At 47.0% G+C, this 243,793-nt stretch overlaps 1 protein-coding gene, 1 long non-coding RNA gene and 1 pseudogene across 2 annotated transcripts; 2 read left to right on the top strand and 1 right to left on the bottom strand.

Annotated features, from left to right (window-relative positions):
* Nucleotides 1–10,741: 10,741 nt before the first annotated feature.
* On the bottom strand, nt 10,742–207,199 carry LOC132406291 (phospholipase D1-like). Its single transcript, XM_059991739.1, is given in 28 exon segments — nt 10,742–20,689; nt 25,134–25,251; nt 25,910–26,063; nt 29,574–29,708; nt 33,065–33,114; nt 35,585–35,698; nt 53,693–53,781; nt 57,536–57,646; nt 61,994–62,107; nt 66,973–67,091; nt 71,479–71,607; nt 95,373–95,474; nt 103,416–103,638; nt 103,988–104,194; nt 106,688–106,798; nt 109,196–109,277; nt 110,786–110,869; nt 114,596–114,745; nt 129,591–129,743; nt 134,341–134,433; nt 137,276–137,301; nt 137,303–137,335; nt 141,794–141,859; nt 144,163–144,271; nt 153,938–154,083; nt 157,864–157,997; nt 165,498–165,686; nt 206,900–207,199. Coding segments are annotated over 27 exon segments (3,231 nt in total). The 5' UTR covers nt 165,652–165,686; nt 206,900–207,199; the 3' UTR covers nt 10,742–20,464.
* On the top strand, nt 182,318–182,778 carry LOC132404170 (dual specificity mitogen-activated protein kinase kinase 4-like; annotated as a pseudogene).
* Nucleotides 207,200–207,209: 10 nt separating the features above from the next.
* On the top strand, nt 207,210–234,247 carry LOC132406297 (uncharacterized). The gene is made up of 2 exons (XR_009516126.1): nt 207,210–207,482; nt 230,971–234,247. It is a non-coding gene; the product is annotated as an uncharacterized LOC132406297 (long non-coding RNA).
* Nucleotides 234,248–243,793: the final 9,546 nt, after the last annotated feature.

Genomic DNA, 243,793 nt, shown 5'->3' on the forward strand with positions numbered 1-243,793 from the left:
GTTGGAGACCTTTTACCAGTCTGTTGTAGCGAGTGCAGTCTTCTTTGTGGCTTTATGTGGGGGGGAGCAGGGTCAGTGTTGGTGATGCGAAAAGACAAATAAACACATCAGAAAGACTGGATCTGTCCTTGGTGACAACCTGGTCTCTTCTGAGTTAGTGGTGGAGAGGTCATGAAACAAACTGTTATCCATTATGGACAATCTGGCACATCCTCTCCATGACCTATTGAATAAACAGCGGAGCACCTTTTCGAACAGACTCATTCAGCCCCGCTGTCACAAGGATCATTATAGGAAATCTTTCTTACCAAATGCATAAGCATATACAACAGTTCATCTCTGTGCAACAGAACACACATCATCATACAATGGACTCAGTTCTATTATTTTGTATATTATTGCACATTGGTGAATTATTATTATGTGTGTTATTATTCTGTACCTAATTTTTTTTGTTAGGTCTGCACACTACTAAGTGTGTTTTTAAATGTTGCCGCTGTAACAAAAGAATTTCCACTCAGGATCAATGAAGTATTTATTATTGTTGTTATTATTTTTATTCTTATTACCTGTGACAACCTGCTTTGTACTCCAATGCTCTTGCTGTGAAGTCCAGCGTACCAAATACACAGGGCAGGTAGCGGGTATCAGTGACCAGGGTTCAATTCTCAGCGCTGCTGTAAGGAGTTTGCATGTTCTCCCCGTGACCGCGTGCGTTTCATCTGGGTGCTCCGCTTTCCCCCCACATAGGGGTTCAGGTAGGTGATTTGTGGGGGTGCTGGAAGCACGGTGGCAGTTGTGGGCTGCCCTCAGCATATCCCCGGACTGTGCTGGTCGTTGACACAAACAACACTTTTCACTGTATGTTTCAATGTACATGTGCCTAATGCAGCTAATCTTTAAAAAAGCTGGTAGGTGATGGGTGGATCCAGCCACTGGGGGCATGATAGAGAAGGGACAGAGTGTAGAGCTGGAGGTGACAAAGGGCTGCAGATGACGGGATCTGATAGGAGAGGAAGGTGGAGGCAATTGAGGGAGGTGGGGGGCAAACGGTGGGATGTGGCTGTGTGGGTGAATTGAACTTTCTTTATCTCTCATATCCTTCTCATGAGGAGTAAAAATCTTTATGTTATGTCTCCTTCTAAATGTGCATTGTGCAATTTGTAATAAATAGTATGTACAACAGGACAGTAAATATAGCATAGAAAGCAGTTGTATCAGCATGAATTAGTCAGTCTGATGGTCTGGTGGAAGAAGCTGTCCGGAGCCTGTTGGTCCTGGATTTTATGCTATGGTTCCATTTTCCAGATGGTAGCAGCTGGAACAGTTTGTGGTTGGGGTGACTCGGGTCCCCAATGATCCTTCGGGCCCTTTTTAGGCACCTGTCTCTGTAAATGTCCTGAATAGTGGGAAGTTCACAACTACAGATACGCTGGGCTGTCCACACCACTCTCTGCAGAGTCCAGCGATTGAGGGAGGTACAGTTCCTATACCAGGCAGTGATGCAGCCAGTCAGGATGGTCTCAATTGTGCCCCTGTAGAAAGCTCTTAGGATTTGGGGGCCCATACCAAACTTCCTCAACCGTCACTGCTGTGCTTTCTTCACCACACAGCCAGTATGTACAGAACATGTGAGGTATTCAGTGATGTGGATGCCAAGGAACTTGAAGCTGTTCACCCTCTCAACTCCAGAACCATTGATGTCAATGGGGTTTAGCCTGTCTCCATTCCTCCTGTAATCCACAACCAGCTCCTTTGTTTTTGCAACATTGAGGGAGAGGTTGTTTTCTTGACACCACTGTGTCGGGGTGATGACTTCCTCTCTGCGGGCTGCCTCATTATTGTTTGATTTAAGGTCAAGCAATGTAGTATTGTTGGCAAATTTAATTAGCAGATTGGATCTGTGGGTGGCGACAGAGCCATGGGTATACGAGAGTAAAGGACGGGCTTGTGACACAGCGCCTGTGTAGAGGGTCAGGGGGACAGAGGTGAGGGAGCCCACTCTCAGCATCTGCCGGAGATCTGACGGGATCTGACAAGGTGGTGGGGAAGGAGAAAGGTGGGAGCCAGTGGAATCAGGACAAGGAGCAGCGGGGATAAAGAAGCAGCAACTATCTGTGTTGTTGGGAGCTTTGCAGAATCAGGCCTTCAGATGGTTAGCATCGATCGCCATCTCCTGGAGGTTTCAGAAACTGCAGTTCACACAGACTCACAATCTCCCGCACGTCACACTCAATGTTGGAAAGGAACTGGGATTCGTTTGTTATTGTCGCATATACCGAGATACAGTGCAAAACTTGCCCGACGTACTGTTTATACAGATTAAATCATTACATAGTGCCTTGCGGAGAAGACAACAATGTCATCAAGCCAAACAAGCGATGGTTTCTCCCGGCTGCTGCCATCGGGAAGGAGATACAGGAGCCTCGAGTCAAAAATTAGTGAGGTTAGAAGAATTGGAAGCTGTTAAAAAGCACGAGAAGGCAACTAAAAAGCCATAAAGAGGGGAAAGACGAAATATGAAGGGTAACTAGCCAACAATATCATAGAGGATACCAAAAGTTTTTTTTCATATATATAAACAGTAAAAGAGAGGCAAGAGTGGATATTGGATCGCTGGGAAATGACCATAAAACCATAAGACCCTAAGATATAAGAGCAGAATTAGGCCATTTGGCCCATCGAGTCTGCTCCACTGTTTCCCCATGGCTGATCCATTTGCTCTCTCAGTCCCAGTCTCCTGCCTTCTCCCCTTAACCCTTCATGCCCTGACCAACCAAGAATCTATCAACCTCTGCCTTAAATATACAGAAAGATGTGGTGTCCACAGCTGCCTGTGGTAAAGAATTCCACAGCTTCACCACTCTCTGGCTAAAGAAATTCCCCCATGCTTCCATTCTAAAAGTATTCTCTTCCCTTCTGAGGCTGTGTCCTCCGGGCTTCGACTCTGCCCCCAAAGGAAACATCCTCTCCACAGCCACTTTATCGAGGCCTTTCACCATTCCATGGGTTTCAGTGAGGTCACCCCTCATTCTTCTGAATTCCGCGAATACAGGCCCAGAGTCGTCAAACACTCTTCATATGACAAGCCATTCGATCCTGGAATCATTTTCACGAACCTCCTGTGAACCCTCTCTAGTTTCAGAATACCCTTTCTAAGATAAGGGTACCAAATCGGCTCACAATGCTCCAAGAGAGGCCTCACCAGAACTTTATAAAGTTTCAACGTTACAGCCTTGCTTTTATATTCTAATCCTGTTGAAATGGATGATAACATTGCTTCTACAGTGAAGATTGATGAAATATACTTATTCAGTTCATCCACCATTTCCTTGTTCCCCATTACTCCCTCTCCAGCATCGTTTGCCAGTGGTCCGATATTCACTCTCGCCTCTCTTTTACACTTTATGTATCTGAAGAAACTTTTGGTATCTTGTTTAATGTTATTGGCTAGCTTACTCTTGTATTCCATCTTTACTTTCTTAATGACATTTAGTTGCTTTCTGCTGATTTTTACGAATTTCCCAATCCTCTAACTTCCCACTAATCTTTGCTCTACTATATGCCCTTTATTATTTGGCTTTTATGCTGGCTTTCACTTCTCTTGTTAGCCCTGGTGGTGTCATATTCCCTTTAGGATACTTTTTCCTCTTTGGGATGTATATATCCGAATTGCTTCCAGAAATTCCAGCCATTGCTGCTCAGACATTATCCCTGCCAGTGTTCTTTTCCAATCAGTTCTGGCCGACTCCTCTGTAATTCTGTTCACTCTACTGAAATACTGACACATCTGACCATAGCTTCTCCTTCTCAAAATGCAGGGAAAATTCAATCATATGATCCCTTGTCCCTAAGGGTCTTTTACTTTAAGCTCTCTAATCAATTCTGGTTCCTTGCACGACACCCAATCCAGAATAGCTGATCTTCTAGTGGGCTAAACCAGGAGCTGCTCTAAAAATCCATCTTGTAGGCACCTAGAAATTCTCCCTCCTGGAATCCGGCACCAACCAGATTTTCCCAATCTACCTGCACATTGAAAACCCCATGAGCATTGCAACATTGCCCTTTTGACATGCAATTTCTATCTCCCGCTGTAACTTGTAGACCACATCGTTACTGCTGTTTGGGGTCTGTATACACCTCTCATCAGGGTCCTTTTACTCTTGCAGTCCCTTAGCTCTTTTCACAATGATTCAACACCTTCTGACCGCATGTCACCTTTTTCTAATGATTTGATTTCATTTTTTACCATCAGAGCAATGTCACCTCCTCTGCCTTCCTGCTTCTCCTTTCGATACAATCTGTATCCTTGGACATTAAGCTCCCAGCTATAATCGTTCAGCCATGATTCCTACGTCATCATACCTGCCAATCGACAACTGTGTTGCAAATTCATCTACCTTATTCCGTATACTAGGCATATTCAAGTATGCTGGAGAGGGAGTAGAGGGGATGAACTGAATACGTACTTTGCACTGGTCTTCATTGTGGAAGACACTCACTCGCTGTACGGTGGAAGTTTGAGAGTGTCAGTGGGCAGAAGTGACTGAAGTTGTTGTTGTTTGGGAGACTGGAAGGTCTGAAGGTGGATAAGTCACCTGGATCAGGTAGTGTACACGCCAGAGTTCTGAAGAGATTGTGGAGGCATTAATAACAATCATTCAAGAGTCACTAGGTTCTGATTGGTCCCGGAGGACTGGAACATTGCAAATATCACTCCACTCTTTAAGAATGGAGGGAGGCAGAAAAAAGAAAATGATAGGCCAATTAGTCAGACCTCAGTGGATGGGAAGACGTTGAACGCGATTGTTAAGATGAGATTTTGGGGTGCTTGGAGGCACATGATAAAATAGACTGTAGTCAGCATGGTTTGCTCCTGGGAAATATTGCCTGACGATCTGCTGGACTCCTCTGAGGAAACAACTAGCAGGATAGACAAAGGAGAGTCAGTGGAAGTAATGTATTTTCAGAAGGCCTTTAACAAGGTGCCACACCTGACATTGCTGAGCAAGATAAGGGCTCATGGCATTGCAGGAAAAGTACCAGCAAGAATAGGGCATTGGCTGATTGGCAGGAGGCAGAGAGTGGGAATAGAGGGAGCCTTTTCTGGTTCACTGCCAATGACTTGTGGTCTTTGTTAGGACCAATTCTTTTTACATTATATGTCAATAACTTGGATAATGAAATTGATGGTTTTGCAGCCAGGTTTGTGGATGATATGAAAATAGGTGAGCAGCAGGTAGTTTTGAGGAAGTATAGAGGCTACAGAAGGACTTAGATTAGGAGAATGGGCAAAGAAATGGCAGGTGGACTACAGTGTAGGAAAGCGTATGGTCATGCATTTTTGCAAAAGGAATAAATGCAGGGATATTTTATAAATGGGGAGAAAATTCAAAACTCCAAAGTAAGAAAAGTGAATGTGGAAAGGATGTTTCCCATGGTGGGAGAGTCTAGGACAAGAGGGCACAGCCTCAGGATAGAGGACCACCCTTTCTAAACAGAGATGCGGAGAAATTTCTTCCGCCAAAGGGTGATGAATTTGAGGAATTTGTTGTCATGTGCAGCTGTGGAGGTCAGGTCGTTGGGTGTACTTAAGGCAGAGATTGATAGATTCTTGATTGGACACGGCAACAAAGGTTACGGGGAGAAGGCCGGGAACTGAGGTTGAGGAGGAGAATAAATACAGATCAGCCATGATTGAACGGGAGAGCAGACTTGATGGGACAGATGGCCTTATTCTGCTCCGATGCCTTACGTCTTATGGTCAAATAATTTTCAGAACTGAAGTTCATGAAAGTGAGTCCACAACCACAAAGCTGGTCACCTGTGCAGCCAACTCACGAGTTTATTCATTGCAGGCCCCAGCCTCAGTTCAGCATAGAGACAAGTAAACCTCATGGGGAAGTGAGCTGGACACTGGCCTGGCCCTCACCTCTGGCCCTGACACCCTGACTTTTCCATCTGACCCAGCGCTTAAGTCGTCTAACCCCCAGGATGTTGCTTGTTCTTGAACCTGAGCCCAGCTGCTTCAATACACTCTTGGTCTGAGGCCCTGTTGCCTCAATTCAGCCCAGTGCTTAAATTGATAAAACCTTGGATACTTCCTTTCCCTTGGGCCTGAGCTCCATCTCACCTCCGCTCGCCTTTCTTTTGCCACATCGAATCACCTCCAACAATGCCCAAACACCGGCTCACTCTCAGCCCTCAGGCCCAGACGTCGCCATTCCGTAACCACCCTGCACTTCGAGATTTCATTCCACACCGCAACAATGTCAGGATGTACGGGTGGTTTCAAAGCTCAGCTCCAAAAGGGGAGTCACAGGCTATTGATTGCAGTGACCATTTGCGAGAAAAAAGTGAGATTAATAAAGTAATTAGCTGTTTTCTTTGTTTTGCTTGCTTCCAGCAAGTCTTTTTCATATATACATTTTTTGATTATAATTGTGGAATGTTGTTTTTGAATGTCACACCCTGACCAACACACTACAGCACATTCCCAACACATATAAACGTATAATGTTGATCATTCATGTGTTGAAAGGAATTCTCTTTGCAAGACTCTCCATTCTATCTTGAATTGCTGATGAGACATAAATGATCTCGACTTTAGCACTCCCCTCACCTTCTCCAACACGCTGCCCTCCTCACGAATCCGTTTTACCATTAAACCCGCAGACAAAGGGGGTGCTGTTGTAATGAGGAACACTGACCCCTACCTTGCCCAGAGCAGGTGGCAACTCTCAGACGTTTCCTCATACCCACGCCTCGATAAAGATCGCAATCTGTACCATTAGAAAACTATCTCTGCCACTATTACTGATCTCATCCACTCAGGAGAACTCCATCCACAGCCACCAAACTCATAGGCCCCTTACCCCACACTGCTCACTTCTACCCCTACATGAGATCTACAAACTGGCCTGTCTGGGTAGGTACACTGTCTCTGCCTGCTCCTGCCCCACTGAACTCATGTCTTTGTACCTCGATTCCATTCTATCGCCCTTGGTTCAGTCTCTCCCCACCTACATCCACAACACTTCTCATGACCTCGGTAACTTTCTGTCCCCGGCGCTGACTGCTTCACCTTCACCATGGATGTTCTGTCCCCATACACTTCTATCACCAATCAAGGCCTCAAAGCTCTCCACTTCTATCACCAATCAAGAAGGCCTCAAAGCTCTCCACTTCTTTCTTGAAGAAAGAACCAACCCATCCCCTTTCCAGCACCACCTTCCTCTATCTGGCAGCCCTCACCCTGACAAATTTTCTTCGGCTCCTCCCTCTTTCTCTAGAATCAAGGGGTAGCCATGGGCACCGGCATAGGCCCCAGCTATGCCTGCCTATTCAGTGCCTCTGTAGACCAGTCTACGTTTGAGGTTATCCTCCTCACATTGACGCTGTCTTGGTCATGCACCCACGTTGAGCTTGTCAATTTTCTTAAATTTGTCTCTAACTTCCGCCCTGCCCTTAAATTCAGTTGGTCCATTTCTGACATCTCCCTACCCTTTCTCGATCTCCCTGTCTCCATCTCTGGAGATAAACTGTCTTTTTCAAACCTACTGATTCCCACGGTTATCTTGACTATACCTCTTCCCACCCTACCTCCTGCAAAAATGGTATTCCCATTTCTCAGTTTCTTTGCCTCCACTGCATCTGTTCCCAGGACACAAACCTCTGCTTCAGGACATCAGAGATGTCCTCCTTCTTTAAAGAATGGGGGTTCCTTCCCTCTATTATTCATGCTGCCCTCACCAATGTTTCCTGGACATCTGCACACACCCCATCTTCCCAATGCCCTAACAATGACAGCATCCCTCGAGTCGTTACAGCCTTCCCCACGAGCCTTGGCATTCAACACATCACTCTTTTCAACCTCTGCCATCTCCAAAGGGACCCTACCATCAGATATGCTTTTACCTTCCCCTCTCCTCCACTTCCAGCAGGGATTGCTCCCTCCACCATTTTCTTGTCCATTCGTCCCTCCCAACACTTACCCGCAAGTGGCCCAAGTGCTACACCTGCCTGTTCACCCCCTCCCTCACCTCCATTCAGGGGTCCAAACAGTCCTTCCAGGTGAGGCGACACTTGGCACCTGTGAACCTGCTGGAGTAGTCTATCATATCAGGTGCTTCTGATGTGGCCTCCTCTGCACTGGTTAGACTCGTCGAAAATCAAGGGACCACTTTGTTGAGCACCTCCATGGCACCTTCCAGTGGCCAAACGTTTAAATACTCCATCTAGGTCCCCTCCACCTGGTGGCATGAAAATCAATTTTTCCTTTGGTAAACACATTTCTTGATTCCCCACTCTGACCTTTCACTTCTTCTCAGTGGAGTGGCCTATAACCTTCATCTGGGTCCCCTCCTCCTTCCCTCTCTCCACTCTTCTCTCCTATCAGATTCTTTCTTCTCCAGCTCTTGACCTTTTCCACCCACCTGGCTTCACCTATTACCTTCCAGCTAGCCTCCTTCTCTTCCCCCCATCTTCTTATTCTGGCATCCGCCCCTTCCTTCTCATTCCTGAGGAAGGGTCTCGGCCTGAAACATCGACTGTTTCTTCATTTCCATAGATGCTGCCTGACCTGCTGAATTCCTCCAGCATTTTGTGCTTGATGCTCTGGATTTCCAGCCTCTGCAGACTTTCTCGTGTTTGTTAAGTCAAGAATGTTGCTGAGGCCCACTTTGGAGTACTGTGTGTAGTTTTGGTCACCTACCTGCAGGAAAGATATCAATAAGATTGAAAGTGCAGAGAAAATTTACCAGGATGTTGTTGGGATGTGTGGACCTGAGTTATGGGGAAAGATTGAATAAGTTGGGACTTTATTCCCTGGAGCACAGGAGACTGAGAGGAGATTTGACAGAGGAGGGCAAAATGATGAGGGGTATAGATAGGGTGAATGCAAGCAGGCTTTTTCCACTGAGGTTGAGTGGGACTAGAACTAGAGGTCATGGGTTAGGGGGTGAAAGGTGAAATGTTTAAGGGGAACATGATGGGGAACTTCTTCACTCGGAGGGTGGAGAGAGTGTGGAATGAGCTGCCAGTGAAAAGGCTGGATGTGGGTTCCATTTCAAGATTTCAGTGAAATTTGGATTAGTACATGGATGGGAAGGTTATGGAGGGCTATGGCATAGGTGCAGATTGATGGGACTAGGCAGAATCATAGTCTGGCACAGACAGGGTCGACAAAAAAGCCCTCTTCTATGCTGTAGTGTCTATTCCTCTATGACTCTAGCCAGTGATTCACCACCACACTCAGCCGTCAACAACCCCTTGGTGCTGATGTTGTAAATATTTCCTGAAGGATTTCACTGTGGCTTTATACGAAACTTTTTTCACCATCAATAGTACTAATAGCTCTCTGATGTCTCGTACGTGGCTCTCCAGTCATCTACAACAATGATGCTGTATTATGTTTTGACACACTTCTATAGATACACAGTATGTAAGATTCCTGTAAGTAGATTGTGGGTACGCCATTGGCATTGGAAACACTGCGACGCTTGTGGGCTGCCCAATGAATTCTCACTCGTTTTAATTGGACACAAATGGCACATTGCACTGCGTGTTTAAATGCTTCAATGTTCGTAGGACCATAGACACTGGAGCAGAATTTGAATATTCGGCCCATCAAGTCTGCTATGCCACTTGATCATGGCTGTCCCACTATTCTGCCTTATCCCTGCAATATTTTATGCCCTGAGTAATTAGGAATGAATCAGCCTCTGCTTTAAGTGACTTGGCCTCTGCAGCTGCCTGCAGCAATAAATTTCATATTCACTGCCTTCTGATGAAAGAAAGTCCTCCTCACCTCTCTTCCAAAAGTCTCTGTTCTGAGGCTCTGCCCTCTGGTCCTGGACTCCCCCACTATAGGAAACATCCTCTTCACATCCACTCTATCTGTGTCCTCTGGTCCCAGACTCCCCCACTATAGGAAACATCCTCTCCACATCCACTCTATCTGTGTCCTCTGGTCCTAGACTCCCCCACTATAGGAAACATCCTCTCCACATCCACTCTATCTGTGTCCTCTGGTCCTAGACTCCCTCACTATAGGAAACATCCTCTCTATCTGGGCCTTTCAATACTTGATCGGTTTCAATGAGATTCCGCCTCATTCTTCTAAACCCCAGTGAGTACAGGCCTAGATCCCAAACTCCTCATACAATAAACCTTTCAATCCCAGAATCATTCTCACAAACCCTCTCCAATGTCATGTGACAAATAAAACTAATTTAGTCTAACCGACTGCACCATGACCTGCTGTGGAAACACCAATCCCCAGGAACAAAAGAGACTACAATAGGCAGTGGATACATCCCACTCCATCACCGGAAAAACCCTCCTCACCAGTGAGGAGGTCTCCCAGGGGCACTTTCACAGGAAAGCAGCATCCATCATCAGGGACCCCGACCACCCAGGCCATGCTCTCCTCTCACTGCTACCAATGGGCAGGAGGTATGGCAGCCTCAGGTCCCACACCAGGGTCAGGAACAGTCGCTACCCCTCAACCATCAGGCTCCCGGACCAATGTTGGTAACTTCATTCACCACAGCACTGAACTGATTCTACGACTTACAGACTGATTTTCACAGACTCTTTCCAGCTCGTTCTCAGTTTTGCTTTTTGCAGACTGGTTGTCTGCCAGTCTTTCAGTAGATTCTATTCTTCTCCCTGTGAATGCCCGCAAGAAAATGACTCTCAAGGTAGTATGTGGTAACATATTATTTTATAATAAATGGACTTTGATCTTTGAATCCAGCATATTTAAAAATCATTTAATTAATTAGTATTATTTACAGGACTTTAGCTGCTGTTCTGTACAGATTTTAGCCTCCAAGGTTTCTCCCCGGATGCCACTGGAAGGGACAACCTTCCCTTTCTGTGCTGCACTCTTATTGCAGTACTTGAGAGGTTAAATCCCGCAAGCGGCTGGTCACTGGAACGAAGCCCTGGCACAATCCCGATGCCTCTCTCACTCTCCAGCACTGCACACAGCCCGTATCCGGGGTTTGACCATGCATGCGTGAGTATGTCTCCGACACAACCCAGCAGCTGGTGGTATCTACACCAATGACGTGCCGTTACACAGATAGTTCACAATTACATGGTAGTGCACAATAACACCAGTACTACGGTTACACATAGTTCACAATTACACCACCGCCATCACCTTAGCAGCAATGCACTCGAAGTACTGGAGAAACAGTGAGTCAGGCAGCATCTATGGAGGGTATAAACAGTCAGTGTTTCCGGCTGAGAGGCTTCATCAGGACTGGAAAGGAAGGGGGAAGGAGCCAGAATCATAAGGTGGGGAGAGGAAGGAGTACAAGCTGGCCCGTGATAGGTGAGACCAGGTGAGGGTGAACGTGGGTGGGTGGGGAAGGGGGATGAAGTGAACCAGGCAGGTGATAGGTGAGACCAGGTGAGGGGGAACATGGGTGGGTGGGGAAGGGGGATGAAGTGAACCAGGCAGGTGATAGGTGAGACCAGGTGAGGGGGAACGTGGGAGGATGGGGAAGGGGGATGAAGTGAACCAGGCAGGTGATAGGTGAGACCAGGTGAGGGGGAACGTGGGTGGATGGGGGGAAGGGGGTTGAAGTGAGAAGCTGGGAGGAGATGGTTGGAAAAGGTAAATGGCTGGAGAAAAAGGGATCTGACAGGAGAGGAGAGAAGATCATAGGGGAAAGGGGAGCAGAGGCAGGTGAGGAGAAGGGGTGAGAGGGGAGCCAGAATGGGGATTTGATAAAAGTGGTGGGGGGAGAAGTTGGAGAGAAAGCAACATTCTTGCCATCAGGTCAGAGGCCAGTCAGGTGGAACACGAGGTGTCGATCCCGCAGCCTGAGTGTGGCCTCCTCGTGGACCGACATGGGGATTGGAATTAAAATGGGGGATTGCATCCACAGTGATTGTTGCAGAATTAGGTGGTGATCTCCTGCACAGTTACACCAGGCATCCTCCTGATACCACTGATGCACGATCACCCCAGCACAGGGCAATTACACTGGCCTTGCAATATTTGCCTAACATGAACGTTGTGGAGTTACACTGAGGTGGGGCATGAAAGGGAAGGAGGGTGGTCAACCATTTCAATTCCATTCTGACGTGTCAGTCCATGACCTCCTCCACGTTCCTGATGAGGCCACTCTCAGGCTGGAGGTACTATTGTCCTCACTTTCCACCTGGGTAGCCTCCAACCTGGTAAATTCTCCTCCCCTCTGCTCTACTTTTCCACTCCTCTTTCTGCTGCCTTCACTACCCCCTGGATCTCCTCCTTTCCTTTCTAAATGATCCACAGTACACTAATGGTGTACAGTTCCACCGACACAGTGGGCAGAGCCACTGCCTCATTCGAGCCCCATCACAGGCTCTGCTTCTCCATGTCCAGAACCCCGTCACCAGATCTCTGGGGAAGTTGAAAGCCCAGTGACTCCGTCGGAGTCCTCTGGAGGTGGCCAGCCCTGGGGTTAGAGGACTGTGTGAGTGGGTGGCAGAAAGTGGGAATGGGGACTTGTTGGGTTCTTGTTCCTTTGCTGGTTGTTGAGTTGTGTTCTGTGTTGTTCTGTCAAACAATGTGGACATGTGATGCTGGCACTGGAATGCGTGGCTGCCCCCAGTACATCCTTAAGACGTGTTGGTTTTTAACGCCAACAATGCATTTCAATGTGTTTCGATGCAGACTTGATAAATGAATGAATCGGGATCTGATTAGCTGCAGAGACCGCCAAGAAGACACGAGCACCACCACCTACAGGCTCCCCTTGAGCCACACACCAACGTGACTTGGAAATACATCGACATTTCTTCACCGCCACTGGGTCTTAACCCTGGAACTCCCTCCTCAACAGTGCCGTGGGAGCACCTTCCCCAGGACTGCAGAGGGTTAAGGAAGTCTGGAATAATTTGCAGAGTTTGTAAGGTTGTGTTGGTAGCTAATGCAAATGATGCATTTCATTATGTGTTTCAAATAATAAAATCAGAATTATTAGTGTTATGAGATGATACTAATTAAATAGCACAGATTGTGATAGGCGGAACGTCAGTAGATAGGGTCATAAAGCTTTTGGCCTTCTTATCATCAATGTACTAGGTACAGGATCTGGGATGTTAAGTTGAAATTGTGTAAGACAAGAGTGAGTATTGTGTGCACTTTTGGAAAGGTATCAATAAGATTGAAAATTTACAAGAACGTTGCTGGGACTTGAGGAGCTGAGTGATAGGGAAAGGTAACACACCAGTGCACCAGGTAACACACTGGTGTGTATGACAGATAATCTCTTCCTGGGCTTCCAGCCGGTGTTACAACACACACCCATCCATGCCAGCTTCCGAGGTTTAGACACTCTAACCTCCCAGAGTGCGGCCCCTTGAAAGATTTCAGACAGTTTCGCTAATTGTAATCATGTTTTGCACGCCAAGGTTTGAGCATTTAAGGAACACCTGAACTGCGGTTCGATGCCTAATTGTAAACCTACTAGTGATATCATCTAGCATTTGTTTTGTGCTCAGATCCACTTCGATGCCATAGCAAGAACCCTGCATTTGGGTCCAAACTATCCTCTTCAAGGATCCTCAGCACAGCCAGGTGCAGGTGTTGATCTTAACCAATGTTTCAATACCTTCATCAGGGAAGATGCCTAGGCAAGTCTTATCCGATGGTGTTCACTCAGCTCCCAGGAGGGATGGTCTATGGGGGTTGAGTACATATACCATTGCATTAGACATGCATAAACAGAATCCTTGATGAAAATGACACAGTTTGTCACCGAAATATCAGTTAAAATCTACACCGGGACTTGGCTGGAAGCCAAGGGGTCAAGGGGTAAGGGTGAAAGGTGAAATGTTCATGGCAAACCTAAGGGGAACTTTTTCATTCGGAGGATGGTGCGAGTGTGATATCAACTACCAGTGGATGTGGTGTACGTGGACTTGATTTCAACATTTAGGAGAAATTTGGATAGATTCAAGGATGGGAGGGCTTTGAAAGGGTGTGCAGGCCGATGGGATTCAGCAGATTAATAGTTTGGCACAGACTAGTCGGGCCTTTTTCTGTCCAATAGTATTCTACAACTGAGTCAATAAGGAGAGTTCTTGGTGAGGGGTGAACAAAGCCAGGCATTGTGGATCAGTCTGAATCTCCCTGTGCTTGGCGGCCCTCCCAACCCACTCCAAGTGTGTTGACATAATTTCCCTCTCACCTCAAGACCCCCGCCTGTTACCCAATGGTCAAAGGGGGAGGGGGCAATGGAATTCAGAAGCCAGCACCTGCTCCCTGAACACATCAGGCACCTTGAAGGAATAAAAGTGTGCACTACTTTCTAAATGGGGAGAAAATTTAGAAATCAGAGGTGCAAAGGGATTTGGGAGTCCTTGTGCAGGATTCCCTAGAGAATAACTTGCAGGTTGAGTCGGAGCTGAAGAAGGGGAATGCAATGTTAGTGTTCGTTTCGAGAGGTCTAGAGTATAAAAGCAAGGACGTAATGCTGAGGCTTTATAAGGCATTGCTCAGACAGTATTGTGAGCAGTTTTAGGGCCCTTATTTAAGAAAGGATGTTGGAGAGGGACCAGAAGAGGTTCACAAGGGTTAACAAACGAGGAGCATTGGATGGCTCTGGGTCAGTACTCACTGGAGTCTAGAAGAATGCAGGGGGATCTCATTGAAACCTTTTGGATTTGATAAGGCCTACATAGAGAGGATGTGGGGGAGCCTAGGACCAGAGGACACAGACTCAGCATAGAGTAATGTAAATTTAGAACAGATGAGGAAGAATTCCTTTAGCCAGCGGGTAGTGAATCTGTCGAATTCACAGCCACAGACAGCTGGGGAGGCCAAGTCATCAAAGGTTGATAGGTTCTTGAATAGTAAGGGAGAAAGATTATGGGGAGAAGACAGGAGAATGGGATTGAGAAGGACAATAGTCAGCTATGATGGAATGGTGGGGCCGAATGGTCTAATTCTGCTCCGATGTCTTATTTCTACGTTTGTTGGTGGGATTGGAAGTGGAACTGGAATCGGTTATTGACACACGCTGTGATAAGATGAAAAACTTGTCTTACATACTGCTCCTACAGGTAATTCTGCTCAGTGGAAAGGGTTTGGTGAATGGAATGTGAGGTCTCCTCTGAACCAAGTGATGCTGGGTCTCAGGGAATGTCACCTCTGGCCTCTTACACATCCCCAGATTTACCATCATCCTCGACCCTTCCTTTCTCCAATAATTCCATGCTCCTCCAATTCTGGCCTCTTCCTATCATCCTGTCCTTGGGACTGTGCCTCAGCTGTACAGGTAATCGCACTCATTCCCCCGCCAAACATCTCCACCTTCATTCACCCCTACCACAATCCTCCAAAGTTACATTTAGAGAAACATCTATAACAATTAGGAGTAGGACATCCAGCCCTTTGAAACTACCCCACTATGGCTGACTGTCTATCACAATAACCATCAACACAGGAGATTCTGCAGATGTTGGAAATCCAGAGCAACACGCACAAAATGCCGGAGGAACTCAGCAGGTCAGGCAGCATCTATGGAGAAGAATAAAGAGTTGCTGTGTCAGGCTGCGGCCCTTTGACAGGATTGGAAAAGGAAGGGAGAAGAAGTCAGAATAAGGCGGTGGGGGCAGGAGAATTATGAGCTGGCAGTTGATAGTTGAGACCAGGTGAGGTGGGTCAGGAGAATAAGTGAGAAGCTAAGAGAGGTAAAGGGCTGAAGAAGGAATCTAATGGGAGAGACGAGTGGACTATGGGAGAAAGAGTTTCCATATTATATAAGTCAGTGATAATAAATCAAGTTCTGATTGTTCTGGATGTATTTGTGACATTTACCAGGTGTGTTGTAGGCGAGAATCCCTCCCACCCATCCCACAATCTCTTTGACCCACTACCGTCAGGAAGGAGGTACAGGAGCATCAGGACTGGGACTGTCAGACTGGGTAACAGCCTCTTCCCTCAGGCTGTGAGACTAATGAATACCCGTCACCACTGAGGTCTCGTCACGAGGACAGTGAGCTGTTTACCTGCACTGTGCACTGCATGCATTTTGAATTATATTTATTAACTTATTCATGGTAATATTTTGTTTTATGTGTTGTGTGTGATATACATTTTGTGGGTGCACCATGGTCTGGAGGAACATTGTTTCGTTTGGTTGTATATATGTATAGCCAGATGACAGTACCCTTGAATTATATCACCACTGCCGCCAAGGTGCTCGGGAACACTTTTGGTTACCGTACTGAACGTGATGTTTCAGACTGAGGCCTGATGAAGGATCTCAGCCCAAACATCTGCTGTCTATTCCCCTCCATAGATGCACCCTGACCTGCTAAGTTCCTCCAGCATTTTGTGTAACCATATTCCCACTCTCTCCCCTAACCCTCGATGCCTTGTATTTCTATAATCCCATCCTTAGATATATTTGCTCCTGCCTGCCGGTTAAGAACAGGCCCAACTCTCTGGGTGGGGCAGGAACTCAATGGGTCAAGGGGCATCTATGTGAGGGAAAGAGCTGTCAACCTTTCAGGGGTCCTTGGAACCCAAGCACCATTGAGTACATCTGCAGAGCACAGTAGCAGTAAAGCAGCTTCCACCATCCAGGCCATGCTCTCTACTCACTGCTGCCATCAGGAAGGAGGAACCTACACCATCGAGTTCAGGAACAGTTATCACTCCTCCGCCCATAGGCTCCTGAACCAACTTCACTCACACTGTCACTGAAACCTCCAGACTCACTTTCAAGGATTCTTCATCTTACGTCCTCAATATTTATTGTTTATTTATTTACCATTAAGTAGTTTGCTTTTTTAAAATTTCTGCATAATTTGTTGTCTTTTGTACACTGGTTGTTTGTCCATCCATCTTGCTTTGGTCTTTCATTCATCCCCTTGTGTTTCTCTCTATTTAGTGTGAATGCTCGCAAGAAAATGAAAGTCCAGGTTGTGTACGAACTTTGATCTGATTTGAGGTAGGTTTTCAGCACAAAATGCCAGCAGTTCCTACAGCCCTTCTGCCTCCATTCCCCCCCACAGACAGAGTTCGACCTGCTGAGTTTCTCTAGCAGAAGGTGTTGCTCCAGATTCCATTGTCTATAGCTTCTCACGTCCCCGATTCCCTCTTTCTCCAGTAATCTGTTGACTTCCTCAGGCATGCCACATTGCCTGAAATGCCTCATCAGATTCCCAAAGCAGAAGCCCTATTCTGAGCTTCGAGGTGGGAGGAGATTAGGAGGCAGAGATGCAAAGCAAAAAATCCACAGCCTTCTTGTAAAAATACTGATGATTACTCAAAACTGGGAGTAAAATTCTGGTAAAATTGTTTTTCTGTCCCTTTCTCTATTCTTCTATTCTTCACTTCAGCCTCTTACCTCTCCTCAGCTGCCTATCACTTCCTCGGGTCCCCTCCTCCCTCCCTTTCCTCTATGGTCCACTTTCTTTTCCTAACAGATTCCTTCTTCTCCTGGCCTTCACCTTTCCCACCCACTTGGCTTCATGTATCACCTCATAGTTGGTTCTCCTTCTCTTCCCCCAACCTTTTCGTTCTGGCTACTTGCCCCTTCCTTTCCAGACCTGAAGAAGGGTCTCAGCCCGAAACATCAACTGTTTATTCATTTTCACAAATGCTGCCTGACTTGCTGAGTTCCTCCAGCATTTTAAGCGTGTGGCTCTGGATTTCCAGCACCTGCAGAGTTTCTAGAGTTATAAAACAGTACAGCACAGCACAAACCCTTCAGCCCACTATGTTGTGCTAATCTTTTAACCAATATCAATCAAAACCTTCCCTTCTCCACAACCCTCCATTTTTCTATCATCCACATGCCTATTTAAGCTTCTTAATGCTGACGAATGTGATGCTGACCTTGGAAGGTTAAATGTAAATAGAAAGTACATGACACTTAAGGACAAGACCCTTGACAGTGTTGATGAGCACAGAGGTCTTGTGGTCCAAGTTCAGAACTTCCTGAAAGTGGCTACACAGGTTGATAGGGTGGTTAAGAAGTTATATGACTTGTTCGCCTTATATTAATTGAGTCATTGCGTTCAAACGTCGAAAAGTTATGTTGCAGGTTTACAAAACTCTAGTTAGGCCACATCGGGAGTACAGGTATTGCATATCATTCTGGTCATCCCATTATAGGAAGAATATCAGGTCTTTGGAGAGGGTGCAGAAGAGGCTCACCAGGATACTGCCTGGATTAGGGGGCAGGTGCTATCATGAGAGGCTGGTAAACTTGGGTTGTTTTCTCCGAGGCAGTGGAGGCTGAGGGGAGATCTGATAGAGGTTTATAAGATTACGAGAGGCGTAGATAGAGAGTATCTTTTCCCAGGGGTGAAATGTCTGATACCAGAGGGCATGTATTCAAGGTGAGGGGGGGTTAATTTCGAAGTAGATGTGAGGGGCAAGTTTTTTTTACACAGAGATTGGTAGGCACCAGGAATGCACTGCCTGGGTGGTGATAGAGCCAGGTACATTGATTTTTAATAGCCAGGCACATGAATGTGAGGGAAATGAAAGGATATGGATATTGTGTAGGCAGGGGCAATTTGTTTGGTTGGCTTGGTACAACATTGTGGGCTGAAGGGTCTCTCCTTGTGCTATACTGTTCTATGTTTAAAAGCCCCTAATGTATCTGTTTCTACTAGCACCGTACACCCCCCCTCACCCTTTCTCGTCAACTTCCGATGAACTTGATTTCTGTTTTCACTATCGAGCTAAACCATTGCTTCTCGGACGCTGCTCGATCAGCCAAATATCTCCAGCATGGCTTTCAGATGGTGAGGAGTAATGTATTGAGAGAAACTGATGGTTCCAATATTTGGGGGGGGGGGGTTTGGGACAAGGGGGCTGGATAGGAGGCAATTTAGGTCACACACCACCAGGTTCAGGAACAGATATTACCCTTTAACCATTCGGCTGCTGAACCAGAGTGAATAACTTCACTCACCCCATCAGGGAACTGATTGCATAATCTATGGACTTATTTTCAAGGTCTCTACAACTCATGTTCTCAGTGTTATTTATTTACTTATTTATTATTATTATTATTATTATTTCTTTTTTATTTGCAGAGTTTGTCTTCTTTTGCACATTAGTTGTTCGTCAGCATTTGTGTGTGGTTTTACGTTGATTCTATTGTGTTTCTTTGTTCTACTGTGAATGCCTGGGGGAGAATGAATCTCAGGGTAGTATTTGGTGACATACACATATTTTATAATAAATTTACTTTGAATTTTGTTACAGAGGATGACAGGAGCTAGGAGCTCTCTTCCCCAAGATGACTCTGTTGTTAATTCTGAATCTGAGATCAGGGGAGTTTCTGATTGTGTGTACTGACCTGTCATGATATTACACTAGAGGGGTAGAATAGCAGAGGCCACTTCCTGGGAAGAGATTTGGAGGGGTGGTTAGGGGGCAGACTTAGAAGGTAAACAGATAGTTGTTGGGGAGGGTCCAGTGGAGGTTTACAAGATTGTTTCCGTGAATGAACGGGTTAAGGTATGAGGAGTGCTTGATAGCTCTACAGCCTGTTCTCATTGGAGTTCAGAAGAATAGGGGTGGGGGATCTAATTGACACCTATCGAATATTGAAAGGCCTAGATAGAGGGGATCTGGAGAGGATGTTTTCTATAGTGGGGGAGTCTAGGACCAGGGGCACAGCCTCAGAATAGAGGTACTGTATGTCAATTTAGAACAAAGATGAGGAGTAATTTCTTTAGCCAGAAGGTAGTGAATCTGTGGTATTAATTGCTGGGGATGGCTGGTGAATCTGCGGAATTCATTGCTGGAGATGGGTGTAGAGGCCAGGCCATAACATATATTTAGACATTGATAGGTTTTGAATGGTCAGGGAAAAGGCTTGAAAATGGTGTTGAGAGGGGTAATAGATCAGCCATGGTGAAATGGCAGAGCAGACTCGATGGGCCGAATGGCCTAATTTTGCTGCTATGTCTAATGGTCCCATTTTGCGTTTTGTACCAGGAAGACATGATGTTAACACACATTAACCCCTTCCATGGCAGCACCTAAACACACTGAGGTCGAGATTCGCAGGCAGGCACATGGATGATGGAACAACGGAAGGCTATGTGGGTGAAATTGATTGTGGGGCAGGGTTAAAGGGTCGGCACAATAGTGTGGGGTGAAGGGCCTGTACTGCACTGTACTGTTCTGTATTCTATAATGCAGGATGTAATTGAAATAAAAACACCAAATTTATAGAGTGTGCTGATATCTCAGAGGTTGGTATAGCCCGGGAAGGAAAATCAGAAATTCTCCGTTGATGGAGCTAGTGTGTCCTGTAATTGTTGATACTAGAGTCTGACCCTCCTGAGTTTTTATTTGTCTGTTAGTTCTCTGAAAACTTGACAGGTCTCTGGCCTTGACTATTGGACACCTGGTTCCCCCTGTAGATACTGTGTCCAGAGTGACCAGCCTCTTCCCTTTATCCTACTCTCCTCCACTCGCCCTTCATGTCCACACCTCCATCGGCACCATCCGCTCCTTGGTGCTGAGCGGCGGGAGCAAGTTCTCCTCAGACAGGAAGTAGAAGGGGAACTGGACGAGGAAGCCGTGGATCTTCTTTAGCTCTTCCACAGCTTTGGCCGGGTCCTCGACCTCCAGACCCTGCTTAGCGTTGAAGGCCACTAGGTCACTGTTGTTCTTCACGTGATCCGAGGGAAGGCATCTGAAAATCTGAAGGAAGACAAAATGCTTAGTAGGTTTAGAGTCACAGAGCCATAGGACACTATAGCACAGAAACAGACCCTTTGGCCCATCTAGCCCATGCCAAACCATTTACACCGCCTAGTTCCATCAACCATATCCCTCCATACCCCTCCCATCTATGTACCTATCCAAACTTCCCTTAACTTTTCAAATCAAACCTGCATCCTTCACGTGCTGGGAGCTCAGTTCACACCCTCACCATCCCCTGAGTGATGAAGTTCCTTCTCACCTTTCACCCTTAACCATGAGCTCTACTCTCACCCAACCTCAGTGCAAACCCTGCCTGCACTTACCCTGTCTATACCTCTCATCATTCTGTACACCTCTATCAAATTCTCCTGCACTCCAGGGAATAAAGTCCGAACCTATTCAACCTCTCCGTATAACTCAGGTCCTCACGTCCTGGCATCATCCTTGTAAATTTTCTCTGCACTCTTTCAATCTTATTTACATCTTTCCTGTAGGAAGGTGACCAGAAATACACACAATACTCCAAATTAGCCCTCACCAAATCTTATATAATTGTAACATAACTTGTGCTCAGTACATTGATTTATGAAGGCCAATGTGGCAAAAGATTTCTTTAACCATATAACCATATAACAATCACAGCACAGAAACAGGCCATCTCAGCCCTCCTAGTCCGTGCCGAACTCTTAATCTCACCTAGTCTCACCTACCTGCACTCAGCCCATAACCCTCCACTCCTTTCCTGTCCATATACCTATCCAATTTTACCTTAAATGACACAACTGAACTGGCCTCTACTACTTCTACAGGAAGCTCATTCCACACAGCTATCACTCTCTGAGTAAAGAAATACCCCCTCGTGTTTCCCTTAAACTTTTGCCCCCTAGCTCTCATATCATGTCCTCTCGTTTGAATCTCCCCTACTCTCAATGGAAACAGCCTATTCACGTCAACTCTATCTATCCCTCTCAAAATTTTAAATACCTCGATCAAATCCCCCCTCAACCTTCTACGCTCCAATGAATAGAGACCTAACTTGTTCAACCTTTCTCTGCAACTGAAGTGCTGAAACCCAGGTAACATCCTAGTAAATCGTCTCTGCACTCTCTCTAATTTATTGATATCTTTCCTATAATTTGGTGACCAGAACTGCACACAATATTCCAAATTTGGCCTTACTTTAAGACCCTATCCACCTGTGACGCCACTTTCAAGGAATGACGTACCTCGATTCCCAGATCCCCTGTTCTATCACACCCCTCAGTGTCCTACTGCTCACCGTGTGGGAGTTTATTCCACAACAAAAGAAATTCTGCAACTCCTAGAGGATTTCCACTCTCGCAATAACTTATATAATATAGAAAACAGTAAAGCACAGTACAGGCCCTTCAGCCCACAAATAGAGGAATGTGGATGATGCAGAGACAGAAGTGACTGGTTTAATTTGGCAGCTGGTTTTCTTAAAGTTGTCATAGTCGGGGTTTGGGGTTTAGTGGGAATAAGCTCCCTCTAACTATTAAATGCTTCCAATGGTGTGTGTCTCAAATTGACAACCAAGTCCATCTCCTGGTCTTCACGTGTGGCTTAGCTACTAAGCCAGGTGGAACTGTTTCTACTGACAGGAGACTGGGCAAAGGCAGGTTACTGAAGCCTTAAAACCAGTCACATTAGGCAGATGGGGCACATCAATCGGAATTGCCAGCTCATCTCGGAGATGGAAAATTCTGATCTGCTGCCTTGCAGCTATACCCACTCATTGGGAGGGCTTTGGGAGTAAACCCTGAGGAAAAATCCAGAGCTGGAGTCCCTACGGCAGTCCTACATTGAGTTCAACTTTGACTGGCAACGCTGGCAATGCTGCTGATTGCAAGCTGTATCGGTCTCTGCCATTCCTTCGGTTCATCACTTCCGTGGAGCGGGGGAGCTTGCTGCATGGGCAACAGCTCACCATGTCGTACTTCCCCAGGGCTGAAATAGCTAACATGAGGGGCATAGTTTTAAGGTGCTGGGAAATACTGTAGGTACAGAGGGGATTTCAGGGGTAAGTTTTTCACACAGAGAATGGTGCGTGCGTAGAATGCACAGCCGTCAACGGTGGTGGAGGTGGATGCAATAGGGCCTTATAAGAGACTCTTAGATAGGTACATGGAGCTTAGAGAAATAGAGGTCTCTGTGGTAGGGAAATTCTAGGCAGTTTCTAGAGTAGGTTACATGGTCAGCACAACATTGTGGGCTGAAGGGCCTGTAATGTGCTGTAGATTTCTATGATATATATCAATGTACTGCCCTGTCTAGTGCATCATCTAGACAACTAGGATGCAACATCCATGGTCAACCTGAACTGACCACGTGGTTAGCACAGACATTGTGAGCCGAAGGGCCTATTCCTCTACTGTAATGTTCTATATTCCATGTTCTGACACTCTGGTCTGAAATTTCTCATTAGACATTTAAAGCCCAACATCTCCCCTCTGATATCTCCAATCTAAGATACACCACAGAGCAGTACAGGCCCCTTGTTGTGCCAACATTTCAAACTACTCGAAGACCAATCCAGCTCTTCCCTATTATACAGCTCTCCATTTTCCCCATCCACATGCCTATCTAAGAATCTCTAATGTACCTCAGAATCAGGTTTATTATCACCAACGTGTGTTGTGAAATTTGTTAATTTTGCAGCAGCAGTTCAATGCAATACAGAATATAGAAGAAAATAATAAATAAATCAATCAATTACAGTATATGTATATTGAATAGATTAAAAATTGTGTAAGAAAACAGACATAATATATATTAAAAAAGTGAGGTAGTGTTCAAGGGTTCAACGTCCACCTGCCTCGGCCACCACCCCTGGCAGTGTGTTCCACACATCCACCACTCTCTGTGTAAAAAACCTAACTCTGTACTTTCTTCCATTCACCTCAAAAATATGTCTTCTTATATTAGGCATTTCTGCTGGGAAAAGGTCCCTGGCTGTCCACTCTATCAATGCCTCTTATCATCTTGTACACCTCTAACAAGTCACCTCTCATCCTCCATCACTCCAAAGAGAAAAGCCTTGGCTCACTCAGCCTCTCCTCACAAGACACCCTCTCTAATCCAGGCAGCATCCTGGTGAATCTCCTCTGCACCCTCTCTAATCCAGGCAGCATCCTGGTGAATCTCCTCTGCACCCTCTCTAATCCAGGCAGCATCCTGGTGAATCTCCTCTGCACCCTCTCTAATCCAGGCAGCATCCTGGTGAATCTCCTCTGCACCCTCTCTAATCCAGGCAGCATCCTGGTGAATCTCCTCTGCACCCTCTCTAATCCAGGCAGCATCCTGGTGAATCTCCTCTGCACCCTCTCTAATCCAGGCAGCATCCTGGTGAATCTCCTCTGCACCCTCTCTAATTCAGGCAGCATCCTGGTGAATCTCCTCTGCACCCTCTCTAATCCAGTCAGCATCCTGGTGAATCTCCTCTGCACCCTCTCTAATTCAGGCAGCATCCTGGTGAATCTCCTCTGCACCCTCTCTAATTCAGGCAGCATCCTGGTGAATCTCCTCTGCACCTTCTCTAATCCAGGCAGCATCCTGGTGAATCTCCTCTGCACTCTCTCTAATCCAGGCAGCATCCTGGTGAATCTCCTCTGCACCCTCTCTAATCCAGACAGCATCCCGGTGAATCTCCTCTGCACCCTCTCTAAAGCTACCACATCATTCTTATAATGAGGCAACCAGAACAGAACACTTTACTCCAAGTGTGGTCTAACCAGAGTTTTATAGAGCTCCAATCCCTCAGGTCTCCTGAACTTAATCCCCCAACTAATGAAAGCCAATGCATTGTGTGCCTTCGTAACTACTGTTATGTATCACAATTATCTATTGTAAGGTACTGCAGCCAGACAGCTGACACATTCCGGTGATAGTAAAGCGGATTCTGATTCAAAGTGCATGCAACTTTGAGGAATCCATTGATGTGGATCCCAAGATCCCTCTGTTTCTTCACACTGCCAGCTATCTAGCCATTAACCCTGTACTCCGACTTCAAATTTGACCTTCCAAACTGAATCACTTCACACTCTTCTGGGTTGAACTCTATCTGTCACTTTCTAGCCCAGCTCTGCATCCTGTCAATGATCCATCATAACCTATAACCACCTTCCACATTATCTACACTACCACCAACTTCATGGTGAAGTAGATCTACATGTGGGTTTAATGCTGATATCACTTTTCACTATATACCCAGTGGGTATTCCTGGTGCAAGGCGAAGTAAGGAATGGGTACGGAAGTTGACCGATTCCAAAATCTGAATCTGATTCAAATTCAGGTTTGCTATCACTGATATATGTTGAGAAATTTATTGTTTTAGGAGGTCCTGTCTGACCCCCAAATCCGAATTCCCACATTACTCGAACAGCTACTGATCCCACACCAAGGCGAGAGATGACCAGGTACCTTTTCATAGATCGTCGCATTCCTCGCGCTGGTTGGAATCCAGACTTCCTTGAAGAACTTTTCACTGATGGGATCTTGTACGTCAATTGAAGGGTCATTGAAGCCCCCCAGGATGAGCCTGTGAGAGCGAGGGCAAAGTACAGGTCAACAATACCATCACTGACCCGAGAGCACAGAGGAGGGCCTGGGTTACTGCTCTAGTAATCCATGGGGTGCAGAAGGGGATTAGTTACTAGACTAGTCGTCTAGGGGCGGGGAGGTTTTTAGATCTGGACTAGTAATTCAGGAGGTGAGGAGAGGGGTTTAGTTACTAGTCTAGTAATACAGAGGTTGAGGAGAGGGGATTAGTTACTAGTCTAGAAATAATAGAGGGTGGGCAGAGGAGTTTAGTTACTAAACTAGTATCCCAGGGTTTGGGGAACTGTTTGGATACTGGACTAGTAATTCAGAGGGTGAGGAGAGGGGTTTAGTTACCAGTCACGAAGTACAGGGGCTGGGGAGGGAGGTTCAGTGACTGGACTAGTAATGCAGAAGGTGAGGAGAGGGTTTTAATTACCAAATGAGTAATCAGGGGATGAGGAGAGGGGTTTAATTACTAGTCTAGTAATCCAAGGCGTGAGGAGAGTGGTTCAGTTACCGAACAATTAATTGGAGATGATAAGAGGAATTAGTAATCAGGGGATGACAAGAGGGGGTTAGTTAATGAACCCGAAACCCAGAGGATACGGAGAGGGCTGGATACTGGGCCCTCCCTCCCCCTCAGTGTGAACACTTACTTGAAGCAGTGCAGCCTGAGGCTGAGAGCGAACTTCCCAGCCTGGTACTCGACCCCATCCATTACCGAGGGAATCCGAGTCGTGTCCTCCACTATCACCGCCATTTCGCTGTCTCTCTTCCCCAGCATGCTCCGGTCATTAATATTGGCCGAGCCTGTATTCAAAACCAATGAGCATTTACAGAGTTTTATAAAATCACAAGGGAGGGTGATAACATGGACGGCCACTGCCTTTTTCCCAACTCCCATTGGCAGATGGAATATAGTGTCACGCACTAGGATAGAGGCAGTAAAGGTATTTAGTGGGGGAAAAAAATGAAAATTTGAGATACAAAGGGATTGGGAGTCCTCATGCAATGTCAGCAAGACCAAGGAGCTGATTATTGACTTCAAGAGGAGGAAAAGATGTCCTCATCGGGGATCAGAGGTGGCGAAAGTCAGCAACTTTAAATTCCTCAGTGTTTTCCTGTCCTGGGCCCTGCAAATAAGTGTCATAACGAAGGAAGTATGGCAGCACCTCTACTTCTTTGAATTCATCACCACACCCCAGAGACTGTCCTCGCCGGGTCTCAACACCTCCCTCTGCAATTGGATCCTGGACTTCTTAACAGTGAGGCCACAGTCATTCCTTGTGGGCAGCAACGTCTCTGGTCCCATTATTCTGAGCACTGGCCCTCCCCAATACTCAGCCCAGTACTGTGGGCAGCAACGTCTCTGGTCCCATTATTCTGAGCACTGGCCCTCCCCAATACTCAGCCCAGTACTGTGGGCAGCAACGTCTCTGGTCCCATTATTCTGAGCACTGGCCCTCCCCAATACTCAGCCCAGTACTGTGGGCAGCAACGTCTCTGGTCCCATTATTCTGAGCACTGGCCCTCCCCAATACTCAGCCCAGTACTGTGGGCAGCAACGTCTCTGGTCCCATTATTCTGAGCACTGGCCCTCCCCAATACTCAGCCCAGTACTGTGGGCAGCAACGTCTCTGGTCCCATTATTCTGAGCACTGGCCCTCCCCAATACTCAGCCCAGTACTGTGGGCAGCAACGTCTCTGGTCCCATTATTCTGAGCACTGGCCCTCCCCAATACTCAGCCCAGTACTGTTCACACTGCTGACGCATGACTGTGTCGCGGGATCCAGCTCAAACCGTGTCATCAAGTTGCGGATGACACTACAGTGGCTGGCCTTTTGTAAAACAGTGATGAGGTGGAGCATAGAGAGGAAGTGGAGCAGCTGGTGGATTGATGTGTGAAGGACAAAACTAAACCAGAACATGGAGAAGACAAAGGAAATCATTGTGGACTTCATTAAGGAGCAGACGAACCACCCCCCTCTGTGAATACATGGCTCCTCTGTTGGGAGAGTTAAGTGCACCAAGTTCTTGGCAGTGTGGAGGATCAGAGGGATCTTGGCGTCCGAGTCCACAGGACACTCAAAGCTGCTGTGCAGGTTAACTCTGAGATTAAGAAAGCATACGGTGCATTGGCCTTCATCAATCGTGGGACTGAGTTTAGGAGCCAAGAGGTAATGTTGCAGCTACATAGGACCTTGGTCAGACCCCACTTGGATTACTGTGCTCAGTTCTGATCACCTCACTACAGGAAGGATGTGGAAACCATAGAAAGGGTGCAGAGGAGATTTACAAGGATGTTGCCTGGATTGAGGAGCATGCCTTATGAGAATAGGTTGAGTGAACTCGGCCTTTTCTCCTTGGAGTGACGGAAGATGAGAGGTGACTTGATAGAGGTGTATAAGATGATGAGAGGCATTGATAGTGTGGACAGTCAGAGGCTTTTTCCCAGGGCTGAAATGGATAGTATGAGAGGACACAGTTTTAAGGAGCTTGGGAGTAGGTACAGAGGAGATGTCAGGGTTAAGTTTTTTTTAATGCAGAGAGTGGTGAGTGCGTGGAATGGGCTGCTGGCAACGGCGGTGGAGGTGGATACAATAGGGTCTTTTAGGAGACTCCTGGACAGGTATATGGAGCTCAGAAAAATAGAGGGCTATGGATAACCCCGGGTCATTTCTCAGGTAAGGACATGTTCGGCACAGCTTTGTGAGCCGAAGGGTCTGTATTGTGCTGTGGGTTTTCCATGTTTCCTGGGAGTTCACATCACAGATGACCTCATCTACAGTAGTCACTTAATATCACCTCCCTGAACAAGAAGGCACAGCAGTGCCTCCTCTTCCTAAGAAGATTGAGGCAAGCAAGGCTCCCCCGACCCCCACCAACCCACGTCCTCACCTTAACTTTGTTTTACAGAAGCACCACTGAGACCATCCTGACAAGTTGCATCTCCATCTGGTATCGGACCAGCAGTCCGTACAAAGGACCGTGAGGACAGCTGAGAGGATCACAGGGGTCTCCCTACCATCCATCGGGGACATTGATCAGGAGCGCTGCATGCACAGGGCCCTCAGAATTATCAAGGATCCCACCCACCCACCCATCCAGCATCCACTTGGATTTTCTACCCTTAGACAGGGGACTACGATGCATAAAACAAGAATGGTCAGGATGAAAAACATATTTTCCCCATGCCATTAGGTTTTTGAACACCCGGCCACATCATATTTGAAGTGTCAGTGGTGAATTGGTCCCGCACCTTACAATATTTAATATTAGTGCACTTTGGTTTGTTATTTATTTGTGATTCATCTGTAGATTTTATCCTTGCCTTCATGTTATCGTGTGTTATGTGTACTACTGTGCTTTACACCCTGGTTCAGAGAAATATTATCTCGTTTCTAAATATGTCATATGGTTATATACATTATATACATGTATATAGTTAAATGACAATAAGCTTGACTTGATTTGAAGACTTGGCATGACATTTAAAACTTGAACAGACTTGCGTAGATGTGTCGTGGAGAGTATCTTGACTGTTTGTTTATATCAGTCTGGTTTAGAAACACTAATAACCATGAATGGGAAATCCTACAAAAAATAGTGGACATAACCCCATTCATCATGGGTAAAGCCCTCCCCACCAGTGAGCACATCTGCACGGAGCACCATCACAGGAAAGCAGCGTCCGTCATCAAAGACCCCACCACCCAGGCCATGACTTCTTCTTGCTGCTGCTGAGCCTTTATAAGGCATTGGTCAGTTGTTTTGGGCCCCTTATCTCAGCACGGATGGAGAGGTTCACGAGAACAATTCCAGGAATGAAAGAGTTATCATTCGGCCCATCGAGCCTGCTTTACCGTGGCTGATTTATTATCCCTCTCAGCCTCTGTGGATGTGGGTTTAATTCCAACATTTAAGAGAAATTTGGGTAGGTACACGGATTGGAGGGTGTGGGTTGATGGGATCAGGCAAGCACTGAATGGGCTGAAAGGCTATTTCTGTGCTGTAGTGCATAAACTTTTATCAGGTCTCCCCCTATGCACTCCAGTGAAAACAACCCTGGTTTATCCAATCTTTCCTCGTAGCTCCTGCCCCCTAATCCAGACAGCATCCTGTTGAACCTATTCTGCAGCCACTCCACAGGTTCTGTGCCCTTCTCGTAATGGGGAGACCAGAACTACACACAATGCTCCAAGTGACCTTCTGAAAGGCCAGCAGAGAAATGGCGGACCAAATGTGGGAGATTCCACAGAAAGCACACAGATGCCTCCGCAGCCTCAGGTCAGCGTCAGTATATCTCCGCCCTCACTCACCAATGATGACCTTCTCGTCGTCCGCAATCATCAGCTTGCTGTGGACATAGATGAGTTCCGTCACCAGCTTTCCGTCCAGCTCTGCGTGGGTCCGCAGCCCACACACTGAGAAGTAATTCATCCACATGTCATCCACTGCCAGCAGAGAGAGAGGGAGTGAGGCCCTGTGCGTAACAACCTCATTGAATGTTAGGCTACCTGGTACAATAAGATGGACACTTGACCTTGTTATGGCCTTGCACCTTATTAACTACCTGCACTACACTTTCTCTGTGACTGTAACATTTTATTCTACATTCTGTTATTGTTTTCCCTTGTTCTACATCAATACACTGTGTAATGACTGGATCTGTATGAATAGTACGTAAGAAAAGCTTTTCACTGTATCTCAGTACATGTGACAATAGTAAACCAACTCCAATTCCAGTTACCCTATGCACGTAGAAGGGCACCCTGTTCAGATGCATCACCGTTTGGTACGGCATCTGCTCTGTCCGCGACGATGAGAAACTGCAGGGAGCACATCACAGGAACCAGCCTTGCCTCGATGGACTCTGTCAACACCTGTCACTGTCTTAGCGAAACAGCCAGAATAAATGAAGAGCCCACCCACCCTGAACATTCTCTCTTCTCCCCCCTCCCGATGGGCATCATCGTCACCATCATCATCATTATGGGCCGTGTCATATGACCTAGGCAAACATGGTCTTTCCATGTCCATGATTGTTCTTGGCATATTTTTCTACAGAACTGGTTTGCCATTGCCTTTTCCTGTACAGTGTGACCCCAAGACAGGTGACCCCAGCCTTTATCAATACTCTTCAGAGATTGTCTGCCTGCTGTCAGTGGTCGCATAACCAGGACTTGTGATCTGTACCACTTGTTCATGCAACCACCCACCACCTGTGCCAAGGGCTTCTTGTGACCCTGATTGGGGAGATAAGCAGGTGCTGAGAGAAGGAGTGCCTTACACCTCCTTTGGTAGAAACGCGTGGCCAAATGGTTAAGGCATTGGTCCAGTGATCTGAAGGTCACTAGTTCGAGCCTCAGCTGAGGCAGCGTGTTGTGTCCTTGAGCAAGACACTTAACCACACATTGCTCTGCGATGACACCGGTGCCGAGCTGTATGGGTCCTGATGCCCTTCCCTTGGACATTGGTGGCATGGAGAGGGGAGACTTGCAGCATGGGCAACTGCCGGTCTCCAATACAACTTTGCCCAGGCCTCAGTCATCATCGAAAATCGATGGACAGCCAAAGAAGAGGTAGAAACATACGTCCACCCTGCAGAAGACACTCACCACTAGATTCAAGGACAGCTTCCACCCTGCAGTCACCAGACTCTTGACTGAACTTCAGATATGCTAAAGCTGACTTTTTGATCTTCCAGTCTACCTCATCATGGCACTTGCATCTTATTGTCTGTCTGCACCGCACTTTATTCTGCATTCTGTTTTCCTTTGTACAACCTGGATGTACTAATGCATGGAATGATCTGTCTGGATGGCAGGCAAATTCAAGTTTGTCTCTGTATCTTGGTACAGGTGACAATAATAAACCAATTCCAATTACTTCTATTGCCCCCAGAATTCCTCTCTCCATCACTGGCAAAGTGTGGATGAAACATTCACAAAATCACTCCAGTTCATCGTCTGCCTCCTCTTATTGCCCCACCACCCACAAAGCCCCCGACCTTTATCAATGAGGACCAGGGCATGGGAAGGTCAGCACCAAACCTGACTGCTAAGTATATAAAAGCCAAGCAATCAGAGGACACTCCACAATTATCAGCGCGCTGATGTTTCCTCAAATGGTGATGAAATATTTGTAAGTAAGCTGCCAAGATCAGAACTGCCAACTCAACCATCAACCAACCCAGCTCACATTTTCCGAATTATTTCCACATTATTCCAACTGTGGTCTAAACCGAGTTCTATAGAGCTGCAACTCCTGAACTCAATCCCCTAACAAATGAAGGCCAACACACCATACCACTTCTTAATCATCCTATCAACTGTCATGGAAACTTTGAGGGATCGATGGACGTGAGCCCCAGGATCGGTCTGGTGTCTACATCTTTGAGCACCTAACCTGGGTCCAACATATCGACACAACAGTGCCTCTATTTCATTAGGACTTAGAGGAGACTTGGCACGTCACCGAGGGCGCACACTAATCTCTACAGATGTACCATGATCGGCCCTCTGATAGGGTGTATGGGGTGTCAGGGAGGGGTAGCACCTCTGGTGGGGGAACATGTCGCGTCCTTTCCAGGCAGTTTGTCCACCTTTGGTCCCCACCTGGCACTCAGCTCTCACCTGTGGCTCCCCGTAGCTGTTTGCACGTGACAGTGGCCACACCCCGGGCAACGGCTTCGACAAGCCGGCTAAATCAGGTGAGGGTAGCCAACGGGTCTCAAACCCTCGGTGAGACAGGGAGTTGTCTATTCCAGCATGTGAAGACATAGTCCTGTGGATTGAGTGGACGAGACCAATGGAAGGTCCAACGGTCAAGAAGGAGATCTCTGCAAGCATCGTGGAACGTGTAGAGCATGAAGCCGTCTCGACTCTTGTCTTGCTGCGTGAGGCTGATGCTGCGCAACTCTCCCTCTCTGAAATCCAAATCACGCGCTAGTCTCAACATCATCAAATCCAGCTGGTGGTGTAGTGGCATCAGCGCTGGACTTCGGGGCGAGAGGTCCTGCGTTCGAATCCAGCTGGTGGTGTAGTGGCATCAGCGCTGGACTTCGGGGCGAGAGGTCCTGCGTTCGAATCCAGCTGGTGGTGTAGTGGCATCAGCGCTGGACTTCAGGGTGAGAGGTCCTGAGTTCAAATCCAGCTGGTGGTGTAGTGGCATCAGCGCTGGACTTCGGGGCGAGAGGTCCTGCGTTCGAATCCAGCTGGTGGTGTAGTGGCATCAGCGCTGGACTTCGGGGTGAGAGGTCCTGCGTTCGAATCCAGCTGGTGGTGTAGTGGCATCAGCGCTGGACTTAGGGGCGAGAGGTCCTGAGTTCGAATCCAGCCGGTGGTGTAGTGGCATCAGCGCTGGACTTTGAGGTGAGAGGTCCTGAGTTCGAATCCAGCCGGCTCCCTTGCATGCTCTCCATCCGTGCTGGGTTGAGTGTTGAGCTAGCAACTCGACCTCGTAAAAAGTACTAATGGTGTCGAGGTCTATGATGATGGATGAATCTTAATGCGTTGCATCACTCATAGAGGGGTTACTGCACAGGATTGGAAAAAGCTGCAAAAAGTTGCCAACTCCACCATCAGATTTCTGAATTACTCCATCACTATCTTTTTGCACTACATATATAGTATACATATATTTCTTATTGTAATTTATAGTTGTTTCATGTACTGCAGTATACTGCTGTCACAAAACAACAAGTTTACCAACAGATGCCAGTGATATTAAACCTGGTTCTGAGTCACTGCCATGAACAGACAGGTGAACTGCCAGCCCTGACCCTCCCAGTATCCAAAGAAACGCTTACTCTCTTTCCGGAGTCGCTCGATGATGGAGTACTCTCCTCTCGCAATGGTCCTGTGGGAACAGAAGCACACTCAGTGATGTTCTAGACAGGGCAGAGACAGGCAGAGGAAGAGGAGCGTACAACGGAGGGAGTGATCTGAGACGGGCTCAGGAGGGTGGGTAGCTGGATTTTTCTTCAAATGGAGGCTGGGGGCTGTGGGGAGAGAGCCAGGGAGGAGGATGTGAACGGAGAGCTCTAGAAAAGCTAGCACATACAAGATGGGCCAAGTGACCTTCAGTTTGTGCACAATGAGAGAATAATTGGACAGTGCAAAAACTGTGAGGCATCTATCTCACACCCAGAGACCCCAGTTCAATCTAGTTTTCCACCGCTGTCATAGAGTCATCGAGAAGTTCAGCACAGAAACAAGCCCTTCGGCTCATCTAGTCCTTGCTGAACCATTTCATCTGCCTAGTCTCATCTGGGACCATAGCCCTCCATACCACCTACCCGAACTTCGCTTAAACTTTGACAATGAGCTTGCATGCACCATTTGTGCTGGCAGCTGCTTGTACAGAGTTTGCACGTTCTCACGTCTGACTGTGTGGGATTACCGCAGGCGCATTGCTTTCTTCCTGCATGATTGTCCTCTGTCAATTGCCCCTCATGGATGAGGGGTAAAATCCGGGGTGAGTTGATGGGTGGGTGGGGACAATCAAATGGAACCAGGGCACATAGAGGTGATTCGATAGAGGTGTAAAACAAACTCTTATGCATTTGATGGCTTTGCAGACGATGTGAAGATAGGTGGAGGGAGGGGCAGGTAGTGTTGAGGAATCAAGAAGTCTGTGAAGGACTTGGACAGATTAGGAGAATGGGCAAAGGAGGGGCATAATGGTGGAGGTTGATAGGATCTTGATCGTCAGGGCATCAAAGATTATGGGGAGAAGGCAGGACAACGGGGTTGACAAGGATAATAAATCAGACATGATGAAATGGTTGAGCAGGCAAGTGGCCCTAATTGTGCTCCTACGTCTAATGGTCTAGTTTGTGACCGCAGACGATCCTCCCAGTTGAACACTGGAGGACACGTATGCGAGGTGAGGGGTGAGGATGACGGGAAAGGTTTACTTACTTCTATTGTTTGTACAATTTGTATTTTTGTCTCACACATTGGGTGTTTGATGGAAACAGACAACACAGTACAGAAGCTTCGGCCCACAGTGTTATGCCAACCCTTTAACTGAATCCATGCCAGTACTGCCCTCCATCTTCCTTTCATCTATGTGCCTATCTAAGAGCCTCTTAATGTATCTGCCTCTACAACCACCCCAGAAACACGTTCCACGCACTCACCACTCTCTGTAAATAACTTATCTCTGATATCCTCCTACACTTTCCTCCATTCACTTTCAAATTATACCCCTCGTACTAGCCATTTCCACCCTGGGAAAAAGTCTCTGGCTGTCTGATTGGTCAATGCCTCTAATCATCTCGTACACCTCCATCAAGTCACCTCTCAGAGAAAAGTCCTGGCTTGGTCAACCTATCCTCGTAGGACATGCTCTCTAATTCAGGCAGCATCCTGGTAAATCCCTGCACCCTCTCTAAAGCTTCCCCATCCTTCCTCTAATGATGTGACCAGAACTGAACACGATACTCCAAGTGTGGTCTAATAAGGGGTTTACAGAGCTCTTGAACTCAATCCCTTGACTAATAAAGGCTAGCATACCCTACACCTTCTTAACCACCCCATCAGCTTTTGTGGCAACTTTGAGTTGGATCTGAAGAACCTTCTGTTTCTCCACACTGCTAAGAATCCTGCCATTACCCCATACTCTGCCTTGGTTTGACCGTCCAAAGTGAATCATTTTGACTTTACCACATTGCTTATCTAACATCGCTTGTCTAACGTCTCCTGTCCCACACTTGAACTCAACCCCCAATGTCTTTCACCCATCAGAGTTATTGTTCAGGAGCGCCAACCCCTCATTCACCAGCCCATCTACTCATGTGACCAGTTTCCGGGAGCTCCCGGGATCCATTCGGGGTCGAAGTTTCCGAAGAATTACGGAGCACACAAACAGGCCCTTCGGTACTGTACTGGCCCACGTACCTAGTGCTTGGAGTATAGGCCCCTCTCCCCCTCTGAGCCTGTTCTAGGGGGCAAAGGCAAGCGCTTTGGGGTGCCGCAGTAGCGAAGCGGTTAGCAGGATGCTATTGCAGCTCAGAGTTTGGAATTAATTCTGGCGCTCTCTGTAAGAATGTTTATGTCCTTCCTGCGAGCGTCTGGGTTTCCTCTGGCTGCTTCCTTTTCCTCCCACAATCCAAGATGGACTGGTTAGTGGGTTAACTGGTGATCGTAAATTTCCTAGGGCTGAATCGGAGGGCTGCTGGGTGGTGTGGTGTGGTAGAGCCTGCTACACACTGTATCTCTAAATAAATCAACGTCAAAGGTTAGTACTGTGGACGGGGATCCGATATCAGCACAGTGATTGAGGAGCGATGGATGCAGGTCAGGGGGAGGGCCAGAGAGCCTACCTATAGTTAAAGTGCATCACGGCTTGAATGGCTGCCCCTCCCCCTGTCGTTATGTCTCCTTCGAAGCCGGGCATCAGCGGAGTCACCAGGTACACACGGTACCGCTGCTTCTCCCTGAGGGAACAGGAGAAAAGATATGAAGACGTTAACAATGAACAACCTGGAGCACTGTGCAGCTAACGCAGAACCTACAATGGATTGTAAACACGCTGAGGGGATCACTGGGGTCTTTCTTCCACTCAGCCGAGATATTAATCAGAGTGCAGCTCACTCAGGGCCCTTAGCATTGTCAATTATCCCTCCCATCTGTCCAACAAACTCATTGATCCTCTGCCATCAGGCAGGAGGTGCCTTAGCATTAGGACAAGGGCTGTGAGGACGAGAAACAGCTTCTGCCCCCAGGCTGTGAGACAACTGAGCTTCCTGCCATCACCCAGGTCTCATCATGCATAAAGCGCCAGTAGCATTGTACTGTTTACTTTGTAACTTGTGTTGTAAATGTCAGTCTTCTGGGACATATTTTATTATTTGTTAACTTATTTGTGGGAATATTACTTTATGTCTTGCGTTGTGCGTGAGTTATACAGTGGTGCTAGGAAGTTTGTGAACCCTGTAGAATCTTCTCTATTTCTGCATAAATATGACCTAAAATGTGATCAGATCTTCACTTAAGTCCTAAAGCTAGATAAAGAGGTAAAGCCTTCTACAAAATCTATTTGGAGTCAGATGTTCCAATCAATGAGATGAGATTGGAGGTGTGGATTGTAGTCGTGTCCTGCCCTATAAAAAAGACACAGAAAGTCAGGTTATTGATAGCCTACTCTTCTCAAGAAAGATCTCTTTATGAGCACCATGCCTCGATCAAAACAACTTTCAGAGGACCTTAGAAGAATTGTAGAGATGCGTGGAGCATTTTTAAAGACCTGAGTGGTCATCAGCTCACAGTACGAGAAATTATCTACAAATCGAGGAAACTCAGTACTGTTGCTACTCTCCCGAGGAGTGGGTATCCTGCGAAGGTCACACCAAGAGCACAAAATGTAGTGCTGAAGGAGACGAGAAACAACCCAAGGGTAACAGCAAAAGATCTACAGAAATCTTTCGAAATTTCTAAAGTCTCCTCTCATGGGTCCACAATGAGAAAAACACCGAACAAGAATGGTGCTCGTAGAAGGACATCATGGAGGAAACCAGTGCTCTCAAAAAAAATATACTGCTGCACGTCTCGGGTTTGCAAAGGCCACCTGGATGCTCTTCAATGCTTCTGAGGCAATGCTCTGTGGACAGGTGAGACAAAAGTTAAACTTTTTGGTAGAAATGCACACAGCTGTGCTTGGAGGAAAAAGGGCACTGCACACCAACACCAAAACCTCATCCCAACTGTGAAGATGGTGGAAGGGGCTTCATGGTTTGGGGCTGCTTTGCTGCCTCAGGACCTGGATAGCTTGCAATCATTGTGGGAACAATGAATTCAAAATTTTATCGAGATATTTTACAGGAGAATGTCAGGGTAGCAGTCTGTCTCCTGAAGCTTAATAGAAGTTGGATATTGCAACAAGCCAATGATTCCAAAGACAAGAGTAAGTCAACAACACAAACACGAGGAAATCTGCAGATGCTGGAAATTCAAGCAACACACACAAAATGATGGTGGAACACAGCAGGACAGGCAGCGTCTATAGGGAGAAGCACTGTCGACATTTTGGGCCGAGACCCTTTGTCAGGACTAACTGAAAGAAAAGATAGTAAGAGATTTGAAAGCAGGAGGGGGAAATCCGAAATGATAGGAGAAGACTGGAGGAGGAGGGGTGAAGCTAAGAGCTGGAAAGGTGATTGGCAAAAGGGATACAGAGCTGGAGAAGGGAAAGGATCATGGGATGGGAGGCCTAGGGAGAAAGAAAGGGAGAGGGGAGCACCAGAGGGAGATGGAGAACAGGCAAACAGTGATTGTGAGAGGGGCAGAGAGAGGAAAAAAAAGGGGAATAAATAAATAAATAAGGGATGGGGTATGAAGGGGAGGAGGGGCATTAACGGAATTTAGAGAAATCAATGTTCATGCCATCAGGTTGGAGACTACCCAGACGGAATAGCCAACCTGAGTGTGGCTTCATCTTGACAGTAGAGGAGGCTGTGGATTGACATACCAGAATGGGAATGGGACACTTTAATTCCACGTGTGTTTTTGAGCGTGTTGCGTAAGTCAATAACAGAATGGTTTGAAAAGAAGAAAATGATTTCTTTGAAATGGCCGAGTCAAAGTCCTGACCTTAACCCTATAGAAATGAATTGAATGGAATTGAATTGAAATGCCGTGGAAGGAGCAGAAGCAAGCAGTTCATGCAAGGAAGCCCATCACATCCCAGAGATGTTTTGTAAGGAGGAATGGCTCAAAATTCCTCCAAGCCGATGTGCAGGACTGAGCGATCAACAGTTACTGGAAATGTTTGGTTGAAGTTATTGCTTAACAAGGGGCTCACTGAAAGCAAAGTTACTGAAAGCAAAGGTTGGCATACTTTTTTCAACAAATACACGTCATATTGGATCATTTTTCACTAAATAAATGAATAAGTATAAAGTTTTTTGTGTTATTTATTTAATTGGATTCTCTTTTTCTAGTTCCGGGACTTATGCGATGATCTGATCATGTTTTAGGTCAAACTTATGCAGAAATGGAGAAAATTCTACAGGGTTCACACTGTCTAGCACCACTGTAGGTATTGTGTTGTGCACCTTGGTCCCAGAAAACACTGTTTTGTTTGGCGGTGTGCACTTGCATAGTTGAATGGCAATAAACTTGGAATTGAGCTATTTTTCTATTATTTATTTGTTTTTGTAGTTTATAGTAATTTTATATCTTCATTCCAAATTGCTGCCACAATACAACAAATTTCACCTCATTTAAGTCATATGATTTGATTCTGATTCTGGAGTCTGAGTGGGTGGGCGTGAACCAGAGGCAGCGGGCAGTCAAGGGGTCTGTCCAAGCCGCCAAGCCAAGGGTGGGGGGGGGGGATTACATCCATGCCTGGATGTCCCTGGAAAAGGAGCACGTGGTATTCATGGTACAATGAGGGGATTCCTGGGAACAGTGAACCTCTAGTGGCTTGGGGGCAGGATGAGGGGGTTACATCCGTTCTTGGGCATTCCCGGAGAAGGACCATGCAGTATTCACAGTACAATGAAGGGATCCCAGGAAAAGTGGGGCTCTTGGGGGTCAAGTAATATTTCAGATTGAAGTTATAAGTATTTCTGAAGCCCTGATTATTAGTGAATTTTCAGTTAAATAAAAGGTTATTCAGTGGCGGTGGGCAGTTGAGGGTTCTGTCAGAGCTGACCGCTTGCCTTTTTCTGACGTTACATACATCCTGTGTGTCCTTGAAGAAGGAGAACACAAAATTCCCCACGAATGGAGGGTTGAATGTGTTGTAGACACATGAGATTCTGCAGATGCTGGAAATCCAGAGCAACACACGCAAAATACCAAAGGAACTCAGCAAGACAGGCAGCATCAATGAAAATGAATAAACAGTCAGCATTTCGGGCCGACAGTCTTAATCAGGATTGGAAGAGAAAGGGGAAGATGCCAGAATTAAAAGGTGGGGCGAGGGGCAGGTGACAGGTAAAGCCAGGTGGGTGGAAGGTCAAGGCTGGAGAGGAGAATGGACCATCAGAGAAAGGGAAGGAGGAGGGGACCAAGGGGGTGATGATAGGCTGGTGAAAGGAGTTAAGAGGGCAGAGTGGGGAATAGAAGAAGAGGGAAGCAGAAAGGGATTTTTTTACTAGAAGGAGCAATCGATGTTCACTCCATCAGTAGTAGCGTGTCTGCATGATCGTTTATAAAGCTTTGATTATTGTGTAGTGTTTTCAAGTTCAAGTTCAAGCTTATTGTCATCTGACTGTACATATATACAACCAAATGGAACAACGTTCCTCCAGGGCACAGTGTACCCACAATATATAAATTATACCCAACACATAATACAAAATTTTACCATTAATAAGTGTAATGTGTAGCCAAGGTTTTGGAAAAACAAAGGGAAAAGGGTGGTGGGCAGTCAGGGGTCCTGCCCGAACTGATTGCCTTATCCTCTCCCAGGGTTACACTATACCTGTGTATCCTTGGAGAAGAAGATCGCAGTGTCCACAGGTATAGTGGGCTCAAGTGTGATTTAGACAGCAATCACTATTATAACTTAAAATTGTTAATAATGTGTTTTATGAAGTCCGGTGAACGGTTTAATTGTGTCCTGCTGTTGGAAGGTATGACAACACCTCTACTTTCTTGGAGGTTAGAGTAAAGTCACTCAAAACTTTGACAAACCTCTTTAGATGCAGAGTGGAGAATATTCAAACCGGTTGCATGATGGCCTGGTATGGAAACACATACCATGGAAGAAGGTACAGAAGCTTCAGGAGCCACAGCACCGGGTTCAGGAACAGTTATTACCCCTCAACCATCAAGTCCCAGACCACCAGGTTCAGGAACAGTTATTACCCCTCAACCATCAGGTCCCACACCACCAGGTTCAGGAACAGTTATTACCCCTCAACCATCAGGTCCCACATCACCAGGGTCAGGAACAGTTATTACCCCTCAACCATCAGGTCCCACACCACCAGGTTCAGGAACAGTTATTACCCCTCAACCATCAGGTCCCACACCACCAGGTTCAGGAACAGTTATTACCCCTCAACCATCAGGTCCCACACCACCAGGGTCAGGAACAGTTATTACCCCTCAACCATCAGGTTACTGAATCAAAAGGGATAACTTCACTCATCCCATTACTGAAAAGATCCCACAACCTATGGATTCACTTTCAAGGACACTTCATCTCATGTTCTCGATATTTATTGCCAATATGCTTATGTGAGAATACTGTTCCTGGACTACAGTTCAGCATTCAACACCATTATTCCTTCTAGGCTCAACAAGAAGCTCAGAGATCTTAGCCTTCACCCTGCCTTGTGTAACTGGATCCTGGACTTCCTGTCAGATCACCAGCAGGTGGTAAGAGTGGATTCCCTCACCTTCACCCCTCTGCCCCTCAACATAGGAGCCCCTCAGGGTTGTGCACTAAGACCCCTACTTTACTCTCTGTATACCCATGACTGTGTTGCCACCCACAGCTCCAATCTGCTAATTAAATTTGCTGATTGGCCTAATTTCAAATAATAATGAGGCAGCCTACAGAGAAGAAGTCATCACCCTGACACAGTGGTGTCAAGAAAACAACCTGTCCCTCAACGTCGCGAAAACAAAGGAGCTGGTTGTGGATTACAGGAGGAATGGAGACGGGCTAAACCCCATTGACATCAATGGTTCTGCAGTTGAGAGGGTGAACAGCTTCAAGTTCCTTGGCATCCACATCACTGAATACCTCACATGTTCTGTACATACTGGCTGTGTGGTGAAGAAAGCACAGCAGTGACGGTTGAGGAAGTTTGGTATGGGCCCCCAAATCCTAAGAGCTTTCTACAGGGGCACAATTGAGAGCATCCTGACTGGCTGCATCACTGCCTGGTATGGGAACTGTACCTCCCTTAATCATAGGACTCTGCGGAGAGTGGTGTGGACTGCCCAGCGTATCTGTAGTTGTGAACTTCCCACTATTCGGGACATTTACAAAGACAGGTGTGTAAAATGGGCCCGAAGGATCTTTGGGGACTCAAGTCACCCCAACCACAAACTGTTCCAGCTGTTGCCATCTGGGAAATGGTACTACAGCATAAAAGACAGGACCAACAGGCTGGGACAGCTTCTTCCAACAGGCCATCAGACTGATTAATTCATGCTGATACAACTGTATTTCTATGTTATATTGACTCTGCTGTTGTACATACTACTTATTACAAAATACTATGAATTGCACATTGCACACTTAGACAGAGATGTGATGTAAAGATTTTTACTCCTCATGTATGTGAAGGATGTAAGTAATAAAGTTAATTCAATAACTTATTTATTATTATTTCATTGTTTCATTTATATTTGCATAATTTGCTGCCTTTTGCACGTTGGCTGTTTGTCATGTTGTGTGCAGCGTTTCATTGATTCTTTTATGATTCTTGGATTTACCGTGCATGCCCACGTGAAAGCGAATCTCAGGGTTGGATATGGTGACATATATGTACTTGATAATAAATTCACTTTGAACTTTGAAACACCAATCCTCTTGACTGGAAGAGCCTACAGAATGTAGCGGATAAAGCCCGGTCCATCACGGGTAAAACCCTCCCCACCATTGAGCACATCTACACGGAGCACTGTCACAGGAAAGTAGCGTCCATCATCAGGGACGCCACCATCCAGGCCACGCTCTCTTCTTGCTGCTGCCATCAAGCAGAAGGTACAGGAGCCTCAGGTTCCACATCAGCAGGTTGAGGAACAGATATTACCCCTCAGCCATGAGGCTCTTCAACCAGAGGGGATAACTTCACTCACCTCAGCTCCAAACTCATTCTACAACCTGTGGACTCACTTTCGAGGACTCTTCTGTAGATTGGTTGCTTGTCAGGTTTTCATCAATTCTACTGTATTTCTTTGTTTTCCTGCAAATCCCTGCGGGGAAATGAATCTGAAAGTAGAGCATGGTGACACTGCAGCCCAGTTGTGAAGACCGGGTGCAACAGCTTTTCCACTTTAAAATTTTCCAAAACGGGTTTCCTGTCATTGTTGGATACGGCAGACAACTGCCAACATATGCTCTTTAATAATAAATTGACCTTGACTTTGATTTGAACAGATATTTGTGTATAAAATTGGTTCACAAGGGGGCTCCAGTGAGGCTTGAAAATGCATCAGCTACTCCTGGGTCCTCACACACACCTTGTTATGCAAGCAATAGAAACGTTTGCTGAATGATAGGATCTCAGCCCAAGACAGTGGAGCCTAATTACAGATAACAGCAAAGGGAGATAAAGAATTCTCTAACAACAACAACCTCTCTCTCAATGTCAGCAAGACCAAGGATGATTATTGACTTCAGGAGGAGGAAACAAGAGGTCCATTTGGCAGTAGTCATCAGGGATCAGAGACGGTAACTTTAAATTCATCTGTGTTATGATTTCAGAGGACCTGTCCTGAGCTCAAAACATATGAAGAAAGCATAGCAACACCTCTACTCCCTTCGGAGTTTGCAAAGATTTGGCATTACATCAAAAACTTTGACAAACTTCTACAGATGTTCAGTGGAGAGCATACTGATTGACTGGATGAAGGCCTGGTATGGCCCTTGAATGGAAAATCCTACAAAAAGTAGTGGATATGGCCCAGATGATTGGTGGTAATGCCCTCCCCACCGCTGAGCACAACTGCAAGTGTTGTTGCAGGAAAGCAGCGTCCATCATCAGGGACCACCCACTACCCAGCATATGCTCTCATCTATCTGCTGCCCTCAGGAAAAAGGAACTGAAGCCTCAGGACTCACACACCAGGCTCAGGAAGTTATTATTCCTCAACCATCAGGCTCTTGAACCAGAGGGAATTACTTCACTCAACTACACCTGCCCCTTCACTGAACCACTCCCACAACCTACAAACTCACTTTCAAGAAGTCTTCATTTCAGTTCTTGATACTTATTGCTTTCTAATTTAATATTATTTCTTTCTTTTTGTACCTGCACAGTTTGTCTTTTGCACACAGATTGAAAACCCAAGTTGGTGCTGTCTTTCATTGAATCTAGAATCTCAGGGTTACATATGGTGATGTACATGTCCTTACATAATACATTTACTTGGGACTTTGAAAAACTGTAACTCAGCTCTTAATACCAAATGAACAACTTTCACCTTTAAAAACATAACACGTCTCATTCTACCGAGGCGTGGTTGAGAGTGTGCTGACCTTTTGCATCACAACCTGGTACTCCAGCTGCAGTGCTGCTGACAAAAAAGCCTTGCAGAGGGTGGTTAGGGGAGCAGAGAAGGTTATTGGGGTCTCCCTACTGTCTGTCCAAGACCTCTTTCAGAGTCGATGCCTCCAGAAGTCACGGTACATCATTAAAGACCCCTCACACCCTCTCCATGAACTGTTTGTTCTTCTGCCATCAAGTAAATATTACAATAGCATCAAAACTAAAACCACAAGGCTACTAAACAGCATCCTCCCACAGGCAGTCAGACTGCTAAATAGCTGCTCTACCTGACTCCGCTTTGGACACTATTAACTTGCACTGGACACTTATAACTTGTTTTCAACTGACAAGTGGCTGTTGTGTTTTACTATTTATTGTTTATTATTTAGTGTTGCATTTGTTATGTTATGATTGCACTGCTCCTGGGAAACACTGTCTCATTCTGCCCTGCAGAGCTGATGTACGGTTAGAATGACAATAAAGGTTTTGAATCTTGATGTTAGGTTTCATTTTGAGAGGACTAGATTATAAAAGTAAGGATGAGGCTTTATAAGGCCTTGTTCAGACTGCTCTTGGAGAATCTTGGTTTATGTCTCTTATCTGGGAGAAGATGTACGAGAAGAAGGCAGGAGAATGAGGTTGGCAGAGCAGTCTAATGGCCTAATTCTGCTCCTATGCTTTATGGTCGTATCGTCTTATGGATCTATCAAACCGTCAAACAGAAATTGAAACAGGCCCCTCAGGGAACTGTTTTACAGGTGGGTGTGGAGAAGAGTCTTCCAATGGATTAAAGATTAGCTTTGTTTGTAACACGCACATCAAAACAAACAGAGTAATCTGTTGCTTGCTTCAAAACTCAGCACAGTCTGAAGATGTGCTGGTTTAAGCCCACAAGTGTCACCGTACCTCTGGCGCCAACCCAGCATGCCCACAGCAAAAGGAAAGCCTGTTCTGGGTGGGGGAGGGGTCCATGATGATGGAGACTGCTTTCCCATGGCTACACTCAGTGTAGAAATGGTTAAAGGCAGGGATGGCTTTATCCGTGATGGAGTGGGGCATATTCACGACTTCTTGTAAGATTTTCCAGTCAAGGGCATTGGAAATACCACACATCTATAGAAGTTTGTCAAAGTCTTAGAGGTCATGCCGAATTTTCACAACTTCTATGAAAGTAGAGGTGCTGATGTGCTTCCTTTGTCATGGCACTTCCATGCTGGACCCAGGGCAAATCCTCTGAAATGATAACGCTGAGGATTTAAAGTTGCTGTCACTCTCCAACGCTGATCCCTGATGAGGACTGGCCATTGGACCTTTGGTTTCCTCCTCCTAAAGTCAATAATGTCTACTCAGCAGATTTCCAATCTTGCTCCTATATGTTGAGTTGTCACCACCTTTGATTCGGCCTATGACAGTGGTATCATCAGCAAACTTAAATATGGCATTGGAGCTGCGCTTAGCCTCATAGTTATCAGTGCAGGGTGAGTAAAGCAGGGGGCTATGCGCATAGCCCTGTGGTGCACCTGTGCTGATGGAGATCGTGGAGGAGAAGTTGTTGTTAATCCAAACTGACTGGGGTCTGCAAGTGAGGAAATTGAGGATCCAATTGCAGGAGGTATTCAGGCCTATTGAATAGTTCTGAGGGTTGATAGCATTGTACACTGAGTTGTAGTCAATGAAGATGCATGCACCATTACTGTACAGATGTTCCAGGTTTGAGTGAAGAGCTGCTGATCTGTTGTGAAGTAGGCAAATTGAAGTGGGCCCAAGTCGCTTGTCAGGCAGGAGTTGATATGTTTCATCACCAACCTCTCAAAACACTTCATGATTGTAGATGTAAGTGCTGCTGAACGACAGTCATTAAGGCAGGATACCACGCTCTTCTTGGGAGTGAAGCCTGTTTGAAATGGGTCTGTACCTCAGCAGCTGGTGAAAGATATTAGTGAACACTGCAGCCAGTTGATCAGCAAGATCTGTACCTAGCCAGGTACCCATCTGGACTGTATGCTTCCTGTGGGTTCACCCTCCTGAAGGATGCTCTGTCGTTGGCCTCGGAGACTAAATAACAGGGTCGTCGGGGCTGTGGCAGTTTGAGAATGTGCCTCCACGTTTTGATGGTAAAAGCCAGTGTAACAGGCATTGAGCTCATCTGGAAGTGACCCTTGTCACTTGGTTTCACTTTGTTTGAGTTGATGGCATTCAAGCCCTGCCACAGCAGTCCAGCATCCTTCAGTGATTCAAGTTCAGTCCAAAATTGCCACTTCACATGTGAGACAGATGCTGCTGAGTTCCTCCACTCCATCAATACCTCTTATCATCTTGTACACCTCTATCAAGTCACCTCTCATCCTCCTTCGATCCAAAGAGAAAAGCCTGATCTTTCTCACAAGACGCGCTCTCTAATCCAGTCAGCATCCTGGTAGATCTGCTCTGCATCCTTTTCTAAAGATAAACTCAGTCTCCCAATCTGCCCTGTTATTCCTCTTGCATAGTATTTGCACTCTCTCTGTATCTATAACACAACATTCTGCAATGCTTTCTTTGAACAACCTTGATGACTTGCGTATGGAGTGCAGTCGGAAACTTTGCAGCTTACCTCAGGAACACACACAATGCTGGACGAGCTCAGCAGGTCAGGCAGCATCTATGGAAGTGAATAAACAGTCAAGGATTTGGGCCGAGACCCTTCCTCAGGAATGCTTATTCATTTCCACTGATGCTGCCGGACTTGCTGTGTTCTTCCACCATTGTGTGTGTGTGTGAGTGTGAGTGTGAGTGTGAGTGTGAGTGTGAGTGTGTGTGTGTGTGTGTGTGTGTGTGTGTGTGTGTGTGTGTGTGTGTGTGTGTGTGTGTGTGTGTGTGTGTGTGTGTGTGTGTGTGTGAGTGTGTGTGCGTTGCTCTGGATTCCCAGCATCTGCAGAATCTCTTGTGTTTGTCATTCTCTGTATCTCAGGAGAATGACAACACTACGCAATACCAATAACACGTGGGCACACAGGAGACTGCGGACGAGGGAGTAGGGGACAACACGCAAATGCTGGAGTTAAGCTTGCATGCAGGGTCTCGACCTGAAACATCGACAGATCACTTTCTCCGTCGATCCTACCTGGCCCGCTGAGTTCTTCCAGCATTTTGTGTGTTCCTTCACATTCCGGCATCTGCAGTCTCCTGTGTCTCAACGCATAAAAGGCATTTGAACAGCTGCATAACAGAATTGGACTTGATTTATTGGTGGGGCAACACAGTAGTGTAACGGTTAATATAATTCTATTGCAGTGCCAGAGATCTGGGTTCAACTCTGCTGCTGTCTAAAAGAGGTTTGCCTATTCTGCCTTTGAACTATATGGGTTTCCTCCAGAAGCTCTGGTTTCCTCCCATATTCCAAAGACATAAGGGGTACCAAGGTGCCAGGGAGCATGGTGGTTAGCATGACGCCATGTCACGTGGGGTGTCAGAGTTCAAGAGTTCAATTCTCTTGCCCTCTGTAAGCAGTTGGTACATTCTCCATGTCAACCACTTGTGTCTCCTTCAGGCGCTATGGATTCCTCCAACACATCAAACACGTACCGGCTAAAAGTTTAATTGGTCATCGTGATTTGTCTTGTGATTGGGCTCCGGTTAAAGAGGGGGTGGCTGGGCAGCACAGCTTGTGGGGTCAGAGAGGCCTGTTCTGCATCGTAACTCTAAATAAATTAAATTCAGTTGGTCAGATGGGTGCAGTGGGTGGTGTGGGTTCATTGTGCTGGAAGGGACCTGTTACTGTGCTTCATTTCAAATAAAAATATTATTCTCATACAGTTTTGAGGGATAAGGGCAAAATTCAGGCAAATGGGAGCACCTCAGGTGAACAGTTTGGTTGGTTTGGATGAGCTGGGCTGTAGGACGTCCGTCCATGTTGTTTGACTCCTTAAGCCTGTCATGGCCAGGGTGGTGGTGGGGACAAGCTCCCACTACCCACTAAATGGTCCTAATGGCATGGATCCCGAATTGCCTCTGACAACCAAGTCCAGCTCCTGGCCTTCACATGAGGCTTAGCTACTAAACCCAGCGGAACTGTTTCTATTGACAGGAGAAAGGGCAAAGGCCATAAAACCAATTGCTTCAAGCAGATGAGGTTCGTCAGCGATAGTTGGCAGCTCATCTAGAAGGAAAACTCTGATCTCAAACTTCTCCTGCCTTTGAACCACACCCAGTCACGGTGAAGGCTTCAGGAGTAAATGCTGAGGAAGAATCCAGAGCTGGAGTTCCTAAGGCACTTACGTTGGGTTCAACGCTGACTGGCAACTCCAGCAACGCTGCTGGTGCTGAACTATATCGGTGTTCAGTCTCTGCCGTTCCTTTGGATTCATCACCTACATGGAGCGAGGGAGCCTGCTACGTGGGCAACAGTTCGCTCTCAGTATTGTACTGCCCTGGCTTGCATATGACAGAGAGGATGCAACATCCACGGTCAACCCCAACCAACTGAGGGTCTCAGAACTCTATGAATCTCTGACTTTTATACTTTTATCTGCATTGTACACACAGCTGATGTATTTATGTAGGCGTACAGCTGGGCAAATAGACCTCACTAGATCGGAGTGAGGTGCTGTGTCTAACTGCATGGATTCGGCATCTCACATTATTCCAAACAATCAGAAAGGGTCAGGTTGACCGCTACCCCTTCCACCTGTCCTTCAGTGTGGCCGGAGCAGCCAGTGGACCGTGGCTACATGGAGTGTGGGAGCCTGCAGCTCCTGTTTGGAATATCTTTCAGCCCCGTGCTCCTGATATATTGGCACCCAGTGTGGAGTGGAGGCGGGGTGGGTTGCTCGGGGGGATCTACCGGTGGGCTTGCTCCTGGCCCTGGCCAAGACGACCACTCATGGGTCCAGGCGGCGGGCAGTTGAGGGCTCTAATCGCCTGCCCCTCTTCCAGGGTAACCTTCATGCCCGGGTGTCCGTAGACAGTGGGTGATATACAGTAACCACATTTTAATTTGATATTGTTAACTGTGTTAAATCCTTGATGTTTGTACTTTGTGTATTTCCAAGTTCAAGTTCAGTTTATTGTCACTCAACCATATACGTCTACACCCAAGCAAAACAACGCACATACGACTCACACACAACACATAAAGTAACGTTACCACAAATAAATTAACAATTAATTAATGACAAATGCTAAAAAGTAAACAGCATAACACTACCGGCGCTTTATACATGATGAGACCTGGCAGGGAGTTCAGTAGTCTCACAGCCTGGGGGAAGAAGCTGTTTCTCATCCCAACAGTCCTTGCCCAAATGCTACGGTACCTCCTGCCTGCGGGTAGGGGTCTAGGAGATTGCTGGACAGACGGGACGGATCATTGACAACGTTGAGGACCCTGTGTACACAGCGCTCTGGACAAATACCTTTAATGGGTGGATTCTGTGAGTGAATAAACAGTTGTAGTTTTGTTGCAAAAAGGGAATTAGGAACAAAAGACCATGAGACATAGATGCAGAATTAAACCATTCAGCCCATCGAGTCTGTTCCACCATTCGACCATGGCTGATTTACTATCCCTCTCGACCCCATTCTCCTGCCTTCTCCCCTTAACCTTTGACACCCATCGACCTGTGCTTTAAATATACCCATTGATTTTGCATTCTCAGCTGGCTGTGGCAGTGAATGCCACAGATTAACCACTCTCTGGCTAAAGAAATTCTTTCTCATCTCTGTTCTAAATGGATGTCCCTCAATTCTGAGGCTGTGTGCTCTGGTCCTGAACTTCTGCCCACCTGTAAGGAGGCAGACCTCAATGTTACACAAAATACAGATCCTCTGATAATAAATGCACTTTGAACTTCGATCCTGGACCCTACCAATATAGGAAACATCCTCTCAGAATCCACTCTGTCTAGGCCTTTCAATATTCAATAGGCTTCACTGTGACTTCCCCTCATTCCTCTAAACTACAGCAAGTACAGGCCCAGAGCCCAAACACACCTCATCTACTAACCCTTTCATTCCCAAAGTGATTCTTATGAACCTCCTCTCGACCCTCTCCAACGCCAGCACATCTTTACTACTTGGATAAGGGGCCCAAAACTGCTTGCAAAGCTCTAAATGTGATCTGACTTATAAAGCCTTAGCATCACCTCCTTGTTTTTATATTCTCATCCTCTGAAATTGAACGCTAACATTGCATTCCCCTTCCTCACCACCGACTCAACCTGCCAAGTTTGGTAGACAGGCACAGAACAAGCAATCCCAGGATTAGAGGCAGCCTCAGGGGAACAGAAACGAACAGAGGGGAAGTTGTTTTAAATCTGGCCAGATTTCACACACTCTGCATGATGTAATGTACAAAAACAGACATTGAGCCTTTGGAGACGGTACAAGGAAAAAAAAACTGAGTTCCCAGAAGGAGAAAAAGAATTCCCAGAACCATGTCAATTCCTATCCCCATTCCCATTCTGACACGTTGCTCCACGGTCTCCTGTTCTGCCACGATGAGGCCATTCTTGTGTTGGAGTAGCAACACCTCATATTCCATCTTGGTAGCCTCCAATCTAATGAACATCAGTCTCACCCCCTTCCCACTTCTTCATTTTACCACGGTGGGCTCTTGCCTCTTCTCCTCACCTACCCTGGTGTACCCCCACCCTCCCTTTCTCGCATGACACACTCTCATCTCCTATCAGATTCCTTCTTCAGCCACTTACATCTATCACCTCCCAGCTTCTTACTTCATTCCCTCTCTCCCTCGCACTTGGCTTCACCTATCACCTGCCACCTTATGCTCCTACCCCTTTGCCACCTTCTTATTCTGGTGTTTCCCCCCTTTCTGATGAAGGGTCTTGGCCCAAAATGTTGACTTCTGATTCTTTTCCATGGATGCTGCCTGATCTGTCGAGTTCCTCCAGCATTTTGTGAGTGTTGTTCCAGATTTTCAGCAGCTGCAGGGTCTCCTGTGTTCCCAGAATTGGGAAACCGCTTCACCCTTAAGAAGGACAGAGTTGGGATGGGCAGTGGGATCAGCTCCAGAAAGGAGGAGTGGGGGTGACATTGCTGCACTGGGTCGAGAGGCTCAGTATGTCTCAGAAGGAAAGGAGGAGGGCAACTTGATGAAGGGTGATCTCATTGAAAGGCCAGGATAGAGGGAACATGGAGAGGATGTTTCCTACAATGGGGGAGAGTAAGACGAAGGCACAGCCTCAGCATTGAAGGACGTCCATTTAGGACAGAGATGAGGAGGAATTTCTTCAACCAGAGGGTGGTGAATCTGTGGAATTCATTGCTACAGAGAAGCTGGAGGCCAAGTCATTGGGTACATTTAAAGCAGAGATTGATAGGTTATTGATTAGTAGGGGTGTCCAGTTTATGGGGAGAAAACAGGATAACCGGGTTGAGAGGGATAATAAATGACCCATGATGGGATGGCAGGGCAGATTCAATGGGCCAGATGTCCTAATTCTACACCTATGTCTTATGGTCTTTAAGATGGTGGCACATGGATATGGGGATGATTACAATGATGGGGAACAAAGGAACTTAGGAGCTATAACTGAAAGAGAGAACCTAGCATTGATATAGAATTTATCATCCATCTCTAACTATCCCATGAGAAAGTGTGGGTGAGCCACCTTCCTTGAGCTGCTGTACTCCTTCAGTGGAACATGCTCTTCGGGAGGGTGCTTAAGGGTTTAGACCCACTGACAATGAAAGAACAGCTAAGTATTCCCCAGTCAGGTTGAGCGGGTGAGCTTGAAGGGGAACCGGCAGGTGGTGGTGTTTTCCCCTGTGTCTCCTGCCCCTCTTGCAGCTGAAAGTCTTTTAGAGATGACCACCGCGGATATCTTCAAAAGTCAGAGCCTCGAGAAGGGAGCGTAAATCACCTTCCAGGACCTTCACCAACCAGGACATGGCAACTTTTCCCTGCTATCATCAGGGAGGAGGGGTGGTATGTGATGCAAGGGCTCGCATCAATTTCTACACAGAGAGAACTCTAACAGGCTGTATCACCATCGGGTTTGGAGGCCGCAATGCACGGGATTGGAAAAAGAGTGAGTGGGACTGTATCCCTGTCTCCACGCCCCCACCCCCTCCCACTGGGGCTTTCATGTTTGACTGTTTACAATCGCAGTGGATTTAATTCGGCTTTTTTTGACACCGATCAATAGAAAAAGACTTTTTTCGTGTCAAAGTGAAAATAATTTCTACAAAGAAACTGGTACTGTACCCCGGTGTTACACAGTGACGGACCTGTCCCCACCGGTACCGTACCCCAGTGTTACACAGTGACAGACCCGTCCCCGCTGGTACCGTACCCCAGTGTTACACAGTGACAGACCCGTCCCCACCAGTACCATACCCCGGTGTTACACAGTGACAGACCCATCCCCACCAGTACCGTACCCCGGTGTTACACAGTGACAGACACGTCCCCACCGGTACCGTACCCCGGTGTTACACAGTGACGGACCCGTCCCCACTGGTACCATACCCCGGTGTTACACAGTGACCGACCCGGCCCCACCGGTACCGTACCCCGGTGTTACACAGTGACAGACCCGTCCCCACTGGTACCGTACCCCCGTGTTACACAGTGACAGACCCGTCCCCACCGGTACCGTACCCCGGTGTTACACAGTGACAGACCCGTCCCCACCGGTACCGTACCCGTGTTACACATTGACAGACCCGTCCCCACCGGTACCCTACCCTGGTGTTACACAGTGACAGACCCGTCCCCACCAGTACCCTACCCTGGTGTTACACAGTGACAGACCCATCCCCACCGGTACCGTACCCGTGTTACACAGTGACAGACCCGTCCCCACCAGTACCCTACCCTGGTGTTACACAGTGACAGACCCATCCCCACCGGTACCGTACCTTGGTGTTACACAGTGACAGACCCATCCCCACCGGTACTGTACCCGTGTTACACAGTGACAGACCCGTCCCCACTGGTACCGTACCCCGGTGTTACACACTGACAGACCCGTCCCCAACGGTACCGTACCCCGGTGTTACACCATGACAGACCAGTCCCCACCGGTACCATACCCCGGTGTTACACAGTGACAGACCCGTCCCCACCGGTACCGTACCCCGGTGTTACACAATGACAGACCCGTCCCCACTGGTACCGTACCCCGGTGTTACACACTGACAGACCTGTCCCCAACGGTACCGTACCCTGGTGTTACACCATGACAGACCCGTCCCCACCGGTACCGTACCCCAGTGTTACACAGTAACGGACCATCCCCACCGGTACCGTACCCCGGTATTAACCGTAACAGACCCGTCCTCACTGGTACTGTACCCGTGTTACACAGTGACGGACCCGTCCCCACCGGTACCGTACCCCGGTGTTACACAGTGATGGACCCGTCCCCACCAGTACCGTACCCCGGTGTTACACAGTGACAGACCCGTCCCCACCGGTACCGTACCCCGGTGTTACACAGTGATGGACCCGTCCCCACCAGTACCATACCCCAGTATTAACAGTAACAGACCCGTCCCCACCGGTACTGTACCCCGGTATTAACCGTAACGGACCCGTCCTCACCGGTACCGTACCCCGGTATTAACCGTAATGGACCCGTCCCCACCGGTACCGTACCCCGGTGTTATACAGTGACGGACCCGTCTCCACCGGTACCATACCCCGGTGTTACACATTGATGGACCCATTCCCACTGGTACTGTACCCCGGTGTTACACAGTGATAGACCCGCCCCCACCGGTACCGTACCCTGGTGTTACACAGTGATAGACCCGTCCCCACCGGTACCATACCCCAGTGTTACACATTGATGGACCCATCCCCACTGGTACTGTACCCCGGTGTTATACAGTGACGGACCCGTCTCCACCGGTACCATACCCCGGTGTTACACATTGATGGACCCATTCCCACTGGTACTGTACCCCGGTGTTACACAGTGATAGACCCGCCCCCACCGGTACCGTACCCTGGTGTTACACAGTGATAGACCCGTCCCCACCGGTACCATACCCCAGTGTTACACATTGATGGACCCATCCCCACTGGTACTGTACCCCGGTGTTACAGTGACAGACCCGTCCCCACCGGTACCGTACCCCGGTGTTACAGTGACAGACCCGTCCCCACCGGTACCATACCGTGCTGATGTCACTGCAGACTGAAGAGCCTTTTCTCTTGCTCTGCTGTACCTATCTGTGTTCTTGGTGAGTGAAGGCAACAGGACTTGGCAGGTCGAGTATAATGTGGGAAAATACCCTCAGCATTACCTGTAGGCTTTCAGTATCCGATCCACAATGGCATCACCGATCTCATTAAAGACGTTCTTATTGTCAGCACAGCTGATGAAGAATTGGTTCTGGGGAGAATGGAAGAGAACTTTCAATGACTATGTTGTTACTGTGAGCCCTTCTTGCCGAGTCTTCACTCCCACAGCCCTTCATACTGTGAACCCTTCATACCTAAGCCCCTCATTCCCTGATCCCTTCACTCCTTGAGCCCTACATTCCCTCAGCCCCTCATTCCCTGATCCCTTCACTCCTTGAGCCCTACATTCCCTCAGCCCCTCATTACCCAAGCCCTTCATTCCCTGTGAGCCCTTCACTCACCGAGCCCTTCCTTCTCTGAGCCCTTCATTCCCCAAGCCCTTCACTCCTTGAGCTCCTCATTCCCTGTGAGCCCTTCATTCTCCAAGCCCTTCATTCCCAGGAGCCCCTCAAGCCCTGGGCCCTTCATTCCCCTAGACTCCTGGACCTTCACTCCCCTAGACCTTCATTACCCGAGCTCCTCATTCCCCAGGCTAAACAATAAGAATAAAGTAGTGGGTGGAGGGGAAGGAGGAAAGCTCAAATGTGATAGGTGAAACCAAGTGTATGGGAACAGTATCCCTCCTTTCCTCCCTACACATTCTCATCCTGGCATCTTCTTCCTGAGTTTGCAGTCTTAATGAGGGGTCTTGGCCCAAAACATTCATTTCTATAGATGCTGTCCGACCTGATAGAGTAGATAGTCAGTTGGAATGTCTAAACTCAGAGGGCATTCATTTAAGGTGATGGGGTAATTTCAAAGGAGATGTGAGGGGCAAGCTTTCTTATTCCACAGAGAGCGGTGGGGGCCTGGAATGTGCTGCCTGTGGTGGTGGTGACAGAGATCCAGTTCTGTGCAAAGGTCTTCGGCTATATTCATACATACAATGGTATGCAAACGTTTGGGCACCCCTGGTCAAAATTTCTGTTACTGTGAGTAGCTAGGCAAGTAAAAGATGACCTGATATCCAAAAAGCATAAAGTTAAAGACGACACATTCCTTTAATATTTCAAGCAAGATTACTTTTTTATTTCCATTTTTTCCAGTTTCAAAATAACAAAAATGGAAAAGGATCCAAAGCAAAAGTTTGGGCACCCTTCACGGTCAGTACTTAGTAACACCCCCTTTGGCAAGTATCACAGCTTCTAAATGCTTTCTGTAGCCAACTCAGAGTCTTTCAATTCTTGTTTGGGGTATTTTTCTTGCAAAAGGCTTCTAGTTCTGTGAGATTCTTGGGCCATCGTGCATGCACGTCTCTTTTGAGGTCTATCCACAGATTTTCGATGATGTTTAGGTCGGGGGACTGTGAGGTCCATGGCAAAACCTTCAGGTTGCACTTCTTGAGGTTGTCCATTGTGGATTTTGAGGTGTGTTTAGGATCATTATCCTGTTGTAGAAGCCATCCTCTTTTCATCTTCAGCTTTTTATTATAGATGTTTGCTTCCAGAATTTGCTGGTATTTAATTGAATTCATCCTTCCCTCTACCAGTGAAATGTTCCCCATGCCACTGGCTGCAACACAAGCCCAAAGCATGATCGATCCACCCTCGTGCTTAACAGTTGGAGAGGTGTTTTTTTCATGAAATTCTGCACCCATTTTTCTCCAAATGTACCTTTGTTCACTGCGGCCAAAATGTTCTATTTTAATTTCATCAGTCCACAGGACTTGTTTCCACAATGCATCAGGCTTTTTAGATGTTCCTTTGCAAACTTCTGATGCGGAATTTTGTGGTGAGGACATAGGAAAGGTTTTCTTCTGATGACTCTGCCATGAATTGTGCAGGTGTCGCTGCAGAAGAACAATACACCACCACTCCAATGTCTAATAAATCTTCCTGAAGGTCCTTTGCAGTCAAATGGGGGTTTTGATTTGCCTTTCTAACAATCCTACGGGCAGTTCTCTCGGAAAAGTTTTCTGGACCTCAACTTCACCTCCACCATTCCTGTTAACTGCCATTTCTTAATTACATTACGAACTCAGGAAACAGCTACCTGAAAACACTTTGCTATCTTCTTATAGCCTTGTGGGCATCATTTATTTTAATTTTCAGAGTGTTGCTTCGAGGAGCCCATGGCTGCTGATTGTTGGGACAAGGCTTGAGGAGTCAGGGTATTTATAAAGCTTTGAAAGTTGTATCACCTGGCCTTTCCTAACAATGATTGTGAACAAGTCATAGCCCTAACAAGCTAATTAAGATCTGAGACCTTGGTAAAAGTTATCTGAGAGCTCAAATCTCTTGAGGTGCCCAAACTTTTGCATGGTGCTCCTTTCCTTTTTATCACTCTAAAATTATACAAAACAAAAATAATACACTAATCTTGCTTTAAATCTTGAAAAGAATGTGTCATCTTTAACGTTATGACTTTTGGAGATCAGTTCATCTTCTACTCACTTAACTATTCACAGTAACAGAAATTTTGACCGAGGTGCCCAAAGTTTTGAATGCCATTGTACTGTAGTAATTTTATGTATTACAGTGTACTGCTGCCGAAAAAAAAAAAATTTCATGACATACGTGAGTGATGATAAACCTAATTCTGATATGGGTCTCTACTGTGGACTGAGAATGGAAAGAGGGCAGGGAGAAAGGAATCATTGTTGGGAAAAGAGGAAGGGAGCGGAAAGGGAGTGGGGAACACCAGAGAGACATTCTGCAATGATCAATAAACCAATAGTATTGGAATCAAATGACTTTGCCTGGCATTCCTGGCACTCCTCCTCTGCCACCTGTCCCACACCCCTTCTGCGGCACTCCACCCTCCCCATTCCCAACATCCTTTGCTCCTGCCAGACTGACAAACTTGTCTACTCCACGTTGACAAGTAGAGTACTGTGCAAGACTGTCAGGCACCCTGGCTACAGATACATATACCTACAACTTTTGTATAGTACTGTAAATCTGAAGGCACATAAGGTTTGGCATCTATCAAGGGAAATTGACAGTAAACATTTTGAGCTAAGACCCATCACCAGGACATACTGGTTAGCAGGTTGATTGGTCATTGTAAATTGTCCTGGGATTAGGCTGGTATTAAATAGGTGATTTGCTGGGTGATGTGGCTCGTAGGACCAGAAGGACATGTCCCACGGTGTATCTCCAAGTAAATAAATGAATAATTCTCCCACCCTCCTTTAGGATGTGTTGGGGGTAGGAACAGTTTGACATGTTCAGCCCACAATATTGTGTCAAACCAATTAAATTAGTAATCAAATGGCCAGCTAAACTAATCCCTTCTGCTACACAGTGTCCATATCCCTCCATTTCCCTCACATTCATGTGCCTATCTGAACATCTCCTAAAAGCCTCTAACGCATCTGCCTCTACCACCGCTCCAGCCACCCACCACTCTCTGAGTGAAAAGACTTACCCTCACATCTCCTTTGAAATTACCCCCTTTACTGCATGTCCTCTGGTATTGGAGGTTTCAACGTCTGGGGAAAAGATACTGTCTGTCCGTCTATGCCTGTCATAATCTTACAAACATCTATTAGATCTCCTTTTTGCTTCTGCCACTCCAGGAAAAAGAACACAAGTCTGTCCAACTTCTCATCACAACACATGCTCTCTAATCCAGAGGGAAACCTGCTAAACCCCTTCTGCACCCTCGCAAAGCCTTGAAATCCTTTCTGTAATGGAGTGGCCAGAACTGTACGCAATATTCCAGATTTGTCTTCATAGCTATCTGTAAGGAAACGTCTCTCAAGCTTGTATAAAGATACTTTGATAATAAATGTACTCTGACTTGGAGATGTGTCTGCTGATGACGGAGGGTGATTGGTGGAGACGTGTGCTGCCATTCCATACCTCTATGTAGATGTAGTGTTTGCTGTTCTGAATCACGTTAACGTAAGCTTTGTGAATGGATTCTTCGTGATATTTGATCCCACATGACCAGTCTGCGGCTGATCTCAACACCTGGGGAACAAAGAGAGGTGTGAGTCGATCGAGGTCAGTAAGGGAGAGAAACAGATTGCCAGCATCTAACTTCTTTGACATTCTACCGTCAGACAGGAGAGTGATACACAACGACAGAATTGGTCAGGATGGGAAACCGCTCAATCCACTAGTTCATCAGGCTACTCGGCTCCTGGCCACATCATGGCACTGTGCTGTACTCTACAGTATTTACTTTATTTATGCATAATTCATTTGTAGCTTTTATTCTTGTTGTGTGTATTACAGTGCTTTACAGCCTGTTTGGAGAAACATTTTCTCATTTGACAGTATACATGTACAGTACATCGTTAAATGGCAATAAACTTGACTTGATGTAGAGGAGGCACTGCCTCAAGGACATGGCATCTGTCACCATGAATGGCCACCATCTGGGCCATGTCCTCTTTAATTTTATTTAGAGATACAGGGCAGAGCAGGCACAACCTCGCTGCCGATTTAACACTAGCCTAATCACGGGGCAATCCTTACAACGACCGATTAATCCGCTATGTATTTGGACTGTGGGACAAAACCACAGCACCAAAGGAAGATTGTGCAGATCCCTTAGGTTAGTGTTAAACGGGTGGGTTGCTGGGCAGTGCAGATTGGTGGGTCAGAAGGGGCTGTTCCAAGCCCCCAAGCTGTAATTGCGTCATGCTAACTACTACATTACCGTGTGCTCTTCTCAGAGCTACCATCGGACACCAGGCTCAAGAACAGCTACTTCCCTTCAACCATTCAGTTCTTGAACTGACCTGTACAGCTGTAACCCTCCTAAGCAACAGAACACTACGGACCACCTCTTACACAACCGTGGACTTGTCTCTGGCTGTCCGATTTGCACTAATGTCTGGCTTTGCGTAGACTTTTTCTTCACAGACTTTAGTAATTTCTGCTCCATGTTGTCTATACCCAAGATACTGCAGCAAGCTTCTCACACTCACACCGTAGTTCTAAACATGACAAGGAATGGGTGGTGTGGTAACATACCAGTTATCAGTAGATTCCTGATGCTGAGTGTAAGGAGTTCGTACGTTCTCCCAGTGTGGGTTTCCTCTGTGTGCTCCCGTATGCTCACAGTCCAATGATGTACAGATTAGGGGTAGTGAGTTGTGGACGTGTAATGTTGGCGCCGGAACTGTGGTGACACTTGTGGGCTGCCCCCAGCACATCCTCAGACTGTGTTGGATATTGACACTAATGATACATAGAAACAAGCCTTTTGGCCCATCTAGTCCATGCTGAAACCATTTAAACTGCCTACTCCCACCGACCAGCACCAGGACCACAGCCCTCCATATCCCTACCATCCTTGTACCTATCCAAACTTCTCTTAAACATTGAAATTGAGCTCGTGTGCACCATGGGCTGGCAGCTCGGTCCACGCTCTCATGACCCTCTGAATAAGGAAGTTTCCCCTCATGTTCCCCTTAACCTTTTCAACTTTCACCTTTAACCCATGACCTCTAGTTGTAGTCACATCCAACCTCAGTGGGAAAAACACATCATGTATCGACATGGAAAAGAACAGAACTTTTTTGCCATTGCTCAAGTGGACAAGACTGTGGTGCTGCTCCAGTCCGTGCAGAGCATATGTATACAATGCCTGTGGTACAGCTTAATTAAAAGGATATTTGAGAAATAAAGATGAACTTTTATCCATCAAAAGTAACAGGTTAAAAAAGAGACCAGATTATTCCCCGCTCTCACCAGGACCCAATATAAGTGCAGCAAGATGTCATTTCCCGGAAGCTTCATGCCTCCTCTAACAAACAGCCACGCACGTTTGCCTTCTCAGTCACGTACTGAACCAGTTTCTCGGGTGCCGTTCACTCGGCTCCCTCTAAAAACCATCACCTCTCACTGTTTCTATATTTTACCAGTGGATGAACTGCACATCCCACATTATCTTCATTCTGCCAGGTCTTCGCCCACTCACCCAAGCTGTCCGTACCCAACAAAGCCACACTGCAACCTCCTCACAGCCCACACTCACACTGAAAACAACAGGAAACTTGGAAACATTACACAGCACAGGCTGGCTGAGCCACACCGCTAATGCAGAGCTGTCCCAGAGCACTGCGCCCTTACGCTCTACAGTGACAGACCTGTCCTCATTTCTACTGCACCCCGGCGTTCTACAGCGACAAACCTGTCCCCACCGGTAGCATACCCCAGTGTTATACAGTGACAGACCTGCCCCACCGGTAACGTACCCGGTGTTACACAGTGACAGACCCGTCCCCACCGGTACTGTACCCCATGTTATACAGTGACAGACCCGTCCCCACTGGTACCGTACCCCAGTGTTAATCAGTGACAGACCTGTCCCCACCGGTACCGTACCGCGGTGTTACACAGTGACAGACCCGTCCCCACCGGTACCGTACCCCATGTTATACAGTGACAGACCCGTCCCCACTGGTACCGTATCCCAGTGTTACACAGTGACAGACCAGTCCCCACCGGTACCATACCCCGGTGTTATACAGTGACGGACCCGTCCCCAACGGTACCATAACCCAGTGTTATACAGTGACAGACCCGTCCCCACCAGTACCGTACTCCAGTGTTACACAGTGACAGACCCGTCCCCACCGGTACTTTACCCCGGTGCTATACACATCCCTCCCAGTACTGTTTCCCAGTGTTGTACTGTGAGAGTTCTGGCCCCACTAGTCCTGTACCCAGTGTTATACAGTGACAGAGCCGTCCATACCAGTATTGCCTGTTGTTATAAAGATGTGTTGGCACTGGAAATGGTCCAGTCCTAGGAAGTTCACTAGAATGATTCCAGTCATTAGAGGGTCAGTGTATGAGGAGCATCTAATAGCTCTGGGCCTGTACTTGCAGATTCTAGAGAAATGAGGGGAATCGATTGAAACCGATTAAATATTGAAAGGCCTGGATAAGGTGAATGTGGAGAGGACGTTTCCTCTGGTGAGAGTCTAGGACCAGAGGCAACAGCATCAAGATAGAAAGACGACCCTCTCGAGCAGAGATGAGGCAGAATTTCTTTAGTCAGAGTGTGCTGAATCTGAGTCATTGCCATAGAGAGCTTGTGGATGGGCTGGAGATGGAGATCCCGGTGGATGGGCTGGAGAAGGAGATCCTGGTGGATGGGCTGGAGAAGGAGATCCTGGTGGATGGGCTGGAGAAGGAGAAGCTGGTGGATGGGCTGGAGAAGGAGAAGCTGGTGGATGGGCTGGAGAAGGAGAAGCTGGTGAATAGGCTGGAGAAAGAGATCCTGGTGGATGGGCTGGAGAAGGAGAAGCTGGTGGATGGGCTGGAGAAGGTGAAGCTGGTGGTTGGGCTGGAGAAGGAGAAGCTGGTGGATGGGCTGGAGAAGGAGAAGCTGGTGTTTGGGCTGGAGAAAGAGATCCTGGTGGATGGGCTGGAGAAGGAGAAGCTGGTGGATGGGCTGGAGAAGGAGAAGCTGGTGGACGGGCTGGAGAAAGAGAAGCTGGTGGATGGGCTGGAGAAGGAGAAGCTGGTGGATGGGCTGGAGAAGGAGAAGCTGGTGGTTGGGCTGGAGAAGGAGAAGCTGGTGGTTGGGCTGGAGAAGGAGAAGCTGGTGGATGGGCTGGAGAAAGAGATCCTGGTGGTTGGGCTGGAGGAGAAGCTGGTGGATGGGCTGGAGAAGGAGAAGCTGGTGGATGGGCTGGAGAAGGAGAAGCTGGTGGTTGGGCTGGAGAAGGAGAAGCTGGTGGATGGGCTGGAGAAGGAGAAGCTGGTGGTTGGCCAGGAGAAGGAGAAGCTGGTAGATGGGCCGAAGGTTTAGGGGAACAGACCTGGGTGCAGACCGTGCTGCATAACTGTGAGCGATTGTCTTGAATGTTTCTCTTGCAATTGCAAGACCCTGTTGGACGTTGATAAAGTGAGATGCCACAGGCCTGTTTCCCTTGTTTGGTGGTAAGACAGGCGATGAGGCAGCAGTGTGGCCTCGTCTGTAGCAAGGACTAGGCTTCAAGCTGTGGGCTTGCCTGCTACTGCAGTCCAGGTGAGAAGACACTGCAGTATAGCGTGGTGTCTGAGCTTGGTTGGGAACTGTCCTCTCCCAACAGTACCACCCTCCAGTGGTTGACCAGTGGAATGACAGGCTGAGTTGCAGGCCGTATTGTCGGGAGCTGTACGATCAATTTACATTTCACTCAAGGAAAACTCACGTGTTTTCTTGCATAGCGATGTGTGTGGTGTCTTTCTCTAGCTATTCTGAATGTACATTATGTGCTTTGGCCAAAGAGGAATACTGTCTTGATTGATTGCATCCATGTATGCTTGAATGATAATTAAGCAGGATTTGATTTGGTTTGCAGGAAGACAGACCTGGACTCGCGCTGGAATCGACCCTGGCACCTGATAGGTTAACTCATCGGCGGTGGAGATACTCTTGGGCAGGAGGTACGGGTAGGACAGAGGTCGGTACTTGGCCTTGACAATCTGTTAGGAGAGGGAACATCAAGAAAACATCACTGAGGTCAGATTGCAGAGGACGGGAGGGTCCAACAGCTCTGCACACACACAACACACCCTCAGCCCACCAACGTGCAGTGTCAGCTCTCTCCTGGTTTACAAAGTCAGAGATTTACATCCTACCTGAGATGACCTACCTGAGATGAAATCCAGAGCAACACACTCAAAATACTGGAGGAGCTGGACTTTGCTCCATAGATGCTGCCTGGCCTGCTGAGTTCCTCCAGCATTTTGAGAGGAAGGTGTGAGACAGGAGACAGGTGGGGTGTACAGACACAGGCTCAATGGTTTGAAAAAGCTGAGGAAAATCACAGGCAGATGGAACTGTGTGAGAGGGAATGGTTTTGATGGGTAAGGTTGATGGAACGGTGCAGGAGAGAATGGTTTGGAGGGTAAAGTTGATGGAACTGTGCAGGAGGGAATGGTTTGCAGGGTGAGGTTGATGGAATGGTGCAGGAGGGAATGGTTTGGAGGGTGAGGTTGATGGAATGGTGCAGGAGGGAATGGTTTAGAGGGTAAGGTTGATGGAATGGTGCAGGAGGGAATGGTTTGGATGGGTAAGGTTGATGAAACTGTGTAGGAGGGAATGGTTTAAAGGGTAAGGTTGACGGAACGGTGCAGGAGGGAACGGTTTGGAAGGCGAGGTTGATGAAACTGTGTAGGAGGGAATGGTTTAAAGGGTAAGGTTGACGGAACGGTGCAGGAGGGAACGGTTTGGAGGGCGAGGTTGATGGAACTGTGCAGGAGGGAATGGTTTGGAGGGTAAAGTTGATGGAACTGTATAGGAGGGAATGGTTTGGAGGGTAAGGTGGATGGAACTGTGCAGGAGGGAATGGTTTGGAGGGTAAGGTTGATGGAACTGTACAGGAGGGAACGGTTTGGAGGGTAAGGTTGATGGAACTGTGTAGGAGGGAACGGTTTGGAGGGTAAGGTTGATGGAACTGTGTAGGAGGGAACGGTTTGGAGGGTAAGGTTGATGGAACTGTGCAGGAGGGAACGGTTTGGAGGGTAAGGTGGATGGAACTATTCAGGAGGGAATGGTTTGGAGGGTAAAGTTGATGGAACTGCATAGGAGGGAATGGTTTGGAGGATGAGGTTGATGGAACTGTGCAGGAGGGAATGGTTTGGAGGGTGAGGTTGATGGAACTGTGCAGGAGGGAACGGTTTGGAGGGTAAAGTTGATGGAACTGTATAGGAGGGAATGGTTTGGAGGGTGAGGTTGTTGGAACTGTGCAGGAGGGAACGGTTTGGAGGGTGAGGCTGATGGAACTGTGCAGGAGGGAACAGTTTGGAGGGTAAGGTTGATGGAACTGTGTAGGAGGGAACGGATTGGAGGGTAAGGTTGATGGAACTGTGTTTGGAGGGAATGGTTTGGAGGATAAGGTTGATGGAACTGTGCAGGAGGGAATGGTTTTGATGGGTAAGGTTGATGGAACGGTGCAGGAGAGAATGGTTTGGAGGGTAAAGTTGATGGAACTGTGCAGGAGGGAATGGTTTGCAGGGTGAGGTTGATGGAATGGTGCAGGAGGGAATGGTTTGGAGGGTGAGGTTGATGGAATGGTGCAGGAGGGAATGGTTTAGAGGGTAAGGTTGATGGAATGGTGCAGGAGGGAATGGTTTGGATGGGTAAGGTTGATGGAACTGTGTAGGAGGGAATGGTTTAAAGGGTAAGGTTGACGGAACGGTGCAGGAGGGAACGGTTTGGAGGGCGAGGTTGATGGAACTGTGCAGGAGGGAACGGTTTGGAGGGTAAAGTTGATGGAACTGTGCAGGAGGGAATGGTTTGGAGGGTGAGGTTGATGGAACTGTGCAGGAGGGAATGGTTTAGAGGGTAAGGTTGATGGAACTGTACAGGAGGGAATGGTTTGGAGGGTAAAGTTGATGGAACTGTGCAGGAGGGAATGGTTTGGAGGGTAAAGTTGATGGAACTGTATAGGAGGGAATGGTTTGGAGGGTAAGGTGGATGGAACTGTGCAGGAGGGAATGGTTTGGAGGGTAAGGTTGATGGAACTGTACAGGAGGGAACGGTTTGGAGGGTAAGGTTGATGGAACTGTGTAGGAGGGAACAGTTTGGAGGGTAAGGTTGATGGAACTGTGCAGGAGGGAACGGTTTGGAGGGTAAGGTGGATGGAACTATTCAGGAGGGAATGGTTTGGAGGGTAAAGTTGATGGAACTGTATAGGAGGGAATGGTTTGGAGGATGAGGTTGATGGAACTGTGCAGGAGGGAATGGTTTGGAGGGTGAGGTTGATGGAACTGTGCAGGAGGGAACGGTTTGGAGGGTAAAGTTGATGGAACTGTATAGGAGGGAATGGTTTGGAGGGTGAGGTTGTTGGAACTGTGCAGGAGGGAACGGTTTGGAGGGTGAGGCTGATGGAACTGTGCAGGAGGGAACGGTTTGGAGGGTGAGGCTGATGGAACTGTGTAGGTGGGAACGGCTTGGAGGGTAAGGTTGATGGAACTGTGTAGGAGGGAATGGTTTGGAGGATAAGGTTGATGGAACTGTGCAGGAGGGAATGGTTTGGAGGATAAGGTTGATGGAACTGTGCAGGAGGGAATGGTTTGGAGGGTAAGGTTGATGGAACTGTGTAGGAGGGAACGGTTTGGAGGTTAAGGTTGATGGAACTGTGTAGGAGGGAATGGTTTGGAGGATAAGGTTGATGGAACTGTGCAGGAGGGAATGGTTTGGAGGGTGAGGTTGATGGAACTGTGCAGGAGGGAACGGTTTGGAGGGTAAGGTTGATGGAACTGTGTAGGAGGGAACGGTTTGGAGGGTAAGGTTGATGGAACTGTGCAGGAGGGAACGGTTTGGAGGGTAAGGTGGATGGAACTATTCAGGAGGGAATGGTTTGGAGGGTAAAGTTGATGGAACTGTATAGGAGGGAATGGTTTGGAGGATGAGGTTGGTGGAACTGTGCAGGAGGGAACGGTTTGGAGGGTAAAGTTGTTGAAACTGTATAGGAGGGAATGGTTTGGAGGGTAAGGTTGATGGAACTGTATAGGAGGGAATGGTTTGGAGGGTAAAGTTGATGGAACTGTATAGGAGGGAATGGTTTGGAGGATGAGGTTGATGGAACTGTGCAGGAGGGAATGGTTTGGAGGGTGAGGTTGATGGAACTGTGCAGGAGGGAATGGTTTGGAGGGTGAAGTTGATGGAACTGTATAGGAGGGAATGGTTTGGAGGATGAGGTTGATGGAACTGTGCAGGAGGGAATGGTTTGGAGGGTGAGGTTGATGGAACTGTGCAGGAGGGAATGGTTTGGAGGGTGAGGTTGATGGAACTGTGCAGGAGGGAACGGTTTGGAGGGTAAAGTTGATGGAACTGTATAGGAGGGAATGGTTTGGAGGGTGAGGTTGTTGGAACTGTGCAGGAGGGAACGGTTTGGAGGGTGAGGCTGATGGAACTGTGCAGGAGGGAACGGTTTGGAGGGTAAGGTTGATGGAACTGTGTAGGAGGGAATGGTTTGGAGGATAAGGTTGATGGAACTGTGCAGGAGGGAATGGTTTGGAGGGTGAGGTTGATGGAACTGTGCAGGAGGGAACGGTTTGGAGGGTAAGGTTGATGGAACTGTGCAGGAGGGAACGGTTTGGGTGGGTAAAGTTGAGATAAGCACTGGAAGGTGATGAGTAGAACCAGATACAGGGAGGGATTATGGATGGGGTGGTGAGAGGGGGAGGGGTTATTCTCAGTAACTAGATGTTCGAGGGAGACACTGAGTAAATGGATAAGAGGTGAGCTATAGAGAATTAAGAGGGGTAAGGAACGAGAAAGAGAGATGCTCCGAGTGGTATCATGGGGGAGGAAGAAAGACCTTGAGTGGTCTCGTAAAGGGAGGAGGGACCGAGTCCCTGGGTGGGGTGACAGGCCCTGAGTGGACTAGGTAACAGAGGAAGGAAGAGACAGGGAAGACTCTGAGCGGATGCATAATGGATTCAGCACATTAGCACAAATAGCACATATGGCTACGATTTCAGAAAAAGAAGTCACAAAGAGAAAAGTAATATCGCCCAAGTCCCTAAGTGTATGACTGTAGATAGTCCTCCTCCAGCTTGTTCTTTCACCAAACAAACACCAGAGGGGAGGGAGTTTGTCTCTGTGTGAGGTTTACAGGGGTGGTGAATTTGTCAGCTTGGGTGGATGTGTGGAAGTGGATCTGAAATACGAAGTGTGGGAGAAGATAGGTTACCGGAAATGGGATGAACTGTGTTAAAACCACAGGATGTTACTGAGCTTGGGGTGACGGGGAGGAATTATTTGTAAAGATTCAGTCTATGACATCACTTCCTCCCACAGCTGCCCCTAGCCCCCTCCCACCTGAGGTTGAGGGTGATGGCTGGGCCCCACTGAGGTATTTTTTGGTACCCACCCTGAGGCTTCAGTGGGTGCCGCTCGTCATCTAACCCTCACAGGCTGATGCCCAATGTCCCTGGGGTCTCCTGGGTCGGTGGGAGCTCTCTCCACTCTCCTTCACCCTGAGGCGGATGAGGAGCTGGAGGTGGGGTGCAGGAGCTGCTGCCCTTCAGTGCTCACTCAGCGCTGCCACCTGCTGCTCGCTCAGTGGAAGAACATGCTAGACACTCAGGTAGTTTGACGATATTAGTTTTTTCTTTGTGACTATGTTTTTTTCTGAAATTGAAACCACTTGTGCAATTTGTGCTATGTGCCGTGTGCTCTGTGCTGCTGTAATGTGTTTCACCCCACCCCACCCCAGGAGGAACGCTGTTTCATTTGGCTTTATTCATCCATGGTTAACGATAATTGAACTTGCTCCCCTGAGAACTGGTCCTAGCAGCCTCCCCCTGTCCTGCGGTGCCCGTGGGGGTGGGGTCACCTTGGTAAAGTTCCAGCGCTGGATGAAGTGCCGAGCCACGTTGCGGGCAGCCCTCCCATGGACCACTGAAGCGATGTCGTGCCAGGGCATCCGGGGCGTGGTGTAGCGGTCGATGAAGTCTGCAGGGAGACCAGACCGAGATGGACAACAATGGCGTTAGAAGTAGAGGAAGGGTTGAGTGGCCACGCGCGTTCCTCAACTGGCCCCATCTCCCAGGAGCACCAGTGATCCAATTCCCCTCACAGTCTCCCAGGCCCAGTAACCCAGTGATCAGGAACCCAACAGCCCAGGAACCTAACCAAGCTGGTAACAAGACCATAAGACATAGAAGCAGAATTAGGCTGTTTGCCCCTTTGAGTCTACTCCATCATGGCTGACTTATTATCCCTCTCCTGCCTTCTCCCTGAAACCTTTGATGCCCTCATTAATCAAGACCTCATGACTGACCTCCGCTTTAAATACGTTAGTCAGTGACCTGGCCTACATAGCCATCCGTGGCAATGAATTCCACAGATTTGCCTCTGTCTGCAGAAACTCCTCCTCATTTCTATTCTAGATGGACACCACTCAATTCTGTGGTTGTGCCCCTTTAAGATGTTGCTGGTGAAGCAGCGATGACCTACTGACAGCAAACAAAACTATTAACAACTTTATAAATCACACTTTTTCCTCAAAATCAATAGCCCATAACTCCCCTCTGAGAGCTGAGTTTTTGAACTGCCTGTACGACCTTGACATTTTTGCGGTGTGAACTGAAGGTGCAGGATTGTTGTGGTGTGTTACGTCAGGTTAAGGCAGCAGGGCATGGGCCAAGAGTGGGGAATGAGTCAATGCTTGGTCATTGCTGGCCTGGACATGGAGGTGATTCGAAGTGGCAGAGCTGAGGTGAGGCAGAGTCGATGTGGTGGGGCCCAGGCCCGAGGGTGAGGAAGGACTCGCTGTTTGGCTGATTTAAGTGCCAGGTCAATTGGAAAGGCTGGGTACAGGTTGAATCGAGGCGGGCCTGATAGCGTACTGAAGCGGCAGGGCCCGGGTCTGAGAGAGAGGGACGACCCACTCTTTGGCCAGTTTAAGTGCCAGGCCATGTTGAAAAGGTTGGGCTGTCGGGGCCAGAGAAGAGGGACGAGCCAATGTTCAGCTCGCTTCTCCGCAAAGTTTACTCATCTCCGCGTCGAACTGACCTGCAACTAACTTAATCAGCTGTGACTGGCTTCATGGCTCTGGACTCACTTTCGTGAACTTCAGTTCTGAATACCATTTGCTTATTTTTGTTGTTTGCAAGATTTTTTGTCTGGACTTTGGGTGTGTTACAGCCCTTTTTTTTAAAGATCGGTCCTGTTGGGTTTCTTTGTTTTGTGCCTGTAAGGAGACCAGTCTCAACGTTGTACAAAGTATTACACAGTACTTTGATAAAAAATGTACTTTGAATATTGTTCCCAGACTCCCTGACTATAGGAAACATCCTCTCTATATCCACTCTATCTGCGTCCTCTGGTCCTAGACTCTCCCACTATAGGAAACATCCTCTCCACATCCACTCTATCTGCGTCCCCTGGTCCCAGACTCCCCCACTATAGGAAACATCCTCTCCACATCCACTCTATCTGTGTCCTCTGGTCCCAGACTCCCCCACTATAGGAAACATCCTCTCTATATCCACTCTATCTGTGTCCTCGGGTCCTAGACTCCCCCACTATAGGAAACATCCTCTCTATATCCACTCTATCTGTGTCCTCGGGTCCTAGATTCCCCACTATAGGAAACATCCTCTTCACATCCACTCTATCTGTGTCCTCTGGTCCCAGACTCCCCCACTATAGGAAACATCCTCTCCACATCCACTCTATCTGTGTCCTCTGGTCCCAGACTCCCCCACTATAGGAAACATCCTCTCTATATCCACTCTATCTGTGTCCTCGGGTCCTAGACTCCCCCACTATAGGAAACATCCTCTCTATATCCACTAACTGTGTCCTCGGGTCCTAGACTCCCCACTATAGGAAACATCCTTTTCACATCCACTCTATCTGTGTCCTCTGGTCCCAGACTCCCCCACTATAGGAAACATCCTCTCCACATCCACTCTATCTGTGTCCTCTGATCCTAGACTCCCCCACTATAGGAAACATCCTCTCCACATCCACTCTATCTGTGTCCTCTGGTCCCAGACTCCCCCACTATAGGAAACATCCTCTCTATATCCACTCTACCTGTGTCCTCGGGTCCTAGACTCCCCCACTATAGGAAACATCCTCTCTATATCCACTCTAACTGTGTCCTCGGGTCCTAGACTCCCCACTATAGGAAACATCCTTTTCACATCCACTCTATCTGTGTCCTCTGGTCCCAGACTCCCCCACTATAGGAAACATCCTCTCTATATCCACTCTATCTGTGTCCTCGGGTCCTAGACTCCCCCACTATAGGAAACATCCTCTCTATATCCACTCTAACTGTGTCCTCGGGTCCTAGACTCCCCACTATAGGAAACATCCTTTTCACATCCACTCTATCTGTGTCCTCTGGTCCCAGACTCCCCCACTATAGGAAACATCCTCTCCACATCCACTCTAGCTGTGTCCTCTGATCCTAGACTCCCCCACTATAGGAAACATCCTCTCCACATCCACTCTATCTGTGTCCTCTGGTCCCAGACTCCCCCACTATAGGAAACATCCTCTCTATATCCACTCTATCTGTGTCCTCGGGTCCTAGACTCCCCCACTATAGGAAACATCCTCTCTATATCCACTCTAACTGTGTCCTCGGGTCCTAGACTCCCCACTATAGGAAACATCCTTTTCACATCCACTCTATCTGTGTCCTCTGGTCCCAGACTCCCCCACTATAGGAAACATCCTCTTCACATCCACTCTATCTGTGTCCTCGGGTCCTAGACTCCCCCACTATAGGATACATCCTCTTCACATCCACTCTATCTGTGTCGTCTGGTCCTAGACTCCCGCACTATAGGAAACATCCTCTCTATATCCACTCTATCTGCGTCCTCTGGTCCCAGACTCCCCCACTATAGGAAACATCCTCTCCACATCTACTCTATCTGTGTCCTCTGGTCCCAGACTCCCCCACTATAGGAAACATCCTCTTCACATCCACTCTATCTGTGTCCTCTGGTCCCAGACACCCCCACTATAGGAAACATCCTCTCTATATCCACTCTATCTGCGTCCTCTGGTCCTACACTCCCCCACTATAGGAAGCATCCTCTCCACATCCACTTTATCTGCGTCCTCTGGTCCTAGACTCCCCACTATAGGAAACATCCCCTCCACATCCACTCTAACTGCGTCCTCTGGTCCTAGACTCCCCCACTATAGGAAACATCCTCTTCACATCCACTCTATCTATGTCCTCGGGTCCCAGACTCCCCCACTATAGGAAACATCCTCTTCACATCCACTCTATCTGTGTCCTCTGGTCCTAGACTCTCCCACTATAGGAAACATCCTCTTCACATCCACTCTATCTGTGACCTCGGGTCCCAGACTCCCCCACTATAGGATACATCCTCTTCACATCCCCTCTATCTGTGCCCTCTGGTCCTAGACTCCCCACTATAGGAAACATCCACTCCACATCCACTCTATCTGTGTCCTCTGGTCCCAGACTCCCCCACTATAGGAAACATCCTCTCTATATCCACTCTATCTGTGTCCTCTGGTCCTAGACTCCCCCACTATAGGAAACATCCTCTTCACATCCACTCTATCTGTGTCCTCTGGTCCCAGACTCCCCACTATAGGAAACATCCTCTCCACATCCACTCTATCTGTGTCCTCTCGTCCCAGACTCCCCCACTATAGGAAACATCCTCTTCACATCCACTCTATCTGTGTCCTCTGGTCCCAGACTCCCCCACTATAGGAAACATCCTCTCCACATCCACTCTATATGTGTCCTCGGGTCCTAGACTCCCCCACTATAGGAAACATCCTCTCTATATCCACTCTATCTGGGCCTTTTGATATTCAATAGGTTTCAATGAGATCCACCCTCGCTCTTCTAAACTCCAGCCCAGAGCCATCAAACACTCCTCATATGTTAACCCCTTCATTCCCAGACCTAGAGCATCAAGTAACCCTGTGGGACTGGTATTCACCTGAGCCCTCTAACCCAGTGGGATTAGTGATATAATGATCAATAGTAACCCAGTGAACCTTGTAATCCCATGGGAGTAACTGTCTCTGCCAGAGGAAAGGAAAGTGAAGTTTAACTTTATTTATATTTAGAGATACAGCACAGTAACTGGCTAATTCGGCCCTCACCACCCAATTACACCAATGTGACTAACTAACCTGCTAACCGGTACATGCGAGGAATCCTGAGTATATCGAGGAAACCCACGCAGTCACGGGGAGATTGTACAAACTCCTTACAGACAGTGGTGGGAACTCAGCTGATGAGGGAGTCGGTGTGAGTCAGTGAGGACGAGGAACAAAAATGGAATGGAAAATATGTGCGAGCCCGCATCCGGGTTTGACTCACCATCAAAGGGCTTATCCAGCTGAACCCAGTCCTTGTAGACAAAGTTGCAGTAATCCTTCCCGTGCCAGAACCTGGTCTGTCCAACCAGCTCTCCAACGCTGGTGTGTAGACTGTGCACTGAGCCCCTTTCTGTCTCAGGATAGACAACAGAGAGAAACAAAACAGTCAGTATGTTTCCAGCTTCATGGAGACCACACAGTTAGTTTAGTTTGGCATTGTGGATTCAGTCCTTCAAACAAACAACAAGGCCACTTCCAACACTCTCAGTGATTCCAGAACTGTTGGGAATGGTCCAAAAAGTGTTGTTCTGCATTTTCCTTCATTCTACAGGGGCAAGGCTGCCTCACCAGGCCCTCTGTCCTGGGCTGAGGGATGATCTTCTGCTTTCACCACACGACTCCGTACGTCTTCCAGACCAACGAATTTCCTCTCCCAGGGATGAGGTCACAGGAGCTTCTGTTGGCATTTCGGAAGCTCTGGAATTCTACGGAAAGGGAGTGCCAGCCTCATGCCCAACCCTCCTCCTTCCACAGCCGGGCTTGGGGCCGTCCGTGCTGCGGTAACTGATCCGCACGGAGCGACCTTCTTCTCCTCTCTGGAGGACATTTTCTGGCAGAAGAGAAGATCTGATTGGTTGCAACCAGAATAAACCAATCCAGTCACAGAGGAGATTGTCCTCTCCTCTGATTGGCTGTTCAAGGTCAATGGTGGGAGTGTGGGCTGCAGTGGCAGAGGTCACATACTTCTAACCTTTATCCAGACTTGCCGGGATGAGCACAGTCAGGAACCCCAACACCACACAGGGTACAGCAGCCCGCTTGATGGGCACCCCATCCCCATCCACAACAACTCACTCACCCCACCACAGTAGCAGCAGTTTATAAACACAAGAGATTCAGCAGATGCTGGAAATCCAGAGCAACACACACACAAAACTGCTGGAGAAAGTCATCCGCGAGGGGAATAAAGAGTCAGGACTGGAAAGGAAGTGGGAACAAGCCAGAATGAGGAGGTGTGCGAGGGGGAGGAGTACGAGCTGACCAGGTGGGGATGAATCCAGAAACTGAGAGGGTAATAGTAAAGGGCTGAAGATGAGGGAATCTGATCGGGGGGAGAGTGGACCATGGAAGAAAGGTGGGGCATTAGAAAGAAGTGATGAGTAGGTGAGGGGAAGAGAACGGGTGAGAATGGAGCCAGAATGGGGATGGAAATGAGAGTAAGGGTAGGGAAAAAATTACCAGAAGGGAAATCGATGTTCATGCCGTTAGGTTAGAGGTTACCCAGACAGAATGCAAGGTGTTGTTCCTCCAACCTGTGTGTGGCATTAGAGGAGGCTGTGAACAAACCTGCCAGATTGGGCAAGAGGCTCGGAATTAAACCGGTTCACCACAGGAACAGCCGTACCATTGACAGGATACACTGCCATAACTCACCGAGGCTCTAAACCCTCCTCCTCGACCCGCTGGAGGGACGGAGGCAGCATAAGCTCGTGAATACCAGCCCCTGGAGAAACACACCCCCCAACATGGAAATATATCACTGTCACTAGGTCAAAGACCAGGAACACTGCCCCCCCAACAGCCCTCAAGGGCTGCAGCGGCTCATGAAGGCAGCTCATTGCAATCTCCAGGGTATTTAAAACTTTGATAAACTTCTATAGACGTGCAGCAGAGAGTATATTGACTGGTTGCATCACAGCCTGGTATGGAAACACTAATGCACTGGAACAGAAAATCCCCTAAAAGGTAATGGATACAGCACAGCCCACCCAGAGTGCTGTTGCAGGAAAGCAGCATCCAGGACATGTTCTCTTCTCACTGCTGCCATCAGGAAGGAGGTACAGGAGCCTCAGGACCCCCACCACCAGGATCATGAACAGCTATTACCCCTCAATCATCATGTCCCACACCACCAGGATCATGAACAGCTATTACCCCTCAACCATCAGGTCCCACACCACCAGGATCATGAACAGCTATTACCCCTCAACCATCAGGACCCACACCACCAGGATCATGAACAGCTATTACCCCTCGACCATCAGGTCCCACACCACCAGGATCATGAACAGCTATTACCCCTCAATCATCAGGTCTCACACCACCAGGATCATGAACAGCTATTACCCCTCAACCATCAGGACCCACACCACCAGGATCACAAACAGCTGTTACCCCTCAAGCATCATGCTCCTGAACCAGAGGGGACAACTTCATTCAAATTCACTTGACCACAATATATGGACTCACCTTCAAGGATCCTTCATCTCATGTTCTCCTGTTTATTTACTTGTTTGTTTGTTTATTTATTTTTGTATTTGCACATTTTGTTGTCTTTTGCACACTGGCTGTTTGTCCATCCTGTGGTTTTACATCGATCCTATTGTGTTTCTTTCTATTTACCATGAATAGCACCGTGGTCCTGGAGGAACGTTGTTTCGTTTTTACTGTGTACTGTGCCTGCAATTTATGGTCGAAATGACAATAAACTTGACTTGACTTGACTTAACTTGAATTCCCACAAGAAAATGAATCTCAGGGTTGTATATGCTGACTGCATGTACTTTCAATGATAAACTTACTTTGAACTTTGAAATCTTAGCTCGGTTAGTGGTGGAAGAGTCAAAAAAGGACTAATCATCAGGGCAAACACGAGGTAATCTGCAGATGCTGGAAATTCAAACAACCTACACAAAATGCTGGTGGAACACAACAGGCCAGGCAGCATCTATAAGGAGAAGCACTGTCAACGTTTCACGCCGAGACCCTTTGTCAGGACTAATCGTCAGGGAATGCGCTGCTGGGATAGTCAAGGGCCTGATGGGTCGATACACCTTTGTGATGGTGGCATTGAGCCCAGGGTTCGAAGCCTTCCGGCCACACTTTCCCAGGACTGATGGGTCCTGCGTACAGACAAGTTGAAGAAAGCTCCTCCATGTTTAACCAAGGAATGGAAAGTGTGAAGCGTGGCACAGTAACATGGCAGATAGTTTAGGTTTAACTGTGCCAGCGACCCAGGTTCAATTACCACGGCTGTCTGTGAGGAGTTTGCACGTTCTCCCCATGGCCATGTGGGCTTCCTCCGGGCACCCCGTTTTCCTCCCACAGGCCGAAAACATCGGGAATGGGGTCAGTAAGTTGTGGGGATGTGATGTTGGTGCCAGACGCGTGGCCGAGGACACGCACTCGGATTGTGCTGGCTGTTGATGTAAATGACAGAACAGGGATGAGGAGGAATTTCTTTTAGCCAGAGGGTGGTGAATGTGTGCAATTCATTGCCATGGACAAGACTTTGGATATATTTGAAGCAGAGGTAGATAGGCTCTTAATTAGTCAGACTTACAGGGTAAAGACAGGAGAATGGGTTTGAGAGAGATCAGCTACGATGACATGGCAGAACAGACTCGATGGGCTGACTTGTCTAATTCTATGTTTCATGGTCTCATTTCACGGTATGTTTTGATGCACGTGTGACAAATTAAGCTAATCTTTAATCTTGAATCAGGCACAGCAGTCAGGGGGAGAGGTGTAGAACGACATCACACCATCAAAACAAGCAACAACAAGCCCAGCAGTTCAGAGACAGGATGCTGGTTAAACCAGCCCTGGCCAGAGCTAGGAGTCAGAGACTCATTCGTACCTAAAGCACCACAGCGCACAAAGAGACTCTTCAGCCCATCTAGTCTCTGCTGACTGTTATTTTGCCTAGAACCATCAACCTGCAGAGGGACCATCCATGTACCTCTCTTTCTCCATACCCCTCCCATCTCTCCAACCAGGTACAACCCAGATTTCTCTTAATTGTTGAAATGAACTGTTGATAACTCGTTCCACACTCTCACCACACTCTGACAGGTTTCCCCTCAGGCTCCCCATAAATATTTTATCTTCACCTTAATCGTGTGACCTCTGGTTCCTTTCTCACGCAACCTCAGCAGAAAACGCTTGCTTGCATATACCCTGTTTATACCCCTCCTAATTTTGTATACCTCTATTAAATCTCCTTTCAATTCTTTACATTCTATTCAATCTTTCCTTATAACTCAGGTCCTCAATTCCCACCAACATACTTGTATATTTTTCTGTTCTCTTTCAATATGATATCTTTCTTGTAGGTAAGAGACTAGAACTGCCCACAGTACTGCAAGTTAGGCCTCACATGTCAGTGGCTATTCTTCACAAAGTGTCTCAAGAGACTAAGTTTGTCACAAAGACTCTAGCAAATCTTTGCAGATATATCACCGAGAGGATTCTAACTGGTTACATCACCCTCTGGTCTGGAGGGGCCACTGCACCGGATTAGAAAAAGTTGTAGAAATTTGCAAACTCATACAGCTCCAAGATGGGCACCACCCTCGCCAGCAGCAAGGACACCTCAAGAAAGCAGCGCCCATCATTAAGGACCCCAACCACCCAGGACATTTCCTCTTTTCATTGTTACCATCAGGGAGGAGGTACAGGAGCCTGAAGACACACACTCAATGATTCAGGAACAGCTTCTTCCCTTCCGCCATCAGATTTCTGAACGGACAATGAACCAGGAACCTACCTCACTATTTTGCTCTCTTTTTACACAACTTATTTATTTTCGTAAATCTGCCATGGATGGTCCCAATCCTGGCAGAAATCGGATGGCAGAGGGGAACAAGCTGTTCCTGAATTGTTGAGTGTGTGCATTCAGACTCCTGTACCTCCTCCCTGATGGTAACAATGAGAAGAGGGCACGTCCTGGGTGATGCTGGATGCATTGCTCCTTGAAGATGTCCTGGGGAGGCTGGTGCCCATGATGGACGCTGACTGTGGTTACAACTTCTTGTAGCTGTTTCCAATCCTGTGCAGTGCCCCCGCACCCCCCACCCATTACCAGACAGAGATGCAGCCAGTTAGAATGCTGTCCATGGTTTGCCCATTCAGCCACTGGCGTTTAGGGCAGCAATGAAGGTCCTCCATCTCTGGTGGTGTTCAGGGCTTCCTTCATCGTGTCAGTAGCTTCCTCTCAGTTTTCATTAGTCAGTCATACAAGTCTTGGGTGGAGACTCAAGCATACCATTGAACTCAAATCTCGGTCTTTTCACTGCTGTTTGCATAACAATTTTACCAGCCAGGGTTGTTAGCCCTGAGCTGAACCCTCATGCTGGAGGACTGGTAGACCACTCAGTCTGTCCTCTACCCTTTGACCCACTTGGCATGGGTGACCCTACAAGAGCCAAAGCGTAAAGCCCTGACTCCAGCCAGCAGAGCTCTCCAGGTGTTTGAGGTACACAAGCCTCCAAACCACAACAAGGCTGCGGACCTCTTCGAGGCCACGGTACATCTGTTAAAATTTGTGGTTGTCTTTGGTGACATACAAATTCTCCTTAAACACCTAATGTAGTATCTGTCGTGCCTTCTTGGCAACTGCATCAACATGCTGGGCCCAGGATAGATCCTCAGAGATGTCGACACCCAGGAAATTGCTTGCTCTTTCTACCTTTGATTCCCCGGTGAGGACTGGCGTGTGCGCCCTCAACTTAACCTTTCTGAAGTCCACAGTCAATTTTTTTGGTCTCACTGTTGTTGAGGAAGCTCCAGAGGCCTCATCCCTGGGAAACCCCCGGAAAATGGGCTGCACCCTGGGTCAATCTGAAAGACTGTCCCAGGACAGAGGACTTTGATGAGATGCTAACTCAATGCCCCAATAGGGGTGATGGGCTTAAGTACTTATTTATGTATTCTTATTAGAATTTATAGTATTTTTAAAAATGTTGCTCTGTACTGCTGCCACAAAACAACACATTTCACTTGCTTGTGAAACGAAACCAGATTCTGATTTGCTGAGAAGAAACACAAGGGGGCAGCCCGCAGAGGGGGCTCTCAGTAATCTTTGACAGTGTAGCAGGTGAAGATGTACAACAGCAGCCAGTTTGGGCCAAAGGTTCACGGTGCAATGCTGGAATTCAGGGAGGGTTAAAAGGAGAACAGTATGCCTGGGATTCCAGGAATAATGTTGGGTTATTGATACAATGTGCAGCTGTTGGGTGGCAAATCCCATGGCATGACCCTCCGGAACCTGCAACTCACACCAGGGATTGCAGTGATGTTGTTACCTGCAAAAGGGTCTCACCCCTCCCCCTCTAAAAGGGTCATGTACAAGGAATGTTTGATGGTTCTGGAGTTTAAGAGAATGAGGGGCATCTCAGTGAAACCTACTGAATACTGAAAGGCTACACGGAGTGGGTGTGGAGATGTTTTCTATAGTGTGGGAGTCGAGGACCTGAGGGCACAGCCTCAGAGTAGAGGGATGTCCATTTAGAACGGGTTGAGGAGGAATTTCTTTAGTCAGAGGGTGACCACCTTTGTCTTGTGTTCTGTTAGAGTCAAAGAAAGAGGCCTTTTGGGCCATCTAGTCCATGCTGAACCATTAATCTGCCTGGCCACATCAACCTTCATTGACACTATATCCCTCCCATCCATGTATTTATCCAGATTTCCCTGAAATATTGAAATTGAACCTACATCCACCTTTCCTTATAACTCAGGTCCTCAAGTCCTTGCTCATGCAGATCCAATCATTACACAGTGCATTGAGGTAGAAGGTAAAACAATAACAGAATGCATCATGAAGTGTTAGTTTCGACAACGTGCAGTGCAGGTAGGCATAAGGTACAGGGTCGTAGCAAGGTAGATTGTGAGGTCAAGAGTCCATCTTATCATGCAAGGGGTAGTACAATTTCTGGTTTTATTTCAGATTTCTAGCACCTACAGCTCTTCCGATTTTCACTCAAGTCTCTTGCTGCTTTGTGGAGATGGGGGTTCTTGCTTTCTAGAATTATCTGAGAGCATTTCACATACAAGCAACCCAAACTCCTCTCATCATTCCCCCTTCTCTTATACGAAATACACTCGGTGGCCACTTTATTAGGTACCTCCAGTATACCTGCTGGATAATGAAAAGATCTAATCACCCAATCATGGCAGCAGCTCATTGCATAAAATCACCCAGACGTGGACAAGAGGTCCAGTTGTATTTCAGACCAAACATCAGAATGGGGAAGAAATGTGATCTAAGCAATTTTGACCGTGGAATGACAGTTGGTGCCAGATGGGGTAGTTTGAGTATCTCAGAAACTGCTGATCTCCTGGGATTTTCATGCATAACAGTCTCTAGAGTTTACAGAGAATGGTGCAAAAAACAAAAATCGAATGAGTGGCAGTTCTGTGGAGGAAAACGACTTATTCATGAAAGAGGTCAGAGCAGAATGGCCAGACTGGTTCAAGATCACAGGAAGGTGACAGTAACTCAAATACCCACGTGTTACAACAGTGGTGTGCAGAAGAGCTTCTCTGAAAGCACAACATGTCGAACCTTGGAGTGGATGGGCTACAGCAGCAGAAGACCATGAACATACACTCAGTGGCCACGTTACTACATACAGAAGGCTCCAAATAAAGTGGCCACTGAACAGAAATTCAAACGTTGTGTTTAAAAATAAGGCCCGGGGAATAAGATATGGATCTAAAAATGGGTGATGCTGTAAGATTTACACGACACTAACATCTCGCCTCATCTGTGGCTACTTGTCTCAGAGAATGGAATTCAGATACATCAGCAAGGACACCAGGGACTGAGACAAGCTTTGCCAGTGGGAAGCAGCTGGACATAACTGGGCAGAGAACTACAGCAGAGGAGCAGGCCTTATGGCCCGTCATCTCTGTGTCAAAGTAACCAGACACCTCTCGGATGAGCTGTTTAATTGTTAATTTCTTTGCAGCTAATCAATCACCTGCTTGTATTTTATATGGAGTCAGAGTCATAGAGAAATACAGCACCGAAACAAGCCCTTCAGCACATCTAGTCCGTGCTGAAACTATTTAAACTGCCAAATCCCATTGACCTGCACCGGGACCACAGCCTTCCATACGCCTCCCATCCATGTACCTATCTAAACTTCTCTTAAACTTTGAAATCGTGTTCACATGCACCACTTGTGCTGGCAGGTCATTCCACACTCTCACCACCCTCTGAGTGAAGAAGTTTCCCCTCATGTTCCCCTTAAACTTCTCACGTTTCAGCCTTACACCAGAACCTCTGGTTGTAGTCCCACCCAATCTCAGTGGAAAAAGCATGCTTACATTTACCCTATCTATACCTACATAATTTTGTATACCTCCATCAAAGCTCCTCTCAATCTTCAATGTTCTAAATGTAAGGGGTTTCTTCTTTTCTGTTACTGCTAAGGCTATTAAAATGGCTTCTTTGTTATGTTAAAAGTAAAAACGTTTCTTTGTTATGTCAACTGATAACAGAGAGCTTTTTCTGGAAGCTTGTTTGGATATGGATTATAATTACTGATAACGAGAATTGTATTCATTCGTTAACCAATTGGGATAGCTGTTGTTCTTTCTTGTGGGTCTGTAAGCTATTGTTTTGTGGACTTTGGGGAGAAGATGCGATGGGGATAGAGAGAAGGAGACACGATGTTGTAAGCTGGACGACAGAACGTACCCCGAGTGGGGGTCCGAGGCCCAGGGGCTTCAGCGAGGCGAGGAGACGAGGACATATTCATGCGGAGCGTCTGGTCGACCACCGGTGTTGGTCACAGGCGGCAGGTCGAGGAGGTCGGAGGAAATCGAATGGTGGCAAGAAGACGTCGTTAACTGAGCTGCAACGGTTGTGCACAAAGTGGGTGAACTTCGATAAGTTTGGCGCCTTTTATATTGTATCTCTTTTAATTACATTGTTCCAGTAAGATCTATAAAGTGAACTCATTTAATCACATATGGTGTATTGTCTGTTATTTGGTGAGGTGGGGATATCACACAGCATCCACACAAGCTGATTACCCAGTTTGGCGGGGCCAAAGGCTGCTCCCCCTGGACGGAAGTGAGCTGAGCTTCCGCGGGCTACATGAAGAATATGGTCCTAACCTATTCAATCTTTCCTTATATCTCAGGTCCCCAGGATCAGGCAACATCCTTTTGAATTTTCTCTGCACTCTTTCAACCTTGTTTACATCCACAGGAAGATGACCAAAACTGCAAACTGCAAACTCCAAATTAGTCTCACCGATGTCGTATAAAACTTCAACATAACATTCTGCCTCCTGTACTGAATACATTGATCTATGAAGGTCAATATGCCAAAAGCTATCATCATGACCCTATCTACCTGTGACTCCAATTTCAACAAATTATGGACCTGTATTGCCAAATCCCTTTGTCCTACCACACTCCTCAGTGTTCTACCATCCACTGTGTAAGACTTACCCTGGTTGGTCCTACCAAAGTGCAAAAGCTCACACTTGTCTACTTTAAATTCCATCTGATATTCTTCAGCCCATTCTTCCAGCTGATGCAGATCTCTATGCAACCCGTGACAGCTTCCTCACTATTCACTACATCCCCAATCTTGGTGTCATCCACAAATTTACTGATCCAGTTGACCACATTATCATCCAGATCATTGATACAGATGGCAAACAACAAACCCCAAGGTATGAGGTACAAAACTGTTGACAATACTCCAAGTGCAGCCTGACCAGTGTCTTATAAAGCCTCAGCATTATCTCCTTGCTTTTATATTCTATTCCCCTTGAAATAAATGCCAACTTTGCACTTACCTTCTTTACTCAACCTGTACATTAACCTTCTGGGAGACTTGCACAAGGACTCCCAAGTCTCTCCGCACCTCTGATGTTTGGACCTTCTCCCCCTTTAGATTATAATCCACACTATTGGTCCTTTTACCAAAATACACTATCGAACATTTCCCAACACTGTATTCCATCTGCTGCTTGTTTGCCCATTCTTCCAATTTGTCTGAGCCCTGCTGCAATCACATTGCATCCTCAGCACTATCTACCCCTCCACCTATCTTCATATCAACCGTAAACCTTGCCTCAAAGCCATCAATTCCATGATCTATATCATTAAGAAACAACGTGAAAAGTAGCGGTCCCAATAGCGACCGCTGAGGAACACCATTAGTCACTGGAAACAAACCAGAAAAAGCTCTCTTTATTCACACTTCTTGCCTTCTGCCCGTCAGCCATTCCTCTATCCACGTCAGTATCTTTCCTGTAATGCCATAGGATTTTATCTTGTTAAGCAGTCTCATGTATGGCACCTTATCAAATGCTTTCTGGAAATCCAAGAAAATGACATCCACTGCCTCTCCTTTGTCCACCCTGCTTGTTACTTCCTCGAAGAACTCTAACAAATTTGTCAGGCAGGAATTCTCTTGACAGAACCATGCTGACTTTGACTTATTTTATCATTAGTCTCCAAGTACCTCAAAACCTCATCCTTAATAATCGACTCCAGCACTTTCCCAGAGGTTAGACTAACTGGCCTATAATTTCCTCCCTTTTGCCTTCATCTCTTCTTAAAGAGTGGAGTGACATTTGTAATCTTCCAGTCCTCCGGGACCATGCCAGAGCCAAGTGATTCCTGAAAGACCATGGCCAATGATATCTGTAATCAGCAACCTCTCTCAGGACTCTGAGATGTAGTCCATCTGGCCCAGGTGACTTATCCATCTTAAGACCTTTCAGTTTACCTGGCACTTTTTCCTTTGTAATAGCAATGGCACTCATTCCTGCTCCCTGACACTAACTTCTGACATACGGCCAGTGTCTTCCACAGTAAAGACTAAAACAGAGTACTTATTAAGTTCATCTGCCATTTCTTTGTCCCCTATCACTACCTCACCAGCATCATTTCCCAGTGGTCCAATATCAACTCTCACCTCCCCTTTACTCTTTATTAACTGGGGAAAAAAACTTACAGTATCCTGCTTTATATTATTGGCTAGTTTACCCTCATATTTTATCTTTTCTCCTTCTTAAAGCTTTTTTTAGTTGCCTTTTTTTTGGATTTTAAAAGCTTCCCAATCATGCAAATTCTCACTCACTTTTGCTACCTCATATGCCCTTTTCTTGGCTTTTATGCAGTTCTTAACTTCCCTTGTCAGTCATGGTTACCTCGCCCTGCCACTTGAGAACAACCTGTGGGACGTATCTATCCTGCGCCTTGTGAACTATTCCCAGAAACCTCAACCATCTCTGCTCTGCCGTCATCCCCACCAGTATACCCCTCCAATCCACCTCAGCAAGCAGCTCTCTTGAGTCTCTGTAATTCACTTCATGGAATTGACTTTGTGATACTGAGACATGTGACTTGTGCTTCTTCCTCTCAAAATGCAGTGTGAATTCAATCAGACGATCACTGTCTCCTACGGGTTCCTTTACATTTAGCTCCCTAATAAGATCTGAGTTATTACACAACACCCAGTCTAAGATGGGCTATCCCTTAGACTGTAAAGCACAAGCTGCTCGAAAAAGCTATTCAACAAATTCCTCTCTTACAATTTGACACCAACTTGACTTTCCCAATCCCCTTGCATATTGAAGTCCCCCATTACAGTTGCGTTGTTACCCTATTTACATGCCTTTTCCCACTCCCTTTGCAATCTCAACTCCACATCTTGGCTACTATTTGGAGGCCTATATATGATTCCCATAATGGATTTTTAACCCTTGCAGTTTCTTAACTCTACCCACAAAGATTCAACATTCTCTGATCGTATGTCACCTCTTCCTGAAGATGTAATTTCATCTCTTACCAACAGAGCCACACCACCGCCTACGCCTTCCTGCCTGTCCTTTCAATACAAAGTTTATCCTTTGATGTTAAACTCACACCTACACCCTTCTTTCAGCCACCAGTCAGTGATGTCCACAACGTCATACCAACCAATCTGTAATTGTGTCAGGAGTTTGTCCACCTTATTCTGAATGCTACGAGCATTTAAATACAGCATGTTCAGTCCTGCATTCTTTACCCTTTTTGAATTTTGCCTCTGCGGTACAATTTAACTCTTTGCTCTGTCTGCATTTGTACCCAATCATTGTCTTGTCCTTCCTTACATTCATGTTACACCCACCATCTACTTGTAAACCTGCTGGCTCATCCTCAGCTCTGTCATACTGGTTCCCATCCCCAGCCATATTAGTTTAAACCACTCCCAACAGCTCTAGTAAACCTGACCACAAGAATATTGGTCCTCTTCAGATTCAAGTGCAGGCCCCAGTTATCCAGAAATCCCAGTCCCTGCCCCCTGCTCAGATTCTTCAGCCACAAATTTATCTGCCACCTCATTCTATTCCTATCTTCACTGTCACATGGCACAGGCAGCAATCCCGAGATTCCTAGAGGTCCTGCTTCTCATTTAGAAGATAGTCCATTTCCATATAGAAAACCGTCCATACTTTTATTTCTTCTTTCAAAGTGCATGACTGTATGCTTCCTAACGATGCAATCCATCTGTCACTTCTTAGCCCTTTCTCCTAATCTGTCCTTCTATAGCCTCTCCTTTTCCTCGGAACTACCTGCCCCCCACATACCTTCATATTGTCTGCAAACTTTGCAACAGAGCCATCAATTCCATAATTCAAATCATTGTCATATAACATAAAGAAAAGCAATCCCAACATCGATGCCGTGGACTACCGCTAGTCACTGGCAGGCAGCCAGAAAAGCCTCTCCTTATTCCCACTCTTTACCTCGAGCCAATCAGCCACTGCTCTATCCGTGCTGGTTCCTTTCCTGTGATACCATGGGCTCTTAAATTGTGAAGCAGCCTCGTTTGTGGCCCCTTTCCCGAAAATCCAAGTAACCAACACACAACAATTCTACTTTGTCCATCTACTTACTACACTTCTATCAGTGTGTATTTTTAACATTTTTGTTCTAATAACACAATAAAATCATCATGAAGTAACAAGATTTGTGCCTCTTTCCTGAATTCTGAAAGAACCTTGGATTAAAAACACCAGAATCCAACATGCCTCAGGGAACAAATTCAGTCAATCCAGCTTAATCAATGAACCCGCCCCGGACATTCTGCCTTCTCCCATTGAAAGTTTCAACCTGTAAACATGATTAGGAGCATTTGATGGCTCTGGGCCAGTACGTTGGATTTTAGAAGAATGAGGGGGAATCTCATTGAAACCTATCAAAGGTTGAAAGGCCTCAATAGAGTGGATATGGAGAGGGTGTTTCCTGGAGTGGGGAGTCTAGGACCAGAGGTCACAGTCTCAGAATAGAGGGATGTCCCCTTAGAATACTGATGAGGAGAAATTTCTTTAGCCAGATGATAGTGAATCTGAGAACTCCTTTCCAGAAACAGCTGTGGAGGTCAAGTCATTTGGTATTTTAAAGCAGAGGTTGATAGGTTCATGATTAGTCAGGAGGGTCAAAGGTTACAGGGAGAAGTCAGGGGAATGTGGTTGAGAGGGATAATGGCCAAGATGGAAAGACAGCAGACTCAATGGGCTGAATGGCCTAATTCTGCTCCTATATGTCTTATGGTATAATGGATTGGATGAATACACACAATCTTTTCCCCAGGGAAGGCTGAATAAAAACTAAAAGGTGCAGAATTAAGGCGAGAGGGGAAAGATTTAAAAAAGGGCCTGAGAAACTCGAGGGATCTTTGGCACCATGGTAACAGAGCATTCAGTGTGTTACTATTATACCTCAGGGCACTCCAGAGTTCAAAGTTCAATTCTGGTGGCGGCTTTAAGGAGTTTGTACATTCGTCCCATCAACTACATGGGTTTCCTCTGGGTCCCCTGGTTTCCTCCCACAGTCCAAAGACCTTGTTGCTTAATTTGTCATTGTAAATTGTCCTGTGACTGGGCTAGGGTTAAATAGGTGGATTGCTGGATGGCATGGCTTGTTGGGCCGAAGGGCCTGTCTACACTGTATCTCTCAATAAATAGATCAAATAAAACTTCTTCACACAGAGTGGTGGGTGTATTGGAATGACCTGCCAAGGATGGGGTTGAGGAGTGAACCATTAAAACGTTTAAAAGACCAGTCAATAAGTATATGTGTAGGAAAGGTTTAGGGATGTAGATCAAGCCTGGGCAAATGGAAGTAGTAGTTCGGGTAGAGACCTTGGTCAGCATGGGCCAGATGGGCTGAGTGGCCTGCATCAATGCTGCATTACTCTGTGACTCTGAAGTGACAATACCTAAGCCTCCCCTGAAGGGTTGTACAAACTTCAAATTCAAAGTAAGTTTATTATCCAAGTCCATATGTCACCATATACAGCCCTGAGGTTCATTTTATTATGAGTAAATACAAAGAAACACCAGAGAATCAATGAAATAACACACGCAAGATAGTTAAACTCGTGTGCAAAAGAGAACAAACTGTGCAAATACATAAAGGGAACAAACAAAATTTTAAAAATTACTTTGAACTATCAGACTACATACTATATATGTAACAACCCTGAGATTCCTTTTCCAGTGGGCATTTTCAAAATGATTATAATCAATAAGCAAAAACTATCAAGAACATGAGATGAAGAGTTCTTGAAAGTGAGTTTTTTTTTAATTGGGAACAGTTTAGTGTCAACGTGAGTGAAGTTGAGTGAAGTTATCCCCTCTGGTTTGGGAGCCCGATGGTTGAGGGGTACGGTAATAACTTTGAGGTGGTGTGAGCCCTGAGACTCCTGTACCTCCTGCGCGATGGCAACAGGACGGAGGTACCGCTCACGTGGCTCGAGTGACCTTCTCGAGGTCGAGTCAGTGTGTGAGAAATTCTCGTCCACACACCAGAGACCTGAGCCCAACAACCAAGCGGCCGGTGTGCAGCAGGGCCAGCAGTACATCCATTCAGATTTGCGACCGGCCTACAGTTCAGACAGCTTGCTAAGATGCAATTCCTGTCAGCAGAAGAGACCGCCTCCTCCCGTTCTCAAGTTCCTATCACACGGGCTTCGAGCAACTGTGGTTAACTGATGAGGCTTAAAACATATCATTATCAGAATCAGAATCAGGCTTAGTTTCGCTGGCATATGTCATGAAATTTGTTCTTCTGTGGCAGCAGTACATAATAAAAATTCTATAAATTACAAGAAATATATATTAAAATCAAATTAACTAAGTAGTGCAAAAAGAGAACAAAACATTGTGAGGAATTGTCCATGGGTTTGTTGCCCTTTCAGAAATCTGATGGTGGTGGGGAAGAAACTGCTCAGAAAATGTTGAGTGTGCGTCTTCAGGCTCCTGTACCTCTTCCATGATGGTAGCAATGAGAAGGGGGCATGTCCTGGGTGAGGGGGTCCATAATGCCACCTTCTTGAAGCATCACCTGTTGATGTCCAGGATGCTGGGGAGCTGGCCATGACGGAGCTGCGGAGTTTACAGCTTCTTCCGATCCTGTGCAGTGGTCCCTCCACACCCAGCGTTAGAATCTGTACATCTGTAGTACAGTCAGCTATAATACATCTGCAGAAATTTGCAAGTCTGTACAAATTTCTACAAATCTGGAGAAATACCAAGTGTCTGGACATTTTATCTGATGGAAATACTTAAAATTGTTCAGAAATATAACTCCACAAATCTTGATAACTTATCTTGCCTCTAATCTCAAACTTATTTATACTGAAAGACACAAATTGCAGTACATCCTAAATACTTCACACACCAGATATTCGCATAACAGACAAAATGCAAGAAGAACTTCGCAGGTCAGGCAGCATCTACGGAAAGACCAAAAGACAACGGAGCAGCATTAGGCTATTCAGCCCATTGAGTCTGCTCCACCATTCACTCATGGCTGATTTATCATCCCTCTGAAACCCCATTGCTCTGCCATCTCCCTGTAATCCATGATGTCTTTACTAACGAAGAACCTATCAACTTCAGCTTTAAATATACCCAATGAATTGGCCCCCACTGATGTCGGTGGCAATTAATTCCACAGATTCACTATTCTCTGGCCAAAGAAATTCCTCCTTATCTCTGTCCCACGATTCTGAGCCTGTGCCCTCTGGTCTAGGACCCCCACTATAGGAAATTTTCTTTCCACATCCATTCCATGGAAAGGAATAAAGAGTTGACATTTTGGGCTGAGACTGAGAGGAAGAGAAACTCTCTGAGCAGTTTGACAGAATAGGTGTCCTGATGAAGGGTCTCGGCCTGAAACATTGACAGTTCATTCATTTCCATTGATGCTGCCTTGCCTGCTGAGTTCCTCCAGCTATTTTTGTGTGTGTTGCTCTGTACAGAATGGATACTTGGAACATTATCACTTCAGATGGAGGAGGCTACAAGGCTCAGGTGCTTATCCAGGGCCTTCCAGATCCTGCAAGGTTCAGGGATTCCCAGCTCCTGCACGAGCCTCAGCACTGGGGCACTGCCTGCACAACAAGGTTTTGTTGGTGGGTGATATGATCTGGAACACAGTAACAACTATGGGACTCCATATGAATCTTGCAGTTAAAACTGGCTAATGTTTATCAACTCTGCAACCAAGAAACACACATCAGAGGCATCAGCAGTGAAAGGGTGGCACCCTCAGATTCCTGAGTGTCAACATCTCTGAAGATCTATCCTGGGCCCAAAGTATGAATGCAATAACAAAGAAGGCATGGCAGCGTCCCTACTTCACTGGGAGTTGAAGGAGATTTGGTTTGTCATCAAAGACTCGAGCAAATTTCCACAGATGTACCATGGAGAGCATTCTTACCAGTTGCATCCCTGCCTGGTGTGGAGGGCCCACTGCATAAGATCTGAAAAAAATATGCAGAGGGTTGTAGATTCAGCCAACTCCATCATGGGCATTAGCCTCCCCTTCATCAAGGACACCTTTTAAAGGCACCATCCATTATCATCTCACCATCCAGGACATGCCCTCTTCTCATTGCTGCCATCAGGAAAGAGGCACAGGAGCCAAAAAACATAATGAGGTTTTAATAAGAGCTTCGTCCTCTCCATCATCAGATCATAGGCTCTCAGCATACACCCTTGCTTTTATGTTTTATAATACAATTCCTGGGTGACAGCGTGGAGATACATCTTCCAAAGGAAGTGTAATATGCTCATACCCTCCGTTAGAATGAAGATCGTCCCTGAGCGAGGTGTAGCACCTGCTTAGCCCCCGATCAGGGTCACATGAAGCCACGAGAGCACATGGTGGATGGTCGTATGAGCCGCTGGTGCATATCGCAAGTCCTGGTTCTGCAACCACAGACGCCAGGCAGACAATCTCTGAGGAGTATTGATAATGGCTGGGGTCACCCCTCTTGTAAAGACGCGGCCCAGAAGGAAATGGTAAACCACTTCTGTAGAAAAGCCTGTCAAGAACAAACGTGGTCATGGATAGACCAAAATCATACGACTTGACACATGACCAACAAATGATATTTCTCATTGTAATTTGTAGTAATTTTTATGTATTGCACTGTGCCGCTGCCACAACAATACAAAGTTCATGAGGTCAGTGATAGCAAACCTGACGATGGCTGCTGGTTCCTTGCAACAGCACTACAAGGTCATTGCTGCGGTAGGTGTTTCCTGTGCTGGGCTGGGCTGTAACCACTCTGCTCAAGGGCATTTGGTGTTTCCGTTCCAGGCCGAGATCCACCTCAATCGATCTCAGGGTAGTATTAACAGATGCTGTTAATAAGTATACTTTAACTTCATGGAGTCATACAACACTACAGCATACAAACAGGCCCTTCAGCCCCATCTGGTCTGTACTGAGCATTGATTTGTTCCTACCTCAGCATAGCAAGCTTCTGTTGAAGTTGGTAAATAAATTGACATGACAGCAGAAGGCCCCATTTGCCTCAGGTCGAACACCTTATCAATACAATGGCTGTTGAAATTCTGACTCACTTGGAACAAGACGTCACGAAGATGGAAAGAGTGCGGAGATCCACACGGCCATTGCAGGACTTGAGGGTCCGAGTGATGGGAAAGGGTCGAGCTGGTTGGGACGTGTAGTAGTGTGAGGGATGATCTTATAGAAGTGCATAAAATTACAAGGGGCATGTATAGAGTGAGTGCAGACAGTCCTTTCCCCAGGGCTGAACAATCAAACACTAGGGGGCAATAGGGATGTGACCAGCAACTCTCCCCTACACCATGTATACGGAATGAGCTGCCAGAGGAAGTGGTTGAGGCAGGTTCATTAACAAATTTACTTGAAACAGGTGCATGGATGGCAAAGGGTGAAACATTGGTGATACAACATCACAACATCAAAAAACACAGGGAGATGCTTTCTCTGTGTCAACAAAAACCACAGTCCGAAGTGTGTGCTGGGAAGTGTGTGTTAAAAAAAAACACAAACCAGGGTGTGCTGGGAGCCGGTCATTAGTCACACCAGGGTGTGCTGGGAGCCGGTCATTAGTCACACCAGGGTGTGCTGGGAGCCGGTCATTAGACACACCAGGGTGTGCTGGGAGCCGGTCATTAGACACACCAGGGTGTGCTGGGAGCCGGTCATTAGAACACCAGGGTGTGCTGGGAGCCGGTCATTAGTCACACCAGGGTGTGCTGGGAGCCGGTCATTAGTCACACCAGGGTGTGCTGGGAGCCGGTCATTAGAACACCAGGGTGTGCTGGGAGCCGGTCATTAGTCACACCAGGGTGTGCTGGGAGCCGGTCATTAGTGACACCAGGGTGTGCTGGGAGCCGGTCATTAGTCACACCAGGGTGTGCTGGGAGCCGGTCATTAGTCACACCAGGGTGTGCTGGGGGCCGGTCATTAGTCACACCAGGGTGTGCTGGGGGCCGGTCATTAGATACACCAGGGTGTGCTGGGAGCCGGTCATTAGTCACACCAGGGTGTGCTGGGAGCCGGTCATTAGTCACACCAGGGTGTGCTGGGAGCCGGTCATTAGTCACACCAGGGTGTGCTGGGAGCCGGTCATTAGTCACACCAGGGTGTGCTGGGAGCCGGTCATTAGTCACACCAGGGTGTGCTGGGAGCCGGTCATTAGACACACCAGGGTGTGCTGGGAGCCGGTCATTAGTCACACCAGGGTGTGCTAGGAGCCGGTCATTAGACACACCAGGGTGTGCTGGGAGCCGGTCATTAGACACACCAGGGTGTGCTGGGAGCCGGTCATTAGTCACACCAGGGTGTGCTGGGAGCCGGTCATTAGTCACACCAGGGTGTGCTGGGAGCCGGTCATTAGAACACCAGGGTGTGCTGGGAGCCGGTCATTAGTCACACCAGGGTGTGCTGGGAGCCGGTCATTAGTCACACCAGGGTGTGCTGGGAGCCGGTCATTAGAACACCAGGGTGTGCTGGGAGCCGGTCATTAGTCACACCAGGGTGTGCTGGGAGCCGGTCATTAGACACACCAGGGTGTGCTGGGAGCCGGTCATTAGTGACACACCAGGGTGTGCTGGGAGCCGGTCATTAGTCACACCAGGGTGTGCTGGGAGCCGGTCATTAGTCACACCAGGGTGTGCTGGGAGCCGGTCATTAGTCACACCAGGGTGTGCTGGGAGCTGGTCATTAGTCACACCAGGGTGTGCTGGTAGCCGGTCATTAGAACACCAGGGTGTGCTGGGAGCCGGTCATTAGTCACACCAGGGTGTGCTGGGAGCCGGTCATTAGAACACCAGGGTGTGCTGGGAGCCGGTCATTAGTCACACCAGGGTGTGCTGGGAGCCGGTCATTAGTCACACCAGGGTGTGCTGGGAGCCGGTCATTAGACACACCAGGGTGTGCTGGGAGCCGGTTATTAGACACACCAGGGTGTGCTGGGAGCCGGTCATTAGTCACACCAGGGTGTGCTGGGAGCCGGTCATTAGACACACCAGGGTGTGCTGGGAGCCGGTCATTAGTCACACCAGGGTGTGCTGGGAGCCAGTCATTAGAGACACCAGGGTGTGCTGGGAGCCGGTCATTAGTCACACCAGGGTGTGCTGGGAGCCGGTCATTAGACACACCAGGGTGTGCTGGGAGCCGGTCATTAGTGACACCAGGGTGTGCTGGGAGCCGGTCATTAGTGACACCAGGGTGTGCTGGGAGCCGGTCATTAGACACACCAGGGTGTGCTGGGAGCCGGTCATTAGTCACACCAGGGTGTGCTGGGAGCCAGTCATTAGAGACACCAGGGTGTGCTGGGAGCCGGTCATTAGTCACACCAGGGTGTGCTGGGAGCCGGTTATTAGACACACCAGGGTGTGCTGGGAGCCGGTCATTAGTGACACCAGGGTGTGCTGGGAGCCAGTCATTAGAGACACCAGGGTGTGCTGGGAGCCGGTCATTAGTCACACCAGGGTGTGCTGGGAGCCGGTCATTAGTGACACCAGGGTGTGCTGGGAGCCGGACATTAGAACACCAGGGTGTGCTGGGAGCCGGTCATTAGACACACCAGGGTGTGCTGGGAGCCGGTCATTAGACACACCAGGGTGTGCTGGGAGCCGGTCATTAGACACACCAGGGTGTGCTGGGAGCCGGTCATTAGACACACCCTGTTTCTGGTGCCAACATAACATGCCCACAACTTACCAACCCTAACCTGTACACCTGTGAACTGTAGGAGGATACTGGAGCACCCAGAGGAAACACACAAGGTCTCGAGGAGAACGTACAGCCTCCTTACAGACAGCGGTCAGAACTGAACCCTGAGTGCTCATCTCTGGAGCTGTAAAGGGTGTCACACATAGAGATGTAGACCAAATCTGGGCAAATAGGACAGGCGTGGATTGTCGGTAGTGTCGAATGTCAGAGAGTCATAGAGCGCAGAACAGACCCTTCAGCCCCTCTAGTCTGTGCAAAACACAATCTACCTTGTCCCATCAACCTGCATTGGAACCTAGCTACCCCCACATCTCTTCCACCTATCCAAATTTCTCTGAAATACTGAAACTTAACCTGCTTCCACCACTTCTGCTGGCGGCTCATTCCACACTTCTGAGTGAAGATGTCCACCTCATGTTCACCTTTCAGCTTATCCCATGACCTGCAGTTCTGGTCTCACCTAACCTCAATGGAACAAGCCTGCTTGCATTTACCCTATCTATACCCCTCAAATACCTCTATCAACTCTCCCCTCATTCTCCTATGCTCCAGGCGATAAAATCCTAACCTATTCAACATTTTCCCATAACTCAGATCCTCAAGTACCAGCAACACACTTGTGAACTTTCTCCATACTCTTTCAACATTCGTGATACCTTCCCATAGTCAGGTCAGCAAGACTGCACACAATACTCCGACTTCAGCCTACAACTTCAAAATATCATCCCAACTCCTGGATTTAGTACTTTGAGTTATGAGGGCCAATGTGCCAAATCTTCCTTTATGACCCTATCTACCTGCGATGCCACTTTTAAGAAAATCTGGATCTGTATTCCCCGATCCCTGGTTCTACCAACTAGTTGAGCTAAAAGGCCTGTTTCCATGTGGGTTAACTTTATGGAAGTTGAAATGACCTCCATTTACCAATTTACTTCAAAGACATTTCCCACAGCTCTGCAGTAGTTCCCCAATTAAAGAGCCTGTTTTGGCTCCTGGCTGGGGTTGTTGACACACTGCATGGAGAAAATGAAGCTTGGCATGTCCTAGGCTGGTTCAGTTTAAAGTGTCGCCAACATTCATGAGCAAGCAAACACACCACATAGCAGTGGTGGGAAACTGTGGGCTGGATCGAGACTCCAGCACTGAAACTTACTGAAAAATCAGCCAGATGCCAGGCCGTTGATCTCTGAAGGGAGTCTGTAAAGGGCTGGGCTTCAGCCTTTGGGAAGATGGTAACACGATAATTACATTTAGTGACCACTTTATTCATGCACCTGCACACGTTTGTTAATGCAAATATCTGATCATGTGGCAGTAACTCAATGCACAAAAGCATGCAGACATTGTCAAGAGGTCCAGACCAAACAGTTCACTACCTCACCGGAAAAGCCCTCTCCACCACTGAGCACATCTGCATTCACAGTCACAGGAAAGCAGCATCCATCATTAAGGACCCCCACCATCTGCGCCACGCCCTCTCCTCACGGCTGCCCTTGAATCAGAAGGAATAACTTCATTCCACAACACTGAACTGTTCCCACAACCTATGGATTGATTTTCAAAGACTCTTCATCTCACGCTCTTGATATTTATTGTTTGTTTATTTATTATTATTTTATTTCTTTTTTTTTCTTTGTGAATGCCCAAAAGAAAATAAATCTCAGGGTAGTCTATGATGACATATATGTACTTTGAGCATTTTGAATGGGTAAGAAATGTGATCTAAATGTCGTTCAACGTTGGAATAACTGTTAGTGCCAGACAGGGTGGTTTGAGAGTCTCAGGACCTGCAGATCTCCTGGGACTTTTAGGCACAGCAGTTTAGAGCTTACAGAGAATGGTGCGAGAAACAAAAACACATTCAGTGGTTCTGTGGGTGAAAACACCTTGATCAAGAGAGAGGTCAGAAGAGAATGGCCGGACTGGTTCAAGCTGACAGGAAGGTGACATTAACTCAGATAACCACCCGTTACAACAGTGGTGCGCAGAAGAGCATCTCTGAAAGCACAACACATAGAACCTGCAGGTGGATGGGCACAGCAGAGAAGGCCACAGATATACACTCAGCGGCCACTTTATTCAGTACCTCCTGCAGTTAACAGAATGGCTACCCAGCGTTTTTCCGTTCAAGACTCGCCATGTGACGACTGCCACGGAAGGTATATTTATCCTGTCCAGCTACCATCCGTGCCCACTAGAGAGCGGGTTGGGACTGTGTTTCAGAACCACTATCAGCTTTTGCTCTCTTTTTTGAAATATTTACTTTTTATATTTCTCATTGTAACTTATGTTAATTTTTATACATTACTGTCGTAAAGCAACACATTTCATGATGTATGAAATGTGGAAACCTAGACTCAGTGGCCATTTCATTATGCACCTCCTGTACCTAATAAAGTGGCCACTAAGTGCATGTCCGTGGTCTTCTGCTGCTGGAACCCGTTCACATCAAGGTTTGACGTGCTGTGCATTTAGAGATGTCCTTCTGCACACACTGTTCTAACGTGTGGTTACCTGAGTTACTGTCACCTTCCTGTCAGCTTGAACCAGTCTGACCATTCTCCTCTGACCTCTCCCAATAAGAAGGTGTTTTCATCCACAGAACCAGTCTGACCGTTCTCCTCTGACCTCTCTCACTAAGAAGGTGTTTTCACCCACAGAACCAGTCTGACCATTCTCCTCTGACCTCTCTCACTAAGAAGGTGTTTTCACCCACAGAACCAGTCTGACCGTTCTCCTCTGACCTCTCTCACTAAGAAGGTGTTTTCACCCACAGAACCAGTCTGACCATTCTCCTCTGACCTCTCTCACTAAGAAGGTGTTTTCACCCACAGAACCAGTCTGACCGTTCTCCTCTGACCTCTCTCACTAAGAAGGTGTTTTCACCCACAGAACCACCACTCACTGGATGTTTTTTTTTGTCTTTTGCACTGTTCTCTGTAAACTCCGGAGACGGTTGTGTGTGAAAATCCCAGGAGATCAGCTGTTTCTGAGATACTCAAACCACCCCGTCTGGCACCAACAATCATTCCACGGTCAAAGTCACTCAGATCACATTTCTTCCCCACTCTGATGTTTGGTCTGAACAGCAGCTGAACCTCTTGACCATGTCTGCATGCTTTTATGCATTGTGTTGCTGCCACATGATTGGCTGATTAGATATTTGCATTAATGACCAGGTGTACAGATATGGCATGGAGTGTTAAACAATACAGCACGGTACAGGCCCTTCAGCCCACAATGTTGTGCTGTCCTTTTAACCTACTCTGAGATCAATCGAACCTTTCTGTCCGACATAGCCGTCCATTTTTCTATCACGCCTATGTCAGTGACAATAAGAATGACTGATTCAGATTCTCAGAGACGAGTGTGCTGACCACCAGGCCACAGTAGGCGGCACCCCAACGACAGCCCACCAGCAGCCTCCTAGCATCCCATTCCGATCAGCAGACACCGACAGCCCAAGCGACAGCAAAGCTGGAGCGGCCACCCACAGCTCCCCGGCCCGGTGTCCGGAGGGAGCTCCCATTGCCAAAGCAGACAGAGAGCAGGATGCTCAACATTCCGACTCACCGTCGTCCAAGGGGGGCAGCTCAGGGTCACTGGACCGGTGGCGCAACCTCTTCAGGTGGGGCAACCTGTCCCTCAACAAATTCTGCTTGCTGTTAAACCAATCTGCGGAGAAGTCAAAGGGCAGCTGGTCTGGGACGGCGCTTGAACAATATCTGACCACCACTTCCCTCCCTCCTTCCTCAGACCCCCGCCCCACCTTGTGAGGACAACTTGGGAAGAGATCACGAAGAGTGTCCAGGCCCAAGGGAGCTCAGGACATTCTTGCAGCATAATATGTAAGCTGGTGCATCCGGACTGCCCACTGTGAGGTACAGAAGCTGCAAGGTATCGGACCACAAGGACAGGAAAAGCCACCGAGAGGATGACCTGACAGAGGACGACCATGGTGATCGGGTCTCTGGCACTGAGCCTGGTTCCGTGGTGCAGAAGGGAGAGAAGAAGATGAGGAATGTGGTAGTCACAGGGGATTCCATAGTGAGGGGAACAGACAGGAGGTTCGGGCAGCCTGATAGAGACACCCGCATGGTGTGCTGCCTCCCAGGTGCCAGGGTACAGGATGTGTCGGATCGGCTGCAGAGTATTCTGAAGGGAGAGGGTGACCAGCCAGAAGTCTTGGTACATGTTGGTACCAATCACAAAGGTAGAAAAAGGAACGAGATCCTGAAGAGAGAATTCAGGGAGCTGAAAAGCAGGACCTCCAGGGTATTAATCTCAAGATTGTTGCTTGTGCAATGTGCTAATGAGTGTAAGAATAGCATGATCAGGCTGTGGCTGAGAGACTGGTGTAGTGGGCAGGGCTTCGGGTTCCTGGATCATTGGGGCCTCTTCTGAAGAAGGTACGACCTGTACAAAGAGGACGGGTTGCACCCGAAGCCACAGGGGTCCAAATATCCCAGCCTGCAGGTTTAATAGAGCTGTTAGGGAGGGTTGAAACTAATTTGGCAGAGGAGTGGGAACCGGAGCGACAGGGCTGAGGAAGGGGAAGACAGAAATAAATCAAAGATAGTGTGTAACAGAGATGATAGAAAGGACAGACAGGAGATGAGGCATAATCACAGCCAGTGGGATGAGTTGCAGGGCAATAGAGGCGTGGTGCAGATAAACCAGAAAACAACAAATACTAAACTGAGAGTGTTAATATTTAACTACATGCAGTATAACAAATAAAATGGATGATCTTGAATTCAGCTACAGATTGGCGAGTATGATGTGCCCATCTCTGAAACCTGGGCAAAGGATGGCTGCCAGTGGGAGCCAAATGCCCAAGGATATACAGTGTATTGGAAAGATAGGTTAGTAGGCAGAAGGGGTGGTGTGGCCCAATGTATAAGAAATAATATTAAATAATTCGAAAGGAATGACATAGGATCGGAAGGTGCAGAGTCTCTATGGGTTAAGTTAAGAAAGGGCAAGGGTAAAAGGACCCTAATGGCAGTTTTATACAGGCCTCCAAACAGCAGCCGGGATGTGGATTACAAATTACAGCAGGAGATAGAAAAGGCGTGTCAGAAGGGCAATGTCATGGTAATCGTTGGGGATTTTAACATGAAAGTGGATTGGGAAAACCAGGCCAGTACTGGACCTCGAGAGAGAGAGTTTGTAGAATGTCTCAGGGATGGCTTTTAGAACAGCTTGTTGTTCGGCCCACTAGGGGGTCGGTGGTGCTGGATTGGGTGCTGTGCGATGATCCCGAGGTGATAAGAGAGCTTAAGGTTAAGGAACCTTTAGGGAACAGTGATCACAATATGATCAAGTTCACTTTGAAATTTGAGAAGGAGAAACTAAATTCCAGTGTGTCAGTTTTTCGGTGGAATAAAGGATGTTTCAATGGCATGAGAGGGGAATTGGACAAAGTCTGGAAAAGGACACCAGCAGGAAGGACAGCAGAGCAGCAATGGCTGGAGTTTCTGTGAAAAATGAGGGAAATGCAAGACAGATATATTCTAAGTAAGAATAAATTGTCGAATGGAAGAAGGACACTACTGTGGCTACCAAGTGAAGTTACAGTCAAAGTAAAAGAGAAAGAGAGGGCATGCAAAGAAGCAAAAGCTAGTGGGAAGATAGAGGATTGGGAAGCTTTTAAAAACTTGCAGAAGGAAACTAAGAAGGTCATGAGGAAGGAAAAGATGAATTATGAAAGGAAGCTGGTGACTAATATCAAAGGAGATACTAAAAGCTTTTTTAGTCAATAGACAATAGGTGCAGAAGTAGACCACTCGGCCCTTCGAGCCTGCACTGCCATTTTGAGATTATGGCTGATCAACTACTATCAATACCCGGTTCCTGCCTTGTCCCCATATCCCTTGATTCCCCTATCCATAAGATACCTATCTAGCTCCTTCTTGAAAGCATCCAGAAAATTGGCCACTACCTTCCGAGGCAGTGCATTCCACACCCCTACAACTCTCTGGGAGAAGAAGTTTTTCCTTAACTCTGTCCTAAATGACCTACCTCTTATTCTCCTACCATGCCCTCTGGTACTGGACTCTCCCAGCATCTGGAACATATTTCCTGCCTCTATCTTGTCCAATCCCTTAATAATCTTATATGTTGCAATCAGATCCCCTCTCAATCTCCTTAATTCCAGCGTGTACAAGCCCAGTCTCTCTAACCTCTCTGCATAAGACAGTCCAGACATCCCAGGAATTAACCTCGTGAATCTACGCTGCACTTCCTCTACAGCCAGGATGTCCTTCCTTAACTCTGGAGACCAAAACAGTACACAATACTCCAGGTGTGGTCTCACCAGGGCTCTGTACAAATGCAAGACGATTTCCTTGCTCTTGTACTCAATTCCCTTCGTAATAAAGGCCAACATTCCATTAGCCTTCTTCACTGCCTGCTGCACTTGCTCATTCACCTTCAGTGAATGATGAACAAGGACTCCTAGATCTCTTTGTATTTCTCCCTTACCTAACTCTACACCATTCAGATAATAATCTGCCTTTCTGTTCTTACTCCCAAAGTGGATAACCTCACACTTATTCACATTAAAAGTCACCTGCCAAGTATCTGCCCACTGACCCAGCCTATCAAAGTCACCCTGAATTCTCCTAACATCCTCATCACATGTCACACTGCCACCCAGCTTAGTATCATCAGCAAATTTGCTGATGTTATTTTCAATGCCTTCATCCAAATCGTTGACGTAAATTGTAAACAGCTGTGGTCCCAATACCGAGCCCTTTGGCACCCCACTAGTCACCACCTGCCATTCCGAGAAACACCCATTCACTGCTACCCTTTGCTTTCTATCTGCCAACCAGTTTTCTATCCATGTCAATGTCTTCCCCCTGATGCCCTGAGCTTTGATTTTACCCACCAATCTCCTATGTGGGACATTATCAAATGTCTTCTGAAAATCGAGGTACACTACATCCACTGGATCTCCCTTGTCTAACTTCCTGGTTACATCCTCGAAAAACTCCAATAGATTAGTCAAGCATGATTTACCCTTGGTAAATCCATGCTGGCTCAGCCCAATCCTATCACTGCTATCTAGATATGCCACTATTTCATCCTTAATAATGGACTCTAGCATCTTCCCCACCACCGATGTCAGGCTGACAGGTCAATAGTTCTCTGTTTTCTCCCTCCCTCCTTTCTTAAAAAGTGGGATAACATTAGTCATTCTCCAATCATCAGGAACTGATCCTGAATCTAAGGAATATTGGAAAATGATTACCAATGCATCTGCAATTTCCAGGGCCACCTCCTTTAGTGCCCTAGGATGCAGACCATCTGGACCTGGGGATTTGTCAGCCTTCAGTCCCATCAGTCTTCTCATCACCGTTTCCTTCCTAATGTCAATCTGTTTCATTTCCCCTGTTACCCTATGTCCTTGGCCCATCCATTCATCTGGGAGATTGCTTGTGTCTTCCTTAGTGAAAACAGATCTAAAGTACTCATTAAGTTCTTCTGCCATTTCCCTGTTTCCCATAACAATTTCACCCAATTCATTCTTCAAGGGCCCAACATTGTTCTTAACTATCTTCTTTCTCTTCACATACCTAAAAAAGCTTTTGCTACCTTCCTTTATATTCCTGGCTAGCTTGCGTTCGTACCTCATTTTTTCTCCCCGTATTGTCTTATTAGTTAAGTTCTGTTGCTCCTTAAAAACTTCCCAATCATCTGTCCTCCCACTCACCTTAGCTCTGTCATACTTCCTTTTTTTTTAATGCTATGCAATCTCTGACTTCCTTTGTCAACCACTGTGGCCCCTTTCCCCCCTTCCCTTGAATCCTTCTTTCTCTGGGGGATGAACTGATTTTGCACCTTGTGCATTATTCCCAAGAATACCTGCCATTGCTGTTCCACTGTCTTTTCTGCTAGGCTATCCGTCCAGTCAACTTTGGCCAGCTCCTCCCTCATGGCTCCATAGTTTCCCCTGTTCAACTGTAACACTGACACCTCCGAGCTGCCCTTATCCTTCTCAAATTGCAGATAAAAACTTATCATATTATGATCACTACCTCCTAATGGCTCCTTTACTGCAAGATCGCTTATCAAATCCTGTTCATTACAGAACACTAAATCCAGAATAGCCTTGTCCCTGGTCGGCTCTGGTACAAGCTGTTCCAAGAATGCACATCCCGTAGGCACTCTACAAACTCCCTATCCTGTGGTCCAGCACCAACCTGAGTCTCCCAGTTCACCTGCATGTTGAAATCCCCCATAACTACTGCGACATTACCTTTGCCACATGCCAATGTTAACTCCCTGTTCAACTTGCACCCAATATCCATGCTACTGTTTGGTGGCCTGTAGACAACACCCATTTGGGTCCTTTTGGGTACCCATTTGGGTATTTTTTAAGTATATAAAGGGTAAAAGAGAGTTGAGGGTAGATGTAGGATCAATAGAAAATGACGCTGGAGATATCCTAATGAGAGATGAGGAGATGACAGAGGAACTGAATGTGTATTTTGCATCAGTCTTCACAGTGGATGACATCTGCAGTATACTGGACATTCAAGAGCGTCAGGGAAGTGAGGTTTGTGCAGTGAAAATTATGACTGAGAAGGTGCTCAGGAAGCTTAATGGTCTGAAATGGATAAATCTCCTGGACTTGATGGAATGCATCCTTGGGTTCTGAAGGAAGTAGTTGGAGAGACTGCGGAGGCTTTAACGCTGATCTTTCAAGAATCGATGGATTCTGGCATTGTACCAGATGACTGGAAAATTGCAAATATTATTTAAGAAGGGTGGGAGGCAGCAGAAAGGAAACTGTAGACCTGTTAGCCTGACCTCAGTGGTTGGGAAGATGTTGGAATCGATTATTAGGGATGAGATTACGAAATACCTGGAGGCACATGACAAGATGGACCAAAGCCAGCATGGTTTCCTGAAAGGAAAATCCTGCCTGACAAACCTACTGCAATTCTTTGAGGAAATTAAAAGCAGGGCAGACAAAGGAGATGCAGTAGACGTAGAATACTTGGATTTTCAGAAGGCCTTTGGCAAGGTGCCACACATGAGGCTGCTTAGCAAGATAAGAGTCTATGGAATTACAGAAAGTTACTAGCATGGGTGGAGCATTGGCTGGTCGGCAGAAAACAGAGAGTGGGAATAACGGGATCCTATTCCGGCTGGCTGCTAGTTACCATTGGAGTTCCACAGGGGTCGGTGTTGGGACTGCTGCTTTTTACAATGTGTCAATGATTTCAACTATGGGATTAATGGTTTTGTGGCTAAATTTGCCAATGATACAGGTTTGGATTCAAATCATACTTCAGAATCATGGGAGCGTGCTCAGGGCTGGTGCTGACGGAGCTCCGCACCATCTCCTTTCAGATAGGGTGTTGAGTTGTGTCCCCAAAGTGGACATAAAGGATCTCATGACTACGGCCGCGGGAGCTCAGAGGCTAGTGCGACACTATTACAGCTCGGGGCTTCACGAGTTTCCAGACCAATTCTGACGTCCTCTGTAAGCAAGTTTGCGTGTGTGTGGGTTTCCTCTGGGTGCTCCAGTTTCCCCTCTCAGTCTAAAGACAGACCATTTAGCAGTTTAAGACCATTAGACCATAAAATATAGGAGAGGAGAAAGGCCATTTGGTCCATCGAGTCTGCCTCACCATTTCATCATGGCTGATCTATTTCCCTGTCAGCCCCTGCCTCCTGCTTTCTCCCCGTATCCCTTCATTCCCTGACTAATATAGAATCTATCGACCTCTGCCTTATTGACTCGGCCTCTAGAGCTGCCCGTGGCAATGAATTCCACAGATTCACCACCCTCTGGAAAAAGAAATTCCTCCTCATCTCCATTCTCAAAGGACACCCCTCTATCTTGAGTCTGCGTTCTCTGGTTTTAGACTCCCCTACCATAAGAAACATCCTCTCCACATCCATTCTATTGATATGTTTCAGTGAGATCCCTCCCCCCCACCCAACTTCTGAATTCCAGTGAATACAGGCCCAGAGCCATCAAACGTTCTTCATATGACACACCATTCAATCCTGGAATCATTTTTATGAACCTTCATTGAACCCCCTCCAATGTCAGCACCTCCTTTCTGAGATAAGGGGCCCAAACCTGCTCACAATACTCCAAGTGAGGCCTCACCAATGCCTTATAAAACCTCAACATTACATCCTTGTCTTGTATTCTAGTCCATTCAAAATGAATGTTAACATTGCATCTGCCTTCCTCACCACTGACTCAACCTGCACATTAACCTATAGGGAATCCTGCACGAGGACTCCCAAATCCCTTTGCAGCTCAGATTTTTGTATTTTATCTCCATATTTTGAAAATAGTAATTTTTTTAATTTCTTCTACCAAAGTGCATGACCATACACCTGCTGACAGTCGACTCCATCTGTCACTTCTCTGCCCATTCTCCTAATCAGTAGGGTCTCTGCTTCGTCAGCAATACTTGCCCTCCATCTATCTCTGTACTGTCCGCAAACTTGGCCACAAAGGCACCAATGCTGTCATCCATCGTTAATCATTAATTGGTGATTGTAAACTGTCCTGTGATTAGGCTAGGGTTAAATCGGTTATTTCCTGGGCGGAGAGGCCTGCTCCACACGGTACCTCAAAATAAATAAACAAACTTGGCAAAGGATTCCGTGACCAGCTACGTGTCTGTAATCCCTGCAAGCCTATTTTGCACATCCCCTGATTTTTCACTGACTACCTCAGTTCAAAGATCTGCTGGACTGTGAACCGAAAGTGATTATTAGGCCTGACTCTAGAATGCAAAATAAAGCCTCTCAGAGTCAGGAATACCTCACCTGTTTTTGGCAAGGACTTTGGGGATGTGATTCGGATCCATGGCTGAAGGCATTCCCTTTCATATTTATAGAGAGATTCAGCAGTGGAAAGACCCTTCTAGCCCTTCGAGTTGCACTGCCCAGCATCCCCCGACAAGCCCAATTTAACCCTAACCTAATCACAGGACAACTTACAATGACCAATTAACCTACTAACCAGAACGCCACACATTCCACGGTGAGGGTGTACACAGACTCGGGACTGAACTCTGAACTCCGGCACTCTGAGTTGTAATAGTGTCACACCAGCCACTACGCTCCCATGGCACCCAAGCCTGCCATAATTGCAGAATTATCACTGAATAAACAACCAAGTATTTATAAGGTGGTTAACCCTTCCTGAACTGGAAAGATAACAGGCAGGGAAGAAGACAGGAACTGGGTAAAGAGTTTGAGCGAATAACCAGATAATAAGGAAGGGCAGAAATGTAGTTTCACAGTCAGAACTGATCCCACCGTTCCCCAGTCCAACCGAGATGAGGTTCTCGTACGGAGCTCGGGGGGGTGGGGGGTTCTACAGAGTTGGTCCCTGTTGCATCCCCCATCCATTGAGAGGGGTCTTACCATGCTCAGAGCTGCCCCCGTTGCTCCCCACCCCCTGGGAGGGGGTCTTACCGTGCTCGGAGCTGTCCCCGTTGCTCCCCACCCCCTGGGAGGGGGTCTTACTGTGCTCGGAGCTGTCCCCGTTGCTCCCCACCCCCTGGGAGGGGGTCTTACCGTGCTCGGAGCTGTCCCCGTTGCTCCCCACCCCCTGGGAGGGGGTCTTACCGTGCTCGGAGCTGTCCACGCTGCTCACGCTGTCACTGTGTTCCAGGTTCTGCCTCTGCAGCCGCTTAACCAAGTTGAGGGTCCTCTTTGGCCTGCCAATGCCCCTCATCCTGGCCGCCGCCTCCTCCTCTGCCGTCTCCTGCACGTCATCGCCGCCCCTTGCCAGCATGACCTTTGCCAAGCTCGCCTGGGCCTCCCCCTCCTCGCTGGGCACGGATTCCGACTGCCAAAACACAGGGAGAGAATCACTGTCAGAAGGCGGTGGTCCGTGGGGGGAAGGCTGGGTGGTTTTCAGTGCCAGGGAGAGCAGTGACCTGTCCGGTAGGTGGGAGCCTCCCCTGTGCGCTGGGAGACATCCCCCACACCCCCACACCACTCCATCCCAACCCCGGACCTGGGGTACTCTGCATCGGTCAACCCTCATTGGTAGACTGACACCCACCCTCACCACCTGAAGATATTCAGACACACTTAACCATCAACACTCAATATCGTACTCTCTCTCCCCTTCCCCGGTCAGAGGTGCCCAACCTGCTGAGCCATCGAAGAGCACCCAGCAGGGTGGTCCTTACCCCTTGGTTGGCGGTCGTGGCGGACGATGCATTCATACCCCGCGTCACGCTGCCCACGTCGGTCAGCCGGTGTTCATCGTCATCCCACCTCCCATAAGCCAGGTCAATGCCTCCGACAAAGGCCACAGACTGGTCGATAACCACCAGCTTCTCGTGGTGTGCCCACAGGTAGACCGTGGAGGACACGTGGTCGGGGTGCCTCATCACCTGAGAGAGGGGGAGGTCACAGAACAGGGGGCCGTCAGTAGGGGCTTGTACAATCACCAGCTCAACAAGACATTCTGTCTTCTCCCCCCTCCCATCAGCCAGAAGATACAGGAGCCTGAAAGCTCGTCCCACCAGGCTCAAGGAAAACTTGGAGGGCAGAGTAAAGTCCAAACGGTGATTCCTTTGCCTGCATCTTCAGAAACAGCTCTATTTCCATCTTTGATATCTCTTTTCAAGGTTCCTTTGAAGACCCTGACCTGGAGTTACACCCTGACTTTGGTTCTCTACGGGAATGGGACCCGCTCTCAGGGCCTCACGACCGGCCGCTTTTTGGTATCACAAGGATGCGGCCTGGAAGACTACTGCGCCTCCAGGACGTCGAATTTCCGTGGCTCTGGCGAGAGACTGATTCCAGGCCGGTAACCCTGACTGAGGCATCACGGGAGAACACGGAACGTCAGGAGCAGCGGTTTGACTGCTGGCTGTGTTTCCAGAGACCTGAGCCTTTCTGGGGCTGACTCTCTGGGCAGAGAGCTCGGAAAAAGTGACGCAACAGATTTTTAACATCGTAAATCAGCGATTTGTTTGTTATGTCTCCCCTCTCGCTGTGAAACGGAGACACCTCTTTTTCCCTTATTAGGGAGAGAGGGAGCCTGTGGTATGTCGAACACCGGGTGAACGAGTAGTCTTTGGGGTACTGCAAGTCTGTGTCTTTATTGATGCTTTGCTGCATGCTGGAGTGCTCAGTGGGGGGTGCCGATGGTTTTTTTGCTGGTGGGCGAGGGGGGTATACATTAAATGTGCCTATCGAACTTCTACCCAATTGTTCTAAGTGAATGGTTCCTTAGTGTGATAAAATGGAGCCTGGACCTCACCTTCTCATCACCCTATTGTCTGTCTGCACTGCACTCTCTCTGTAACCATAACACTTCATTCTGTATTCTGTTCTATCTCAATGCACTGATCTGATGATCTGTACAGACCAGAAGACATAGGCCATTCAGCCCATTGAATCATGGCTGATTTACTATCCCTCTCAACATTCTTCTGCCTTCTTCCTTTAACTTTTGATGCACTAATTAGAACTTATAAAACTCCACTTTAAATGTGCTCAATGACTTGACCTACACAGCACCTATGTCAATTAATTCCACAAATTCACCACCCTCTGGCTAAAGAAATTCCTCCTCATCTCTGTTCTAAATAGAAGTCTCTCTATTCTGAGGCTGTGCCCTCTGGTCCTAGACTCCCCCACTATAGGAAACATCCTCTCCACATCCACTCTATCTGTATCCTCTGGTCCTAGACTCCCCCACTATAGGAAACAACCTCTCCACACCCACCCTATCTCGACTCCCTCCTCCCCCGCCTTTTTTTTTCTCTTGGGCTGTATCATCAACTGTACTCTCTTCCATCGATGCTGCCTGACCTGCTGAGTTCCTCCAGCATTTTGTGTGTGTTTCTTTCAATTTTTGACAGGCTTCAATGTGATCCCCCCTTGTTCTTCTATATTCCAGTGAGTACAGTCCCAGTGCCATTGAACGCTCCTCTTACATTAACCCTTTCATTCCCAGGCTCATTCTTGAGAACTTCCACTGCACCCTCTCCAATGCCAGCACATCCTTTCCCAGATAAGGGGCCCAAAACTGTTGACAATACTCCCAGTGCAGTCTGACCAGTATGTTATAAAGCCTCAGCATTACATCCTTGCTTTTATATTTTAATCCTTTCAAAATGAATGGTAATATTTTATTTGTCTTCCTTACCACTGGCTCAATCTGCAAGTTAAACTTTGGGGAATCCTGCACAAGGACTCCCAAGTCCGCATGGTCCTCTGATCTTTGAATTTTCTCCCCATGTATGAAACACTTCACACCTTTATTCCTTCTACCAAAGTGCACGGCCATATACTTCCCAACACGATATTCCATCTGCCACTTCCAATCTGTCAAAGTCCTTCTGCAAACTCCCTGCTTCCTCAACTTCCCTTTGTATTGTCTACAAACTTGGCCACCAAGCCACAAGTTCCTTAAACTGATTTAAAATCTCTCACCTCTAATCTTAAACTTATGCCCTCGTGTTCCAAACCCTCTGCCTGGGGAAGAAACTGTGTGCTTTCACCTGCCTGCTCTACTCGTTGAGCAGTTCAAGTTCCCAGTCATCAGTATCTCAGGAGATTGACCTTGGGCCCAACATAGTGATGTGATTGCAAAGGAGGCACGACAGACGGCGATGCAACCACGGTACATCTGTAGAAATTTGCTCGAGGCTTTGTCTCCGCAAACTCCTGATGAAATATAGTCGCTGTCATGCCCTTGGTAGTTACATCAATATGTTGGGCCCAGGAGAGATCTTCTGAGATGTCGACGCCCAAGAACTTGAAGCTGCTCACCCTTTCCGCTGTTCTAAGTCCTTTGTTTCCCCGAACTATGGGCTGTATTCCCCATTTTGCCGGTGCTGTCCATGCCAGGTTCTCAGTCAAAAGTCACTCACCTTAATGTTGGGGTGAAGACGCATCAAAGTCCTCTTGCTGTACTCACTGTTGATCCCCAGAGCAAGCTCCACCTCCTTGTACAGCATCACAAACACCTTCACCCCTTGTTGCTGCCAAGACAGAAAGAAAGGAGAATGAAGCGGAAAACCGAAGGGACTGCAGGAATCTAAACAACAGAGTCGCTGCTCGTGACTGTGAAAGATACCTCGGATGAGGAAGTGGAAGGGTGAGTAGCTGAATTTACAGTCGACACGAAGGTTGGTGGGGTTGTGGACTCTGTAGAAGGTTGTCATAGGTTACAATGGGACGTCGACAGGATGCAGTGCCAGGCTGAGAAGAGGCAGATGGAGTTCAGTCTGAAGAACTGTGAAGTGATTCACTTAGGGAGGTGAAGCCTGAAGCCAGAGGATAGTGTTGATGGCCGGATTCTTAGCAGTGCGGAGGAAGAGAGGGACCTGAGCTCCACCTCCACAGTTGCAGCACGAGGTGACAGGGTGACTAAGAAGGCTTGTGGTGCCTGGGCCTTTGTGAGAATGGGATTCAGTTCACAAGCCATGAGGTAAAGCCCTGTCAGACCCCACTTGGAGTACCGTGGTCAGTTCTGGTCACCTCACTACAGGAAGGATGTGGAAGCTCTGGAGAGGCTGCAGAGCTTTACCAGGATGCTGCCTGCATTAGATGTCATATGGAGATAAAGTGAGCAAGCTAGGACTTTCCTGTTGGGAACAAAGGTGGATTAGAGGTGACAGGGACAGAGATCGAATGGATACGCAGAGACTCAGGATATGAGATGACTAACACAGGAGGGCATCACTTTAAGGTGATTGGCAGAAAGTACTGTATAGGGGAGGGGGATATCAGAGTGGTGGGTGCATAGAACCTGCTGGCAGAAGAGTAGGTCCCTAATGCAGGGCATTTACACTAGGGACATTTAAAAGACTCTTAGATAGGCATATCGATGAAAGAAAAATGGAGGGTTATGGGGGAGGGGAGGGTTAGAGTACGTTAAAAAGTCAGTACAGCATTGTGGGTTGAAGGGTTTGGACTGTTCCATGTTCTACAATAACTTGTCTAAGAAAGGATGTGCTGGCATTGGTGACCGTCAGGAAGTGCTTTACGAGAATAATCCCAGGGGTGAAAGGGTTATCATATGAGGAATGTTCTCCTTTATCAATCTTTTTGTTGATCTAAAAAGAGCATGTACACAAACAAGAGGAGAATTATCTCAAACACATATATACATATAGGAGAAATAAACATTATGCAAGTCATATAAATTATTAATCTGATATAGAATGTATAATAAGGAAAAAGTTAATTAGTTCTCCTCTTACCAATTCATATAAAAAAAAACTTCTTGAATTTTTTATATGAAAAAAACCCCACTATTCTCTACAAACAAAAACAAAAAGGAGTGGGCAGTCCATCCTGAGAGTGAAACCAAGAGAAGAAAATGAGGAATGTTTGATGGCTCTGGGCCTGCACTCACTGGAGTTTGGAAGAACGAGAGGGGGGATCTCATTGAAACCTCTCGAATATTGAAAGGCCAAGACGGAGTGGATGTGGAGAGGATGTTGCCTATACTGGGTGAGTCTGGGACCAGAGGACACGGCCTCAGAATAGAGGGGCATCCACTTAGAATAGAGATGAGGAGATATTTCTTTAGCCAGAGGCGGGTGAACCTGTGGAATTCATTGCCACAGACGACTGTGCAGACCAAGTCATTGTGCATACTTAAGGCAGAGGTTGACAGATTCTTGATTAGTCGGGGTGACAGGGAGAAGGCAGGAGAATGGGGTTGAAAGGGATGAAGAAAATCAACCATGTTGGAGTGGTGGAGCAGACTCAGTGGCCCAGACAGCCTAATTCTGCTGTCCATGGTCCAAAAGAGACATCAGCGGCAGAGACTTCACACAAAGAGAGGTGCACATTTGAAAGAGCTGCCAGATAGAGTGATTGAGGTGGGCACCCTAGCAATATATAGAAGCCAAGTGCATGGACAGGAGAGGGTTAGAGGGCTGTGGGCCAAACAAAGGGAGATGGGATTAGCCCACTGGGGAACTCAGCTGGCAGAGAGCAGTTGGGCTGAGGGCCTGTTCCCATGTTGTGTGACTCGATGACTCTGTAACTCAGCAGATCAAGCAGCGTCTGTGTGTAGGTGGAGGAGTTGCTGACATTTTGGGACAACACCCTGCGTCAGGAACCAAAACATTGAGAATACTTTGCCCTTCCCCCACCCACAACACACGCTGCCCACATGAGCACACACACTGTTCAACACACAGAGTTTGTCCAAAAAGTTGTGCATTGCTCCAGTGTCTACAGAGTGTCCCTCCAGGGTAGGTGGGTAGTCAGTGGCTAGATTGGACTTGATGGGCCATAGGGCCTGTTTCCGTGATGTTTGAAGGTGTACACAAGGCGGGTAGATGGGTAACTAACTGGTGGCTTGCCTAGACTTGATAGGCCGCAGCTTGTTTCTGCAGGTCAAAGAAGAAAGAGGAACTCACTGCTTTGCGTTTGAGGATGCAGTCCAGCCTCCAGTGGTTTCCCTCCATCACTGGCCTCTTGAGGAAGATCTCTGGACTCAACCTACATATCCCAGAGTAAAGAGCACAGTTAGGCATCTAAACCCTTGAGCCCAGAGACCAAATACAAGCTGTCTGGAAGCATCACAGTTTGGCTCAACAACTGATCTGACTGTGACCACAAGGAAACGCAGAGGTGTGGACAATGTTCACTCTAATCCTTAGTAGTCAGTGTGTGCAAAAATCGTAGGTTGTGCAAATTTTCTTCCTGTGACAAAAGTACGTGCGCATTGAATTCACACATGGCACAGTTTATGCAGGTTTACAAAATATTAGACATAAAACTGCACAGAACAACAACAAAATAACATACATATTTAAGTCACTCATTTATTTTTCTCTCTCCTGTCTTTGGCATTTCAATAAATACAATTATTAATTACTAGCTTATTTTCGGTAACTCACCTTTTGTGCGCACATTAATTTCCTTTATGCGCTGGTTGAAAAGTGTGTGCGCACACACATGCGAACGGCCTAGAGGGAATATGGGTTGTGGATGTCACAGAAACCAGCCTCCCGTCAATGGACTCTGATTACACTTCTCACTGTCTCGGTCAAGCAGCCAGTAAAATCAAAGACCAACTCACCCAAACATTCTCTCTTCCCCCTTCTCCTATCAGGCAGAAGGTAAAAAATCCTGAGAACACGTCCCACCAGGCTCAAGGACAGCTTCCGTCGCGGTGTAACATGAGTATTGATCAGACCTTTTGTATGATAAGTTGAACGCTTGGGCTCACAATCTACCTCATAATGTCCTTGTACTCTCATCGTTTACCTGCACTGCACTCCTCAGTAGCATTCACACTTTATTATACTCTGTTATTGTTTTATTTCATTCCAGCTCAATGCACTGTTAGTGATCTGAGAGAGTGCGAGACAAGCTCTTCACTCGACCTCAGTACACATGACAGGATTAAGCCAATTTTCATCTTTATATTTCTTATAATAAGTTGTAGTAAGTTTTAAATGTGTTACTTTGTACTGCAGCTGCAAAACAACAAACTCCACGACCTCAGGGCTGGTGCCACATGTAGCACCATGGCCCTGAAAAACGTTGTCTCGTTTTCACTGTGTACTGTACCAGCAGTTATGGTCGAAATGACAATAACAGTGACTTGACTTCCCACCCCTGGCACTTGCCTCACACACACCCCTCCCATGGCACTCCACCCCACCACGCCCAACATCCTTTGCTCCTGTCAGGCTTACAAACTCGCTCTCAGCTCCACGTTGACCAGTACTGTACTGTACAACAGGCTTAGCACCCTAGCTACATATATGAGTGCCTACAGTCTATTCAGAAATCTGATGGTGGGGAGGAAGAAGCCATTCCTAAAGCTTTAATTCAGGTTCCTGTACCTCCTTGTTGATGGTGGCAATGAGAAGAGGCTAGTGCCCACGATGGAGCTGGCAGAGTTTACAATTTTCTGCTGCTTTTGTGATCCTGTTCCGTGGCCCCTCCATGCTATCTGCTCTTATTTCTCCCTGAAAGACCTACATCAAGCAACTTACCACCAGTCGGTGATGAATATTTCCTCCTGGGCACTCTCCATAGCGTCCGCCACGTCCTCAAAGTAGTTTTTGGCGTTGATGTACCTGTGTGAGGAGGAAGATGGGCAGGGTTAAATGAGGGCTCCATACCAAGGGGTTCCAGTCCCCAATCCCCCCTACCCACTGGGAACTGGATCAGCGGGTGCTTAACGTAGGGGCACAGTGGAGAGTTGTCAAGGGGGAGAGAACTGAAGGGGTGGAGAGGGAGAGAAACACACACACCAAACTGAGCAGGTCAGGCAGAATCTACAGAGGGAATAAACAGACGATGTTTCGGGCCGAGACCCTTCATCTTGACAGGAAAGGAAAGAGGTAAGAGGCCAGAATAAGGTGTAGTAAGGGGGAAGTGTACAAGCTGGCTGGTGATAGGACAGACCAGGTGAGGGATGAAGTTATTCGTGGGCAGGTGACAGGCTGAAGGAGGAAGAATCTGATAGGAAAGGATAGCGGACCATGGGAAAAGGGGAGGGAGGAGGGAGAGCAGAGGAATGAGATGGGCAGGTAAGAAGAGGGGATCCAGAATGGGAGAAGATGGAGAAAGGGAGAAGTTACCAGAAGCTGGAGAAATCGACATTCATGCCCAGGTTGGAGGCTACCCAGATGGAATATTTCTGCTCCACCTGGAGACTCAGTCATCGTGACAGCAGAGGAGGAGATGGACTGACACATCAGAACAGGAAGGGAAGCAGATTTAAGATGGGGTGCCGTCAGGAACTTGCCTGATGTGACAGACTGAGCGACGGAGCTCGACAAAGCAGACCCCCCTCTACTCCAGGCCCGACTGATGTGGGGGAGGTCTCAGCGAGACAACCCCAACAGACTCACCGGTGAGGAGTTGCCTTACCTGAGGACTGTCTGTAGCCCTGAATCGAGGTAAGGGAGATGGTCGAGGATTGATGGGTTGAGGAGGACTGTAGTGTGGGAAGGAGACCAGTGAGGAGGAGGGGGAAGGAGAAGTAGAGAGGGAGGAGGGGAGAGTGAGGGGGCAAATGGGGGGTGGACAACGGGCAGGAGAGGGGAGGGGGGAGAGGAGGTGGCGAGAGAGGGAAGGGGAAGGGGTGGAGAGGGGGCAGGGGAGGGGAGAGATGGGGAGAGAAGGTAGGGGGAGAGGGGGGAGAGGTGAAGCACATGAAAGAAAACGTGAGGAGATGAACGTGAAGTGTTTCACGGGCTGCACAGAGGGAAGAAGGGGTAGGTGAAGATGTCATGCTTTTGTGCAGTGGGCAATGCTTCTGCCTGCCTTACAGTTAAAACCATCTGTGCTCAATCTCATCCTTCAGTGCTCTTGTATGGAAGTGGCATATTCTCCCTGAGGACCGTGTGGGTTTCCCTTGAGAGCTCCAGTTTCCTCCCAGATCCAACAACGTGCACGGTGGGAGGGTTAATCAGCCACTGGTATATTGGTGAGGGGAAGAATCCGCTAGTGGGGTGAGGAATATTGACGTGAAGTTGAGTGAAAGAATGTAGTTGGGATTGAAATGAGGAACAAACTCAGAAATCAGAGGGACAAGGACTTGGGTATCCTTGTGCCAGATTCCTTAAAGATTAACTTGCAGTTTGAATCGGTGATGAGGAAGGCAATTGCAAATGTTTGCTTCCATTTCGAGACTAGAGTATAAGAGCAGGGATGTATTGCTGAGGCTTTATAAGGCACTGGTCAGATCACACTTGGAACAGTGTGAGCTGTTTAGGGCCCCTTATCTAAGAAAAGACGTGCTGGCATTGGAGAGGGTCCAGAGGAGGCTGACGACAATGATCCTAGGAATGAAAGGGATAACATATGAGAAGCTCTGGGCCTGCACTCAATGGCGTTTAGGAGAATGATCTCATTGAAAACTATCACATATTGAAAGGTCTAGTTGATGTGGAGAGGATGTTTTCCATAGTGGGGGAGTCTATGACCAGAGGGCACAGCCTCAGAATAGAGGGGCATCACTTTAGAGCAGAGATAGGAGGAATTGCTTTAGCCAGAGGGTGGGGAATCTGTGGAATTGATCTCCACAGATGGCTCTGGAGGCCAAATCATTGGGAATATTTGAAGTGGAGAGGTTCTAGATGAGAAAGGGTACGCAAAGTTACACAGGGAAATCAGGAGAAGGGGTTTGTGAGAGATAATAAATCAGCCACGATGGAATGGTAGAGAAAACACGATGGGCTGAATGGCCTAATTCTGTTCCTTTTTCATATATGCTTCTGGGTTGGAGGGAAATAAGGAAGAGTGGAAGGGACTGATTCCTGGGATTGTTCCTCCCAGATCTAGCATGAAGCTGACAGGCCGGAATTGCTCCTTCAGGCTCAGTTGCGGTACCAGAGGAGGTGGTGCAGGGAGGAGAGGGGACTGGCAGAGTGGAGGGACGTACCAGAGGAGGTGGTACAGGGAGGAGCGGGGACGGTGGAGGGACGTACCAGAGGAGGAGCGGGGACGGTGGAGGGATGTACCAGAGGAGATGGTGCAGGGAGGAGAGGGGACTGGCAGAGTGGAAGGACGTACCAGAGGAGGTGGTGCAGGGAGGAGAGGGGACGGTGGAGGGACGTACCAGAGGAGGTGGTGCAGGGAGGAGAGGGGACGGTGGAGGGACGTACCAGAGGAGGTGGTTCAGGGAGGAGAGGGGACTGGCAGAGTGGAGGGACGTACCAGAGGAGGTGGTGCAGGGAGGAGAGGGGACGGTGGAGGGACGTACCAGAGGAGGTGGTGCAGGGAGGAGAGGGGACTGGCAGAGTGGAGGGACGTACCAGAGGAGGTGGTGCAGGGAGGAGAGGGGACTGGCAGAGTGGAGGGACGTACCAGAGGAGGTGGTGCAGGGAGGAGAGGGGACTGGCAGAGTGGAGGGACGTACCAGAGGAGGTGGTGCAGGGAGGAGAGGGGACTGGCAGAGTGGAGGGACGTACCAGAGGAGGTGATGCAGGGAGGAGAGGGGACTGGCAGAGTGGAGGGACGTACCAGAGGAGGTGGTGCAGGGAGGAGAGGGGACTGACAGAGTGGAGGGACGTACCAGAGGAGGTGATGCAGGGAGGAGAGGGGACTGGCAGAGTGGAGGGACGTACCAGAGGAGGTGGTGAATCTGGGAGAGGGGACGGTGGAGGGACATACCAGAGGAGGTGGTGCAGGGAGGAGAGGGGACAGGCCGAGTGGAGGGACGTACCAGAGGAGGTGGTGAATCTGGGAGAGGGGACAGGCCGAGTGGAGGGATGTACCAGAGGAGGTGGTGAATCTGGGAGAGGGGACAGGCAGAGTGGAGGGACGTACCAGAGGAGGTGGTGCAGGGAGGAGAGGGGACGGTGGAGGGACGTACCAGAGGAGGTGGTGCAGGGAGGAGAGGGGACAGTGGAGGGACGTACCAGAGGAGGTGGTGAATCTGGGAGAGGGGACAGGCCGAGTGGAGGGACGTACCAGAGGAGGTGGTGCAGGGAGGAGAGGGGACTGGCAGAGTGGAGGGACGTACCAGAGGAGGTGGTGAATCTGGGAGAGGGGACAGGCCGAGTGGAGGGACGTACCAGAGGAGGTGGTGCAGGGAGGAGAGGGGACTGGCAGAGTGGAGGGACGTACCAGAGGAGGTGGTGAATCTGGGAGAGGGGACAGGCCGAGTGGAGGGACGTACCAGAGGAGGTAGTGCAGGGAGGAGAGGGGACTGGCAAGGAGGAGGGTGGAGTGATGTTAGGGAGGGTATGTCACATGCTCTGGGTTTAAGTCTTGCTCTGCTGACAGGAATGGGTAGCCATCCCGGCAGTGGGCTGGGCCTTGTATCGGTCAATGCCAGAGATAACACTCACCATTTGGAAAGAATTCCTTCATCCACAGAGGCAAAGGATGTGAATCGTTGGTCCTTCAGGAAAATGGCAGCGTGCTCACGCATGAACTGCTCGATCTCCTGACCCCACCACCGAGCATGACGGTAACTGTTGCATTTGATGATCAGGGTTCTGTAGTAAAGATGGAAAGCATGCCTCGTCAGAACCACCACTCTGACAGGGTGACCCCTCCCACAGGGTGACCCCTCCCACAGTGTGACCCACCCACACAAAGACCCTCCCAGTGTGACCCCTACCACAGGATAACCCACCCACACAAAGACCCTCCCACAGGGTGACCCCTCCCACAGGGTGACCCCTCCCAGTGTGACCCACCCACACAAAGACCCTCCCAGTGTGACCCCTACCACAGGATAACCCACCCACACAGACCCCTCCCACAGGGTGACCCCTCCCACAGTGTGACCCACCCACACAAAGACCCCTCCTACAGGATGACCCCTCGCAGTGTGACCCACCCGCACAGACCCCTCCCACAGTGTGACCCACCCACACAGACCCCTCCCAGTGTGACCCCTCCCACAGGATAACCCACCCACACAGACCCCTCCCACAGGGTGACCCCTCCCACAGTGTGACCCACCCACACAAAGACCCCTCCCACAGGGTGACCCCCCCACACAAAGACCCCTCCCACAGGGTGACCCCTCGCAGTGTGACCCACCCGCACAGACCCCTCCCACAGTGTGACCCACCCACACAGACCCCTCCCAGTGTGACCCCTCCCACAGGATAACCCACCTACACAGACCCCTCCCACAGGGTGACCCACCCACACAAAGACCCTCCCAGTGTGACCCCTACCACAGGATAACCCACCCACACAGACCCCTCCCACAGGGTGACCCCTCCCACAGTGTGACCCATCCACAAAGACCCTCCCACGGTGTGGCCCACCCACAGAATGAACCTCCCATTGTGTGTGACCCACCTACACAAAGACCCCTCCCACAGGGTGACACACCCACACTGGGGTCTCCCTCGGCCCCACTCCTCTAGCAGTGGGGGAGGGGGTTCGTTGAATATCACTGATGATAATTGCACCTTGAAGCTCAACATTAACTATTAACTTTTCATAGATTACCTCAGCAATGGTGTCATTATTGTCTCATCATTACTACCTGTTTACCAATGATACCCTGGTAACCTATCTTCAGAATTAAATAGTCTACGGATATTAACATTTCCAGGCTCAGTTACAATAGAGATGACTCTTCCGGTAAATATACTGCTGCTACTTCACCATCTGTCTAATTCCTTTACAAGTAAATAACAGAGGTTAAATATTATCTTAATTCTCCCTAATTTGTCTCAGATGGTAAACATGTACACAGGCCAGCCCTATCTCAGTAATGACCACCACTTCTTCATAACTCAACAGGAGCTTGCCAGGCAGTCTGCGATGTTAAACTGCACGGGACTCACTGCCGTCATCAAGCAACAAGTCTACGAGGAGAGCTCATCGAGTCAGAGTCACGCAGAACAGAAGTAAGCTGACTAACACAAACAAAATGCTGGAGAAACTCAACAGGCCAGGCAACGTCAATGGAGAGGAATAAACAATGGATGTTTCGGGCCGTGACCTTCATCAGAACTGGGAAGAAACGGGGAAGAAGCCAGAATCAGGTGTAGAGGAGGACATACTGGAAGGTGGCAGGTGAGACATTGAGTGCAGGAGGGGAATGAAGTGAGAATCTGGGAGGTGAAAGGTGAAAAGGGTTCAGGGCAGAAGGAGCAATCTGATAGGAGTAGGCCATGGGGAAAAGGAAGGAGGAGAGGCCCCAGTTAGGTAGGTGAGAAGAGAAGAGGTAAAACCAAAGACTATAAGATACAAGAGCACAATTAGGCCATTTGGCCCATTGAGTCTGTTCTTTTTCATCATGGCTGATTCATATCCTTCTCAGCCCCAATTTCGTGCCTTATCTCTGTAATTCTTCATACTTTGACTAATCACACACCTTTGAAGCTCTGCTTTAACTACACCCAATGACTTGGCCCACACAGCCACCTGTGGCAACAAATTCCCTCATCTCCATTCTAAAAGGACGTTCATCAACTCTGAGGTTGTGACAAGAGGGGAGCCAGAGTAGGAAATGGGAAAAGGAGGAAGGGGACGGATGAAAGATTACTGGGTTGGATAATTCATGCTCAGGCCATCAGGTTGGAGGCTGCTTTGACAGAGTACGGGATGTTGCCCCTCCAGCCTGAGAGAGGCTGTGCTCCACAGACGCTGCCTGGCCTGCCGAGTTCCTCCAGCATTGTGTGTGTGTTGCTCTGGATCTTCAGCATCTGCAGAATCTCCCGTTTCAGAAATAGGCCGTCCAGCCCAAATCCTACTTGCCAGTCAAGATGTTCATCTGAACAAATCCCACTTATCCGGTTTTGGCCCACATCATTCTATTTGGAATTGGAACTAGTTTATTGTTGTCACACGTCCTGAGATACAGTGAAAAGCTTGCCCTATACTGTACACTGTTCATACAGGTCAGAGGATTACACAGCTCACTGAGGTAGAACGGGGGAAAACAATAACAGAAGGCAGAATAAAGTTTAACAGCTACAGAGAAAGTGCAGGTACACAGTAAGGTGCACGATCACAATGAAATAGATTGAGGTCAAAGATCCATCTCACTGTACAAGGTAAGGAGAAATGATAGGGTAAATTCAAGCAGTCTTTTTCCACTGAGGTTGGGTGAGACTAGAACTAGAGGTCATGGGTTAATGGTGAAAGGTGAAATCTTTAAAGGCAGCATGACAGGGTGGTGGGACAAGTGGTGCATGCGAGCTCGATTTCAATGTTGAAAAGACATTTGGATAGGTACGTGGATGGGAGGGTTATGGAGGACTACGGTCCAGGTGCAGGTTGACGGGACTTGACAGATTAATAGTTTGGCATGGATTAGATGGGCCGAAGGGCCTGTTTCTGTTTTGTAATGTTCTAGCATGCTATGACTGTCGAAGAGTACCTTTTTATATCTTTACCATCCATTTAGCTGGATGAAGTTTCAGTTTCTGAGCTGTATGCATATTGTTTGATTGTTATGCACCATATCATATTACCAGTTGCTTGTAACCCAGGTTAATAAAACCCAAATACATCATGTTAGAAAGCTCCACCTGTGGAGCGATGAAAATGAGGTTTATCGAATTTAAACCAAAGAGAACTTGGGAAAAAAAAGCTATGTGAGAACAAGGCATGGCTGACGAGGCATGGACAAGGATCTGAAATGCAGCAAGCTATTAGAAACTAATTAAAGATAAACACTATTAAAAGTAGAATTAGTAGTTAGTTTCTCCAACCTACTTATCGGAAACCATCAGGGTGAAACCCTTGGAGGAGAGACGACATCGAAAAATAGATTTTTTTGAAGCTACAGCTATAATGAGCATCAACTACGGTAAGACACAAAGTACACTGCAGATGCTGTGGTCAAATCAAGACGTACAAACAAGCTGGATGAACTCAGCAGGTCGGGCAGCATCCGTTGAAAGAAGCAGTCAACGTTTCGGGTCGAGACCCTTCGTCAGGACTGACGGAGCATCTCGACCTGAAACGTTGACTGCTTCTTTCAACGGTTGCTGCCCGACCTGCTAACTACAGTAAGACGATGTTGGCAGAAAGTGGTGTCCAAGATCTCTCCTGTTAACTGGGAATTAGTTCTGTTAAAACATACCCAGGGGCTCGGTCAGGTTGTTGTGTTGTTTCACCCCGAGGATTTCTGATAACCAGGGTGGTGAAACTAACTAATTCCACTTTTAATAATTTTTTATCTTTAGTTAGTTTCTAATAGCTTGCTGTGTTTTGTGAATCAACCTTTCATGGATGACCCACTATTTCATCCAATCACTCAGAAACAAGGTGGTGAGCCACCCGACGTCGAAGAGCCAGTGCGAGAACAAAACGTTTCAAGGCGTAGAGGGCTTAATACAGTTGGATGTATAATTTTATTTCTCACTTGAAGGGTCCGAATTTGATTTTCTGGAAGAACTGATTATTATTGCAAAGACTTTGAAAAGGGACAATGAGATTTACTTCATTTAAAAGTTGTGATTTGAATTTGTAGACCTAATGACCTGAACTGAAATTGAAGTTAACCATAATAGGTAAAAATAGGACTTCAATTAGTTCTCTAACTAACTAGGGATAAATAAAAAGGCAAATGTTAATCTGTAAACCTTTAAATAGGGAATAGCAGTAGATCTAATTAGTTAGAGAAATTAGAGTGATAAAGGTTATTCTAATGAATCTCATTGATCCAAACTCAAAAGTAACTTGGATTTCATTGATATCTGAGATTTGGAACCTAAAACAGAAACTTAGAATTTTGAATTGTTCTTACTCATGCAAATATTTTGTATATATTGCCATTTTTTATAAACAAAACCTGCCTCCTGAAATGTGTGTTTTCTATTCACTGTCTCCTTCCGATACCTAGAGCTTCTGATGGCCCGCTACCACCTAGTGTAGTACTATGTAAGGTGATTTTCTCATTAAAAAATGCAGCGAGCAGCTCACACGAGATAAGACGAGCGCTACACGGGTGTTATACGCTCAAAGGACCATCCACCACCTGCACCCGTGGCTTCACATGACCCTGATCCAGGAGGGCTAAGCAGGTGCTACACCTTTCCCAAGGGTGACTTACATCCTAGCAGAGGGAAGGAGTGCCTTATCCCTCGTTGGGTAGGGACCCATCTCCACCCTGACATTCCATTTACCATGTCTTTTAAGTGCCAAGGAATGATTTCACCCGGCTTCCTAACCAACATACGCCTGTCAGCTAGCACCAGTCCCTGGGGGAGCTCACGTGTTCCTCCAGACTGCAGGAATATTTAGCATCTAGTTAGAGAGAGTACGGAATGTTTTCTCTTTAGTCTAGAGATACAGTATGGTGACAGGCTCCTCTGGCCCAACTAGCCCGTGCTGTGTGAAAAATTAACCTACTAACCTGTACATCTTTAGACTGCGGGAGGAAACCGTAGCACGTGGAGGAAACCCACGTGGTCAGAGGCAGCGGCAGGAATTGAACACGGGCCTCTGGCGCTGCGAGGCAATGGGCTCACCACTACACTACTGTGCTATCCTACTCGTGCCTCAGCAGCAATGCAGTTAGTGCGACAGTAATACAGCCAGGGGCATCCGAGTTCCGAGTTCAATTCCTTGCAGACATCTTCTGCAAGGAGCCTATCCATCCTCCCTGTGTGATCCCTCCTGGTGCTACGGTTTACTCTCACGGTCCCATGATGTACTGGTTACTGGGTTAATTGGTCATCATAACTTGCCCTGTAATCAGGCTGGGCTTCAACTGGGGGTTGCAGAGCAGTGCATCCTGCAGTTGGTGACTCCCTAGGTCGTGTCAGCCTGGAGTGGGCACCTCAGGTTACCAAGGTCACAAAGGAAGCAAACTGCATACCAGAGGAACGGCCGGCAGCTGAGGAAGTAATATTGAACTTGCAGGGGACTTCGTTTTGACCACACTTGCAGCATTAAGCTGAGTCTCTAAGAACAGGATGTGGAAGTACTGAGAAACATGCAGAGAAACAGAAGACCTTGAGCAGGAAAGCTTCCTGGTTAGAACGGACCAGGTCTCCCTCCTCCTGAGGGCACAGATTTGGATAGGTACATGAATGGGAGAGGCATGGAGGGCCAGGCTCTGGGTGCAGCTCGATGGGGACCTGGTAGATGAATAGTTCAGCATGGATTAAATGGGCTGAAGGGCCTGTACTGTGTTGTGGTGCTCTGACTATGACTAATCTACAAGGCGGAGAGGTAATCTAGTGGAGATCGCGAAGGGTTCTACATCATGGTAATGTTCTATGTTCCATGTGGAAACCATGAGGTGCGTCAGTCTTTTAACTGACCCTTCCTTCCCACATAACCCTCCACTTTTATCATCAATGTGCCTATCTAAAAATCTCTTAAATGCCCCTAAAGTGCCTACCTCTACGACAACCCTGTTCCACACACCCACCACTTTCTGTGTAAAAAACTTAACTCTGATTTCTCCTGGAAACTTTCCTCCAAACACATTAAAATTATGCCCCACTATATTACCCATTTTCGCCCTAGGAAAAGGTCACCAGCTGTCCTCTTATACAATGCCTCTTCTCATCTTATACGCTTCTATGAAGTCACCTTTCATCCTCATACACTCCCTGGAGAAAAGCCCCAGCTCGCTCACCCTATCTTCATAACACACACTGTCTCATACAGCCAGCATCCTGGTAAATCTCCTTGCACCCTCTCCAAAGATTCCCCATGAAGGCTTTGATGGAGTGGATGAAGTGAGAACATTTCTACCAGTGGGGAAGGACAGAACCAAAGGTAATCAGTGCCAGTGCGGAAAATTCCTCCAGAGAGTAGTGAGAGCACGGACTTCATTCCCACGGTTGAGGTGAATAGTGACAACACATTAGTCAAGTCATCACTTTTTATTGTCATTTCGACCATAACTGCTGGTACAGTACACAGTAAAAACGAGACAACGTTTTTCAGGACTATGGTGCTACATGAAACAGTACAAGAACTACACTGAACTATGTAAACCAACACAAAAACTACACTAGACTACAGACCTACCCAGGACTGCATAAAGTGCACAAAACAGTGCAGGCATTGCAATAAATAATAAACAAGACAATAGGGCAGTAAGGTGTCAGTCCAGGATCTGGGTATTGAGGAGTCTGATGGCTTGGGGGAAGAAACTGTTACATAGTCTGGTCGTGAGAGCCCGAATGCTTCGGTGTCTTTTCCCAGACGGCAGGAGGGAAAAGAGATTGTATGAGGGGTGCGTGGGGTCCTTCATAATGCTGTTTTGCGGATGCAGCGCGTAATGTAAATGTCCGTAATGGCGAGAAGATGATCTCAGCTGACCTCGCTATCTGCTGCAGTGTCTTGCGATCCGAGATGGTGCAATTTCCGAACCAGGCAGTGATGCAGCTGCTCAGGATGCTCTCAATACAACCCCTGTAGAATGTGGTGAGGATGGGGGGTGGGAGAAGGACTTTCCTCAGCCTTCGCAGAAAGTAGAGACACTGCTGGGCTTTCTTTGCTATGGAGCTGGTGTTGAGGGACCAGGTGAGATTCTCCGTCAGGTGAACACCAAGAAATTTGGTGCTTTTTATGATCTCTACCAAGGAGCCGTCGATGTTCAGCGGGGAGTGGTCGCTCCATGCCCTCCTGAAGTCAACAACCATCTCTTTTGGTTTGTTCACATTCAGAGACTGCATCTCTTCTCTGTAAGCTGACTCATCGTTCTTGCTGATGAGACCTACCACGGCGAACTTGATGATGTGGTTCGAGCTGTGTGTGGCAGCACAGTCATGGGTCAGCAGAGTGAACGGCAGTGGACTGAGCACACAGCCCTGGGGAGTCCCCGTGCTCAGTGTGATGATGTTGGAGATGCTGCTCCCGATCCGGACTGACTGAGGTCTCCCAGTCAGGAAGTCTAGGATCCAGTTGCAGAGGGAGGTGTTCAGGCCCAGTAGGCTCAGCTTTCCAATCAGTTTCTGAGGGATGATTGTGTTGAATGCTGAACTGAAGTATATGAACAGCATCCGAACGTATGTGTCTTTTTTGTCCAGGTGGATTAGGGCCAGGTGGCAATGGCGTTGTCTGTTGAACGGTTGGGACGGAACGCGAACTGCAGGGGGTCCAGTGAGGGGGGCAGCAGGGTCTTTTTGATGCCTTGTGACGAGCCTCTCGAAACACTTCATGGTGATGGATGTGAGTGCAACGGGATAGTAGTCATTGAGGTAGGACACTAATCACAGGACATTAATCCTGTCCCAACTGATTCATGTTAGTCTAACACACTAGATCCTCTGCCACATAACATCCAGAGAAGCACCATTAACCAGGAATACCTGGACATAATCATCTCAGGTCGTTCTGGGCCGAACACATCAATGCAATCACGAAGAAGGCAGACTGAGTGGTTATTCCGTGTTAGGAATTTGAGGAGAATTGGCACGTCACCAATGGCTCTGACAGATTACTACAGATATATCGTGGAGATCATTCTAACTGGTTGCATCACCGTCTGGTTTGGAGGGGACGCTGCACCAGATTTGAAATAGCTGCAGCAGGTTGTAGACTCCTCCATCTCCATCAAGGCCACTTACAACAAAACGATGCTTCAGAGAGGCAGCGACTATCATTGAGGACCCCATCACCCAGGACCTGCCTTCATTTCATTCCCACCTTTGGGGAGGAAGTCCGGGAGCAAAGACGTTCACTCAGTGCTTCCTGCTCTCCACCATTAGATTTCTGAAAGGTCCACGAACCATCAACACTACCTCAATATTTTTTCACTTTTTAAAATATATATTCTTATAGCAATTTATAATATACAGTGGATTCTTAAGACCATAAGACGTAGGAGCAGAATTAGGCCATTCAGCCCATCAAGTCTGCACTGCCATTCCATCATGGCTGATCCTGGATCCCACTCAATCCCATACACCTGCCTTCTCACCATACCCCTTGATGCCCTACCTGATCAGGGAATGATTAACGTCCACCTTAAATATACCCATGGACTTGACCTCCACTGCAGTCTGTAGCAGAGCATTCCACAGATTTACTTGCTCTCTGGATAAAATATTCCTCCTTACCTCTGTTCCAAAGGGTTGCCCCCTCAATTCTGAGGCTGTGCCCTCTGGTTCTGGACCCCCTCACACATAGGATACATCCTCACCACATTCACCTGATCTAGTCTTTTCAACATTTGGTAAGTTTCAATGAGATCCCAATGCATTCTTCTAAACTCCAATGATTACAGGCCCAAAGCTGCCAAATGCTTCTCATATGTTAATCCCTTCACGAGGATGATCCCAGAACTCTGGACTCTCTCCAATGACAACACATCCTTTCTGAGATATGGGGCCCAAAACTGTTGACAATACTCTAAGTGTGGGCTGACTAGTGTTTTATAAAGGCTCAGCATTATCTCCTGACCCCTGAGGAACACCACTGGTCCTTGGCAGCCAAACAGAAAAAAGCTCCTTTTATTCCCACTCACAGCCCTCTGCCTGTTAGCCCTTCCTCTTTGGAACTTTTGACAATCAAAGTAAATGGCATCCACTGCCTCTCCTATGCCCATCCTGCTTGTTACTTCCTTGAAGAATTCCAACAGGTTTGTCAGGGAAGATTTCCCTTTACAGAAACCATGTTGTCTTAGACTTAAACTTTTGTTCATACTATTGAGCGGCTAATATTTGCTGTCTTACTTTTTGGTCCTTTTGTCATAACCAGTCTGATTGTCCTAAATGGGTGGCAATGGAGTTGAACTCCACTAAGGATCTCTCTATTCCTGCACCTTGGATCTGCACTCCTTTGTCACTTGCCTAGACTAATTGCTAATCCTCTTATTAGACATACTCTGAGAATATGGGCCCAGTTTAGAAAATTTAATGCTCTTCATGGTTTCCCTCTTTCTAATCCTATCTTGCATAATCATCTGTTCTTACCTTCCATGCAAGATTCAACATTTCATCATTGGTATAGAATGGGTATTAGGCATTTTGAAGATCTTTTCATTGATAATCGCTTTGCAACTTTCCAACAGCTTTCTGCAAAGTTCAATCTACCTAATGCCCACTTTTTTAGATACCTTCAAATTAGACACTTCATTAATCCTTTATTATCTAATTTTCCTGCGATGCCTGAGAAAAACGTCGTGGACCTGTTTCTTTCTATTAATCCATTGCGCAAAGGCTTAATATCTTTTATTCATGATAAATTAGTGACCCTACAGTGCGCCCCCTTTGATAAAATTAGAATGGCTTGGGAGCATGATTTAAATATTTCTTTATCTGATGTGGTTTGGGACTCAATTCTCAAATCAGTTAATTCGACCTCTCTTTGTGCTCGCCACTGTCGTTTACAGTTTAAGGTTGTACATAGGGCTCACATGTCCAAATCTAAATTGTCCCGATTTTACCCTAACATCAGTCCTGTCTGTGACAATTGTAAAGGTGGCGGGGCTTCTCTTATCCATATGTACTGGACCTGTCCTGGTCTAGAGAAATTTTGGAGAAAAGTTTTCTTAACCTTATCCCATATTCTGAATTGCCACTTAGAACCTAACCCTCTGATTGCTCTTTTTGGTGCCTTGGGTGAGACAGATATACATTTGAGTCCGACTAAATGTCGAACATTATCTTTGCTTCTCTTCTGGCTAGATGCTCAATTCTTCTTAGGTGGAGAGATGTTGCCCCACCCACCCATGCACAATGGCTTATTTTGTCCTGTTTAGACCTTGAAAAAATTCACTATTCACTTCTCAACTTGGACATAAAGTTTCACAAGGTGTGGAGACTTTTTTTTTACTTCCTTTGGTAGTAGGCATTATTATTCTGTTTTTATTTACATTTACAGTTTTGGGTGTTTGAATGCTCCAATTAATACTTTTTACATCTTGTAATGATTGGCCTGGGGTTTTTTTTCTGTGGGGGGGAGGAGGATATTAACTTTATATGATTTTATTTTGGGTGCTCTTTCAATACTGTTTTGACTATATATAATTATGTTTATTTTGCACTGTATTAATCTTCATTTTGCTGTTGGGTTTTTGCTGTAGCAATTGTAGAAATACATAAAAAATCAATTAAAAAAAACTTATTTTATCATTAGTCTCCAGCTACCCAAAACTTCATCCTTAATAATAGACTCCACCACTTTCCCAGCCACTGAGGTTAGGCTAACTGGTCTATAATTTCCTTTCGTTTGCCTTCCTCCCTTCTTAAAGAGTGGAGTGACATTTGTAATCTTCCAGGCCTCTGAGACCATGCCAGAATCAAGTGATTCTTGAAAGATCATGACCAATGTATCCTTCATTTCTTTTGCAACATCTCTCAGGATTCTAAGATGCCGTCCATCTGGCCCAGGAGACTTATCCACCTTAAGATCTTTCAGTTTGCCTAGCACTTTTTCCTTTGTAATAGCAATGGCACTCACTCCTGCTCCCTGACACTCACAGACCTCGGGCACATTGCTGGTGTCTTCCACAGTGAAGTACCCATTATGTTCATCTACCTTTTATTTTTCCCCCATTACTTCCTCAGTAGCATCATTTTCCAGTGGTTTAATATCAACTCCGACCTCCCTTTTATGCTTTATATAAATGAAAAAATCTTTGATTATCCTGCTTTATGTTATTAGCTAGCTTGCCCTCATATTTAATCTTTTCCCTTCTTAGTTGCCATTTGTTAGATCTGAAAATCTTCCCAATCATCCCACTTCTCAAACACCCTCGCTACCTTATATATCCTTTCCTTGGTTTTTATAGTCTTTAACTTCCCTTGTCAAACACAGTTGCCCATCTCTGCCATTTGAGAACTTCTTCCTCTATGGGCATATCTATCCCGCACCTTGCAAACTATTCCCAGAAACTTCAGCCGTCTCTGCTCTGCCGTCATCCCCACCAGTATCCTCCTCCAATCCACCTGGCCAAGCTCCTCTCTCATGCCTCTGGAATTCCCTTTGTTCCATTGTGATGCTGATACGTGTGAGTTATGCTTCTCCCTCTCAGATTGCAGTATGAACTCTATCTCATTATAACCACTGCCTCCTATGGGTTCCTTAACATTAAGCTCACTTATAAGATCTGGGTTACTACACAACAGCCACGATAGCTTTTCCATGAGTTGGCTCAAGTACAAGCTGCTCTAAAAAGCCATCTGATAGGCAGTCAACAAATTCCCTCTCTTGCGAACCGAAACCAATCTGATTTTCCCAATCCCTTTGCATATTGAAGTCTCCAATTACATTTGTGAAATTACCTTTAGTACAAGCCCTTTGCAATCTCGACCCCACATCTTGGCTACTATAGGGGGGCATATATGTGATTCCCATAATGGCTTTTTGACCCTTGACATTTCTTAACTCCACCCACAAAGATTCAACATCCTCTGGCCCTATGTCACCTCTTTCTAAAGATGAAATTGCTTCTTTTACCAGCAGAGCCACACTACCACCACTGCCAGTTCCTGTTAATTGGGTTAGTCATTTACTTGGGAAAACTTCTAAAGAACAAAAACTAAATCAAGAAACTAGATGGTATTCCTTTGGTTTATTTGGGACACTATGCCCCATAATTGGGACAGAGATTGTTGCCGAACAGTTTCTAACTAGCGTCAGTCGCATGCACTTGCATGTCTGTTAAACACCACACCATGCTTTGAGTGATCAGTTTTAAAATAGTGTTAGTTGTGTGTGTTTGCGTTCAAAAAGCAGTGATTTTGGTCACTGATAGCTAGTGAAAAATAAGCAGTAAGGCAAGACAGAACAGCTTTGCTCACAGTGGTTTCAAGCATTCAGGCTTGGAAATGGCAGAGACAGCCAGGAGTGAAAATGAAATCATTTCACTTCTTTAATATGTTAGGAATTATGAAAAATTTGAAGGTATCATCTATCATCTTAAATGTTACAATGAAAATGAAGATTTTGAGGATGCGGGCTAAGTATTGCATGAATGCAGTCCATCATCTGTACTCGATGTATGAACTAATTTTGCTCATTTACAGTCAAAGAACACAGCAGATTAATTTAAAAATGCAAACACGAGGAAATCTGCAGATGCTGGAAATTCAAGGAAACGCTGGTGGAATGCAGCAGGCCAGGCAGCATCTATACGAAGAAGTACAGTCGATGTTTCAGGCCGAGACTCTTCGTCAGGACTAACTGAAAGAAGAGATGGGGAGCAGTGAGAGGGGGCTTCATTAAACTCCTGCCGAAGAGAAGATTTAAACTTCTTCAGTGTAGGCATCACTGTCTCCAACCTTATCAACTCTGGGGATCTCCCATCCACTGCCACCAACCTCATTGTTCCCACACCTCAAACTTCCTGTTTCTACCTCCTACCCAAGTTCCCCAAACCTGCCTGTCCAGGTAGACCTATTGTCTCAGCTTGCTTCTGCCCCACCGAACTCATTTCTGCATACCTTGACACTGTTTTATCCTCCCCCCCCATTCAATCCCTTTCCACCTATGTTCGTGACACTTCTCATGCTTTGAATTTTTCCAATGATTTTAAGTCCCTTCGCCTCCACCGCCTTATTTTCACCATGGATGTCCAGTCCCTATGTATCTCCATCCACCACCAGGAAGGTCTCAAAGCTCTCCGTATCTTTTCAGATTCCAGACCTAATCAGTTCCCCTTTACCACCACTCTCCTCCGTCTAGTGGAATTAGTCCTCACCCTTAATAATTTCTCCTTTGGCTCCTCCCACTTCCTCCAAACCAAACGTGTAGCCATGGGCACACGTATGGGTCACAGCTATGCCTGCCTTTTTTTTTGGCTTTGTGGAACAGACCGTATTCCAAGTCTATACCGGTATCCATCCCCCTCTTTTCCTTCGCTACATCGACGACTGCATTGGCGCTGCCTCCTGCACGCATGCTGAGCTCGTTGACATCATTAACTTTGCCTCCAACTTTCACCCTGCCCTCAAATTTACCTGGTCCATTTTCGACACCTCCCTCCCCTTTCTCGATCTTTCTGTCTCCATCTCTGGAGACGGCCTATCTACTGATATCTACTATAAGCCTACAGACTCTCACAGCTACCTGGACTATTCCTCTTCCCACCCTGTCTCTTGCAAAAAGGCTATCCCCTTCTTACAATTCCTCTGTCTCTGCAACATCTGCTCTCAGGATAAGGCTTTTCTTTCCAGGACAATGTCTTCCTTTTTTAAAGAAAGGGGCTTTCCTTCGTCCACCATCAATTCTGCTTTCAAATGCATCTCTCCCATTTCACGCACATCTGCCCTCACCCCATTCTCCTGCCACCCCATTAGGGATGGGACCCCTTGTCCTCACCTACCACTCCACCAGCCTCCGGGTCCAACTTCCGCCACTTCTCCACAACTTCTTCCGGCACTTCTCCCAGAGGCCACACTGTGGTGAACTACATATACCTGTCTGGACATGCCCCTCTGCTGACTGCTCCTGTGGCTCCTCCCACAGACCCCTGTATAAAGGCGATTGGGGCACTGCTCCTCCCTCAGTCTTCGAGATATCGTGCTCCCTTTTACTGTTAATAAAAGCCTATCGTTCACTTCCAGTCTCCGAGAGTTACTGATGGTGCATCACACACATTTTAATTCCACACCCCATTCCCATTCTGATATGTCTATCCATGGCCTCGTCTACTGTCAAGATGAAGCCACACTCAGGTTGGAGGAACAACACCTTATATTCCGGCTGGGTAGCCTCCAACCTGATGGCATGAACATTGACTTCTCTAACTTTTGTTAATGCTCCTCCTCCCCTTCTTACCCCATCCTTTATTTATTTATCCCCCCCCCCTTCTTTTTCTCTCTCCGTCCCTCTCATAATCACTCCTTGCCTGCTCTCCATCTCCCTCTGGTGCTCCCCTCCCCTCTTCTTTCTTCCTAGGCCTTCTGACCCATGATCCTCTCCCTTCTCCAGCTCTGTATCCCTCTTGCCAATCAACTTTCCAGCTCTTGGCTTCATCCCTCCCCCTCCTGTCTCCTCCTATCATTTTGGACCCCCCCCCCCCACTTTCAAATCTCTTACTATCTCTTCTTTCAGTTAGTCCTGACAAAGGGTCTCGGCCCAAAATGTGGACAGTACTTCTTCCTGTAGATGCTGCCTGGCCTGCTGCGTTCCACCAGCACTTTGTGTGTGCAGCAGATGAATTCCCGTGGATAACGTAGCAACTAACACACAGTTTTGTGGTACTGTAGAGGTATTGGTAAGGTTCTAATTTGTTCTAACTTGTTAACGGATAAGGGAGAAGTGAAGAGCTAGTCACGCTGGTGGTTAGGTGATGATAGAAATGGAGCTGGATAGCAGCACTGGTTGGGCTGAAAGGCCTCTTACACTGCGGATAAGTGTCTGGTGCAGGAAGTGAAGTCATGTTGGACCCTGGGAATTGAGATTGGTTTTGGGGGGGTGGGGGGTTCAGCGATCCACGGGCTAGGCACCCACCTGGAGAGGTTCTCGAGTCTGATGCCGTACTTTGTCTCCGTGTCTTTGATGCCCAGCTTGATGCTGAACTCTTTGTCCACGAGGAGGACGAAGGTGACAGCCCCCGAATCCGGCCTGATGTAGAGGACGAAGGAATCCTTCACCGCCAGCCACCTGCGGGCAAAGGAGATCACTCACAGTGGACTTGCAAACAAAGGGGGCGTTCCGCCCTCACTCACCTTGGTCCCTTAACTCTTTCACCTCCCTGACTGCAAAGTTGTTTCCACACCCATCCACACGTCATAGGAGCAGAATTAGGCCATTCTGCCCAGCGAGTCTGCTCTGCCACTCCACCATGGCAGATTTATTTATATTTACTCCTGCTGCTGTTGATTAGGTGTTTGTATGTTCTCCTCATGGCCGTGTGTCTTTCTCCCAGGTGCTCTGATTTCCTCCCACAGTCCACGACTAGTTGGCTAATTGAATGGCCTGGTCTTATTCGATTGGAAGGGCCTGTTATCATGTTGTATCTCTAAAATAAAATCAATAAAACATCTCCTCCCAACCTCATTCCCCTCCCTTCTCTCCATAACCTTTGGCACACTGACTAATGAAGAAACTATCAACCTCTGCGTCACCCACTATAGACAACATCCTCCTCACATCCACTCTATCTAGGCCTTTCAATATTCGAAAGGCTGTAAAGAGATACCCCACTCATTCATCTGAACTCCAGTATTTACAGGCCCAGAGTCATCAAACACTCCTCAATGTTGGAATGCTGGAACAGACTCAATGGGCAAAATGACCTGATTCTGCTCCGATCTCTTGTGGAATGAATTCAACTGCCTGGGCCCTGAGCTCTGGATCTTCCTCCCTAACCCTCCTCGATTTCTCTCCTTCTTCAGTTCCCCAGGCTCTCAAGCTCATGAATTCCGCACCCCCCCCCCCAACTCTTCCTCTCACAGGGTAAGGGTTACACTTGCAAAATAGAGATTAGGCCATTCGGCCCATCAAGTCTTCTCCGCCTTTTGGTCAATGCTGATTTATTATCCCTCTCAACCCCATTCTCCTGCCGTCTCCCCATAATTATTGATGCCCTGAGTAATCAAGAATCTATCACACTCCACTTTACCATAGTGGCCTCCACAATCCTCACTGAAGGTTTTTACAGGGGTTGATGAAGGGAGAATGTCCTCCCTGGCGACTGGTCTGAGAACAAGGGCTTCAACACTAGAGATTCTACAGATGCTGGAAATCTTCAGCAAGCCACACAAAATGCTGGAGGAACTCAGTAAGTCAGGCAGCATCTATGCAGAGGAACAATCAGCCGATGATTTGGGCAAAGACCTTTCAGCTGGACTAAAAGGGAAGGGGCAGAAATTTTACTGATGAGATGGAGAAGCTCTGCCACCTTCCTTTGCAGCTGAGACCTGGGATTTATTCATTTAATACCGCTATGGAATTTTGATCCTGTTCTTGGTGTGGGAAGGGCGCTGGGTTCTACCCGTATGGAGGCTGTACACTCAGTGGCCTCTTTATTAGGTATACCTGCTCGGTAATGCAGATATCTAATCAGCCAATCATGTGGCAGCAACTCAATACATAAAAGCATGCTGACACGGTCAAGAGGTTCAGTTGTTGACAGACTAAACATTAGAATGGGGAAGAAATGTGATCTAAGTGACTTTGACCGTGGAATGATTTTTGGTGCCAGACGGGGTGGTTTGAGTATCCCAGAAACTGCTGATCTCCTGGATTTTCACACACAACACTCTAGAGTTTACAGAGAATGGCACATCCATTGAGTGGCAGTTCTGCAGGTGAAAACACCTCGTTAATGCAAGAGGTCAGAGGGTCAAGCTCAGAGTAACTCAGAAAACTGCGGGTGACCACACCACTGAATGCACAACACATCAACATGTTGCAGCAGATGGGCTACCTCTAAGAAAAGGCATAAACTATCAATGTTTTGGGCCGGGATCCATCATTCGGGGCCCAAAACATCGATTGATTATTCCTCTCCAACATGTGTTACTCTTAGGAACGGGGGCACCTAATAAAGTGGCCGCTCAGTGTAAGCTGATTGGTGTGGAAGATCGGCGTGGACTTTGACGAACAGAGGGAAAGGGAAGGTGGAAGGGCTGAATGGCCTACTCCTACCTCCAGTTCCCTCCTGCTTCTGGAAGTTTCTGTAAGGCTGCCCCTTTGAGCAAGTTTCAGGCCATTTGCCCTAATGTCCCTAGCTGGGTTTCAGCCTTGCATGTGTGGAAGTTGTGGCAAGGCAAGAGTTATGATTTTCTGGCAGGTAATAAAATCTGGCAGGATTTTCATATAAAGAAAGACTGGATCGACTAGGCTTATACTCACTGGAATTTAGAAGATTGAGGGGGGATCTTATTGAAACGTTTAAAATTCTAAAGGGATTGGACAGGCTAGATGCAGGAAGATTGTTTCTGATGTTGGGGAAGTCCAGAACGAGGGGTCACAGTTTAAGGATAAAGGGGAAGCCTTTTAGGACCGAGATGAGGAAAAACCTCTTCACACAGAGAGTGGTGAATCTGTGGAATTCTCTGCCACAGGAAACACGTTGAGGCCGGTTCACTGGCTATATTTAAGAGGGAGTTAGATATGGCCCTTTTGGCTAAAGTGATCAGGGGGTATGGAGAGAAAGCAGGTACAGGGTTTTGAGTTGGATGATCAGCCATGATCATACTGAATGGTGGTGCAGGCTCAAAGGGCCGAATGGCCTACTTCTGCACCTATTTTCTATGTTTCTATGTCCAGACAAGAAAGGTCTAACTGGTTGCATCATTGTCTGGTGTGGAGGGGCCACAGCACGGGATCAGAAAAAGCTACAGGAAGCTGTAAACTCAGCCAGCTCCATCATGGGCACCAGCCTCCCCAGCATCCGGGACATCTTCAAACGGTGATGACTCAAAAAGGCGGCATCCATCATCAAGGACCCCCACCACCCAGGACATGCCCCCTTCTCACTGCTACCCTCAAGAGCCTGAAGACACACACCCAACATTTCAGAAACAGCTTCTTGCCCTCCGCCATCAGATTTCTGAATGGACAATGAACCCATGTACACCACCTCATCTTTTTGCCTCTCTTTTTGCTCTACTTATTTAATTTTTATATATATTTCTTACTGTAATTGCAGATTTTTATTATGTGTTCTGCTGTACTGCTGCCACAAAACAATAAATTTCATGACATAGTGCATGCTGTGATTCTAATTCTGATCTTTGAAACGAATAGCTTCCCTTTGCACAGCAGGGGGCTGCAGCTATTTGGCACACAGAGACAGGATGTGGATGCTTAGAAGGAAGCACAGCACACTCCAACCGGGAGTCAAATACTTCACGGACTTCAGAGCACCATCAGTCGTCAGCCTGTATTGTGAAGGGTGACTTTGCAGCTAAGGAATTCAAACGTGCACAGTTTACCAAACGTTCACTATCTGTCATTGCTCGTCAATTCTGTATAGAGTCATAGAACACAACAGCACAGAAACAGGCCCTTCAGCCCATCTAGTCCATGCAGAACTATTATGCTGTCTTGTCCTATCAACCTGCACCCAGACGTAGCCCCCACAACTCTCCCATCCACGTTTCTAAAGTTCTGCAAAATGTTGAAATCGAACCCGTATCCACCACTTCCACTGTCAGCTCATCGCACACACTCACCACCCTCTGAGTGAAGTTCCCCCTAATGTTCTCCTAAAATATTTCACCTTTCACCCTTAACCCACAACTTCTAGTCCTAATCTCACCCACTCTCAGTGGAAAAGCCTGTTTGAATTTACCTTATCTATACGCCTCAAAATTTTGTATACCTCTATCAAATCTTCCCTCGTTCTCCTACGCTCCGGGGAATAAAGTCTCAACCTATTCAACCTTTTCCTACAACACAGGCCCTCAAGTTATATAAAAATGTTATTTCTCCATCATTTAATATCATTTCAGTACTGTACACTCATATAAAGGAGAATGAAATCATCGTTATTCCAGATCTGATGCAGGACAAAATTAAACACAATAAGATAAAGAACACAGTAGTAATAAAAACCACAATAAATATAAATACATAAGATAGCTTATATACACAGACTGATTGTATGTCCATAAAGTGACTCTAGGCACAGAAGTGTCTGTACATAAGGTGACTGACAGGAAATGATAAAGTAGTGGTGGCTGGGGGTGTGGAGGGGCGGGTTAGTCTGTGGGGGTGTTGATCAGCCTGACTGCTTAGGGAAAGGAACTGTTTTTGAGTCTGTTGGTCCTGGTGTGGATGATACGTAGCTTCCTCCCTGATGGGAGTGGGACAGACAGTCCTGAGTCAGTGGGATCCTTCATTACATGGTGACAGTGGCCAAGCTGTTCTCCTTGAGCACAAAATAAAGTGTTTTTCAGGAAACGGTCTGAGCTTGCAGTAGTTAATCAGCAACATCATGTGCTCTGAGGTGTTTAATGAAGCACTGGGGGGTCGTGGTCAAGAGTGTCAGCTGGGGCCACACTAACACAACTATTGTTCCTACACAACATAACCCGGGGAAGACAGACTTCCAGTTCAGAATCAGAATCTGGTTTATTAACACCGGCATGTAATGTGAAATTTGTTAACTTAGCAGCAGTTCAATGCATTACATAATATAGAAGAAAAAAACCCAAAATAAAATAATAATTAAATCAGTCAATTACAATATATGTATATTGAATAGATTAAAAATTGTGCAAAACTACATATTAATACATTCACCTACCTCTTGGACCAGCGATAACACACCTGATTCCTCCCACAACAGTTGAGGCCGGGAATTCTGTGACCCCCGGAACGCTTCATCACAAAACCTTCCCTGCAAAAAGAGGAATTCTGATCAACCTCTGTCTGTGGCTGGGGTTGGCACACAGAACACAGAAGAGCATAGTAGAGTACAGGCCCTTTATCCAGGGCCTCTCCAACCCCAGACCTTCTCTCCTGTCCCAAACTACAGAGCCCTCACCACCAGACTCAAAGTCACCTTCACCCTCACTTCCATCAGACTCTTACACAGACTTCTCAAAGGACCTCGCCCCTGACGCTGTGCTGACTTTCCAACCTACCCCACCAAGGGGTATCATTTCAAGGTGACTGGAGGGAAGTATAGGGGGGATGTCAGAGATCATTTTTTTCTTACACAGAGAGTGGTGGGTGTGCCGGGGCGTTGGTAGAGGCAGATACATCAGGGACATTTAAGAACCTCTTAGATAGGCACATGGATGATGGAAAAATGGGGGAGGGAAGAGGTCGATCGATCTTCCATCACACCTACTGGAGCATAGGCCACAACAGAAGCTCACCAGAGTCCCCAGTCCTGGGCCAACAGAAGGTTGATTGGCCCTGTGGCTTCTGCCTTCCCACCCAACTTCAACCACTTTCTAGGCGAAGCTCCTTCCGCTCCCAGGGATGAGTGTTTCTGTAGGTCTGGGTTTTTACAGGAAGGGGTTACTAACCCCATGCCCTCCCCCTTTCACAGCCAGGTTTAGCAGAGTTACATTGATCGTAGAATAGAGGGAAAGGTTAGCACAACATTGGGGCCGGAGAGCCTGTACTGTGCTTTAGTGATACATATTCTATTTCTCCCTCTTCTCCCTGCCCACTCTGTCCCCATATCCTGGTCACCACCAAATCTGCTTCTGCCATTTCTCCTCCCCTCCAGCAAGTTCGGTCATCAGCTGCCCAAACCCAGTGTCCTTTGAGTAATGACCCCCCCCCCCCCCCCCCCGCAGACTCCATCAGAGAGCTTTAACTTTCCTCCTGGGCCAGATTATTTCAGATAGGAGCGCACTGGCTTGGAGTCACAGGTAAGGACAGCAGGTCCCATTACCGGTAGACAGTGGAGCAAAACTGCGTCTGGGCTGCCTCCAACCTGATGGTATGAACAATGATTTCCCCCACCCCTGCCCTTCCTTATTCTTCAATTTCCTACTCTGGCCCTTTATCTCTTCTTTTCTTCTCAGCTGCGTGTCACCTCCCCCTGGTGCCCCTCCTTCTTCCCTTTCTCCCATGGTCCACTCTCCTCCAGCCCTCAACTATCATCTGCCAGTTGCCCTTATTCCCCCTCCCACCTTCTTATTCTGGCTTCTTCTCCCTTCCTTTCCAATCCTGAAGAAAGGTCTTGGCCCGTAATGTCAACTGTTTATTCATTTCCTGTCTGGATGCTGTCTGGCCTGCTGAGCTCCTCCATGCATTTTGTGTTGCATTGGGGGGTGAGACAGGGTTTCACAAAAACCCAAAAGGCACACTCACATACAGACTCATACCCGGGCTGATATTTTAACATCCAAACAGGTCACAGGAGGAGTTCAGCATGAAAAACAGATGATAAGATTGCAAAACAACATATCAGGTTAAGGAAGGGATGAACCATGCTCCCCATGACAAATTACATGTCCAGTAACCAGACCCCTCCCCATGACAAATTACATGTCCAGTAACCAGACCCCTCCCCATGACAAATTACATGTCCAGTAACCAGACCCCTCCCCATGACAAATTACATGTCCAGTAACCAGACCCCTCCCCGTGACAAATTACATGTCCAGTAACCAGACCCCTCCCCGTGACAAATTACATGTCCAGTAACCAGACCCCTCCCCGTGACAAATTACATGTCCAGTAACCAGACCCCTCCCCGTGACAAATTACATGTCCAGTAACCAGACCCCTCCCCGTGACAAATTACATGTCCAGTAACCAGACCCCTCCCCATGACAAATTACATGTCCAGTAACCAGACCCCTCCCCATGACAAATTACATGTCCAGTAACCAGACCCCTCCCCATGACAAATTACATGTCCAGTAACCAGACCCCTCCCCATGACAAATTACATGTCCAGTAACCAGACCCCTCCCCATGACAAATTACTAGTTCAGTTAGTGAAACTCTCCCTCACCACTAATTACTAGACCCTCCCCATGACAAATTACATGTCCAGTAACCAGACCCCTCCCCATGACAAATTACATGTCCAGTAACCAGACCCCTCCCCATGACAAATTACATGTCCAGTAACCAGACCCCTCCCCATGACAAATTACTAGTTCAGTAACCAGACCCCTCCCCATGACAAATTACTAGTTCAGTAACCAGACCCCTCCCCATGACAAATTACATGTCCAGTAACCAGACCCCTCCCCATGACAAATTACTAGTTCAGTAACCAGACCCCTCCCCATGACAAATTACTAGTTCAGTAACCAGACCCCTCCCCATGACAAATTACATGTCCAGTAACCAGACCCCTCCCCATGACAAATTACTAGTTCAGTAACCAGACCCCTCCCCATGACAAATTACATGTCCAGTAACCAGACCCCTCCCCATGACAAATTACTAGTTCAGTTAGTGAAACTCTCCCTCACCACTAATTACTAGACCCTCCCCATGACAAATACTTGTCCAGTAAGAAAACCCCTCCCTCAGCCTCTGGAATTAAACACAGCAGGAACCAAACCGCCTCTCTCCCTCCTCACCCTGAAAGACGTTCTGGAAGACAGCAGGGGTCAACACATCAGAGAGGCTGGTATGTGCACGAATGGGCTAAGTGGTCTCAATGTGTAGCTATGAGACCCTCGGTGACAGTGAGATGGACAAGATTTACCCATAGAGCATGACAGAAAGCTGGTGGGAGGGGAAGGAAATTGCTCACTTACAGGCCCTTGGGTCCGAGGTGATGAATTGAAAGAGACCTGGCTAACTCCAATGAACTCCATCTGTGGGAGAAACAAAGAAGGTCACTTGCATTTCTGATGTCCCAATAGCCTCACAAACTGGGGCAGGAAGAGGCAGAAAGGTCCTACACAGCAAGAAAATAAACAGCCAGAAACCAAACTCTGTCAATCAGTCTGGAGGATGTTGGCAAGAAACAAAGAGGCTGTAGGTGCCGTGGACATCCAGAGCAACGCAACAGGGTCTTTCAGGCACAGGAGGCACACAGACAATGTTTTCGCTGAGACCCCTCCTCAGGACTGGAAAGGAAGGGGGAAGGTGTGAGGAGGGGGAGGGGGAAGGTGCGAGGAGAGGAAGGGGGAAGGTGTGAGGAGGGGAAGGGGGAAGGTGCGAGGAGGGGAAAGGGGGAAGGTGCGAGGAAAGGAAGAGGTGTGAGGAGGGGAAGGGGAAGGTGCGAGGAGGGGAAAGGGGAAGGTGCGAGGAGGGGAAAGGGGGAAGGTGCGAGGAGGGAAGGTGCAAGGAGGGGAGGGGGAAGGTGCGAGGAGGGGGAGGGGGAAGGTGCGAGGAGGGGAGGGGGAAGGTGCGAGGAGGGGAAAGGGAAGGTGCGAGGAGGGGAAAGGGAAGGTTAGAGGAGAGGAAAGGGGAAGGTGCGAGGAGGGGGAGGGGAAGGTTAGAGGAGGGGAGGGGGAAGGTGCGAGGAGGGGAGGGGAAGGTGCGAGGAGGGGAAGGGGGAAGGTGCGAGGAGGGGAAGGGGGAAGGTGCGAGGAGGGGGAGGGGGAAGGTGCGAGGAGGGGAAAGGGAAGGTGCGAGGAGGGGAAAGGGAAGGTTAGAGGAGAGGAAAGGGAAGGTGCGAGGAGGGGGAGGGGGAAGGTTAGAGGAGGGGGAGGGGGAAGGTGCGAGGAGGGGGAGGGGGAAGGTGCGAGGAGGGGAAGGGGGAAGGTGCGAGGAGGGGAAGGGGGAAGGTGCGAGGAGGGGAAAGGGGAAGGAGCGAGGAGGGGGAGGGGGAAGGTGCGAGGAGGGGAAAGGGGAAGGAGCGAGGAGGGGGAGGGGGGAAGGTGCGAGGAGGGGAAGGGGGAAGGTGCGAGGAGGGGAAAGGGGAAGGTGCGAGGAGGGGGAGGGGAAGGTGCGAGGAGGGGAAGGGGGAAGGTGCGAGGAGGGGAAAGGGGAAGGTGCGAGGAGGGGAAGGGGGAAGGTTAGAGGAGGGGAAGGGGGAAGGTTAGAGGAGGGGAAGGGGGAAGGTTAGAGGAGGGAAAGGGAAGGTTAGAGGAGGGAGGGGGAAGATGCGAGGAGGGAAAGGGGAAGGTTAGAGGAGGGGAGGGGGAAGGTGCGAGGAGGGGAAAGGGGAAGGTGCGAGGAGGGGAAAGGGGAAGGTTAGAGGAGGGGAAAGGGGAAGGTGCGAGGAGGGGAAAGGGGAAGGTTAGAGGAGGGGAAAGGGGAAGGTTAGAGGAGGGGGAGGGGGAAGGTGCGAGGAGGGGAAAGGGGAAGATGCGAGGAGGGGAAAGGGGAAGATGCGAGGAGGGGAAAGGGGAAGGTTAGAGGAGGGGAAAGGGGAAGGTTAGAGGAGGGAAAGGGGAAGGTTAGAGGAGGGGAGGGGAAGGTGCGAGAGGGGAAAGGGGAAGGTGCAAGGAGGGGAAGGGGGAAGGTTAGAGGAGGGAAAGGGGAAGGTGCGATAAGGGGAAAGGGGAAGGTTAGAGGAGGGGGAAAGGGGAAGGTGCAAGGAGGGGAAGGGGAAGGTTAGAGGAGGGGAAAGGGGAAGATACGAGGAGGGGAAAGGGGAAGGTTAGAGAGGGGAAGGGGGGAAGGTTAGAGGAGGGGAGGGGGAAGGTGCGAGGAGGGGAAAGGGGAAGGTGCGAGGAGGGGAAGGTTAGAGGAGGGGAAAGGGGAAGGTGCGAGGAGGGGAAAGGGGAAGGTTAGAGGAGGGGAAAGGGGAAGGTTAGAGGAGGGGAAAGGGGAAGGTGCGAGGAGGGGAAAGGGGAAGGTTAGAGGAGGGGAGGGGGAAGATGCGAGGAGGGGAAAGGGGAAGGTTAGAGGAGGGGAGGGGGAAGGTGCGAGGAGGGGGAGGGGGAAGGTGCGAGGAGGGGAAAGGGGAAGGTGCGAGGAGGGGAAGGTTAGAGGAGGGGAAAGGGGAAGGTGCGAGGAGGGGAAAGGGGAAGGTGCGAGGAGGGGAAAGGGGGAAGGTGCGAGGAGGGGAAAGGGGAAGGTTAGAGGAGGGGAGGGGGAAGGTGCGAGGAGGGGAAAGGGGAAGGTGCGAGGAGGGGAAGGTTAGAGGAGGGGAAAGGGGAAGGTGCGAGGAGGGGAAAGGGGAAGGTTAGAGGAGGGGAGGGGGAAGATGCGAGGAGGGGAAAGGGGAAGGTTAGAGGAGGGGAAGGGGAAGGTGCGAGGAGGGGAAAGGGGAAGGTGCGAGGAGGGGAAGGTTAGAGGAGGGGAAAGGGGAAGGTTAGAGGAGGGGAGGGGGAAGGTGCGAGGAGGGGAAGGGGAAGGTTAGAGGAGGGGGAGGGGGAAGGTGCGAGGAGGGAAAGGGGAAGGTTAGAGGAGGGGAGGGGGAAGATGCGAGGAGGGGAAAGGGGAAGGTTAGAGGAGGGGGAGGGGAAGGTGCGAGGAGGGGAAAGGGAAGGTGCGAGGAGGGGAAGGTTAGAGGAGGGGAAAGGGGAAGGTGCGAGGAGGGGGAGGGGGAAGGTGCGAGGAGGGGAAAGGGGAAGGTGCGAGGAGGGGAAGGTTAGAGGAGGGGAAAGGGGAAGGTTAGAGGAGGGGGAGGGGGAAGGTGCGAGGAGGGGAAAGGGGAAGGTTAGAGGAGGGGGAGGGGGAAGGTGCGAGGAGGGGAAGGGGAAGGTGCGAGGAGGGGAAAGGGGAAGGTGCGAGGAGGGGAAAGGGGAAGGTGCGAGGAGGGGAAAGGGGAAGGTGCGAGGAGGGGAAAGGGGAGATGCGAGGAGGGGAAAGGGGAAGGTTAGAGGAGGGGAAAGGGGAAGGTTAGAGGAGGGGAGGGGGAAGATGCGAGGAGGGGAAAGGGGAAGGTTAGAGGAGGGGAGGGGGAAGGTGCGAGGAGGGGGAGGGGAAGGTGCGAGGAGGGGGAGGGGGAAGGTGCGAGGAGGGGAAAGGGGAAGGTGCGAGGAGGGGAAAGGGGAATGTTGGAGGAGGGGAAGGGGGAAGGTTAGAGGAGGGGAAGGGGGAAGGTTAGAGGAGGGGAAAGGGGAAGGTGCGAGGAGGGGAAAGGGGAAGGTGCAAGGAGGGGAAAGGGGAAGGTGCGAGGAGGGGAAAGGGGAAGGTGCGAGAAGGGGAAAGAGGAAGGTGCGAGGAGGGGAAAGGGGAAGGTGCGAGGAGGGGAAAGGGGAAGGTGCAAGGAGGGGAAAGGGGAAGGTGCGAGGAGGGGAAAGGGGAAGGTGCGAGGAGGGGATGCAGGACAAGCTGCCAGGTGGGTGGCTGGAGAAGAGAGTGAAGCATGGGAGAAAGGGAAGGAGGACGGGCACCAGGAAGAGGCAATGGGCAAGTGAGGATCTCAAAGTAAGCTTCATATCAAAGCACATGTATGCCACCGCACACTACCCCGCGATACATAATTTTTTTATTGTATTTTGTTGAGATATAGTGAGGCATAGGCCATTCCGACCCTTTGAGCCACACCACCCAGCAATTCCCCCAAGTGAATGCTAGTCTAATTATGGGACAATTTAGAATGAGCAATTAACCTACCAACTGCTACAGCTTTGGAATGCAAGAGGAAACCCATGGGGTCTCTGGGAGAAAGTAGAAACTCCTTACAACCGGGTTGTTTGTACTGTTAGGGCATTGTGCTAACCACTAAGATGCTGTTCCTTGTGGGTATTCACAGAAACACAATAGAATTAATGGAAGACCATACCTAGCAGAGAGGACAAACAATCAATGTGCAAAAAACAACAAACTGTGCAAATACAAAAAGAAAACAAATAATAACAATAAATAAGCAGTATGTATCGAGAACAGATGAAGAGACGTGTGAATAATAACCAATTTATATATTTTTTGTTGACTCAGTGACAGACAAGCTGGATTGTGTTCGTCTGCAGCTGCACTGGAGTGAAATGAGGAACTGTTACAGGTTTGTTGTTGCAGAAACGTGGCTCCAGGCAACATCCAACCACCATCAATCTGCAGGCCATGACACTCGGGGACTTGGGCTAGATTTTGTTTTATAGTCAGTTTTTTTTTGTAACTGTATGCTTTTTCCCTGCTGTTGTGATTATATGTATGTGCTAAATGACTGCTGGTACTATGCTTCTCAAACCCGGCCCTCGAGGAACGCTGTTTTCTTTATCTGTATACACGTGTATGGATGTATGGATGAATGACAATTAAACTTGAACCTGAAGGATGTAAAACTGTGACTGTCTACGAGCAAGGGGGCAGCCACTACTTGAGGGAGGGTGCTGGACAGGTCCCCCTTTAGAAGATCCCACTGTGGGACCCTCTCCACTTCCTAACTTTTAACTCCCTGGAGGGCAGATGGATCGCGGACGTGAGCTCACCATAGCGTGATAGTTCCGATACAAGGGTATCTTCAGTAGCTTGGTCAGGTAATCCTCCAGCTGTTTCTGTGGGCACAAGAAAAGATTCACAGCTTCAAGTTCATGGTCATCACCGCATATACCCAGGGTTTAACTGCCATTAAAATTAGCTTTTAGCAGCAGCAATCAAATAGATTAAAGGCATGACAAACATATATTAACGTAAATTATACACAACTTTAGAGCACAGAACACCAGAACACTACGGCACACTACAGCAGGTCTTTCAGTTGATGGTGTTGTGCCAAACATTTAATCTACTCCAAGACCAATCTAAAACTCCCCTGCTCCATAACCCATGACTTTTCAATCATCCATGTTTCTATTTGTGTTTCTTAAATGTCCCTAATGTACCTGCCTCTGACCCCCACAGGCAATGCATTCCATGCACCATGGGGGAGGGGGTTTCTTCCAATACCTTAAAATTATACCCCCTTGTATTATCCATTTCCACCCTGAGAAAAAGTGTCTGGCTGGGCACTCGAACCATGTCTCTTGTCATTTTCTACACCTCTATCAGGTCACTCCTCATCCTCCTCCTCCCTAAATCCCCTTTCACAATTGAAAATCAACAGAGCATCTCGATAAGCTTCCTTCATCCAGCTCCGGGGAAACATAGAACAGTACAGTACAGTACAGGACTGTGCTGACCTTTGAACCTAGTCTGAGATCCATCTGACCCTCCATTTTCCTGTCACCCCTCTACCTACCTAACAGTCTCTTAAATATCCCCAATGTATCTGCCTCGAACAACACCCCTGGCATTGCAGACACCTCTCTCTGTGTTAAAACCTTACTTCTGACATCCCCTCTACACTTCCCCTTGAAACTCTGCCCCATCGTATTAGTTGTTTCCACCCCAGGAAAAGGTTTGTGGCTGTTCACTCAATCTGTGCATCTTATCACCTTGTACACTTCAGTCGAGTCACTTCTGATCCTCCCTTAGTCCACAGAGAAAAGTCCTGGCTCGCTCAACCTATCCTTATACACAATAACTTACATGACAAACTAAACTAAAATAAACACAAACACAACACACTAGATGGGCTGAAGGGCCTGTTTCTGTGCTGTACTTTCCTACGACTCTAACATTACTGGAAACCAGAATTCGTGACCTTCAAACCAGTTCAGGAACCTGATGTTGGGGGTGGGGGTGGAGTATTGAGGTGTGGCCCTCAGGCTCCTGCCCGATGACAGCCACACGAAGAAGGCATGGCCTCGAACAGGGGGGCCCCTGATGCTGGACGTCCTGCGATATCACCTCTAGTAGACATCCTGAATGGCTCCCACCAGCCCACTGTTGAATGGCTCCCCAGTACAATAAGATGGCCTCTTGATCTCACAATGTGCCTCGTAATGGCCTTGCAAATGACAAATCTCACTCTACCTTTCGATGTACGTGTGACAAGTAAAGCTAATTAGAGGAAAGTATCGGGGGACGTTGATAGTAGGGAACGGGCAACAATGACACTACACCCCACTTGCCAATGGCCTTTGAGTCACTTTGTTGCAGGTAAACCAGGGAATTTTTTTGTAATTAAGCTGTACCACATGCTTTGTGAGTATCTGTTCTGCACGGACTGGAGTAGTACCGCAATCTCCTTGTCTTGATCCACAACAATGAAGTTCTGTTCTATTCTATTGTAATATTAAAGATCAGCTGGGAAAGTGGGCCAAGGAAAGGCAGGAAGAATTTAACTCAGACATGTGTGAAGTTACGTATTGTGGGAGTTAGACCAGGGTAGGACATACACAGTAAACTGTGGAGTTTTGAAGAACAAAGAAACCTCGAGGTAAAAGCACATTGAGAACATGAATTGAGGTAGATGGGTGATGAAAGAAATAATGAGATAAATGCAAGAGATTCTGCAGGTGCTGGAAATCCAGAGCAACACACAAAATGCTGGAGGAGCTCAGCAGGCCAGGCAGCATCCATGGAGGGGAATAAACAGTCGACATTTCAGGTCGAGACTCTGTGTCAGGATTGAAGTTATGTACAGCATTTCAGGAAGTTTGACCAGGGCAGGGTGTACACAGCAAATAGCAGGGCCTTGGAGAGTGTTGTAGAACAAAGTCCCTGGCATGTAAGGGCATAGAGAATGGAACTAAAATACATCATCTTTTCAAAGTTGGTGGAGGTGGAATGCTGGATGACAGAAAGGATCGTGAGATCTCGGAAAGCTGGCTGACATTTTGGAGAGCTGCAGAGGGTAAGGCTGGAGGGGGATCTGAAATGGAGAAGGGGAGGTGTGACTGGGAGTGGGTGCCCTCTCTCGCTCAGTCCCAGCAGCCCACACAGTGGGGGCAGGGGGTGGATTCCAGTAACGTACCCGGCGGCTGGAGATTTGCTCTTCCCTCACAATGTGATCGGAGCTGCGGGGTAAAGTTGGCATGGTCCGGGGCTCCCCTCGCTTTATCGTCTGCCTTCGTACCGTGAAACTATGGTGCAAGAAACCAGAAAGAAAAGCCTTCAGTCAAATATCCTCATAAACCACGTATTCCCAGAGACCACATATCTCCCCATCACTCACTCTCCCCACTCACAGAGCCCACGTATCTCCCCATCACTCACTCTCCTCACTCCCAGAGCCCACATATCTCCCCATCACTCACTCTCCCCACTCCCAGAGCCCACATATCTCCCCATCACTCACTCTCCCCACTCCCAGAGCCCACATATCTCCCCATCACTCACTCTCCCCACTCCCAGAGCCCACAGATTCTCCCCATCACTCACTCTCCCCATTCCCGGAGCCCACATATCTCCCCATCACTCACTCTCCCCACTCCCAGAGCCCACATATCTCCCCATCACTCACTCTCCCCACTCCCAGAGCCCACAGATTCTCCCCATCACTCACTCTCCCCACTCCCGGAGCCCACATATCTCCCCATCACTCACTCTCCCCACTCCCAGAGCCCACATATCTCCCCATCACTCACTCTCCCCACTCCCAGAGCCCACATATCTCCCCATCACTCACTCTCCCCACTCCCAGAGCCCACAGATTCTCCCCATCACTCACTCTCCCCACTCCCGGAGCCCACATATCTCCCCATCACTCACTCTCCCCACTCCCAGAGCCCACATATCTCCCCATCACTCACTCTCCCCACTCCCAGAGCCCACAGATTCTCCCCATCACTCACTCTCCCCACTCCCGGAGCCCACATATCTCCCCATCACTCACTCTCCCCACTCCCGGAGCCCACAGATTCTCCCCATCACTCTCTCTCCCCACTCCCAGAGCCCACATATCTCCCCATCACTCACTCTCCCCACTCCCAGAGCCCACAGATCTCCCCATCACTCACTCTCCCCACTCCCAGAGCCCACAGATTCTCCCCATCACTCTCTCTCTCCACTCCCGGAGCCCACAGATTCTCCCCATCACTCTCTCTCCCCACTCCCAGAGCCCACAGATTCTCCCCATCACTCACTCTCCCCACTCCCAGAGCCCACATATCTCCCCATCACTCACTCTCCCCACTCCCAGAGCCCACATATCTCCCCATCACTCACTCTCCCCACTCCCAGAGCCCACATATCTCCCCATCACTCACTCTCCCCACTCCCGGAGCCCACAGATTCTCCCCATCACTCTCTCTCCCCACTCCCAGAGCCCACATATCTCCCCATCACTCACTCTCCCCACTCCCAGAGCCCACATATCTCCCCATCACTCACTCTCCCCACTCCCAGAGCCCACATATCTCCCCATCACTCACTCTCCCCACTCCCAGAGCCCACAGATTCTCCCCATCACTCACTGTCCCCACTCCCGGAGCCCACAGATTCTCCCCATCACTCACTCTCCCCACTCCCAGAGCCCACATATCTCCCCATCACTCACTCTCCCCACTCCCAGAGCCCACATATCTCCCCATCACTCACTCTCCCCACTCCCAGAGCCCACATATCTCCCCATCACTCACTGTCCCCACTCCCGGAGCCCACAGATTCTCCCCATCACTCACTCTCCCCACTCCCAGAGCCCACAGATTCTCCCCATCACTCACTCTCCCCACTCCCGGAGCCCACATATCTCCCCATCACTCACTCTCCCCACTCCCAGAGCCCACATATCTCCCCATCACTCACTCTCCCCACTCCCGGAGCCCACAGATTCTCCCCATCACTCACTCTCCCCACTCCCGGAGCCCACAGATCTCCCCATCACTCACTCTCCCCACTCCCAGAGCCCACAGATCTCCCCATCAACATTCCCGATATTCATTAAATCCCCTCCCAGAACCCACAGATTCTCCCCATCACTCACTCTCCCCACTCCCAAAGCCCACAGATTCTCCCCATCACTCACTCTCCCCACTCCCGGAGCCCACAGATTCTCCCCATCACTCACTCTCCCCACTCCCAGAGCCCACAGATTCTCCCCATCACTCACTCTCCCCACTCCCGGAGCCCACAGATTCTCCCCATCACTCACTCTCCCCACTCCCGGAGCCCACAGATCTCCCCATCAACATTCCCGATATTCATTAAATCCCTTCCCAGAGCCCACAGATGCTCCCTATCACTGATTCTCCCCACCAACTCCCCTCCTACAGCCCACAGATTCTTCCCATTACTGACTCATCACACCACTAAACACATTCTCACAGCCAATGGGTACTCTCCCCGAGCACCACCTCTCCCAATACCCACTGTATCCACCAACTTCACAAAGTGTTCTCCAGTGTAGTCCCCATCTTCACCACCCCTTCTCAGTCTGACCCCCTGTGGCACACACCACCTACAGTGACCGTCACATTCACTCTCCAACTGAGCATCAACACCAAGTTCAATCCTCATTCATCCATACAGATACCCTGGGCCCAGACGTAAATGCAATAATGGCAATAGTATGGCAGGGGCTCCACTTCCTTCAAAGTTTGCGAAGGTTCGCCCGATATTTAAATTGTTGACGAACTCTGACTTATGTGCGGTGCAGAGTATATTGACTAGTTACATCGCAGCCTGGTACGGAAACATCAGTGTGTCACTGGTTTGTGTATTGACTGACGGTGCAGCCTAATATGGAAACGGCAACGCCCTTGTGTGGAAAAGCCTACAGTAAGATAGTGGATATAGTCCAGTCCATCACGAGCAAAAACCTCCCCAGCACTGAGCACATCTACATGGAGCACTGTCGTAGGAAAGCAGCGTCCACCATCAAGGACTCCCAACATCCCGGGTGCACTTTCTCCTCATCAGGTTCTTGAACCAGAGGGGACAACTTCACTTGCCCCAACACTAAACTGTTCCCACAGCCAATGGACTCTCTTTTAAGGAATTTTCATCTCATATTTTCAATATTTATTGCTTATTTATTAATTATTATTACTTATTTTTTCATTCGCATTTGCACAATTTGTTATCTTTTACACATTGGTTGTTTGTCTATCTGTTGGGTGCGGTCTTTCATTAATTCTGCTATGGTTCTTGGATCTGTCACAAGAAATTGCATCTCAGGGTTGTATATGGGGATACACATGTACTTGACAATAAATTTACTTTGAACTTTGAGCATGAATGCTGCCAAACGACATAACGTACCTGAGGCCAAGGTGCAAATCAGAGAGCCAAGCCTGACACACAGCACGTATAGTTACAACAGCAGAGAAACAGTCTGAGGTCCTGCCCCGTAGGTTGATGGTGTACTGAATGTTCCCCCCGAGAACAGCAAGGTTATTGGGACACGAAGAAACTCGGTCTCTGCTTCACTTTGGACACACAGTAATTCACTGCTGAAACTTTCTGCGGCAGTTCAGCATGAAAACTTGCAAGCGCCTCTGCACGGATAATCTTGGAGCAACAATATCTGATGTTTCTACCAATAATTGTGTTTACATGTAAAATTCTGGAGGTCGGGCAGCATCAGGAGGCTGTCGGCTGGTAGTGGTTGACCATGGACATTGCGTCCTAGCTGTCTACGTGATACACAAGCCTGGGCAGTACGATATTGAGAGCAAGCTCCCCCCTCTCCACACATCCAATGAACCCAAAGGACCCAAAGGCAGAGACTGATACCAGCAGCGTTACAGGAGTTGCCAGTCAACAGGGAACTGGGTGCAGGGCTGCCTGAAGAACTCCAGGTCCAGATTTCTCTTCTGGGCTTACTCGTGAAACCTTCCCCACGAACGGGTATGGCCACAAGGAAGCCGAGGTTTCAGATCAGAGATTTCCCTGTCAACCATGGCTGATAAGCCCCACACACCCAGAACAACTGGTTTCAAGGCACCAGTAATCCATCTTTGCTCCCTCTCCTGTCAGTAGAAACAGTTTTGCCGCCCTCGTAACTCAGCCAGACGTGAAGGCCAGGAGCTGGACTTGGTTGTCAGAGGCAATTCGAGACACACATTATTGGGAGCATTTAATAGTTAGTGGGAGCTTGTCCCCAATACCACCCCAACACTGAGAACTTTAAGGAACCAGATACAGGGGATAAAAGAGGTGACGATTTGGGCTGAGACCCTTCATCAGGATTCATTACAAACGCAGATTAACATAAATTAAGATTTATAAGATTAGATTTATTATTCACATACATCTAAATATACAGTGAAATGTGTCATTTGTGTTAATAACCAACGCCGACGAGGTTGTGCTGGGAGCAGCCCGCAGGTGTCATTCACACTCCTGGTGCCAATGTCGCAGACCCACAACACACTAACCCTAACCCGTACAACTTCAGAGTGTGGGACTTCACCCATGTGGTCACAGGAAGAACATGCAAACACCTTACAGACAGCAGGAGCAATTGAACCCCAAATCACCAGCGCTGAAAAGTGTTATGCTAACTGCTATGGACTTTGATGAAAAAAAATAGACTAATCATAAAGACGGTCGTGCAAGAGATGGAACGTTCAGGTTGGTTTGGGAATCTGATGGTGGAGGGGATGAAAGCCCCGAAGCATCAACTGTTTATTCCTCTCCATAGATACTGCCTGGCCTGTTGAGTTCCTGCAGCATTGTGTGATTTCCAACAACTGCAGAATCTCGTGTTTATCCATGTCCCCCATTCCCTTCATAGTCACAGTTCAAACGACGCTGTTTTGTTCAGCTGTGTACGCCCATATGTGCGAATCACAATTAAAATTGAACTTAATCTATCCAATATGTCGGAGTTTCACGCATGTACTTACATCAAGGTCATAGAGTAATATTGCACAGGAAATGGCCCTTCAGCCCACAATCTCTATGCTAGACCATCAGGTATTCAACTCATCAATACCATCTCACTTTCCACATATTTGCACCAACTCTTCCCGCACCCTCCCTCAGGATTCCACCTCTCACCAACACACTTGAGACAACACAGAGCGGCCAATAAATTTACTGATCTGAAGGAACTCAGCAAGTTTGATTTGTTGAGTTCCTCCGATATTTCATGTGTGTGTTGCTGAAGGTTTCTAGCACCTGCGGAAACTTGAGTTAATAATTGTACTGAAGCGTATTGAGGTGTGTTCGGAGAAATCTGGGATGAATGGTAAACATACCAGGGTGATTATCGGCAATGAGGGAGAGGTACTGTCATTCTGATAAACATCTTCCACAACTTTACAGACTGAAAAACAGATCAACAGGTTCCTCAGCTTTGACTGGGCGTGAACAACTGTGGGGTACAATTTAACTTCCCTACGTACTGAGTATGTACACTTCCCTTCACCACTGAACTACATAGGGGAAAATTCAAATCCTAATAATAATCAATATTAATTCTGGCAACTGGGAAATGGGTGTGCTTGGGTTGCCTTAACTACCTCAGGTTTTACAAACTAATAAATAACTTATTTATCGAGCACCTTTCACAGAGACAACATAATTCAAAGTGCTTTACAATGGGATAAAGTGCAAAGATGAAAATAAAAGGAAAAATAAAAATAAATTTGAAGATAATAGACGGAAAGAGAGTTAGTTAAAAGCAAGGTTAAATAAGTAGGTTTAGAGTTAGTATTTAAAAGTGTCAATGAGTCACATCCATTATGGTTTTAAGCATAGAATTCCACAGTTCAGGAGCCTAGTTCAGGGGTCGGCAACCCGCGGTGTTAAAGGTTGCTGACCCCTGGCCTAGTTCAAACAAGCTGAGCTGCTGATTATTTTTCGAGGGAGATTGTTTATATTTAAGAGACCGACAGAAAAAGACCCGAGAGCTCGAGCAGGATTATAAATCAAAACCGATTCTGTGATGTGCTCTGGACCCAGACCATTGAGAGGTTTAAAAACAAGAGAACTTTAAGATCAATTCTAAAAGATATGATCGTTGATTATAACAGCAGTAGACATGCTCTAAGACAGAAATACTCTCCAATCTATATAAAACTACTGAACAGCTCCGTAAGATTGCAGCAAGACAGACAAATTGGAAGAATGGGTGAAAACGTGTCAGATGGAATACATTGGTGGGAAATGCATGATAATACATTTTGGTGAAAGTAACAATAGTGTGGACTAGAGAGAAATTTAAAGTATCAGAGGTGCAGAGGGACTTAGCTGTCTTTGTGCAAGACTCCCAGAAGGTTAATTCACAATGGTAAAGAAGGAAAATGCAATGTTGGCATTTATTTCAAAGGGAATAGAATATATAAGCAATGGGATAATGCTGAGGCTTTATAAGACACTAGTCAGGCTGCACTTGGAGTATTATCAAAGATTTGGGCCCCATACCTCAGACAAGATGAGTTGTCGTTGGAGAGTCCAGAGGAGGTTCATAAGGATGGTTCTGGGAACGAAGGGGTTAACATGTGAGGAGTGTTTGGCAGCTTTGGGCCTGTACTCACTGGGATTTAGAAATGCGGGGTGGTGGGGATCTCATTGAAACCTACCGAATGCTGAAAGGGTAGATAGGGTAGGTACGGACAGGATGTTTCCTATGGTGGAGGAATCGAGAACCAGAGGGCACAGTCTCAGAATTGAGGGATGACCTTTAGAACAGAGGTAAGGAGGATCTTTTTTGTCCGAGAGTAGTAATTCTGCTGAATGCTCTGCCCAGACTATGTGGAGGCCATGTCCATGCGTATATTTAAGATGGAAGCTGATCGTTTCCTGATTGGTCGGAGCAGCAAAAGATATGGCGAGAAGGCAGTTGTATGAGGTTGAGTGGATTCCAGGATCAGCCATGATGGAATGATGGAGCAGAGTCGATGGATTGAATGGTCTAATTCTGCTCCTATATCTTATGGTTTAAGATGATAAGGATGGAGCCATAGCTTCACAATCAACCTCATTCTGGTAGATTATGACAATCACAATCTAGCTTGTTATAATGAATTTCATTAAAGCAATCCAAACACAAGAGATGCTGGAAGTACAGACATACACACACACACAAACAAACTAACAATACTGGAGGAACTCAGCAGATCCGGTAGTTTCTACGACAAGGTGTAAAGAGACGAGACTTCAGGCCGAGACCTTTCGGGGATGCTGTCTGACCAGCTGAGTTCCTTCAGCATTTTGCCTCAGTATGGTAGATTCCAGTGGGACAGAAATACTTTTCAATCTATACAAGACTACTGAACCATGCCCCAGTACAATAAGATGGACCCTTGACCTCAGAGTCTACCTTGTTCTGATCTTGCACCTTATTGTGTGTCTGCACTGCACTTTCGCTTCATTCTGCATTCTGTTATTGTTTCCCCTTGTACTGCCTCAATGTCAAAAGCCAAATAAGTTTATTATCAAAGAACATGCACGTCAGCCGGTGGTGTGGCAGCATCCGGACTGGAGTTCGAGGCGAGCGGTCCCGGATTTGAATCCGGCCAGCTCCTTACATTCTTTCCATCCACGCTGGGTGAGCACCAGTATCGTAAAAAAACAGACAAAATGCTAAAGAAACGGCAAGGTGCCCATCCGATGTGCCACGAAGCATGGAGAAGAACTACAACAATGTGTATATAATCGTGAGAGTCATTTCCCCCGGCAGGCAATCACAGGAAAATAAAGAGATACTACAGAATTTATGAAAAATTATACATGAACAAAGACTGACAAAAAACTAATGTGTTAAAGACAAATTGTGCAAATAAGTGAAATGTAAAGAAATATAAAAGTGTATTGATGTTAAGATTTGAATGTATGTACACAAAGCAGTTTCTCTCCATAACTCAATTCTTGCTACAGTAGCAAACCAGTTTATTCGCCAGTCTGTAAGTCACACCACTCACATGCCCCTTTACATCAACAGTGGAGAGCATCCTGACGAGCTGGGTCATGGGTAGAAACTACTCTATGGTGACAATAGACAATAGGTGCAGGAGTAGGCCATTCGGCCCTTCAAGCTAGCACCGCCATTCAATATGATCATGGCTGATCATCCACAATCAGTATCCCGTTCCTGCCCTCTCCCTATATCCCTTGACTCCGCTATCTTTAAGAGCTCTATCTATCTCTTTCTGGTGGGCAGGAAGGCTCTGCAATGAGAATTCAAACTGCACAACACGTCACTGGTGCAAGTTTACCCACCATCAGGGACATACATACAGAGAGGTGCCGGAAAAGGGCCAGTAACATCATGAAGGATTCCACCCACCCTACTCATGCACGGTTTGTCCCTCTCCCATCAGGGAGGAGGCTACATAGCATTCACAACAGGACCTCCATCCTCAAAAACAGTTACTTCACCCACGCAGTAAGGATGATCAACAACTCCACCTACTAACTCACCACTACCTCATTATTTCCCCTTAGTCACCATATTTACAATCTAGTGACATTCTATGTGCGTAACTCAATCTATGTATAGAAGCTCTCTGATGTATTTATATTGTGTTTTTATTACTGTGTTCTTTATCTTATTGTGTATTTTTGTGCTGCCTCGGAGTAACAATTACTCCATTACACTTGTGTACTGGAAATGGCATTAAACAATCTTGAATCCTTAATCTGACTGTCCTCCTCTCTGTGGATGCTGCCTAGTGTGCTGTGAATTATAGAGTTCTACAGGGTAGAAACAGGCCCTGCTGTATCTATCCCGATGACCAAGCCTATACTAATCCCACCTGCTTGCATTAATTCCATATCCTGCACATTCCAGAGTCTCAGGACCCACACCACCAGGTTCAGGAACAGTTATTACCCCTCAACCATCAGCTCCCACACCACCAGGTTCAGGAACAGTTATTACCGCTCAACCATCAGGTCCCACACCACCAAGTTCAGGAACAGTTATTACCGCTCAACCATCAGGTCCCACACCACCAGGTTCAGGAACAGTTATTACTCCTCAACCATCAGGTCCCACACCACCAGGTTCAGGAACAGTTATTACTCCTCAACCATCAGGTCCCACACCACCAGGTTCAGGAACAGTTATTACCCCTCAACCATCAGGTCCCACACCACCAGGGTCAGGAACAGTTATTACCGCTCAACCATCAGGTCCCACACCACCAAGTTCAGGAACAGTTATTACCGCTCAACCATAGGTCCCACACCACCAGGTTCAGGAACAGTTATTACTCCTCAACCATCAGGTCCCACACCACCAGGGTCAGGAACAGTTATTACCCCTCAACCATCAGGCTCCTAAACCAGAGGGGTTAACTTCACTCAACTTCACTTACCCCATCACTGAAATGTTCCAACAACCACTTTCAAGGATTCGTCATCTGATTTTAATCGATATTTATGTTATTTCTTTTTTCCCTCTTTTTTTAATATTTCCAGTTTGTTGTCTTTTGCACACTGCTTATTTGTCCCCTGGGCGTGGTTTTTCATTGATTGGATTGTATTTCTTGTGTTTAGTGGGATTGCCTGTTAGAAAATGAATCTCAGGGTTGTAGGTAGTGACATATATGTAGCTTGGTAACATCCATGGTCAACCCAACCATGGATTGTCAGGTTGTCAGGTCTAAGCCTGCCAAAATATTGTTACTCAGCTCTCAAATCCTTTCTAAATAATGGCAATTTACCATTGGCATTCCTATCCCTTTGCATATCACCTGCACCCAAACTCTCACATTCTAACATAATCTGCTCCCCCCCATACTCTGCAGCACAATGTGCCACCCCACCAATTTCTCCCACTTGCTCCGTGTGGAACAGTGTGACTGCCTTGCCACAGTGGGACTGGGTAGAAGGGGACTGTGCCGGTTTTCCATTACCTCCGAGTAGGGATCGGCAGACGGAGCAGGGCCTTGTAGCGGAGAAGCTCCCGGTGGAGTTCCTGGAAGTGCTTGAACTTCCTCTTGACCTTCCAGCAGAACTCTCCATGACTGAGCTCGATGGTGTAGATGTTTGGAATTGGGACCTGCGGAGGAAGAAGCAAGTTTGTTAGGGGGTCCACCTCAACTCCCAAGGGAGGAGAAAGCCAGCCAGAGAGCAGCAGGAAATAATTGGATAAATCTACTTTGTGCCAGCCACTTGAACATAGAACAGGCCAGATCCTTCATCAAACAATGTTGTGCCAACCTTTTAACCAACTCGAAGATCAATACGACTCTATCTTCTCATGTAGCTCTCCATTTTCTATCATCCACATACTGATCTAAAAGTCTCTCAAGGCCCCTAACATATCTGACTCTCACATCACCTCTGGCTCTGTGTAGAAAACCTCCCTCTGACATCCCCTCTACACACTCCGACAATCACCTTAAAATTATAACCCCTTGTATTAGCCATTTCCACCATGGCAGAAAGTCTCTGGCTGCCCACTCTATCTGTGCCTCTTATCATCCAGTACACCCCCATCAGGTCACCTCTCATCCTCCTTCTTGACAAATCTACACTTACAAAATAAAAATCAGGTGCGCAACATGGTAAATTGCCTCTGCCTGGCTCCGGCGACCCAGGATCGTAGAACATAGAACTGTACAGCACAGTACAGGCCCCAAGGGCCATGATGTTGTGCCGACATTAAAATCAATCATAGCCCTCCATTTTTCTGTTATCCATGTACCTATCGAACGGTCTCTTAAATGTCCCCAATGTATCTGCCTTGTACAACATCACAGCCACCACTCTGTGTTAAAACCTTACCTCTGACATCTCCTCTACACTTCCCTACAACCACCTTGAAACTCTGCCCCATCATATTAGCTGTTTCCACCCTAGGAAAAGGTCTGTGGCTGTCTACTCAATCTGCGCACCTTATCTTGTACACTTCAGTCGAGTCACCTCTTATCCTCCCTTACTCCACAGAGAAATATCCTGGCTTGCTCAGCCTATCCTTATACACAATAACTTACATGACAAAAATAAAATAAAATAAACACATCATGGTTTACATGGTTCAGCACACACTAGATGGGCTGAAGGGCCTGTTTCTGTGCTGTACTTTCCTACGACTCTAACATTACTGTAAACCAGAATTCGTGACCTTCAGACCAGTTCAGGAACCTGATGTCGGGGGGGTGGGGGGTGGAGCATTGAGGTGTGGCCCTCAGGCTCCTGCCTGATGACAGCCACACGAAGAAGGCATGGCCTCGAACAGGGGGGTCTAACTAATAACGACCAACATACCATTCACTTTCATAACAATCCTATCAACTTGTAGAACAACTTTGAGGGACGTGGACCCCACGATCCCTCCCCCTCCACACTACTAACAATCATGCCATTAACCCTGCACTCTGCTTTCAAACCAGACCTTCACAATTTTCTGGAATGAACTCCACCTGCCGCTTGTCAACATCACGCTGCATCCCATCAACGTCCAGTTGCAACCTACAGCAGCCCTCCAGGATGGAAAGGCTTGTCATATGAAGAGCGTCTGATGACTCTGGACCTCCACTCACCGGAACTCAGAAGAACAACGGGTAGCCTGATTGAAACCTATCCAATGTTGAAAGACCTCTTTGTAGAGTGGATGTGGAGAGGATGTTCCCTATGGTGGGAGAGTCTAAGACCAGAGGACACAGCCTTAGAATAGAGGGGTGTCCTTTTCGAAAGGAGATGAGGAGAAATTTCTTTAGCCAGAGAGTGGTGAATCTGTGGAATTTGTTGCAGCCAGCTCATTGGGTATATTTAAGGCGGCTGTGGAGGCCAAGTCATTGGGTGTGTTTAAGGCAGAGGATTTTGATTAATCAGGGCATGAAGGGATCTGGGGAAAAGGCCGGAGATTGGGGCTGAGAGAGAAAATGAAATGGCAGAGCAGACTCGATAGGCTAAATGGCCTAATTATGTCCTATATATTATGGTCTGATGGTCCACACTATCCAGAACTTCACCAGCTACAAAGTTACTAACCCACCTTAGTTTTCCTCATCCAAGTAATTTATAAAAGTCACAAAGAGCAGGAGTCCCAGAACAGACGCCTGCAGAACACCACTGGTCCCAAACATCCAGGCAGAAACTGCATCCGCCATTTCCGCTTTCTATGGGAGCACCACTGAGAGTGTCTGGTCTGGCTCTGTCATTGTGTGGTTTGCAAGCTGCAAGCTATCGGACCATAAAACCACAGAGTTAAAAACACCAAGTGTATTATTAGGGTTTCCCACCACACTGTTCTGACACTTACCCAGAGTGCTGTAGACGAAGGACCCCAAAGCGTTGTTGAGGATCCCTCTGACCCACTACTATCAGGAAGGAGGTTCAGGAGCATCAGGACTGGGACTGTCAGTCTGGGTAACAGCTTCTTCCCTCAGGCTGTGAGACTGATGAATACCCTGCCACCACCGAGGTCTCATCATAGCTGTTTACTCTTCTCAGTTTGCCTATGTTGTACACTACATGCCTTTTGAATGATATTGTATTAATTTATTGATGCCAATATTTTGTTCTATGTGATGTGTGTGATATATGTTGTGTGGGTGCACCATGGTCCAGAAGAACATTGTTCTGTCTGTTTGTATCTAGGTACAGTCAGATGACAATAAAATTCAACTGTTTAAGGTGAGTTCAAGGAGATGTGCGGGACAAGCCTTTTTATGGAATGTGCTCCTGGGAGTGGTTAAAAGGAGATATGGTAGAGGAGTCTGAGACAGACGTGTGAAGGGGTGGGAAATGGCAAGATATCAACCATGCGCAGGAAGATGGGATTAGCTTCATTTGGCATTGTGGTTGGCAAAAATATTGTGGATGGTGAATCTGTGGAATTCTTTGCCACAGACAGCTGTGGAGGCAAAGTCTTTATGTATATTTAAGGCAGAGATTGACATGTTCTCGATAGGTCAGAACATGAAGGGATACAGGGAGAAAGCAGGAAGTCAGAGCTCAGAGGTAAATTGGATCAGCCACAATGAAATGGCAGATCAGACTCGATGGGTTAAATGGCCTGATTCTGCTGCAAGATCTTATGGTCTCAAGGGCTGAAAAGCCTGTTCCTGTATTGTATTGTTTTATATTTCATATTCACATAAGACAAGCTAGATAAGTTTGGGGGCATAGAATAGCACAAAAACAGATCCTTCGGCCCATCTAGTCATTGCTGAAATGTTCTGGGTATAAAGGGATATGTGAATAGGTGCTGAGGTAAAGTCTTGGTGAACGATAGACCAGGATCAAGAGGCCAAATGGCCTCCCCCCTCCCCCTTTGTTCCACTGGTCGGAAGCAGCCTGTTTAAGCAAGGTGTTCTGTGGAGCCCAGGTTGACAACACCCTGGTGACGAGGGCAATGACTGGGCCCAACCTCACTGGAGTTTACAAACCTATCGAGTATTGGAAGGCCTGCCCAGAGTGGATGTGGAGGGGGTGTTTCATATTGTGGAGTCCAGGACCAGAGGGCACAGCCTCAGAATAGAGGGATGTCCATTTGGAATGGAGATGAGGAGGAATTTCTTTAGCCAGAAAGTGGTGAATCGTTGCCGTGGAAGGCTGTGGCCTATATTTAAAGTGGAGGTTGATGGGTTCTTGATTCGTCCAGGTGTCAATGGTCATGGGGAGAAGTCAGGAGAATGGGGTTGAAAGGGATGATAAATCAGCCATGGAGGAAAGGTGGAGCAGACTGGATGGGCCAAATGGCCGAATTCTGTTCCTGTGTTTCATCACCTTATGGGCTCTCAGCAGCTCTAGGCTAGGGGACTGTCGTCATCACTGCCTGGCAGGCACGAGCACACAAGGCAGAGGGGCTCGCCACAAGTAATCTTCTCACCTTCTTGGTAGAGGTGAAACGTTCCACGTCCACCACATGAGCCTTGATGGACGAACCAGGGATGTAGACCTGGATCTCGGGCTCCTTGAAGCCGTTGGTCTGGTAGACAGCCGAGAACGGGATCTGGGCGCCATCTGAAACACAAGATGCAAACACTCGCTGTTGGTCAAGATGGCAGTCAGCTGCAATTTCCATCGAGGCGTTTAGTTGCTTAAGTTACGAAGTTGTTTCGAAGATGTCGAGGACAACCTCTGCACTCCCCACTTATGTCTTAGGGTCAGAAAAACAGTCAATGGCACAGTAGTGTAGTGGCCAGTGCCAGCGATCAGGGTTCAATTCCTGCCACCGTCCACCAGGAGTTTCTGTGTTCTCATGGGCGGATACAGTGCCGGCCAGCACTGGACACAAACACCGCTGAGGACAGGGGCACACGAGCCACCGCTCCTCCCAGGGCAGAGGTGATCGAATCAGAGGACCACGCAGGGCCAGAGACCACTAGTCTGCGAGTTCGAACAGCAGACTCACTTCCCTCAGAATAGAAGGGCATTCCTTTAGAACAGAGATGAGAGGGGATTCCTTTAGCCAGAAGGTGGGGAATCTATGAAGTTCCTGTGGAGGCTAAGTCATTGAGTATACTTAACGCAGAGGCTCATAGGCTCTTGATTCAAAGGGTGTCAAACTTTACAGGGAGAAGCCAAGAGAATGGGATTATGGGGGTAATAAATCAGCTGAAATGGAATGGCAAAGTAGACTGGATGGGCAAATTCTCTTACTGTGTCATAGTCATAAAAGCTTGTCTTGTTTACCATCTATCATTACACAAAGCATTGTCAGCAACAGGCCAAACAATAACAGAATGCAGAATGAAGTAGTGCCGTGCAGGCAGACATAAGGTGCAAGGCCGTAACAAGGTAGATATTGAGGTCAAGAGTCTAAGGAAACTAACTATAGTCTTAAATATTCTGTCGTATGAGAGGCATAGATAGAATAGCCAGAGAGCATCTTTTTCCCAGGGTTGAGATGTCTGATACCATAAGGCATGCACTTAATGTGTAGAGGGGGTCATTTCAAAGGAGACGTGAAGGGCAAGTTTATTTGTTAGATTGTTTTTTGTTTTTTTTTTACACAGGGAGGGGTGGCGGCCTGGAACGTGCTGCTGGGGTGGGGGTAGAGGCAGATACATTAGAGACTTTTAGGAGATATTTAGATAGGCTCATGAATGTGAGGGAAATGGAGGGATATGGACATTGTGTACTCAGAAGAGATTAGCTTAGTTAGTTATTTGATCACTAATTTAATTTGTTCAGTACATTGTGGACCAAAGGGCCTGTTCCTGTACTGTACCATTCAATCTTCAATGGTCTATGACCTATAACAGGGAAGTGGAAGGAAAGTCGTGGGAGAGGATTGTCTGAAACTTGGATCCAATTCCAGACCCTGCACTTTAGGGAAGACAGCGAGGCGCTGGAAAAGGTGTAGAAATAGATTACTCAATTATCCCGAGGACAAGGGACCTCAGTTCTGTGAAGTTGGTCCCTTAGAGCTTGAGTGGGGATTTGGATCAGCAGGAAGGATGCGCTGAGAAAAGGCAGATGGAATTTATTGAAGATGTTGCACTCTGGGAGGGATGAGCAGTGTAATTCTCACAAAGTGAGAGTTGGGGCACTGAGAAGCACAGTAGAACAAATGGATCTGGGAATATAGATCCATAATTCCTTGAAAGTGGCGTCACAGTTATATAGGTCGAAAGGAGAGCTTTGGGCATATTGGCCTTCATAAATCAAGGCCAATATTGGGATGTCGACTACAGGACTTGGGATGTAATTTTGAAATTGCGTACAACATTGTTAAGGCCTAATTTGGAGTACTATGAGGTTTTGGTCACCTACCAACAGGGAAAATTATCTGTAAGATTGAAAGAGTACAGAGAAAATTTACGAGGATGTTGCCCGGACTTGAGGACCTGAGTTACAGGGAAAGGTTGAATGAATGAATGATCTTTATTATTATTATACATAGGTACAATGAAACTCTGTTTGGCTTTCTCTCAGGCAATTAAACAAAGCGGTAGATAAAAACAAGACAGTAATAGAAAAACAGTATTAAGTAGATAAGTAGCAGAAAATAAGTTGCAGCATCACCAGAATATCACAGTAATGCACAAAGTGCCGTAAGTGCAAGTATTTGAGTCCTTGTGTGTGCTCACAGTTTCAGTCATTGTTCTGTAGGAGTGGTGTGATAGAGGCAATAGACAATAGACAGTAGATGCAGGAGTAGGCCATTCGGCCCTTCTAGCCAGCACCACCATTCACTGTGATCATGGCTGATCATACACAATCAGTACCCCGTTCCTGCCCTCTCCCCATATCCCTTGACTCCGCTATCTATAAGAGCTCTATCTAACTCTCTCTTGAAAGCATCCAGAGACTTGGCCTCCACTGCCTTCTGGGGCAGAGCATTCCACAGATCCACAACTCTCTGGGTGAAAAGGTTTTTCCGCATCTCTGTTCTAAATGGCCTACCCCTTGTTCTTAAACAGTGGCCTCTAGTTCTGGACTCACCCATCAGCTGGAACATACTTCCTGCCTCCAGCGTGTCCAATCCCTTAATAATCTTATATGTTTCAATCAGATCCTCTCTCATCCTTCTAAATTCCAGTGTATACAAGTCCAGTCGCTCCAATCTTTCAACAGGCCACAGCTCTGGGATAGAAGCTGTTCCTCAGTCTATTTGTTCTGGATTTTAGTGTCCGGAACTTTTTGCTGGATGGCAGTGGGTCAAACAGGGAGTGGCCGGGGTGTGTGGTGTCTCTGGTTATGCTGATTGCTTTCCTCCTGAGTCTGCTGGAGTAGACGGTGTCCAGTCCTGGGAGCTCCATCCTGACAATTCGCTGGGCCGCCTTCACCACGCGATGCAGGTCTTGTCGCTCAGCGGCTGTGCAGCTGGCCTACCACACTGTGGCGCTGTTGGTCAGGATGGTTCAATTATGCTCCTGTAGAAGTTAAGCAACAGCTTTTGTGGGTTTGGCCTGTTTCAGCTTTCTGAGAAAGATGAGTCTTTGTTGTGCCTTTTTTACAAGCATCAAGGTGTTGGTGGTCCATATCAGCTGCTTTGACAACATAACTCCAAGGAACTTTAGGTGTTCTACACTTTCCACTAACTCTCCATGTATATGGAGTGGGTGTGTACTCTGTTCTTTGATCTCCTGAAGTCAATGATCATCTCCTTTGTTTTAGAAGTGTTAAGGACCAGGTCGTTGTCCTTACACCACTCCGTCAGATGATCCACCTCAAGCCTGTAGGCTTTTCATCCTCGTCCGAGATCTGTCCAACCACTGTGGCATCGTCCGCAAATTTAATTATGGAGTTGGAGGTGTGGATGGGGGTGCAGTCATGTGTGAAGAGTGTGTAGAGCATAGGGCTCAGCACACAGCCCTGCGGGGTGCCTACTTTTAAGATGTGGGTGGTGGAGGTGTGCTTACCAATTCTGACTTGCCATGGTTGGTCTGTGAGAAAGTCCTTGACCTATGAACACAGGGAGGAACCAAGGCCAAGAGAATTCAGTTTGCTGACCAGTTCATGGGGGATGACTGTGTTAAATGCAGAACTGAAGTCCACAAATAACAACCTCAATAAGTGTTCGGTTCCTCTAAGTGAGTCAGAGCAATACGGAGGGCTGTTCCTCTGTGGAGTGGTTTGCCGGGTAGGCAAACTGGTGTTTGTCCAGATCAGGTGGGATTATAGCCTTAATGTGTGAGCGCACAAGTCTCTCAAAGCACTTCATGGCTATGGGTGTCAGCGTTACAGGGCGATAGTCATTCAGGCACTTCACAGCTGATTTTCTGGGCACTGGGATGATGGTGGAGGTTTTAAGGCATGTTGGAACAGTGAGAGGTTAAATATACTTGTAAACACCTCAGCAAGCTGGTCAGCACATGCTTTCAGTACCCGGTCGGGCACTCCACCTGGGCCAGCTGCCTTACTCACATTCACTTTCCTCAGGGTGGATCTCACCTGATGTTGCTTGAGGACCAGTGTGGACTCATTGTCAGGTGGGTTGATGAGTGGAGCAGCCTCCTCCCTCTGAGTATCAAAGCGGGCAAAGAACTGGTTTAGGACATCAGGCAGTGTGGCGTCATCATCTGGCAGCAGATTATTGGTTGTGTAGTCTGTCAGCACCTTGATGCCTTTCCACAGACTGCAGGGGTTGTTATCAAACTGATTTTCAATACGCAATTTGTATTTGCGCTTTGCACCCCTGATGCCCCTGCGGAGATTCCCCCGTGCTTCACTGTAGGCTTGTTTGTCTCCTGACCTGAAGGCTGCATCACGCTCCCTGAGTAGTCCCCTCACATTGCTGTTAATCCACGGCTTTTGATTGGGAAACACCTTAATTGTCTTTTGTGTTATTACATTTTCTGTGCACAGTTTAATATATCCTGGGACTGAACCAGCATATTCCTCCAGGTCTGACAAGCCCCAATCTGTGATGTCAAAACAGTCCTGTAGCATTGAGGTGGCTTCCTCAGACCACACATGTACTGTCTTGATGGTTGGTTTTACTCTGCAGGTCTGTGGTCTGTAAGCTGGGCTCAGTGTGAGGGAGATGGGGTTGCTTTGAATGCTCCTGGAACACTTGTGTGGACTTGGTCTAGTATATTATTTTCTCGTGTTGGGAAATACACATTTTTTGATAGGTTTGGACTTTCTTCCCTAGAGCATACAAGATTGAATGGAGATTTGACAGAGCTATACAAAATTATGACAGGGTAAATGCAGACAAGCTGAGGTTGGGGCAGACTAGAACTAGAGGTCATGGGTTAAAGGTGAAAGGTGAAAAGTTTAAGTGAAACATGAGGGGGAACTTCTTCACTCAGAGAGTGGTAAGAGTGAGGAATAAGCTGCCTGCACAAGTGATGAATGCCGGTTCAATGTCAGCTTTTAAGAGGAGTTTGGATTGGTACATGGATGGAAGGGGTATGGTCCAGGGTGGGACTAGACATATTAATTTGGCATGGACTAGACAGGCCGAAGGGCCTCTTTCGGTGCTGTAGTGCTCTGTGACTTTATGAAATGGTGATGGAAGCAGGTTCAATCATCAACTCCAAAAGGGACAAGGTATTTTGTCAAGTTTCAAGGAGGTGGTGGGTATAAATATAGAACGTACCAAAGACACAACACTGAGGTGAGCAGAGGTGAGCTTCTATAACGGTGAGGAGAGATTCAAAGTATGTACAGTGCCAATAAAAAGGATTCACCCCCCCGGGAAGTTTTCATGTTTTAGAACATTGAATCACAGTGCACTTAATTTTGATTTTTTTGACACTGATGAACAAAAAAAGACTCCAAAGGGGGTGAATACTTTTTAAAGGCGCTGTATTTGCCACCACATACAACCTTGATTTGTTTTCTTCTTGTCATTCACAGTAGAACAAGGAAGTACAACAGAATCAAGAAAAACTACACACAGATTAACGTGAAAAAAGTTAATCCGTGCAAATACAAAACATATATAATAATAGTAATAACTAATAAATAAGTAAAATAATATGACAGATCATATTTTAGAGCCTTTGAAAGTGAACTGGCAGGTTGTGTGATCAGTTTAGTATTGAGGTCAGTGAAGTTACCCCATTGGTTCAAGTGCCTGATGGTTGTACGGTAATAACTGTTCCTGAACCTGGTGGTGTGGGACCTGATGATTGAGGGGTAATAACTGTTCCTGAACCTGCTGGTGTGGGACCTGATGATTGAGGGGTAATAACTGTTCCTGAACCTGGTGGTGTGGGACCTAATGGTTGAACGGTAATAACTGTTCCTGAACCTGGTGGTGTGGGACCTGATGGTTGAGGGGTAATAACTGTTCCTGAACCTGGTGGTGTGGGACCTGATGGTTGAGGGGTAATAACTGTTCCTGAACCTGGTGGTGTGGGACCTGATGGTTGAGGGGTAATAACTGTTCCTGAACCTGGTGGTGTGGGACCTGATGGTTGAGGGGTAATAACTGTTCCTGAACCTGGTGGTGTGGGACCTGATGGTTGAGGGGTAATAACTGTTCCTGAACCTGGTGGTGTGGGACCTGATGGTTGAGGGGTAATAACTGTTCCTGACCCTGGTGGTGTGGGACCTGATGAATGAGGGGTAATAACTGTTCCTGAACCTGGTGGTGTGGGACCTGATGGTTGAGGGGTAATAACTGTTCCTAAACCTGGTGGTGTGGGACCTGATGGTTGAACGGTAATAACTGTTCCTGAACCTGGTGGTGTGGGACCTGATGGTTGAGGGGTAATAACTGTTCCTGAACCTGGTGGTGTGGGACCTGATGGTTGAGGGGTAATAACTCTTCCTGAACCTGGTGGTGTGGGTCCTGAGGTGGTGGTGTAGCTCCATCCCAATGGCAGACACGAGAAGAGATCATGTCCTAGATGGCAGGGGCCCTTGATGTTGGGCACTGCTTACCTGTGGCAGCATTCTCTGTAAATATGCTCAATGTTGGGAAGGGTTTTTCATGTGATGGAGTATACACTACTTTTGTGGGGTTTTTTATTCCTGGGTATTGGTGTTACCAGGTTCCTCGGTGTCAATGCCTCAGAGGATCTACATTGTACGCAACATATTGATGCATCCACAAAGAAGGCATGCCAGTAGTTCTATTGCATTAAGAATGTGAGGAGATTTGCTATAAAACATAGGAGTAGAGTCAGGCTATTCAGCCCATCCAGTCTGCTCCGCCATTTCATCATGGCTGATTTGTTATCCCTCACAACCTCCTACCATTTTGTAACCTTTGACACCCTGACCATCGAAGAACCTATCAACCACTGACTTGGCCTCTACAGCTGCCCGTGGCAATGAATCACACAGATTCACCACCCTCATCATGTCCATTCCAAATGGACATCCCTCTGTTCTATTCTGTATCACCAAAGGCGTTTGCACATTTCTATAGATATAAGGTGAAGAACATTCTCGCTGGTTGCATCACCATCTGGTAAGGAGGGGCCACTGCACAGGATTGGAAAAAGCTGCAGAATGTTCTAGGTTCAGCCAGTTCCATCATGAACACTGGCCTCCCCAACACTGAAGACATCTTCAAAAAGCAAAGCTTCAAGATGGTGGCTTCCATCTTGAGGGACTCTCATCGTCCAGGACATGCCCCCTTCTTGTGAATGCCATCAGGGAGGAGGTACAGGAGCCTGAAGACTCACAGTGAGAGTTTTAGGAACAGCTTCTTCTCTTGCACAGTCAGATTTCTGAATGGCCTACGAACACTACCTCACTAAGTCATTGTGTGTGGTACACTTGCTCATCGTTCCTTTCCCTGCATTAGTCTATAACTGGTAGTCAGTGCTACATCTGTCCGATGCCACAAGATAATGCATTTCATGCCACAGTGACAGGAAAGCTGAACGCTACAGGGTTTCTGTTTGATGTTCTCTGTGCCGTTCACTCCTTTTGCTGTTTGCACTGTTTGTTCTTTAGTCTCTGTGCGTTGGGCAATTTGTTGAATGGGTTCGGCAGTGTTTTGTGGCTTCCTGTGGGGGACTGGTCTCAGGGTTACATTCTGTACACGTAACTTCGATTACAAATGGACTTTGACTTTGATTCTGATTCTGAAGGTGGAAAGTCACTCACCAGACGCTCTGACCTCGTTCCCTGCATCAATGTCGGGCTCATCTTCTTCGAGGCAGAGCTCATTAGTGTCGAGCTTCTCCATTAGCTGGCTGATGCCCTGGGCTACACCCTTCAGCGGCGATGACCGGTGGAAAGACCCCTGCGGTTCCGACATGCTGGGTACTAACAGCCGGACCCCAGGCAGACTGCCTATGGAGGAAGGAAGAAAGATGTTGCTCAAAGCCTTCTGCAGCTGACGTAATGCCTTCAGACAATAGTTCCCTAGTCCTTTTATATCAGGGGCTCCCAACCATCTTTATGCCATGGCCCCATCCTATAAACAGAGGGAACCATGGTCCCCAGGTTGGGAACCACCATCTTACATTCATTACCCAGCATGTTGGACGTAGGTGCCAGAAGCTTAGCGGTACTTGTGGGCTGCCCAGGAACAGGCCCTTCGGCCCACATTGTTGTGCTGAACCAATTGGATTAGCAATCAAATGGTCAACCAAATTAATCCCTTCTACCTACACAATGTCCATATACTTCCATTTTCCTCACATTCCCGTGCCTATCTAAACGTCTCTTAAAAACCTCGAATGTATCTGCCTCTACCACCATCCCAGGCAGCAGATCACTCACTCATCAGACACCCACCACTCTGTGTATAAAAACTTGCCCCTCACATCCCCTTTGAAATTACCCTCCTCATCATAAATGCATGCCCTCGGGTATTAGACATTTCAACCCTGGGAAAAAGACACTGTCTGTCTACTCCATCTAAACCCCTCAATCTTATAAACCTCTATCAGGTCCCGCTCAGCCTCCGCCACTCCAGAGAAAGCACACACCCTCTAATCCAGGCACTACACTCCCTCCAAAGCCACGACATCCTTGCAACCAGAACCATTTGCAATTCTCCAGATGTGGCCCAACTGGAGAACATGTCATTGGATGGTGTCAAACAACGCATCTCACTGTTTCAAAGTTGAAATTTTGAAGAAAAAATTTATTATCAAAGTACTTATATGTCACCATATACCACCCTGAGATTCATTTCCTTGTGGGCATTCACAGTAAATAGAAAGAAACACAATAGAATCGATGAAAGACCACACACACAAGACAGAAAAACATCCAATACGCAAAAGAAAAATTGTGCAAATAGAAATAGAAATAATAATAGTAATTATTATTATTAATAAATAAGCAATAAATATCAAGAATATTAAATGAAGAGTCCTTGAAAGTGAGTCCATAGTTTGCCAGAACAGTTCAAATATGATGGCAGAATGTAGTATTAATGGTAAGACACTTAGTATTGTGGAGGATCAGAGGGGTCTTGGGGTTCGAGTCCATAGGACACTCAAAGCAGCTGCACAGGTTGACTCTGTGGTTAAGAAGGCGTAAGGTGTATTGGCCTTCATCAATCATGGAATTGAATTTAGGAGCCGAGAGGTAATGTTGCAGCTGTATAGGACCCTGGTCAGACCCCACTTGAGAGTACTGTGCTCAGTTCTGGTCGTCTCACTACAGGAAGGACATGGAAACCATAGAAAGGGTGCAGAGGAGATTTACAAGGATGTTGCCTGGATTGGGGAGCATGCCTTATGTCAATAGGTTGAGTGAACTCGGCCTTTTCTCCTTGAAGTGAAGGAGGATGATTGGTGACCTGATAGAAGTGTACAAGATAACGAGAGGCATTGATCGTGTGGATAGTCAGAGGATTTTTCCCAGGGCTGAAATGGCTAGCATGAGAGGGCACAGTTTTAAGGTGCTTGAAAGTATATACAAAGGAGATGTCAGGGGTAAGTTCTTTTTACACAGAGAGTGGTGAGTGCATGGAATGGGCTTCCAGTGGCGGTGGTGGAGATGGAAACAATAGGGTCTTTTAAGAGACTCCGGGATAGGTACATGGAGACTAGAAAAATAGAGGGCTATGGGTCAGCCTAGGTAGTTCTAAGCTAAGGACATGTCCGGCACAGCTTTGTGGTCCGAAGGGCCCGTATTGTGCTGCAGGGTTTCTATCTATGTTTCAGTGTCGGGGTGAGTGAAGTTATCTCCTCTGGTTCAGGAGCCTGACGACTGAAGGTTAATAACTGTTCATTGTACATGTCATGAATAAACTTGAACCAGGAAGACAGAAGTGTCAGCTGACCAGCAGGATGGAAAGGCAGAAGCAGGGAGACACGTGATGCAGTCACCAGGATGAGGTAAACAGAAAGCAGTGTGAATGGGGAAGTGACATCAGCCTTCAGCAGAGAGTGAGCAAACGGCCGAGGATGGAGGTCCCAACCTCAATTACTCACTCCTGAGAGGCATCAGCATCAGAACAAGACTGACGTGGTTGTCATCGACTCCATTATGGTTATTATCCTGTAGATTTGTAGAGTATGCCTGCAAGAAAATGGATCTCAGGGTTCTATATGGTGGCATGTATGTATCTAGAAAATAAATTGACTTTGAATTTTGAGTGGAGGAACGTCAAGGTAGATATGGAGCTCCCTCACTGCACTGAGGCACCGGGGCAGGAAGGGACAGCAAGTGAAATTCCTCAGACACTGCAAATCCAGAACAACACACAAAATGCGTGGACACTCCAGGACACTCCCCCAGTGAATCCCCTCCCACAGCCCAGACACTCCCCCAGTGAATCCCCTCCCACAGCCCAGGACACTCTTCCCCCATCACCGACACTCTCCCAGTGAATCCCCTCCCACAGCCCAGGACACTCCCCCAGTGAATCCCCTCCCACAGCCCAGGACACTCTCCCCCAGTGAATCCCCTCCCACAGCCCAGGACACTCCCCCAGTGAATCCCCTCCCACAGCCCAGGACACTCCCCCAGTGAATCCCCTCTCACAGCCCAGGACACTCCCCCAGTGAATCCCCTCCCACAGACCACAGACTCTCCCCCAGTGAATCCCCTCCCACAGCCCAGGACACTCCCCCAGTGAATCCCCTCCCACACCCCAGGACACTCCCCCAGTGAATCCCCTCCCACAGCCCAGGACACTCTTCCCCCATCACCGACACTCTCCCAGTGAATCCCCTCCCACAGCCCAGGACACTCCCCCAGTGAATCCCCTCCCACAGCCCAGGACACTCTCCCCCAGTGAATCCCCTCCCACAGCCCAGGACACTCCCCCAGTGAATCCCCTCCCACAGCCCAGGACACTCCCCCAGTGAATCCCCTCCCACAGCCCAGGACACTCCCCCAGTGAATCCCCTCCCACAGACCACAGACTCTCCCCCAGTGAATCCCCTCCCACAGCCCAGGACACTCCCCCAGTGAATCCCCTCCCACAGCCCAGGACACTCCCCCAGTGAATCCCCTCCCACAGCCCAGGACCCTCCCCCATCACTGACTGATGAAATATATATAGCTGGGGAGCCTGACATTCGCACTATTTTACGTTTTGCACTGTACTGCTGCAGCAAAAAATAAACACATTTCATGAGATATGTGTTCTCATGAGATCATGAAATAGGGAGAGTGTCGATTAACCGGTTTCTGATATGGGTCTCTATTGTGGACTGAGAGGGGGAAGGGGACAGGGAGAAGGGAACCATGTTTGGGGAAAGGGGCAGGGAGAGGGGAGGGAGTGGGAAGCATTCTGTAATGATCAATAATCTAACTGTTTGTCATCAAATGACCTTGCTCGTGTCTCAGGGCTGGTGTGCCTGCACCTGCACCTACCCCCATCCCTGGGACTCTGCCACCTCTCCCATACCCCTCCTGTGCCACTCTACCTTCGCCATTCCCAGTATCCTTTGCTCCCACCAGATTTACAAACTCGCTCTCTGCTCCACATTGACAAATACAGCACTGTGCAGAGTCTGGGGCAGTATATAGATAGAGAGCTCAGCCATCTGAGACTTTTGCACGGTACTGTACGGTATGACATTGAGAACATTGAAAGTGAGACCGTAGGTTGTGGAATCAGTTCAGAGTTGAGGTGAGTGAAGTTACCCGTGCTGGTTCAGAAGTCTGATGGTTGTTCCTGACCCTGGTGGTGTGGGACCTAAGTCTCCTGTGCCTTTTGCCTAATGGTAGTAGTGAGAATAATATAGATGATGGATCAGATATGGGGCCCAAAACTGCTCACAGTACTCCAGTGGCCTGACCGATGCCTTTCTAAAGCCATTGCTTTAATACAGGGTCCAGAAGGAGGCCCTCCCCACCCATTCGAGGCATTTTCATATGGGTAATGAAGAAAATATCATGTTTCACAAAGGATAAAAACAACCCTATCCCCAGTCGCATAAACTCCACAATCTCCTCCCATCAGTGTACGAAGTCCGTATGCAAGTGTGTTATTGCTGGCTACCCACCCACTCCCTGTTGTAATTCTTGAGCAACACACACAAAGTGCCGAAGGAATTCAGCAGGTCAGACAGTATCAATGTAATCTGAATCAGTCAGGTTTAATGTCACCAGCACATGCTGAGAAATTTATTGTTCTGTAACAGCACTGCACTGCAGCACAAAACTAGAAGCAAGATGCATAAAAATTAAATTAAGCAAGGAGTGTGATGCACCATCAATAACTCACGGAGACATGAGGCGAGATATAGGCTTTTATTGGCTGGAAGAAAGAACAAGCAGCAATTGACCACCACACTGCATCCTGGAGACAGAGGCCAGGGCGGAGTCTCCAATCGCCTTTATACAGGGGTCTGTGGGAGGAGCCACAGGAGCAGTCAGCGGGGGGGGGGGGCATGTCAAGACAGGTATATGTAGTTCACCACAGAGTGTAAAAAGGGAGCAAAAAAAAATAGAGGTAGTGTGCATGGGTTCATTGTCCATTCAGAAATCCGATGCGGAGGGGAAAGAAGCTGTTCCTGAAGCACTGAGTGTGTCTCCAGGCTCTTTGGTGGTAGCAATGAGAAGGGGGCATGTCCTGGGTGACGCGGGTCCTTAATGAAGGATTCCTCCTTCTTGAGGCATCACCTAAGGTGTCCTCGAAGCTGGGGAAGCTAGTGCCCCGTAATGGAGCTGGCTGAGTTTACAACTTGTATAAGGAAATGTCTAATAGCAGAGGGCATGCACTTAAGGCAAGATGGAGTAACTTAAAAGGAGATATGATGGGCAAGTTGTTTTTCCTTTTTTTTAAAAACACACACAGAGAGTGGTGGATGCCTGGAATGCCCTGCCTGGGGTGGCAGTAGAGGCAGAATCATTAGGGACTTGAGAGACGTTTAGACAGGCTCATGAATGTGAGGATAATGGACATTGTGTAGGCAGGGAAATTAGTTTAGATTAATAATCAAATGGCCAACTAATGAGTTCAACATAATATTTGTGGGACAAAGGACCTGTTTCTGTGTTGTACCTGTTCTATGGTCCATATTTTATAGAGGTAGAGTTTATAGAGGGTCTCAGAGAAGGAGAGAGATATAGAAAGGGAGAGAGATTTAGGCAAGGTGTTCCAATTGCCGGTGCCCAAGACCACCAACCATGATGCGGTTCAGTTTGGAAGGTGTCAGAATTAGAGACGATACAAGGAATTGAAGATTCTCGAACTGGTAAAAGGAGAGGTTGGACAAACTTGGGTTGTTTTCCCTGGAGTGCGGAGGCTGAGGGAAGACCTGAGAGAGACCCGTAAAATCATGACAGGCATTGTTAGGTAGACAGTCAGAATCTTTTGCCCCCGGTAAAAATACCAAATACCAGAGGATATGCTTTTAAGACTGGAAGTACTGATGAATGGTCTCAGCCCGAAACTGTTTATTCATTTCCATAAATGAATCTGACCTGCTGAGTTCCTCCAGCATTTTGCGTGTGTTGCTTAAGATTAGAGAGGTCAGGAAGGTTAACTGTGATATGAGGAGCAAGATTTTCAAGTTCAACGTAGATTGAAATGGTAAGCTCCAGCAGTGTTAAAAGTTGAGTAACCAGGGAAACCCTGGGAGAAAGTCTCTGGCTATCCATTTGATCTAGGCCTCTTATCATCGTGTCACCTCAGCCCAAAGAGAAACACCTCAGCCCACTCAACCTTTCCTCATAAGGAAACTTACTTAAAGAAGGTGCTGGAATTGAACTTCGAGCTCCGACTGCAATGGTGTCACCCTAAACGCTACACGACCATTGCTCGCAAATCTGCTATGCTTCTCCAAATGCTCGGAGGGTTTTGATATCCATATGACAAGTGAAAGGTAATCTTCAGTCAAATTTTACAGGACAATCCCTGACATTGGGTTAATTGGTTGCAACTATTAGTGCGGTGATCACATTGTCAAGCCAAGGACTCCCACACACACTCCTCCAGGAATGAGAATGATTGGAGAAGTGTTGCCATTTCCTCAGAGACAATAATAATAAGACCTGTGTGTCACATTATCATTTGGAAGTACTTAGAAAGATTAAAGATCAGCTTTAGTTGTCACATGTATGTCTGAAAATCAGATCATCCGCCTCTGCGAATACATGGCTCCTCCATAGAAAGAGTTAAGTGCACCAAGTTCCTGGGGATTCACATCATGTCTGACCTCAGCCGGTCCCTTGATATCGTCTCCCTGAACAAGGCAGCACAGCAGCGTCTCCACAGACAAAGTAAAGCAAGGCTCCCCGACCCCATCAGAAATGTGTTTTACAGGAGCACCATTGAGAGCACCCTGCCAAGTTGCATCTCCATCTGGTAGGTGGGCTACTAGACAGGCTGTTAGATAGGCTACAGGAATGGATCACTTGGTTGAGTGTGCTAGGGAATTTCCCTATAGAACAAAGGTGGAAGACAGGTAATTTGCTAGAGGTGATAAGAGGTGCTAACAGAGTGGACTATCAGTGTCATTTTCCCAGAATGGTAAAAGCTAATACGAGAGGGAATGATTTAAAGGTGATTGGAAGAAAGGAAAAGGAGATGTCAAAGTCATTTTTTTCCAAAAGAGTGGTAGATGTGTGAAATGCCCGGCTGGAATGCTGGTACATAAGGGACATTTAAGAGACTCTTAGATTGACACATGGATGATATAAAATGTGGAGGGCTGTAGTCCCATCTCTGAGATATCCAGAACTAGAGAGACTCGTATTCTTCAATGCCTTGAAACTCACCAAATTATGCTCAATATTCACAAAGTGCTCCCCTGCTCCCAACCACACAGTTTAATTTACGGTACTATGTTAAGGTTAATTAGATCCCCGTTTCAGTCTCTAGCTGTTGGTTCACTGGCTATTTTCTTTGTTTCCAGTGCCGGAGATAATTTATTTTTGTTTCCTCATTGCCAAGTTCAGATCCTGTTGTGCCATAAAGATTTATGGATCTGTGGGAAGATTAAAATTCGTGGCCAAGTGCCTCATTAATGACTCATTAAAGCAGTGGTTCCTGGCTGTACCATTCACCTGAGCTGCAGGAGATTACACAGCCTTTGAACAGTTCCAAACCAGTCACAAAATGTTTCTTCTGCCAAAAAACATTCATCTCTCAATAATTTTATCTCTTACTGTTCAGTCATTGCGTCTCAGAATGCTACAGGGCAGAAGCAGACCCTGTGGTTCATCTGGTCCTCGTTGAACCAAATCTGCCTGCTTCCATCGACCTGCACCTGGACCGTCACCCTCCCTACCATCCCATCCGTGTACCTATCCACATTTCTCTTAAACATTGAAATCAAAATCACATCCATAACTTGCCCTGGCAGCTCGTTCCACACCCTCACCACCCTCTGAGTGAAGAGGTTCCCTCTCAGTTCCCCCTTAAACAATTCACCTTTCACCCTTAACCCACGACCTCTAGTTCTACTCTCGCCCAACCTCAGGGGAAAAAGCCTGCTTGCACTTACCCTATCTATACCCCTCATCATTCTGTATACTTCTATTAAATCTCCCCTCATTCTCCTGCACTCTGGGGAATAAAGTCCGAACCTATTCAACCTCTCCGTATAACTCAGGTCCTCACGTCCTGGCATCACCCTTATAAATTTTTCCTGCACTCTGTCAATATCAATAACATCTTTCTTGCAGGTAGGTGACCAGAACTGCACACAATACTTGAAATTCAACCTCACCAATGTGTTGTACAACTTCAACGTGAGAGAGGGAGAGTGCAGGAAAGTTTCACAAGGATGTCACTGGGACTGGAGGGAGACTGGATAGGCTGCGACTGAGTGAAGGAGACTGAAGGGTGACCTGACAGAGGTTAATAACACTATGAAGGACAGAAATGAGATGAAAAGGTCACAGTTTTTTCCCCTAAAGATTTAAAGGGGACCTGATGGCCCACTTTGAAGACGAAAGAGATTAGTTTAATTTGTCACATGCACATCAAAACATACAGAGAAATATATTGCTTTTGCATCAACAACCAACACAGTTCGAGTATGTGCTGGGGCAGCCCGCAAGTGTCGCTCACAACTTACTAACCCTAACAGGTACGCTTTGGGAAGACAACAGAGCGCCCGGAAGAAATCCACATGGTCACAAATAGAACACACACACTCCTTATGGGGAGCAGTGGGAATTGAACCATGATCACTGGTGCTGTAAATTGTGCTAACCACTATGTCACCTGTGCCTGGGGGAACACTTTGCACATACAGGGTGGTGAGTCTATAGACCGAGCTGCCGGAGGATATGGTACTGACAAGTATCATTACATTGCTTAAAGGACACTTTGACAAGTGCAAGGATAGAGAAAGGTTTAGGGGAATATGGGCCAAACATGGACAAATGGGACTAGCATTGATAGGCATTTCTGTGGATAGGAATATTTTCAAAGCAGATGTGAGGGACAGGGCTCCCCCCCCCCCACAGAGAGGGGTGGGTGTCTGGAATGCACCGCCTGGAGTGGTGGTAGAGGCAGAAACATTAGAGATTTTTAGAAAGGCAGGTGGATGTGAGAAAGATGAAAGGATATGTTCATTGTGTAGGCAGAAAAGATTACTTTAGTTGGTCACTTCATTACTAATTTAACTGTTTTGGCACAACATTTTGGGCTGAAAGGCCTGTTTCTGTGCTATACAGATCTATCTATAAAGGAGGCTGGGAGAAGTTGAGTATTTGATGCCCAGAAATCGATACCTTAGTGTCGGAGGAGCAGATACGATAAGCACATGAATGTACAGATGAAGACATTGTGTGGGCAGAGGGGATTAGTTTAGTTATCTAATTGCTAGTTTAAATAGTTCAGCACCACATTGAGGGCCGAAGGTCCTGTACCTCTGTTGTACTGTTCCATGTTTTATTCAGAGATACAACATGGAAGGTTAAGGGGGGAATACATACTAGAGGGTGACAGGTGGATGGGGGAGTGAGAACGATGTGAGAAATTGGGGGTGACAGGTGGATGGGGGAGTGAGAATGATGTGAGAAGCTGGGGGGTGAAAGGTAGATGAGATAAAAGGCTGAAGAAAGAGGAATCTGATAAGAGAGGAGAGTGGATCATGGGAGAAAGGGAGGGACGAGGAGAACCGGGGGAGGTGAATCAGAAAATGGGGAATGGAAAAAGAGAGAAAGGTTGAAAGAGACAGAAACTACCAAAAGCTGCAGAAAACAGTGCTCAAGCCATCAGGTTAGAGGCTGCTGAGGCAGAATATGATGTGTCGCTCCACCAACCAGAGCCACATGATGGCCAAACACGTAGAATGGGAATGGGTGGCCAGCAGGAATTCTTCCTTTCGGCAGCACACTGAATGAAGGTGCTCCACGAAGGTGTTTCCAATCTACATCGGTCACTGATGTTATGGTGGCCATACTGAATACAGTGGATGACCCCAACAGACTCTCAGATGAAGTACGGCCAAACTTGGAAGCATTGTTTGGTGCTCATAGTTCACCCCGTGATGACAACTGCTTCAAGCTGTACTGCCCAACTCATTTTCCTCTTTACTTGCTGCGCTTTTCAAGTCCCCGCTATGAGCAGAGATGCAAAGTAACTTCCTCATTTCCTCTTAGAAATTCCCGTCTCAGCTTCTAGGCCCAGTGTAAAGTTTACTAATTTCTTGCTCTTTACTTGCTTGCAGAAGCTCCTAAAATCTGGTCAGCCTCAGCACAGATTCCTACTGCTCATTGTTTTCTGTCTGCCTCAACTTCCCACGGTCATCTTCGGGTAGTCTGCAAAACCGTTCCAATCTTTAACCCTCTGCTGTTCTCTGCAAACCTGAGCTGCCCTCTCACTTGTGACCATGCCTTCATCTGTAGAACAATCAGCAGTGGAAAGTGTGAGCAATCTCAAGTAGCCAGGCGTCAACATCTCAGAGGATCTATCCTTGGCTCAGTGTACTAATCCAGTCACAATGAGGCACGACCACAGCTATACTTCATTTGGAGCTTGTGAGCTTTTGGTATGTCACCAAAGACTCTGGCAAATTTCAACAGATGGACCGTGGAGAGCATTCTGACAGGCTGTATCACTGTCTGGTATGGAGGGGCCACTGCGCAGGATCGGAAAAAGCGGTACAGGTTTATTTACTCAGCCAGCTCCATCATGGGCAATGGCCTCCCCAGCACTGATGTCCTTTCCTAAAGGTGATGCCTCAAAAAGGCGGCATCCATCGTTAAGGATCCCCATCACCTCATTCTCATTGCTGCCATCAGGGAGGAGGTACAGGAGCTTGAAGACATGTTGAAAGTTCCAGCAACAGCTTCTTCTCCTCTACCATCAGGTTTCCCAGCGGTTCTTGAACAACCTCACTGCTTTGCTCTCTTTTCACACAACTTATTTTGTAAAACTTCCTTATCGTACTTTTAAAAAAATTTCTTGCACTGTACTGCTGCCACAAAACAACAAATTTCACAATGTACGTCAGTGATAATAAACCTGTCTCTGATTGTGTGCGCGAGTAAAGCTCTGAAACTCTCCCCTCTCTTCTCCTCCTGCTTCTGGAACCCCCACCTCTAGCTCAATTCATTCAATTCATTGGGGAATGGCTGATTAACCTCTGAAAGACATGCAATATGCTGCATTATAAAAGTGCAAACTGTGATTGGCATAGGATGTTAATGTATTGTAACAGGCCCTTGAGCCTATCAAGCTTCTGCTCAGCCTATCTCCAAACACCTTAGAACAGAACTGAGGAGGACTGAGGACAGAATACCTAGAACAGAGATGCGGAGGAATTTCTTTAGCCAGAGAATGGTGAATCTGTGGAATTCATTGCCACAAATGGCTGTGCAGGCCAAGCCACTGGGTATATTTAAAGCAGAGTCTGATAGGCTCTTGATTAGTCAGGTTGTCAAAGATTACAGGGAACAGACAGCAGAATGGGGTTGAGAGGGATAATAAATCAGGCAAGATAGACTGGCAGAACAGACTCGATGGGCCAAATGGCCTAATTCTGTTCCTGTGCCTTAATGTCACCTATTATCACCAAGCCAACATTTCATTTCATTTGTACCCCCCCCCACATTCACATCACCGTTTCTGGATTTTAACCCCCACTCACACACTAGGGCCGATTAAACTCTCAATCCTCACATCTCCAAGAATTATTTATTTATTGAGATTCAGAGCAGATAGGCCCTCCTGGCCCTCGAGCTGCCCCTGATCCCCTGATTTAACCCTGGCCTAATCATGGGACAATTTACAGATATGCCTTTGGACTGTGAGAGGGAACTGGAATACCCAGAAGAAACCCGGGGAGAGTGTACTGACGATGCCGGAGTTGAACTCTGATCTCCGGAGCCCCAGGCTGCAGGGCTACATGAGTTCTGCATGTGGGGGGAAATGTGAAATACTGAGGGGTGTCAATGAGGTGGGTGGTTACAGACTTTCCCCAGGGTCGGGGAGTCAAAACCTAGAGGGATCATACTCTAAGATTAAGTGATTTCTCTAATGCTGGCAATCCAGAGCAACACATAAAACGCTGGAGGAACTCAGCGGGTCAGGCAGCATCTATGGAAATGAATAGAGTTGATAGTTCAAGCTGAGACCTTGATATTCTGCATTCTTGCCTCCTCCTTTCCAATCCTGACGAAGGGTCCAGGCTCGAAACATTGACTGTTTATTCCTCTCCATAGATGCTGCCTGACCTGCCGTGTTCCTCCAGCATTTTGCCTGCGTTGTTTAAAACTAGAGGGCACAGCAGCAAGGTGGGAGATATGTTCAAAGGGGATCGGAGGGGCAAGTTGAGGTACATAGGTTACATGGGCTGCCAGAAGTGGATGCAGGAACAACTGCTGAGTTTGCTCTCTTTTTGCACTATTTATTTTAAAATATATATATAGTGCATTCTGGTTAATTGGGACACATTGAGACCACTAGTTTGGCCCAATTAAACGGTTGCTCATATTTGCTAGTTTCATAGAAATTGTTAAAAAGGCATTGTAAAAAAAGACAAGCTACCATTTAAGTGACTCAAAATTATGTATTTAAATTAAATATAGAATAAATTAGAGAACTACAGATACTTCTACGGTATTATGAAAAGTGTATTAGTTCCTCACCATTACAGATGGAGGAATCTCTCCAGTGTACACTACTGTGTTCTTTTGATTGAACAAATTCGCACAGTGCCTTCATACAATGCTTTTGACGATTGCAATCTCCAAACCTTCAGTTTCATTTTCAACATGATTCAAGGTATATTCATTATAATACCATAAGACATAGGAGCAGAGTTAGACCATTCAGCCCATCGAGACTGCTCTGCCATTTCATCATGGCTGATCCCGGTTTCCACTCAACTCCGTATATCTGCCTTCTTGCCATAGCCTTGATGCCCTGACCGATCAGCACTACCCACCCCTCCACCCATCTCTCAGCACTACCCACCCCTCCACCCATCTCTCAGCACAACCCACCCCTCCACCCATCTCTCAGCACTACCCACCCCTCCACCCATCTCTCAGCACTACCCACCCCTCCACCCATCTCACAGCACTACCCACCCCTCCACCCATCTCACAGCACTACCCACCCCTCCACCCATCTCTCAGCACTACCCACCCCTCCACCCATCTCTCAGCACTACCCACCCCTCCACCCATCTCTCAGCACTACCCACCCCTCCACCTGTCTTCAGGCTTTGCCTCAATGTCATCAATTCCACTGTCTAGATCACTGACAAACAATGTGAAAAGAAGCAGCCCCAAAACTGACCCACGAGGAACACCACTAGTCACAGGCAACCAACCAGAAAAAGCCACTTTTATTCCCCCTCACTGCCTCCTACCCATCAGCCATTCCACCATCCATGTCAGTACCTTTCCTGCAATGCCATAGGATTTTATCTTGTTAAGCTGCCGCATGTGTGGCACCTTATCAAATGCCTTCTGGAAATCCAAGTAAATGACATTCACTGCCTCTCCTTTGTCCACCCTGCTTGTTACTTCCTCGAAGAACTCTATTTTGTCAGGCAAGATTTCCCTTTACAGAAACCCTGCTGATTTTGATTTATTTTATCATTAGTCTCCATGTACCCTGAAATCTCATCCTTAACAAAACACTTTACCAACCACTCTAGTTTCGCTAACTAGCCTATAATTTCCTTTCTTTTGCCTTCCACTCTTCTTAAAGAGTGGAATGACATTTACAATCATCCAGTCTTTCAGGACCATGCCAGAATAAAGTGATTCTTGAAAGATCATGACCAATACATTTACTATCTCTTCAGCAACCTCTCTCTCAGTACTCTGGGATGCAGTCCATCTGGCCCGGGTGACTTACCACCTTAAGACCTTGGAGTTTTCCTGGAACATCTTCCTTTGTAATAGCAATGGCACTCACTCCTGCTCCCTGACACTCACAAACCTCTGGCACTCTGCTAGTGTCTTCCACAGTGAACACTGAAGCAAAGTACTTATTAAGTTCATCTGCCATTTCTTTGTCCCCCATTACTACCTCACCAGCATCATGTCCAGTGGTTCAATATCAACTCTCACCTCCCTTTTACTCTTTATATAACTGAAAAAAACTTTTAGTACCCTGCTTTATATTATTGGCTAGTTTGCCTCCATATTTCATCTTTTCCATTCTTATGGCTTTTTTTAGTTGCCTTTTGTTGGATTTTAAAAGCTTCCCAATCATCCAACTTCCCACTCATTTTTGCCCTTTCCTTACCTTTTATGCAGTCCCTTGTCAGCCACCGTTGGCTAGCCCTGCGATTTGAGAACAACTTCTTCTATGTGACATGTTTATCCTACACCTTGTAAACTAGTCCCAGAAACTTCAGCCATCTCTGCTCTGCCGTCATTCCTGCCAGTATCATCCACCAATCCACCTGGGCAAGCTCCTCTCTCATGCCTCCGTAGCTCACTTTATTCCATTGTGATACATGTGACTGATGCTTCAGCCTCTCAAATCACTGCCTCCTATGGCTTCCTTTACACTAAGCTCTGAATTATTGTGTAGATTTCCTTTCCCCGAGTAGGCTCAAGCTCAAGCTGTTGTAAAAAGCCACCTCATAGGCATTCAACAAATTCCTTCTGTTACAATCCGACACCAACCTGCTTTTCCCCATCCCCTCGCATATTGAAGACCCCCATTATAATTGTGTCATTACCCTTATTACATGCCTTTTCCAGCTCCCTTGTAATCTCAACCCCACATCTCGGCTACTATTATCAAATAATTTATAAATTATACAACCTTGAGATTTGTCTGCTTATTTGCAACCACGAAACCAGAAATTTGAAAGACCTAAGTAAAAAAAAAAAGACCAACACTCAAAGTGCAGAGGAAGAGAAAAAAAAACCCTAATCCTGCAAGCAACAGCATTCTGAACCAAACTGAGTCCACAGGCCCGAATCCCTGGAGCAGCCCAGAGTAGGCCGAAGCCTTGGTCTCAGTTCATCATATTGGAGTGAAAAACTGTCGCGAAGCTCACAAACATGAAGCACAGCAGCTGGGGCAGTCTCCGAGCCCCTCAGCATTGCAGAGAGAGAAGTGACCATTGCAGGACAGTGAGAGAAATCAGCCCAACTCTCAGCTCTCAATACCTTGCCTTATCTGGCCTGGCGTTTAAGTTGTCCAGACAGTCGATCGTTCCTTGCATTAAGACAAGGGCCCCGCCATAGCGAAATGCACCATGCCACCCAGCGATTCATATGGGCCTTGTTGCCCAGCCCGAAGCTGTTCTTGACCTCTACAAATCAACTCGGCACAACTTCACACCCGGGTTAGTTGGGCAGGCATCGAAACTCCCCTGCCTTGACTTCGCCTCTTTGAATCGCTCATACTAACTCCATTGCATCAATTTTGCACTGCACCAGCATGGCTCATCCCCCAAATTTGCTTCACCTTCGTTCGCCTCTTCATTGCTTGCAGTGATAGTTTACCACTACTTACTTCAGAAAAGGTGTCATTCATTAGGTTTTTAGTCGAATTTCTTGCTTCTTGATCTACCAGTAACCTGTCACCCATGTCAGTAGTGCCATCTTAGACTGGAACATGATTGCTGATACCTTTAAATTATTCGTAATCCTAACTTGTTGAAGTAGTGAAGTCACTCCCCGCTGTTTTTGCCATTAAGTCTGAATGCTGGAAACCACAGTGTACAAAACAATTCGGAATTGTTTTTCTGCTTATTTCTTGCCAACTATCAGTGACATTATTTCCTGAATTTTTCTATGATTACATTTTCGGGCTGCACATTTCATTTTTTTTTAAATCTCTCATACACAGAGGGATCTCTCTTGCAATAGGGTGGGGGGGGGGAGTGGGTTTCCATGGCTTTGTCAGGCTGCAGAGGTGCTACCTCCAGCCACTCGAGCAGTTCCTAGTTTAAATATCAATTTTCTTTAAAGAACTAACTCAACCCCACCCTTTGGAATATTAACTGTGCAACAGCAACTCCAGTTACAGCAACGTCTCCTCCAGCACCTCAGCAACTGATTCAGCTCCAAAACACAACCTCCTGAATGCAGATAAAACCCAACACATTGAAGTTGAATTTTGCCAACCCTGCCTTCAAGACAACAGTAAGACTCGGGGTTAAATCCAACAAGAATTCACTTTCAAAACCCACACGAGTCCAGGAACAACCAAAAACAGGGCCCGGACCTTGGATCTTTCCACTCCAGTGGAAGACTGCATATCACCGGAAATTAAATGAGCTTCAGACTTATAGCATTGAATCCTTAGGGAAAATGCAGATCTCTCCAGAATGATTGTGTGACTTCACCGCAGATGACCTCAAAGATTGGGGAAATCGGATGCAGAGTGTACGGTTCTGTGAATAAAATGGCCCAGAACACAAATGGGCAGGTTATGACAGTGAAACAAATTTAATTAATAGTGGATGAGAAAGAAGAGAAACAACCTGTGATGGATTTCAATGCTTCAAAAATTCACAGTACATTTATTACCAAAGTATATATACACAGAACACAGCTCTGAGATTTCCCCCGCCCCTCGGAACAAAGAAACACCATGAAACCTGTTCAGGAAATCATCAAACACCCAACACGCAAAATAAAGAACAGATTACGCAAATGGAAAAATAACGAGCAGGCAGCGCAGAGAATGTCAAACGGGAGTCCAGTAGTATTCAGTTTAGTTCAGTTCAGCTCTGCGTTGCTCACCCACTGCAGGTCACACGCAGAGCTATTCCTCACTGAAGTGCCCCGGTCCATATCAAATACCCCAGTCAAACTGCTCGAAGAGCAACCAGAATCCAGAATTACATGCACCGTGAACCTCAGAGTCCCTCAAAACAAGGCCACAGCCTCACTGACAAATCCATGCAACAGGCTCCTCTCTGACAGCAGATAGTGAGAGGGAGAGGGAGAGCGGTCAAACGCAGGTATAAAGTGCTGAACATCAGCCTGTCCTGGGCTCTCATTCTCATTGACTTCAACCTTGCTTTAGATGTTGTTATGATCTAGACTGTCCATGTATTATTCAGCTCTTCTGAGATGGTGATCGCAGGATATCTATGGAGCTCATTTGACAAATTCTACAATATCTATATGGTGCATTAGATTACTTTATCCTAGAGGACAGCTTAGGCAAAATCACATTAGCTACTGTGAAAGCACTTAATTATTTAAAAGAAATCTTAAAAATAATTCACCAAGATATCAAGCCTTCCAATATTCTTGTGGACAGAAATAGCAATATTAAACTCTGCGATTTGGGTGTTAGTGGACAAACAGAAGATTCTATTGCGAAAAATGAGGGATGCAGGATGCGGACTATAAGAAAGAATAGATCCAAGTGCTTCAAGACAAGGCTGCAATGAGTGGTCAGATGTCTGCAGTTAAGAGGAATTAGACAATTTCCATACCCAAAATGGAACAGTGTATGAGTTACCCAGGCAGTGAAGGGTGACTTCCCCCGCAATTCAGCAAGAATGGAGAGAGGAACTTTTCTCCCTGCTTCATCCACTTTGTTAACTTGTACCTTACAAAGGATGAGCTCAAATAGGCCAAAGTATAAAGAGCTTCAGAAACATTCTTTCATCTTGATGTATAAGGAATGCCAGATGGACTTGGCAAGTTATTTTAGGTAAATCTTGGATCAAATGTCCCTTACTCCTGTTTCCCCAATGTATGTTGATTAATTTTACTGCTGAAAAATGGCCTTAAAATGGCTGACAGAAATCAATGTCAAGAATTGCTTTATGACACATTGCAGTGCTTCTATTTTTAGCTTGCTCAAACAGTGCATTAAAAATTGGTATTCCATTGTCGTCGTGTCTGCCCACAATTGTCCATCCAAAGCATTCTTCTTGCTCATTGTCACCAAGCTATCACAAGAATTTTACCGGACCTGAAATATTCATTGCCTTTTTGGGATTGCATTGGTTCCCACAAACAATGCGTTCACTTTCAAGGACTCTTCGCATGTTCTCAATATGTATTGTTTATCAAGTCAAGTCACTTTTTAGTGTCATCTAATGTCATTTTTTATCTATTTATTATTATTTCTTCTTTTTGTATTTGCACATGTGCTGTTTTTTGCACTCTGGTTGAACACTCTAGTTGTGTGGTCTTTCATTGATTCTGCTATGGATATTATTCTACAGGTTTATTGAGTATGATCACAAGAAAATGAACCTCAGGGTTGTATGTAGTGACACTATGTACTTTGATAGTAAAATTCATTTTGAACTTTGGATATATATTGAAGAGTAATCACATCATATGAAAATTGCTGGGACATTGCTTAACTATCACTCGGAGATGACTCAGATCAAATAGAAGGACACATGCTGACAGCATCATCACAGTACAATTTTGGAAAGACTGTCTTAGACTAGCTTTTCCTTCCGTTGCATAGAATAGTTTAGGCATCATACTCAAGGACTCATAGCAACACAGCTGTGCCGAACATGTCCTTACCTTAGAACTACCCAGGTTTATCCGTAGCTCTCTATTTTTCTAAGCTCCACGTACCTATCTAAGAGTCTCTTAAAAGACCCTATCGTTTCCAACTCCACTGCCGCCGCTGGCAGCCCATTCCATGCACTCACCACTCTCTGTGTAAAAACTTATCCCTGACATCTTCTCTGTACCTACTTCCAAGCACCTGAAAACTATGCCCTCTCATGCTCGCCATTTCAGTCCTGGGATAGCCTCTGACTATCCACACGATCAATGCCTCTCATCATCTTATACACCTCTCTCAGGTCACCTCTCATCCTCCGTCACTCCAAGGAGAAAAGGCTGAGTTCACTCAACCTATTCTCATAAGGCATGCTCCCCAATCCAGGCAACATCCTTGTAAATCTCCTCTGCACCCTTTCTATGGTTTCCATGTCCTTCCTGTAGTGAGGCTACCAAAATTGAGCACAGTACTCCAGGGTCTGACCAGGGTCCTATATAACTGTAACATTACCTCTCGTCTCTTGAACTCAATCCTATGGTTGATGAAGGCCAATACACCGTATGCCTTCTTAACCACAGAGTCAACCTGCACAATTGCTTTGAGCGTCCTATGGACTCGGACCCCAAGATCCCTCTGAACCTCCACACTGCCAAGAGACTTGCCATTAATACTATATTCTGCCAAATTATTTGACCTACCAAAATAAACCACCTCACACTTATCTGGGTTGAACTCCATCTGCCACTTCACAGCCTAGTTTTGCATCTTATCAATGTCCCACTGTAACTTCTGACAGCCCTCCACACTATCCACAATGCCTCCAACCTTTGTGTCATCAGCAAATTTACGAACCTATCCCTCCACTTCCTCATCCAGGTCATTTATAAAAATCACAAAGAGTAGGGGTCCCAGAACAGATCCCTGAGGCACTCCACTGGCGACCGACCTCCATGCAGAATATGACCCGTCTACAACCACTCTTTGTCTTCTGAGGGCAAGCCAGTTCTGGATCAACAAAGCAACATCCCCTTGGATCCCATGCCTCCTTACTTTCTCAATAAGCCTTCCATGGGGTACCTTATCAAATGCCTTGCTGAAATCCATATACACTACATCTACTGCTCTTCCTTCATCAATGTGTTTAGTCACATCCTCAAAAAATTCAATCAGGCCCATAAAGCACGACCTGCCTTTGACAAAGCCATGCTGACTACTCCTAATCATATTATGCCTCTCCAAATGTTCATAAACCCTGCCTCTCAGGATCTTCCCCATCAACTTACCAACTACTGAGGTAAGACTCACCAATTATATAATTTCCTAGGCTGTCTCTACTCCCTTTCTTGACTAAGGGAACAACATCCACAACCCTCCAATCTTCCGGAATCTTTCCCATCCTCATTGATGATACAAAGATCATCACCAGAGGCTCAGCAATCTCCTCCCTCACTTCCCAAGGTATCAGCTTTGTCTTCAGTGAAGGAAAGCCTCAACATGAATTGAATACTTTGAACAATATTCGAGAATAATCAAGCAAGTTTGAATTTTACTCAACAAAGTGCAATGGATTATCTGTTTTTAATTTTGTTGCTTCATCATTAGAGTAAATCATGGAGGAATGAATTCATCGGTATTTTATTGTTCATAATTTTGATTTTTTTTAACAAGCACAAAATTGAACAGCATGTCTTGTACCAAACAATGGTGGATTAAGGATTGCAATGGCTTCATGAAGACCATAAGGTGTAGATCAGCATGGATGATCTATTTTCCCTCTCAGTCCCAATCTCCACCCTTGTCTCCATATCCCTTCATGCCCTGACTAATCAATAATCTATCATTCCAGGATTCAATGGCTTGTTATACGAAGAGCGTCTGATGGCTCTGGGCTTGTACTCACTAGAACTCAGAAGAATGAGGGGTGACCTCACTAAAACCCATCGAATAGTGAAGGGCCTCGATAGAGTGGATATGGAGAGGATGCTTCCTCTGGTGGGAGGGTCTAAGACTAGAGGACAAAGCCTTAGAACAGAGATGAGGAGGAATTTCTTCAACCAGAGAGTGGTGAATCTGTGAAATTCTTTGCCACAGGCAACTGTGGAGGCCAAGTCTTTATGTATATTTAAGGCGGAGTTTGATAGATACTTGGTTGGTCAGGATATGAAGGGATACAAGGAGAAGGCAGGAGATTGGGGCTAAGAGAAAAATTGGGTCAGCCATGATGAAATGATGGAGCAAACTCGATGGGCCAAATGGCCTAATTCTGCTCCTGGTCTTAAGGAAATGGGCTACGATAGATGGGCAACTTGATTGGCATAGTTGAGTTAGGCCAAAGGGCCCATTTCCATGATATGTGTCTCTGACTTTAACAGCACAAGAAGATAGGAGTAGGCAGGCCACTCAGCCCATCAACACTACCCTGAATCCCCACACTGATCCTCGCCAGCCTCAATTCCCCTGGCCTGCCTATGAAAATAGATGCAAGACCATAAGCTATAGGTGCAGAATTAGGCCATTTGGCCCATCAGGTCTGCTCTGCCATTCTGTCATGATTACTTTATTCTCCCTTTCCACCCCATTCTCCTACCTTCTCCTCATAACCTTTGACACCCTGACTAATCAAGAACATATCGACTTCCACTTTAAAGATATCCAATGACTTGGTCTCCCCAGCCATCTGTGGCAATGAATTCCACAAATTCACTACCCTCTGGCTAAAGAAGTTCCCTCTCATCTCTGTTCTAAAGGGACGTCCCTCAATTCTGAGGCTGTCCCCTCTAGTGCTCAATATAGGAAACTCCCCCTTTATAGGAGGCATCCCCTCCACATCCACTTTATCTAGGCTTTCAATATTCAATAGGTTTCAAGAAGGTTCCTCCCTATTCTTCTGAACTCCGGTGAGTGCAGGTCCAGAGCCATCAAACACTCCCCATACATTAACCCTTTCATTCCCGGAAGCATTCGCATGAACCTTCTTTGGACATCACCAAAGCCAGTGCATCCTATCAGCCCTAAACTGCTCACAATACTCCAACAAGTGAAGTCCAGTCAATGCTTCATAAAGCCTCATCATTACTTCCTTGCTCTTATATTCTTGTCCTCTCGAAATTAAAGCTAACATTGCATTTACTTTCCTTGCCACTGACTCAACCTGCAAGTTAACCTTGAGGGAACCCTGCACGAGTACTCCCAAATCCTTTTGCATGTCTGATCTCTGAATTTTCTCCATGTTTAGAAAATAGTCTATACCTTTTTTCTTTCTACCAAAGGGTATGACCACACACTTTGTGCAGGTCACCTACCTACAGAAAAGTGATCAATAAGATTGAAAGACTGCAGTGAAAATTTACAAGAATGTCGTCAAGACTTAAGAACCTGAGTTATTCCCTGGAGCGTAGGAGAATGAGGGATATGGCGAATTCCCTGGAGCGTAGGAGAATGAGGGGTATGGAGAATTCCCTGGAGCGTAGGAGAATGAGGGATATGGCGAATTCCCTGGAGCGTAGGAGAATGAGGGATATGGCGAATTCCCTGGAGCGTAGGAGAATGAGGGATATGGCGAATTCCCTGGAGCGTAGGAGAATGAGGGGTATGGAGAATTCCCTGGAGCGTAGGAGAATGAGGGGTATAGAGAATTCCCTGGAGCGTAGGAGAATGAGGGGTATGGAGGTATACAAAATCATGAGGGGTATAGATAGGGAATATGCAAGCAGCTGCTTTCCACTGAGGTAGGTTAAGACTAGAACTTGAGGCGATGGGTTAAGGGTGAAAGATGAAATGGAATACGAGGGGAACCCCTTCACTGGGAGTGTGAAATGAGCTGCCAGTGGAAATGGTGGATGTGGGTTCGATTTCAATATTTGAGATAAATGGGTACATGGATGGGAGGGGTATAGAGGTTATGGTCCAGGTGCAGGTCAATGGGACCCAGGAGATTAATAGTTTGGCAGGGAATAGATGGGTCAAAGGGCAGGTTTCTGTGTTGTGATGTTCTCTGACTTCCCTGTACTGTATTCCACCTGATCCTCCTTTGCACATTATCCAAATGCGTCCAAGTCTTACCACTTCCTCAGCAGACACTGTTTCTGGTCCCTGATCCAGCACCTGCCAGAAGCTTACATCACACACTCACCACAGATCAGCAGAGAAACGTCCCTCTGGTGTTTCCTGCTCATTTCGTGGTCACTAGTTTGCAAGTGTTTCCTCAGGGTTGTGGGGATTGGGGATAAGCTCCCATTACCTTTCAAATGCTCCCAACGCATTCATCTCAAATAACTTCCGACAACCAAGTCCGGCTCCTGGCCTTCACGTATGGCTCAGCTGCGAATCCAGCAGGACCACCTCTACTGACAGGAGACGGGGCAAAGGCAGGTTACTGGCACCTTAAAACCAGTCACCTTGGGCAGGTGGGGCTCGTCAGCCAATGTTAGCTCATCGAGGAGAAGGAAAACTCTGATCTCAAACCTCCGCTGCCTTGTAGCTCTACCCACTTCGGGAGTAAAGCCCGTGAAAAATCTGGAGACAGAGACGCTAAGGCAGTCAGTCCTGTGTTGAGTTCAACGATGACTGGAAACTCCTGCGACGATGCTGGTGCCAAACCATAGCAGAGTCTTCCTTTCCTTTGAGTGTGTGGAGAGGGATTGTCTGTTGCATGAGCAATAGCTTGCTCTTCATAACGTATTGCTCAGACTTGTGCAACAGGTAGACAGCTAGGATGCAACATTCATGGTCAACCCAATCCAACAGAGGGCCTTAAGTTTGAAAATGTGATGACTTCTGTTTGTAGCTGGCATTTTTCTTGACTTTGATTTCTTTCTCTCTCCTCCACTGTCAATCTAGTACTCTTTGTAATCATTAATGTAAAAAGCAGGCTATCCCAGTGGCCGTTCCTGATCTGACATACCGGTTCATGGCCTCCTGTACTGCCATGATGGGCCTCTCCCAGGTTGGAGAAGTAACACCACATATACCATCTCGATAGCCTCCAACCTGATGGTATGAACATCGATTTCCCAAACTTCCCTTGATTTTCTTCTCTCTTTCCTCTTTTTCAATTCCCCACTCTTGCTCCCGTCTAACCTCTTCTCTTCTCCTCCCCTCCCCTCAGTGCCCCTTTCTCACATGGCCCACCTTTCACATTAGATTCCTTCTTCTCCAGCCCTTTACCTTTTCCACACATCACCTCCCAGCTTCTTATTTCATCCTCCTGCCCCCACCCACCAGGCTTCACCCATCACCTTCCAGCTCGTACTCCTCCCCCTGCCCCCACCGTCTTACTCTGGCTTCCTCCCCCTTCCCTTCCAGTGCTGATGGAGGGCCTCTGCCTGAAACATCAACTGTTTATTCCTCTCCACAGACGCCGCCAGACCTGCTGAGTTCCTCCACCATTTTTTTGTGTGTGTGTGTGTGTGTGTGTGTGTGTGTGTGTGTGTGTGTGTGTGTGTGTGTGTGTGTGTGTGTGTGTGTGTGTGTGTGTTTGTCTTTGCAATAACCATATAACTATATAACAATCACAGCACGGAAACAGGCCATCTCGGCCCTCCTAGTCCGTGCCGAACTCTTAATCTCACCTAGTCCCACCTACCCGCACTCAGCCCATAACCCTCCACTCCTTTCCTGTCCATATACCTATCCAATTTTACCTTAAATGACACAACTGAACTGGTCTCTACTACTTCTACAGGAAGCTCATTCCACACAGCTATCACTCTCTGAGTAAAGAAATACCCCCTTGTGTTTCCCTTAAACTTTTGCCCCCTAACTCTCAAATCATGTCCTCTCCTTTGAATCTCCCCTACTCTCAATGGAAACAGCCTATTCACATCAACTCTATCTATCCCTCTCAAAATTTTAAATACCTCGATCAAATCCCCCCTCAACCTTCTACGCTCCAATGAATAGAGACCTAACTTGTTCAACTTTTCTCTGTAACTTAAGTGCTGAAACCCAGGTAACATCCTAGTAAATCGTCTCTGCACTCTCTCTAATTTATTGATATCTTTAATCGTCTCTGCACTCTCTCTAATTTATTGATATCTTTATCAATCTGTTGCAACGAATCACAACAGACACAGTAAGCCCCCAACACTGCCTCTGCAATTGAAAGGCAAAATAACTGCAGACAATGGAAATTTGAAGTAAATAACAGTACAATAACATGGACTCTTGACCTCAAGATCCACCTCGTTATAATCTTGTGTCTTTTCATCTCGCTGCTCTTTTTTTTAAAAGAGTGAACAGTGAATGTCTTCACCACCGTGGCCCTGGTGTACAAGACTCACTGCAGAAGCCTCGACGGAGACCATGAGAACATGATAGTCACACAAACAGAGTGGTGAAAGTGTTGATTGGTTCGGTGGCTTAAGCTAACATATTGTCCACTTACTGCAGCGTTTCACATCAGTGGGGAGGAAGAAAAGCAGAGCTGTCAGAACTGGGGAGGAGTTATCCGGGGCCTCACCAACAGGCTGGATGGTAAATGGCGGCATGGCTGGCAGAAAGATAGCTGGCTGTCATCACCGTGTGGAATGGAGGGTTAGAAAAAGATGAAGAAAGTTGGAAACTCAACCAGCTCCATCACGGACACTCGTCTCCCCGGCAACGAGGACACCCATCAAAAGGCCATGCCTCAAAAAGTCACTGAGGACTCCCATCATCCAGGACATGTCCTCTTCTCATTGCCACCATCAGGGAGAGGTTCAGGAGCCTGAAGACACCCACTCAATGATACAGGAACAGCTTCTTCCCGTCACCATCCGATTTCTGAACGGACACTACCTCAGTGTTTTTTTCTCTGTTTTTGCACTACTTATTAAGTTTAATTTTGATATATACTTTATGTTGTAATTGATAGTTTTTTTATTAGGCAATGTGCCGCTGCTGCAAAACAACAAGTTTCACAACATCTGCCGGTGGTATTAAACCTGATTCTGATTGGCAGTTGCTCGGTAGTAAGGAAGGCCCGAGCACATCTAGATAAGTATTCTAATACTTTCTCTGCTCTGTCCTAATAAATGAAGTTTTGAAACAGCATAGGGGAATTTGCGTCTTTCTGCCTTACCAGTCGGATCTGCAAGCATTTTGTTGTGACATAACACCTGCTCTGTACTTCCTGATAAAAGTCCATCTTCCCCAGAACATACTGGTGCAATTCTACACTGCCACCATAGAGAGCATCCTCGCATCAGCCATTACTCTCCGGTTTGGTGCATAACATACAAAAAACACCACAAATTATTAGGTTTGCAGAAAAGGTAACTGAGTGCTGCCTACCATTACTGCAGAACTTGGATGTGTCCAGGGTAAAGAAGCTGGCAGGAAGGATCATTGCGGACACTATCCACCCTGCAATCTGCCTTTTCCAAGTTCTCCCTTATTTTAAGAACTATAGGGTTATCAAAACTAAAACTTTACACCATCTAAGAAGATCCTTACTGTAGGCAGTTAGTCTGATCAGCCATTCTAGTTAGCAACGACACCCCCATCTATTACTCCGTGACTGCACTGCACATACTTTAAGCCACTGTTTAGAATGCTGTGTACGTTGTAAATACATACTGGTATCTATGAACATGAGAGATTCTGCAAATACTGGAAACCCAGAGCAACACACACAAAATGCTGGAGGAACGCAGCAAGCCAGGCAGCATCTATGGAGAACAGTGAACAGTCAGTGTTTCGGGCTGAAACCCTTCTTCAGGGCTGGAAGAGTCTCGGCACAAATCGTCGACTGTTTATTCATTGCCTGACCTGCTGAGTTCCTCCAGCATTTTGTGTGGGATGTTTATGTAATTATGAATATTTAATCCATATCTGCTCTTGAACCTATTCCTTTATTTTTTATGTAATTCTTTTTTATATATAATTGTTGAATGGTTTTTTTTATTGCCTGCAGCACCCTGACCAACTCTCCACAGCAAATTCCTGATCTATGTAAATGTATTCGGCTAATAAAGTTGATCTGGAACCTACAGGAATTGATTTATTCCTGTCACAAGTAGCAGGGTACAGTGAAGAGCTTGTCTCGCACTCTCTCAGATCACTAACGGTGCACTGAGCTGAAATGAAATAAAACAATAACAGAGCATAATGAAGTGTGAATGCTACTGAGGAGTGCAGTGCAGGTAAACGATGAGAGTAGAAGGACATTATGAGGTAGATTGTGAGCCCAAGCGTTCAACTTATCATACAAAAGGTCTGATCAATACTCATGTTACACCGCGACGGAAGCTGTCCTTGAGCCTGGAGGGACGTGTTCAGAAGAGAGAATGTAATGGGGTATTTGATTTTGCAGGCAGCTTTACTGAGGCAGTGAGAAGTGCAGACAGAGTCCATGGAGGGGAGGCTGGTTTCTGCGCTGCCCACAACTCTCCGCAGTTCCTTGCGATCGTGGGCAGAGCAGCTGGCATATCAAGCTGTGATGCATCCGGATAAAGAGTCTTGTACGGTGCATCAACAAAAATAAAACAAAATTTGTATTTTTTTTTAAACTGTGACACTCCATTCTGCGCCATTATTGTGGGGTGACATGCTAGCGTAGCCGTCAGCACGCAGCTACTACAGCTCGGGGCATCCGAGTTCAGGGTTCAGTCCTAGCATCCTCTGTCAGAAAGGTTGGACACACTTTGTGTGTGTACATCGGTTTTCTCCAACAGTCCAAAGGCATACTGGTCAGTAGGTTAATTAGTCATTGTAAACTGTCCCGTGATTAGGCTCGGGTTAAGTTGGTGGGTTGCTGGGCAGTGCAGGCTCCACACTGGATCTCTAAATAAAACTTAAAATGCACCGCGCACTACCTCAATATGCTGTTGTAACGATCGGATCTGATCCGCGTGGACAGAATACAGAACCAGTTGTTCACTGTTCCTTGGTACACGTGACAATCACAAACCAATTTTCCGACCTGGAGATGCTCCGCAGGCTGGGCATACTCCAAGCAGGAAGAGACAGGGTTAACGCTTTAGGACATCAGCATTCTGACCCCAGAACAAGAAACTGAGGGCCAAAGGTCATTCAGTGTCAGAGAATATATTTAGTATACAGCCCGAAATTTGTACTCTTCACAGGCCTCCACAAAACAAGAAAACGCAAAGTGAATGATAGAAGCATTGAACCCCCCCCCCTCCCTTCACACAAGCATCGACTGACCCACTCCCCCCTCCACTCGCACCAGCAGTAGCACCGAAATCATCATACAGGCAACAGCAGAAGCCCATCCTCCCCCCCCCCCCAAAGAGTGGTTGATTCAGGTTTACCAGGAGTGTGCTGGATTGGAGGGCAGGGAGACGTTGGACAAACTTTACTTTATTGTCACCAATTGATACTAGAGCTTACAATCATCACAGTGATATTTGATTCTGTGCTTCGCATTCCCTGAAGTACAAATCTAAGTAAATATAATACAAATTATAAATCATAATTAGAAAATAGAAAAGGGAAAGTGACGTAGTGCAAGTCAGGTCCAGATATTTGGAAGGTACGGCCCAGATCCGGGTCAGGATCCATTCAGCAGTCTTATCACAGTTGGAAAGAAGCTGTTCCCAAATCTGGCCATACAAGTCTTCATGCTCCTTAACCTTCTCCCAGAGGAAAGAGGGATAAAAACTGTGTTGGCTGGGTGGGTCTTGTCCTTGATTATCCTGGCAGCACTGCTCCGACAGCGTGTGGTGTAAAGTGAGTCCAAGGATGGAAGATTGGTTTGTGTGATGTGCCGGGCTGTGTTCACGATCTTCTGCAGCTTCTTCTGGTCTTGGACAGGACAACTTCCATACCAGGTTGTGATGCAGCCTACGGTGCATCTATAAAAATTAATGAGGGTTTTAGGGGGACAGGCCAAATGTCATCAGCTTTCTCAGGAAATAAAGGCACTGGTGGGCCTTCTTGGCAGTGGCTCTGTTTGGTTAGGCCAAGTCAGGTCATTTGTGATATTCACCCCGGGGAATTTTGACCTGTTCCACCTGCGCACCACCAATGTAGATGGGGTTGTGCAGTCCGCTACCCCTTCTGAAGTCAACAACCAATTCCTTTGTCTTGCTGACGTTGAGGGATAGGTTATTGTCTTCACACCATGGCACCAGGTTCTTAATTTCCTCTCTGTACTCAGACTCATCATTACCCAAGATACGGCCTACAATTGTGGTGTCATCAGCAAACTTATATATTGGGTTCAATGGAAACTTGGCTACACAATCATGGGTGTACAGTGAGTACAGCAGGGGGCTGAGTACACAGCCTTGTGGGGCACCGGTGCTCAGAGTGATTGTAGAGGAGAGCTTGTCCCCTATCTTTACAGCCTGGGTCCTGTCTGTGAGGAAGTTGAAGATCCAATTGCAGATCTGAGTGCTAAAACAACTTTGTTTCTGTCCTCTGGAGCAGCGGGAGCTGAGGGGTCAAATAGAGTGGTCAGGCAGTAACTTTTAATAAGGGTTGAAATGTCTAATACTAGTGGGCATGAATTTAAGGTGAAAGGGGATAATTTCAAAGGAGATGTGAGGGGAAAGTCTTTTTTAACCCAGAGTGGTGGGTGGTTTGAGCGTGCTGCCTGGGGTGATGATAGAGACAGATATATTAGAGACCATTAAGGACGTTCAGATCGGCACATGGATGTGAGGAAAATGTGAGGATATGGACATTATGTAGGCCGAAGAAATTTGTTCAGCTGGCCATTTGATCACTAATGTAACTGGTTCGGCCCCGTTCCTGTGTTGTACTGTTCTATCTCTAAGAGAACGCACTGTGCAATACCCTGACAAAGCTAACATCGAGATCCCGTAACTCCATTGCTCTGTGAAAGAGACAGAAACAGGAAGCAGAAAACTGGAGAGATGGAACGGCTGTGCAGATTGATGAGCGTAATTCAGAAACCAGATCCGAATTCCAGACCACTCCAGTGTTGGTTCCCAGACCCCTGGAACCACTTATTTACAGTAGTGGGGTTAAGCCGAAATCTAACCTCAGACATCCTAAACAGAGTGTAACTAGAATGGCTAAGATGTCCAATAACTAACATTGGGCCAGAGTTTAAGAAGAACTTGTTCACCAACCCCAATAAACCAGGCATTTTTAGAACATGTGCAGCTAATTGAGTCAGACAAATATCAATATTCAAAGCTCTTGCTACAGACCAAGGGTAGTGCGAAGCATAACAGTTATTGTAATATATTTCTACAGGATTTCACCTTTGGTCCCCAGAATATTTGCAAGTGAGATCTCTTAATCTGCATTCACCCTACAAGTACAACACCCCGGTGTTACACAGTGACAGACCCATCCCCAACGGTACCGTACTCCGGTGTTACACAGTGACCGCCCAGTCTCCACTGGTACCGTACCCCGGTGTTACACAGCGACAGACCCGTCCCCACCGGTACCGTACCCCGGTGTTACACAGTGACCGCCCAGTCCTCACCGGTACTGTACCCCGGTGTTACAGTGACAGACACGTCCCCACCGGTACCGTACCCCGGTGTTACACAGTGACCGACCCGGCCCCACCGGTACCGTACCCCGGTGTTACACAGTGACGGACCCGTCCCCACCAGTACCGTACCCCGGTGTTACACAGTGACAGACACGTCCCCACCGGTACCGTACCCCAGTGTTACACAGTGACCGACCCGGCCCCACCGGTACCATACCCCGGTGTTACACAGTGACCGGCCCGTCCCCACCGGTACCGTACCCCGGTGTTACACAGTGACCGACCCGTCCCCACCGGTACCGTACCCTGGTGTTACACAGTGACAGACCCGTTTCTTCAGTATTTAGAAATACATTGGTTCGGCATTCAGTGCAAGATTGTGTCACAGCAACAACCTCACTCGCAGCCTCAGTAAGACTAAAGGATTGACTGTGGACCTCAGGGAATGTAAATGAATGCACACACACCAGTTCTCAGCGGGGATCAGTAGTTGAAAGCGTGAGCAGTTTCATGTTCCTGAGGATCGAACCTGAACCCAACACATCGATACATTTACAAAGAAGGCACAAGAGGGGCTATAATTCACCAAGAGTTTAAGAAGACAGTTGCCAAAGGCATGCACAGGCATCCTAACTGGTGGCATCACTGCCTGGTCTGGAGGGGCCACTGTACAGGGTCGGGAAAAGCTGCAGGAAGTTGTAAACTCAGACAGCTCCATCATCGGCACCAGACTCCCCAGCACCAAGAACATCTTTAACAGGCGATACCTCAAGGCGGCAGCGTCCATCATTAAGGACCCCCATCACACTAGATATGCCCTCTTCTCATTACTACCATCAGCGAGGAGGTACAGGACAGGAGCCTGAAGACATGTACTCAATATTTCAGGAACAGCTTCTTCTCCTCTGCCATCAGGTTTCTGAATGAACAATCAACCCATGAACACTTATTCACTATATCCTCTCTCTCTTTGCATTACTTAACTATATATGTGCTGTAATTTACAGTTTTTACTATGTATTGCAATGCATTACTACTGCATAACAACACTGAATATTGAAACGGATTCTGGTTCGATCTCTGTGAAATTTTACCTCAGAGTTACTCCACAAACCTGTGTTTGCCTTTAGGGTTTCCTGCTCACTATTACTGGCCTTCCTCCCCTCTATGCTCTCCTTGAGGGAGACGCTTCTTGGGGCATCCTTTCCTACTGACGACCTGCAGGACCACCCCCTAACCCCCAAAGCACATTCCTAATGCTCTCCCATCATCGTCAAAGGGTTCCCCTGGTGTTTTGGGGAAAAGTGAAGGTCAAGATCAAGTTTGTGTTTATTGCCATTCAACTATACACCTGTATCCCACCAAACGAAACAACATTCCTGCAGACCGAGGCACACAACACAGTACGTACACGGTAACACATAAAGTAATATTACCACAAGCTAATTAGCAAATAATAAAGATTTACATTTAACACAAGGTGAATTTACGAAGCAAGTTAAAAAGTAAAGAGTATAACAATACTGCTGCTTCATATGTATTGGGATCTGAGTGATGGATGGGAATGCAGGGCTAGAAGAAATGGGCTGAATGGCCTGCTTCAGTGACTTGAAAGAATAATTATTATTCTGCAAGCCAGGTCACCACAATGACCTGCTGGGTGTAACCTGTTCATTACTGAGCTAGCAACCTAGGGTCAATTCCTGCCACTGTTCAAAAGGAGCTTGCACTTTCTCCTACATAGAGACAGATTAGGATTCGTGAGTTGTGTGCATGCTACGTTGGTGACTGAAGTGTGGTGACTCCTGTGAGCTACCCTCAGCGCAGCACTACCACAGCACCAACCACCTGGGATCGATGCCCACGGGTTGGTACTTTCTCCCCGTGACTGTGTGTATCAAGCAGTAACGCTGGAGGCAAGGGAACCAATATTCGCAACCCAGATGGCAACAATTCCTTCCCCACCCCACACAGATCCTGCTCAGCCCACTGAGCTTCAGCATCTGCAGTCTCACGTGTTGCCTTCTTTTGGAAGTAGTTGTTTCACTGATTGTAAACAGTTGTCAGACACCGGAGGTTATGGAATACTTGGTCCTCGCTTTGTATTCTGCTCTCCAATGTTCCCACCTCCTCCTCCTCCTCCCCCTCCCCTCCCCTTCCTTTATTTCCTCCTCCTACCCATCCTCCTTCTACCCTCCTCCCTCCCCTTCTCCTTCTCTTCCTGTCACAGCAGAACATAGACACTGTTTGACCCCCTACCATCAGGCAGGAGGTGTTGTAGCATTAGGACAAGGACTGTTCGGATGGGAAACAGCTTCTTTCCCCAGGCCATGAGACGACTGAACTCCCTGCCACAACCCAGGTTTAACAACGTATGCAGTGCCAGTACTTTACAGTGTTTTCTTGTTAACTTGTGTCGTAAATGCAGCTTATTATTTGCTAATTGATTTGTGGGAATATTACTTTATGAGTTGCGTGTGAGTTGTACGTACTGTGTTGAGCAGCTTGGTCTGGAGGAATGTGGTTTCGTTTTGTGGTGTACATGTGTTCAGATGAGTGACAATAAACTGAACTTGAACAATTTGGATAAATTTTGCATTTCAGGGACCTGCTATCCGTGGCACTCCTACAATGCAGCACGTTCAACTCGGAGTGAAGCTATCATCCTGTCACAAACTTCTGGGTTAGACACAGAGTGAAACTCCCTCTACCCGCTCCCTGATGGCCATCCCATCACACACTCCTGGGTTATTCTGTTAATTTTTGACTGTGTTGTAAATGCACCTTACACTGTCAATCTTCCGGAAAATATTTTAATATTTGTTTGTCTATTTGTGGTAATGAAGCTTCAAATGTTGTGTGCAAGTTATTCTCTCAGTGGTCACTCTATTAGATACACCTTCTCATCTGCTTGTTAATGCAAATATCTGATCAGCCAATCCTGTCACAGCAACTCCATGCATAAACGCACGCAGGCACGGTCAGGAGGTTCAGCTGCTGTTCAGACCAAACATCAGAATGGGGAAGAAACTTGATCTAAGTGACTTTGATTGTTGGTGCCAGATTGGGTGCTTTGAGTCACTTAGAATGTCTGAAATACATCTTATGGAAATGTTTGTTTGATGATGAACTTCAATAAAAAAAATTACAAAAAAAAACTACTGATCTCCTGAGATGTTTATACACAAGAATTTACAGAGCATGGTGTGAAAAAATAAAAAACATCCAGTGAGCTGTGGGAGAAAATGCCTTTTAAATATGAGAGATCAGAGGAGAACGGCCAGACTGGTTCAAGCTGACAGGAAGGTGACAGTAACTCACATAGCCTCATGTTACAACAGTGTTGTGCATAAGAGCATCTCTGACACACAACACATTGAACCTCGCAGTGGATGGACCATCAACAGCAGAGAACCACGGACAGACACTCAGTGAACACAATTAGGGACAGGAGCTATCTAAATATATGTATTGAGTCATTCGCCTTGGTCCGGAGGAACATGGTTTCGTTTGGCAGTATACATGTGTGCAGTTGAACAACAATAAGCTTGAACTTGAACTAGACACCACCTGCTAAGGTACAAAACTGCAGAGCCAGGGGGACGACCTTGGGATGCGTCACAAATACAACTTTGAAAACTCAGTTTCTGTAATGAAGTTTCCAATTCAAACTCTGGCTTATTGTCATCTGCACAATGAAAAACTTACCTGCAGCAGCAGCACAGGCACCGAGCACCAGGCAAGCAGAGTTCACAAGAAAGACACAGATTCAACATAATTTACGGTCACCTATCTACAGGAAAGATGTCAATAAGGTGAAAGAGTACAGAGAAGATCGACAAGGATGTTGCTGGGATTTGAGGGTTACAGGGAAAGAGTGAATAGGGTAGGACTTTATTCCCTGGAGGATAGGAGAATGAGAGGAGAGTTGATAGAGGGACACAAAACGATGAGGGGTATAGATACAGTAAATGCAAGCAGGCTTTTTCCACTGAAGTTGGGTGAGACTAGAACTAGAGGTCATGGGTGAAGCGTGAAAGGTGAAATGTACAAGGGGAACTGTTATGTTTTCTAACTCAATGAACTAACTGAAAGAAAACCACAGGGATAAACATGTACTCTTCATTCGTATCTCAGTGAGGTGCATACTTATAATGTGGTGGCATAATGATGAGTGCCATTCACGTATTTTTACATATAGGCTGTAACGAATGATGTAAAATCAAAGAATGCTTAATCAAACAATACATTTACTACATTACTCAAATATTACATAAATGTTAAACACACAACAGGAACCTTACAGTGAACTTCTTCAATCAGGGAGTGCCGAGAGTGTGAAATGAGCAGCCAGCAAAGGTGGAGCATGCAAGTTCAATCTCAACATTTAAGAGAAGTTTGGGTAAGTAAATGGCTGAGAGGGGTATGGAGGGTTATGGTCCGGATGCAGGTCAATAGAACTCGGCAGATTAATGGCTCAGCATGGACAAGATGGGCCCAAGGGCCCGTTTCGGCATTGTAATGTGTTATTACACCGTGACTTCCCTGCATTGCATTGCATCGACCACTCATTTCTGCATTCTGCTAATCTGTCCAGCTGCTTCTGCAGACTTCCCACTTCATCAACACGCATCATTTCTGGTTCCCGATCCAGCACCTGCCAGAAGCTTACATCACACAGTCACCGCAGTTCAGCAGAGAAACGTCCCTCTGGCGTTTCCTGCCCACCCTGTGGCAAATATTTGAATCCTATTGAGAATGGAAAACAGTGCAACTAGAGGTCAGAGATTAAGGGTGAATGGTGAAATGAGTAAGAAGAACATGGACGAGAACTTATTCACTCTGAAGGTGTTGAGAGCGTGGAACGAGCTGCCACGGTATAGCGGGCTAGGGTCCGGGTGCAGATTAATGGTTCGGCATGGACTAGGTGGGCCGAAGGGCTTTTGCTGAGCTGTTCCATTCTATGATTTTATAATGTCCACCGTAGTACAAGTCATCAAGTGGCCATCATGTTGCTAAACAGGTTGCCACGGTTGCATAGCAGTTACTGCGACGCTGTTACAGCTCAGTGCATTTCCCAGCGCCAATCTGTAAGCAGTCTTTGTACAAACATACGTTCTCCCTGTGGAACACGTGGCTTTTCCCCGAGTGCTCCAGTTTCCTCCCACAGTCAAAGATGCACCAGATAGATTAATTGGTCAATGTAAACTGCCCCGTGATTAGGTCAGAATCAGAATCAGGTTTAATATCAGCAGCAGTACAATGATAATAGAGAGGAAAAAAAACTGTGAATTAAAGTATTTATATAGAAGATTAAATAGCTAAATTAAATTAAGTAGTGCAAAAAATAAGTAAACAAAAGTAGTGAGGCAGTATTCATGGGTTCAGTATCCATTTAGAAATCAGATGACAGAGGAGATGAAGCTGTTCTTGAATCATTAAATGTGTGCCTCTGCACCTCCTCCATGATGGTAGCAATGAGAAGCGGACATGTTCTGGGTAGTGAGAGTCCTTAATGGTGGACACTGCTTTTTTGAGGCACCGCTCCTTGAAGATGACCTGGATACCGCAGAGGCTGGTGCCCATGATGGAGTGACTAACGTTATAACTCTCTGCAGCTTACTTAATCGAGAATTGTCAGGTGTTGCTGGCCAGTGCGGCTCGAAGGGCCAGCAGAGCCTATTCCTTGCTGTATCTCTAAATAAAATAAAATAAATAAATAAACTATGCTGAACAGGGTTTTGCCAGTTGACACAATAACTGAGTGGTTGAAGGGAAGTAGCTATTGCTGAAAATGCTACTTGACGTAAGTTTTAGAAACATGGATACCAATGTAGACTTTGTTAGGTAATCTGAAGCCCAGGCCAACAGTTTTAAGTTCAAGTTTATTGTCATCTGACTGTACATATACATAGCCAAACTAAACAAAGTTCCTCTGGACCAAGGTGCCACCACAGAACACAAATCACAGACAGAACATTAAACAAAGTATTATCACCAATGAGTTCGTAACAGAGAGTGGTGGGTGCCTGAGGTGGTGATAGAGTCTGACACATCACAGACTTTTTACAGACGTTTAAACAGGCTCAACAACCGAAGGATACGTGTAGCCAGAAGAGATTTGTTTAGTTGGCCAATAAATTACTAATTTATTTGGCTTGGCACAACATTGTTGGCCGAAGGGCCTGCTCACTGCAATATTTTATTCAGTATTAATAACGTTTTACCTTGTTCTAGCTCATTGCACTGTGTAATGATCTGATCTGTATAAACAGTATGCAAGACAAGATTTTCACTGTGTCCCAGTACATGTGACAATAATAAACCTATTTGCCAAACAGTTTAACACCAGAGACCAAAGGGCGGAACCCACTTGTAATCAAGGGAGCACAGAGATCTACAAAGGGTGGGGAAAACTGGTCATGGCTGCTGAGAAATGCATGTATTGGAATAGAGGAGATGAAATCTTTATAATGAAGGTCTTGCTTAACAAGTCTCTAGCTGGAGCTTCAGATACTACCCAAGAAGTCAAGAAACATGCTTTTTCCCCAACCATTTCAATATTCCTATTCGAACAAAATAAACATTTTAAAGTGACACACACAAAATGCTTGAGGAACTCAGCAGGTCAAGCAGTATCTATGAAGAGGAATAAAGAGCCAACGTTTTGGTCCAAGACCCTTCATCGGAACCGGAAAGGAAGGGGGAACAAAACCAGACTAAGGTGGGGAGGGGAAGGAGGACATGCTTTCTTTCCGGTCCTGATGAAGTGTGTCAGCCCAAAATGTCGACGATTTATTTCCCTACATAGATGCTGCCCGACCTGCTGAGTTTCCCCCAGCACTTGATGTGTGCTGCCCTGGATTTCCAGCACCTTGTATTTAAACAGTTTGAAGTGTCTTTTTCCCCCTCTAGAAATACAAACATCCTGGGAATGAAAGGGTTAACATGAGGAGCATTTGATGGTTCTGGACCTGTACGCACTGGAGTTCAGTAAAATGAGGGGGATCTCATTGAAATCTATCGAATATTGAAAGGCCTAGATAGACTGAATGTGGACAGGTTAGTGGGAAATTCATCAAAGACCAGGAGACACAGCCTCAGAATAGAGGGATGTCCATTTAGAACTGAGGTGGGGAGGAATTCCTTTAGCCAGAGGGTAGTGAGTCTGGAATTCATTGCCACAGACTACTGTGGAGGCCAAATCATTGAGTATATTTAAAGTGAATGTCGATAGGTTCGTAATTAGACAGTGTGTCAGAGATTATGGGGAGAAGGCAGGAGAATGAGGTTGAGAGGGATAATAAATCGGCCATGGTGGAATGGAGGAGCAGACTGGATGGGCCGAATGGTCTCATCCTGCTCTAATATCTAATAGTCTTATGGCCATCTAACTAGCTAATAAATCTGCTATCTGGAAACACTAGTGACACTGAAAAGGTGAACTAAGTGAACAATTGATCAACTCGATCTGTTCCCAGTGGGAGAAGCAAGTTCTCTACCTTGGGACCCGGCCTTGACATGAGTGTAGAGTATTTTGAAATCCAGACTGTGACCTCCTCACGAATTTGTGGCACGTCACGTTAACGAAGCTACATGGCTCAGGGATGCAACAAATATTTACATTTACCAACCCTGCACTCCATCCCGGTTACCTTCCTCTCTCTCGGAGATCCCCACCCCAGGACAAAGCAGGCGGGACGGGGAGGTCACGCATTCCTTGGAAGATGCAAATACACTCCTGAAGTTCAAGTTGATTGTCATTCGACTGTGCGTACAGAGTCAGGGACCAAGGTTCAATGTATAGTACATAGATCACATACAACACAGAACATTATATTAACACAACACCATCAACGGATAAAAAAGTATTCTGCAGACGTACAAGTTGACGTGGAGTGCATATACAACACAGTTAAAGGTATAGAGGTGTGAAGGAACAGAGGGAACTCGGGGTTCACATCCAGAGATTTGCTGCACAAGTTGATGAGGTGGTTTAGAAGGTGTTTGGTGTGTTGTTCTTCATTAGTCATTGGATTGAGCTCAAGAGCCGCAGAGTAACGCTGCAGCTTATAAGCACCTCGTTAGGCCACACTTGGAATGGTGTAAAAACACAAAATGCTGGCAGAACCCTCCTGATGAAGGGTTTCAGCCCGAAATGTCATCACTACCTCCTCCAATAGATGCTGTCTAGCCTGCTGAGTTCTGCCAGCATTTTGTGTTTTTATTTATTTCCAGCATCTGCAGATTCACTCGTGTTGCGTTAGAGTATTGTGTCCAGTTCTGTTTAATTATTCATTTTATGGGATGTGGGAATCACCAGCTAAGCCAGCATTTATTGCCCATCCCTAGTTGCCCTTGAGAAGGTGGTGATGAGCTGTCTTCTTGAAGCACTGCAGACCCTGAGGTGTAGGGACACCCACAGTGCTGTTAGGGAGGGAATTCCATGATTTTGACCCAGTGACAATGAAGGATATCGATATGTTTCCAAGGCAGGACGGTGAGTGACCTGGAGGGGGATTTCCAAGTGGTGATGTTCCCAGGTATCTGCTGTTCTTCTCCTTCTGGATGGTCGTGGGTCTGGAAGGTGCTGCCTGAGGAACTTTGGTGTGTTGTTGCAGTGTATCTGGTCACTTCATTATAGGAAATATGTGTTAGCATAAGAGAGGGTGCAGAGGAGATTTATCAAGATGCTGCGTGGGTTAGAGAGCATGTCTTATGAGGAAAAGTTGAGTGAGTTCAGGCTTTTCTCTTTGGAGCAAAAGAGGATGAAAGGTGACAGGAGTGTGTGATGGGATGGTGTGGAGGGACCTTAACTCTGTGTCTGACCCCAAGGGTCTGTGATGGGACACAAGTTTAAAAAGTAAACTTTATAACACTACCAGTGCTTGGTACCTGATGAGACCTGGGTGGTGGCAGTGATTTCAGTAGTCTCACGGCCTGGGGGCAGAAGCTGTTTCCCATCCTAACAGTCCTTGTCCTAACACTACGGTACCTCCTGCCTGATGGCAGGGGTTCAGTAAGGATTGGGGACCGGACAGAGGGATCACTGACAATACTAAGGGCCCTGTGTGTGTGGTGCTTCAGGGAAAAACCTCGGATGGGAGAAAGAGAAACCCCAGTGATCCTCACGCTCATTTGTAGGGAATTGCAGTCAGATGCCTTGTAGTTCCCAGACCAGACAGTGATACAGCTGGTCAGTGTGGGAGAGACCACAGGAACTGACAGTTGGAGAATCCTGTCTCCATCCACAAATCACCCAATGACAGAGACTGTGGGGGGTTCTGGAAGAGTCCTGTGCACCTTGATGGAAGTCTCAGTCTTACTCATTTCCACAGACGCTGCCTGGCATGCTGAGTTCCTCCAGCACTTTGTGTGTATTGCTCTGGAATAGGGAGCTGCCCAGAATCAGCAACCTTCCATTAAACAAATTCTCCATCTAAATGGGTCAGCAGGGAACAGTGGGCCAAAGAGCCTGTTTCCATGTTGTTCCACTGTGGGTCTTTTCAACTGTGAGTGGCCAACCACTCACTGGACCATAAGAAACAGGAGTAAAATCAGGCCATTCCATCATGGCTGATTTATTCCTTTCAAACCCATTCTCCTGCCTTCTTCCTATAACCTTTGACTATAAGACATAGCAGCATTGCCAGACCTGGGTCCAGGATTTCCAGGGACCCACCACTATGTAAATAAACTGGCCCTGCTCATTTCCTTTGGAGTTTTGCCTTCTCACCTTAAATACAGGTTCTCTACCGGTATTTCTTCCCTGGGGAATAAAATTTATTTAGAGGTACAGCCATGACCTTCAGGCCAACTGAGCTGTGACACTAAGCAATTTAAAATTAGCTTAATTAAGGTCATTCATAGTCTTTCTATGACCATGATTGTTCTTGGCAAATTTTTCTACAGAAGTGGTTTGCCATTGCCTTCTTCTGGGCAGTGTCTTTACAAGACGGGTGACCCCAGCCATTATCAATACTCTTTGGAGATTGTCTGCCTGGCGTCAGTGGTCACGTAACCAGGAGTTGTAATCTGCACCGGCTGTTCATACGACCGTCCACCACCTGCTCCCGTGGCTTCACATGACCCTGACCACAGGGGCTAAGCAGGTGCTACACCTTTCCAAGGGTGACCTGCAGGCTAGCGGAGGGAAGGTGCACCTTACGCCTCCTTTGATAGAACGTATCTCCACCCATGGCATATAATGAACGACCAAATCACGGAACAATTTGTAATGACCAATTTAACTGCTAACCTTAATCTTTTGAGTGTGGGAAATGCAAATGCTCACAGGGAGAACATACAGGCAGTGCCGGGATTGAACTCTGTAACGCCCTGAGCTGTAATAGCGTTGTGCTAAATCCTATGCTATCATGGTGGCCATCTGCTACATCTGAACACAGGAGACTCTGCAAATGCTGAAAATACAAACCAACACACAGAGAAAAACTCCGCAGGTCAGGCAGCATCGAATTAACAGTCAACGTTTCAGGCTAGGACACCCACCTCTCAGTTCTATAAACCTAAAGTTTATTATCATTCAACTGCGTGATGTATACAGCTAAGCAAAACAATGTTCAAAAGTTCAAAGTAAATTTATTATCAAAGCACATACAGCCCTGAGATCCACTTATTTGTGGAAAATTCCAGTAAGTGCAAGAATCAATACAAGACCGCACCCAGCAGGGCAGACAACCAATGAGCAAAGAACAGCAAACTCTCCAAGACATGAGAAATAATAATACATATCAAAAACGTAAGGTGAACAGTCCTTGAAAGTAAGTCCATAGGTTGTGGGAACAGTTCACTAATGGGGTGAGTCTTATCACCTCAGGTTCAGGAGCCTGATGGTTGAGGGGTAATAACTGTTCCTGAACTTGGTGGTGTGGGACCTGATGGTTGAGGGGTAATAACTGTTCCTGACCCTGGTGGTGTGGGACCTGATGGTTGAGGGGTAATAACTGTTCTTGAACCCGGTGGTGTGGGACCTGATGGTTGAGGGGTAATAACTGTTCTTGAACCTGGTGGTGTGGGACCTGATGGTTGAGGGGTAATAACTGTTCCTGAACCCGGTGGTGTGGGACCTGATGGTTGAGGGGTAATAACTGTTCCTGAACCCGGTGGTGTGGGACCTGATGGTTGTGGGGTAATAACTGTTCCTGAACCCGGTGGTGTGGGACCTGATGGTTGAGGGGTAATAACTGTTCCTGAACCCGGTGGTGTGGGACCTGATGGTTGAGGGGTAATAACTGTTCCTGAACCTGGTGGTGTGGGACCTGATGGTTGTGGGGTAATAACTGTTCCTGAACCTGGTGGTGTGGGACCTGATGGTTGAGGGGTAATAACTGTTCCTGAACCTGGTGGTGTGGGACCTGAGGTTCGGGGACCAAGATGAGCTCCCCCTTCTGTCGCTCCAGAAAAGCAACAACAAATTTTGCCAACCTCTCCCATGCGTTCATACCCTCTACTCCGGGCAGCATCCCGTAAACCGCTTACTGCGCCCCCTTCAAAGGCTCAACGCACCTCCTTATTAAAAAAAATGTGTTTTTTTTTTCTACATTTCTCCTCAGTGTGGATAACGCGACGATTTCCTACCCCCACCGTTCTTACTGCACATGGCAGTGAATTTGTCAGTCAGTGAGGAGAGCGGGACTGGACGGGACAAGTAGCGGTCAGCCGCCGATCACAAGGGAGGCTCACTCGGCTCCGAGGACCGCTGGGTTAAGTTACACACAGTGCGGAGTATAATGAGTGCCCGGTCGTGAGGGCGAGGACAAAAAAGAGAGAGATACTAACCTGGGGGGTTGAGGGGGCCCCTCGCTGCATGCTGAACGCAAGAAACTTAAATTAGCAAGAAGCGTCCTCTTGCTATTCAGTCCTCCGCAATGAAACGGCTCGAGGTAGTTCCCCAGCCCATCCAATGTGCTCTTGCGGGGGTAAGACTCAACTGTCACCGCCCCCAAGGTGACATCCCGAGGAGGTAGGCGATCTCCGTGGTCCCTCCCAGCACAGACCCAGCGCCAATCGCTTCAGCACCCTGTCCGCCACAGCCCCGCTCGGGGACGGTCGCCCCTTTCCCCAGTCCGCCTCATCGTCCCGTGAGTAACAGCTCCGCCCGCACCGCCCGCACCGCCGACACGCAGACCGGCAGCCCTGCTTCTTTAAACCGCTAAACTCACGTCGGTGGCTGTAAGGAAGACTTATTGTCGACTTCAGAAACTTCTGAGGCAGCGGCGCGAAATTGTGTGGGGAGATGGGTAGGGGAACACTGCCCTCCTTTGGAGGGGGAAGTGCAGTGCCTAGTGGCGAGTGTGCTAACAAGATGAGCCATGCTTCCAGAAGAAATTACAGGGGGGTAATTTCAAAGGACATGTGAGGGGTAAGTTTTAACACCGGTGGCAAGACCCTTAACAGTGCTGATGCGCAGGTGGGCCTTGGAGCCCAAGTTCATAACGCTCTGCAAGTGGCGACACAGGATGATACAGAGGTTATTTATTAGTCGAGGCATTGCGTTCTGCAGTCAGGAAGTTGTGTTGCAGCTTTATAAAACTCTAGTTAGGCCGCATCTGGAGGATTACATACAGTTTTAGTCGTCCCATTACAGAAAGTATGTCGAATCTTTGGAGAGGGTGTAGAAGAGGTTTACCCGGATGCTGCCCGGTCTACAGGTTGGACAAACTTGGGTTGGTTTCTCTGAAGTGGTGGATGAGAGGAGGCCTAATAGAGGTTTATCAGATTGTGAGGTGCTATGCTGAGGCTTTATAAGGCACTGGTGAGGCCTTGCCTTGAGTACTGTGAACAGTTTTGGGCCCCTCAACCTAGAAAAGATGTGCTGGCAGAGGAGAGGGTCCAGAGAAGGTTCACACGGATGATTCCAGGAACGAAAGGGTTAACATACAAGGCTCTGGGTTTGTACTCTCTGGAATCCAGAAGGATGAGGGGGGATCTTATTGAAACCTTTCAAATGTTGAAAGGCCTAGACAGAGTAGATGTGGAAAGGATGTTTCCCAGGATGAGGGAGTCTAGGACAAAAGGACACAGCCTCAGGATAGAGGGGTGCCCTTTCAAAACAGAGATGGGAGAATTTTTTTTGAGCCAAAGGGTGGTGAATTTGTGGTTCTTGGTTGGACATGGCATCAAAGGTTATGGGGAGAAGGCTGAGAACTAGGGTTGAGGAGGAGAGAAAGAAAAGGATCAGCCATGATTTGATGGCAGAGCAGACTCGATGGGCCGGATGGGCTAATTCTGCTCATAAGCCTCATGGTATAGATAGAGTAGACAGACTGTATCCTTTTCCCAGGGGTAAAATGTCTAGTAGCAGAGGACATGTATTTAAGGTGAGAGGGGGTTAAATTAAAAGGAAATGTGAGGGGAGGGGCAATTTATCTTACACACAGAGAGGGGTGGGTGTCTAGAATGTGCTGGTTGGGGTGGGGTAGAGACAGGTACATTAGGGACTATTAAGAGATGTTTAGATTGGCTCATGAATGTGAGGAAATTAGACGGATATGGACATTGTGTAGGCACAGAGAGTAGTTGGCCATTTTGTTACTAATTTTAATTGGTTCGGCATAAAGGGCCTTTTCCTGCCCTGTACCGATCTTTGTTTCTAAGTCTGTTTCTTAGGCAGATGCAGAGATGGACAAGTTCAAACTCTGTCTCAAGAAGGCAGCCATCTGTCATTCAGGCATAAACCCGTGAGATTCTGCAGAGGCTGAGCAACACTCACACAAAATGCTGAAGGAATTTAGCGGGTCAGGCAGCATCTATGGAGGGCTGAAGCCCTTCATCAAGTCTGGAAAGGAAGGGGCAAGAAGCCAGAGTAATAAGGTGGGGGGGAGAGGAAGGAGGACAAGCTGGCAGGTTGTAGGTGGGCAGGTGAGGGGGGATGTGGGTGGGCAGGTGAGGGGAGGATGAAGTGAGAAGCTGCAAGGTGAGAGGTGGAAAATGTAAAGGGCTGAAGATGAGAGTGGACCAGGGAGAAAGGGAAGGAAAAAGGGTACCAGATGGAGTGATGGGCAGGTGAAGGGGGGAGAGGGGAACCGGAATGGGGAATGGATAAAGAGAGAAGGGGCAAGAAGACAGTAATTACTGGAAGTTAGAAAAATCAATGTTCATGCCATCGGGTTGGAAGCTACCCTCTTCTGCTCTCTTCTCATTGCTACTATCAGCAAGAGGTACAGGAGCTTGAAGACCCATGCTCAGTGCTTTAGGAACAAGCTTCTCTCCCCCCCCCCCGCCATCAGTGCTTCCTCACTATACCTTTCTCCATGTGCTCATTGTATCCCTTTGCTCTGTACAACTCCACGAAACAACCAACTTCACGGTGACAATAACCGATTCTGTTCTCTGTCAACCTTGTTGAACAAAGTCGCAGCTGCAAGCACCCCCGTGGCTTTCTGTGATACAGGGGTATCAGGGTGGAAGGTGGAATACTGTACTTGGGGAGAACCTGAGGGGGAACCTCGTCACTCAGAGGGTGTAGAATGAGCTGCCAGCAGATTTTATTGCAATGTTTCTGTCTGGACAGATATGAGGATGGGAGGGGTAGGGAGGGTTACGGTCCAGGTGCAGGTCGTTGGGACTAGGGAGGATTGTCGTTGGGGCGTGGATAGATGGGCGGAAGGTGCCTGTTTCTGTGCTGTAGTGTTCTATGACTCTTTGACTAAATCTCTTCACTGGAGGCCCCACAATGTCCGAGATCGAGTCCTGGGGATTTATCAATTTTTATGTGTTATAAGCCCCCAGGAGCTTCTTTCCTATACTGTGGATCCCTTTGAAGATTACTACTAAGTTCCCTGGCATCCAAGTCCTTCTCCATGGAAATACAAATGAGAATTATTTGTTAGGAACTTCACTCATCTCCTGTGCCTCCTCACATGGACAAATAAATTGATATTTAGAACACTGAACAGCAGAGCAGAGGCTTTTCGGGCTACAATGTTGTGCCAATACTTTCTTAGCAGTTTATGTAGATTCGATAGATATCAAAAACTCTGACAAGTGCCTATAGATGCCCAGTGGAGAGTGTCCGGACTGGTTGTATCATGCCTGGCATAGAAGGCAACAGGCCCCAATGGAGAACCTGCTAAGGCACTGAAAATCTGTGGTGACCAATCTCAGGAGTGTTCAAACAAGTTCTCAATCTCACTGCTACAGTCAGAAGTTTCCACCTGCTTCAAAAGGGCATTAATTATACCAATGGCCAAGAAGAGCAGGCTGAGCTGCCTGATTGACTATCGTCCAGTAGCACTCACGATCTATGGTGATGAAATGCTTTGAGAGGGTTATGGTGCAATAAAGGAACAGGAGTTATAATGGGTGACTTCAATCTACATATAGATTGGGTGAACCAAATTGGTAAGGGTGCTGAGGAAGAGGATTTCTTGGAATGCATGCGGGATGGTTTTCTGAACCAACATGTCAAGGAACCAACTAGAGAGCAGGCCATTCTAGATTGGGTATTGAGCCGTCTTGTCGTGCGAGGCCCCTTGGGTAAGAGTGACCATAATATGGTGGAATTCTCCATTAAGATGGAGAGTGACATAGTGAATTCAGAAACAAAGGTTCTGAACTTAAAGAAGTGTAACTTTGAAGGTATGAGATGTGAATTAGCTAAGATAGACTGGCAAATGATACTTAAATGGTTGACGGTGGATATGCAATTGCAAGCATTTAAAGATTGCATGGATGAACTACAACAATTGTTCATCCCAGTTTGGCAAAAGAATAAACCAGGGAAGGTAGTGCACCCATGGCTGACAAGGGAAATTAGGGATAGTATCAAGTCCAAAGAAGAAACATATAAAGTAGCAAAAAAAAGCAGCACACCTGAGGACGGAGAAATTCAGAGACCAGCAGAGGAGGACAAAGGGCTTAATTAGGAAAGGGAAAAAAGATTATGAGAGAAAGCTGGCAGGGAACATAAAAACTGACATAAAAAGCTTTTATAGATACGTGAAAAGAAACAGATTGGTCAAGACAAATGTAGGTCCTTTACAGTCAGAAACAGGTGAATTGATCATAGGGAACAAAGACATGGCAGACCAATTGAATAACTACTTTGGTTCTGTCTTCACTAAGGAGGACATAAATAATCTTCCGGAAATAGTAAGGGACCGAGGGTCTAGTGAGATGGAGGAACTGAGGGAAATACATGTTAGTAGGGAAGTGGTGTTGGGTAAATTGAAGAGATTAAAAGCAGATAAATCCCCAGGGCCAGATGGTCTGCATCCCAGAGTGCTTAAGGAAGTAGCCCAAGAAATAGTGGATGCATTAGTGATAATTTTTCAAAACTCCTTAGATTCTGGATTAGTTCCTGAGGATTGGAGGGTTGCTAACGTAACACCACTTTTTAAAAAAGGAGGGAGAGAGAAACCAGGGAATTATAGACTGGTTAGTCCGACATCGGTGGTGGGGAAAATGCTAGAGTCGGTTATCAAAGATGTGATAACAGCACATTTGGAAAGAGGTGAAATCATCGGACAAAGTCAGCATGGATTTGTGAAAGGAAAATCATGTCTAACGAATCTTATAGAATTTTTTGAAGATGTAACTAGTAGAGTGGATAGGGGAGAGCCAGTGGATGTGGCATATTTAGATTTTCAAAAGGCTTTTGACAAGGTCCCACACAGGAGATTAGTGTGCAAACTTAAAGCACACGGTATTGGGGGTATGGTATTGATGTGGATAGAGAATTGGTTGGCAGACAGGAAGCAAAGAGTGGGAGTAAACGGGACCTTTTCTGAACGGCAGGCAGTGACTAGTGGGGTACCGCAAGGCTCAGTGCTGGGACCCCAGTTGTTTACAATATATATTAACGATTTAGACGAGGGAATTAAATGCAGCATCTCTAAGTTTGCAGATGACACGAAGCTGGGCGGTGGTGTTAGCTGTGAGGAGGATGCTAAAAGGATGCAGGGTGACTTGGATAGGTTAGGTGAGTGGGCAAATTCATGGCAGATGCAATTTAATGTGGATAAATGTGAGGTTATCCACTTTGGTTGCAAAAACAGGAAAACAGATTATTATCTGAACGGTGGCCGATTAGGAAAAGGGGGGATGCAACGAGACCTGAGTGTCATTGTACACCAGTCATTGAAGGTGGGCATGCAGGTACAGCAGGCGGTGAAAAAGGCAAATGGTATGTTGGCATTCATAGCAAAAGGATTTGAGTACAGGAGCAGGGAGGTTCTGCTGCAGTTGTACAAGGCCTTGGTGAGACCGCACCTAGAATATTGAGTGCAGTTTTGGTCCCCTAATCTGAGGAAAGACATTTTTGCCATAGAGGGTGTACAGAGAAGGTTCACCAGATTGATTCTTGAGATGGCAGGACTTTCATATGAAGAAAGACTGGATCGACTAGGCTTATACTCACTGGAATTTAGAAGATTGAGGGGAGATCTTATTGAAACGTATAAAATTCTAAAGGGATTGGACAGGCTAGATGCAGGAAGATTGTTTCCAATGTTGGGGAAGTCCAGAATGAGGAGTCACAGTTTAAGGATAATGGGGAAGCCTTTTAGGACCGAGATGAGGAAAAACTACTTCACACAGAGAGTGGTGAATCTGTGGAATTCTCTGCCACAGTAAAGAGTTGAGGCCGGTTCATTGGCTATATTTAAGAGGAAGTTAGATATGGCCCTTGTGGCTAAAGTGATCAGGGGGTATGGAGAGAAAGCAGGTACAGGGTTCTGAGTTGGATGATCAGCCATGATCATACTGAATGGCGGTGCAGGCTCGAAGGGCCGAATGGCCTACTCCTGCACCTATTTTCTATGTTTCTATGTCTCAGCAAGGACTGGACCCACTGCAATTTGCTGATCACCACTATAGGTCTACAGCAGACATGATCTCACTGGCTCTCCACACAGCCTTGGATCACCTGAATAATGCAAATACCTAAATCAGGATGCTGTTTGTCGATGACAGCACAGCATTTAACACCATCATTCCTACAGTTCTGATTGAAAAACTCCAGAACATGGGACTCTATACCTCCCCCTGCAACTGGATCATCAGCTTCCTGACAGTAAGACCAGAATCTGCGTGGATTGGAATCACTGGCAATCAACCTCAGGGGTGTGTGCTTAGCCCACTGCTCTGCTCTCTCTATACCCATGACAGCGTGATTACATATAGCTCATATGATATCTATAAATTTGCTGGTAATTCAACCATAGTTGGCAGAATCTCAGACAGTGGTGAGAAGATGTACAGGAGCGAGATATATCAGCTAGTTGAGTAGTGTCACGGCAACAACCTTGCACTCAATGTCGGAAAGACCAAAGAGCTGATTGTGATCTTCAGAAAGGGTAGGACAGGGTACCATGAACCAGTGCTCATGGAGAGATCAGAAGTGGAAAGAGTGAGTAATTTCAAGTTCCTGGATGTCACTATCTCTGAGGATCTAAACTGTTCCTAATATATCGATGCAGCTACAAAGAAGACATGTCAACAACTGCTTTTTTTAGGAGCTTGAAGAATTTCGGTATAATCACCTAAAAAACTTGAAAATTTCTGCAGATGTACCATGGCATTCTAATTGGCTGCATCATTCTCGAGTATGGGCAGGAGCAGAGGGTCGAAGGAAGCTGCAGAGATTTGTAAACTTAGTCAACTCCATCATGGGCACTGGCCCCCAGAGTACCCAGGACATCCTCAAGGAGTGATGTTTCAGAAAGGTGACAGTGTTCATTATTAAAGCCTCCCACCACCCAGGCCATGCCCTCTTACATCAGGAGGGAGGTATCGAAGTCTGAACGCACACAGTCAGTGATTCAGGAACAGCTTTTTCCCTCTGCCATCTGATTTCTGAATGGATATTGAACCCATGAACACTACCTCTCTACTTTTTATTTCTATTTTTTGCACTACTTAACTATTTTATATATACAGTATATAATTACTGTAATTCACTTTTTTGTTCTATTATGTACTGCATTGAACTGCTGCTGCAAAGTTAACAAATTTCACGACACATGTCATGTTCTCTTCTTGCTACCATTGTGGGACAAGAGTACAGAAAGCTGAATCTGGTGGGCCCACGCCACCAGGCACAGGAAGAGTTATTACCCTACAACCATCAGGCTCCTGGTATTAATGGATGTGTGGCTATATTTGCCGATGATACAAAGATAGGTGGAGAAGCGGGTAGTGTTGAGGAAACAGAGAGCCTAAAGAGAGACTTAGATAGTTTAGGGGAATGGGCAAAGATGTGGCAAATTAAATACAATGTTGGAAAGTGTATGGTCATGCACTTTAGTGGAAGAAATAAATGGGCAGACTATTATTTAGATGGGGAGAGAATTCAAAATGCAGAGATGCAAAGGGACTTGGGAGTCCTTGTGCAGGATACCCTGAAGGTTAACCTCCAGGTTGAGTCGGTTGTGAAGAAGGCAAATGCAATGTTGGCATTCATTTCTAGAGGTATAGAATATAAGAGCAGGGATGTGATGTTGAGGCTCTATAAGGCACTCGTGAGATCACACTTGGAGTATTGTGTGCAGTTTTGGACTCCTTATTTTAGAAAGGATATTCTGACGTTGGAGAGGGTTCAGAGAAGATTCACGAGAATGATTCCAGGAGTGAAAGGGTTACTATATGGGAAACGTCTGGCAGCTCTTGGGCTGTATTCCCTGGAGTTCAGGAAAATGAGGGACGATCTCACAGAAACATACCAAATGTTAAAGGCCTGAACAGATTAGATATGGCAAAGCTATTTCCCATGGTAGGGGAGTCTAGGACAAGAGGGCAGAACGTCCATTTAGAACAGAGATGCAGAGAAATTACTTTGGTCAGAGGGTGGTAAATCTGTGGAATTTGTTGCCACAAGTGGCCGTGGAGGCCAAGTCATTGGGTGCATTTAAGGCAGAGATAAGTTCTTGATTAGCCAGGGCATCAGAGGGTATGGGGAGAAGGCAGGGGAGTGGAGATGGATTGGATCAGCCCATGATTGAATGGTGGAGCAGACTCGATGGGCCGAATGGCCCACTTCTGCTCCTTATGGTCTTATTATTTCTGTTTATTTTACATAATTTTTAATTTATTCAACATACGTATACTGTAATTGCTAATGCCCTTCCCTTGGACAACATCGGTGGCGTGGAGAGGGGAGACTTGCAGCTTGGGCAACTGCCGGTCTCCCATAAAAACAAACCTTGCCCAGGCTTCCAAGGTGCAAATCCATGGTCTTTCGAGACTAACGGGGGCCTGCACATGCATACACTACACTGTAACCGATTTATTTATTTATTATTATTATTATTTTTTTCTTCTTCTTTTGCTATATATGTATTGCATTGAACTGCTGCTGCTAAGTTAACAAATTTCACGACGCATGCCGGTGATAATAAACCTGATTCTGATTCTCTGCCTCTTAAGAGTTCCTTTACATTAAGCTCCCTGATCAGATCTGGGTTATTGCACAACACCAAACCTAAGATGGCCTTTCCTCAAATAGGCTCAAGCACAAGTTGCTCTAAAGAGCCATCTCATAGCCATTCAACAAATTCCCTCTGTGGCGATCCAACACCGACCTGATTTTCCCAATCCCCCTTACATACTGTTCTCACTATTGATTTTCTTTATTGTACAATTTGTCTTCTGTTGTACATTAGTTGCTTGTCAGTCTGTATTAATGCATAGATTTTTATTAAGTCTATTACTCTATTGTATTTCTTTATTTCTCTGCAAGAAAATGAATTTCAGGGTAGTACATGCTAACATATACAGTACTATACAAATATCTTCAGCACACATGCACATATATATCTATATATGTACGTATAGCTAGGGTGCCTAAGACTTTTGCACAGTACTGTAGTTGTCACTGTTCTGCTGTCACACACAAAAAAAATGAATTTCATTATATATGTGAGTGATGATAAACCTGATTCTGATATGGGTCTCTATTGTGGGCTGAGAGTGGGAAGGGACAGGGAGAGGGGAATCATGGTTGGGAAAAGGGGAAGGGAGAGGGAGGGAGTGGGAAGCACCAGAGAGATATTCTGCAATGATCAATAAACTAATTGTTTGAAATCAGTTGACCTTGCCTGGTGCCTTAGAGCTGGGCGTGTCTGCACCCGCGTCATCTCCACCCCTGGCAGTCCTTCTCTGCCACCTGTCCCACACCCCTCCACTGCTCCATCCTTGCCATTCCCAACATCTTTTCCTCCCACCAGACTTATAAGCTCGTCCTCCACTCCACATTACTGTGTAATGTCATGGGCACCGAACTATATACAGGTTTATGTGCCTAAGCATTTTGCACGGTGTTGTATATACTTTACTTTGACTTTGAAGTTTACAAATCATGAGGGACATAGAGAGGGTAAATGCAATGCATACAGTTATTTTTCCAGGGAAAGTCAACTGGAGAACCGTGGCCCTCGGTGTAAGGTGGGAGGGGATGATTGAAAAGGGGCTGGGGGGCAACTTCTTCATCCAGACGGTGGCGGCAATATGGAACAAGCTGCCATAGCAGCAGGTTGAGGAAGATACATTAACGACACTTGGACAGATAAATGAACAGGAGCATCTACGGAGAGGAATAAAGAGTTAAAGGAATAAAGACATTTTCCACTGACAGGCTTTGTCAGGACCTGATCAAAAGTTTTGATGAAGGGTCTCAGCCCAATTAGTTGACTGTTTATATCCTTCCATACATGCTGCCTGACCTGCTGAGTTCCTCCTGCTCTTTGTGCGTATTGCTCGAGATTTCCAGCATCTGCAGAATCTCTTGAGTACATGAATAGAAGTGTTTTAGATGGATCTGGGCCAAATGGGTTGAGATTAGATGTGTACCAGGGCTACCGTGGAGCACCTGGGCAGAATGTGGCATGAAGGAAGCGTACGTTGGTCTTCTGTTGCTTAGCCCATCCACTTCAAGGTTTGACATGTTTCTTTTTATTCTTCACACCATTCTCTGTAAACTCTAGAGACTGATGTGTGTAAAAATCAGTCTCTCCTGGTGTTCCTCTTTCCAGTGTGTCTGCCCCACCACAGCACCAACAGAGAAACTTGCTGGGTGACACACCATACAGGACACCGTACACAGACCTTGAAAGGGGTATTCAAATTGATAAAAGGCATGGATCAGGTAGATAGCCAGAGACTTTTCCCAGGGTTGAAGTGAGCAGTACAGGGGGTTATGGAGGAAAGTATGGGGGTGGGGCTGTCAGAGGTAGTTTCTTACCCCCACACATAGAAAACAGAACATCACAGCACAGTACAAACCCTTCAGCTCATGTTATGCCAGTATTTCAACCTGCTCCAAAATCAATCTAACCCTTTACAAAGTTCAAAGTAAATTTATTATCAAAGTACATGTGACAGTTGTGTCTGTCACCATATGGAACCCTGACATTCACTTGTTGATATATATGTACTTTGATTTGGATTCTCCCACATTTTCTGTCATCTATGTGCCAATCTAAGAGTTTCTTAAATCCCCCTAATGTATCTATCTCTACCACCACCCTGACAGTACATTCCATGCACCCACCACTCTCTGTGTAAGAACTACTACCTCTGACATCCCCCTTATGCTTTCCTCCAATCACCTTAACATTATGCCCCCTTGTATTAGCCAGGTCCAGCCTGGGAAAAAGCCTCTACCTGTCCACTTGACCTATACCTCCTATCATCTCGTACACCTCTACGAAGTTGCCTTTCGTTGTCCTTCGCACCAAAGAGAAAAGCCCTAGCTTGCTCAAACTCTCCTCAAAAGACATGCTCTCTCCAATCCCAGAAGCAGCCCGGTAAATGAAGTGACCAGAACCAAGTGTGGTCTAACCAGGGTAAATAGAACAGTGACATTGAGGGAGTGGTGGCTACATGGTAGGGAAGTGTAGGGGGGATGTCAGAGGTAGGGTTTTTGCACAGAATGTGATGGGTATCTGGAATGCTCTGCCAGGGGTAGCGGTGCAGGCAGATATATCGGGTATTTCAGAGATAGGCACACAGGTGATAGGAAAATGGAGGGGTATGTGGCAGGGAAAGGTTAAACTGATCTCAGAGTAGGTTAAGATCATGGGGCTAAGGGCCTGTCCTGTGCTATACAATGCTGTGTTCAAAATCAGAATATCAGGTTCATTATCACTGACATATGTCAAGAAATGTGTTGTTTTGCAGGAGCAGTATGTAGCAATAGATATAATAAAAACTATAAATTACGGTTAGAAATATCGTTAGTGAGACAGTGTTCAGGGGTTCCGTGTGGCGGAGGGAAAGAGGCTGTTCTTGAATCTTTGAGATCTTCTGCCTCCTTTACCTCATCCTGATGGTAGCTATGAGGAGAGGGCACGTCCTGGGTAGAAGGGTCCTGAATGATGGATGCTGCTTTTTTGAGGCATCGCTTTTTGAAGGTGTCCTCGATGCTGGGGACACTAATGCCAATGATTGAGCTGCTTGAGTTTACAACTAAGAGTTTACAAGAGATGTTATGGATGCGATGGGAGGTGAGGGCCTCGATACAATAGCTATCACTAAAGAGATACTGCTTTAGGTGTGGGCCTGAAGAAGGTAAGTCCAGATGGAATGCATCCCACGGTACTGAAAGAAATGGCAGAAGTTATAATAGAGACTTTGGTGATAATTTACCAAAATTCTCTTGACTCTGGGCAGGTCCCGGTGGATTGGACGATGGTGAATATCACGTCACTGTTCAAAAAAGGATGTAGGCAAAAGGCAGGTAACTATAGGCCAGTTAGTCTAACATCTGTAGTTGGGAAAATGTTTGAAGTTATCATTAAAGAAGAAACAGCGAGGCATCTGGAAAGAAGTGGATCCATCAGGCAGATGCAGACAAACTTACTGGAGTTCTTTGAGGGTATAATGAGTGCAGTGGATACAAGGGAACAGATAGACGCTACTTACTTGGAATTCCAGAAGGCGTTCGATAAGGTACTGTATAAAAGACATCCTTAATATAAGGATGCATAGAGTTGGGGGTGATGTACTAGCATGGATAGAGGATTAGTTAACTAATAGAAAGCAGAGAGCTGGGATACATGGGTGTTACTCTGGGTGACAATCAGTGGTGAGTGGTGTACCACAGGGGTCGGTGCTGGGCCCACAACTGTTCACAATATACATTAACGATTTGGAAGAGGGGACTGAGTGTAGTGTATCTAAGTTGTTGATGATGATAAATTGAGTAGAAAAGCAAATTATGCAGAAAATATGGAGTCAGCAGAGACATGTAGATAGGTCATGTGAGTGGGCAAGGGTCTGTCGGATGGAATACATTGTTGGTAAATACGAGGTCATCTACTTTGGAAGGAAAAATGGAAGAGCAGATTATTATTTAAATGGTATGAATTGCAGTATGCTGCTGTGCAGAGGGACTTGGGATTGTTGGTTTGCAGGTACAGCAGGCTATCAAGAAGGCAAATGGGAAGTTGGCCTTCATTGCTAGAGGGATTGAATTTGAGAGCAGGGAGGTTATGCTGCAACTGTACAGGGTACTGGTGAGGCCGCACCTGGAGTACCGTGTGCAGTTCTGGGCTCCATACTTGAGGAAGGATATACTGGCTTTGGAGGCGGTGCAGAGGAGGTTCAGCAGGTTGATTCCAGGGATGAGGGGGTTAGACTATGAGGATAAATTGACTCTCCTGGGACTGTACTCTCTGGAATTCAGAAGAATGAGAGGAGATCTTATAGAAACGTATAAAATTATGAAAGGATAGATAAGATAGAGGCAGGAAAGTTGTCTCCACTGGTAGGTGAGACTAGGACAAGGGGACATAGCCTCAGAATTCGGGGCCGTAAATTTAAGACAGAGATGAGGAGGAATTGCTTTTCCCAGAGAGTTGTGAATCTGTGGAATTCTCTGCCCAATGAAGCAGTGGAGGCTACCCCAGTAAATATATTTAAGACAAAGTTGGATAGATTTTTGCATAGTAGGGGAATTAAGGGTTATGGGAGAAAGGCAGGCAGGTGGAGATGAGTCCATGGCCAGATCAGCCATGATCTTATTGAACGGTGAAGCAGGCTTGACAGGTCAGATGTCCTACTCCTGCCATTATTTATTATGTTCTTACCACTCTGCAGATCCTGTGCAGCGGCCCCTCCTTACCAGTAAGATGCTCTTTCGTGACAATCCAATTCTCCACAAACTCTTTTGAAGATGTCCTCGATGGTGGGAAGGCTCATGCCTATGATTCTATGTTGTGTGCAGATTAACCTGGGTTTTGGATAGAGCAGGGAGTGGTGTAATGTGGCAGTCAGCTGTAGTTCTGTGAGAACTCATTCTTTTGCCGTTCCCTGGCAAGTGTCTACTTGGCAGGTTGCCCAGAAATTCCACCCCATAGCCACCTCACAGAAGCCTTTTGAATAATGATGACTCCAGTTCTTGGCATCCGACTGCATATCCTGATCTGGGACATATAATTGGACATATTTGGAACTCATTAACTCCATCATTACTGTGTTCAGTATTAAGTGTTTAAGGGTGTAACATGTTAATTGCACTCTTCAACAGAGCCTCCTCCTAAGCTGGTTTAACCCCAACCTGCAACACAGCCCAACTCGACAACACAACAGCAGGTCCACCCTAACTCATCAGATCACTCTGCAGTTCTACCCAGCTGTCCTGTGGGAGGGGCAGTGCTGAGGGGAGTCACAGTGTTGAGGGGAGTCACACTGTGGGAGGGGCAGTGTTGAAGGGAGTCACACTGTGGGAGGGGCAGTGTTGAAGGGAGTCACACTGTGGGAGGGGCAGAGTTGAGGGGAGTCACACTGTGGGAGGGGCAGTGTTGAGGGGAGTCACACTGTGGGAGGGGCAGTGTTGAAGGGAGTCACACTGTGGGAGGGGCAGTCACACTATGGGAGGGGCAGTGTTGAAGGGAGTCACTCTGTGGGAGGGGCAGAGTTGAGGGGAGTCACACTGTGGGAGGGGCAGTGTTGAGGGGAGTCACACTGTGGGAGGGGCAGTGTTGAAGGGAGTCACTCTGTGGGAGGGGCAGTGTTGAGGGGAGTCACACTGTGGGAGGGGCAGTGTTGAAGGGAGTCACTCTGTGGGAGGGGCAGTGTTGAGGGGAGTCACACTGTGGGAGGGGCAGTGTTGAGGGGTTTCACACTGGGGGAGGGGCAGTGTTGAGGGGAGTCACACTGTGGGAGGGGCAGTGTTGAGGGGTTTCACACTGGGGGAGGGGCAGTGCTGAGATCGTGACGCGCTGTGAGAGGGGCAGAATTGACCATTCTGGTCGAGAGGCCTTGACCTGAAACATTAACTCCGTTTTATTTTTACTTACTCATTTTGGTAAATTTCCGCAGATGCTGCCCGACCTGCTGAGGTTCTGAGAATCATCTGTCCTGTCATTCTGTCCTGAAACCTGTTCCGCCTTTCATTAAGATCACACCTGAATTAAATATAACATCGATTCCATAGACATGGAGCTTCACACTGGTTGTCAGGAATCCCTCCAACTCCACCTGACGGAAAGTAGAGTGGGTAACAAGAGGATGGAGCATTAAGCATCAAACCGTCCAGCACAGGAACAGGCCCTTCAGCCCACAATGTCATGCTAAACCGATTAAATTAGTAATCAAATGGCCAACTAAACTAATCTCTCTGCCTACACAATGTCCATATCTGTCCATTTTCCTCACATTCATGAGCCTATCTTTGCATGTATTAAATATCCCCAATGTATCTGCCTCTACCACCACCCCAGATAACACATTCCAGGTACCCACCCCTCTCTGTGTAAAAAAAAACTTGCCCCTCACACCTCCTTTGAAATTACCCCCCTCTCACCTTAAATACATGCGCTCAGGGAAAAGGTGCTGTCAGTTTACTCTGTCTGTGCCTCTCATCATTTTATAACTCCCTATCAGATCTTCCCTCAGCTTCCGATGCTCCAGAGAAAACCTTCCAAGTTTGTCCAAGCTCTCAGTATAACACACGCCAGCATCCTGGTGAACTCTTTCTGCATCCTCTCCAAAGCCTCAGCTTCCTTCCAACTGTGGCATGACCAGAACTGGGCCAGAGGGCACGGCCTCAGACTTGCCACAGATGACCATGGAGGCTAAGTCAATGGATACATTTAAAGCAGAGATTGATATGTTCTTGATTAGTAAGTAAGGGTATCAAAGATTAGGAGGAGAAAGCAGGAGAATGGGATTGAGAAGGATCATAGATCAGCCATGGTGGAATGGTGGACCAGACTCAATGGGCCGAAAGACCTGGTTTTGGTGGTTTTACTATATAACAACAGTAAAAGCAAGCTCAGGACCAATGTTGAAAAGCTTTATAATTAAAGAAGGAGCTGTGGGGAGGAGAGCAGAAGCAGGGGGTATTGTCCAATGAAATCTCTGTGCAAATTTGCCAAGCCAGCTCACTTTACTGTGGGAAGATGTACTGGGCCAAGTTTTTCTGTGTGTGATTTGACCCTGCAGTCGCTATGGCAACTGATCACAAGAGAGAGTGGGTGAAAAACCATGGTACTTTCCATTGTTGAAGTCAGGGGAGGCTGGGTGGTTCCTGAGGAGTGAGTGGGAGTGGTACAGCGGGAAGACAGATGTTGAGGGGGCAAACCGTGGTAAGTGGATTAGTGTGGGCCAACGCAAGGTTCTTGGATCCCAGCAAGAGAGCTTGTAATATTTTCATAATGGCAAGAGCAGAGGAATTTGAGAAAAACAAAAATTTGGGGGAGGGGGGGTCTTCATACAGAGGTACTAATAACCTGCAAACTGAACACAAGAGATTCTGAAGATGCTGGAGACCCAGACTAACACAGAGAAAATGCTGGAGGAACTCAGCAGGTCAGGCAGCATCTGTGGAGAGGAATAAAGAGTCGACGTTTCAGGCCAAGACCCTTCACTGGGAAGGAGGAAGGGGGAAAGAGGAAGGGAGTGGAGGTGATGGGTTTATGATTTGCTGCTCCACTATAAAGTATCTTTCTTGGATGCCTATCCTGTAGCAGTTGAAATATTCTCTTCACCGGGAGTTCAGGAAGAACCTCTCTCCCTGCTCCCCAACTCTCCGACCATGTACTCACCCAGATTCGCCTATGAGCTTCCTCCTCTTCAGTCCACCTGTCACCTCCACTTCCCCTCTCCCCACCTTCTCATTCTGCCTTCTTTCTCCCTTTTCAGTCCCGATGGGGGTCTTGGCCCAAAACAGCAACACTTTGTTCCTCTCCAAAGCTGCTGCCTGACCTGCTCAGTTCCTCCAGCATTTTGTGTGTATTAGTTTGAGCACCAATATCTTTCAAATTAGGTGTTTGTCAATGTTTATGCATAGCTTTTCATTGATTCTATTTTACTTCTTTGTTCTACTGTGAATGCCTGCAAGAAGATGAATCTCTGGGTGGTACTTGGTGAAATATTATGTACTTTGATAATAAAATTACTTTGAACTTTGATATAGTGACATCCTCTCTGTGAACACATGGGTCTCTCCCCAGCTGCTCCACTTTCTCATGGATTCCATCTGAATAGATGCCAGCGTGAACATTGATTTCTCTAACTTACGGTAATTTCTCTCCCCCTTACCCCTTCTTTCTTTCAGCAATCTGGCCACCCCCCTCACCCTTTCTCTTCTCCCAGCTGCCCATCATCTCCCTCTGGTTCCCCTCCTCCCATGGTCCACCCTCCTCTCCTATCAGATTCCTTCTTCTTCAGCCCTTTACCTTTTCCACCTATCACCTCCCAGCTTTGTACTTCGTCCCCCATATCTGGACTGAGCTACCATCTGCCAGCTTGTACAACTTTCCCTTCACCCACCTTCTTACTCTCACTTCTTCCCCTGTCCTTTCCAGTCCCGATGGGAGTCTCAGCCCGAAACATCAACATAGATGCTGCCTGGCCTGCAGAGTTTCTCTGGCGTTTTGTGTGTATACTTTATCTTAATCTTAATCTACCCATCACCTCCCAGCTTCTGTCACTATTCCCACTCTCCCTCCTCCATCTGCCTATCTCTCCCCCTTACCTGGATCCACCCATCACCTCCCAGCCTCTGTCACTTTTCCCACTCTCCATCTGCCTCACCTGGATCCACCCTCCCAGCTCTTGCTTCACACCCTTTCCCCCACCTCTTCACACTGACTGTCTCTCCAGGTGAAGGGTCTCGACACGAAATGTCAACTGTCCATTTCCCCCTCTGGGTTCCTCCACCAGTTTGTTTGTTTTTTGCTCTGGGTTTCAGCATCTGCAGAACCTCTCGTGTCTCCAACTACCGGGGGGGGGGGGGGGGGGCTCTTTCTTCTGATCTGGCTTCTCAATCAGAGAATGGCGAATGATTGCAGTCTCCAGATGCATTCTGGAGGGGGGGGGGAGCATTGCAAAGTCAGCAGATCTGCTGGTCTGACTGACGCTAGGAACGGGTGCTTATAAACATCAGCAGGTATTCAAAAGAAAAACATGGGACTGTCTTCAAAAGAGATGTGAGAGAGTTGAGCAGCCATTATATCTGACAGATAATTAGAAGGTTTTACTGGTGTTGTGAGGGTAATTACAGAGTGGCTTGTCGGGGTTTGGCAAAACTTAAAGGTTTAAGAAAAATTCTAGAATTGCAGGTTGTGGGCATCCAATCATGGTGCAAGAATGTGCGGTGACACTTGGCGGGCTGCCCCCAGCACTTTCTTGGGTTGTGAACATAAACGATGCACGTATCCTTTGATGTAGACTCAGTGGCCACACTCTCTCCATAATGCAAGTATCTCATCGACCTATCATGGCAGCGACTCAATGCACAAAAGCATGCAGACATGGTCAAGGAGTTCTATTGCTGATCAGAGTGAACATCAATATGGGGAAGAAATGTGATCTAAGTTATTTTGACCATGGAATGATAGCTGGTGCCAGATGGGGTGGTTTGAGTATCCCAGACTCTGCTGCTGTCCTGGAATTTTCATGCACGCCATCTCTCGAGTTTACAGAGAATGGTGCAAAAAATCATCCAGTGAGTGGCAGTTCTGTGGGTGAAGACGCCCTGTTAATGGGAGGTCAGAGGAGAATGGCCAGGCTGGTTCTGTGGGTGAAGACGCCCTGTTAATGGGAGGTCAGAGGAGAATGGCTAGACTGGTTCTGTGGGTGAAGACGCCCTGTTAATGGGAGGTCAGAGGAGAATGGCCAGACTGGTTCTGTGGGTGAAGACGCCCTGTTAATGGGAAGTCAGAGGAGAATGGCTAGACTGGTTCCAGCTGACAGGAAGGTGACAGTAACTCAAATAGCCTCATGTTACAACAGTGTGTGCAGGAGGGCATCTGTGAACACAGAACACGTTCAACCTGGACGTGAATGGGCTACTAATGGAATGGAAGACCATGAACATACAGTGGTACACTCTGTGGCCACCTTATTAGGAGCTTGAGGTAACTAACGAAGTGGACACTGAGTGAGTAGTAAACCTGAATCTCTGCTCAATGGTACTGGAGCCTCAGCAATGAAAATGTATTGTGATCCCTGATGGACTGGTGTTAATGAGGAGTTCTAGAAAGGTTAGCTAGATGTACTTTATTTAGAGGTACTGTGCGGAACAGGCCCGTCCAGCTCAACGAGCTGCACCACCGAGCAACCCACCTGTTTAACCCTTTCATAATCACAGGAAGCCTTACAAAGACCAATGAACATGCTAACCAGCACAGCTTTGGACTGTGGGGGGGGGGGGGGGGGAACAGGAGGACCCAGAGGAAACACGGGCACACACAGGAAGAATTCGCAAACTTTTTTTTTACAGGGGATGCCGGAATTGAAGTGCCCTGGCATTAATCTTGTGCTAACTGCTAGGCAACCATGGGGGGGGGGGGGGGGCCAAATTCAATTGGTAAATCACCTGGTCTGGTTAGGATGCTTCTGGGGTTGTTGAAGGAATTAAAGGAGGGAACTATATGGGCTCCCACCATCATCTTCCAGACATGTTGCACATCGATTCAAACAAGGGTGTAGAGGTGAATGCAGTAATTACAAATGAGTCAGTTTAACCTCAGAAATGGGAAAGTTTCTAGAAATGATCATTAGGAACAGAATTAGAAGAAATTTGGAACGTGGATTGATTAGTGAAAGTCAGTGTGGATTAGCTAAAGGGGGGTGCATTCGTTACATGAGAGAGTTTTGATAAATTTACCTTGCAAGTGAAGTAAGGGAAATGTGGTTCATATTATAGAAGACAGAACAGTACAGCACAGCACAGCCCAGGCCCTTCAGCCCAGAAGGTTGTGTTGACTTAACCTACTCCAAGATCAATCTCCCACAAAGACATGTGCCAACTTAAGATACTCTTAAATTTCTCAAATGTATCTGCCTCTCCCATCACCCCTGGCACCTGTCCTGTCACCCTGGCGCCTCTCCCATCACCCCCGGTACCTCTCCCATCACCCCTGGTACCTCTCCTGTCACCCTGGCGCCTCTCCCATCACCCCCGGTGCCTCTCCCATCACCCCCGGTGCCTCTCCCATCACCCCCGGCACCTCTCCCATCACCCCCGGCACCTCTCCCATCACCCCCGGTGCCTCTCCCATCACCCCCGGCACCTCTCCCATCACCCCCGGTACCTCTCCTGTCACCCCCGGCACCTCTCCCATCACCCCCGGCACCTCTCCCATCACCCCCGGCGCCTCTCCCATCACCCCCGGCGCCTCCCCCATCACCCCCGGCACCTCTCCCATCACCCCTGGTACCTCTCCTGTCACCCCCGGTACCTCTCCCGTCACCCCTGGCACCTCTCCCATCACCCCTGGCACCTCTCCCATCACCCCCGGTACCTCTCCCATCACCCCCGGTACCTCTCTCATCACCCCTGGCAGTCGGTGCACTCTGTTGTATGTTTTATTTTATTTATTTGGAGATACAGCATGGAAGACCCCTTCCAGCCCAGCAACCCACCCATCTAACCTCAGCGTAATCACCGGACAATTTACAGTGACCAGTTAACCTGCTAAGCGGTACACCTCTGGACTGTGGGAGGAGAGCAGAGCACCTGGAGGAAACTCAGGTGCTTACAGGGAGGAGGAATGTTCCAGAGTCCGAAGTTCAATTCTGGTGTCATTCCATGAGGAGTCTCTGTAATCCTCCCATGGAATGTGTGAGAACTCCAGTCTCCTCCCACAGTCTGATGATGTAATGGGTGGGTTAGCTGGTCATTGTAACTGTCCTGTGATTGGGTTAGGGTTAATTGGGGTTGATGGGAGACTCCACACCATATCACTAAAAAACCAAAATCCTTACTGACAGCGCCAGAACTGAACTCCAAACTCCGCAATGCCCTGAACAGTAATGGTATCACACTAACTACAACTCTGACGCCTATAATTCCCGAAATAAAGAGACTTCCGAAAGGCAGTTGATAAAGTGCCACCTAAGAGTCACGTTAGGTGAGTAACACGTTATTCTGCATTCACTTATTGTCTTTCATTTCTTATTTTTCAATTTTATTTATAGACGCAGCACAGTAACAGGCCCTTTTCCAGCTCAACCAGCCCACACCACGCAATTACACCCATGTGGTGAATTACCCGCTAGCCAGTATGTCTCTGGGATTTGGGAGGAAACCTATGTGGTTGTAGGGAGAACTTACAAACTCCTTACAGACAGTGGCAGGAATCTGCCATTCATTGACAGCATCATATTGAGGTAGTTATATATAAAACCAAACAAAATAACATTCCTCCGGACCATGGTACACCCACAAAACACAAATCACACACAGCATGTAAAACAAAATATTATCACAAGAAAGTTAGTAAAATGTATTTCAAAATGCAAGTGAAGTGCCCAGCACAGGAAATCAGTAAACATCTCACTGTCCTAGTGCAAGACCTCGATATTAATTAGTCTTACACGCTGAGGGAAGAAACTGTTACCCAGTTCATTGTCCTAGTGATGAGACTTCAAGGATGGCAGGGTATTCGTTAGTCTCACAGCCTGAGGGAAGAAGCTGCTCCCCAGTCCTAATGCTTCCTGATGGCGGTGGGTCAAAGAATGTGGGATGAGTGGAACGAATCCTCAACAACACTTCAGGCTTTTTGTCTACAACGCTCCCGGTAAACGGCACAAATAGAGAGGAGGGAAAGTCCAGTAATGCTCACTGTGATTTGGATAAGGAATTACAATTTAGTTTCCTTTGTACGTCCTCAATGTACTGTTGTGATGAAATCAGAATCAGGTTTATTATCAATGGCATGTGACGTGAATGGCACGCAAAACAAATTTTTACCACTGTACCTTGCCTCAGAATAGAGGGACGTCCATTTAGAACAGAGATGAGGAGGAATTTCTTTAGCCAGAAGTTTCTTTATTGTGTACAGTTCTGGTCACCGATTTATAGGAAAGATGCCAACAAAATAGAGAGAGTACAGAGATTTACTAGAATGTTACCTGGGTTTCAGCACCTAAGTTACAGGGAAAGGCTGAACACGTTAGGTCTTTATTCTTTGGAGCATAGAAGGTTGAGAGGGGACTTGATAGAGGTATTTAAAATTATGAGGGGTATAGATCAAGTTGACGTGAATAGGCTTTTTCCATTGAGAGTAGGGGAGATTCAAACAAAAGGACATGAGTTGAGAGTTAGGGGGCAAAAGTTTAAGGGTAACATGAGGGGGAATTTCTTTACTCAGAGAGTGGTAGCTCTGTGGAATGAGCTTCCAGTAGAAGTAGTAGAAGCAGGTTTGGTATTGTCATTTAAAGTAAAATTGCATAGGTATATGGACAGAAAAGTAATGGAGGGTTATGGGCTGAGTGCAGGTCAGTGGGACTAGGGGAGAGTAAGCGTTCGGCACGGACTAGAAGGGCCGAGATGGCCTGTTTCCATGCTGTAATTGTAATATGGTTATAGAGGGTGGTGAATCTGTGGAATTCACTGCCACAGAAGGCTATGGAGGCCATCATTAGGTATGGACAATGGGACAACATCCCAGGCACCATTAATCTTCAGGCCATGCCACTCAGGGACTTGTGCTAAGATTATTTTTTATCATTATTATTATTTTGAAAAGTGTGTACTATCATTACTGTATGTGACTGCTGGTACGGTGTTTTGCATCTTGGCGCTGGAAAAGTGGTGCTTCATTTAACTGTATACACGTGTGCAGTTGAATGACAATTAAACTTGAGCTTGAATTTGCAAGGGAGTCAAAAATTAGGTGACAGCAGGAGAATGGGATTGAGAGAGATATTAAATCATGATAGAATGACAGAGCAGACTGAAGAACCTAATTCTACTCCTAATGCCTTATGGCCTCGTGCGACAATAATAAACCAATTTACCAACTTGACAATGGGTAACAGGTGATAGACATTACTGAGAAATGAGAGAGACACGGAGGGTCAGATTAATTCAGGGGGCTCAGAGGAGTTCAGGAAAAGAGGGATCTGTGGGCTTTTAAGGGTAGCTCATTAAATTTGGTTGGACAGTTTGGGGAAGTATTGTAGTTTGAAATCCCATTCAATTCAAGACTTTGGAAATTCAGACCCCAGACAGTTCAGATTGACAACAACATCTCCTCGATGAGCCCCAGCAGCACAGGTACACCACAAGGCTGGGTGCTTAGCCCCCTGCTCTGCTCCAACTGCGTGGCTAAGCACAGTCCAATTCCATATTCAAGTTTGCTGATGACACCACTGTCGTTGGCTGAATCAAATGTGATAACAAGTCAGCATACAGGAGGGAGATTGAAAACCTGGCTGAGTGGTACCACAAAACAACCTCTCACTCAATGTCAGCAAGACCAAGGACTGATTATTGTCTTCAGGAGGAGGAAACCAGAGTTCCACGAGGTAGTCAGAGGTTCAGCAACTTTAAATTTTCCATGTCATTATTTCAGAGGATCTAACCTAGGCCCAGCACATAAGTGCAATTATGAAGAAAGCACAGCAACTATTTTCTAAGGAGTTTGCGAGAATTTGTCATGTCATCCACGACAGTGGAGGTCATGGATGGACATATCAAAATGGGGTATGTCCCTACGGATATGGGACTGCCCCTACACCTCCTCCCTCACTGCCACTCAGGGCCCCAAACAGTCTTTCCACATGAGGCAACACTTCACCTGTGAGTCAGTTGGAGCCGTATACAGTGTTCAGCGCTCCCGGTGTGGCCTCTTGTACATCAGTGAGACCCGATGTAGATTGGGAGACCACTTCACCAAGCACCTATGCTCCGTCCGCCAGAACAAGTGGAACCTTCCAGTGGCCACTCATCTTAATTCCACTTGCCATTCCCATTCCGATATGTTCACCCTCCACTGTTGGGACGAGGCCACAGCTAGGCTGAAGGAACAGACCTCATATTCTGTTTGGGAAGCCTCCAATCTGATGGCCTGAACACCGATTCCTCAAATTTCCAGTAATGCCTCTATCCCCCACCCCAGTTCACCATTTCCCATCCCCTCGTCCCTCTCTCCTGTCATCTCCTTGACCCCATCACCTCCCTCTGGTGCTCCTCCCCCCCCCCCTTTTTGCTTTCTTCCATGGCTTTCTATCTCTTTCACCAATCTACTTTGCAGCCCTTTGCTTCATCCCTCCCCCTCCAAGATTCAACTGTCCCCTGGTGTTTTTCTCTCTCTCCTCCCCCCAACTTTCAAACCTACTCCTCAGCATTTTTTCTCCAGTCCTGCCGAAGGGTTTCGTCCTGAAACTTTGACTGTGCTATTTTCCATAGATGCTGCCTGGCCTGCTGAGTTCCTCCGGCATTTTGTGGGAGGTTTAGGAACAGTTTGGCTGATGGGATACCTTCTCTCAGCTCACTTTTCCCAACATTTTAATGTTTCCTCAACCTTTGGATTCATTTCCAAGGACTCTTCATCGCCTGTTCTCGATATGTGCTGCTTATTTATTTAGTATTTATTATTTTTCTTTTTGTATTTGGAGTTTGTTATCTTTTGCACGCTGAATGAACACGTGGTCTTCCATTGATTCTATTATAGACTTATCGGGAATGCCTGCAAGAAAATCGATCTCAGGGTTCTGTAAGTACTTGGATGATAAATTTACTTTGAACTCTTCAAACCACCACTGAACAACAGTGTCCAGTCTGTAAGGAGGGGCCACTACCCAGGATAGAGAAAGCTGCAGAAAGTTGTAATGTTGGCCAGCTCCATTACGGGCACTGGCCTCTCCAGCGTCAAGAACATGTTCAAAGATCGGTGCCTCGGGAAGGCAGCATCAACCGATCACCCAGGACATGCCCTCTTCTCAGTGTTACCATCAGGGAGGAGGCACAGGGGCCCGAAGAATCACAATGAACTCCTCAGCAGCAGTTTCTTCCTGCACGCCACCTGATTTCTGAATGCACAATAAACCGATGAACCCTACATCATTACTTCCTACTGTGATTTATTATTTTATTATTATGTGCTTCAATGCACTCCTGCCGCAGAGCAGCACTTTTCACAAAATGTTGAACCTGACTCTGGCCGCCACCCTTTTGAAAATGGTGCAGAAGAAATTTACCAGGGACGGAAAACTTCTGTGAGTCAACTAAAGAAGCTGAGGTTGTTGTCCTTGGACAGAGGAGTATGTGAGGGAGATTGGAGAACTATTTAAAATATTTAAAAGGGAATGAACACAGAGAGAGAGACAGACAGACAGAGAGGGAAGGGGGAAGAGAGAGTGAGAGGGGGGTGAGAGAAGGGGAAGAGAGAGGGGTAGAAAGAGAAAGACAGACAGAAAGAGAGAGAGAGCAGCCATTTAGATTTTGTTTGACAAATCCCAAAGCAAGCATAAATCAAATCATAGGGTAGCAGGAAATATTTTAACTTTACCTCTTGGTTTTGTCTGACTGAAGTAATTGTTCTGTGTTCCAACTCTTCTGCAAACCTACTGGAATCTCAGCGACCAGCAATCCCAATGACATTGAGTGCAGACAGAGAGAGTCCCACCTTGCCACAAGTAATCTTGCTTCCCAACCCCGCCCCGCTCAAATAATTTGTGACTTCTTTATGCAACAAGTGAGATTTGCATTTCTTGATCCTGCCTTTTATCTGACATCAGTGCCCAGATCCAGGAAGCTGTTGTAGTTCCTGGTTTTAAAGTTGTATTGTGACCAGAACAGGATTCAGGTTTAATATCAGCAGCATATGTCGTGAAATTCATTGTTTTGTGGCAGCAGTACATTGCAGGGAATGCTTTACATCTCTTCAACCTAAGATTCATAAACCTACCTGTCCAGGCAGACCCATTGTCTCTGCTCGCTCCTGCCCCACTGAACTCATTTCTGCCTATCTGGACTCTGTTTTATCTCCCCTTGTTCAATCCCTTCCCACCTATGTCCGTGATACTTCCCATGCTTTACATCTCTTCATTCCCAGCTCTCTACTTCATCCCTCCCCTCACTTCTTATCTCCCTCCACCATCCCATGTTACTTCACACCTGATGAAGGGTTTCGGCCCGAAATGTCGTCGCTCCCTCCTCCCATAGATGCTGTCTGGCCCGCCGAGTTCTGACAGCATTTTGTGTTTTTATTTATTTCCAGCATCTGCAAATTCACTCGTGTGCATTTTGTGTGTGTGTGTGTTGCTTGAGACAGCACCAAAACTGGAGATGTGGTGGACAGCGAGGAAGACGATCAAAGCTTGCAGTGGGATCTGCACTACTGTCAGGGTGCAGCTGGATCGGAGAAGGCAGGTTAATGGTTTGGCATGGATTAGTTGGGCCAAAGGGCCTGTTTCAGTGCTTGGGTGCTTTCTCACTCTGTGTGTTTGTGCTTGCATAGTTCTCCAGATTTCCGGTGCAGAGCATTCTGTTCATTTGTACCAGAGCCTGGCATGGAAACTCCAGTGCAAGAGGCTGCAGAGGGCTGTAGTCCCAGCCAGCTCCATCATGGGCACAGCCCTCTCCCATCATCAAGGACATGCCTCAAGAAGGTGCCACTGAAGAGGGTGGTGCTGGGTGATCGTTGCTCTTAATGGGCGAGACTGAGATCCTGAAAGTGAATTTAAACCAGGACTGTTGTCTGATCAATACGTGGTTCCATCTGCACTCTTTAAGAGTCATAGAGAGATACAGCAGTGAAACAGGCCTGTTGGCCCATCACATCCGTGTTGACCACCCGCACTCAGAGGTACACCTGTATCTGCTCAGTACCTGTAATACAAATAATTAATCAACCAATCATGTGACAGCAACTCAATGCATAAAAGCATGCTGACACGGTCAAGAGGTTCAGTTGTTGTCCAGACCAAACATCAGAATGGAGAAGAAATGTGATCTGAGTGACTTTGACCGTGGAATGATTGCTGCTGCCAGACGGGGTGGTTTGAGTATCCCAGAAACTGCTGATCTCCTGGGAGTTTCACACACAACAGTCTCCGGAGTTCACAGAGAATGGTGGGCAGCTGTTCTCCTTGTGAATGAGAGAGGCTGAGGAAAATGGCCAGACTGGTCCAAGCTGAGAAGAAGGTGACAGCAACCCAAACAGCCACCTGTTAAAACGCTGGTGACGGAGGACCACCTGTGAACACATAATGTGCCCAACTTTGAAGTGGATGGGCTACAGCAGCAGATCAGAAACATACACTCAGTGAGAATTTCCTGTACCTATCTATCCATTTAAACCCCTCCTATGCCAATACTGTTTTACACTCCCCCACTCTCATCAACAAACCCCTCTCCTGAATATTCCCCCTGTAAAGGGGGTTTCTTCTTTTTCTTTGTTGCTGCCTATGTTAATCAAAATGATTTCTTTGTTTTGTTAAAAGTAGGAATGCTTCTTTGTTGCGAGAGAGTGCTGGAAGCTTGTTTGGGTTAAAATTTACAGGTAACGAGAATTGTATTCCTTTGATAACCAATTGGGATTAATGTTGTTCTTTCTTCTGAGTCTGTGAGCTATTGTTGGCGGGCTTTTGGGGAGATCGGCGCGAGGGGGTGAGAGAGAGAGGACGCGATGCTGTAAATGGGGCGAGGAACGTACCCCAAGTGGAGGTCCGAGGCCATGAGGTACCCCGAGGAGAGGAGACCAAGACAGATGTGCTTGGTTGACCACTTCAGATGGTCCTGAGCTGTTTGGAGAGTCGAGGAGTTCGGAGGGGATGGAATGGTGGCCAGAAGACTTCAGTAATTGAGCTCCAGCGGTTGTGCACGAAGTGGTTTGGACTTTGATAAGTTTGGCGCCTTTTCTTTATTTTCTTTTCCTTCATGTGTACTGTATCGTTATTAATTACTTAGTTATAGTAATCTTTATAAACTGTAATCATTTAATCACATATGGTGTCCTGTTTGTTCTTTGGCGAGGCGGGGAGATCACACAGCATCCACACCAGCTGATTACCCAGTTTGGCGGGGGCGAAGGCTGCTCCCCCTAGACGAGAACGAGCTGAGCAAGCCTGAGGCGACCCAGGGGGTTACACCCCTCAACCAAACACTAGAGAAACTTACATGGGCCAATTACCTCCCACTGTGGCACGTGGGAGGATTAGCTATTCCCATTAAGGGTACCTAGCAGATACAGGTGTACCTAATAAAGTGGCCACTGGTTGTCTGTCAGTTGTCAAATAAACCTGATTCTGATTCTGTTCACTGCCATTTGAAAGCTGCCGTTGCATTGCCTCCCAGTCAGCCAGCAGCAGTGGACTAGGTGTAAGTATTCTGCCCGTCGATCCGCTGATCAGTGATGCCGCACGCTCCAATGCTCTACTGTGGTTTTGCTCCGTTGCCATCAGAGCCAGGGGCGGTCTTGCCACACTCTGTGTTGTTTACCGCAAGCTGGACCTACCTGCGTCCGGGCAGCGCACCGAAGTCTGGAGAGGGGGCCAGTTTCACGGCGCAGGGGGAGGAGGAGGGAGAAGAGCAGAGACAGGGTGCGGTTTGATCGTGTTGGAGATTAATGTTCTGTTGGAGGAAGTTACGCTTGTCACAGTTTAAAAGTGATCCTTGAGCCATGATGAATGACACATCAGTTCCCCCCCCCCCCCCCCGCCGTACGGCTGTTTCTGTCTGGCTGCTGAGCAGGGAGATCTGGACCATTGAGTTATGCATCGGGCCCTTCCAGCTGACCAATCGCGATACCTGTCAGAGATAGTCCACAATTTGTGTTTATCATGTCAAAGTGCATTTATTATCAAAATGTATATATGTTATACAACGTTGAGGTTCATCTCTTTACTGGCACCCATCATTGAGGACCCCCATCACCCAGGACATGCCCTCTTCTTGTTGCTGCCATCAGGGAGGAGGTTCAGGAGCCTGACAACACACCCTCACTGTTTCAGGAACAGCTTCTTCCCCTCCGCCACTGATTCCTGAATGAACAATGAACCCACAACACTATGTTTTCAGTTTTTGCTCTCTTTTTCATGACTTAAGTTTATTTATATGAATTGTAATTTATAATTTTTTATTCTGTATTGTGATATATTGCTGCCACAGAACAACATATTTGACAACACATGCCAGTGTTATCAAACCTGATTCTGACCAATTATCTGCACTTGAACTGCGAAGCCCGATGCCCGAGCTGTAATAGCATCGTGCAAACAGATACACTATCTATAGAATCATAGTTCGCAGCATGGAAACAGGCTGTCTGGCCCATCTTCTCCATGCCAGCCTCAATTCCTATCAGAGGTAGTCCCATTTGCCTGTTTTTCCCGTGTCCTCGTAAATATTTCCTGTACTTGTCCGAATGTCTGAAACACTGTGGTTGTACCCATCTCTGCCACTTTCGTCAGCTTGTTCCATACACCCAGAACCAACTAAATTGATACAAAGGTAGGTGGAGGGGGAGGGTGTAGTAGTGCTGATGAAGCGATTACAGAAGGACTTAGACAGATTGGAAGAATGGGTAAAACAGTGGCAGATGGAATACAGGGTTGTGAAATGTATGATAATGCATTTTGGTTAAAGGACAATAGTGCAGACTATTATCTAAAAGGGGAGAAAATTCAAACATCAGAGATGCAAGACTTAGAAGTCCTCATGCAAGACTCCCAGAAAGTGAATTCACAGGTTGAGCCTATGGGAAAGAAAGCAAACGCAATTCAAGGGGATTAGAATATAAAAACACGGTGATAATGCTGAGGCTTTATGAAGCACTAGTCAGACCACACTTGGAGTATTGTCAACAGTTTTGGACCCTATATCTCAGAAAGGATATGTTGTCATTGGAGAGAGTTGGAGAGAATCATGAGGTTCATGAGAATGGTTCTGGGGATGAAGGGGTTAACGTATGAAGAGCATTTGGCAGGTTTGGGCCTGTACTCACTGGGATTTAGAAGAATTGTGGGGATCTCATTGAAACCTACTGAATGTTGAAAGGACTAGATAGGGTGGATGTGGAGAGGATGTTTCCTGTGGTGGGGGTATCCAGAACAAGAGGGCACATCATTTCAAAGTACACTTGAGGGGTGACCCTTTAGAACAGAGTTAAAGAGAAATTTTTTTAGCCAGAGAATAGTGAATCTGTAGAATGCTCTGCCACAGACTGCAGTGGAAGCCAAGTCTGTGGGTATATTTCAAGTGAAAATTGATATTTTCCTGATTGGTCAGGGTAAGAAGGCAGGTGTAGGGGGTTGAGTGGGATCCAGGATCAGCCAAGATGAAATGGTGGAGCAAACTTGATGGCCTATTTCTGCTTCTGTGTCTTATGGTCTTGTTCTTGCCCTTCAGGTCTCTTTAAATCTCTCCCCTCTCACCATACACCCGTGTCCTCCAGTTTTAGACTGCCATACCCTGGGGAAAAAAGCTGTGACAATGCAGGTAGCACTGCGTTAGATCAGACTGTTTAATTGTTATTTTCTTTGCAGTTTAGCAATTAATTGTTTGCTTGCCTATATTCAAGTAACTGCCTAGTATGTTTCCCAGTGGTATGAAAGAAGGTACAGGAGACTCAGGACCCACGCCACCAAGTTCAGGAACAGTTATTACCCCTCAGCCGCCAGGCTCCTGAACCGGAGGGGTTAAGTTGTCTACAGGGAGTTTGCACGTTCTCCCCATTGACTGCATGGGTTTCCTCTGGGTCCACTGGTTTCCTCCTACAGTCCAAAGATGTACCGGTTGATGAGTTAATTGGTCTTTGTAAATTGTCCCATGATAAGGCTAGGGTTAAATCAGGGGATTGCTGGGCTGTGTGACATGAAAGTCTAGAGGGGCTTATGTTGTGCTGTATTTCAGTAAATAAACTTCACTTGACCCATCACCGAAATGTTCCCAAACCTACGGACTTGCTCTCAAAGGATTCTTCATCTCATTTTCTCAATATTTATTATAATTTCTTCTTTTTCATACTTGCCCAGTTTGTTGCCTACTACACTCTGATTCAATGCCCTAGTTGGATGGTCTTTCATTGATTCTGTCATGGTTACTATGCTATAGATTCACTGAGTGTGCCCTCAAGAAAATGAATCTCAGGGTTGTGTATGGTGGTAATGAATTTACTTTGAAATTTGAACTTGAACTTCAAAAAATGCCTCTGGTCATTATACAAAGTATGATTCTGGAAAGGTCTGGATGCTTCTTTGTCCTGCAATATTTGAATAAGTGCTATCTCATTGGTTGAACTTATTAATAAATTTGTATCAAAATAGCTGACCATATTACAGCACCATCTGAGTCTTATTTCCTTTTTCTCTCTTGTCAACTAATAAACCTCAATCACTGCCTGTTAACTTTCCTTCCATCTATATTAGCCCTTAATAAAGCCTCGGAATTGTATAACTGAGGCTGAAGCTGCTCTGGCTGAAGTGAGTTAGCATGTGGTTAATAGTGATACTCATCATGATTTGGTGTGGGTTAATGGGTCAAAGGACATGTTTCCATGCCTCATTATGCTATGTCTCTTTGTACGACTCCCTTTCACTCAGCTTTGACCCAGGACAGACCTCACGTCCAGGCTCTGCAGGTTCATTCACGTTTCAAGTTCAAGTTTATTGTCAACTGACTGTACATATATACAACCAAATGAAACAATGTCCCTCTGGACCACGGTGTACCCACACAACATATCACACATTGCACCAAAAACAAAATATTACCACAAGTTAGTCAAATATAACTCAAAGCACATGTAGTGCACAGCACAGGAAAACAGTAAACAGCTCACTGTCCCTGTGACAAGACCTTGGTGGTGGCAGGGTATTCATTAGCCTCACAGCCTGAGGGAAGAGGCTGTTACCCAGACTGACAGTCCCAGTCCTGATGCTCCTGTACCTCCTTCCTGATGGTAGTTGGTCAAAGAGATTGTGGGATGGGTGGGAGGGATCCTCAATAATACTTCAATCTACAATGCTTATGGGTAAATGTCATAAATGGGTGGGGGTGACCCCAGTGATCCTCTTGGTGGTTTTTGCTGCCCTCCGGAAGGCCCCTTTTACTATCACTCACAGCATCAATTTCCGCGACCCCACCAAGGCCGATTCTGCTGAAATTCCATTTACAAGTCAGCAGATGACTACTGTAGTGAGTTGTATTACGAGCGAGGGTGAGTCAGAATACAGGAAGGAGATAGAGAGCCTAATGACACTGCATCATGAAAACAATCTTGCCCCTAGTATTGGTAAAATGTAAGAGCTTGTCATTGACTGCAGGAAGTGGGGGTGGCACACATCCTTAAATGGCGTTGAATTTGAGAAGTTTCAGAGCCTCAGATTCCGAGGTGTGGGTATCAGTAGCCAGTCGTGGTCCAAAGCTGTTGATGTAACAACAGAGGAAGGTCATCCGCAGGAGGCTAAAGAAATTCACCATGTCCCCTTTGACTCTTCCCCAGTTGTACTGATGCGTGGTTGAAAGCATCCTGTCTGGATGCCTCACGGTTTGGTATGACAACTGCTCTGCACATGACCACAAGAAACTCCAAAGAGTTAAGGACAAAGCTCAGCATATCACGGTAGCCAGATCACTTTCCAAGGACTCTGTCTACACTTCTTATTGCTTTGGTAAAGCAGACAACATAATCAAAGACCTGACCCACCCCGACATTCTCTCTTCTCTCCCATTGGGCAGAAGATACAAAAGCCCGAAAGCACATCCCACCAATTTCAACAAGAGCTTCTGTTATAAGACTACTGAAGTTTCCCTAGTATGATAAGATGGACTCTTGACCTCAAAATCTATCTCATTACGATCTTACACCTGTGCCTGCACTGTGCTTTCACTGTCTCTAAGTACATATACGTTACCATATCGAACCCTAAGATTCATTTTCTTGTGGGCATTCACAAACAACCAATGTGCAAAAGACAACATTCTGTGCAAGTGCAGAAAGCAAAAAAAAAACTCAAATCAAATAATAACGATAAATAAATAAATATCGAGAACATGAAATGAAGAGTCCTTGACAGTCAGTCCATAGGGTGGAATGATTCAGTGATGGGATGAGTGAAGTTATCTGCTCTGGTTGAGGAGCCTGATGGTTGAGGAATAATAATTGTTCTTGAATCTGGAGGTGTGGGTCCCAAGGCTCCTGTACCTCTTTCTTCACAGAAGTAGCAAAAAGAGAGCACGTCCTGGGTGGTGGGGTCTTTGATGATGGATTCTCCTTGTAAATGTGCTCACTGGTGGGGAGGGCACAGTGTAATGGTCTGATCTGTATGAACAGTATGGAAGTCACATTTTTGACTGTGATAGTAATAGACTATTTTACTAATTTACCAGAGTCTGAATCATAAGCTGGTGTTTAAAGAATTGGGGGGTATCTATTGATACCTGTCGGATACTGAAAGGTCTAGATAGAGTCCATGTGGAGAAATTGTTTCCTGTTGTGGGGAGTCTAGGACCATAGGGCACAGACTCAGAATAGAGCGACGTCCATTAAGAACAGAAGTGAGATCGACTCTTATTTAGCTAAAGGGCAGTGAATCTGTGGAATTCATTGCCACAGATGGCTCTGGAGGCAAAGTTATTGGGAGATTGATAAATTAGGGTGTGAAAATTTATGGAGAGAAGGCAGGAAATGGGTATATTTAAATCAGAATCACAAGAAAATCTGCGAATGCTGGAAATTCAAGCAACACAGACAAAATGCTGGTGGAACACAGCAGGCCAGGCAGTATCTATAGGAAGAAGTACAGTTGACATTTCAGGCCGAGACCCTTCATCAGGCCTAACTGAGAGAAGAGATAGTAAGAGATTTGAAAGTGGGAGGGGGAGGGGAGATCCAAAATGATAGGAGAAGACAGGAGGGGGAGGGATAGAACATAGAATAGTACAGCACATTACAGGCCCTTCGGCCCACAATGTTGTGCCAACCCTCAAACCCTGCCTCCCATATAACCCCCCCCACCTTAATTCTCGTGACTGCTTTGTGCACTTGGTGAGACACTGAGATATCTCCTGCACTTAATAAAGTAGCCACTGCGTGTATGTTTGTGGTCTTCCGCTCTTGTCCCCCGTTCACTTCAAGGTTTTCCGCAGGCCTAAAATTATTTTGTCATTTACAACCTGGGAGTGTAGCACCAAATTAAGTTCCCCCCAACCATCTTTAATCTTGCTGCCAATATTTATTCCACCCTCAGGAAGAGTTGGTGCACATGCTCCTGTCTACATCAACGGTAGCTTCAAATTCCTCAGAATGAAGATTACCTGCCCTGGTGCAAATACATCTGCCCAGTCCCATCAATCTGGACCTGGACCACAGCCCTCCATACCCCTCCCATCCATGTACCTATCCTGACTCCACCACTGGCAACTCGTTCCACACTCTCACCACCCTCTGAGTTAAGAAGTTCCTGTCATGTAACCCTTAAACATTTCACTTTTCACCCTTAACCCAAGACCTCTAGTTCTAGTCTCCCAACCTCAGTGGAAAATACCTGCTTGCATTTACCCTATCTATACCCGTCATAATTTTGTATACCTCTATCAAATCTCCTCTCATTCTCCTGTGCTCTTGGGAATAAAGTCTTTACATTTCCCTATAACTCAGGACCTCAAGTTGTGGTAACATCCTCGTCTCAATATTTGTTAAATGTGAGGGACTCTGCCTCCAACACTCCCTCAGGCAAAAAGGTGCAAATTCCAACTCTACTCTAGGTGAAAATATTTATCATCAGATCCCCTTAAGTCTCTCATCACTTATTTCAGTCTGAGGCCCTCTTACTGCCCACCTACCACAAGAACGTAATGTTGAGGCTTTATAATGCTGGAGTATTGTGAGCAGCTTTGGGCCTGTATCTCAGAAAGGAAATGCTGGCTTCGGAGAGGGTTCAAATAAGGTTCACAAACATTATTCCAGAATTGAAAGTCTTATCACATGAGGAATGTTTGATGGTTCTGGGCCTGTACTTGCTGGAATTTAGATGAATGAGAGGGGGTCTCATTGAAGCCCATTGGATATTGAAAGGCCTAGATAGAGTAGATGGAGAGAGGTTGTTTCCTATAGTGGGGAAGTCTAGGACCAGAGGGCACAGACTCCGAATAGATGGACTAATTTAGAACGGAGGTGAAGAGGAGTTTCTTTAGCCAGAGGGTGGTGAATCCATGGAATTCTTAACCACAGGTGGCCGTGGAGGCCAAGTCATTGGGTATGTTTAGCACATATAGGGGAGGAGTTAACTAAGTATAAAATCTTCTCCCATTCCTCTGTAGGTAAGGAAGGTTGAAGTTCTTTTTCCCATTCATTCTTAATTTTATCTGATATACCTGGCTGTATTTTCATGATCATATGAATAGTTGCTATTAAACCCTTCTGATAAGGGTTTAAACCTAAATTTTTTTCCATGATATCGGTTGGGTATGAATTCGGAAAAGTCTGTAACATATTATTCAAAAAATTTCTAATTTCTAAGTGTATAAAAAAATGGGATCTGGGTAAATTATATTTATTAGACAACCGTTCAAAAGACATGAAACAGTTATCCAAGAATAAGTCGCGAAAACATGTTATACCCTTTGTTTTCCAGATCAAAAAGGCTTGATCCATAACAGAGGGTTGGAAAAGAAGTTAGATATAATAGGGCTTGATAGATAAACTTATTCAAACCAAAAAAATTATGAAATTGAAACCATATTCGTAATGTATATTTAATTATTGGATTAACCATTTGTTTATTCAATTTAGAAAGAACAAAGGGGAGCGAGGTCTCGAGAATAGAAACCAATGAGAAACCTTGTACAGATTTACATTCAAGGTTTACCCATTGTGGACCTTGTATTGCCACCAAGTCCTGTGTCCAAAATATTAAATATCTAATATTAAATACCCAGTAATAAAATCTTAACTTTGGCAATGCCAAACCACCTTTCTTTTCAGACTTCTGTAAATATTTTTTACTTAATCTAGGAATTTTATTCTGCCATATATACAAAGAAATTTTAGAGTCAACAATGTCAAAAAAGGATTTAGAAATAAAAATTGGTAATGCTTGAAGTAAGTATAAAAATTTAGGTAGAATAATCATCTTAGGTAGAATAGTCATTGGGTATGTTAAGGATGGAAATTGATAGGTTCTTGAAAAGTCAGGTGTGAAAGAATACAGGGAGAAATCAGAAGGATGGGGTTGAGAGGGAAGTGATCAGCCAGGTCACAATGACAGAGCAAGATACACTCGGCAAATGGACTAATTCTGTTCCAATGTCTTATGGCCTTACCATCAGATCGATTTCCTTCGTAGTATCATACACTTTCATCAGACTGCACTTCACCCTCCTCCGCTCGGGGAAAACAACCATTTTGCAACTTCACAGAACAACAAATTCCATCTCATGTGAGTCAGCGATCCTAAATCAGATCTGAAACCCAGGAGTTTTTCTTATTTTCATTTCATATTTCAGCACCGTCTGTTTTTATCAGAATCAGGATCAGGTTTGTCATATGTTGTTAAATTTGTTGTTTTGCAGCAGCAGTAAGGTGCAGTGCGTAAAAAGATTCCTACAAGTTACCACAAAAATCCTAAGCAACCCACACAAAATGCCAGAGGGTCTCAGCACGTCTGGCAACGTCAATGGAAGTGAATGAACAGTGACTGAAAAGGAAGGGAGATGGTGCCAGAATAAAAAGGTGGAGGGGAGGGGAAGGAGCATAGCTGGAAGGTGACTGGTGAAGCCAGGTGGCAGGAAAATAAAGGCTGGAGAGGAAGGAATCCGATGGAGAGGAGAGAAGACCACAGGAGAAAGGGAAGGAGGAGGGGGCCGGGGGGAAGTGATAGGTAGGTGAGAAGGGATAAAAGGCCAGTGTGGAGAATAGAGGGGAAGGGGAATTTTTTCACTGGAAGGAGAAATCAATATTCACCTTATCAGGTTGGAGGCTACCCAGGCAGAAAGTGTTGCTCCTCCACGAAGAAATGTAAGGACCTTTTGGAAATCTTTTTCTAAGTAAGGATGAGCTGGTGTTGGAGAGGAACCCAGAGGAGCTTCACAGGAATGATCTGGGGAATGAAAGAGGACCCAGCACACAAGTGAGGAAAGCACAGCAGCACCTCTACTTGCTCAGGAGTTTGCGGAGATTCGGCATGGCAGCTAAAACTCTGGCGCACATCTATAGATGAGCAGTGGAGAGTGTATTGACCGGCTGCATCACTGCCTGGTATGGAAACAGTAATGCTTTGAACAGAAATTCCTACAGAAGGTAGTGGGTTTGGCCCAGCACATCACGGGTAAAGTCCTTCCAACCATTGTCAGATCTACATGAAATGCTTTTGTAGGAAAGCAGCATCCACCATCAGAGATCCCCACCACCCAGCCGTGCTCTCTTCTCACTGCTGTCATCAGGTAGAAGGTACAAAATGCCTCAGGATTCACATCACCAGGTTTAAGAACAGTTGCTACCCCTCAACCATCAGGCTGTTGAACAAAAGGGGATGACTACACTCACTTGCCCA

The sequence above is a fragment of the Hypanus sabinus genome, chromosome 2 (genome assembly GCF_030144855.1).
Source record: "Hypanus sabinus isolate sHypSab1 chromosome 2, sHypSab1.hap1, whole genome shotgun sequence".
NCBI lineage: Eukaryota > Metazoa > Chordata > Chondrichthyes > Myliobatiformes > Dasyatidae > Hypanus > Hypanus sabinus.